Here is a 281,749-nt window from a genome sequence, read left to right as displayed (position 1 = left end):
GATACGGGATCTCTTTAGGATGTAGCCATGGCACACCCAAAAAAGACTTTATACTACAGGCAGTCCCAAAGCTACAAAAAGGATAGGTTCTGTAAGTTTGTTTTTAAATTGAGTTTGTATGTAAATTGGAATAAGTACATTTTTAAAATGTACCTCCAGTCACGTATGTGTGTGTGTGTGTGTATGTGTGTGTGTGTGTGTGTGTGTGTGTATGTATATATGTATGTATGTATATATATATACACACACACACACACACGCATGCATACATACACAAACACAGGTGTGTGTGTGTGTGTGTATATATATATATATGTGTGTGTGTGTGTGTGTGTGTGTGTGTATATATATATATATTGAATTGTATAGAAAAGGGTTGACATCCTTGTGGTATTTGCTTTGCTTCTGTGCCCCTGTTCAGAAGATTTCACTTCACTTTCTGTCCCTGTGAGAACTGGATTTTGAAAAACTTGGCTCGTTGTGGAAGCAATGTTTATTTATTTATTTACCCTGCTTATACCCTACCTTTCTCTGTCCTGAAGGGGACTCAAGGCAGCTTTACATGTAGGCAAGTACATGCCTTAAAACAACATTAAATTAAAATAAGCATTTAAATGTTTAAAAAAATAAAATTAATCCATTTTAAATATTACGTTCACTACATTCACTATTAAAATCTCACTCCACTGGTGAGAAAGCTTCAGGGGAGACACCTTTTCCTTTTGATAATAACTCTTTCAGGAGGTAGATGACTCTCTCCTCCAGTTGTTTTGGCCCTATTCTTAACTGTGGGTCATGTGTAACCCGGGGACTGCCTATATCAGTGGTTCTCAACCTGTGGGCCACAACCCAGCAGTGGGCTGTGAGAATGAAAATTCAGTCCGCAAATCTCCTTCCTCTTTATTTATTTATTTATTTTATTTCCGCTCCTTTCAGCAGAGCTAACTAGCCCCACCCCTGTGGTACTAAGGTTGGAGAGTGGTCCCTGGTCAAAGTGGTCCCCATTCAAGTGGTCAAGTGGGCCCTGGTCAAAGTGGTCTCCATTCAAGTGGGCCCTGGTCAAAGTGGGCCCTGGTTAATGTGGGCCATGGTCAAAGTGGGTCCTGGTCAAAGTGGGCTCTGGTGAAAGCGGGCCCTGGTGAAAGTGGGCCCTGGTTAATGTAGGCCATGGTGAACGTGGGCTCTGGTCAAAGTGGGCCCTGATCAAGTGGGCCCTAGTCAAAGTAGTCCCAGGTCAAAGTGAGCCCTGGTCAAAGTGAGCCCTGGTCAAAGTGGTCCCTTGTCAGGTTGTCCCTGGTCAAAGTGGACCCTGGTCAAAGTGTTCTCCCGTCAAGTGGTCCCCATTGAAGTGGGCCATGGTCAAAGTGAGTCCTGGTCAAAGTGGTCCCTGGTCAAATTGATCCCTGGACAAATTGGTCTCTGGTCAATGTGGGCCTGGTCAACGTGGGCCCTGGTCAACGTGGTCCCTGGCAGGCCCGTAGCCAGTATTTTGATTGGGGGGGGGGGGTGAGTCTGAGTGAAAGAGGGTCTACCCTAGCAAACCTTTTGTATCGTTATCCCAATACCCGCATACATATGGTATATATTGAGCATGGTGATCAGATCATGATATGAATAAACAAAACAGTTTAAATAATGTACCAGCAAGGCCTTCTCGTGGACCACCATGAGAATTTCGGGGGGGGGGGGGGCTGAAGCCCCTCAGCCCCCCCCCCCCCGCTACATGCCTGGTCCCTGGTCAACCTGACTCCTGGTCAAGTGGATCCTGCTCAAAAAAAAGGTTGGGACCCACTGGCCTATATGGCAAGGCACTGGGAGACTTTTCTCAATGTTGAGTCCCAAACACAGCACACAGTGTGGAGAGACTCTACCTTTCCGTAGCTGCTTCTCCTTAACTGTAGAATGAACGCAATTCGACACCACTTTGCTGTGGGAATAGTGGGAGCGGTGTAGTGACGCAAGTTGTAGTTTGGCCGGAGCTGCGGTGCAAGCGGAGAGAAGGCGCCCTCGGCAAGCTACAACTCCTAGGCTTCCACAGCATTGAGCCAGAGCGGTTAGAAGTGGCGGCATGAAGGGTCTAGTATAGACGCGCGTCCCCATAACGCACACGCACTTGGCCGCCTCGGGGCTGCCCGTGTTCCCGACAGAGAGGCGGAAAGGCGGGCGAGTGGGCGTGGGCGTGGGCGGGGGGAGGCGTGGCCAGGCTGGGAAGCCCCGGGGAAGGAGGGGCCGGGTGCGAGAGTGGGTGGGTCGGCCCTCCAGCCGCCGAGGGGGGCCCGCTTCCCTCGCTGCTCGGGGGCTATATAATGGCGCAACGCCGCGCCGAGAACATGCTCACTCCGAGGGGACAGGTAGAGGCAGGCCAGGGAGAGAGGCTTCGCAGCTGAAGGGACGGACGAGAGGGAAAGAGAAGGAAGGAAGGAAGGAAGGAAGGAAGGAAGGAAGGAAGGAAGGAAGGAAGGAAGGAAGGAAGGAAGGAAGGAAGGAAGGAAGGAAGGAGGGCGCGGGGAAGGGAGAAAACTTGGGGAAACTTGTGTGTCAGCCGGCCCTTGCCTTTCCCTCTTGGCTCCAGAGCGAGCGGAGATTGGAGCGGGACTCAATCCCGGGCAGGTGGGCTCAGAAAGTGGGGAAGAGGCAGAAAGAGAGAGCGAGCCAGGGGAGGTCTTGCCCGGACTATGCTCCCGGGAGGCGCCGCCTGAAGCCGCCTTCCTCCTCCTCCTCCTCCCTTGCCTTTGGGGGCCAGAGCAGCTCGGGCGAGCGTCGTCCTGGCTCCCGCGGCCATGAACATCCTGCTGGAGCTCTTCGTGGTGACCTTCCAGGTGCTGTGGGCGTTCGTGGCGGCGGCCGGGAGGTGGCTGCTCCGCCCGCGGGAGAAGAGCGTGGCCGGGCAGGTGTGCCTCATCACGGGCGCCGGGAGCGGGCTGGGCCGCCTCTTCGCCCTCGAGTTCGCCCGCCGACGCGCCCGCCTCGTCCTCTGGGACATCAACGCGCCCGGCAACGAGGAGACCGCCGGACTCGTCCGCTCCATCTATCGGGAGGCCGCCGAGGAAGCCCTGGCCGCCGCCCGGAAAGGTACGCACCCCAGGGAGCCTCTCCTCCTCCTACTCCTCCTCCTCTCTCCTTTTCCAGGGGGTTTGGACTTCCTAACAGTCCGTAGGACAACACTCTAAAACAGGGGAGATTCCAGGTAAAAAAAACAATCAGGGCCAGCTGATCACACACTCCTCACAAAGGATCCCCCCTCCAGGCAGTAAGAAGCCAGACCTTGAAACTGCTAGGCCATTCAATACTAATCAAGATGGCCCAACTGCAACATTTGGGCGCATCTACACCAGAGAAAGAACGCGGACAGGGCAACACTCAGAAGCAGGTTGAATTCCAGACAAGAAACAATCAGGGCCAGTAAACACCTCCCCACAAAGGATTCCCCCAAGAAGTAAGAAGCCAGACCTTGAAACTGCTAGGCCCTTCAATACTAATCAAGGTGGCCCCACTGCAGCATTAGGGCACGTCTACACCAGAGAAGGAACACCGGCAACACTCAGAAACAGGTTGAATTCCAGACAAGAAACAATCAGGGCCAGTAAACACCTCCCCACAAAGGATTCCCCCAGGCAGTAAGAAGGCAGACCTTGAAACTGCTAGGCCATTCAATACTAATCAAGGTGGCCCCACTGCAACATTAGGGCACGTCTACACGGGAGAAGGAACGCCGGCAAGGCGACACTCAGAAACAGGTTGAATTCCAGACAAGAAACAATCAGGGCCAGCTGATCACACACTCCCCACAAAGATTCCCCCTCCAGGCAGTAAGAAGCCAGACCTTGAAACTGCTAGGCCGTTCAATACTAATCAAGGTGGACCCACTGCAACATTTGGGTGCATCTACACCGGAGAAGGAACACACCCAGAAGAGTCCAGTCCAACGCTCACAAACCCTCAAAGCACCCCTGACGGATGTCCACCCAGCCCAGGCATAGGCAAACTTGGGCCGTCTCTCCAGGTGTTTTGGACTTCAACTCCCACCTCCCAGCCTCAGGCCCCTTCCTTTTCAGCTTAAGCGGCTGAGGGGGAAAAGGAAGGGGCCTGAGGTGTTAGGAATGGTGGGAGTTGAAGTTCAAAGCACCTGGAGCCCCAAGTTTGCCCATGCCTGGTCTATATGACACCCCCACTACACACCCAAGGCAGCATCTTCCACAGCCCAATAGTTCTTTCCTTATGTAAATATAGGACCTCTTTCCCTGAAATTAGCTCCATTGAACTTTTAACTGCTTAATACTATGATGGAAGCCTAGAAATGGTAGTTCAGCAAGGTACCAGGGCTCTTTCATAGAGAAGGTTAAAAGAACTTGTGAAGCTACGGCTCTCACCATTCCATAATATTAATCCCAGGTAGTTAAAGTGTTGCCAAGCTGCATTCGTTCTACAGTAGAGATGCGCCCAAGGTGTGTGACTGAAAGGCCAGGAGGGAAGTCCAAGCCAAGCATATTTTAGAGACTAAGGGCCTTTCCACACAGCCATTTAACCCAGAATATCTGCTTTGAACTGGGTTATCTGAGTCCACACTTCCATATATTCCAGTTCAGAAAATGGGGGATTTTATTCAGCTGTGTGGAAGAGGCCTTACGTAGAGCATCCCTTATCCAGAATGCCAAAGTACAGGCAGTCCCTAGGTTAAGAACAAGAGAGGTTCTGTAGGTTTGTTCTTAAGCTGAATTCATATGAAAGTTGGAACAGGTACATTTTTATGTGTAACTTCAGCCATATATATATATATATATATATATACACACACACACACACACACACACACACACACACGTATATAATATGTATGGAGACCCTGGTGGAGCAGTGGGTTAAAGTGCTGAGCTGCTGAAATTGCTGACTAAAACTATGGATTTATGCTTTAATTGATTTTTGTTATAGCATTAATTATCTGTTATGTTTTATGTTTTTATGTATTTATGGTATTGTAGTGCCCTATAAACTGCCGTGAGTCGCCTGCGGGCTGAGAAAGGCAATATACAAATACAGTAAATAAATAAAATAAAGAAAGAAAGGTTGGTGGTTCCAATCCGGGGAGTGGGGTGAGCTCCCGCTGTTAGCCTCAGCTTCTGCCAACCCAGCAGTTCAAAAACATGCAAAAGTGAGTAGATCATTAGGTACTGCTTTGGCAGGAAGGTAAGGGCACTCCATGCAGTTATGCCAGCCACATGACCTTGGAGGTGTCTATGGACAATGTCGGCTCTGTCCAGTTCTTTCACTTAGAAATGGAGATGAGCACCACCCCCAGAGTCGGACATGACTAGACTTAATGTCAAGGGGAAACCTTTACCTTATACACACAGAGAGAGAACACATGACAGCATAGGGAATTGTTTGCTTTGCTGTCTGTGCTCACTTTCTGTCCCTATGAGATTTGGATTTTGAAAAATTTGGCTTGTGGTGGAAGCAGTAATTGGTAAGAAAGCTTCAGCAGTAATTGGTAAGAAAGCTTCAGTGGAGGCATCTTCCCCCCATGGTAACTCTTCCAGGAGTTAATTTCCCTTCCTAGGGGAAGATTTCTCTTACTTCCTGTTCTTGAATCCCTGTTCTTAACTAGAAGTCATTTGTAAGTTGGATTTTTGTAACTCAGGGACTGCTTGCACTCCAGAATTGTTCACATGGCTGGCTGAGACTGTGATGCTTTTGCTCTCAGATAGTTCAATTCACTTTGTTTCATGCATAAAATTATCCAAAATCTTGTGTGTGAAGTAACCTTCCAGCTATGTGTAAAGTGCATATGAATCCTGGGCTCCCATCTCCAAGATATCTCTCTATGTCTGTCTGTGTGCAAATTATAAGTATTCCCAAATCCAAAATGCTTCTGGTCCCACGTATTTTGGATAAGGGAGACTCAAGCTGTAATAGCGATAGCCCGAAACTAATTGCCTCATTGTGGGATCAGGCTCTTGAACAGCCGCTTCCTGCTGCATCTTGGCAAACTTCTCCCTAGATTAACATTCGGTATCAGTCCTGCTTCAAGAGGATGGGAGTGTCTTTGTAGGAGAGCTACCTAGGTCCTTCATGGGGGTGTTTTAAAGGAGTTTATTTTCTCCATTTTCACTGCCCAACAAGTTTCGAAGGGATGTGATTATTCTTTGTTAAGGCAGAAATATACATTGTTCCTGCCATCTCAGATTCAAACAAATGCCATGCAAAACCTGTTTCAGTGTTTTTGGTTGGGATGAGCTTAACATTGTTAAATGCATTTGGAGCTTAGTATGAGCTAAGCTAACAGAGCAGTCTGAGAAATTGAAGTAAGTCAGGTTGTGGTAAGCAAGGTATGGGTGGCAGGAATTGACCAAAGGCTTACTAAAACCATACGCTTTATCTCTGTTTGCTTGGATTACTTTGTATTCTGATCAGAATATAAGAATGAGAATAATTTATTCCAGTACAGTCAATTACGCAGAGGTGGCAAAGAGCCCCTGGAAATATTTAATTGTTTAGAGAAGGATTGCAGCACTTCTCTGTTAAATCCAGGCAAATGGATTCAGAGTGGCCATTTCATGAACAAACAGGATCCAATAGTGCAACATAAGGACCTCTGGGGGGGTCATGGGGGGGTGTCAGAGGGCCTGCCAAGGACCATCAGAAAACACAGTGGGTTGTTGTAGGTTTTTTCAGGCTATATGGGCAAGTTCTAAAGGCATTTTCTACTGATGTTTCGCCTGCATCTATGGCAAGCATCCTCAGAGGTAGTGAGTCTGTTGGTCTGTTGCCATAGATGCAGGTGAAACATCAGGAGAAAAATGCCTTTAGAACATGGCCATATAGCCCGAAAAAAACTACAACAACCCAGTGATTCTGGCCATGAAAGCCTTCGACAATACAGAAAACACAGTCTTTTCTGTTAGTCATCGGGCATCTGTGTGGGAAGTTTGGCTCAATACTTTCATTGCTGGGGCTCCGAGTGCTCTTTCATTGTAGTGAACTATAAATCCCAGCAACTACAACTCCCAAATGTCAAGGTCTGTTTCCCCCCAAATCCACCAGTGTTCACGTTTAGGCATATTGAGTATTTGTGCCAAGTTTGGTCCAGATCCATCATTTTTGAGTCCACAGTGCTGTCTGAATGTAGATGAACTATAACTCCAAAACTCAAAGTTAACACCCACCAAACCCTTCCAGTACTTTTCTGTTGGTCACAGGAGTTCTGTATGCCAGGTTTGGTTAAATTCCATTGTTGGTGGAGTTCAGAATGCTCTTTGACTGTAGGTGAACTATAAATCCTAGCAACTACAAGTCCCAAATGACAAAATCAATCCCCCCCCCCCAACCCCACCAGTATTCAAATTTGAGTGTGTTGGGTATTTGTGCCAAATGTTGTCCAGTGAATGAAAATACATCCTGCATATCAGATATTAACATTATGATTAAGAACAATAGCAAAATTACAGTTTTGAAGGAGCAACAAAATAATTTTATGGCTAGAACCACAACATTAGGAACTGTATTAAGGGGTCACAGCATTAGGAAGGTTGAGAAACACTGCAATAGAGGCTCCCCACTAGAGGTACCCCTAGATCCACCAATTTGACTCAAGAAATTATGAGGGCTTGATGTATCATTCAGATTTAAACAGTGTGTTACTTCCGATTGGAGGGGTTTGTTTTACTTTAGAATAAGCAAACATTGCCATTTGAAATCTATTGCAAATCACCAAGGGTCTGCAGTAGATCCCAATCTTTCTTCTGCCAAGCTTCATGTAAAAGATTAGAGTTCAAGGAAAAGAAGAAAAATAGTAATTGCCCTGCAGATGGTAAAATGAGAAAACTTCCAAGGGCCTGTGGTTCAGATATTTGGGCTGAAGATTGCAGGAGTTCTGCAATGTAATTCAAGTAGAAAGGATGGCTCGTTGATTTGATCTGTTCTAATAAAAATGAACGATACATACCTAGTCCTCATGAATTCAAAGGTGCTTACTCCCAGGTAAGCAAGTATAAGATTACAGCATTAGTCAGACGTGTCTACACCAGTTTTTAGCATTATACTTTATCATGTGTGTACTTTTCAAACCAGCCAGAATACAGTAGTTGTGGTGGTACTTATATTTGGATGTAAACCAATGAACTCAGTAAGTTCTCTCTAAGTAGATAGTCATGGACTCAGGTAGCATATTTCCATTGAGCTCTATTTCTAATATTCCAACTGGAATGACTTCTGGATTGAATTATGAGTTGTGTTTTGGGATTGCTTCTTGGTGGGCAAAGTATGTGACTTCGGAGTCATATAGGATGGCAAAGGCTGGTTTCGGACCCCCCCCCCCCCCCAACAACCTCAGACTTCTTTTTCTTATTTTATGTTTCATAGTATATAGTTAAACCATGTTGATACAATTCTAACTGACATGACTGTCTTTTGGAATCCAGGAGTTAGTACTTTCATGAAGTTTCATGGAGTGTTTAGAATTCCTTGCCAGAAAATTCAAATGTATCACTAAACTATAAATCTCAGAATACAATAGGATGCAAACATTGCAGTTAAAAGTGGTATCTAAGGGTGTATCTGCACTATATAATTAATGCAGTTTGACTAACTGCCATAGCAGTTGGAATCCTGGGATTTGTACCATATTTACTATATTTGTATACCGCCCTTTTCAGCCCGCAGGCAACTCAAGGCAGTTTACAGAGGCAACAATTCAATGCCTAACAACACCATAAAAACATTAACATACAATATAAAACAATAACAAAATCAATAATACACCATAAAAGCAATTAAAACATTTAAAAACATTAATATATAATATAAAACCATAACAAGATCAATAGTTAAAACGTTGTCCAAAATTATTTCATAGAGAAGGCTAAAGACCTTGTAAAACTGCAACTCTCAGGATTACACAGCATTAATCCACGACAATTAAAGCAGTGTCAAAGCAGTTTGGGTGCAGCCCAAGTGCTTTAACTGTACAACATGAAAGAGGCCTGTGTGTATCACTGGAGATCAGCTAAAATGAGTTAATAACTTAATGATTTAGTATGCAATGGATTTTGTCTCTGTTTATTCATTTATTATAACAATAAAAGACTTGTCACTGTATCTTTATAGATATATATATGTAATTAAATTTTTCTCACACACACTTGTTCTTTTCCGGTTTGCTTCTCCGGATTCACATATGCAGCTGGCCATGGTGAAGAGGAAGTGCTACCGCACTACAACTTGCAAGTTCACACCTACACTTGCGATGTCAGCAAGAGGGAGAACGTATACACCACTGCTGAAAAAGTTCGCAAAGAGGTTGGCGAAGTCTCTGTCCTGGTTAACAACGCGGGAGTCGTTTCTGGCCACCATCTTCTTGAATGTCCTGATGAGCTGATTGAGAGGACCATGATGGTTAACTGCCATGCACACTTCTGGGTAAATATATATATATTTGCAAAGGGTGAAAACAATTTTGATGTCATAAACTTCTGTGTTTTTGTTGAGAGGGACAGTAGCCTAGTGTTTAAACAACAATTTTATTTTTATTTTTTATTTCTTACCTGCCTCTCCTTGTGGCTCAAGGTGGGTTACAGCATAGTTAAAACACACCAACAAGTTAGTATTTTGTTGCACAAAAAGGAAAGAGGGAGGAAAAGTAGAGAGAAGGAATGTTGCAGTGCCTTTAAAACTAGATTTTATTTTTGCATGACCTGCTTTGGATGCCGTACAGAGAGATAATAAATTAATTATTAAGATTCTATAATAATAATAATAATAATAATCATCATCATCATCATCTTTATTTATACCATGTCACCATCTCCCGAAGGGACTCGGGTGGCTCACAAAGCACCCAAAGGTGCAAACATGCAAAATACAAAAAGTGCAAAGACAATAACACAAGCAATAACAACCAACGTAAACATCATAACCCCCACCCCCCGATCAAGATCAGTAAAATGCAACAATAGCTGCAGAATATAAAACAAACTGCGATTAATATCATTCTCATGAAGTTCACTGTGAAAAATCTCTTAAGTCCTTGAATTTCTAAACGTGGTCAAAGGCTTGTCTAAAAAGCCATGTCTTCTGTTGTATATGGAAGGCTTGGAGTGTGGGGGCTAGCCTAATCTCCCATGGGAGGGCATTTCAAAGCTGGGGAGCCACCACCGAGAAGGCTCTCTCTTTCATCACCACCAACTGCACTTGAGACAGAAGTAGGACTGAGAAAAGAGCTTCTCCGGGAGATCTTGGTGCCTGTTCTGGTTCATAGAAGGAGATGTTTTGAGTTTGAAGAAGGGGGTTATAGCCACAAAAGCTCATGCAAAAATAAAAGCTAATTCATCTTAAAGGTGCTGCTGCATTCTTTTTGCCTTTCCTTTCCTGCTTTTTATGTAATCTATGAATCATTTGTGGTCTTTAAAATATCACAAGTTCTTTGTATGTATGAGTTTCAGTTACCTGTTCACAGTACTGCCCTGTATTTTTCTAGGTGAATTACATTACAATTAGCATCCTGTCCAATACCTGCAACATATTGTAAATTGGATTTAATAACCTCTTGAATTTTCAATTGACAATAACTGATTGTAATTCCAAAAAACTGCCTCTCAAACCAGACAACTCTCCCAATTGAAAGGTTTCAGCAGCACTGGATATCGGTGTGCTGGGGAATGACAACTGGGTGCAGCATGTGTTGAGACAAATAGCTTTGGTTGGCCTTCAGGAGGATGCTCCAGCTCCCCATCTCAAAGTATATAGCAATCAGGAGAATACTACATTTTCCAAATCCTCAGTCTGCCTTAGAAGCTCTTCAATTGGGGTTCTATCTGGTTTAAGAGGTTCAATTTGAGAGTCCATCAACAGTAGTACCTATGATGATGGGGCTCCATTATTGTAGCTCTTTCTGTCAATGCATGATCTTCTAAAAAAAATCTGGAACACCTTCCTATTGTAGATCTGAACTTGTACTTTGTTGCTGTTTTTTTGTTTCTACATTTGCAACCCTGCATTTTTTTATTGTTTTTCTTTTCATGTAATTACTTTGATCGAGATAATATCTTCCTTTAGGTAAATGTAACAATTGGATGTGTTATCCCCAATTCAGACCAGGGTTTGAATTTGCACTCAGCCATGGAAACCCATTAGCTGATCTTGGGCAAGTCACACTCTCTTAGCTAAATCTCCTCTGAACAAACCTCACCACCAAGAAAACTGTGTGGTAGGTTTGTCCTAGTGTCACCATGTTGGAAACAGCTTGAAGGCACACAGCAACACCAAAAATCTCTAGATCAGAACCAGTATAGAGACATTATATTCATGGAATCATTTTCTTTCTTGTTTTTTTTTTAAAGAATGATGTCATATTTCTGGTTCTTCAGAGCTATTAGTGTATTTAGTGTGTGGTGACAACATAAACATTAATTTCTTAGAAATATACTGTATAGACAAGATTCACTACCTAGTGAAAACTTATGAAAAAAAAGAGTCAAACTGAAAATATTGCTTACACTAATGAAGGATAATTGACCCACCAAGACTGGTATTTTACTTCAGCAGTAGCTGTATACCATTAGGTTAAAAGACCTGTAAAAAGTCTGCACAATGACTATTTCAGTATATGTAATCTTAAAACTTCATGTTGTTGAAAGAAGTTTAGGTATTTGCTAAGGATATCTTGAGACACAAGAGTGGAATGGTGGGTCAGGACCCTTATATAAAGCATATTCTTTAGATCCATACCACATATTGTTGAATGATTCAAAAAGCATGATCTGAAGGAAGAAATGGTTTCATCACACATTAGTTCCATATTTCAGAAGAGCTTATCTTGATTGCTTTACAACTAACGTGCATTAGAAACTTGCAATTTATAGTTCAGATTGTAAATTTATGTAAACACATGTTTGTGGCCTAACTATAAAATTTACGGTTCTTGGAAATTTGGTCACTTACGACAACATTACCACTAAAATTATGGGAGGATGCTGGACTCTCCATCTGGTCTTGTATCTGGCATCTAGGTCAACAATTATTTGTGACACTGTGTTCTGAAGAATCATCTTAAAATCCTGAAGCATCAATGAAAAGCTAACAGTGTTTCCTGTTAATGTTTATGGAAAAGTATCACTGAGTTCAATAGAATTTACTATTAAATTAAGTATATTTACGATTATAACATTAGTCATGTTTTAGAAATCCTTTTGATATATTTCCTACATTATTTTGTGTCCTCTGCTCCCCACCCTTTGAAACACTGCTCTGTGACTTAGTTGTTTTGTTAGAACTCCACCAGCGTAATACCACTGTTGAAACCACATTAAACAAATCCAGGCCTTGTCTTCCAGTCAAATAGTTGTCTGCAGCTTCTGTACTTAAATGAACTCTTCGTGTGTTTTTCTTTGTGTTTACAAAGGAATTATTTTCTTCTGTGTCTCTTCTTTGTTTTTTAGCTCAAAGTTACAAATGTACATTTGGTTTGTTATCGAAATGCAGATGAACAATATAAGTATCACGAGACAAAATCTAAGCCGTTAACATCTGGAATGAATGTAAATTAATATGAATGTTATTGACTTTTGTTCCAGCATCTTTAGCATGCCTTTTACTGAGTCACGGATCTCTACTCTTCAACTCTCTAAAATCCTGGTCCCCATGTTTTTCAAAGTTAAGGCCTCAGTTTGGGAATTCTCTTTTCAAATGGGTCGGATTTTACATCGCAACAACCTGTCCCATTGATCCCCTCCCACCAGCATGGGCCTTAAGTACAACAGCACTCTTGTATATAAGGGACAATCTTGTTTCCATTTATCATTGCATGTGGGTGGCTTTTTGGTTGTTTTTTTGTGTGTGTGTGTGTGTCAGCAGTGACTTGAGAAACTGCAAGTCACTTCTGGTGTGAAAGAATTGGCCGTCTGCAAGGACGTTGTCCAGGTGACGCCTGCATGTTTTGATGTTTTACCATCCTTGTGGGAGGCTTCTCTCATGTCTCTGCATGGGGAACTGGAGCTGACAGAAGGAGCTCATCCGTGCTCTCCCCAGATTCAAATCTCTAATCTGTCAGTCTTCAATCCTGCCGTCACAAAGGTTTAACCCATTGCATCACTGGGGGCTCCTATATTGCATGTGTTGATGGCATCTGCCAGCAGAGTGGGGGGAGAGGTTTCTTCAAGATCCTAGCTCCCATCATTTGTTGCAGAAGTTGGGGTATATATGGAACAAAGATGAAAATACTGATGAAAATAAACTTTCTGCTGTGCAAGTAACCTACTTGGATACAATCTTTAGTATAATTGGCAAGTTTATTTCCACTAATCTAGTTATCTAGATCTTCATGAGGAGCCTTGTTTTGAATGTTATATAAGACTCATCACTTTAAACACATGTATCAGCAACTGGTAATCCTGGTTGTCCTTTGAATCATATTTTGATACCATGTATTTTGAAATTGTTGCTTAGGGCAAACCCCATTTTGAATGTATTATCCAGTTGTAAAAGGTTTTGTGTTTCATATCTGAAAATAAAATACCCTTATCAGCTCTTCTCTCTAGCTAGCAGATGCTAATAATAACAACAACAACAACAACAACAATAACAATAATAACAAATGCACAATGAGCAGGAGCCTTTAAGTGATTTTGCCATCATAGCATTCATGCCCCACATTCAGTACATGCAGTTGATGTTTTGACTGGAAACTGCTTTTCTGGTTAGTTGATCTACTAGAACATTGTCCATTTATTGAAATTGCCTTTTCTTGATTATAACAGAATTGGCAAAGCTGTTTGAAGCACAGGGAGGGAATGGCTGTCACATACCACACTCTTTTTATATGTGCATTTGAGTCATCATCACAGCTGAAAACAAAATAAAATTGTCCTTTGGTTGCTGTGACAACACATTAAAATTGTCCTTTCTTCCACTCCCCAGAGGGTTCCAGACAAGGTTCTTGCTGACCCACAAGATAAAACTTGCAATATAAGTGAAATCAAGCATGTCAGTATTGGTTGCCTCCATGGTAGCACAACTTCTAATGGCAGTGTAGTCCAAAAATGCCTTTTGAGGACCCTAACAAATATATAGAAAGCCCAGTTGGAAAAGCTGTTGCAATGTCTTATTGTGAGCATTACCAATTAACATTTTTGGTGTGTACATAAAAATAAGACTAACTAGCCCAGCAAACTAAAATTTTCTTGTGATACTGTTGAATCTCATTGGGTTTGTGCCTCCATATTTGGATTTTTAAAAATCTTTGGACTACAGAATCTTTTGCCCAGCATGCCAGTCTTGTCTATGCTATTCTGGAAGTTGCACATGATAACATTTAGGCCAAGCCTGGGCTTGCTGATTGAAAAATAAGTTCTGCTGTGTTCTTTCTAGAATGTAATCCTATGCAGTCCTGTATGCACTTGCCTAACTCATTATTTCAATGCAAGCGAAGAAGGTGGCCTGTCTGGTTCTGGCTTTTACAGCATGAATAGGAGATTCTTAGCAACCTAAATGATTGTGGTATTAATTGTTGACCTCCCCTCTCCCCTTTGTGGACAACTTTACTACAAGCTTACACACACAAAAAATAAAGAAAAATTACTCTGTTTAGATGGTGAAATGTTATCCTGTTAGATCTTGTTTTGCTGAATGGCTAAGAACTTATGGCATATCCAGATCTTGTTTTGTTTGGTTTGCTTATACTCCTTCAGCTGAAGGAAGGTGGCAGTAACCTCCTTCTCTGAGCCGGATAAAGTAAATACCTGCAGAACATTATGCATCTGGTTTTTGAGCTGATATGGTGGACTTCAAACATATTGCCTACAATCATAGGCTGTCACACAGATCTTGAAGTAGAATTAGAACATATTGAAAAAAACATTGAAACTTAGGCAAAACAGAGAAAACTAGCAGGGCACACAATATTAAAACATTTAAAGCCATTAGGACAGAAACATACAAAGTAGTTTCCCTAAAACTGTGGTATATATTGGTGAAATACAGTATCACAAGTCTGATGCAACAACCAATGAAAACAGTTGCTTAATCCAACATGAGATTAAGATCGTATACTTGTAGCGTCATAACACTTTCTGCCTCTCAACCATGAGTGGTAGATAGTATTTTAAAGGCCCTTCCTGTTACATGTGAAATCACCCTGTGGTTACTTCCCTGTGATTTGTCTCACATGCATTTATCAGTCACAAACCACAATTCTCCCAGAAACACCCGCAACCAGGATATGCAAACGCTTCAAACAATGGTTAGAAGTACATCCTTGTTATGAACAATGGTGCTACATTATGCTATACTATGGCTAAGAGGGGAAACTCATGTAGGAAAGGTGCGTGAGAGCCCCTGATCTGCTACTCTGCTCTTCTATGAAAACATTTAGGCTGAGCTAAAAATAGCTTTGACTTGTCATGTATATGTCTACCATATTTAGACTGTGTGCACTTCTTCTTTACCCCTAAAGAAAACTTAGATGATGCCAGGCAGGATTAATATTTATAGTATTATAGACTATTCTATATACACAGACAACTATTCTCCCATTTTTTTTAGTAGAACTGGTTGATTAAATGCAAATACTCATGTTCATGGTAGATGGGAGTTCCATTTCTGCACAGAATTCTAAATATAGATGAAGGAGCTGACTATAAATTATACTTTGAGATATTTTAGATGCCTGCCTATAAAAAAATAGTAAGACAACTAGCAATGTATTAAAATTAGGTCTCATAAAACCAAGGTCCTCCATATGGTTTTTCCTTCACTTCACAATTCAATTTTATCTAAATCATAGAACAATAGAAGCTTGAAGCAATTGCCTCAGTTTAGACTCCATGCTGTTTTTGTCTCAATTAACTAGATAATTGTTTGATCTGTGGTTTAATTTGTTAGTCCTAGCTTGAACTGTGACTCTTGTAGAAATACCACCAACTTTGTTTATTTTACAGTGTAAATGTTAAGATTCTGAATGCCCTCATTGAAGTAGTAAAAGAAGAGCATAATAAATTGGTAGATCTTCCGGAAATGATTTAGCACTGTTAAATATTACATTGATAGTTTCTAGTAATCTTGGTCATTTTAGGGTAGCTGTCCGATGCTCCAGATCTGTCATAGTCTGGTATAGTTATGGAAATGTGAGTCAATATATAATATTTTCCAGTTAATTTAAGAAAGCGTAGGCTCGTAGTTCTAATGCACTTTTTATTTCTGTGGTCTCTGAATCTTGACTCCTAAGTTCTTAAATATTGAGTCACTAGGACTGAGAGATGCTTTAATGATGGTGTGCTCAAAATGAAGAAATCTGCATTATTGCCTTATTTGTCCCTCTAATTCAAAAGTAGGGAAAACCTCTTTAAATTAGTTCTCCTTCATATAAAAACTCTATTTCACTTGCTTAAGCATCATTTAAACTTACTTGTTTTAAGAAAGATTGGTGTGATGGTTTGAATATTGGACTAGATCTTATGAGACTAGAGTTTTGATCCCCCGCTTAGCCATAGAAGCCAACTTAATGGCCTTGGGTACTTTACATTATCTCAGCCTAAAATGAGCACAGTGACAAGCCATCCCCTATGGGGTCACCATAGGTCAAATTTGACTTGAAGGTTCATAGTAATATACACATCCTCAAAACTAAATCTGTTTGTTTTTCCAAAGTAGAGTAGACCGTGTGAATCAGTGGGACCTTAGTATGTCAATACTCTACTGCAGTGGTTCTCAAGCTGTGGGTCCCCAGATGTTTTGCCCTTCAACTTCCAGCTGGTAAACTGGCTGGGATTTCTGAGAGGTGTAGGCCAAAACACCTGGGGACCCACAGGTTGAGAACCACTGCTCTACTATATGATTGATTTATGTAGTTCAGACTAAGAATTGGATATTAGCCCCTAGTCTGTATTTTTGGCCTAGTCTTACATGAAAGACTGCCCTAGAATGTATCTATTTCCAGGGTTTCTTGTTTCTATTGAAAAAAAAATCTTACTCCACTGGATATCTGTTGCATTGGTTTGTCTTTTCTCCAAAGCTGAGACTTGAGACAGTTTACAGATATTACAGTTCTAAGGTGGGTTGCAAACGTTTTCAAAAAACAATAAAATCCTGCAAATTGTGTCAGTATAAAAAATAGCCATAGCAGGTAGCATCGGTCTTCTTTTAAACAGTTTTGAGTTCCAACAAAGTAAAAGAAATGGCCACAAGAACACATTGTGATACAGCAATTTAGTCAGTATTATTCTCCAAATTGTGAATGAGAAAGGCAGCTTATTCCATCTACTGCTCCTGAATTGTAATAGCATCTGCACAGCATGCAGGATAACTACTATATTTTTTGTTTGCCTACATTTTAACTTATGGCAATTGTTTTCTCCTAGCTTGGATGTGAGGGCATGTACAGAGCCAAGCTTCCAAACTGATCTCCTTTAGCAATCCCATCTTCTATCTCCTTCACTTGATATACGTTGAATGTAACTCAGATAAACTCCTTTCTAAAGCCCCTTCACACTGCCAAATATCCCAGGATCTGATGCCAGATTATCTGCTTTGAACTGGATTAAATGAGTCTACACATCCAGATAATCTGGGATAAGCAAATAACCTGGGATGAGATCCTGGGATATAGGACAGTGTAGGTCCAGCTGGAGTAGATCCTTACAAGATTATAGGGAGGAAGATGCTATTTTTATAAACAAAAGCATTTCCTTTGTGAGTTCATTAAGCTGTAAGCACTACATACATTTCTCAATCCTGGTTTTCTAGTGTGAAAACAAATTAGCTCTAATGCTCATATGTAAACTATCAAAATGGTATAGCCTCTTGATTTATAGTCTACTGATGGGTCTCCTAGATGGGTTTCCAAGAAAAATCAACTCAGGCTTTATTTTTTCTTCCATTTACTATTTAATGGAGAGGCAGATTTTTTAAATTTACCATGCTTTCCAAAGAACACAACTTTAAAATTGGATTATTGTCCATCCGTCCCAACTTTTGATTATTCTAAAAATGTGCACATGAATGCCATTGGGATGAGGCAAAGTCTGCTCTTTGATGTAAGTATGAGTGAGAAGCTTCCAGTGGTCTGCAGACTAGTATCAGGCAATTGCAGAAGGTTTACTTTTAGTTGTCTATGACCATCCTTGAAGTTTTAGTACAAAACTGCTTCTCCTGAAGGTCTCCAAGAAAAGAAAAAAATGCCATGGGATTTTTTTAGTGTGTAGACCACCTAAGTTAGTGTGTAGACCACAAATTTCAGATATAGATAATAAGTTGGACTTTTTATATGTTCTTCTCATGCTGGAGGAAGGGGCAGAGTGTTAGTTTCCACTTCCCTATTTCACCAATTGTTCCAGAACGCAGGGAAATTTAGAACAAAATGGGAGATAGTGATTGACAACTTGCAGGTAGGAGAGAGAATTCTAGTTCTTTCCTTAAATGTCCTTCTGCATCCAACCTCATAAGCTGGGTTCTTATCCCATTGCTAAGCCAACACTTCAAAAATTAGATATTTTGTGTGAAAGTGATGCATCTCTTTCATCTGGTGTTGGGCTTTCCTGAAACATTTCACTTCTTTGGGCAAAAGAGGAAATGGGAGGAACCTCTTGACATCAAGATGCATATTAACCAAGCCTGCTGAAGGTTTTTCTGGCACTTGAGACAGAAAATCTCACAACCACTACTCCTTGCTACTGGAAGTAAATAACATGTGTATATATATTCAGGTCACTGTCGACATATGGCGACCCCATGAATTTCATAGGGTTTTCTAAAGCAAGAAATAATTGGAGGTGGTTCTACCAGTTCCTTCAAAAATATAACTTACAGCACCTGGCATTCATTGATAGTCTCCCATCCAAGTGCTAACTAGGGCTGGCATTGCTTAGACTCCAAGGTCAAATGGGATCTGGTGCCTTTAGGATATTTTGGACCTAAGAGAAAAAATATAACCACATTAGGTTAAGTAACTTGCTTCTCTCTTATGAATCCTGTTCTGATAGAGTCAGCAAGTATTGTTAGTGGTAGAATATAATATGTTTATAATATCTCTTAAAGTATACTTAAAAAGGAAAGTTTAGGTGTTTTTAACCATGCATAATGAAATATGAATTGCTATGTGAAAAGATTCAGATGTTTGTAACATTTCAGAACCAAATGGGAGGCTGCTCTGATGCTAATCAAACAGAGGTGAAGAATTCTCACCGTTAGAAATGGGGAATGCATAATAAGTGGGATTTAAGATCTGAGTGTTAGGAAACTTCCATTTCATAACAAACAACCTTGTAGGACAAAAGGTAACTCTTAATGTGGCTTGGCTGTTTAGATTCTATACCTAAAAATAAATTGACATTGGTAGGTTTTTCTTTATTTGCTGTTCTTATTAAAGTCTGTGCCAACTTTTTTCTTTGTGCTTCTTGATGATCCTGAATCATGATAGATTTCAATTAGGCTAAACGAATTGGTGGTTACTGCTGATTTCTGAAGTTTTGGTGCAAGATCATCTGAAGTCTTGTAAAATTTAGCATATATGTAACTTATAGGATAGACTTTATTTTTTAGAATACTGTGCCGGTTGTTACAAATTAGACTAGGAAAGAGAGTTCTCAGATAATGGACCACAAGCTACATCCAGTTGTTTTGTCAAATGTTTGCGGATCAGTGGATAAACTCTTAATCCTCTCCCTCAATGACTGGCTCTCTTTTGACTTGAGCTACAAGCAAGCTAACATTACTACTGCCACTTATCAAAATTTCCCTTAAAATGTACAACTTGAAAGGGTTGCTTAGTTGTTTGACTGAAAACTCGCCTTTGGAATATATTACTGGTTTTAGTTTCCAGTGCTTGATTTTTTTTAAAGGATAGTAAAATATTATATATGTTGTGTATGATTTGTAAAGCAAATTCAAAAATTTAAGTGATCCATATAAATAGGAAAATGTCAAAAGGTCTAATGAAAATAATTTGGGAAGTAGGAGCTTAGATTATAAGCCTGGTCTACTCAATTTTAACATAGCCTTAGGAGCTTAAGAGTGGTTATTTGGTGATATAATCAATGATATTGAACAAATCTCCCTAAGAAGTTGCCTATCGCTTCCATTCCTCACTTGTGTTATACAACCACAGCTATGCATATTGTTATTCTTTGGAATACTAAGTAATTTCCCAAAGTTTTGGGTTGTATTGTTTGTCTAGTAGAGTGATGAGACCCAAGAACCTGAACAGTTCTGCTTGAACTGTGCGTTATTATTTAAGATCTGTTCTCATAGAGCAGTGGTTCTCAACCTGAGGTCCCCAGATATTTTTGGCCTACAACTCCCAGAAATCCCAGCTAGTTTACCAGCTGTTAGGATTTCTGGGAGTTGAAGGCTAAAAACATCTGGGGATCCTAGGTTGAGAACCACTGTCATAGAATCATAGAGTTGGAAGAAACCTCATCGACCATCCAGTCCAGTCCCCTACCAAGAAGCAGGAAAATCACATTCAAAGCACCCCAAACAGATGGCCATCCTCTGTTTAAAAGCATCAAAAGAAGGAGCCTCCACCACACCCCAGGGCAGAGAGTTCCACTGCTGAATGGCTCTCACAGTTAGGAAGTTCTTCCTAATGTTCATGTGGAATTTACTTTTCTGTAGTTTGAGACAATTGTTCCGCGTCCTAGTCTCCAGGGCAGCAAAAAACAAGCTTGCTCCCTTCTCCTTATGACTTCCCCTCACATATTTATACATGGTCATCATGTCTCCTCTCAGCCTTCTCTTTTACACGCTAAACATACCCAGCTTCTTTAAGTTACTCCTCATAGGGCTTGTTCTCCAGACACTTGATCATTTTAGTCGCCCTCCTCTGGACACAGAATGTTTACAGAATGTCTGTAGGAAGGAAAATTGTGTTGGAAAGATTTTCCTGCTGGAAAACTGTCCTGTATCTTCTATTGCAAAAACCTTCACCATTCTAGCCTTTGCCATATATTTTTGGTAGAGCTGAGCATTTTATGTAAAAGTAATGGTTGTGATCATCAAAATCTAATGTTCAGTCCTTACTGCAGGCAGTATTTGAATACCCCTTTGTTGTAGGACTAAACTGGAATATGTCCCATTTCTTGCCCTATTCCTTAAAACTCTTGAGATACCTTGCCTAATTCTGGGAGCTTAATAGTGAAATTGTATTCTTCTTTCAATCCTCCCTATGCCTTGCCTTAATTTGAGTGTTTTGATAATTTCATATTTCAATTAGTATCTTATTGGCAGCAGTTATTAATCTTTATAGTGGCTGCTTTATTGCACTGTAGTCTAGGAAACCCTCTTCTTGTATTGGTAGACCATTGAGGTAGGAGAATATTATATGGTCATGACTTGGTTGGGAATCTTCACTCGTCTTAACTCCACACAGAAGTGCTCAAAAAGACTGCCTCTTGTGAAATGAGAGAGGCTGTTCCTTTTGTACAGAGAAGAGGAAGCAAACACACAGTGGTTAGTCATTAAAAGTTGAAAGAACTTAATTGTAATTCTGCTACAAGCCCTTCAAGCACTATATAAGCCACTAAAGTTAAAATGATTCCATATAGTAAAACAAAATGATGATGCAATAGCACTACTTAACCACTTTTAAAACATGTCAAAATACAAAGGATGTTTTACTTTGCCTGGATACATGTTCCAGATGCATGATGTAAGGGATGGATAGGTGGATCCCCTGACCAGATGTCCTTTTCTCCTGGTAAAAGCAGCTATTTGGTTTTGTAGACTCCAATGTATCAAGTAGACTGCAACCAAAGTAGAATTTTCATGGTGAGATTCATTCAGAGGTGGTTTGCCATTGTCTTCTAGGGCCGACGGAGTGTGACTTGTTCAAGACCATCGCATGGACTTCCATGTCTGAATAGGGATTCAAACCACTGTGTCACACTGACTCCTGGTGTATATTAACCTGATAGTTGTCCCATAGAAAAAAAAGTTGACTTGAGAGAGAGTAATAGGCCCAAGATTCCCTTTGGCCTTCATAGTCACACAGGAATTTGACCTGGGTCTTTCCCAACCCTCTTAAGTGACAGTTGCACCAAACCTGCCTAAGAACTGACATTGAGTACATGAAACGGGACAATTTGAATAAAAGATGTCTTGATTTGTATTTCGAGGGCTTTTTTTTAGCATGATGCATCATGTTTTGCGTTCATGTATTTGAAAATTGTGAGAAATGATGTGATAGCCATGAAACTTTTTGTGCACTCCTAATGTAGTATATATGGTAGTATGATTTCATATTACAAGACTTGTTACATCAGTCAGAACTATAAGTAGCCATTGTTTTGTCTAGAGCATGCTTGATCTAGTTCATTTGGTGTATTCAGTACTTTCCATGCTCCCTGTCCCTAAAAGTGCACAGTCTAAAACAGAGCTTTCCAAACTGTGTGTTGCAACACTTTTGTGTATCGGCTGCAGTATGTAGATGTGACACACAAATGTAACAAGAAATCTTGGAGTCTATGTGAAATAAGCAATACATCATATACTGTATGTATTTAAATATAAACTAGCAGTCATCTGCCACGCGTTGCTGTGGCCCAGTCTGTGTATATGTGTTTTGTGTGTGTATATATATGTGTGTGTATATGTGTGTTTATATATGTAATGTTCATTTGTGGGATTAACATAATTCAAAAACCACTGGGCGAATTTACCGAAAATTTGGACACAATATACCTATCAGGCCAACGAGTGACCATCACTCATAAAAACATTGAAAAACCCAGCAGAATAGACTTAAAAAGCAAAAAAAAAAAAAAACCCAAAAATTTCATTACAATGCATGCACACACACCCCCCCCCCACATATATATATGCAAACACACATTTACACACATACACAAATATATAAACACACAAATACACACACAACACACATATACGCAGACTGGGCCACAGAAACGCGTGGCAGGGGATGGCTAGTATATGTGTGTGTGTGTGTGTGTGTGTGTGTGTGTGTGTGTGTGGTGGGGCGGGGGTTTGCACATGTGTTGTAATTTATTTTTTTTATTTTTTGGCTTTTTGTGTCTCTTCTGCTGTGTTTTTCAGTGTTTTATTTATGAATGATGGTCACTCATTGGCCTGGTAGGTGCATTGTGTCCAAATTTGGTGTCAATTCGTCCAGTGGTTTTTGAGTTATGTTAATCCCACAAACAAACATTACATTTTTCTTTATCTAGATGAAAGGTTTTCATGGGAAATGTTGTGTCCTCATACATTTTTTTTACAATTAATGTATGTTTCACTATTTCTTATAAGGGGCTTGGTTTAACCTCTGGTTTTCTAGTACAACCAAATTACTGTGTCGCAAAATGATGCATATCTAAAAAGCGTATCACCAACATGAGATGTTTGGAATGGTCAGGTCTAAAGCTTAATGTGAAGACAAGAAGGAAAAGAGCAGAAACAGATATGTTAGTATGTTCTGCTTGTTATTCTTATCTGTATGCACTATCAAAAGGAAAATGTGCTTGGTACCGTTTTCATTAGTTTCTAAAAGATTTCTAGGTCTCCCAAAGAAGAATGCTGCAAGTGGGTAGTACCTGTTGAAGGTGGCAACTTTGTTTGGTCAAAGATAGAGTACTGAGCAGTTATGGCTCTATTCATGTTATCTCAAATGCATGCCCCCTTCTTTTGTGTATTTTTCATTAAAAGCCAAGTATTTCATTCTGCAAAACTCAACGGAGACATGCAAAACTATAGAACAGATATCAATGAATGTGTTTTATTTGTGTCTGCAGAACAAAAGTTGGCTTTTCTTGAGCCATGACCTGGCATTCTTTTGTCATAATATTCTGAATCGTGCCTATACTAGAGACATCAAGAGTAGCTGCTATGTATTTTTCAAGGGATTTCTCTTTACTGCTGTCAAACCAGTCCAGCAAGTTCCTTTGTGCAGTCAGGATGGTAAAAAGAACTTGGTTAAGTCTCTTTCTCTTAACTGCTTCCTTAAGCAGATACTGGTGTTACCAGACAACCCTACTTTAACATTTTTCCTGACTGAATGCTGGTTTATGCCCATGTTGCACAATTTTATTATTACCACACTCACTGTTATGAACACTTGTTCCACACGTACGTTTTACTGTCTCCAGTTTTTCAAAGACGTTAACAAGCTTATGCTTCGATTTTAATTATTATACTTTGAGCTATATTTTTTCAAGTTGTTTCATTAATGTCTTTGAGAACAGAACTAAAGAATTCAAGGAAAATGAAAAAGGAGACTGTCAAATTAAGTTTGCTTTAAGTTGAAGTGTTGAGCAAGTTCCCAAAACAATAAGATCACAAGCAAATTTTGTTCAGCTTCACAGATGTGTTTCCAAAAAATAATTAGAGCATTTTTGTCTTTAAAAGGTAAGAACTTTCCTTTACTGATTGGCTTTTAATGTAGTGTAATCTTTTATAATAATACCAGAGGTTCTTATGGAGCCCCCAGTGGCACAGTGGGTTAAATCGCTGAGCTGCTGAACTTATTGACCAAAAGGTTGGCTGTTCGAATCCGGGGAGTGGGGTGAGCTTCCACTGTTAGCCCTAGCTTCTGCCAACCTAACAGTTATAAAACATGCAAATGTGAGTAGATCAATAGGTACTGCTTCAGCAGGAAGATAACAGCTGTCCATGCAGTCATGCTGGCCACATGATCTTGGAGGTGTCTATGGACAACGCCAGCTCTTCGGCTTAGAAATGGAGATGAGCACCAACCCCCAGAGTCAAACATGACTAGACTTAATGTCAAGGAGAAACTTTTACCTTTATTTTACCTTATAGATTTCTATAATAACCTGCATAGTCTTGGGATAGTGGAAAATCTTGGCATTTTCTCTCCCAGATATATAAAATCTGTTGTTCCAAGATAGCAGATACTATGGTTTAAAAACCTACTGTTTTAGAAGATAATAACAGAAATAGGACAACATGGTATATGGTGATGGTCTCAAGTATTTCATCCTCCCCATCTGGGCTTGGCCCGAAAAACTTAGCATGATGGGTAAGTTAATACAACTTGCGACATTGCATGGAAATATATCCTAACAAGGCATTCACTATACTTTCCTGTTTTTGGAATTTGAGACCACATGAGATGACCTGAACTCTTGAACAGACAGGTTTTTATATTACCATTTTATAAGTCAAATAATAATTTGTTACAGTTTTTGGCAAAAATCTAGACCTGAGCTATGATTCTCTTTGATGATTGAAAGTCCAGTTACTTGAACCAAAAGAGCAACTGGCATTTTCCTCAGTTTATGTTAAAAATAGAAATTAAGACTAGAAAAATAATGTTCCACCATTAATATATGTATAAAAAGAGAAGAATAATATTGTTGGAACAAGAATAGTGTTAAGCTGTTGGATTTAAAAAAATCAAGAAAAACTCTTGGACCTTAAAGACTAAACACTTTTATTTGCCATAAGCTTCAATGGACTGTAGCCAATGTCTTCACATGTGTCAAAAGTAAATTAATCAGAGAAGAGGCGTGAACAAAACAGTTGCATCTGCAGTAAATTTGGCTAGGCAGCTAAAAACTCATTGTATTCAGTTTGCATGCAATATTTCACAATATCTAATGCCTGTTGGTTCATCAGTAATACAAAGTACAAAATAAATATTTCCTGCCACTCCTACTATTCATCTAAGCCAGCCTACATGGCTGGCTTAGGATTTCCCCAAAACTATCCTATCAGACCAAAAGAGTCCCATAGTAGCAGAAAGAAAATTTATCTGAGTAATGGATATTATTTGATTTAAATTTTGAAACTGGGTGAGATGGTACGACGGTGGTTCTCAATCTGGGGTCCCCAGATGTTTTGGCCTTCAACTCTCAGAAATCCTAACAGCTGGTCAACTGGCTGGGATTTCTGGGAGTTATAGGCCAAAACACCTGGGGACCCACAGGTTGGGAACCACTGTTGTAGAACGTTGAGAACCAGTGGGATAAGAGGTTTGCACATTGCAGCATATTTCCCTTCACGCATGCATGCGTATGTATACATCATCTTCAAGTCGGCTTATGAATTTTATATGGTTTTATTCAAACAACTGATACTCCAAGATGATTTTGTTGGTTCCTTCCTCTAAAATTTAGCCTACAGCTCCTGGTATAATTGGTGGTCTCTCATCCAAGTACTAACCAAGTCTGACCTTGCTTTGTTTCCAAAATCAAGTGGGATCCTATTCCTTTAGGGTGTTTAGGCCCCTTCATGCATATCATCTATGGAAAATGTGGAAATTAATAGGAAATGCCAACTTTGTAAATTATGATTCTAAGTTGCTAGCCTGCAATTTGTTTGCCTTCACATACTTAACCAGACTGTACGAAAGGTTCTCTGCCTAAGTCTTTCAGTGCGATGGTAAGCAAGTGAATTGTTATCTATAAGCTAGTTTCTCAAATACAGAGAAATTATTAACACTTATCTTTGTGGGAGGCCCTTTGTCCTGTTCCGTCACCCTTAGAGGCATGTTAAAAAGAGTTGTCTTAGTGGTTGGTCCTCTACTGTAGATCTCCCTTCTGATGGTAGGCATAGATATTGGCATCCAAGCAGGTGCTTGCTTACTGAGGAAACAGTGGATTTTATCAGGTGGATATTATATTTTTGCATTGATATATTGATGCATTGCTTTTAATTAAGTTGTGTTTTAACAATATAATCTGTTTAAATTATTGCTGTCTAATAACCTTCCATGTTTATGGTTTTATTGCCACTTAAGTTAGCCTTGTTGTGAGCTACCTTGAGTGCCATGTTTAGGAGAAAATAAGACATAATTCATCATTATAGCACTTTCAACCCATGTGTCCCATTCACATTGTCGCTTGCCCAGCCAGAGTGCATAGTAAATAAGTGTGGCATGATGCTGCTTTAAAGCATACGTTTTAACCAAAGCTGGCGGTGAGGAACAGAAGAGGAAAGATATTCATGCAGTACGTGAACATTGACAATTACTCCTTCTTCTGGTTTTAAAAGAACTAGATATCAATGTACAATATTGGTGATGGAGATAGTGACATAGAATGTTTGCACAATGTAAATTCTAAGTGTAAACTTTTGGAGTTTAAATGATACTTGGTATTTAAGGGATACTAGATCATCCTAGGAAGAAACCCTCAAAACATTCACGTTTTCAGCACCCTGAAGGCACCTGGAGCAAATGAGGTTAATTCTGTTGTATTAGTAATCTTATTGCTAATCAGTGGTGGAGGCAAGAATGGGGGAAAACTGTTAATCTCCTGGCATCCACCAGATTGCCCTCTAAAACCCCTCTTTTGTATGGTACTCAAAGACCTGGTTTAATCATTTCCACACCTGCAAGAAAGAGTGAAAATTGTTAAAGGAAAACTGTTCTGACATCTTTGATTTGAAAATGCAAACATGCCAAAAGAATGGAAAGAAATGGAATCGATTTAGTCTCTTTGTACAATTGGAAAGTTTAGATTATTGAAACTGTCTATTAACTAATTAACAGATTTGTACAGCAGTGATTTAAATTAAGTAAAAATGGCTGATTGTGTCAAAAGTTCTGTGATTCCAAAAGCAGCATTCGAACAACAATAACAGAGCTCCTTCATTTTAGAATTTCACAAGCATTAGTTTGAAAAGGGGTATTTTTCATGGAGTATCAGCTTAAGAATGAACCGTATTTCTGGCCTACAGATGCAGTAGATTTGGCAGAAGTACAGTTCTAGCACGTTGTCACTTCCTGCAAACACATGGCAGCTGCAAAGTGACTGCTATAAAGTAATTATCGATGTCTTCATCTTTCCAATGGATTTCTGCAGGTGGAATTCCTGCAGAGTCCATGGAGGGTTATTCAGGTGTTACAGGATGAGATTAGGAGCTGTGTCTGTGGAGACTTATTTTAGTTTGTTTCTGGCCCAGCAGCCCTGTTGCAATGTAAAAACACTGACATTTCTCATATAAATAGTTGGAAACGTCAAATGATTGTTGAAAAATTGTGAAAGCAGCTGTCAAGATGCATATTTAAAGTAATACACTTGACCAGTAACACCAGTTTTTTGTCTGTGTGGTGTTGTATTGCAATTAATGTTGGACTAAAACTAGAGAGATCCAGATTCAAATCCCCACTCTGCCGTTGAGATTATAACATGGTTTTGGACTAGTTATAGTCTCATAACTTTATCTATTTCACAAGGTGTTCATAAGTTATAAAGTAAGGAAAGGAGAGAGATGCAGCCATATGCAATGTTCAAAGCTTCTTGGTGGAAAGGCAGTTAATTCTGATAAATTGCTTCTTTACATCTGATCATGTTCAATACCAAGTACCCCCTTGTAAAAACATGGATAGAAAGTGGAACAGAATTCTCCTGACCCTGGTTTAGATTTGTTAGCTGATTGTTGTGTTGGGTTCATTTGTTAGCAACTACCTTGGTTCATGGCAGGATTCCTAAGAGGGATACAGTACAACAGTCTTACCTTTAGGACCCACCCACATCCAATATGTTTGCTCTAGGAATTATGTGAGACTCCAAGGTAACTTGTAGTAGAAGTCATTCATTTCAATAAGGCTCACTATTATCCACAGTTTCCTGTTTCTGCAGAAAATTCAGTAATTTACCCATCATTGGCTAGAGGGGGGTCATATTGCATTATGTGGGTAATCAATCCTCATAATACAATATGAGGGGGAGAAGGACTAGCATACCCTAAACCAACTCTATCGGAACTCTGGTTAACTTCTTTGTATTCAGTGGCTGCAACAATACATTTTAAGTACAACTAAGGTAGGCTCTTTTATGTATTTTAATTGTTTGATCTTTCAGTGTATATGTTAATGTCAATTACGTTATTAGAGTAATTATGTTTAATTTGAATAGTTGTATTTTCCTTTATTTTAATGTTAATTTATCTCTTTGTTATAAGTTCGCTGATGTCATTTTATATTATTTTGTATTTGTTTGATGTGTTTGAATTTGATTATGGCATTGAACATTTGCCTTTTTGTGTGTAAATCAACCTCAGTCTCTTTGGGAAGAGAGAGCGGTCTATAAATAAAGTTATTATTATTATTATTATCATCATCATCATCATCATCATCGTTAGGAAATTCTTATTAAAATACAGGTATGAAATCTAGCTCTCAAAAGTTTTTAAAATAGGCCTTCTGATTGCTGATCACAAGGTGTTACGCTTTCCTTTTGCTTTCCTTTAGTAATTTGCACGTTCTCTTCTGTAGTGAGATGGCACAAGCTCTCCTTACAAAACAAAGATGCTCATTTGTAAACCCTAGTCCAAAGGCATTGGAGAGTGGGGTGGGGAGAGTATAAGATGCCTAAAGAAAAAAGGCTTTACTAAAGCCCCGGGTAACCGAAGTTGCCATTAAGGACAGTCCTCAATTTGCAGTCCAAGGCTAGTGCAAAGGCAACTAGAGAATGCAAGGATTTGGAGGTCTCCCACTAATACAGCAGACCATGTCCAGGTCATATTTTCCCCACTATGATGAGATGTATCACATTTAAAACAATATATTACATGTTTTACATATCTGTAGTTAAAAAAATTAATTTATACATTTGCATTTTGCATAATATTAAAATCATATGTTCTCTCTCCCTCTCTCAAGCATCAGCCTGCTTTTCTTCTATTCCTTCTAGGAACAGAAGGTTTTAAAGTGCTGTCTCCCTATGTGTCAACATGTGGGGGATGCTATCTGAGATCAGAATCTATACTGTTGGTTCTTAAGCTCTTCTCATTTGAAAACATAGCCCCTATTTAAACTCCTTTTCCAAATAAGGATATAGAATTGTGCAATCTAAAGTGTCAAGATATGACACAATCGTGAAATCAATGGGATTGTTCATTGGTTCTCTACAGCAGTAAAAGCAGCTTGGATACTACTCGTCAAGAGCCAGTTACTGTTACAAAATGGATGTAAGGTCATTGCTTAAAGAATCCTTTGTCCTTGAAGGCTGCAAGGCTGCTAATGTATGCAGTGGTCTTGACGTCAGTACAGCAAATGCATGCAAACGTATATTTAAGAATGGTTAGGCACCTTGGTTTTTAGAAATAGTCCTATATTTAATTTAAACACAAATATCATAATTGTGGTTCAACTATAGACGATTTTTGCAGTTTAGCTGATCTACAAAAGCTTTACCATATAGGTAGAGATTCTTGTTGCCCCTGTTGTTTTCCAGCTCCCATCAACCCAGTGTCCATGGATCATGGAATATAGAGTTTATAATACTGGATGTTATAGAACAGTAATAAGGAAAGTGGAAGTGGGATTAATACTTAGATCTTAAGACATGTCTACTCTGATAACACAATCCAGAAAAGGTATTTATAATATTGCAGGCTAAAATCAGTATTGTTCTGTTGGAGAAAGATGAGAGATAAGGACTGGATAGTAGTTAATTAAAAAGCCACAAAGATATCTCTTGGATTCCTTTTAACCTGAATACACAGAGCAAGCTAATCAAGGAAGTATAAAACAGGTCAAATACTTGTGTTCCACTTCAGATATGGAGTGGGGTCGGACCATGGAAGTAAATGGAGCTTTGCATTCCAAATAGTTGGCCTCTTTCTGACTGGTTTGTTTTTCTTGCTCAACAAACATGAAACTCTAAAGGGAAAAATCTAAAACTTTTGGGTTCCATTCTGGTTTGTTGGGAGAGAACCCAATCAGAGTGGCGGCTATGCTTGGTTTTGCATGTCATAAAAGTCATGGAGCAAAGCTTTAAAACATTTTTTACTTTCTAAAACTGATTCTACAGCCAGCTGCCCATCAATACATTGCTTATTCATTACAAGTCAGCGTTTCCACAGAATCCTAATTCATCATGCCATATAACCAGAGCCCTTGGCTTTCAGGTCAAAATTAACTGCTGAGATACCAACTAACAAAAGAAAAAGTGAAATAAGCTCCACTTCTTGTTACTGTGGTTTTACTTAAATGAAATGGAGCTAGCTACAGGGTACATATCACGCTCCTGCTGAAGTAGCTCCATTGACTTCTGATAAGTTTCTGGGCTCAATTCAAGGTGCAGGTTATTACCTATAAAGCCCTATATACTCTTCGGGTCCAACCTATCTTCATGACCGCATCTCTTTCTATGAACTGGCAAGGACTCTGAGATCGACTGGGGAGGCCCTTCTCTCAGTCCCACCGCCATCCCAGGTGTGGTTGGTGGGGACGAGTGCCTTCTCGGTGGTGAACCCCCCCCCCCAGCTCTGAAATACCCTCCCAAAAGAGATTAGATTAGCCTCTACCCTTGAATTCTTCCATTCCAACCTGAAAACATGGATGTTGAAACAGGCTTTTGACCTCAAGTAGGCTGAATGAGCCCATATGAAGTTGACACTTGGCACTTTGTGAACTAATGGCTGCTAATTTTATCTATTGTTTTAAAATTGCATCATTTTAATTTCATGCTATATGTGTTGACAGGTTATTGTTATAATTTTATGTGACGTGTACAATACTTATGTACTGTTTTTACCTGTTGTATGTTGTGTATGCACCCTGGAGTACCTTTGTAAGCGTCTCTTCAGGGAGATGGTGGTGGGATATAAATAAATATTATTATTATTATTAGTTTATTAAATCTGTAGAATTAAGCAATTTCGAGCTGAGTCAACTTAGGTCTCTAATCTGAGAACTAATCTAATGCATAATGTCTTTTGCAGTTTTGGATTTTGCATAACAGAGAGTTGGACTAAGGAATGATTGACATTTAAATAACTTTCTCTCCTACTCTTCTTTGCAGACCACTAAAGCATTCCTTCCCAAAATGTTGGAACTGAATCATGGGCACATCGTTACTGTTGCAAGTTCCCTCGGCCTCTTCAGTACTGCTGGAGTGGAGGTTCGCTATTTTTATTTAATATTTTATTATTTATTATAGATAGATATAGAAATAGATATACTGTGTTTCTCCCAAATGGAGTCCAGGACAGCTTCTTAAAACTGTTACTCAGTGTCAAAGAGGAATTCACAACTGAAAGACAACTGCTTTAGTTTCCATTTCCAGTCATTTAAATTTTTTGACTACTTAACGTATCCATTGGCCACTTATTTTTAATCTTTTAAAAATCGTTACTACAAAGCTAATTGCGGAAAGAATGAGAATAAACCATCTTTCTTACCAGCAACATGAAATATGAAATCATCTGCACTTTCATCATATCAAAAAAATATGATATGGGTATAGTACTGATTGAAAAATACTGTGTAACATGACAGCATTCTTGTTTCAAGAGGAAAATAGAAGTGTATTTCAAATGTAGTCCTGTGTTTCCAAAACAGCATAACTCATTAATTATCTTCCATGTCTTAACCAAACCAGAGCTCCTTTTAGAGCACTTTTCAGTGTTGCAATGTCATCCAGTTCATGGTAGGGACTTTTATATCAAGGAGGATCTTTCGTCCATATGTTGTCCATATGTTGTACATGTGTACTTATTTGTATCAACCGTAGTTTTGAATGCTGCTTCATTTCTGCTTGTCAGGAAGGGATAATTGAGCAGGGAATTCTTTGTGTTTCTAATAGCTTTTTGTCTTGAGTTTTTGTCCCTAATCGCTCTTTGTCTTCCTGGACTTATTTGACATTGCCAACAGCAATTCATTAGTCAACAGTTCCGATTGTCTCCCTAAGTTGGCCATTCTTCTCAGGCCGGCTGTATAGAACACAAGCCATTAGTGAGCAAACTTGACAAACTCAGCCAGAATTGGTTTAGGCTACAACTAGAATTGGTTTGGGTTGTATATCCATGGCAGGTAATTAAACTGACATGAGGCAATGGTAAGTTCATTCTAGTAGTTCCTTGCCCATTCGTTGCTCCTGGGTCCCTTTTCTTCTTCTTCGCCTCTACCCAAACCTGAAATATCAGGAAGTAGAATGAAGAACTATATCCACTTACTTGTTTAATGTATTATTGTGAAAGCCGCCAGAGTAGCTGTCATTTCTTCTCATGTCACGACAGAAGTGAGGTTGTTTAGCATTCACATGTATAAGTCTTACATAGGGCTTAAGCCTACACATGAAAAGACATGGACGTCTCTTATTACAGTAGCTATGGTAAGTTCAGAGGTATATTTCTCAGTTCATGAAGCAAATATATGCATAGGTTTATGCCCACATTGTTCCTCCTCCTCCTCCTTTCATGGCCCACTGCCTCTGAAGGCTTCTCAGATATTAATTGAATCATTTTCTTGTCAAATGTGGAAACCATGGTTACAAGGACTGGAATGCATCAGAATCTTGAACCAACTTCAGACTGTAGTTTAAGAAACTTCTTTGTTCCAAATCAGCTCTGAATCATTTTTTTAAAGTTAAGAATATTTCTGTCAGCGGCTATTTCCCCACACTGTTGTGTGTAAATTATTGAATGCATTTTTATTCATCTTAAGATAGAATTCAAAGAAATAAAGTATTTTGGAAGGATCTGACTGTCTGATTGATGATCTGTTTCTTTGAGTTACAGCATGAAATGTAGAAAGATTTCTAAACCAAGCCATGTAACGATATGAATTGCATGTCAACAGTTTTTGATGTGGCTTTGTTTAGAAATACTACATTTGAGAACACAGAAGAATGGCTTCAGACTTGATCACTTTTTAATCTAGCTTCATATTGTCAAATTGCTTTGTCTGTTTTCACTCTAGGATTATTGTGCAAGTAAATTTGGAGCTGTGGGTTTTCATGAATCTCTCAGCCATGAACTGAAAGCAGCTGAAAAAGATGGTATTAAAACAACATTGGTGTGTCCTTACCTTGTAGACACAGGAATGTTCAGGGGCTGCAGAATCCGGTGAGTAGGCAAGCTTGCTTTCTCTATTCGCCAGTATTAACTCAGAAAAAAACAATAATTTCCAGACTCCTGTTGGGTAGTTACATAACCTAGAGATACGCACTTGTCCATTTCATATTGATCATCTCTAACTACTCCCAAGTTTGTGCAAGTCCCACTCACCCATCCCATACATGAGTCATCTCTGGCATGAGAGGGAATGGCAATAGGGACCCTGCTACTGCTTGTCACATCAGCGATCTCTCACTGGAGAGGATGGGAACATCATTTAGCTGTTTACCAATTCTCACTGATTCTCAGTGATCTGGGATTGGGATTATGGGAACTAAAATGGAGTCCATAACTATGGTGATATGTATGTATGTATAGATGGATTCATTGGAATTATATCCTGCTTTTCTCCCCAACTAAGATTCAATAATTTAAAAGAGATAATAATAATGATAATAATAATAATAATAATAATAATAATTTATTTTTAACCCGTCCTATCTCCCTGAGGGGACTCAGGGCGGCTTTCAGTAAAAACCACAGTGAATCCAACTAAAAGATAAAGAGAGGAGGGAGTCAAGTGGAACTCTTATGGAAGAGCCACAGAGAAGGCTTTCTCTCAAGTTCTTATAAAGCCCTATAATGCAGATTTTAATGCTCACATTGGCATATATCAGTGGTTCTCAACCTGTTGGTCCGAAGATGTTTTGGCCTTCAACTCCCAGAAATCCCAGCTAGTTTACCAGCTGTTGCGATTTCTGGGAGTTGAAGGCCAAAACATCTGGTGACCCACAGGTTGAGAACCACTGGCATATTTGAAGAGAACGATTCTTTCAGGGAGTCTTGACCAAATCCAAATATGGCTTAAAAGTTCAAAACCCATAGTTTAACTTTTACCTGGAAATGGACTTATGCAGTTGTTACAACAAATGAGTCATTTGATCCAGTGACCAGTCAGCACCCTGGCTGCCATATTTTGGATGCACTAAAATTTCAAAACACTTTTTAAAGAGAGTTCCATGTAGTGTACATTACTATAGTCAGAACAGGGTGTAATGAAGCATGTGTTGCTGTAGCCGAATTTGATTTCTCAAGGAACAGGTGCTGGCACACTAGTTTTAACTTTGTAGATGTACTCCTGGCCACAGCCAAAACCTGGGCATCAGAACTCAGACCCACTTATGGAAGAACATCCAAGTTGCAAGCCTGAGATTTCAGGAGTGTAACCCCATCCAGTATAGACAGAATCCCTATTTTCTGATTTGCCAGACAAGACAAAGAGAACAGTTTTGTCTTGTCTGGATTACATTTCATTTTTTTCAGCCTCATCCAGTCCATTACTGACAGCAGATACTGATTTAGTTAAGCTTTCTTGGATTTGGGTGGAAAGGAGAGATAACTTACACATTTCTAACTCTCAATAGGATTATGGCCAATAAGTAGCATACAAAATGATTTTAAAGCAGAATCTCTTTGATTTGTTGGAATAAGCAATCTATTCATTTACAAACACAATTGTAATACACACCTTATTCATTCAGTGTAGAAGTTCAAATATCTTTAAAGCCAAACTGCAAGTGTTGGTTAGTGATTTCTTGCTTTATGAATACAAAGTGAATGCCTCTTTCACTTGATGCATTTATTTATACATTACTCTGAGATAATTGGATGTTTTAGGCAACAATTCCCATATTTACTACCATTGGATATCTGGGAGTTGAAATCTAAAATATCTGGTAGACCAAAAGTTCATTGCCCCACATAATAGTGCCCTCCTTTTTAAAATAATGTATATATATTCTGTGTTGTGTTTAGTTCTTTTAAAAAAACTGTATTCTTTTTGATGGTTGTATTAAGCATTCACAAGTGGAAAGATGATTTTAAAATACATTAAATAAAGTAAGTCCCATTGATATCAATTAGACAGCTCATCTGTGTATATATGTCCCTTTGAAATCAAGGGAACATGAATGCTTTTAACTTGAGCTTGAATTTTTCTGTAAGCTTTTTTTTCCTAAAATGCAATTTACTATTTTTTCAGAAAAGAAATTGAGCCATTCCTTCCACCTCTGAAACCAGATTACTGTGTAAAGCAAGCTATGAGAGCTATACTGACAGACCAGCCTATGATTTGCACACCTCGTCTGATGTACATGGTCACTTTCATGAAAAGGTAATTATTTAAGAAATCTTACTTAATATTTCAGACATTCTTCCACAGAAAAATGGGCAGACATATTCACAGGTGGGTTATTCTGTTATTGTGTTGATATTTCCCAAGTCAGTTAGCAGTATTGGATAACATAAACAGATAGTACTAGTAGGGGCTTTATAGTACAGTATATTCTGGCGTATAAGACTACTTTTTAACCCAAGAAAATCTTCTCAAAAGTCAGGGGTCGTCTTATACGCGGGTGTAGTCTTATGCATGGGAGTTGTCTTAACTCTATATTTTAACTGGAAAAGTTGGGGGTCGTCTTATACGCCCAGTCGTCTTATATGCCAGAATATACGGTAACTAAGAACTTGTGTAGTAGAAAACCTCAGACCTACATGTGGCTTGCTGTACTCTTGTTCCTGAATTACAAACAGGGTCAACACTATGTTACAGATACAGCAGGAGCAATCCTACACACTTAGTCTAACCTGATATGAATGTGCTGCAACATAGTATTGTGTGCTCTGGCTGGCAATACCATGGGTTTCCATGCTATTGGTTAGAGATCTTTCTTGCTACCTGATTCATCCATCTAGTAATGATACGGATTGAAATTGGGTCCTTCAGTTGTCAAATTGTGCTAGCACACTAACAGTATTAAATTGTTATTGTGTAATCAGGAACTATCTTAACTACTTTTTCACCCTTTCGGTGATGGAGCATGAGGTACTTTTTGTTGCCAGTGTAATACCGAATAAGAAACTGTTTGGTCTATTCTTTCAGTTTGTGTAGGACAAATTCTGAAATGAGAAAACCATTTTGTCTTATGGGTGGGAAGGAGGGAATTTGTCTTCATACCCATAGGTCATAATTACAAAATTACAGACACATTTTTTTAAAGGAGTTATATTATCTTTCCAAATATATACACATACAACACAGCCATATTAAGACACATACCCGTCTCTCTCTCAGTCTTGGCTTGAAATTTCTGTAGCTCACAGAAGTGTAGAAATTTCTGTAGCTCACAGAAGTGTAGCTAGACCTATCTGGCACTCAAATTTAACCAAAAATATCTTACAAACCTTCCCTCCAATCTCCATCTTGTGAAAGTTTCCAATTGGAAGTGGAGTGGGGGGCACTATGTCTTGATTTTGGAGAGGATGGGCTATCCCCTCACTTTTACATCAGTTGTATGATCCGAACCCCAGAGAATGTGAAGGCATCATTTTTGTTTGGCAGAACTTTGCTCACAAAGTAGCCTTGGATAATTTAAGTCTTCTAGCTTTTTAATCGACTTCATAAACTTCATAAAGTCAGGGTTCTCAACCTGTGGATCCTCAGATGTTTTGGCCTTCAGCTCCCAGAAATCCTAAGAGTTGGTAATTTGACTGGGATTTCTGGGAGTTGTAGGCCAAAACACCTGAGGACCCACAAGTTGAGAACCACTGCCCTAAGTGATTCTGGGTTTTGTTCTAATTGTCTACCAAAAAAGGAAACAAATCCAACACTGAAATTAAAAAATATCAATGAGCAGATTTCTAATGGTATTACCAATCATTTTTGTATACCGAGAAATCAGTGCTTCAGCAGGTAGAAGGGTCTAGATGTGTGCCATCAAAGGCAAATGATTCCTTTTCTTTAAAGTCTTTGAAAAGTTCTTGTTTGGCAAGTCCCATCAACCTTTTCCAGCAAGCCAATAATGAGAAATGCTGGGAGTTGCAGTCCAACGGCATTGGGAGGGTGTCATACCTATGCAACACCTGTGTTAAAACATCCATGTGATGTTCCAGTGATAAGGAGGTTTTTTATTAACTGCTACAGGTTCCCACTTTTTCTAGTTCTGTTGTAGATCTAATTCTCTTCTCAGAGGCCCAGTTGGCAGGGACGTTGACCTCATTTTGGTGCCAAGTTAAAACTTGGCTCTTCACCCAAAGCTTTTGGGACCCAGTGAACCATAGCCTGGCTCTTTCCAGTGGGTTGTAGATATTTTTCTTTCCTTATGTTTTGTTCCGTTTAATAGTTTTAAGTTGTTCTATAATTGCATTAAGTTGTTTTTATTGTCTGTACCCTACCCTTAGATATCTAGATACGGGATGGTAGACAAACATTTTGATAAACAAATTAATACATCATGAGAACATTTGTGGAAGTGATATAGAGTGTAAACATCTGTTAATTAAAACCTTCTAATACTTAACCTACAACTTATAAACACATTCACACATTTATTTTTTCACTCTAAAAGTTATCTTTCATTTACTTCAGATCTTTGTATACTTGTACAAGAGAGATAATTGCTCCAACAGAAAATAGTTGAAAATATTATTTGCCTCTATAATTACTATGATTTGTTTGAGTGGTTTTTTTTTTTGTATTTTGCCTTCAAAGGAGATGGCAGTAAATGTAGCTCTGATTAGTTTTTCTGTAAAATATGTGCTTTCCCAACTGCTATCCAATATACTGTATTTATAATTTTTTTCTTTTCTTTTCCCACTCAGCATCCTTCCTTTTGAAGCAGTTGTGTGCATGTATCGGTTTTTGGGAGCAGACAAGTGTATGTACCCTTTCATCGCCCAACGAAAGCAGGCCACAAATAACAATGAAGCAAAAAATGGAATTTAATGTTTTTCAAAGGACTGTTTGTAGCATAATTATGATAAAAACATATGACAATTGTGAAATGCACTTGCATTTAGCAGATGCAATTGTTAACATTTTACTGTGGCATTCTCTTTTGATCCTATACATGTATAGTAAATGGAAAATTGCTGTTTTTACATACTGTATATAAGGTAACTAGAATTCTTTGAAACCCTGGCAAGAAAAGGAAATTTATAAACTGTAGTGGTCACCTTTCTCCTTTTGGAAGTTTGCGCAATGTACAGCGACATGTTACTCTTTTTGTGTGTGTGGTAGAGAGAAACTGTGCGAGACTTAACTCCTGAGATGCTCATTCAAGTAGATGATGGCAGCTGTGTCCACAATTGTTAATTTTCTTGTGGTATTTTTGTGAGGTAAGCATTTTAAACAAATGTGATGTAAACAGGGCTGTGTTTAAGGGTTCACTCAGCTTACACAGAACCAACAGATTTTAATGAAATTCTCCTTTGGAACAGTTGCTTATATCGAATGATAATTAATTCATAATTAATTATCTCCAGAAAAATGACTATTTTGGGAACTTTTCACAATGGTTTTATGGGGCACTTCTGAGAACCTATGACAATGCACACCCAACTATTCAGTGTCAACACAATTTGAAAGCGGATATTTACATATTTGGATGACAAAGAGTTATCTAAAGTGCAACTGCATAGGCTTTCTGGATTTTATGGTTAAAAATCCCATGCACATAAATTGTCCCCCACTTCTATGTAATGAGCTCTTGCCTAAAGTGCAAGGCACATCATGATGAGGAAAGAAACACTGTTAGTTCTTATGCCAGGTAAATTGCAGACAAAATTAATGATGAGCGCAGCTTGGACGTTGGAGTATGGAAAGAGTATGAAAACTTCTTAACTTACAAAAAGACAAAAAAACCAAACTTGTATTGCATTGTAGAACAAATGACAAAATTTTTACAATTTTTGTAAGAACAATTTTGTGCCTTGAATTTGATAATCTGTATTAGTGGACTATTGTAAAGGTGAAATTCTACCTCTATATCTAAATGTATACCACCCACTTGTAAATTTACTATAAAATGAATCCTGTGGTGACTTTTTTTAGAATGTCATGTTTAATAGTGACCAACTTTTGTGGTTATTAAAGTGAGCCACCTTCTTGCTTAAACTTCAATGACTGTGTGTTGTATCTGTTGACAAGATTCTAGGTGATCCTATTGGTTTGTGACAACGCAGCACAGAATATCAATGAATGTATGTTTTGTGGCAATGAGGCTTTGGTGTACACCAGTGGTTCCCAACTCGTGGTTCATGGACCACCAATGGTCTCCCAAGAACTAAAATGGTCTGTGGCCTCACTATTACTACACTATTGGAATGGGAGTGACTGGTCTCACAAAATTTTCTTACAGTACCAAGGCTTATTAAATATGGTTTTCTATGGGAGAGCAGATGGTGAGTACAGGATGGTATAAATTCTGTATCACAAACTAGAGCTGATGTGGTCTATCCAATGCAATTTTCTGAATCGGTCCCCAAATAACCAAACCGAATCTAACGTTGACCAAAAACTGATTCGTAACCCTTTTGGCAATAATGTTGGAGAGTGGTAAAAAAAACAAAAACGGTTGGAAACCACTGGTGTATATTTAAAACAGGTTGAAAGATGACAGTATAATGAGTTCAATGTATCTTCATAATCAAGTGAAGTTAATAGGCTATGAGTATTGGGCATTGTTCAATATATTTTATATTCCCAAGACTTTAATTAAAAAAAACTCCATTGGAACATTTAGTGTTCTGTGAGAAGTTTAGATTTGCTGTAGTGCTCTGCTCATACTGTGGGTTGATGTATCTCTATCTCAAAACAGGTTTGATGTAAAGTGCTGTAGCAAGGCTGAAATAAGACTGTCATAATAAAAGTTCCTTTAGCCTCAAAGTAGGTGATTGGAAAATAAATGCATCTGCCTTCCCATGATGGCCTTGAGTACCTTTTGGTTGGAAAGCCTGGAATAATTATTCAAATAAACAGTAGAAACCCCCTAAGGCACATTACAATAAATTAATACACTGTTTGGAGTTTTCATACCGAAATAAAAAATAGATGTAAACAAAGACTAACTATTGTGGAAAGGGATCTGGTAAGCATCTTTCAGACTGAGAGAAAGAAGTTGATAGCATAAGCTTCATAGATCTAAGTCTACTTCAGATGCAAGGAATTACCAGATAAACATGTCCAAGATGCGTTCAAAAATACTTGAACATGTTGAGCATCTGTTACCCAGATTTATGAAATAGGAAACACTGCAGAAATTTCCACATGGATGGCTGAGATTCATACACCTTTGCTTCCTGATGATTTGATGTACACAGTTTCATTCCAGAAATTGTTCAAGATATTGTATATGATTACAGTCAGGATATGTGTATAAACTGTGTATGACATGTAAATGTTTAGACTTGGGCCCCACCTTCAAGATACCTTATTACATACAAAACCTGAAATACATAACTTCTGGTCCCAAGCATACCTGTCAGTAATATTATGTTAAGTAAATAATATATATATTAAGTAAATAAATAATTCAGCAAGAAAGGTGAGTGCCAAAGGAAAGTCACTGAGAAATACACCTAGTTTTTATATTTTAAAAACCCACAAACATTCAGTGTTTTCTTTTAACAATAGATATTTCATGAGATGTACAATCACTCCTATTACATGTAGAGTCCAGTCACAAATTTTGTTCTTAAACTTGCTATACTTGGACCCTTGAGCGAGTAAATAGATTTTGGGGGCGTGAATCTCTGTCCTAGGGTAGGCAACCCAGTACTCTCCAAATGTTTTGGACTACAACCTCCATAATTCCTGAATTTTCTGGGTGAGGTTGTAGTCTAAAACATCTTGAATGCACCAACCTAGCTTCAGAGCCATGCCTTTTGGCTTACAGTTCCTCCTACATACTTTTCTTTTTAAAAGCCTATCCAATTTGTCTACAGCTGGAGGCCAAAACGTCTTTTTAAAAATTTCTGGTGGCCTCGATTTATTTCTGTTCTTCCAACATTAGTATTTTCAGTTGGAACTCCTATCAACAATAAGTATGGAATTGTGCAGACCGGAACAGCATTTTAGTGCTGGGTCCATGTGACTACAAAGAGCATAAAAGGTCAAGAGCTTATGGGAAACATCAATGAAGGGGGTGGATGGGCTTCAATAAAGAAGAGAATCTAGGAAAAGGTCTGACTCATCAAAATCTCTATCACACATGGAAATATACTTCTCTTGCGAAGGGCAAAGTGATAATGCAGGAGAACTGAATGCCATTGAAGTCTCTCTCCAGCTTGTAGGATATCAATCTGTAGGGTTGGTTTTCCCATTAAGCAGAATCAGGTCTACCTCAGACAGCTAATCTATCTAACAAATTCAGATGACTGTCTAGCTCTGATGCAGGGGTCCATGAGAAAATACTTGCACCCCTCCTGGTTCTGTTTCAGGAGATCACCCAGCAGAAGCACACCATAGAATCATAGAGTTGGAAGAACCTCATGGGCCATCCAGTCCAACCCCCTGCCAAGAAACATCTTTGGATTTTGGGTGGTGGCACTTGAAGTTGATCAAGTTGTAACCAAAAGAACAATGGTTGATATCCTGCATCATCAGACATAACTATGATGATAAAGCTACGCCATCATAGTTACATCTGATGATGCCATTCCATCAAACCCACTATTTCAGCTTCGCTGTGGCCCAGCTGAAGGTTTTCCAAGGCACCTTAGGTGCTGGTAAATTTTATCTACAGTGTTCTCCAAGACATGAGACCATGAGAACAGAGAGTTGGTGATAATTACCTGATTAACATTCTTGGACACATGCTGTCAGTATATAATGGCTCCTGAGAACACTGGAGGTCCATCCCTCTGTAAAAAAAACTCAAATTTTGTCCCCAAAGTCTAAAAATGTTGTATAATTTATTTCTCTTAATATAAGAGGAAATACTTTTGAATCCTGGAAGGCCTCCGGTATGGCTCCATGAGTCCACCTGCAAACTGGCAGGCTGCACTGTGCCCACCCTGGTAAGAACAATACTTAACTAGGTGGACCATCACTTATTTGCACCTTGGAATGTAATCTGGTTTGTTGCAATTTCCTCTGAATTAATATCAAGTACTATCCATAGCAATTACAATTTTGTGCATGTTTACTGGGGAAATAGTCCCACTGAGCTCTGTGGAGCCTAATCCTAAACAGGTGCAGACAGCATTGCAGTTTCTGCTCTTGTATTAATCCAGAAAAAGAAAATGGTATCTATCATAGTCACAAGCCTGAACTAACTGGAAGCAAGGGAGTTTGGACAGTGCCTGAAAAAGACATTCAATTTCTGAAGCAGTTTGCACAAAATGCTCAAATTATGTATGCACATACCATGAAAATATGTTGGGCAAGAATCCTATTGGTGACGTACACAAGCACAATTACACACGATGCCTACAAGTGCACTGTTTGGATTGTTGCAGATGGAGCTATTCCACACTGCCATCTGCAACAAGCCACTTCCCTCTTTACTTCATGCCCAGGGGAGGAAAGGAGGCAAGCAGGCAGCATCCAGCTGTGTTCACACAGCCAGCTGCAAGAAGGAACACATACCTTCCTTGATCTCCCGTGTGTCCTTTGCTGGTCCCAGAGGATGAGGTCATCTTCCTCCTTCCAGCTGCAGGAACACAGCCAGCTGCTGCCTCCTTGGTCTTCTCTGGCCACTAAAGGGATGGAGTGGGGTGATTTCCAACCAGAAGACAGGTAGGCTGAGTGTCTGGGAAGCAGGAGAGCTACAAATGCAATGCAGGAGAGCTGCAATCAAGCAAGTTCATGCGTGTTCCTGCACGAGGGAAGGGGGGGTGGACTGGATGGCCTTTGTGGTCTCTTCCAATTCTCTGATTTTATGCATTCATGGCTGTTGACATTTGTCCAATTATCTTCACTAGCAATGATGCATGCACTAACTTACAAATTCCCAGGTCTGCACCAGGCAGAGAAATCAAAAAGAAGGGGCCAGAAACAGCTGCAGTCTCAAGCAGCCCTATCCATTTCTCTATGACCCTTTGGAAAACTAGAGAGGGGAAGTGTGTCTAGAAAAAAAGATTAACACGTGCCATTAATAGCTGGGTAAAAGGAAATAGCCCAAAGTCTTTGGCATCTTATGGGATGCATATCATAATATGAAATGGTGGTCACAACTTATAGCTGTCATATTCATAGCAGGATGGTGGCAACTCCAGGGGGTAAATCTGTCTGAAAGCACCTGTAAATGAATTTAATTTCCTTGAGGTCTTTGATTTGAGGTACAGCTTGAGGGAGGGAAAAATCTCATGCCAAACGCTTGTGACATTTAAAATCCAAACACTGCAATGCCCAAATGTGGTACATTGAAAACTAAAGTATGTGGTGGCATTTATATTCAAGTGGAATCTAAACACAGTTAGGTTACCACAAATTGGTATAATTCCAGTCTGAACAACTAGGTAACAATGGGACTGCTTTAATCACCAAATTTTCTGCTGTTGAGTCATTTGTGAGAGTTTGGAAAAAACAAAACCCTTTTTGACATTGGTCAAACACCAGTACAGCTCTCAGTCTGAGTAAATAAGTCTTCCTTGTTTCATGAAAGTTGAAATACGGACGAAAGAGAGTTTCGACTGCAATTGCCTACCTGATCATTAGGAAGATGGATGTTATGAGGCTGCTCAGGTATACATCTACCACTCAACTTGAAGTCACATTTGCTTTCGGGTAGATATGTAGACGATTGCATTATAATTCTTTTCTCTTTGCTTTCAATTGTTTATGATACTTTTTGTATATATAATCCTTTGTTTATAAATAGCTTCACTATAAATAGTTTTGGCACAAGGATTAATCCCCAAGTAGTGACAAACTTGCTAAAAAATACCAAAGATTACAGGCTGTATAGGAACCAATTATTAATCTATTATTAATTCAAAGGGAGATTATTTGTGAAAGTTCTGAAACATTTGTATACAACTCTTTGAACACTGCAAGTAAATATGCAAATGTAAGGAGAGTAACTTCTGAGGTTAAAATGATTGAAAGTCTCTTGACAACAAATACATTTAAATAAGTGTGTAGGTGACAAAACTATTCTAATAAATATTTGAAGACACTGAAGATTCCAAACTAGTCAGAGTAGGTAATATCTTGGCACCTATATGCTTAAGTATTTACGACTTGGCATAAACTAGCAGCATTATGTATTGATTCAGCAGTTTTCTATTTCTTCTTTTTATAATACGCCTTCTTCAAGGAAGCATGTTAATACACACACACTTGCCACCTGGCCAACCTTTTATCACCTAGGATAGATATGGATTTAATGAGCCAAGCATAAATTTATTGCTTCCCAATTAAAGCCACAGTCAACTAATGATTTCCCTCACTGTAAGACCCATATTCTCCCCTCAAAGGTCTATGATCAAGGAAGAGAAGACGATATTTGTGAACTCTGTATGGAAAAGGTAATTAACATAATGTGAAAACTACTTGTCTGTTCTACTATTATTCTAGGCATTTGGAAGCTGTTTTTTGCTAACAATGTGAGGCAGATTTTTTTTTAAACCAAGCAAGATAATTTCCAATTCTCTCTAATGGATTACTTGTGAGCAGTGAAACAGCAGGAGGCTGCCATCTTCTTCTTTGGTGGGATCCAGGCCTTTTTCCTGGGGCCCAACAACCTTTGTGGTCTTCTGGAGGTCAAACCCAAAAATGAAATGCAAAGAAACAAAATTGGGGGGGGGGGGTGCCTGGCTCAGCAGTAATATGTGTGAAAAAGATCTTTGAGTCCTTGTGGACAACAAGTTAAACATGAGCCAACAATGTCATGCGGCAGCTTAAGAAGGCAACAGGATTTTGGCCTGCATAAATAGGAGTATAGTGTCTAGATTCAGGGAAGTCATGCTACCCCTCTTTCTGCCTTGGTCAAACCACACCTGGAATACTGTGTCCAGTTCTGGGCACTGCAATTGAAGAGAGATGTTGACAAGCTGGAATGTGTCCAGAGGAGGAGGACTAAAATGATCAAGGGTCTGGAGAACAAGCCCTATGAGGAGCGACTTAAAGAGCTGGGCATATTTAGCGTTCAGAGGCTAAGAGGAGACATGATGATAAATATGTGAGGGGAAGCCATAGGAGGAGGGAGCAAACTTGTTTTCTGCTGCCCTGTAAACTAGAATGCGGAGCAATGGCTTCAAATTACAGAAAAGGAGATTCCAACTGAACATTAGGAAGAACTTCCTAATGGTGAGAACTGTTCAGCCATGGAACTCTCTGCCCCAGAGTGTGGTGAAGGCCTCTCTTTGGAGGCTTTTAAGCAGTGGCTGGATGGCCATCTGTCAGGGGTGCTTTGAATGCAATTTTTGTGCTTCTTGACAGGGTTGGACTGAATGGCACACAAGGTCTCTTCCAACTCTATGATTCTATGGCACAGTTTGAAACAGGAAGTTGTTTATCCATCCACTTAGGAGATGTAAATTCAGGGTTCATGTGCTGTCTGCATTACTGACGACGATAATGATGATGGAACACTGACACGACAAATGGAACAATAGCTGTTAAAAAGGCCCAACATTATTTAAGGAAACAGGATGCTTTCTTGTTTCTTTGTTGTGCCTCTTCAAGTCAGATCTCATAAGGGCTCATTAAGTAAACTGCACATTGGAGTTTTTCATCTACACTTTAGAATTAAAGCAGTTTGATGCCACTTTACAGTCATGGCTCAATGCTGTAGGGTCATGGGAGTTGTAATTTTACAAAGTCTTTACCCTTCTCTGCCGAAGAGTGCTAATCCTCACCAAACTACAACTCCTATGATTCCATAGTATTGAGTAGACTTGTTGATTTCAGCTTAACTTAAATCCATCTTCTGGTCAGATTCTGGTAGGCCCCCTTATCCATTTATCAGTTCTATGGTGTAGGGTGCTATTTCTCCAAGGTCAACATTTCTGCAGTGGGGTGCAAATAAAAGGTTTTGTGATGTTCTCAAAAGGCATGAGAACAACACTTGTGATGACACATTTTGTGATGCGCACACTCTATTTTCTAAAGAAACAACAATTCCAAGCCACACAGTTGATAGTATAAACCGAGAGTTCTTAATCCTAAACACAAAATCTTGTTTGCTGAGGTTGGCCAAGTAAACTTCCAAACCAGTTACCCAGTGCTGATGTGAAATCCTGTTTTCTGCAAAACGTGTCATTTGCCTGTTCTTTTGAGGGCTTGGATAACTGGATCCTTTGTTTCCTTAATCCAATTAAGAACCCGCATAGCAACAAAATTTAGGAAACAACTGAAGCTCAGGAAAGTTAGTGGCATGCGACTAAGAAGTCAAAGAGGAATTTCCGTGGTCTCAAAATCCACAAGACCTTCTCAAAACAACAATGTGCCCTGAATTCTTATATTTCACCCTACAAAGTTTCTGCCTATTACAGTCATTTGCTGAACCTTTCAAATCCCTTGTTATTGCTGACATTTTGCCGTTCTCATGGGAACAGTGGAAAAGATGGCCATAGTATATAAAAAGAGTAATTAGGCATATAAATACCCTACAAAGCCATACTGAGTTTATTCCATCTTAACTATATAATACCCTAAATGCTGGGACATTTAAGTTCATGAATCTCCTCCTGGCTCAGTTTCATGTTCTCTCTCAAACACACACATACAACTCTACAATGGGGGTAGGAGGTGGAGTTTTAAACAAAAGTATGATTATTAGACCAGCTAAAAGCATGCAGTGTAGATATGCTCCCTATTTTTCTGCATTACAAAATCACACATCAAAAACCCAATCCCTATCACAAGACAAGTCCCCTGTGCCTACCATTTATCTAAAGTTCAATGCGCATAGTTAAGTCATCACTTGATTGTGTGCTTACAGATGGACAGATCTGTACAAAAGATCATCCTTAAATTGGATATTTATACAGAATCTGCAAAGCGATGGGCTTCATACTTGAGCCGATCTTCCTTTGATGTACGCTACTATGGTAATTACACACAAGATTAAAGGGAGGGAGTGCAGACCACAGAGATTCAGACCCTTCCCACTAGCATATGGGCTTAAGGCATGGGGCGGGGGTTGTAAAAGCAGGTTGCCTGACTCCTGAGATGAAATATTTAAGAAATATTAAGAATATTGTTATTAAGAAAGGCTTGCAGGAAAGAGCCAAAACTTGGAACGACTACTGAAGAAAGTCAAGGAAGAAAGCGCAAAGGCAGGTTTACAGTTGATCATTTAGAAAACAAAAATCATGGACACAGCTGGTTCATATAACTTTAAAGTAGACAATGAAGACATTGAGATGAGGGAAAGGTTTTTTATACCTTGGCTCAGTTGTTAATAAAAATGGGGACTGCAATCAAAAGCCAGAAAAAGACTAGGATTTGGAAGGTAGCTACGAGGACAAGATACTGAAGTACAAAGATATATCATATGTTGTGTGCCTTCCAAGTAGTTTGAATACAAAAGTCCTGATGGTCCATGTTAATTTCTATGGGTGGCTGTGAAAGCCGAACTGCCAAAAGTTGACAGGGGAAAAAAAAGATCAAGTCATTCAAATGTGCTGGAGGAGAGTTCTGGGCTTCTCTGGTCCTTCAGAAAAGACAAATAAATGGGTTTGAATGTCATAAAGTCACCAGGTCTTTTTAGGTCTGCTGCTGAATACGCATGCCCACAATGGAACACATCTTACCACATTAAAATGGTGGATGTAGCTCTTAATGAGACATGCCACATTATCACAGGATGTCGCTGGGTCTACTGGGAAGGGAAAATTTCATCTCATCCTCTGTTTTCCATCCTGCTGAGTAAATTGAATGCCTGTTACTTTGCATTGTGAATTCAGTTTGTCACAACTGGAGATCTTGGAGTCCTTGTGAACAACAAGTTAAACATGAGCTAACAATGTCATATAGTAGCAAAAAAAAAAGCCAATATGATTTTGGCCTGCATAAATAGGAGTAGTCTAGAACCAGGGAAGTCATGCTACCCCTCTATTCTGCCTTGGTTAGACCACATCTGGAATGCTGTGTCCAATTCTGGGCACCACAAATAAAGGGAGACGTTGGCAAGCTGGAATGTCTCCAGAGGAGGGTAACCAGAATGATCAAGGGTCTGGAGAACAAGCCCTATGAGGAGTGTCTTAAAGAGCTGGGCATGTTTAGGCTTCAGAAGAGAAGGCTGAGAGGAGACATGATGGCCATGTATAAATATGTGAGGGGAGGTCATAGGGAAGAGGGAGCAAGCTTGTTTTCTGCTGCCCTGGAGACTAGGACGTGGAACAATGGCTCCAAACTACAGGAAAGCAGATTTCATCTGAACATTAGTAAGACCTTCCTAACTGTGAGAGCTGTTCAGCAGTGGAACTCCCTGCCCCAAAGTGTGATGGAGGCTCCTTCTTTGGAGACTTTTAAGCAGAGACTGGACAGCCATCTGTCAGGGGTGATTTGAATGCAATTTTCCTGCTTCTTGTTGGGGAGTTGGACTGGATGGCCCACGAGGTCTCTTCCAACTCCATGATTCTATGATTCTAATAGTAGAAAGCTGGGGGCAAAGTGGAAAGTTAGAGAAACTGGGACATTTTTGAAGTAATTAAAATGAGATGACATTGGATTAATCAGAACTGTCCTTTCCAAATCAGAACAGTGGAAGTGTTTCTTCTGCACAGCAAAAGACCATAAATAATTGCTTGTGACACACCAGAGAGTTCAACAAGAGTAAAATGACCATAGCGTTAATACTCTGTAGTTCCACTTTTGTACATGGAAACTGTTTATGGCCCAAAATATTGAAAGAGAATGGGGTGGGACAGGAAGAAGAGGAAAGTTTTGCATTTCACCTAGTTTTCGTTATCACTGCATAATTTGTCAGTATATAATTCAAAAACACTTGTGCTTCTATAAGGATTAGTTTCAACTCTCCCTTTTTTGTGGTTCCAGATTATTTTATTCATGCCCAAAGCCATATTTAAATGTGTGTGGTACATAACGGTTATTTATATATGATGGAGTGAAATAAATATGGCACCTGATCAAACCAACAGGAGCCCAGGAACCAAACGGATGTAGAGCTGGAGACTTAATATGTCCCTCCAGTTAAGATTGTGAAAAGTAGTTTCTAAGGAAGCGGACAAAGAGACCATTAATTATCAAAATGTACTGATATAAGATGATTTAGCAACAAATCCAGGCAACCACAGCTTTACAAGAAATCTGGGGGAAAATTCAATCCGCTTGACAGGATTACAGTAAAAGGAATGCTGGTTGATTGGCTTGCTGGTGACTCAGAGAAGCAAACCCAACACACAATCTTTTGGCAGCACAGTCTGTGTGGACCTTGACCTTTGAATATGCAGTGACTATATCTTCCAACTAAAGCATGTGTGGGAGTTTGTATGCAATTGGCTGAGAGAGAGAGAGAGGAAAAGCACCTCAGCTGGAGTTTTTCTTTCGCATTACAGAAAATGATGGAAATTCATGAATGAGCAGGAAAATGACAGGATGGGAAGTTTTCCCGCTCTGCTAAACTGTCTGGTATTTTGTGAAGTCATCTTCTTTGTTATCGCTATATAGAGTGACAAATATTCCTTAGTATCTCAGGAATATTGAGGAGTAGAGGCTCTTTTATTCATGTCCCTCTATGGCACTGAATGTTATAAGAGAATGCCAAAGTGAAGATAAGTCTTACAGGGAAGGAAATTCATTTGCAATGAACACTCCAAAAAGGAATGCGAAACGGAAAAACCATTTACAGCACTAATGAAAGATAATGTATACATCTCACTTTCTGAGAATCGCTCCGGGGACTTCCCCAGAATTTAGTCAGAAAGGGGATTTTGTTAGCAGAAAATGGATGAAGGAATTATTTTATAATGGCAAGAGGATGAAGAAAGGTACACGTGTGATTACAACAAACTGTCAGTATGACGGTGTACCCCAAAAGTTGTGCGCATTTTGCAAGATGTAATTTTTCTGATGTGAGGGTATACGTATCTCTAGAGAAAAAATAGATTTGAAAAGCCATTTACAGTTCACTTTTTCCTAACTCAAGGAATAATCTTCAGTCAGCAAAAGCAGTTCCAATCATAGAGGTTGTATATTACATTATTTCTCCTGTTATGAAAATTTTAATACTTGGCATTTAAAATGATTATAATAGAGAAGCAAGACCTCCTCCTCCTCTCCTTCTCTTTCTCCTTCCTCCTCTCCTTCTCCTCCTCCTCTTCCTTCCTCCTCCTCCTCCTCCTCCTCCTCCTCCTCCTCCTCCTCTTCCCCTCCCAAAATGGCCAAAAAGCCAATAACTAGTGAAAACTACTTTTTATGTTTCCCGACATATGTCTGCATTCATGGCTGAAACTGGGATATGAATCTGTAATTGAGTGAATTTCCATGTGGAACTTAAAATTATGAAACAATTAAAAAAACCCAATAAGTCCCATAGAAGAAGAAATCTTCAAACACGTAACATTTGGTGTATTTTATTTTGCTAATATTAATTGTAGTGGGAGATTTCATATGTGAATATGCATTAACTAATACAGCCAGGAGCTGCAGTGGTGCAATGGGTTAAACCCTTGTGCTGGCTGGACGACTGACCTGAAGGTGGGCAGTGCAAATCCGCAAGATGGAGTGAGTTCCCATCTGTCAGCTCCAGCTTCCCATGTGGGGACATCAGAGAAGCCTCCCACAAGATGGTAACTAACACATCCGGGCATCCCCTGTGTAATGTCCCTGCAGACGGCTAATTCTCTCACATCAGAAGCAACATGCAGTTTCTCAAGTTGTTTCTGACACACACACAAAAATACAGCCAACTCTATTAATATCATTCATGTGGATTTATTATATTAACTCTATTCTCTCTGAACAACTTGACAAATTTCTGTATGCATTTATAATAAACACAATGTGTACCACGGCTGTTGTAAATACATTACTTGTAATGTAATTTACTCACAACTGTTGGCCCTTTGTTGTGTTATTTTATGGTTTTCTGTGAAGCTCAATCCACTTGCAACAAAAAGGCAATTCTGTTTTGAAAGAATGATAAATATGGCCAACAAGTCTCATTGTGTTACAATATGGCATGAAAACCTTTGATGTACTCTGTGTAGCATATAAAATAGAACCACATGGATAAATTAGAATCACATGAATAATAACCTTATCTCTAGGCTTGTAATGGAACCACATACATTAATGCAAAAAATATGGTGATATCTATGCTTTGTCAAAGGCTTTTGTGGCTGGAATCACAGGATTGTTGTGTGTTTTCCAGGCCATATGGCCATGTTCCAGAAGCATTCTCTCCTGACATTTCACCTTCATCTGTGGCACGCATCAAGAGGTTGTGAGGTTTCTGCATCTATGGCAGGCATCCTCAGAGGTTGTGAGGTTGACCTCACAACCTCTGAGGGTGTGTGTCATAGATGCGGGTGAAACATCAGGAGAGAATGCTTCTGGAACATGGCCATACAGCCTGTAAAACACACAAAACCCCATGGTGATATCTACTTTGAATCCTAGAGTTGGAAGGGAATTGAACCATGAAGTCCACCTCCTCGCTCAGTGTAGGATCTCTACCTCGACCAGACCCATAGTTCCTAACAGCCAGTAAGCTTTTTGGGATTTTGGGGAATTGAAGTTCAAAATGCCTGGAGGGCCAAAGTTTGACCATACTTGTCCCAAACAAACCTCTTTTTGAAAATATCCAGAGAAAGAGATTTCATTACCTCTCTAGGCAATTGGTTCCTCTGTTCAACTATTCTTACTTTCAAGAAATTCCTTCTAATGATCAATCCAAACCTATCCTTCAGCAATTCAAAACCATTAGATTTGGTCTTACTCTCTGGGCCAGTAGACAATGAGCCTGCATCTTTGTGGCAGCTCTTAAGGTATTTAAAGAGTGTGATCATATCACCCCTCAGGCTTCCCTTCACCAAGCAAAATATTCCCAGCTCAGTTCTCTATACTAATATCATTTATATTTTCCTTCTTTCAACTTGCTTCATCTATATCTTTCTTAAAATGAGCCACTCAGAACAGGACACAGTACTTCAAAAAAAGGTTAACCAGTGTAAAATATAATGGGACTATTATTCACTTGACTTGGAAAATATGCTTTTATTAAGGCAAGCTATAACAGTATTTATCTTCTTTGTTGAAACATTACATTGCTGTGTCATGTTCAGCTTAATATCTACAATAATCCCAATGTCCCCTTTTCCACATATACGACACAGCCAAATACCCCCATCCTACGCTTGTGCATTTATAATTCTGCATATGCCATTTTGCATTTGTCTCTGTTGAATTTCATATTATTAATTTCTGTCCAATTCATAAGTTTATCAATTTACTAAGGATTCCCTTCACCCCATCACCTAAGTCATTAAAAATGTTGAAGTGTAGTGAACCCTGTGAAGTGGATAACTAGGACTGTGGATAAAAGGAACGCAGTTAGAGCAAGCTAAACCAAATGAGCCAGGACAGAGAAAAACTGACCAGGTTGGATCCAAGCCAGGGAGGTTTATTCAATTCATCGAAAAGGGATTCAAGTACAAGCAGATGCTTTAAAGTGTACAAGCATAAACATACAGAGAAAGTATGGTGTCTTATACCATTTAACAGCTATTCTAAATTTCTGCTCCCTCCTCTTATTGGTCGAAAGAGGGACCAATCAGGATCAGGTCCCTGATTGACTGGGAGTTCTGCTGATGCCATTGCTTCCAAATGGGGATTCCCTCTTGTGGGGAAATGACAGCTAGAGATTGGTTGGCCGGTGAACCAATCAGCTGAGGGGACGACCACCTGGGAGGAGATGTCATTGGAAAGACAATGTTAAAGAAATGATAACGAGCTTTGATTAGCTCCACTGTTCAGTTCCATGTTTGACAAAGACAGGAGCTTCCTTAGACAAATGCGTGAGACTCGTAAAACAAAAGGTGATGATTTTGGTCAGTTAAGGACTGGGCTGTCAATAAAGAGGTTTCACAAACGTATATACTTTGAGTTTCTGTTTTCGTGGACAGCAATCTCTCAGCCTCAAGTTAACCATTAGTTAGACAAATGATTCTGGGTTTATCTGGATTGGCACAGGAAATTATCTCTGCATATCTGAACAATGGATTTTGATGATTATCTGGCTTGGGAAACAGCCAGAGGGATTAATCCAACCTTCTTCTCATAGAAATATTTCAGTTGGGTTATGGAAAGGTGACTATCCCTGGGCTACATCTTGTTACATTTTATAAATAAATGTATACAGTTTTTATATAAGAAATAGATATAGTACACGGAAAGTTAGTCAAGGAAAACAGATACAATTTATTAAAGGGTTAAAATGATAAAGTGTTGGGAGGGGGGTTTAAGCTGCCACCAATCCACTTCTGATATCTGATGCTTTGTAAAAGTATTTCAAAAAATAAAAAATATATATTTATTGTGGAGCCCTGATAGGTATCATTGTGGCTTGATAACACCAGGACCCTGTGGCACCCCTCTTGAGACCTCCAGTTTGAAGCACAGCCATTGATGATGGTTTAGTGCCTCCAGAATCTCCAGCCCCACTTTCTGGCTCAAAAAGAAGGTGAACTGCAGTTCTTAGAAATCTCCAGTTTTAAAAAAATATACATTTCTGGAAAAACTAGAAGGTCTCGCTATATGCTTTAAAATAAATACAATTAAAATATCACTTTTTGAGAGCCAAATTTTCGAATGTTTTATTTTTCAGTAATCTGTACAGCTCTTGGCATGTCCTGAGGCATTAAAGTGGTCACTGCATTGGACAAAGTTGCTCACTTCTTTACTCAATACATTAGAAGAGTTCCATACCCCAAACGCATAATCAACTGAGGCTGTCTGTATCCACACTGCAGAACTGTTACTGTGGCTCAGTGCTATGGAATTCTGGGACTTGTAGTTTTGTGACATATTCCCTTCTCTCTGTCAGAGAACTGTCAGAGAACTCTAATGCCACAAAGATATGTCAGTTTGTGGTGTCAATATACTGTTTTCCTATAGTATAGATGGTCTCCACACGCCCATCAGTAGCTTACAACCAGGACACAAATTCTGTGTCTGCCTGCTAAGGAGGTCAACAATCCAGTGTCTATAGAATATTTTCTCTCTAGAATATTTATCTGTACAGCGATTAACTTTTGTTCCTGAGCAGTGACTTCTCTGACGAACTATCCTACTGTTCCCCAGTAGGCCAAAGTGACAACACCAGTATTTTAACCTTACTGATTTCCAGACAATTCCTAGCTAAGGCAAGTAGTCTTGAAATGACCAAGCAGGTATACTTTTAGTCATCTAAATACAAAGATTGGATGAAAAGTAATGCCTCCACTTTCGTAACTCCTCAACCAGGGCGGCTCAACCCATTATGCAAAGTAAGCATTTGCAGTATAGTTGATTTTGCCCAGGGGCGCTCTTCAGGCACTCTTGGGGGAAAATAGACCTTGACATATGCGAGTTGTAGTTACTGGGATGTATAGTTCACCTACAATCAAAGAGCACTCTGAACTCCACCAATGATGGAATTGAACCAAATATGGCACACAGAACTCCCACACTGAACAGAAAATATATATCAATGATTGGTTGGGGGGGGGGGCGCCAAAATACTGTTTGCTTACCATTGAAAATTACCTAGGGCCGCCTCTGTCCTCAATAGATGGCCGTACTGGTATGCGGCAGGTATAGGCTTGTTCAGTAGACTCTCCTCTACAGTTCCATTTTGCCGGGAAGCCTTAGCATTGAACAGTTGTGTTGTTAAATTTTGAAGTATGGAACCCTGTGCAGACGGTCAGTCAATGTGACTTAAGCAACGTGACGTCATTAAATTCTTGACAGCAGAAGGTGTCACCCCAAAGGAGATTCATCAGAGAATGCAAGCTGTTTATGGTGATTGTGTTGATGTGAGTACTGTGCATCACTGGGTGAATAACTTTAAAGATGTTGAGGTGGGAACATCTGACTTGCGTGACAAAGAGTTGGATGTCCTGTGACAGCAACCACCGAGTTTAACAAGCAAAAGGTTGACAGATTGATCATTGTATCACTCAGAGAGAAATTTCAAGCATAATCGGCATTTCACAAGAATGTGTGGGTCACATTATTGCTTTGCTTGGCTATTGGAAGATCTGTGCACGATGGGTTGCTGAAACAGTGTCAGCTTCTTCCATGATGGCTTCAGAAAACTTGTTCATCGTTGGCAGAAATGTATCCAATTGTCTGGTGATTATGTGGAAAAATGAATATTGGTAGTTAAAGAGCACATTCTAAGGATTATTTCTGCATTTGATTTATTAAAATATTCCCATCCAAACCCATGTAACGAAGGTGAAGGCATTACTTTTCATTCAACCCTCGTATTGTGGGGTTGTGTAGTAAAAAACTGATAGACCCATTTTCAAAGTAGGTTATTTTCCAACATTTAAAGTTTCAAGTGTAATGGAAGGCAACAGGAAGCATCTCCTCTCCCCAAGCGAAGAGAAGCCAGATGTCAGTTGTTTGTTGACTGAAATATGGGAACTTGGACCACAGAGCATGACACTGAAATCTCCATAAGAAAAACAAATACGGTAATTGAAAAATCAAGCAATCCAGTTACTGCAAAAGTGCTCTGTGAAATTAGGGATTTTCTGGAGAATGGAACTAAACATTGGTGCAGATTACCAGATTCACATGGATTTTAATTTGTCTGACAAAAGAGACACTCAGGAACAACTGCCACCCACCAGATAAAATAATTTGGGTCTGATTTGAGAATAGCATGTCCTTAAGTAATGGCCATGAGATTTGTGCAGGTCATAAAACATTTGCATAACTGTGCTAAGTGAAATTAGTAGCAACATTTCTGCAAAAAAAAAAAATCTGCTCCCACACAAAACACATGTAATATGAACAGTTGTATGCCAAGATCTAGTAGTATTATGTACTAGTAAAGGCAGAAATTGGGCAATTCCAAGCCTGGGGTCAAATTCATCCCTAAAATTAAAATGCCAAAGTAAACATTTAGTTACCAGCAATAAATACGTGACTATAACTTATTATTGGTAGTAATTCTACCTGCTATTTATATACAAATTTAAGAGCTAACAAATGTTACATTGCATTGCTGTGAGTTTTCTGGGCTGTATGGCCATGTTCCAGAAGCATTCTCTCCTGACGTTTTGCCCACATCTATGGCATCCTCAGGAGTTCTTCACTGAATAGGGTCTTCATTTCTTAGCCAGTTCTTTTGGTTTGTAAAGTGAAGTACTTTACAAACTTACTACTTTTTGTTAGTCTTTGAAATTTTAAGGTTCAGTTCCAGATTATATACTGGATCTATCATTATATACGTTCCTCATCTGTCCCAGAAACCTGTGGGTCCCCAGATGTTTTGACCTTCAACTCCCAGAAATCCTAACAGCTGGTAAACTGTCTAGGATTTCTGGGAGTTGTAGTCCAAAATACCTGAGGACCCACAGGTTGAGAACAACTGTTTTAGATCATTTAGGCTCATAAAAGTAATGAAAAGTTAAAATTCCAAGAGAACGAGTAATAATATTCCTTTTTCTGGTCGCTTCTGGAATAATCTGGACCATTCTCTGACTTATAAGAAGCGCTGCCTGAATATCAGGCAAAAAGTGGGCACTAGAAATAATATACGAAAGCTGACTGGCACAACCTGGGGATCACAACCAGATACAGTAAAGACATCTGCCCTTCCGCTTTCCTACTCTGCTGCTGAGTATACATGCCCAGTGTGGAACACATATCACCATGCTAAAACAGTGGATGTAGCTCTTAATGAAACATGTTGCATTATCACAGGGTGTCTGTGCTCTACACCACTAGAGAAATTACATTGTTTAGCCAGTATTGCACCACCTGACATCAGCCAGGAAGTAGCAACCAATAGTGAAATGACCAAGGCAGTTACATCTCCAGCCTATCCCCTGTTTGGATATCAGCCATTACTCCAATGACTTAAATCAAGAAATAGTTTTCTAGGACCTACAAAGACACTCACTGGAACACCTCAGCAAGTGAGAGTCCAAAAGTGGCAGGCTCAAACCCAGAACCTCAATCAATGGCTGATACCAAATGAAAGACTCCCTCCTGGGCACACAGAAAACTGGGCGACTTGGAAGGCGCTGAACAGACTGCGTTCTTGCACCACGAGATGCAGAGCCAATCTTAAGAAATGGAACTACAAAGTAGAATCCACAACATGTGAGTGTGGAGAAGAGCAAACTACAGGCCACCTACTACAATGCAACTTGAGCCCTGCTACATGCACAATGGAGGACCTTCTTATAGCAACACCAGAGGCACTCCAAGTGGCCAGATACTGGTCAAAGGACATTTAATAGAATGCCAAGTTTGCAAACTTTGTGGGTGTGTTTCTTTTTAAAATACAATAAAACTGTTTGATTCACTCCTGACATGATAAATAAATAAGCATTCCTTTTTAATATAGTATATTTACACTTTAGTTATTGTAGAGAGCAACTAATTTCAAGAAATGGTGCTAAGTAGTTTCCAACCTTCGTTTAACCTGAAACAGAAAGGGGGGACTTGACAAATAGATTTTTTTCTAGGCAGTTTGTTTCAAAGGCAGGGTGCCAATGCTGAGATGACCCTCCTCTGTGTAAGCTAGTAATCTATCAACTAGATTCTAACCTCTGGTCTTTTTGCTGCCTTGGAGAAAGTCACATGTCTTCCCCAGTTTTATCTCTTCTCTTCCTCCTGAATGTAATTCATTATGGTTTAGGAGGCTGATCCCTGATCCTTGTGAGGACTGCTCCAGTTAATCATGTTCATTCCAATACTTGCCAATTTTAATGGTTTGTGTGCCTCCTGTCAGCTAGAAATGGATCCATTAATGTAGTTGTATCTATATTCTTTGTTCTGCCCATTAAAGGTGTGTGCATCTGTGCCTTTGTGCACATGCGCATTGGACCAGCTAATTAAGCTTAAACCCACTGCAGCCAAGTGCGTACCACAGTGACTGGTTAAATTATCAGGCCCCACACCATTAAAATGGTGACACTGTCAGTTAACATGGTGCGATTTCTTTAGCGGCCCTGAGCCTTTGCGATTACATCTTTAACACATCAATAACTGAGCCTCTGGTTAGTGAGGCTCACAGAAGCATGACTAATCAGCAGATGAAAGTGTCTTGGTGGGGATTAGCTTTAATGAAAAGAAAAAGGACAGTTATTTTGGTGGGTTGAAATCTTTCATAAATCAAAGCAAATACTGACAAAGCTGTTTCATACAGTAAGAATGAGGCTATTGTGGGCGAAATTAAGAGAACAGCTACTTTTATATAAATCACAGGCTTGGCTAGCATTTGTAGGAGAGGCCATGGAAACAAGCCATTTAACTTCAGGTGTAAAAAAAAAGATATTTGACCACTATTAAAGTCCCCTTATTATTAATCTCCCATCCCATGTCCCCCAAGAACCAAATAGATGGGACACCATTATTGTTTTTGTTTTTTTCTTTTTTGAGGCAGTCTCTTTGAATTTCTAACCAGATTCTGCGGGCAGATAGAACAACCTGAGTATGGTGCAAAGGGGATGCAAACTGGCATTTTAGCTGCAAGACCATCAAACTGAAGGGTGCTTTCCTTCATTGGCCTCATGGTCTTTCAGATGAGTGTGTTGTTGCACAGAAAATCAGTAGTTTCAATGGAGCCAAAATAAATTTCCCTTGTCCAGTTCATTCAGAATGGGAGGAAATGTTACTCAAAATGGAATTAACTTTCCCCCCCTTAGGCTCATTTTTTATGCCAAAATGTTAATTTGGTTTTTGAAAGTCAAGGAACTTGAACCTTAGTCTACATGTCTGGGCCTGAATCCATTTGGTTATTCCCCATTTGAATAAACCAGTTATTGACTGGAGAGCCAGCATAGTACAGTAATTTCAGTGGTGGCCTAGGATTCTGGGAGACAAAGGTTCAAATCCTGTTCAGGCATGGCCATCTGGTAGATAGCTTTGGGAAAGTCATACTCTTTAAACTTCAGAAAAAGGCAGTTGCAAACCACCTTTGAACAAACATTGCCAATAAGACACTAGGATAGGGTCACCATAAACCAGACTTATTTTAAAGATACAGTATATCTTGGAGCACAGTGAAGAAGCAAGAGGCAAGACAACCGCCCTGAGTCACCTAAACCGTCCTGAGTCGCCTAAGGGCTGAGAAGAGCGGTATACAAATATAGTAATAAATAAATAAATAAATAGGGTGGGAATAAAGACTTCCATTCAGGTTCATATTATTTTTCAAAATCCAGCCCAATACATTCATTTAGATGCATTTGTTCCCAGCCTGTGGTCCATGGACCACCTGTGGTCCACAAGAACTAAAATATGGCCCATGACCTCACCATTACTACACTGTTGCAACGAGAGTGACTGGTCTTGTGAAACCTTCTTATAGCGCCAAGGTTTATTAAATATGCTTTTCTGTGGCCGAGCAGATGGTGACTGCTGAATGGCACGTGTTCTGTATCAGAAACTAGAGCTGATGTGGTTTAACCAATGCAATTTTCTGAATCAGCACCCCAAATAACCAAACGGAATCTAAAGCTGACCAAAAACTGATTCGTAACCCTTTTGTTACTAATGTTAGAGAGTGGTCCCTGGTCAAGTGGTCCCTGGTCAAAAAATGTTGGGAACCATTGAGAGAGTGTCAGAATGTTTTAATGATTTGAATGTTGGACTAGGACTCTGGGGGAGCAGGATTCATATCCTTTCATTGAAGTGTTTTCATGTGATCCAGACATTCTAAAAGTAGTGAGGTCCCCCCTCCCCCGCCCTCCTAATTGATAGCAAAGAAATGTGTCGGGCTGGACTTTTGGTTTTTATTTGGCTAGCATTTCTATTAATAATGGGTAACGTCCATGTAATTCATTGGAAGGATGACTATGAAAAAGCATATAATATAACCACAGGGGAAAAGAATTGCCAGGTGGTTTGTTGATATAGGTGTGCAGAGGGCAAGCAAGATTAATTCCAGCAATGGGCAGAAACAAGAACCTTTAAACAGGTGGCAAATCAAGTGACTTTACTTAGTAAAATGCATTATTAACATAATAAAAAGGCAAATTAATCTCCACCTTATCATCAACACTGTTTTAGGTTATTAACTTGATGCCACATAATGCCCATTACTGCTTGCCAGTGGGATTCTTCCTTTTTTAAAAATTTTAATGTATAAAATACATACCGTACACACACAAAACATTTACAATTCCCACCATGAACACGAGGATTGTTTTCTTTTACATATTCATTTCTTTTTGAGACAATCTTTATATCTTTATCTTTGTACATTTTCATCCTATATACTATATAACATTTGTATCTTATTTCTTATGGCTTGATCTCTGGATTGATTCATGATATAATTCTTTACCCATGTCCATCTTTCCTCCATTTCTCTCATTCTATTTTCATTGATTTTTGAATCATTTAATTGCCAGTGGGATTCTTCCTCTCAAAATTCCACACACCTAAATCCAGAATTTCTCCTAAATTTCAAAAAGATCTTCTTGCATTAGGATGTGGATTAACCAACTAGAAGTGATGGAAGGCCCTTTCTCGTACTGTTGTCTGTAGCAATCTGACCCATTCAGATGAACAAATAACTTTGTTTAATGCACCCTTCATAGATGTATCACCAACCACATCCTGACTATAATGTTCCTTACTTTCCTGTTCTGGCAATACAGCAGGAGTGAGGAAAAGTTCAGCCCATTTTTCTGACTCTAGAGCAGTGGTTCTCAACCTGTGGATCCCCAGGTGTTTTGGTCTACAGCTCCCAGAAATCTCAGCCAGTTTACCAGCTGTTAGGATTTCTGGGAGTTGAAGACCAAAACATCTGGGGACCCACAGGTTGAGAACCACTTCCCTAGAGTCTCCTGCACTAGAAGGTGATTTCGGGTCAACTTCTTGTTTTGCAAAGGCTTTACCTGGGCTTAAAATGACCTAAACAACCAGTCCAAAAACATGGTAATATTGCTTTCCAGCCCTAATAGAATATGTGGTTGAAAATTTTGTGCCCCAAACCCTAATCTTTAAAATGTTTTTAAAATGAGGTAGAATGTGGTCCTTCAAGTTTCCACAGAGGATCACTTTATCTTCCCAATCACCTCATAGTTATTTATCACTGAAAACCATTTAGTAGTTCAAGCTACATACATAAATGCAACTCTGAAAACAAACTGCTACAATGACAAGTCCAAATCCACAGGTGGTTTGTAACAACCCCCCAGGAACTCTACAAGATAGTATGTAAGATTTTGAATTCTTCAGAATTTTTCACCAAAGTGGATGGTACAAAAGAAGAAGGAGAAGGAGAAGAAAGTGCTATGACAAAAAAACAGAGACCTAAATCCCATTTTAGTCCCAGTTAGAACAGGCTCAATGAATACATGGGATTTAACCAATAGGACCCAGACAATCCAAAAAATAAGTAGTGTATCCATGAAATATGGAGTTTGGAATCAGTCTTAAAATGGAGATTACACATAGAATGAATTTAGTCCACTCCAAGGTGCTTACACCAAGCACTGTGGTACAAAGATGAAATGTCTGAATGCCTCCAAGAAGGCCAACAGTCCCAAAAAATCTCAGGCTATTCTGCTTTTTGATTGCATGCTTCATAGTGGTTGTTTGTACTCATGCATCCACTCAGTGTGATTCTGTTTATCTTCCTGTCCTGTCTGAGAAGTGGTATAGGTGAGGTTTCCTCTCTTCCCCCTCATCCCTAATGTAAGATGTCATCAGTAGGAGTCATCAGATAGCCCAGAAGCACAGACGGAGCTGAGACAATAGGACTGAATATCAGAAATTAACCCGTCTCAGATTTTTCTTTTAAAAAACCCAACAACAACAACAACACAGTTCTGCTTGAAAGTCATGGATGGTGCTGGAAATTAATGAGGAATATACTAGGATGGGAAGCATGTTGCCTGGATATTTTAAATCACAAACACACACAGAGCCAGAGCGAGAGAAAGAGCGAGCGAGAGAGAGAACTGGTATAGTACCATACTTTCTAACATTTACAGGTGAAAACTAGGATACATGAGACCATGCAACTTCAGAGTATAGTCAAGTTATAAATGAATACACATACTAGAAGTGCTTTTACCAGAGCCTACACGCAAAGGCAAGATTACGCCTCCTTCTTGTCTCTCCCCCCTACAGAGTTGATTGCTTGCCTACTACTATTACTTGCGTACTACCATTGTGCTTTGAATTCTGTTTGCCTTGATTGACGTAAACTGGGTACAAAGGGGGAAGTAGGAGGCAGAGGAAGAAACCAAGACCTTTTAAAAACAGCTGAACATTGAGACAATAAAAGATTAATTGGGATTGTCCCTGCCAAATCAGGACAGTCGGTGGGATGTATCCGATACTTGCCAAATCTCAAAGCTTTTTGTTGTTCTGGATGAGCAGTTGGTCTCCTGTTTCTGAAAATGTAAGAAGGTTTTTAAGAACCCAGCTTTGAAGGGAAGGAGAACTTTTTATTATTTCCTTTTCTGAAACAACTGGGAGTCAAAAGCCCCTGCTGATTTGTCCACAGGGGCATTGCTTGGAGTGATGGTGGGATGCATTTCTTATGCACCTGGAACAGAAGAGTACCCTGTTGGATGAAGACTTGAAAACTTAATCCGAAACATATTTGCTTAATTATATAAGCCTGCTAACTTCCATAGGGCTTTATTTAAAAGTGGATCATGGTTTTCTTAATACCTATATATATATATTAATATGCAAAACACTTATTACGAGAGATTAGTTGGCTGTATTTTATAAACAATCCTTTCCATATGGTGCTTTGAGTTTTTAACAGAGTGTAACACAACTCACTCTTTAAAAATGCCAAGACTGTGGCAAAGCAGCCAAAGGAAAAGGAAATTTACATTTCATATTTAATTTAACACCCTCTAATTTTAATACATGTAGATTTGCTCTCTGTTACTTTTAGCAAAATTTTTGTTTAGATTGCAAGCAGGGATCCACAACAGATATCCGTATGGTCTTTTTTTCTCATGTAGCAGCCATAGCACATATGTCAACAAGCTGCAGCACCAGGTTTAGTGGGTAGAGGCTGAAGCAGATTGCGTTGGTGCCTTCTTGTCCTGCTTTTCAAGTCCTGCTCTTAGAGTGAGCCAACTACCTTATGCAGCAGATTTTGGCTATCAGTCAGTGGCAGCAAATGTTGATATATTTAGTTTGCAGTAATTATATTCTTAATGCTGGCTGGGATGGGAACAATGTGTTGTGTTGATTCCTATCTCACATGTCAAAATAACTTGGTCAACTTTGGACAAAACCCTTTCAGACTTTAGCAGATTACATTTGTGGCTGTACAAGGTCCTCTGTCCCTTTACATAAACAGACTTCTATTTGCCTGCAGTGCAACATTACAGAGATTTTGGACTAAGTATAGGTATGTTTACCCGAGGTATTTTTTTTTTTTCATATTTCTGTGGGAATTGACACATCACCTAGCTAGGCAGGTCTTATTTGGACCATCTACTCACCCAGTTTAAAAAATATAAATTGCTGTCTCATCCTTGTATATGAGACAAAAATGGAGATAGTCCCCCATCCTATTGTTCCACCAAAAATATAATGCACCTGGTAATTTCAAATGTGAAGGAAGTGAGAATGAGTGGTGCAGGATTGGTGTGGAAGAATAATAAAGGACGGTGCCATGAGGGCACAATCTTGAGCTAGGGAGGGAACAGGAGGGAGAGATATGTGATGGTGTTGTTGAGCCATGGCACACACCCCTTCAAGATTTATAAGCCACAAAGAGACTCCAATCAATATATATGATTTTTTTTATTTTTTAAACATGTTCAGCAGCTCCGAAGCTGCAAAATGCCAAAGCTGCTAGAGCAGTGGTTCTCAAACTGTGGATCCCAGGTGTTTTGGCCTACAACTCCCAGAAATCCCACCCAGTTTACCAGCTGTTAGGATTTCTGAGATTTGAAGGCCAAAACACCTGAGGACCCACAGGTGGGGAACCAATGCGTGCAGAGGCTCAAGGATGAACCTAGCAGCAGCTGTACCCTAAAAACTCTAGCGAACCTAAGCTTTTATTAAAACGTATCAACTTGAGCATTTATGTGTAACTTGTATCATTTATATATTATGTCAAATACTAAATGTTTAAACTGTATCAAATTTATGCATCAAAATATATCTTGAAGGTGGCTACCTTTCCGTGTCCTCAGTTTGCATAATCCTTTGAGAAAGGTAATCACAGCCAGGGTCCCTCCAGCTATTTCCCAAGCCAGATAGATATGAAAACCTTTGGGGGTTTATATAGACAAATTATCCTCTTTGTCATCAGGATGAGTTCAGGATGTTTATTCATTCAACTTGAAGCTGAGAGTATGCCACTCCTACAGAAGAAGGGGCTCAGCAAACATGAATTCACTTTCTGAATGGGAAGCCAGGCCTTTGATTATCTGGAATTACCATCTTTGTCTTTTGGGTCTTGCACCCTTTGCTTCACATTGAGCTGACACTTGAGTTCAAAAACTCATCAGCATATTCACATTACCACTTCCTCCAGGTTCGCATTCTCCCAGGGGGCATCCCTGCAATTAACTAGTCCTTCAAGCTGACCAACTACCAGCTGTCTTTCTTCCCGGCATGGGAATCTCCTCTTGCAGGTTGTGACGTTAAGGGAACCCCCATCCAACAAAAGACAGTGGAAGAAAAATAAGCAGCAATTAGTGTGTCTAGTTTGCACAATTAGAATTTTTATACATTTGTTTCAATTCTATGCTATCCTGAAAATACTTACTTACTTAGATGATCCCTTGTAGCCCGAGGATCATTGTCCTCCAAGTCTGCTGTCTTGGCGATGGATTCATAGGTGGCTGTGGAACCCTATTCTTGAGCTGCATTTTCTCTCGCAGTGAGAACATCGGTTTCCAGGTGGATGGTGGTCCCAGTCAGGGTTGGCTTGATGCACCTTCCTCTTGACATGTTCCTCCCTTTTGCTCTCCATTTGTGCCTCTTCAAATTCTGTAGTGCTGCTGGTCACAGCTGACCTCCAGTTAGAGCTCTCAAGGGCCAAGGCTTCCCAGTTCTTGGTTTCTATGCCACAGTTTTTAAGGTGGGCTTTAAGTCCATCTTTAAATCTCTTTTCCTGTCAACCAATGTTTCCCATTCTTGAGTTGGGAGTATAGTAACTGCTCTGGGAGACAGCGATTGAGCATTTGGACAATGTGGCCAGCCCAGCGGAGTTGATGGCATAGGAGCATCGCTTCAATGCTGGTGGTCTTTGCTTCTTCCAGCATGCTGACATTTGTCCACCTGTCTTCCCAAGAGATTTGCAGTATTTTTCAGAGGCAACCCTGATGGAATCGTTCCAGGAGTTGCATGTGACATCTGTAGAGAGTCCACGTTTTGCAGGCATATAGCAGGGTTGGGAGAACAATAGCTTTATAAACATGCACCTTGGTATCCCTATGGATGTCCCGGTCCTCAAACACTCTCTGCTTCATTTGGAAGAATGCTACACTCACAGAGCTCAGACAGTGTTGTATTATGCATTCATGGTTGTATGTGTGCATTCAGAAGAAGACCTACAAGCCACTCTAAACACCTTTGCAGAAACACATGAGAGGCTCGGTCTGTCATTGAACATGGAGAAAACTAAAGTACCTTTCCATTAGTCACCAGCCAATCCCTCTGCAATGTCAGAAATACAGCTTAATGGTGTAACATTAGAAAATGTTGACCATTTTCGCTACCATGACAGCTACCTCTCCACAAAAGTCAACATTGACACCAAAATCCTGAAAATATTTCACAATCCTGATGAGAACATCTTCAGAGAGAGGGAGGCAAGCATTATCCACAAAAGGGATCATATTCTTCATATTTTGGTCTCTTAACATGCTGTCAAGGGATCCAACAAGTTGTAGTCCAGAATTCGATAGAAGAGCACTTTCCTGTATACAAATGCAATTATACCGCATGAACCAGGTAACTCAATAATGGACAACATATAGTCCAGCCTTACTTTGAAATACATATTTATTCCACACAGAGAGATGCCCAGAACTTGTCACTGTGCAGATGTAGGATGCGGATCACTCACTTAGAAATACCCCTGGTAGCCACTAGGGTTTGGTTCCAGGTCTTTCCGTGGATATCAAAATCATCCCATTATATATAGCGGTGCACTACACACACACACACACTCACACACAAGCCATGGATGGTGGATTTTGTGGTGGCACAATCCATGAATATAGAAGACTGAGTAAGCCCTTTATATTAGGAATCTTCTGTTGCAAGTTGTGTCCATAAAGCCAAAAAATCCATTCTTGCCATTGAAGCAAGAGAAATTCTTTTAATTATTCAAGTTAAAAATGTTCTGTTATGATATGCATTGGCCAGCCTTTCTATATTTTGTGTCTTTTTTACAATTCCTTTTTCTCGTTCTACAGTCCCTTAAGATGGATGGTCTGGTGTGGGTGGGAGGATAGCATTTTGCAAAAGAATCATAAATAAAGTAGCATTCTTCAAAGTGTCCGAATATTTGTGAGACACTATATCCTCAGCCAAGCATTCTTCTGAATGCTGTTGTTCTTGTCCATCCTCCTCTAAGACCAAGATGCCTGTTCCTGATAGTGTCATGCTTTTACTTAATCTAGTTGAGTTCCAGCTCAATAGAGTACAGTACTTCCCGGCCTTTTTGGCTCCAGTGGGGCCATTCAAGGGGGGAACAGTGTATGCTGGGTAGGAGTTGGTGCTTTCATTGCAAGCCCTTTGGGGGATATTGCCTTTTGTCTATAAAGCATCCTGCACACTTCTGGTGCTGTATAAATAATGAAAAACAGCAGAGCTCACATCGGATCAGCACACTCGGGAATTCAGGCGCTTGGCGTTCTTGGCTGCTAAAAGGGATATGGCAGAATGACGGAAAACAAAAAAAAGCCCTTACATGTGAGATCAGGGCTGAAAACTTTGAAATCAGTCTCTGCTGTAAAATGTTTGTGTTTTGGTTTTGTTAAGAGCTTGTTAAACCTAAGGCTGGTTTTCAGCTGGTACCACAAGCTGCAGGTCTTTTGAGTGGCGGATGTGGTAGTTTTAGGGAACTAACACATATAAGGTTCAGAGGACTGCTGGTCTTTGCTTGTTGAAACAGAAAACATAGAAATGGATAAATGGGTGTGTGGATGCAGACACAATAGCTGACATCCCATTCTTGCAGATGCACCTTCCTCATTGTTCCCAGCCTCAGCACATGTGTTTCCCACCTACATGCCAAAGGATAGTTTTCTTGGTTTTACCTTCATCTCAGCTATATATGCTCGAGGTGGAAGCAGAAAGAGGGTGGACAGTAATGTCTGTCTGGATCTTAGCTATGCCATATTTTGTATTTGAATCTCTAGCCCTAAACGGTTCTGGCCCAGTTTATCTGTCCGAATGTATCTCCCTCTACAAGCCATCTAGGACCTTAAGATCATCCGGGGAGGCCCTGCTCTCGGTCCCACTGCAGTTGCATTTGGTGGGGACGAGAGATGGGGCCTTCTTCGTGATGGCTTCTTGGCTGTGGAAGTCCCTCGCTAATGAGGTTAGATCCATCCCCTCCCTTCTGATCTTCCGGAAGAAACTTAAATCCTGGTTATGGAATCAAGTGTTCACAGAATAGTTGTTTTACTGGGAAGACAAGATTTTATTGGACTGTACTTGGACAACGATTTTAATCTGATGATTTCAATCTGGCAAACTAGTTCTAATGTATATATTAAAACTATTTTAATGTATATGGATGTATTTCTTATGTGTTTTATATCATGTTTGGCATTGAATTGTTGCCTGTTTGGAAGCTGTTCTGAGTCCCTCCTCGGAGGTCAAGAAGGATGTGGTATAAATGTTTAAAATAATAATAATAATAATGAAAACAGTCTTCCTTCACCACCAATATACTGATGTCCTTTGGATTTCTTGGCTACGATCTCCATCACCTCCAATCAGTTTAACTGTGTTGGCTTGAGTTGTTGGGAGTTGTAGGCCAACACATCTGGAGAGCATCTTGTTGGTGAAGATTGCACTAATTTAACCATCCAATTTTGCTATTCCTCAATTTCACCCTGCCCCTGCAGTTCCCCAAGCTCCACACGTATCCTAGTCAGTAATTCTGGACACTCCGGTATTTTCCAGACATGAATGAGGCAAGGCAGCTTATCATCACTCTGTTTAACCTGTATGTCAAGAGTATCATACGTAAGGCAGAATTAGATTTTAAGGAAGAAGCAAGTGATGCAGAGGATACCATACCATACTATTAGCAGGAAACAGCAAAGCCTGGAAATGATTACTAAAGAAAGCCAAGGAAGAAAGTAGAAATGCTGCTTTACGGACATTAAGAAAACAAAATTAATGAACACAGGCCATTTGCATAACGTTATAAAGTAAACACTGAAACCCTTAAAATAGTTCAAGACTTGGAGACTATAGTCAGGAAATCAGAAAACCTAAACAAGTGTAAAGATATATCACTAAATACTAAAGTTAGGATTATCCATGCCACCGTACTTCCTATTTCTACCTATGGTTGTGAAAGCAGGACAGTAAAAAAATGATAGGAAGAAAGTAAACTTATTTGAGGTATTAATTAATGCTGGAGGAGAGTTTTGCAGATACCATGGACTGCTAAAAAGACAAATTAAGCGGTCCTAGAACAAATCAGATCTGAACTCTCCCTAGAAGGCAAGGTAACAACATTGTGACTATCACACTTTTTGTCTATTTAATGAGAAGATGTCACTGAATACAAAAGACCAAATGCTTGTTAAGGTAGAAGGCAATAGAAAAAGAGGAATGCCATATTCTAGAACAGTGGGTTTCCAGATGTTTTGGCTTTCAACTTCCAGAAATCCTAACAGCTGTTAAACTGGCTAGGATTCCTGGGAGTTATGGACCAAAACACCTGGGGACCCACAGGCTGAGAACCACAGTTCTAGATTGACAGACTCTGTCAAGGAATCAGCTCGTCCATCTAGTAACATGCGTGTGTGAGTGCCTTCAAGTCACCCATTCATTTATGGTAACTCCATGACTTTAATAGGTTTTTAAAAGCAAGGAACACACAGTTCCTTCCTCCAAAATATAACCTATAGCACCTGATTTACACTGACAGCCCTGTTAGTACTTGGATGGGAGACTACCTCACATAGGCCCCTTCCACACAGCTGTATAAAATCTACATTGAACTGTATTATCTGGTAGTGTGGACTCAGATAACCCAGTTCAAAGCAGATATTGTGGATTATCTTCCCATATGGCTGTGTGGGCTGTATGGCTGTGTGGAAGGGTCTATAGCTCAAACGGGATCTGGTACTATTAAGGTATTTGGACCAGAAACACTTTGCCCTATTGACTGTTATTATTGTTGTATGTCTTCAATCCAGTTCCAACTTTGCCATTGCATTCCTCTTGTACTGAGAAAGCCCAAATGGTCCAAGGACATCAAGTGGGTTTTCATGACCGAGGGGTGATTTGGGCCCTTCCTTTGGGCCCTTCCACATAGCCCTATATCCCAGAATATCAAGGCAGAAAATCCCATGTTATCTGAGTGTGGACTCAGATAATCCAGTTCAAAGTAGATATTATGGGATTTCCTGCCTTAATATTCTGAAATATAGGACTGTTTGGAAGGGCCCTTAAGAGTCTAAATTACTGCAGTGTCTCCTGGCCTTGATTTTCTCTCTCTCTCTCACACACACACACTCACACTCATACACGGGCGCGCGTGCGCGCACACACACACACACTCACACACTCATTTACTTTTTCTGGTACCACCAGTGATCCTTCCCACACCCCTTGCTGTTCTGGCTTCCTTCTCAGTTAATTAACCATCATCTGTGTAACTCTGGGATTCATTGCCCTTAATTTTGGATAAGCAGGAGCCTTGCTATTTAGCCTGTCTCTACTGGCATAATTCCATCTTTTAGCTGGAAATCATACGATTTACTGCAGCCTATCTGGTGTGGCTCTGCACAGATGCATCTCACACTGGTTTTATGTAATGCAACACTTGGAAGCATTGCTGATTAGAATACTAATCATCTTAAGCTATTAAAAGAACTCATATAGGTCTCAGGAGAAAAAAAACCTTTTGTGAGTCATTGCTGAAGCAACTAAGATGTGATACTTAGTTGCTTCAAACATGGCGCTTCCAGTGGAATCAATGGAATTTAAGAGAAAACGTTCCACGGCTCACAGTTCTCATATCTATTAATATTTCAGATAGAAAACAGACAAGTAGAATACTAAGTGGGGGACAGCTCAAAAGAGTGTTACACCCAGTAACTTGTTGGAGTTATCTGCTTCTGCTTCTTTTTTATCAGTGGGCGAAGTTCTGTTCAGTACTGTCTGAATGGCTCCTGGGAGCAAAAATAAGGTCTACATTAATCTGCTTCTGCCAAGTAGAATCAGCTACAGAGAACATGTGAATCTGCTGCTGCTAAACAAACTGAGAGTATTGTGGAACCTTAAAAGTTACCACCATTACGTATATTGAGCAAAGGAGCCCTTGGTGGCGCAATGGGTAGGAAGTTCGAAGCCAGGGAGAGTGGGTTGAGCTCCCTCTGTCAGCTCCAGCTCCCCATGTGGGGACAGGAGAGAACCCTCCTACAAGGATGGTAAAACATCAAAAACATCCAGGTGTCCTCTGGGCAACATCCTTTGCAAGCGGGCAAGTCTCTCACACCCGAAACAACTTGCAGTTTCTCAAGTCGCTTCTGACATGAGAAAAAAAAAGATTGGGCAAAAGCTTTTGTGGATCTCGGCCTATTTCACTGGCTAGGTGGGGTCTTCCAGGTGCAGAGAAGTGCTAATGGTAGCTCATATGACTGAAAAGGAGGACACGTGCTTGATAAACAAACTGGAGTTTCTTGGGAAAATTCCAGAAAAGGAATGAGGTACAGTTGTAATCCAAAATGATATGTGGATGGGAAACCAAATGGATAAATAATTTCACTTCTGCACAGTTCCCCTCATGTATGCGAAGTATACTCAAATTATCTTCAAACCTAGGTGTTTGGTGATAAATGGTTGGGAGATTTTTTTTTCTTACAGATTAGCAAGCTATTTCTTTTCTTTGATGCAAAATAGGTTTGTCCAAAAGGTTAATCACTTGGGAGATGTATAAATTCATGCAAGCTCTGTGGCCATGAAGGCCTAAGGGAGTGAAGAATGAATAAATGAAATCTGAAAACTTAATCCTCCGTCCTCTCTGTAATTAATTTTTTTAAAAAGTTAAAAGTTAAAAAAGATTAGCTTCAGGCTTCCATGCTTTCATCTGTAAACAGGGATGCTAGAAACCTACTGTTAAATAAAACATTAGTTGCATTTAAGTACCCTAGCAATTACTTTTTAAGAAACACATATCACGTACTACAGGAATGGCTAGTGACTTTAAAAAAAATCTCAACTGTTTGGTTCTTGAAATAATTCACAGGGTTGGAGAAATACATCAAATATGAAGGGCCTTGAATAGAAAAATGAAGCCCCCAGTTCATTTAAGCAACAATGAAAGTGGGAGTGTTAAGAATAGTGGGAAAAGATTGTTGGTTTCTTTAGGACAGTGTTTCTCAACCTGGGAATCAGTACCCTCAGAGGGTCGTGAGGGGATGTCAGAGAGGTCACCAAAGACCATCAGAAAACACAGTATTTTCTGTTGGCCATGGGGGTTCTGTATGGGAAGGTTGGCCCAATTCTATCATTGTTGGAGTTCAGAATGCTCTTTCATTACAGGTGAACTTTAAATACAAGCAACTACAACTGCCAAATGACAAGGTCTATTTTCCCTAAAATCCACCAATGTTCACATTTGGGCATGTTGGGTATTTGTGCCAAGTTTGGTCTAGATTAATCATTGTTTGAGTGCACAGTGCTCTCTGGATATAGGTGAACTACAACTCCAAAACACGAGGTCAATGCCCACCAAATCCTTTCCATATTTTCTGTTGGTCATGGGAGTTCTGTGTGCCAAGTTTTGTTGAATTCCATTCTTGGTGGAGTTCAGAATGCTCAGTTGTAGGTGAACTAGAAATCCCAGCAACTACAACTCCCAAATGACAAAATCAACCCCACTCAACCCCACCAGTATTCAAATTTGGGCATATTGGGTATTTGTGTCAAATTTGGTCCCGTGAATGAAAATACATCCTGCATATCAGATATTTAGATTACGATTCATAACAGTATCAACACTACCGTTTTGGATGAGCAATGAAAATAAGTTTATGGTTGAGGGTCACCACAAACTGAGGAACTGTATTAAGGGGTTGTGGTATTAGGAAGGTTTAGAAGCACTGTTTAGTTTTGTCATCATAAACTGACTTAGTAGTGTATATAGTCAACTCTGAAGAATAGAATTCAAATTCTCATTTGAGCATGGAAACTCACTCTGTGATCTTGGGCAAATCACACCCAGCTAAAGTAAGGCAAGGGCCAACCCCCTCTGAACAAATCTTGCCAAGAAAATCAATTTGGAGTTGGCTTAAATTGGTAATTATTTGAAGGCACATAGCAGTAGCATCAACATAATATATTATGGACAAACAATTGGCACTGATATGGTTACACAGGCTGTAAAGGTTTACATACATTAAAGAACTTAATTGAAAATTTATCCAAGAATATCAGTTGAAAGATGCACTGAAATATTTATTTGGAAACAAGATGATAGGGACTCCAAATAGAACAAGATATTCAGGAACTGGGAGTCAAACTTTGCCAACTGATTTTATATATGAATAGTCATGGGCTTGAGTCAATTAATCAGACAGAGGTTAACACTTGAAAAGGCATCTATGAAGCAACAAAGTAGGATCCTCAAGTGTAACGAGTCAGAATAATCCATGCCACATTATTTGTGGTTTCTTTGTATGCTGGAGCTGAGCAGGGGGGAAATGCTGACAGTAAGACTGACTCATTTGAAATAATGTGCTCCAAGATTCTTTTGCAGATAACCTGGACTGCCAAGAAGACAAATGTATGAGTCGAGAACAAATCAGACTTGAACTCTTATTAAAAGCTAGTATAACTAAATTGAGACTTTTAAGGGACTGCATTCAATAATCACATCTCTTTTCAACATTCTTAGACTTTGTCTCTTTCTCACATCCTATCATACTTTGAGCATATCATGACTCAGTGCAACTGATGACAATGCTCTGTAAAAAAGGGAGACCTTTATACAGGTGAATGCTGTTGACTGGGATTCTTAAAGGTCTTTCAGATCACCAATAGTTGAAGCAAACTTAGGATGCCATCCCGTGTTCATCCCCCCGGTTTCTAAACACTTCTAAAACAGTTAAGTAACTAAGTACAATGGAGCCAATCGAATGACACAAACAGACTTCTGCCTGTTGTCAGTGATGCTTTGTCTGTTAACTGTTTTCAAAGTGGGTTGTTGTAAGTTTTATTGCCATGTTCCAGAAGCATTCTCTCCTGATGTTTTGCCTGCATCTATGGTAGGCATCCTCAGAGCTTGTGAGGTCACAACCTCTGAGGATGCCTGCCATAGATGCAGGTGAAACTTCAGGAGAGAATGCTTCTGGAACATGGCCATACAGCCTGAAAAACTTACAACCCAGGGATTCTGGCCATGAAAGCCTTCAGCAATGTTTTTAAAGTGTTTTAAAAATGATGAGGACAAGAGATGAGGAGAAATCATCTTCTCCACTCATGATTTGCCTGGACATGGGAGAAAGTACTTAAAAACATGTGCAGTGGGATCTGTTTGATTCGTCCATGTTTAATTGTTTCGGTGACATGGTGGAATGGATGTTCCTGAGCGGGGACATTACTGATGCCCCAGTAATCTCCCAAAATCCATCTGCATGATCCTTGCACTGTAATTCTTTTTAATTTAATGTATTCAGTATATATTGTGCAACTTCTGAAGATCTCTACTTTGCTTTCCCTTTTTTAAATTCTTACTTTTCAAAATAGCAGTGGACAGGAACTGCATTTGCTCGTGTGATAACCCAGAAAACCGATGATTTTGGGGAAAAGTCAATAAATAAGATTGTGTGGTAATTTCTGAGAAATGATACAATTTTTTTTTTACACACAACAGGACAAAACAGCATGACAAGATGACTTTCCACCCCCACCCCCCACTCCACCCCCAACATGGGATAAGATCCATAATGGTAAATAACAAAATTTGTTATCTACTAATTGTGAATGCTTGCAAAGTCACATAAATCTCTACCAGTTAAAACCAGTTGTCTGAGAGTGGAGCATGTTCCTTCTATTACACTTCTTTGCTGGGTGCACATTATAGGTTGATAGGTTCAACCTTTGATTTAGTCAGACCACTCCTGGAATACTGTGTCCAGTTCTGGGCACCGCAATTCAAGAATATTGACAAGCTGGAATGCATCCAAAGAAGGGCGACTAAAATGATCAAAGGTTTGGAAATCAAGCCCTATGAGGAGCACCTTAGGAAACTTGATATGTTTAGCATGGAGACAAAAGGCAGAAAGGGGGCATGATAGCCATGTTTAAATATCAGATTGGATGGCACATTGAGGAGGAGGCAAGCATGTTTTCTGCTGCTTTGGAGATCAGGTCATGGAGCAATGGATTCTAATTGCAGAAAAAAAGATTCCACCTAAACACTAGGAAGAACTTCCTCATGGTAAGGGCTGTTTGGCAGTGCAATATGCTGCCTTAGAGCATGGTAGTCTCCTTCTTTGTAGGTTGTTAAGCAGATGGATAGTGGTGGATAGCCATCTGTTGGGGCACTTTGATTGTGTAATCCTGCATGGAAGGGGGGTTGGACTGAATGGCCCTTGTGGTCTCTTTCAACTCTATGATTCTAAGGAAGCTGCAGCCCTCAATTTGCAGGACCTAAGCAGGGCTGTTGAGGACCAAGTGGTCTGAAGGTCTGTCATTTGTAAGCTCACCTCACGTGGAAGACAGCAGTTCAAAACAATAATGAAACCTCCAAAAAAGAAAGAGAAGTCTCATTCTCAAGCATCTGGCTACAACTTATTCTGCAGATCCTTTTTAAAAAAATCCAAGCTTAGCCATGGAAACAGGAATGGACTAAGTTTGCTCCACCTATAGCTAGACTTGATTTGTAAACAAGTGTTCCTTAAGATGATATTTTAGAAACAAATTCAATTATGGGATAGAGATTTCATGGCAGGAAACAGATTCCACAGCCCAAGAGGCCATATAATAGGACTGTTAATTCAATAGACACACCATGTTTTAGATATACACACACCCACACTTTAATGCAAATCAACCTTCATCATTTTCTTACTGATAATATATCAATGGTTTTGGTAAGTGACTGTCAAATACAGGTATGCAAGAAAATCCTTTGAATATGCACTATCTAATCAAAAGTTAAATGTGAAATAAGAGCCTATTTGGGCTGCTATTGACCAGTTGAAATTCCTTCTTTTTAATTGCATTAGGCTCTTTGGTTTTCTTGATGAAAATCCTTATGGACTTCATTGGACCTTAGGGCATAATTAAAATACTATTTGTCAATAAAATTAGGCTTGTAACCTGTTACAAATAGGCCCCTCAGACCCTTAAAATAAGAGTAGGTATACTACATACGTTCTAACTGTTGCACTGAGCCACAATTCTTAATGAATCTCAAACCTGGCTTGGCAAAATGGTATCATGGGTGCCAGAAACAAATCCTGCCTGTTGCTCTGTAGGACTAGTAAGAATAAAAGATGTGTGTGCTTGTGCCTTCAAGTTGCCTGTCAACTCAAGGCAGGGACTACACAGAGGTATTTTTTGCTAGTTCCTTTCTCTGAAATACAGCCCAAAGTACTTATTCCTTGGATTTTGTCCATCCAAGTACTAACCAGGGCTGAACCTGGTCAGCTTTCCAAGATAAGACAGGATATGTTGTTTTTGCATATTTTGGGCCAGGAATAAAATAGCAATGCTTATTTAATTAGGAAACTGCTTTGAAAGGTTTGGAATTCAGTTGCGAAAGAGAACTTATGATTCCTAACGTATCTGACTCATAGATTAATAGTGGCAAGCCTTCAGGTGCACCTTCACTTTAGAATTAACAAAGTTTGACACCACTTTAACTGCCATGGCTTAGTGCTCTGAAATCATGGGAGCTGGAGTTTTACAAGGTCTTTAACCTTCTCTGCCAAAGACTACTGGTGCCTAAACAAATTACAACTCTCCAGATTGTGTAAGGGTGAATACAGTGAATGTTGGGGAAATTATAATTAAAATGGAATTCTATTGGTATGTAGAAGCCTGATACAAACCTCAATATGCTCATTCCAAATCATAAATTGTGATTAGACTGAAGAAGGAAGGGTTTTGAATGATCATACAGGTCTAACTCTGTGAAGTACTGGAAAGCTGCCACACTCATGTCCTACTGCAAGTACTTTACTGATGTCATGTACGGAAATGAAACAAAGTATGAAGGACAAATATGAGAGTGTTCATGTGATTGCAGCATAGAACCCTAGTTAGTGGTGTGTCTATATGTGGTTATTTTTGTTCCATGTGCACATATGTCTTAGAGTCGATTTGAATGAAGTCAAAGCATTAAAAAGTGAGTTTCTGGAAGTTGTACCACAAAAAGTAACTTTTCTAAGTGTTAATTGAAAGTATGGCTAGAGAAAACAGTGTTATGTTTAGGGCTGTGTATATCTGTGGTTCTAAAAATCATCCATGGCAAGTTAGCACAGATTTTGCATGCAAAAAAATTGCACACACATAAAGAAATAAAAGTTAAATATAACTATTAGCCTTACATTGATTCAGAGGGATTCAGTTACATGTTACCTTGATTTAGTAGGTCTATTCCAGCTGGGAGTAGCAATCTGACTGATCCTAATTCTGTGACGGGCAACATTTCTTCTTTTTTTGCAGTTTTCGTCTATTCTGTTTCTGTTTAACGTAGGAAATAACACAGATGTATGTGTGGCACTGGAGGCTTAACTTTTCAATCTGTGGAAATCCAGTTTAGCTCCACTTACAGCTTCTGAGATGTGTGCCCATATATTTTCAAGACTGCTTTCTTTATAACCACGAAAGCTTGCTTGCTTTTAAAGACTAAACCTGCTTTATAATATTAATGCAGACATTCTCAGGATGCAGAATTCCACCTCATAAAAATTCCTGTGTGACACTACATGACCACAGAATTACAAGTATTATAGAATACCATTTTAAACTCCCTCTGTGTGCATGTCTGTAAGTGAGATTTTTTTTTTGTACTTCCACTTTGGCAGAAAAATGCTACAGTGAAAAGTTTCTGGGCAGATTTTTCCTGCAATACAATAGCCATTGATATCATGAGTTTATATGAGTTACATGAATATGTTGGTCTTCAGTAGGAGCTCACAAAACCTATTGTAATAGCCAATGACCTTGGAAGTCCTTAACAAACACTTTGAGTTAGTTCTCCTTGGCTTTCTAATAGATACACTTCTGGAAATGTACAAAATAATATACATTTTGTTAATAAACTGGTGACTCAACATAACAATGTCAGGAAAAAAAAGAGATTGGTCTACAGAAGGTGTATCAAACTCATTTTCACCAAGGGCTACATCAGCTTTATGGTTGCCTTCAAAAGGCCATTCTAATTGTAGACTGTTGCCCTGATATTGAAAGCCTCAAGGGTCACATAAAAAGATGTGGAAGGCCAGATTTGGCCTGTGCATCTTCCGTTTGACAAGTGTGCTTGACAGAATAACTGAGGGCATATGTTTCACTGGAGAGAGCTATACCAGTTGAACAGACTAAGCAGGTCACAAATGATAAAGCTGATGTGTCTTTTACAAATCAAGGAAGAGGCAACACAAGTGCTATATACATGATCTGATGTGGTTTTACTGCATTGACCAGTTCAACTCAATTGAAATATGCTGGTACAGAATACAAGTGAAAATTCCAATTTCTATTGCAGCTGGTATTTGTAGACACTGACGCCATCATTTCGTATTTTCCTTTCTAGCCATATTTTTCTATTCTTCATGGTCACAATGAAGTTAATTAAAAACACTCTGTTGATGCAAATGGTGAGTCAATACAAAACACAGAATGGGTTGTGTGTGTCACACAACAGAGAACAGAATGAAAGAAGGGGAAGTGTCCCTTGGAGGCAAGGCACCACTCAAACATCGGCCAGGGAAATCAAATACCATCACTGCTTTCTCTTGGAAATATACCGAGACTGGTCATCAATAGCTAGGGGAATACATGTCATGATTTAGACGTCAGTTTGTGAACAACCCAGCATAGTGCATTTTACAGCTATAACACAGTCTTTAAGAGGATGAGGAACACATAATGTCAGCATAAAAACAGAAGCTGCATGATTATATGTGAAGACAACAGCTACGACTCTCACAGCACTGTCATTGGTTAATTTTAAAATATTCAAGCATATTTTTTTTAAAAAGAGGAGAGCTGAATTTCTTCCACACTACTAGAAAGTCGTATAATTTAACCCAATGTTGACATTTCATTTCCTCCACAGTATTAATCAACTGTAAACTTAACTTTTCCTTCCACACTAAGTCTTCAGTTAATTACTTGCTGTTTAAAATTCCGGTGGTTTGATGGCCTATTTGCTATCTCTGTAGCAGTTTGAATTATTTATTGGTAGATTTTGTTGGTTTGGAGAGGGAACAATTAGTGTTTATTTATTTCCCCCTCATTCAATTAACAGCACCACATATGCTATCTCTCGTGTTAGAATAGTGTTGTCGTCACATAAGACTCACAATAATGGCATTAGTCATTTGTTTCCTTGTACATATACACCGGATTGCGTGTTGACAGGTTTATAAGGACGCAGTGGCAGCCGAGGGTGCTGGGAAGGTCCTAGACGATAGCCTTTGAATCTTGGCAGTCCTGAGCAACGGTGCCTGAGTTAGTCTGCTTATTGTCTGCATTCTCCCCCAGATGCTTGACTTGTCTGAAAGATTAATATATGAACAAGAGCAGTAAGGTCCAGGGTTGCACATCTTTAAGACATTTTTATTAGCAGATGGCACATGAGATTCAAAGGTCACCACCAAAGGGGACGTTCTGAAGTGAAACAACAATATTTATGCTCAAATACTATACTGGTGAGATCATGTGGCTAATGGTTTTGATTAAATTAGTTTACAAATAGCCACTATATATCAGCTGAAAATTCCAACTTCACTTCTTGCTTTCCCCTTACAGCACCCACTTATTTAGGACTTGCCCCTGTTTGGTTCAGCCAAAGAAGGATGACATCTCCCCATGTGAACCTTGGTGACTTGGGGTTTGCTCCCCTGAAATTAGTTAAGTGTTTTTCCCTTTCATTCACCCCATTTATTCATAAGGAAATTAATCTGTACATTCTGTATGATACTTTTGCAAGATTTCTGCATTTGCACAACCACAAGAGAAGTTGTGTGGTAGCTACTATCTATTTGGATGTAAAATGGTATAAGGATACTTTATATCTATGATACCGTACTTCTTCTATTGTTACACGCATAGTAATTTCAATACCACCAACAGGAAAAAGGCTGTGTGTGTGTCAATACACACACACACACACACACACACACACACACACACACATCTGCAATTCTATGACACATCTTGATTAACTATATCTTGATATATACCTTTGCCAAATTGTTGAACATCTACCTCGTTTGTAAGCTATATCCCATCGTAGCTCAAACAATTACCTTTTGTCAAATTGTGTTTTTATGACCTTATTATGTGTAAAGTTTGAGTTGTACTATGTTTATTTTATTTTAAGTTGTTACTTCAATTTTATTGAGTCTGTCTTGGTTATATGTTATTATTGACATTAAATGTTTGCCATGGTGTTTTATTTTGCTGGAAACTGCTCTGAGTCCCCTCGGGGAGATAAGGCGGTTTATAAATAAAGCATTATTACTATTATAATAGCGCTCCATGCAGTCATCAATAGGTACTGCTTTGATGGGAAGGTAATGGCTCTCCATGCAGTCATGCTGGCCACATAACCTAGGAGGCATCTATGGACAACGCCAGCTCTTTGGCTTAGAAATGGAAATGAGCACCACCCCACAGAGTCGGACACAACTAGACTTAATGTCAGGGGAAACCTTTACCTTTACCTATTACTGTTGTTATTATTTAGATATGTTTACATAGGAGGGAGAACTGTGTCTTAGAATTGAGGAAATACAGTATTTCTCATCTAAGTTTAACAAGACAGAATGTCTATCACATCATCTATTTCATCAATCAGATGTACATGTGTATTGGAATAATCTGTAAGATATGATACAAATCATTTCAGAATTGACAAGTAAGAATTGACAAGTCTTACTAAAAGTATTTGGTGGACCATGGTTGATTGCCCTGAAGTACATGGAAGAGGCAACAGCCTCCCTGAATATGCACTGCCTGCTGTATTAAAATTAGTTCATGCAGTAGTTTCTCAAACATATAATTGGCATAATGCTCTCGATCACTGTGGCTGGAGTGTGGGAGGCTGGTGATGCATATTAATTCTATCTCCTGTGTGATACTGATTCTATGGCAACTCACAAAGTTTCTCTTTTTGCCTGGCAGAAATGAAAATTCAGGCAAAATTTCTCACTGATATGCAGGATCCCTATGCCAATTATTTTATATAATACCTTAATACTGCTGAACTTGTATATCATATGTATTTATTTTGTATGTGAATGTCTTATTGTTTAAGCATTAATTAGCTACAGATTAATTCAGGTTTCACCATTTCTGTAGCATGTTATGTCCAAATGCTACTCCATATCCCCTGCCTTTATCTTTGCGTAGTATCTGTCAGAAACGCTTAAGTTTTTTTAAAAAAAATGTAGATTGTATGAAATCATAGGACTTACAAACAAAAAAGAACACATCAGAGAAGCCATCTAAATTATGTATTGAATATTGAAATGCAAATCACATTGTTCTCTAAGACACCCAAGAATTGATGCCTAAAACACTTCTAAAACTTTTTTTTTCTGGCAATGGGTTGGAATGGTTACAAAATATACATGAATATTAGAACAAAAGAGGCTACATCTGTTGGAAACTTCAAAGCATATATTTTATTCAGTGTGCAGTCCACTAGCTACGCAAAACCTTGATGACTATTTCTGAGGCCTTCAGGACTCTGCCTTGTATTATTTTTTGGAGGGGACACTTCCCATTGGAAAAAAAAATACCCCTCCTGGGGTTCAGATGGTGGAGCATGGGTCAAAACTACAGTGAAATTGTATGTATTCCACAATGGGAATTGTGTGTGTGTGTGGGGGGGGGGGGGTGCCCAATACCTCTGGGCCCGTGATCCTGAACAGTTGCCCATCCCTGTTCCACACTTTCCTTGCAAAATAATATGAAATTAATTCTTACTTTTCAAATGAACTATTTTCAACTTCCGATGTTCCTTCAACTGGATCCAGTCCATGTTCTGAAAACTGTTTCAAGGCACTTAAAGCTGCCTGGAACAGAAAAGACATATTGGTTTTGAAAATTAATATCATACAGATATGCCATCAAAATATATGGAATATAGATGGTGGGGGGAAAAAACAGAGCTGTAAAAATATCCTGAAATGCAAATGGGTTAATGCTAAAAGAAAGACAGATGCATTAATTTTCACTCCTTATAAAGCACTTAAATCATATATTTTAATAAATCTTCCTTACAAAACAAAGAAATCAAAATGTTTCTAGATCCACGACTTCATGCTTCACATTGTTACTTAGAGGCCAGATGGCAAGCATAAAATCACAGAATGGGAAGTAGATCTCAATGCTCATGCATTCCAGTCATCGTTAATATTTTTTTGTATCACAGATTCCTTTAAGAATCTGGTGAAAGTTGCAGATAAAGGAACTCAAATTCAATTTTCAAATGGAAAGGAAGGATGTTGGAGGGAAGGACTCATTTTTCTTTTGGGATGTGGTTCACTTGCTGCCTGAAGTCTACCTACAGAGTCCCTGTGTTCCATGGACCACAGCTTAAGAACTACTGATGCAGTCCATCATCTTGTTTTTACAAGAAATCCATTGATAAAATACTCCTGGATGGGAAACCATCTAGCCTTTTAAAACATAGGGCTGCTACTCTCCTCAGTAACACCCAATGATAGCTATCTATCTATCTATCTATCTATCTATCTATCTATCTATCTATCTATCTATCTATCTATCATCATCATCATCGTCATCATCACTCTCTGCAAGTTTCCTTACTCTCAGCAGTATCAACTAATGAAATGCAGCACTGGAAGGGAACTTGCACAATGATGATGTTATGACACTCATTTTATATTACTAGACAGGACTTGACAGAAGTGAAAAGGAACTAGGGGGCTGGTTCTTCTTTTGTGACCCCTTATCTCTAGTGCATTAATGCCACCTACTTAATTATGCTGGCTTCACTTTACCAGCTGCTATTTCTCTCGAACACCACAATAACATTCTCCTTCCATTTTACAAACTTAGCTCTTCTTCCATGTTTTCATTCTTCCATCAAAGCCCACCCCTGGCTGAATCCTATTAATTATGCATGCATGGTATTTAGGTAATATCAGTGAGGAGGCTGTCTTTTCAGCACAATGCATGTCAGATATTACTGAAGCAGGCACTTGATTTCACACCTTGGGAACTGGGAGCACCATATTGAAACCATATGGCATTTATTTTAAAGGAAGCGTGCTGTCCGTCAATAGGCTTTTCATTTGATTTCAATGTGTTAATGGCCCTGTGAGTCTAAAAGGTGTTGGGGCCTTGATATCTGAGAAAGCACCTCTTCCTGTATATGCCTGCCAGGTTATGAAACTCTGCTGGAGTTGGGAAGGAGCCTCCCTATGTATCACCATTACAAGGAGAGTCCCTCATAACCTGGAAGAAGGCCTCTTGGGCTGCCACATTCATACTGTTGAATGTCTTCTCCTTAGAGATTAGACAAGGGGTCTTCAAACTTTTTAAACAGAGGCCAGGTCACACTCCCTCAAACTGTTGGAGGGCCAGATTATAATTTGAAAAAAACATGAATGAATTCCTATGGATACTGCACATATCTTATTTGTAGTGCAAAAGACACTTAAAACAATACAATTATTAAAATGAAGAACCATTTTAACAAATATAAACCTATTAGTATTTCAATGGGAAGTGTGGGACTGCTTTTGGATGATGAGATAGGATTGTTGTTGTGTGCTTTCAAGTCATTTCAGACTTAGGTTGACCCTGAGCGAGGGCCTGGTAAATGACCCTGGAGGGCCTTATCCGGCTCTCAGGCCATAGTTTGAGGACTCCTGGATTAGACAATCACTGACATTGCCTCTAATCCCCCCTCTTTTTTTACTAAGAGAAAAACTGGCTGCTTATCCCAGAATTTGGAGATAGCGCAAACTCAGTTTTGATTTCTCAGTGATCTTATATGGTTAGGTTCTTTTTGAGTTCTCAAATGGTTCAAAGGTGATTTCACTGATTATACTGCACTGAAATATATTGTCATCCTTGTGTATACATGTGAAACAATTTTCCAGATGTTAGAAAATAAATAACAATCACTGGAGGATAGTACCATACATGTACTGCATAGCAAGAGTAGAACTGGTAGAATGTGGTAGATGCATGCTGTAGTTGGAGGGGAAAGCAATGGATGAAAGTCTATCTGGGAACCATATCACTGGGTTTTTGTAGGTTTTTCGGGCTATATGGCCATGTTCTAGAAGCATTCTCTCCTGACATTTCACTTGCATCTATGGCAGGCATCCTCAGAGGACCTCACAACCTCTGAGGATGCCTGCCATAGATGCAGGTGAAACGTCAGGAGATAATGCTTCTGGAACATGGCCATACAGCCTGAAAAACTCATAACAACCCCGGGATTCTGGCCATGAAAGCCTTTGACAATACATTAATCATATCACAGACTTTCTGAAGAAACAGTATAGCAAACATGTGCCATATAAGCATCTCTCATTGGGCTTTCCCCCCTCCAACCCAATTCAAAATGCCTTGGGAAGAGAACCCTTTCCTTAAATATTCTCACAGCAGTTTTCACTATTGTTTTCATTACCTTCAACAGACAACAGTGAATACATAATGAACAGGATTAAAAATTCAACAGGTTTCATTGTAGCTTCAGTTAAGTACTTCGAGTTTTGTTCCTGCCATGCTGCTATTTTGTAGTTACTTCATGAAATATTAACCCAGTTTCCCACACAGTTTGAAGATTTCATTCCTGGGAACCTTTCTTCCCTTCTTTACCCAGAATGTCTATCTCTCTCTCTTTGAAGAGAAGATCACAACGAAAAGCAGGCAATTCTGAACTAAAGCATTTGTTCCCATAGAAAGAATTCCAAGGACAGAAAGGTGAAACACATGTATCTAACTTAATTACTGCCTCATCCCAACCAAAGAAAAAAAGAAAAAGAAAGCTTTAGTACAATACTTTGGACATCTGCCTAATACTGCATTCAGGTAAGTGGTCTCACTATATAGTAATCATTGACATAAGGCACTATGTCTTGCAAGGTTGTCATCATTGCTCCATTTGTGAGTGTGTTCGTGGGAAGTTTTCATGCAAAAGCCTGACCCTCATTAAAGAGAGCCGTATTCCAAATCATCTTATATCCAGCCTCCACTGAAACCTTCTCAATGTCAGTTTTCCTAAATACCATCACTATTACAAACACTCCTTTTCTGTAACCTTTAATTCTTTGTATTCACACTATACAAATTTTAATTGATGATGATCTGCTCTGTATTTGAAGCAGGGCTGAACAAAGTGAAGCCCCCCCCCCCCCTACTCCGTTCACTTCCTCATGCACAACATTATTCACTGCTGGTTATAATTGGTAGACCAATGGGAGATGCAGTCCATTGATGCAGAAAACTGGGAGATGAAGTTCAAAAACATCTGAAGTACAGCCCTTTGCCTGCCCCTGACCTAAATATTAGGTTTCTTCATCATGCTTTGCTCCTTTATTTTCCATAACAAGGATTAGTTAATCAGTGCTCGGATGGCAACCCTGTGGCTTATAGATTTTCCTGTGATTTTTTTTCAGCTTCCAGGACCTCTTCAGGCTTCCTGAAGCTCTCCTTCTTTAAAAAAAAAGTATAAGGCAAAACTACACACTCAGAATGAATTTTGGCAAACTTGTAATAGACTTCCAGCCACTTTAGGGTTTTTATGTAGGTGTACGAGGTGTAGACTACGACATGCCCTGGGGATCAAATATTAGACCTCTGGAGTTTGCCCACCTCGGACTAACACTATTTTTTTATATATATTCTTTCATCTCAACTACCCTGCCAGACACACACAACTGAAATCAGGTGGATAGATAAAGATCTAAGAGAGCAGGCAATGCAGCCCCTATTTGACTGGGACAAGATTCTTGATGTTGGTGTGTGCTTTCAAGTGAATTCTGACCTATGATGACCATAAGATGAACTTTTTCTTGGCAAGATTTTTCAAAAGATGTTTCCTCTGAAGCTCAGAAACTGTGACTTGCCCAAAGTAAGTTTCATTACCAAGCAGGATTCAAACCCTGGTCTCCAGAGTCATAGTCCATTGCTCAAAACACTACACTCTGTTAGCTTCAATGTAAGATAAAGCAGAAGTAATAAAGGGGCCCTGAAACACAAGTAGATTACAGAACCAATGGCTCTGCATCAGCACCCCCTCCCCAAACATAGACACAAGTGCATGTGTAGATTGCACTCTGAAAGAGACAGTGTGTGTGTGTGTGTGTGTGTGTGTGTTGAAAATATTTAAGGAAAAAGCACGGCATAGTTCCCAAAACTATATTTAGAAGAGAAGATGTCAAGGAGAACATTTCCTTCATGAAAGCATGTATGCCGTGATTCCGTAACAATATTGTACATATCATTATTGATTACACATGTGTAATCTTTTATATCTGTACCCTAGTGGGTGGGTTGTCTCTCCTTGGATTGAGTCATGTGCTCTGCATGCATTTATTAGTTCTGGTGTAGTGTGAATGATACGTGTGTTCTGGACTGGGCCGCCTTGATCTTTGGGGGCTTGATAGCATGAGCACTCAGAAATGTTTTGCAGCAGATGTTTCATAAGTATAAGCAAGGGCATCACCTTGTGAAAATCAAGAATATTTTCCTCTGCCTCTAGGGAGGAAAAAATATTTACAATTGCTCTCATCCCCAGCAAGGCAGAGCATCTTGATATATCCTAAAATGTTATAAAAGGTATGGTATACATTTCAATAATTTTGTACATTCGGAGGTCTTCTTTCCTCTTCTTTCTTGAAAAACCTTTGTTTGTGAACATATTTAAGGCAAAAATTGTGTTTGGACAAAAGTATGTCATACTTCAGGTAAATACAGAAAACTCCTGAAATGTGAAAAATAAAGAGAAAACTGAAGTTTTCATTCTTAGGTGGGAAATTAAAACAAGATGGAGACATACACCATTGGCAATAACCACATATTGGCAAATATCCAGACTAGTTCCCGGCATTTGACATTGCTAATTCTTGTTTCCCTGATAATCCCACCACCCACAGCAACTCCAGTCATACTCTTGAGTCTCAGACAAACCCTTCTGCTAGTATCTAGTAATGGTATGACTGGCATACTTTGGGTACTTAAGAGGAAAGAACGGCACTAAGCATAGGTGGAAGTTGTGTACATAAATTTGGAATAAAGAGATTTCAGTAAAATTGCAAAATGTACAAGAAAATTACACAATGGACAAGAAGATAAGGCAATGCACTGGAGTAATTTATTATTTATTTATTTAAAACTTTTATATCTTGATCTTCTCAACCTCCGTAGAGGGACTCAGACCAGCATACAGTATTATTGGTACAGATGCAGTATTTCATCAGATGCTGCAGATCATTAATTTTCCTTACTTTGAACCCTGACTATATCAATTCATCTATATTTCCCAAGTGTTTTCTGTTTCAGCTTCAGATCTAAAGATTGGTCGAAGAAGTCAGGTGAAGAATCAATATTCGACTGAGGATGGTCCTACACAAGTCACATAATGCAGTTCAAAGACAACAGAGAGCAAGGTGTCCACAAAATGTACACCCCACTCAGCATGTATCAAGCAAGAAACAGTGCATTAAAAATATCACTAGAAAGCCTGGAATAAGTAAAAAACTGCATTGCAGCCAATCAGAGTATAGTCCATGTAGGGCTTGAAACCTGACAAGAAAATATGGAGCTCTTGTCAAGACACCACTGGCGTTAACACATCTTATGAAACGCTGAAACCCAGCTTGCCAGAAGATAAACAATTACTATCCCAGAAGTGAAACTGCACCATTTCCATGGAGACTCTCACTTTCTATTCCTTAGTTCTTATTTCCTGAGCATTGCCACAGTCCAGTGCTGATCTCAAATGGACATGGTGATACACATCAGCACATCCCAGCAAACTGGGTAAGGAAAAAAAATCCATTCTTGGGTTCAGCTGATACTGTGGTCACCATCTCAGCATCAAATTGGTTCCTGGGGTGTTTGTGTACTGCGCAGTGGAACCAGTTCCTTTCAATTCACTTCCTTACTTGGATTTAGTACCTGTGTAGAACCGCCTGTGTAAAACTGCATGATAATTCTACAACGTGTCTTTCTTTTTGCGCTACAACAAGATTTCAGGGTTCCTTTGAAGTAAGTATGTAAATTAAAAAAAACCTAAAAATGAATGGTCTAGAGCAGTGGTTGTCAACCTGGGGTCCCCAGATGTTTTTGGGCTTCAACTCCCAGAAATCCTAACAGCTGGTAAACTGGCTGGGATTCCTGGGAGTTGTAGGCCAAAACACCTGGGGACCCACAAGTTGAGAAGCAATGGTCTAGAGTCATAAGGATTTTGAAAAACAACGAACTAACTTCATCCGTCATCATAGTAAGATTACACTATGTAACAAAATTTTAAAAAATGTTCATGGTTAGAAAGTGTTATATCCTGTTTAATTGTGCAGTACTTACTTTGAAAGCAGTTGTTGTACTTCAGAAATGTATTTTTTTGTGGCTGCCACAAACTAGGTTAAATTGGTTGAGACTCTTATGAGATATTCACCTAAAACTAAAGCAAAATGTGCTGCAGGATGTTCTAAACTTTTCCCATGTTTTATTATAGAACCAATTAGGAATTGACATTTATAACACAGGAACAAAAATTGTGTTACATGGTGTTTTTTCATACAATTCAGATGAACTTGACCTGATATATGTAGGTGTTACCGGATAGCAAATTCTTCCTGTATTAACAGCAGTGAGAAATAAATATTTGACACAGATTTCAGTGGACAAGTTCTTTTTCTGAATGCTGAGCACTTCCTCAAATGGATTTGTTTCCTTACAAAAGAGCATCTGCACAGATATATAGAAATATTTCTCTCCCCCAGAAGATTTTACAACTGCTTTGTGAGCAAAGCCCCATAGGTTATGAAACAGATGTCTTTACACATTTCATGTATCACTTGTTTTCTGTGTAGATACAATGATGCCAAAAACACAATGCCAACAGGATGCTTGACTCTGCTTTTTGTTTGTCTTGGCTGCTCTTTCCATTATAAATATGCGTCTGGATCTGGTTGGAGGTGGATGTTTCCAATCAGTTTGGTCATTTTAAGCTTTCCTTAAGCCAATTAGCAATTAGCAAATCAGACTGAAATTTGTTAATTTCTTCCCCCTCTGGTTCGCTCTCTGTGGGGAATTGGATATTTTGTAATGACAATTTAATAACATTAGATCATCCTTACACAAAGCAGTTGCACATAGTGGCTGCTCTAGAAAAATGTGATTTTAATTCACGTTCTTATGATAATGATTTAATGTTTTTCAGTACACTATACAGATGTATTTTCTTAATTTTTTCACATCTACATTGCATTTGAGTTTTCCCCTAAGATGTTCCTTAATAGTTCTCTTGTGTGTGCCTTTCCTCTTCATCTTACCGGGAGTGGCATATATTCTGAGCATAGGGAGAAAGTCTGTCTTAAGACTTCCTGTAGTTACTTCTCCTGCTAAGGAACTGACATGAGTACTATGGCAATAAACACACATAACATAAAGTTATGGCTTCCATTTTCAAAGAGCAAAAAACTATTTCCTAATTCTTATCAAGGGGTTTCTTTAATGCTCTTAATTTGCTTATATTACAATAGTGTACAACACAACTAAGGAGGAAATGCCAGTGAGTTCAGTAGAACTTATTCTCAAATATAAAAATGGTGGCAGCCATATTATGGAGATAAAAGACAAGGATAATAGCTAGGAATGTGTCTGACTATAATTCTACATTAATACCAATAGTATATATAACTGGTGTTGCGGGGGGAAAGTTGGGATCACTGCCCATCTATTTCCCCCCTCTTCAGCGCTACCTACTTCACAATGTCTTCATGGCAACACCCCGGTGGTGGTGGGAAGGTGCTCTTTGTGGCTTTGTAGCTTTCTCCCTTCCTTTCTCTTCCCTTCCTTCTCTCTTTCCTCCTTCCCATCCTACCACATCCTTTTCTTTTTCTTCCTTCCTTCCTTTCTCTTCCTCCTCATTTGCTTTCTTTCCCTTCTTTTTGTCTTTCTTTTTTTTCCTCCCTCCCTTTCCCTCATAGACATATCACTTTTCTTTTCCAGTGACATCACAGACTGCTACTTCACCTACCAACAGCCAATCCAATCACATCACAGAGGATCACTTCACCTAACAAGAGCCTTTGTGGTACAAACGGGCATGCATGTATGCATACATGCTTTGACACACATACACACTTATTAGATGTATCTAAAATCAGTCTAGTTCTATAGATAGTTTAATTAGCATTATTTCACTGTGTTGTTGTTGTTCATTCGTTCAGTCGTCTCCGACTCTTCGTGACCTCATGGACCAGCCCACGCCAGAGCTCCCTGTCGGCCGTCACCACCCCCAGCTCCTTCAAGGTCAGTCCAGTCACTTCAAGGATGCCATCCATCCATCTTGCCCTTGGTCGGCCCCTCTTCCTTTTGCCTTCCACTTTCCCCAGCATAATTGTCTTCTCTAGGCTTTCCTGTCTCCTCATGATGTGGCCAAAGTACTTCAACTTTGTCTCTAGTATCTTTCCCTCCAGTGAGCAGTTGGGCTTTATTTCCTGGAGGATGGACTGGTTGGATCTTCTTGCAGTCCAAGGCACTCTCAGAACTTTCCTCCAACACCACAGCTCAAAAGCATCGATCTTCCTTCGCTCAGCCTTCCCTAAGGTCCAGCTCTCACATCCGTAGGTTACTACAGGGAATACCATGGCTTTGACTAGGCGGATCTTTGTTGCCAGTCTGATGTCTCTACTCTTTACTATTTTATCGAGACTGGACATTGCTCTCCTCCCAAGAAGTAAGCGTCTTCTGATTTCCTGGCTACAGTCTGCACCTGCAGTAATCTTTGCACCTAGAAATACAAAGTCTGTCACGGCCTGCACGGTTTCTCCCTCTATTTTCCAGTTGTCAATCATTCTTGTTGCCATAATCTTAGTTTTTTTGACGTTTAGCTGCAACCCGGCTTTTGCGCTTTCTTCTTTCACCTTGATTAGAAGGCTCCTCAGCTCCTCCTCGCTTTCGGCCATCAGAGTGGTATCATCTGCATATCTGAGGTTGTTAACGTTTCTTCCAGCAATTTTTACCCCAGCTTTGCATTCATCCAGCCCCGCACATCGCATGATGTGTTCTGCATACATGTTAAATAGGTTGGGTGAGAGTATGCAGCCTTGCCGTACGCCTTTCCCAATCTTGAACCAGTCTGTTGTTCCGTGGTCAGTTCTTACTGTTGCTACTTGGTCCTTGTACAGGTTCCTCAGGAGAGAGACCAGGTGGCTTGGGATGCCCATCCCACTAAGAACTTGCCACAATTTATTATGATCCACACAGTCAAAGGCTTTAGAATAGTCAATGAAGCAGAAGTAGATGTTTTTCTGAAACTCCCTGCCTTTCTCCATTATCCAGCGGATATTGGCAATCTGGTCTCTCGTTCCTCTGCCTTTTCTAAACCCAGCTTGAACATCTGGCAACTCTCGCTCCATGTATTGCTGGAGTCTTCCTTGCAGGATCTTGAGCATTACCTTACTGGCATGAGAAATAAGGGCCACTGTACGGAAGTTTGAGCAGTCTTTCGCATTTCCCTTTTTTGGTATGGGGATATAAGTTGATTTTTTCCAGTCTGATGGCCATTCTTGTGTTTTCCATATTTGCTGGCATATGGCATGCATCACCTTGACAGCATCATCTTTTAAGATTTTAAACAGTTCAGCTGGGATCCCGTCTTCCCCTGCTGCCTTGTTGTTAGCAATGCTTCTTAAGGCCCATTCAACCTCCTCAGGATGTCTGGTTCTAATTCATTCACCACACCGTCAAAACTATCCTCAATATTATTATCCTTCCTATACAGATCTTCTGTATAGTCTCGCCACCTTCTCTTGATCTCTTCAGCTTCTGTTAGGTCCCTGCCATCTTTGTTTCTTATTGTACAGAAGTGTTTGTAATAATATGCTTATAACTGTATTTATGTTTGAATTGGTTGCCCTGAGGCGGGAGCGGCCTAGCTGTGAGAAATGTGTTACCATGGAAACGTGGCAGAAGAAGAAGTGGGAGGAGCTTAGAGAGTGAAGGTTTTGAAAAGTGACAGTTAAGTTCAGTTAGGTAGAAGACTCTGGGAGAGCAGGAGTCAGTCAGGCTTAAGACTCTGGGAGAGAAGTCAGTCAGGGTGTGGGACTCTGAGAGAGCAGGAGAGTCAGTTTTAGACTCTGAGGAGTGAAGAAGTGAAGAGCCAGGTTTTAGTGTTCGTGAATAGTAGAGATTTCTTCAGCTAGGAAGCTGAAGGGGAAAACCTTGTTAGTGGCTTTAGTTAGAAAGAACTAACATAGGTGTGATAGGATCGCCAGTCAGAAGGAAGACTGGAGAACTGTGATTTGATCAAGTATAGATCAAATAGAAAGACTATTCATTGTAGGGAACACTGGTTAATAAAGCGCTTCACCAGAGCAAGAGTTCATAAGTTGTAACATCGAAAGTCTGAATTGTATCACAACCAAGTTATATGTAACCATCAAGTATTTGCCAAGCTTAACATCTTCATACTACAGCCATACGCTTTGTTTAAAAATAAACTTATTCTCTTTGGTTTTTATAACTGCCTCATCTCCATTAATTCTACGTTCGGTGCACCCACTCTACCAAAATTACCTCACAACATAAATAGAGCTTTAATACCAGAGCCATTTACAAATCAGTGGCTCCTCTCTCCTAAACCTAGGCGCTTCCTCACTAATTGGTAGCGTCTCTTTACAATTTGGTGGCAGCTTCATTACCGTTGGCGAAGAAGGTCCTCTTTACACTTATCATACCAATTTTTGCCTGAAATTTACCTCCAATGTTTCTAATTTTCTGGAAGAGGTCTCTTGTCCTTCCTATTCTGTTGTCTTCTTCCACTTCCATGCATTGCTTATTTAAAAATAGTTCCTTATCTCTTCTGGCTAACCTCTGGAATTGCGCATTTAACTGGGCATATCTCCCCTTATCACTGTTTCCTTTTGCTTTCCTCCTTTCTTGGGCTACTTCCAGTGTCTCAGCCGACAACCATTTTGCCTTCTTGGTTTTCTGTTTCTTTGGGACGTACTTTGTTGCTGCCTCCTGAACAATGTCTCGGATTTCTGCCCATAGTTCTTCTGGGACTCTGTTTACTAAATCTAGTCCTTCAAATCTGTTCTTCACTTCCACTGTATATTCGCTAGGAATGTTAGTGAGATCATATCTAACTGGTCTGTGTATTTTCCCTGATCTCTTTAGTTTTATTCTAAATTGGGCAATAAGAAGTTCGTGATCTGAGCTACAGTCAGCCCCAGGTCTTGTTTTCACCGACTGGATGGATGTCCGCCACCTTTGGCTGCAAAGGATGTAGTCAATCTGATTTCGGTGTTGACCATCTGGCGAGGTCCATGTGTAAAGCCGTCTTTTAGGTTGTTGGAAGAGAGTATTTGTTATACACAGCGAGTTTTCCTGGCAAAATTCTATCAGCCTGCGTCCCACTTCATTTTGTTCTCCCAGACCATGCTTGCCTGTGATCCCTGTTGTCATTTGACTTCCCACCTTGGCATTCCAGTCTCCTGTAATGAAAATAATGTCTCTTTTTGGTGTATTATCCAGTAGGTCCTGCAGATCCTCATAGAACTGATCTACTTCTGCTTCTTCAGCAGCTGTGGTTGGGGCGTATATTTGGATCACTGTAATGTTGAAAGGCTTTCCTTGCACTCGAATTGAGATCATTCTGTCATTTTTTGGGTTGTATCCAAGCACCGCTTTAGCGAATTTCTTATTAATTATGAAGGCTACTCCATTTCTTCTATGTTCCTCTTGTCCGCAGTAGTAGATCTGGTCGTCATCTGATGTGAAGTGGCCCATTCCAGTCCATTTCAGTTCGCTGACCCCCAGAATGTCTATCTTTAGTCTTGACATCTCACCAATAACAACATCCAATTTGCCCTGGCTCATAGATCTTACATTCCAGGTTCCTATGGTGTGTTGATCTTTAGAGCATCGGATTCGTCGTTCACCTCCAGTACCGTCGGCCTCTAGCCTTCCTTTCGGCTTTGAGCTAGCTGCGTCATCACATCTGGGGCTAGTTGAACTTATCCTCTGCTCCTCCCCAGTAGCATTTTGGCCATCTTCCGACCTGGGAGTCCCATCTTCCAATGGCATACCGACATATCTCTGGTTGTAGTGGTCCATTTAGTTTTCTTGGCAAGGATACTGGAGTGGTTTGCCATTGCCTTCCCCAGGGATCACGCTTAGTCTGACCTCTCTGCCACAACCGTCCCGTCTTGGGTGGCCCTTCACGGTTTCGCTCATGATGACATTGAGGTGCTCAAGCTCCAGCGCCCCGACAAGGCGGTGATCCTTTGCTGGAGTATTTCACTGTAACAATGTTCTTATACAGAATCATAGAATAGTGATACCAGATGAGAGACTCCTCCTGGGCACACAGAAAACTGGGCGACTTGGAAGGCGCTGAACAGATTGCGATCTGGCACTACAAGATGCAGAGCCAATCTTAAGAAATGGGGTCACAAAGTGGAATCCACGACATGCGAGTGTGGAGAAGAGCAAACGACAGACCACCTGCTGCAATGCACCCTGAGCCCTGCCACATGCACAATGGAGGACCTTCTGGTGGCAACACCAGAGGCACTCAAAGTGGCCAGATACTGGTCAAAGGACATTTAATCAACGACCAAGTTTGCAAAATTTGTGTTTTTTTTATCTGTTTGTTTGTTTTGTTCTGTTAGAAATGTAATACAATGGTATGGTTGCTGATGACACGATAAATAGAATAGTAGAGTTGGAAGAGACCACATAGACTATCTAGTTCAACCCCCTGTCGGATGTTTTTCTCTATGTGTTTCTTAATTTTGTAAGTGTCCACAAGCCCCTAAGAAAAGGAAGGTGGAGGGAAAGAAATAATTGTTAATTGTCCTGGAATGTATAGTCATTGTGTATTCAATGCTCTTTATTTACTTATGCATCATTTTGGTAAGGAAATCAAAGTAGTTAGCAGCAGCAGCAATGACGACAACAACAAATAGGCTAGAAACTTCCCCAGGGCCTCAAAAGAGAAAAACAGCAACCTAAAAACAGTGGAAATAAAGAAGGGAAGAACAAGAATGACAACAATATAGCAGCAGGTGAAGAACCAATAAAAAGGAACAAAACAACTCACAGCAGTAAGGAATATAAGGGACACAATGCTCTACTCTTAGCCACCAACTAAGGCCAACCTAAAAAGCCAAGTTTTCACCAGGCAACAAAAAGTAGCTAGCAACAGGGCCAGAAAGGCTTCTCTTAGCGCAAATCATTCCAGAAGGTGCTAAGTGAAGTCCATTTGCTTCACTTTGATCCACAGGGAACACACAGAGGAAGAGCATAGATGTCAAACAGAGAGTACAAAGAGGACACAAGAATGATGTGGACGGAGGCTATCCAAGGGCAGACCGTTTGCTTTTCACTAGAAACTCAATGTCCTCAACCAAAGCCAGGTGCAAAACTGTGGCTCGAGGAGGCAGATAGAGAAATGGCAGAACCAGGTGTGTCTGCATACATGCTCAGATCAGGAATTTAAGTACCAGAAACACAATTCATATAGAAATAATTTCCCATATAAAACTATGTATGCTTTTTCAAGCTTTTAAACATTTCAACAGGAAGGGAAGAAAGGTTTTTTGGCATCATGACTGTTAATGGAGTGGGAGCTAGAAATTCTTTGCTAATCTACTGCAAATTACCAGTGAGCTATCAGTAGATTCAATCTACTTTCTGTTTGGCCTTTCTTAATCTACCCAGATTCCAAGTTATTCAAACTTTAAAGACTTGAAAGATAAAATCCAAGCTCTTGAACTGAACCTAGAAAAAATATGTATCTAATGCAGATCGAAAACGAAACCACCATTCGAACTGAGACAAAAATAAGGAACGGAATAATGAGCACATTGCTTCTAAAACGTAATATCCATGTTGGTAGCAAGGATAAATACATATTAATTTATAGAATTATTGTAAAAGCAAAGAAGTAATAAAATTAACAAGAAAACAACTAATAGTGTAAAAATACAGAGTACGATAAAAAAATCAGACTATAGGAATGTGAAAATCAAGTCAGCATTCTGTTACTCTTCTTATTTTAGTTCTATCCAGCCCCTGGACATCATCCGAATTTCCTAATGTTACAGAAAAGAAATCCAGTCAAAACCAAGGTATAGAGCCAATATAGACAAGCCCCTAGTAATGTTAATATTGTATTATTCAGACTAACATCATTTATCCCCTTCCAAGACTTCTCTTGGGTCCTCCTTCTAGGATCTGAGCCATCCAGATTCCAACTGCCAAAAACTGCAATGCTTTCTCCATGTTTCCCCACATTACTGCTAGATATATTGCCAACCAGGAAAACTATTACTAGATCTGTGGAGAAAGCTATAGAGAAAGAAGTGGATAGGCTGAATTTATAATAGATATGCCACCACAAACCTCTGCCCAGTGTTTAATAGGAAGAAGGATGGGCTTAGATGTTAATACCCCTATTTATTTATTTTGTGGCAAAAGCGTTGCATACATAAGTATAAAACTGATAAAAATAGAAGGAGCACAAGCAGCTAAATAATTTTTGTTCAAAACCGGGCAATAGCAACTGCATTGTCTGTAGCTTTAAACAATTCTTCCTTTGTACATGAGGCAGGGTATTGTGGACAAGCATACACATGTGGAATTTGTTCTGCTCTACAGTCACACAAGCTGGAGGATTCTTTTAGGTAGTTCCATTTTACCAGGTTGTCATTTGATCTGCCCACTCCACATCTGAGTCTGTTCAGGACTTCCAAGTTGCCCATTCTTGAGTTGCCCCTGGAGGCAGACCCTTGTGGAGGATCATCCAATTCGGATTTCCTAGTTTAGATGCTGGATGATCTTGCTGTTGCTAGGGGAACATTAAGAGGAGTGGTGGTTCTCACAAACCTTTCCCTTGATTTGAGTCTACTGGGAGGAGGCTGATAGCCATGCAGTGGATGGCTTTCACAGTGTTCAATCTTATTTCTCTCACAGTTGGCAGCAACTTCCCGTGGCACATCAGAGGGGGAAATGCCAGTTAGCGTTGCTTTTAAACACCCTTATAACACAGCATAGATCATGGTGTATATTTAAGAGTTTCTTCAATTAGTTCTGCTCTAGCAGGCTGAAATCAATAGACTGACATCTGGCTTTTTCTGTTTGGGAAACAGATTATTTCATTCTAATTCTGTCTTTTATAGGCAAAAGTTAATTACTGTAGTACAAGTTCTTGAAATTTATTAAAGCAAAAGGAATATGAATATGTCTTAAGGAGACATCTTTAAAAGTATGTAGGGGTGGAATTTTTAGTGTGTGAAAAATCACGGAAGAATTCCAGAATGCTTTATTTTTAAAGCATGTTTTGGAACATTTCTATTCTTTGCTTAAACTTTTCAAAAAGTATTTGTTTTATTTATTTTAAAATGTATCTGAAAGTCCTGATTGCATTTTTAACATAGTAATGTCAAAATCACATTTGTCATTTAGCACAGTTGTGATAAAAACAGAGTAAATTAGTAATGTAAAGTCGATGCAGTTTGGTGGGGTAGGGAACTGGTTGACTGCTAAACTGTTCTGCCAAAGTTGCCTCCTGGTCCCTTCATACCGACACATCACTCTTTCATGACAATACCTGACAACCTGGGTGCCCATCTCCTGTGGCAGCTTAGCCTAATAAAAAGTGAATGGGAAAGACAGAGTGGGAACTAGGACTCTAAAGAACCCTTTAGTTACTTTTTCAGATCGGTCTAAGGCAGTCATGGGTAAACTTTATAACTTTGGGGCCACATGGTGGGCTGGAGCGGGGTAAGCAGGGCAGGCCAGGAGAGAGAGGGTTCTCCCCACATCCCCTCCCTGCCCTTTCCTCCCCTTCCTCTTCTCTTTTGGAGGCAGAAAGTGAAGAAAAAGCAGGAAACGTTTGGATCCCAAAAGGGTTGGCCTTGATCAGGATGACATGGTGGACGGGAGACAAAAGGTGTATCCATTAGACTCCACATTGCCTCCCCCTGATATAGAATCCTAGAAACCTAGAGCTGGAAGAGACCTCCAAGGGCCATCCAGTCCAATCTCCTGGCATGCAAGAAGGCACAACCAAAGCACTCCTCTGCAGAAATGCTTCCAGAGAAGGAGACTCCACCACATAAGTAAGTTCTTCCTACTATTTTCAGTTGAATCTCTTTCCCTGATATTTGAAACCATTGCTACTTTGTACTCCGGTCTCTAGTCAGTTTCCCCCCTTCCTCCTCAATGGGACACCCTTTAAAATCTTGAAACACGGTTCTCATGTTCCCTATCTTCCAGCTAAACATCCCCCATGAAGAGGAAAGGAGGAAGGGAAAAAGAGAAGGAAGCAAGGGAGGAAGAGAAGGGAGGAAGGGAGGGAGGGAAGGATGAAAGGGTGGAAGGGAGAAAGAGGGAGGTAAGGAAGGGAGGAAGAAAAGAGAGAAGAAAGGAAGGATAGGATGGTGTGAGAGAGGGGGGCCTGAGAAAAGATCCCAAGGGGCCACATCCGCCCCCTGGGCCTGGGTTTGCCCATAACCTGGTCTAAGGGGTAAGATAAGAAGCAAAACAATGCATGATGAGAATTCTGTAGCCTTCTTTCTTTGTGCCACAGTACTTGAAACACCCTTTCCCTTCTACACTTTTCCCATCTTATTTCATGTTTATGGATTCAAGTCTACATTTGTGAAAAGAGAACTGACTATCGAATCTCTCTCTACAGTCTACAGGTCAACTCTACTCCAGAAATCAAGAAACCCAGCTCCGACAGAAGATAGACATCAGTTCATAATGTTTGTTAAGTTCTCTTTAAGTGTATAATTCTTCAAAAAATATCCATATACTTCCTATTTTTGTCCTTCTCTGTATGCTAGTCCACTTTATGTATGTATGTGTTGTGAGACTGTGTATATATATGTATGTGCGTGTACGTGGATATATGATGTAAAAGGACTCCAGTTAGACCATAATTTGTTACATTGCTAACATGTTTAATTACTACTCAGAAACGAATATGAGCTCCTTTGTAACCTGCATTCAGAACCAATGACTTCAGTAAAGAATCTTTTAACAACTTTCTGTTACCAGGCACTACCACCCCCAGTTGATTAGATTTCACACAGACCAAGGTCAACATCTGTTTAAAAATTTAATTTTGGAACAGTTATTCATACTGCACAAGGCAAGTTTTAATTACCTGGCTTTAAGACCTTTTCCCCCTGAACCTGTTCTTTCCCCCTATATTAAGCTGATTAACTCATGCAATTTACATGAAAAGGGATTAGTCACTGCAGAGGCAGATATTTACCTAGCATGCATTAGAATATGGATAATAGCTGTGCCTACGAAAAGGGAGACTAAAGGGAGGGAGGAACAAAACTTCTCCTAAGGCAAAGATGGAGAAATGTAATATTTAAAATAATTAAGAACTACTACGTCCAGGATACCTTGTCCTATGTGGGTAACATTTACATGACAAACAACCACTGCAGACACAAATCAGATTGCTGGGATCACAAAGAACTTTAAGCAAGGATTAACTGTTCTTGAAAAGCTCTCCCTCCTCCAGTGTGTTAAGAAGAAAATGTTTTTTTTTCTGTCAACATCAGTCAAGTGTATTTTTTAAACCCATCTACCTATTTGGCAAAGTCTAATTCATTGTTTAAATTTGCCCATGTCTTCCATTTAGTATTGTAAATACTATCTTTAACTCAACATATCATAAAGGTGATTTCCATCACCGAAACAGCAAACAGAAACCAACAGCCAAAGGTACCTACTCATACTTCATATTAGGTGCTCTCATCCCTTCATTCTGCCCAATAATAGCAGGCAAACAACTAGAATAGGTACTTTGACTTAATCTCTGAGACAGTTGTTCTTTTGAAAAGGAGAAAAAAGAAAAACAAGCCCCTTTCTGATGATACTAGATTGTGCTGACCTTTTACTACCCTTCGTTACTCACCTCACCAAAAACAGTTTGTACACTTCTAGTGAACATACACAGTTTTCTGCTCATTCATTCATTCATTTTAAAGGAGGGCCATATGGCTAGGGAAATGTGCTTATATACAAATATACATGTACCTTTGCATAAATAGACACATACAGCTTTCCTTCAGGAGCTCAAGCTGAAAGGGCCCTATTGGTTTTACACCTGAGATTCATTGAGGTTCTTGTATTATGTCATCATCATAACCTATCACTTGGTGGTAGGTCTGTAGGTAACTTTTGAGACCTATTGTTGATCTGCATGTTCTGTCGCAATGAGGACATTGGTTTCCAGATGGAAGGCGGTCCCGACAAGGGTTGGCTTGATGTGCCTTCATCTTGAAATGTTTCTCACTTTCGCCCTCCATTCATACCTCTTCAAATAATAATAATAATAATAATAATAATAATAATAATAATAATAAAATTTGGATTACTGATGTCGCCATACCGGGTGACAGCCGCATTGAGGAAAAACAACAGGAAAAGCTCAGCCGTTATCAAGACCTCAAAATCGAACTGCAAAGGCTCTGGCATAAATCGTACAGATGGTCGCAGTGGTCATTGGCACTGGGAGCCATGCCAAAAGATCTCAGCCGGCATTTGGAAACAATAAACATTGACAAAAACACAATCTGTCAACTGCAAAAGGCCACCTTACTTACACAGTCCTAGACGCACAGGAAGTGCTCGACTTGTGATTTTTTGATACAAAATACAGCATATAGATCTCGTTTGCTGTGTCATACAGTGGTTTTGTGTCAATAATAATAATAATAATAATAATAATAATTTTTATTTATATCCCGCTTTTTTCTCCATATGGAGACTCAAAGCGGCTCACAACTAAAGCATTGCAATACTTCAAAAGCCACAGCAATGTTGGTAATAGCTGACCTCCAGTTAGAATACCCAAGGGCCAGGGCTTCCCAATTCTTGGTGTCTATGCCACCGTTTCTAAGGTTAGTTTTAAGCCCATCTTTAAATCTCTTTTCCTGTCCACCAACATTCCGTTTTCCATTCTTGAGTTGAGAGTATAGTAAACGCTTCAGAGATGGTGACTGGGCATTTGGACAACACGGCCAGTCCAGCATAGTTGAGGGCGCAGGATCATTGCTTCAGTGCTGGTGGTCTTTGCGTCTTCCAGCACATAGACATTTGTCTTCCTGTCTACAGAGGCAATGCTGATGGAATCGTTCCAGAAGTTGAAAGAGACGTCTGTAGATGGTCCACGTTTCACAAGCGTATAACAGGGTTGGGAAGACAATAGTTTTATAAACAAGCATCTTGGTTTCTCTTATGTGGCCTAGCATAGACGAGGAACAGACAATTTAAAGCAGTGTTTCTCAAAGCTTGGCATCGTAGATGTTTTAAGGTTTCAGTTTTCTGCTGGCTGAGAGCTGAAGATTCTGAGAACTGGCTGGAGCTTCTGAGAATTAAACTTCAAAACACGGAAGATCAAAGGTTGAGAATGACTGCTCTACTGTACCATCTTCTCTCTACTACACTTATTTTCCTAATCAATTTTAGCATCATCTACCTTTCTGAGATAATACTTTTTATAGGAGAGAACAGATAATCATGCAAAATCTCTACTCCAAATTGTCTATAGTAAAATTATTTCTGTTGTTTTGTAGATTGCGTCATCCTATAGCATAGCTGAAGCATTCTGTTAATATCTAATTACAGAATAAATTCATAAAATTGAGTTGAAAAATATCACCCCCATATCCACAGAATGAGTATTCGTGCTTTCCTTTATCAACATCCTACAAAATACATGCTCTTTTGGCATTTCCTAGGTATTCCTACACCAGATGTTCTTCAGTTCTACAGGATTCACTATTATTTGTGGTTTTGCATATGAATGCAAAATCTGGCAATGTATACTCATGGAGGTCCATAAGGTCTCTTCCAACTATATGATTCTATGATTGTACTGTATTATCAAAATCAAAAACAACAGCAGAAATAAAAAGGGCAATAAAACGAGTGACAGATTTAATAATAATAATAACTTTATTTTTGTACTCCGCCTCCATCTCCACGAAGGGACTCGGGGCAACTTATACGGGGCCAAGCCCAATCAACACAGTTAAAAAAAACCCACATTAAAATGCAAATAACAATATAAAATAAAATAAAATGTAGACAATTAGAATGACTTTCCCTAGTATTGACAAGCCAATAAAATGGAAACAAGGTGGATCTCTCTGAGGAGGCTGCTCCACACCTGGAGGATGACAACTGACAAGGTCTACTGAATCTACTTAATATTTCAGGGTATGTGTTGGAATACAAAGGAATACAACACACACACACACATTTGTGGAGACTGTATTTCATAGAGGACTTTTTAGGTTAAAACTACCACTTTGGATTGGGTCCAGAAACTAACTAGGAACCAGTGTAGCTGCCTGGTGTAATACTGGCATGGTATGGTTGTAACATTTAGTTTCAGTATGACATTTCTGAATTGGCCTCAAAGGCAGATCCAAGTACAATGCACTATAGTTTCAGTAGGGGAGGTTACTAGGACACGGATCAGTAAAGCCAAACCATGTCTAGCAATGCAGTTGGGTTTATCAATCTAAAGTGTGAGAGGTGCACCATGTATAGAGAAAACATCTGCCTCTTGTGCTAGATTTGCTTGACCAGTATCTTCAAAATATGAACCTCATCCTTTATGGCGAGTGCAGCCCCTTCTAGAATACTATGGACACTACCACAGGACACAGGGAAACCAGCCACCAAGCAAAAGGGTAATTGTCCTCCCTGCACTGACCTAGCATAATCCTAAAAGAATACCTCTCTAGGAATATCTTCAAGAGCAGGGGTCCTCAAACTAAGGCCCGGGGGACGGATACGGCCCTCCAAGGTCATTTACCCAGCCCTCGCTCAGGGGCAACCTAAGTCTGAAATGACTTGAAAGCAAACAACAACAACAACAACAATCCTATCTCATCAGCCAAAAGCAGGCCCACACTGTCCACTGAAATACTAATAAGTTTATATTTGTTAAAATTATTATTAATTTTAATTATTGTATTGTTTTATATATTTTTTTGCGCTACAAATAAGATATGTGCAGTGTGCATAGGAATTCATTCATGTTTTTTTCGAAATATAATCCGGCCCACCAACAGTTTGAGGGACTGTGACCTGGCCCTCTGTTTAAAATGTTTGAGGACCCCTGTTCTAGAGGGTAACTATATGGTATTGTGAGACTGGAAGTCGGGTAATTTTAATGATGTTTGGTCATGTCCATGGTTTTAGATAACTCTGATCTGAAGCCAGTGGTCTAGCCTGGAACATATATCCCACAGATATAGAAGCCTTACTAAAGTCTTGGTTTTAACTTGGAAAAAAGATTATCAGTAGGTTCATTTTGTACATAGGTTTTGATGGGTGAAGATATCTCTCTCATTAAGAACTAGATGTATATCTAGTGTAATTCTAAAATTATTACATCATTATGTATTTTCAGTGTGAAAGAACAATATTATATCTATAATCTGTCTTACTCTTGACCATACCTTCTTCTAATTCAAGTAACTACTACCTTTCCTCTGGTATATACTATATACAGACAGATTGTATATTACCACATATGTGAGGAATTGGGGTGAAATTAACTCAAAACAACACTATCTGAGAGGAAATGGCTTTGTAAAGGAAGCTCATGTGAATGTACTCTAGACAGTGAGCACATCTCACCCCCAAGTAGGTGGAGGACCATAAAACAAATCCATTTGTTTTGCTGGGATGGTTTACAGAGGGAGGTTTTTCACTATTTGTTTTGCTTTTATTGAAAGATAAAAAGGAAAACACATGCATATACACACACAATTTTTCACTTTAAAGACAGGCAGGATATTATTTCAAAGGTCTATTTGTTTAGCCACAGATGCTTTTGCTCTAGAAAGAAACCTTTGAATATCACATTTATTTTAAGAATATATTAAGGACACGAAAAGATGGATTACATGACTGTTCCCCCATGTGAAGACTTACAGCTAAATGCATATCAGTCTGCATACAGTCAGGCACTTTAAATAGTTAGTAAACAGTGAGACATTACTTCATATTAGCAAATGCTCAAGTTCAGTTTCAGATTAGAGCACATCATTTTGTATACTGCATACTACATAAAATTGTAGTAGTCAAGATTGACTGCTACTCTTCTGTTCTGTTCCAGAGCCCAGAGAGACAAGCTTCAGTAATTACCCTGTTCACTTTCACAACAATCTTGTGAGAAAGGCCATTAAAAGTTGAGTATCTATGGATCCAGAAATGTTTTGGATTTAAGCACAAAATTCATTTATGCTTCATATACACCTTATATACATAGTCTGAATTTTATATAGTATTTTAAATAATTTTGGGCATGAAACCATGTTTGTATACACTGAACTGTCAGAAAACAGAGGTGTCAATATCTCAACAACCCAGGCAGACAAATTTGGATTTTTGAGTTCTGGACAACGGATGCTCAACCTGTATTTCTTTATGTTACTGAGTGTAAAACTTAAGAATGACATGCCTGAAAAAAACTTGGAGAATTAATAGCTAACAAAGACTTTCAATGGGAATCAGCACGGTATAGTGGTTTGATTATTAGACTACACCTCTGGAGACCAAGGTCTGAATCATCTCGAAACAAATCTTACCACAAAAATGCCATGATAATGTCACCATTAGTAAAAATACCCAGCTTTATGACACACAATGACTTTAAAACCAGTTCTCACTGGTTCCAGTTCTACTATACTGGAACCATGTTCCATTGTAACTTTAGTACACTCTGAAGCTCTGGTGCTTACAAAAATTCAAAATCGTTAACTCTGATCTAATAGACAAGACTGCTTCGCATACCCTAAGGGGAGAATGCACTGAGTGCACATGAAGCTATGGATGACAGCATGGACTTTGCATAATGGTATGTTTATATATTGAAATCATATTTATCCCTTTCTTAATTTGAAAAGATGCAGAGAATTAAAAATGCTTTGAAAAAACAAACAAAAACAAACAAAAATAGTCCTGGTTTGCAGGATTACACAAAAGAAAGGGAAAATGGATAGAGATGGATAAGAAAAACAAAGCAGTTTGGTACCAATTCTAAAGTTCATAACAAGTATAATGGAAACAGTTGAGGGAGAAGGGCCAAAGCTATCTGGTTTTCCCCGCAGACCCAATGAAGCGATGCCGCTTCCTTTCTTCCCTCTAATGCAATATAATAGAGTAGCAGGTGACAGGTGACAATTGAATTATTCTAGTCAATCTCCCAGTAAAACATATTCCTAGATACAAATATTCTGTTCCACTGACCCCTAAATGATTAATATTTGGATAACCATTTAGGGTTAGCTGGCTTATTATGCTGCAATGAGTTGTGCTATGCAAAGAAAGTCTTTAGCTATATTTATGAGCAATGAGCTCTCATTTTTCTCATGTGCCGAAAATCACCCTTCAACGTAACTTCAACTGAACACAAATTGAATATGTAAAACTTAACAGTAAGAGATTAAACTACGCACTATATTTTAATTTTTTTTACAGGTAGTGCACCAGAAATGAAAAACGCCTAAGTGTGCTCTGTTTCATAAAAGAAAAGAAAAAAGCTTCTTCAAGTGCTGCCTTGCTCCTGATTTACACTGGAGTGGGTTAGGTCAGAAATAGGCCTGGGGTCTCCATGAGGAACTGCTGTGAAGCAGTTAGCAGTGCAATTTTGTCCTTGATAATGGCTGATGACTTGTCCGCATCCCACTTCAACCTCTAACTGTTAGCTTCTTTAATGGAAGTGTCTATAAAGATCCCGCCTAAAATATGCTTTTCCAGCACACTTAATGTCTTTTAATGTCTTTCCAATTAAATCCAGATGTGAAAAGCTTAAGGAACAGTTCTCAGGATGGAAAAAGATGACATAAATCTTGCAGCTGACAGAGATCCCACTGAGCTTGGTTGGGGAAACTCACAGAGGACTTGTTGTGGGCCAGGAAAGCTGCTGGGTATAAAGACAGATGTGTACACTCCTATTGAAAATGTCGAAATAAAGAAAAGCCTCTTGAAATAGAGCAGGGCATTGACAAAAACGACCAGAGGACCAGCTCAATCCTGCGGGGCATAGAATGCACCCTGTGAAGTTGCGATCTCTCTCTATTCCCACTACTTAGTGTAGTACGAATTTGTATGGAGTATGCTCAACAATTCACAAGAGGAGGTTGCTGTTCTCTTTTCTCTCCAACAATGAACACTCTTTAGGAAAGTTACTTTTTTGGACTGCAATTCCCATATTACCCAACCACCAGGGGACACTGCTTCTTATGGTACCCATGGAAACTTTCTTAAGCTTGGATAATGAGTAAGGATCTCTTCACAGAAAGGAGTGGTGCCCTTTTCTGGAAGTTTCTTCAAAACCCCTATCTAGATTCTTTTTTGACACAAAAAAAAAAGGTTAATGCTTGAGCTTTTTTATTTTGCTTAAAAGAAAATGATTACAAACTACCCTAATAATTACAGATTTTCACTAATCAGATGAGATTCTAGGCACTCCCAATGACTGAACAATGCCGCTGGGTTAGTGCTGTTTATGCAGCTGGCAACCACTGTTATTCCCAAAGCTATTTTTAAAAAAACACAGTATTCTTTCCCTCGCCAGATGCTAAGAAATGGATTATTACAAGCTATGTCCATCTACAAGGAGGGGCACAAAAGTCCATCATTTGGGTTGTACACAGTATCTAAGGAGTGGGGCCACTACAACCACTGAATTCAATTATATATCTCATTGCTGTTCCAATATTTGCTCAATTAAAACAATAATCCCAAGCAGATGATGTAACAATATTGTAAGGAGACTTCTAAAAATGGGGAAATGAAAAGATTTCGGAAATAGAGAGGTTTGAAGGGAACTACAGCAAGTCAAAAGGAGCCCCCGGTGGCACAATGGGCTAAAGTGCTGAGCTACTGAGCTTGTTGACCGAAAGGTCACAGGTTCAAATCCGGGGAGCAGAGTGAGCTTCTGCTGTCAGCCCCAGCTTCTTCCAACCTAGCAGTTCAAAAACATGCAAATGTGAGTAGATCAATAGGTACTGTTCCGACAGAAAGGTAATGGCACTTCATGACATTGGAGGTGTCTACGTACAACGCCGGCTCTTTGGCTTAGAAATGGAAATGAGCACCAACCCCCAGGGTCGGACATGACTGGACTTAATGTCAGGGGAAAACCTTTACTTTTACTACAGTCAGTCAATGAGGAGGAAGAAGGATGACTTGGAAGACAATCCACACACATATTCTACACTGCAGCTAACATATGTTTGTGGTTTATGCTGTGCTTTTGGGTATGGGTGGCACTTAAAGAAAGGAAGGCAAACACTGTGAAAATGGCTAAATAAATCTTAATCACTGGTCTGATATCTTAAATAATCATATTGATTATGTACTACGGCATATGAACTACATTCCCCCTTCCTCCATTTCAAAAATAGGTTTGTTGAATGAGTAAATTTGCAGAGTGCTTTCACAAAATGCCAATCAAGACGTAACATAGTAATCAGACTCCAGAGGTCTGTTGAATCTTCTGGACATGGAATAATCACAGTGTCCCCGGAGAAATTCAACTCTGTGTGTGTCCATGTGTATATGGAGGGAGAGAGGTGGAAGGGGCAGAATTCAGATATCTTTCTTTTTACTAATGGAGACCACCAGGCTAGCCCTGATTTATGTATTTTCTTTGCATTTTATGATACAGAAATATTCAATTCCAATTATATACTTCATTGTTCTGGCATACTGCCATTGCTAGGGTATGCAAAATGCCACATTCCACATTCAGTCCACCATTCCTGCAAACATGATAGCAGAAACACCATTCCTGAAAATATGTCAGCAGATGACTGAGAGCAGTTCAAGACTATGCATTTGGAGCACCTTTGAAATCATAATGGCAATGATAAATTAACAGATATCAATGAAGTGGATCTGTTCTCTGGGATCTAGGAGACTGCCTCTACAACTGTGCTGTTTTGAAAAGGCATTTCCTATCATTAAAACAAGAACACCATTGTAGTAATAGTTGTACTTTATATTCCAAAGAGCAATATTAAGATCTAGTGTGTTGAGGAGATTTGAATTTTGGACTAGGACTCTGGGAGCCCAAGATCTGAATCACTGTTTAGCCATGAAAACCCAGTGGGTGACCTTGGGCAAATTACACTTTTTCAGCCCCAGAGGAAATGACAAACATTGTTTTGCCAATTGTGTTAAAAAAAACCTCATGGTAGCCATAGGTTTACTTGAACAGAAAATGACTTGAAGGCATATAATAAAGCATTAAAACTAACATTCAGCCTCATCACACCAGAGCATGGATCCACTTTAAATCCGGTTTCTGCCTCCTACAGAATTCTGGGGTTTGTAGTTTAAGTGAGGCCCATGACCTCTCTGGCTGAGCAGTTTAAAGACCCCTCCCTAAACTACAAGCCCCAGAATTCTGTAGGAGGCAGAAACCAGATTTAAAATGGATCCATGCTCTAGTGTGATGATGCTGTGAGTATTACCTTTATTGCTCTGTTGGTGTATGTCATTTTTACTTTTTTTATTATATATATTTATTTTAATACATACACAACATTTATAGTTCCCACCACCATGAGGATTGTTTTCTTTTACATATTAATCCTTTTTGAGATGAACCTTTTTGAGATGAACCTTATAGATTAACATTCCATTTTCACTTTGAGTTTCTAGATGACTCTGGGATGAGCATCATATGTGTTGGTGAAGTGCTGCCTGGTCATCTTGTCTGAATGTCTGATCACCATCTTCCAAAGCAATTACTTTATTCTCAACTTAAGAATGGAAAATGGAATTTCGATGGACAACAATTTAAAAGTTGACTTAAAGCTAATCTTGAAAATGTGGTATAAATACAAGAATTGGGAAGTCCTGGCACTTGAAACCTGTAACTAGAAGTCAGCTGTTACCAGGAGTACTATGAATTTTGAAGCGGCATGAATACATAGTGAAAGGGAGAAATGTGCCAAGAGGAAGGCGCCTCAAACAAACCTTTGTTGTAACTGGCTTCTATCTGTCCTAAATGTGAAAGACCATGTGTATCCGAAATGAGTCTTCACAGTCATTTATGGACCCAATGCCAAGACTCTACTTCTAGAAGAAAATCATTCTCAGCCATGAGTAACTGCCCCTGCTGATGATGATGTAAGAAGATGATGATTTTATGAGAACGAGGGGTGAAAACCAGATTTAATTTTTGTTACTATATGCCATTTTAGATTCTGTAACTCTATTTGGCTTTCCTGTGAGCCATGGTAAAAAGCTTTACCCAGTTATTACTCAGTGGACTTCAACACACTCCATCATTTGTCTCACTTTGTAGAAGGAATGGATCGCAAGAAAAGTTCAAATTTACATGGAGGCTCTTCACATATAAAAGAATCTTGATGTTCCAATATAATTGGCTATGTGGAGAGCCTCCATATGAAGAATAGTATCTTCTTCTCAGACTCATCAAGAAAGGAACAATGAAGAGGGTGAGGTGAGGTTAAGTGATTATGGACCATTTCCAAGACTATATTGCCCACTGATTCACAGACAGGCGGTTGTTCAAATACTATGCCTTCTAATCTGTTGTTGTTCGGTACCAAGATCCTTTATAATAAAGACAAATTCACCCATAATTTGATCACAGGGAAAGGACCCTGGCTTGGTATATATTATCAGGACTGAGGTGGGTGTGGATGAGTTTGATGGTTGTGTGTCACTTGGAGATTTAAAAAATCAGAATATATATATATATATATATATATATTCAAAAATAAGAACAATTGAACAAAATGTAGCAACATTTGTCTAAGCTTTGCCATACATCTTTGATCTCAGATGTTCTTTGGTTGACAAGTAGACCTCCTACCCCCAAAAGTAAAGCAACAGTGTTTTAAATAAAGCCCATCTTTCTTTTGGGCCAATTCATTATGTCCCATTAGAAGTGTCAATGATTCAGAAGAAACCTGACTGTTTGAATAGGAGAGAAGAAGGCTGAAAAGCAACATGGACTGTAGCAGAAAAATGTTGGAAAGGGCACATTTGTTCCTGGTCATTGAATTTTTAACCCAGGTCTGCTGCTCCTGCTGCTAAGCTCTAACAAGTAAGCATTGAACCCACAACATCCAGTAATTCAAACTTTCGGTGTTTGGTAGTTAAAAGGTGATTTTAGAAAGGGAAGAAAATAGAATAAGGAGACTGCTTGGCAGGCATCTTACTGCTTCAATGCAATGCATGAAGACAGCCAAAATTCTAATTTGTTAGAGTTCATTTGATCAGTGTTTTGGTTTTTTTTTTTTTAGATTAGACATAGTAGGATCTGATTTTCCCTTTTTCTCCTGAGGAAGACTGTCTTGGGAAACCAGAGTATACTAACAGGAAAAGTGGTTGCTGTTATTTTTCCCAGCCCAAATAAGTGTATAAATACTGAATCATAGGCTGGAGAAACACACCTCAGATTTCAAACTCAAGGTGTAATTGCTCATTCAATTGTCTTTAGAAATTGTTTGCATCTGGTGCAAAAAAGAGAGTGGATGAATACTCATGCATGTTCTATTACTTTCTAATGTTTTTATATTCTTCATGGTAGCAAAACATCTAAATCTTAGATAGGTCTTTTTATTTCATTAGTTCAATATTTAACATGTGCTCCTCCAGGTGTTTCAGACTTTAGCCCCCAGAAACCCCAGCCAGTTTACCATCTGTTAGGAATTGTGGGAGCTGAAGTCCAAAACATCTGGAGGAGCACAATTTGAGAAACTCCGCATTAGATTATCACATCAGATTGTCTGACTCCATAAATCTCCTTGATAAGTGAGCCATAGGTTTACAAACACTTTGTGATTCCAGACATTCTTAAATTTTTCCTTTTCGTTGAAAATAACAAAAGACTGTTGCTGTTATTTTTGTTGTTGTTGCTTGCCTTCAAGTAATTTCTGACATATGGTGACCCAAAGGCTACCCTGTCTTGGGGTTTTCTTCACATGATTTGTTGAAATGGGGTTGCCGTTGTCTTCCTCTGAAACTGAGAGTGCTAAGGCTGAGAAAGTGTCACTTGTTCCAGGTTCCATGATTGAGTGGGGATATCAGCCTCGATCTACAGAGTCATAGCCCAATGTTCAAAGTGCTACCCCACCTATCAGATCTTTTTAAATAAGTGTCACTGTCACAGTGGTTGGATATTTGCATTCCATAAAGTTGCTTTCAGAAAAATTTAGATTGACCTTCTAAGAGTTGTCAACACAACTCAAACAATAACAAATAATCTGTAATTAAATTTATTCAGTCTTACAGTTGCCCCGGATTCATCCCATTAACACACTCTTACTTGAAATTTCATTACTGTTCACGCTCCAAATTCAAATCAACAACTGTTTTATTTCTTCTTATTTTCCAAAGAGGTTTGCCTGATGATTCCTTCCTGGAAGTGCCCTACTGAGGCAGTCATTTGTTTGAAAGCCTGGATGAGGTGCCTAGAAGTGAGGAAGTAGCCTGATCAATCCTGGAAACCTCAATTCCCAGTGGGATACTGCCAGGAAGCTGTATAGTTGGGAAGAGAAGCAGTTGTGTTTGAGCTGAGCAAAATGGAAGAGTCAGAGACCTCTCCCTACTCCGTCATTTCCTAGCACAAAAATAAAGGAAAAAGGAGAGCAATGGCTCACAAATACTGCTCAGATGAAGTGTTTTGTCATTGGCACTACGAGCTATACCACCGCTGACCCGAACAAAATAGATATTTAATGTTAGAAAGCAAATAGAAGTGGGCATGTAAAAAATGGCAACATTGCCATCCAACAACTTGCTCACCGAAAACTACCACAATCTAGATTATAGTTACATAGCAAAACAAAGCATCAGACTGGATTTTCCTGGAAACTGAGGCACAAAAAGTGAGCTTTGGTGTATCACATAAAATCCTAAACAGGTCATATGCCACCTGTCAGATCAAGCCAGCTATAAGGTGAGGCCAATTGGCTTTTTTGTTTGTGTAAACAGACCCTAAGAAGAGGACAAACCAAGAAAACCCAGTGTTTTTCTTCTATAAAAATACTGACTAGCATGAGCAGACCCTAAATATGGTTGGTGGGCCATTTTCAATGCTATTTCATATGTGGTCCATCCCAAGGAGACACCAACAGTTAGGTAACATTTTCTTCAATATTTTGATTCTAGTAGTTTAGGAACCTTTCCAACTGGCAGTCAACAACATTTATTTGACACTGCTTAACTCTACAACTGCAGGTCTGCTTTGTCTCCACTTACAGTTACAGGTTTTTTTTTAATGATACGTTCAGAACCCTCCCGAGCAGCTGGCTTTTAGCATAACTAGATCTGTTAACTGCTATTTTATCATTTCTACTTAACACTCATGACTAAAGCCATTAATTATATGGAGCTTTAAAAAATCCCATCTTTTTCAAAATCTGGTTAATTGCTGAGCCAGTTACATTTCAGGACTGTTGCTAGTCGTGATAGTATCACAGATCCAGAACGTTGATCTAAACACCTATCTGGTCTCACCTGCCTGAACAGTACAAGTACCATATTTGCTTGATAGATATATATTTATACAAGAAATTTTAATGTTTCTTAAATGGGTACATTGTGGGCAACAACAATGAAATATTTTTGAATTAAACTTTTAAATTACTGTACAAAGTATTTTCTGTAAAAGGAGGAGGAGGAGGTTGAGAACAGAACTGCATACCTCTGCCTCTTAAAGTCTGAAATACTAGCTTTTTGGGAGTCCTAGCAATCTGCTGCTTCCAAATTCAATCCTACCTTTTTTTTTTTTTTTTTTTTTTGTTCTCAGTTCCCTTAGAGATCCCTATGCAGACATTCTTTCCCCTCTGCTAGCAGTGAGGAAAAGGCAATCTGTATTAGGATCTCTGAGTTCTGTGTGTTTTGTGTGTATGTATATGTGTTCATATATTCAACCCTCTCTCTGGAATCCAGAAAGATGATTTTGGCTCTACACACAATCTGAAAATATATTGTATTTATAATGTGAACATAGACCTATCACAGGAATACAAGAAGCCGTCTTATGCTTGTCCAGCCTATTTCTCTATGTAGGTCAGGAGTGGGCAAAGTATGGTCTCCACATGTTATTTGACTGCCATTTCCACATTCCTTACGACTGGTTATGCTAGGTAGGGCTGATGGGAATTGCAGTCCAACAACCTTTAGACACACATTGCCTGCCCATCACTGACCTAGGCTAGTGTTATCTACTCATGCTATCTGGGCAGATAGTCTGCCACAAGAATTTTACATGAGCATTGAAAAAATGAGTTCAAGGGCTGAACCTCTTCTTCACCCAAAACATTGCTTTGTCACGTCAATATGGGTCCTGTTCTTTCCTAGTCAAATATCAGTAAATTAAGTCAATTCATAGTCAGGTCAATATCTTCCAGATAAGCAAGCAATTCTAAAGCCATGACACATAAAGAACAGGCAAATATTTTATTGGTACTATTTCTTTTTAAAATAGTGAGTATTCTAAGTGTGCTTTTTGTACCAGCATGTATGAAAATAGCCTATTCGTTGCTGATGCAGCTCAAATGACAGAGGCTTGAATGTAGCTCTTTAAGCAGAACCTAGCCCCTGTGAGTCTAATCTAATTCCCACAAGAAATCTGACATGATCGTCCACATTTGTCTACCACCTGGTCACCATCTTGCCGTACGCTTACAGAATTTGTATGAGGCAGATAGACTCTGTGAAAGGACCCTAAAGTATGTGCTTTTCTTTGTTTCTCGGGTTTTCAGAATAAAAACATCTGGCTTATTTGCTCACTCATGGAGAAATCTGCTTGTAAAATAAATTTCCACTTGAAAATCTATTATAGTCAGTACATTATTGCTGTGACAGTCCAACAGGTGTTTTGAACTTCAGCTGGTTCAACAAACTTATTAGGTTAATACAGCTGACTTCTAAATACTTCACAACATTTTCTAGACATGTGTTGGTTGATAAATGCCTCTCCTTGTCTTTCAGGCTTCATATATTGGATGGGTGAATATAGGGGTGGAGGAAAATAATTGTGTAATTCATGACAAATAAGGAATAAAGAATCCCTGGAGCAAAAATCACTGTAAAGGAAGGGCAACAGGAGGATTTTTTTTTTTGTATCCTGGAAAGCAGAAGTACCAATTGGGGGCAATGCACACATTTGCCCCTTCCTCATTGCTGTGTTTCTGGATTGGTAGATGCAAAATCTCTAAATAATGAGAAAATATACTTTAAAAACCCCAAAATCTCAAAGTTATCAAGTTCACACACATTAAAAAAAAGACATACCCACAAAATTGCAGTTCAAATGCTCATCACATATGCAGCCCTCTTAACTTTATAGTATCTTCACTTACACAATGACCCTGAGAAAGGAAGTGTGTTTAGTTCCAGAACAAAACTATAAAGGGGAAGATCTAGAATGTCAGAAGCTTTGGCTGAGGCCTTATAGCTGGGGTTCCCAAATTATAGCCTATGGGGCGGATGCAGCCCTTTAAGGTCCTTTACCTGGCTCTCGCCCTAAGCTTTGGGCTTAGGGTCGCCCTAACTCTGAACCAACTTGAAGACACACAATAACAATCCTAATTATCTTGACTATCTCATCAGTCAAAAGGAGGCCCACATTTACCATTGAAATACTGTTAAGCTTAAGCTGCGTAAAATTGTTCTTCCTTTAAAATACTGTATTGTTCTTTCATGTTTTTTTGCACAACAAATAAGGTATGTGCAGTGTGCATAGGAATTAGTTCATGTCTTTTTGAAACTATAGTCCAGCCCTCCAACATACTGATGGACCATGAACTGGCTCTCTGCTTAAAATGTTTGAGGACCCCTGCCTTATAGATCTGCTCACAGTCGAAAGAACTACAGTATTAGATGGTCTATATATGTGACTCAGTATATGAAAGCTTCATATGTTCATAAAGAGGTCACAATTTGACAAATGGAATTATTTTACAAAGGATTTGCTGTAGGACCTGCAGTCAAAGTCAAGTCAGTAAATTCTATAAATAAAAGAAGATAGTACACATCACATCAGAATACTGGTCTAAGAGAAAACATATGGAGGAAACATTGCTGAGAGCTGCTGTATTTGTTGCTGTAATTCTCAACCAGAAACCGTTTGTGTTCTCTCAGTTCTTTAAACACCAACATTTAATCCGACCCAGTTTTTATAAAATTCTATAATAGATTGCAGCAAAGAAAATCCCTCAAACCAAAACAAAACAAACCACATAGGAACTTGTGTGCTTCTGTACTCATTATTCACTTGGGTTACTTGGCTATTCCTCCTCCTCAATGAATGGGATAGACAGCACAGTAAGATCTTTTTTTAAAAAATACACAAAAGTGTATTGATGATTGGCCAGTTGTATCTCTATTATGAAATCTGAATGATGGTTTTTCATCCTTCATGCTCAGCTGCATTTTACAGACTGCTCAGGCATCTCCAAGAGATACCAACGGTCAATATTTGCTGTGACAACTCCTGCTTCTTTGCAGTAGTTTGGATGAGTCCACTGTTGACACTGACTGGCTTTTTATAGATTCAGATATAAGATTTCCCTATACACAGCAAGAATAGTCAAAGACTGAACATTGGACCTTTTGCATGGAAATCCTCACCTGGAATTGGTTTCTGCACTTAGAAGGAGTTAACTGTCCTGCTATCCTTTGCTTGGAACTTGGTCTCCAAGATCATAATACAAAAATCCCAATTTCCAAATTATTTCGTAATTATCTTTAATATGGTGTTTGCCTTTTTAACAGCTAGTACAGTCAATGTCTTTTCCAGATCTATCAACCACAACTCAGCATGGTTCTTTCCTGGCTAGTAACGGTATCTTTTAACGCCATCTGTAAATGCACAAGTAGGAAATCCTATTATATAATATACTAGTGCATTTACCTGGCATTGCCTAGGTGTTGGAGGGGCCGCTGCCCCCTGCATTCCATCTTTCTCATTTGTTCCTTCCCTCCCCTCGTGCGCTCCTGTCGCCTCCTCTTTCTCGCTACTCCAGCTGTGTGCTCTCTTTGCGGTTCTTTCCTTTCTTCCTCTCTTCCCCTCATACACATATCACAGAGGACCATTCTGCCTAGCAACAGCAAGTTCTTTATCTAGCAACTTGGAAGGCACTAAGATGCAAAGCCAATCTGAAGAAATGGGGTTACAAAGTGGAGTCCACTACATCTAGGTGTGGAGAAGAGCTAACCACAGAGCACTTACTACAATGTAGTCTGAGTCCTACCACATGCACAATGGAGGATCTTCTTAGAATGACACCAAAGGCAATCCAAGTGACCTGCTTCTGTCAAAGGAAGTCTAGTATAATGCCAAGTTTTTAACTTTGTGGTTTTTAACACATTATAACTATATTCTCAATTTGCTTCTGACACGATAAATATCCTAGTAACAGCCAATCTAATGACATCACAAAGAGCTATTGGATTATCATCAAGCAATAGCCTTATGGGACAGACAAGACAAACTTTGCCTTTTTATGTAGAGAGATAAAGAGTAATCACTTAAACATCCTAATAGGTATTCCATTGGCATTCTGAATATTGGTGAGACAGAAATCTTCTTTATGAAAGCCAAGTGAATAAATTCTTAACAGGGCCTGGTCTTCTATTGTTTACACAATTAGTCTTATTTAAAATCAGTGGGAACTTGTAAGTTCAAATGATTCAATAGGTTTACTCTAGCTGGAAGGAACAATTGAATTTAGGCCAATATGGTTAATATTTTCAGATTTAATAACTGTTTCCATCAATTTAGACAAGACAAATGTTAAATTGACATATCTGCAATTTCCTGCCTCTTCTCTGGTTTCCTTTTTAAAAAATCAATGTTATGTTGGTTACTCTCCAGTCCTTTAGTAAGGCTGGTAATTTCAGTGACAAGTTACATAATTCTGATAGAAGATCAATAATTTCACATTTGAGTTCTTTAAGAACTCTCGGGTGAATAGCATCCGGCTTCAGTGACTTATTAATTTTTAATTTGTCAGTTAGTCCTAGAGTTTTTATCTTGTAACCTCGATCTGTTTTAATTCACTAGATGAAAAAGCAATTCCAATCTTCTTCAAATAAAGAGAAATATGAAGAATTTACTCAGTTTCTCTGCAATTATTTTAAGAAGTCTTTCACTAATATTGTTGACTAGCAATGCAACTAACTCACTGATTTTTTCTGCTTCTTCTGTATTTAAAATTTATTTATTATTTATTTCGGATATTTGTACCCCACTCTTCTCAACCCCCTGGAGGGGACTCAGGGTGACTCAGGAGGGGGGAGTCCCAATATCTTAGTCATATGCTTTTCATAGCCTTTTTTCAGCTTATTCATTATACATTTTCCTTGTCTTCTCACTTGAGCAAAATAACTATTTTTTTTACTTCTGGTCTTCATTTTATTTAATTCTAAATGTTAAGCATTCTTTCATCCTGTTTTCTCTTATTTGTCAACTACTTTCAGGCAGTCTCTCTCATTTGGACTTGTCTGAAATGACACAGTCTTGAAAAATGATGGTTGTTAATTAAGCTTAACAGTTTTCTTGTTCTTATTCCTATAACAATGATATATAGATACAATAAAGAGTCTACAGTGCTATACTGAACTAATTCTGCAGAATTAAACATGAAAAAGCTCAGCATATCGGCAATCATTCCGAATTGTGTATATTCTAAATTTCATCAGAAACCAACTATTCATGATCACCGTTAACCGAGGAATGAATCTGTATCATCTCACAACAATTATAATTGCATCTCAATGTAATATTAGCAGCCTTTTCACATATTGATAAAATGCAGATCTCTCCATTTCCTTTATCACGAGACACGATCTGCCCAATTATGTCCAACACAAAGAACAAAGTTAACAGGGCAAATTAGTTTTGACATTTAGAAATGTCATGGTATTCAGTATAAAATAATTAGTTGAGAAAGGAAAGTAAAAATAGAAGGAGACGTGAACGTCATCCATCGACCTCAAATCAAGAGTCAAAAATCAAATATGTAAACACTCAAAAAATTCCAACCTTGCATGTCCTTAGTTAGTTAGAGCCTCGTCTTGTTTTGGTTTCTACATTTTAGTGAACAGCTTGCATTTCTTGACATAACGTCCTCCCCAATATTATCCTCAGACTGAAGAAGAAAAAGACAGCCACCCCCGTTCTCAGAAAAGATGCCTGTCATTCTCAGTAGAGAAATCTGGGAAAGGCAACAATGCTTCCCTAAGAGCTTATTACTAAAATAAAAAACAGAATGAATTAGAAACTAAAATGAAAAGACTCAAGGAAAGTCTAAATTTTCATACTGACAAAATGCAGAAGACATTGCTGCCTCTGAAACTTTGATTACAGTGCTCAAATGAAAGTGCTAGTACAATTTGCACTACTCAGACTAGAAGTAAGTGGCTCCAGAGTGACTGTTTATTCAATGAGTTTAATTTTTATCCTACCCCACTTCCCAGAGTTTCTAAATTAGTGCAGAGTTCGTGTGGGGCATAACATGGTGTGTTTGATTGTTGTGAATCAGATCTACTCAAATTAGTATTCAAGGTTTGTTGAGACAATGGAGGCTGAAGAATTTCCAAGTTCTAACCCACTGTTATCTTTTTTAAGATGAGGAACTAGATATCTTGTGTTATCCCAAATAAACCCACAAATATAAGCCCCACTCTGCAAACATTTTTTACACCCAGCAGCTTCAGTAAATGAAAGAGCAATGACAGCACAGAAGATTAAACTCAAACTACTTACTGAAGTAGTAGTGAAGTGCAGCCCTGGAACCACATATGGTCTCCAGGCTTCTTTTTTTGTCTCAACCCTCCAAATTCCTTAAACCACAAAAGAAAGAAAGAAAGAAAGAAAGAAAGAAAGAAAGAAAGAAAGAAAGGAAAGAGTCTTTCTTGAAATCTCCATTAGTGGCAATTTACTTCTAAAAATTTATAATCAGCCCCAATTTTCCCTATTTATGGCACATATCAAAGGATATACTGATGATGTTGTACTAACTACAGGCTTTTCGAACCTAGGTTTCATCTACATGGGCCAAAAATCCTGTACCCACTTCAAATGCATTGCTTGCAATTTTCACGACTTATACCAGCTTCCTGTGTGTATCATGGGTTTTTGAAATTTCTCGGAAATTTCCTTGAGCCTATGTAGTACCCTGTAAACGTTGGGTAGTTTGAATAGCTGGATCAGATCCACCAGACACCACCACCACCACCATCTTTTTCCTTCAATGATTAACACTGGGAAAGAGGGTGACTTTTGCCCAAGTTGCCACCGCCAGCACTTCTATTTATTTATTTATTTATTTATTTATTGCATTTCTTGACCGTCCCTCTCAGCCCGAGGGCGACTCGGGGCGGTGAACAACAACAAAGAAGACAGTGTACAGTGAATCAAGACGATACAGACCAGACAGATACAACATAACATATACTTATACTAAAAATCCGCTTCGTCAAGTCCTGGGGTCATAGCCGAAATTCGTAGTCCTAGTTCATTCCAGTGTCATTCTAGAGCTCCATCCAAGCACCTGACCACTATAGTCACACCTGCAATGTCGGAATTGAGTGCTAGGGCAACATTTATGACCACTGTGACATCAGCAGCAACAACCAAGGCAGCCAGGAGCTTTGACGGAGCTCCATGCCCCATTAGGAGTAGCAGCAGTAGAGAAACAGAGGAGGTGACAACCCAGGGGTGCTGCTGTGGTCTAATCCCTCCTGGAAAAGAATCTAGGATTCAGCAAGTACATGCTGGATCAGAGTTGGTCCAGGCCAGATATATACTAGGCTAAGCTGTCCAGTGTAGATGAGCCCCTAGTGCCCTTCATGTATATTAGACCACAATTCTCACTAAAAAAATCTCCAGTATGGAAATTGATAAGAAACCTTTATGTTGCATTTATAAAAGTCCATGGTCTACCTCATGAGGTCTTTTAGAAAAAAGGTTGGGAAATACTTGCCTCAGGTCTTAGAAAGTCAAATGGGGGAGATAATACTAGTTAAGGTTGCCTAATAGTTCTAGTATCTAAGGGAAAGTCAGGACAACCAGCATTTAGAACATAGCACTAACTAAGCAGAATGAATAGCCCGTCTCAGTGAGGCAGGGGGGAAAGCATAAACCAATATGGAATGGAAAACATCAACATATTCAAGCTTGCAGCTTCTCAATTAGAATTCTAAATATATATTTTAAAATTATTTTAAAATTGCCTGACATTTAAAAAGAAATGTCTCACTATAAAAAATATCATACTTGGCCTTAGCTGCCTTAGTCAAAAGAATGTGTAGCCTGACAAAGCTGCTTTATTTCTAATTATTTTAATTACTTATCCCCCAGTTTGGATCATGACTACGTCTATGTACACTAAGGGCTTACACACTGTACTACTTCCACATGACTGCTTGTCAAACAGACACCTCAGAAAACAGAAACAGCCCCTTTCCTAATTGGAAATTCAAGGTTGGGTTTCTTTGTCCTCCCAACTTTTCTCTCTCTTTTATTTTTTTTTAAAGTTGAAATAAGAGTGATTTTTCTTTCACTGCCGCACCTTTAATCTATGGAAGAAATGCTGACCTAATTTAATTATGGCTGAAAACCTAAAATAAAGTGTAATACAGAATAACAATTTTATTATATTTCTGCAGGAAAGGAGACTTACAGATGTGAAAATAACTTTTTAAATGTTGAGAGAATGCATATTATTTAAATTGAATGATGAAAGGGTGACTCAAACGGAAAAAAAAGTTCAACATTTACAAACATAAATGCTATGCAGGAAAGCGATGAAATGAAGAGATATTGTGTGGTACAGACTATGTGACAGATAGAGAAAAAAAGCCAAGGAAATAAAGTATGCTTCCATTGGGACATCTGTGTGTCTGTTACTAGTGAGTCTCTTGGAAACAGGGTTAAATTCCACAGTTCGTTACAATAAACACACCAACACTTTATATCTTGTTAAAATGCTTCTCAACACAATGCACGTTCCCAAAACAAAACATGCACATCGTTAGAGGTTAGGAACGGTTGCAGTTAAGTAGAAATGACAGTCAAGTTTCCATCCAAAAATAAGGGGAGTTAATAGGGAGCTCTGGCAAACTCTTCTGAGGCATAGCAGAAGAAACCGATGTGACAATGACATGCCCTACAGTTCTGATTCACAGACTCCTCTGTAATGACAGCTTTCCTCTTTGTACATTGTGGCAGGGAGCAACAATAATGAGTATCTCAAAGAAAGTTTGTCTACCCTAATAAATTTAGACAAAAAGGAAGGCACAAATGATTTAAAAACAGCAACACTTGATTTACAAGGAAGCCAACAGAATACAAACTGCTCATTAAGCAACTGATTCTGTGAAGTGCCGGAAGATGTCAGTGCCCAGCCAATCGCGTTCGTAAAGTACCAAATTGATCCAGTAGCTTGTGATCCTATGGATCTGCCCAGAACTTTGGGCTGTAATTTACCATTTTTGAGCATGTAGGGACATGCAGGCACTCTCATAAACACTACAAGATGTAGTAGGAATATGCTCATGTGAATCATACACTGACTGATGTTTCCCTCTACACACACACACACACACACTTTAAAGCGTAGTAAATATATGCAACTTGTTTGTACAAAATGGGTTCTTAAAAAATGCTTGAAAATAATACACAAGCGGGTTGTTTATCCTTTCACCCGCATGTTATTCTCCCCTTTGTTTCCTTGACCTTATATTAAATCTACCTGTATTCCCACTTCCTCTTTGTTGGAGAAAAGGCCAAATGTTTAGTTCCACAGTTCTTGCATTACATATGCTGGTAGGAGAAAAAAAGAGTACTGGAGAGGAACCTTCTCCATGGAAAAATAAATTTGTCCTGAAATGTGTCCACACCTGTGTAAAGTGCCTCTATGAGGCCTGGCTTTTTATCAACTTGAAGCTTAGAGGGTATAGAATCAACTTCTTCCAGATTGTCTTGCTCTGCTTACAGAATAATTGTTGACCTGTTCCCCAGCTTTGCCTGCGAGCACAAAACTGTTAAGTCTGACAAACAGTAAGAGCTTTGACAGAATGGAAAGACACTCAATTAGCAGAGGCCAAAGAAGCATGAGCTTCTTCTTCCTTAGGTCCCTGCATAGGTTTCTGCAGCTGATATTAAACCTAGTGTTTTTGATGTGATCTTACACATTTTGCCATCACAAAACTCCTTTGGTTGTGTGTCTACAAAGCAGAATCACTGCATGCAGGAGAAGGAGTGCAATTGCAGTACCTTTGTACACCTATACATTTTCACTTGTAAATACAATCTGGTTGATGGCTGTAATATGGAGCATTTCAATCACCCAATAATTACATTCTGGTGCCTGCTGGTTCCAAAAACGGCACCAGTTCCCCCTATCAGCATTAGTTTTTGAGTTATAGAACATATGCCATATACCAGATAACAAAAACCAAAAAACCAAAACCAAAACCCACGATGATAACCAAATCTAGCTAACTCATCACACTAGGGAATTAATCCACTTTAAATCTGGTTTCTGCCTCGTGCAGAATTCTGGGGGTTGTAGTTTAGTGAGGCTGTTAAAGGCTCCTCCCTAAACTATAAACCCCAGAATTCTGCAGGAGGCAGCAAGTGGATTTAAAGTGGATTCATTCTCTAGTGTGATGAGGTAGTAAGAAACAAGAACGGATATGGTCTATCTAACGCAATTATGTGAATCAATGGCCCAAATAACCCCAGGAACAGGCCTAAAAACCAAGACATTAAGAATTTTTTGTTGCACTGTGTTATAAATAAATAAGATGTATGCATCTTTTTTCTTTTAAGTCTGAACTGAGACCAATTTAGTTTTCAAAAACCCAGATAGGTAAATCAAGTTTTCGGCCATCACATGTCCAAACCTCCTTGTTTTTACTGGAAAGCTATGCACTCAAAGCTGGGAAAGCAGCAGAGGAGAATGCAATGCTTTGTTCTTGCCACATTCCTAGACTTAAAATTGTTGGGACAAATTTATCCGTGATGTAATTCAACTGAAGTCTTGCGCCCTGGAGGAATCAGGCCCCAGAAAGTTCAGGTGGCGATTCCAGGTTTATTCTATCACATGAGAGTGCTTATTCACCCGTTAGAAGTCTCATAACGTTTTCATTCAACACAGACATTTTTGCTGGATTCCCACCTCTCAACGAAGAGAAATTAACATGCAATCATGCATGAAGAGTTTGAGCCAGCTGCTGTGTATTTGAAGTACGCCCCAGGTTAAGATTAAAACAGGGTATCGAGCCAAGTAAATTGACCTAACCAGCAGTTTTCTCTGAGAAGAACACTGAACAGAACGATAATACCTCTCTTAATTTCCTTGCATCAGCACCAAAGATAACATTTGATAGTAGTTTCACATCATTTACAAGGGAAAAGAAAATCACTTACACACACATAGGAAATTTTATCTACTCACTAAATTGGCAAGAGAAACAATGAGGTAGCTGGAGATTTACAGGAAGGAATTAGAGGCGGGAGCCATGAAGACTTTTTCCTTGTCTCCATCAGCTCCTTTCTCCTGCACAGCATAAAAGGGAAGTTAACCAGAAAGTAAGCTAAATACTGCTGAAAGAGGACAAATTAGAAGTCCTGCAGCCACAACGACACATTTTTCATGTTATTTATCCAATGAACAAAGCAGCAAAACTGTTTGGGTTGAACATGTTGTGTTCTGGGCTTTCCATGTTTCCATGTTCACTCAAGCTCCTAAATGCTGAAAATGGGAACTGTTAAGGGATACAATGGATAGTTTACTTGGTTAAGTTAGTTGTAGTGTAGTACCCTATGCTGTGGTTAGTTAGTCTTACTTTATCAGATGTCTGACATAATAGGCTATACTATGTGTAGATGTGACCCAGGTCTATTATTACCATGTGCTTATAAGTTGCCCCACACAGTGCCTCAGAGGCTTCACCTATTGTAAAATATGGCTACTTTCTCCTGATGAAGCATATATTGTGATGGAATATACGTTACCAATAATTTAGAAACTGGGCTAACTTTTAATTATGATGTCCAGTTCATAGTATTCATTTTCACTGACGACATTTGTATATAACAACCGTAAAGTGCTTGAGGACAAAAATTTTGGGTCCTTACTGGGGCCAGATGTCAAGGGAATTACCTAGTCAAAAGCAAAGGGAACATCCAAAAGTTCAAAGCCAGCCCGGTTCATAGTGAGCTTCTGGCCATTAGTCTAGCTTGCTGTCAACCTATGCGGCCCGAAAGACAGTTGCATGTGTCAAGTAGGAAGTGTAGGTACCACTTTATGCGGGGAGGCTAATTTAAATAATTTACAATGCCATAAAAATTTCAGCAGAGTGCAGAAGAATGAGGAAGTAATCCATCAAAGGACTTGAATACCAATAATGGGATGCAAGTGACGAAATACTTAAGAGTCCAGTCTTCACAAAGGTATAGATATGGTCTAATATTAGCAAATTTCATTGTTCAGTACTTTCTATTGCTACAAAGAAGATTACAAATTAGTTGTGTTGGGGGGGGGGGATTTATGCCCTTGTATGATTGCAAAATTGAGTTTGTTCAATATGGCTTACCACACTTATTGTTTTAAAAGCTGTATTGGGTCCCACTCTTAGAGAAGACTCCATATAAATAAAACAAGTAAACAAATACATAAAATATTCTTAAAAGCTAATTTGGGTGTTTTCTGGGCATAAGCATCAAGTGATGGATTCAGGGAGAGGAAAAGTATAAATGCAGAGAATACAATTGATTGACATGATGCAATAATATTATCAAAAGAGCAAGGGAAGCACTTTTAGACCTGATGGGAACCTTTAAAACAAACATATAGTAGGTTTTAGTAGGATGCCTTTATGTCATATTAAAGTGTATAAAACCCAAGCTGGATTTCATTTTTTAATTCTTAAAACAGCAGCGTCTCCATGTCATGTCACCAACTGCTTTTGAAATGTCCATCTGTAGCCACATGCTAACTGGTATATCAGTTTTAATCATCTGGTACATTTTCAGCTGGATTCGTATCTGGGAGCGTATTGTAAGATCCATGATTCTGTTTATTAAATTGTTTTTGTTTTTCTATTCTTAAATTGCCCCAAGAGCATTTTCTAGTTGGGTGGTACATAAACATCATAAATAAACACTGTTAGTAATTATTAACATTATGATCCTACTGGGTGTGGCGATACAAAGCCCTGTCAAGTAGAACAGTTATGAGGAAGAACTGCATTCATGCTGATAATCTTACTGAGGTTATCTTTAAAAACAAACAAATAAACAAGATTGCCCCAGCTCTGCTTGCCTTTCGTAGGCAGGTGAAAACGTTCTTTTGCCATCGGGCAATTATGGACTGATGAAAGACAGGCTTTTGGAAATGGTGTAATTGAGTTTTTGGGGTGTATGTGGAGTTTTAATACATGTTAACATTTAATTATTTTAATAGCACAAATGGTTTAAATGGATTTTATTTTTTATTTTAATGTTTTTACATTGTTTTAATTTGCATTATTTTCTGTTTATCGTTAGCTGCTATGAGTCCCTATACTGGCAGAAAGGGGAAATTAAAATTAAGTAAATAACAATAATGAAAAAAAAACCCTTAACAACCAATCCTTCCCCTCAACATTATTGGGAAGGGATTAATTGACACTAGATTATGTGTTGAAATTCTGATACTTTGGATGACTGTACTCACCTTCTTCACATAACAGATTTATACCACACTTTCAACTTTTGTTGTTATTATTCTTTATTCTAAACATGTCTAACATTATATAACTGACAATTCAAAGTTAGACTTGCTGTAGAAGTTTCAGTGGCAAATAGTGGAAGATTCTAATATATTCTAGAGTTCCCGAGATGATCTGTTAGGAAAACACAGGATAGCCCTCTAAAGTGAATTACTTTCAAAATGTGACTATTTCACTTTTATTCATTATTAACACCTGAAAAGTTTTGAAAATTCCCCCACCATTTAAGGCTGAGTCCCTCTATTTAAGAGCAAGCGTTTGAATATTTCCATCCATCTTGCTTACCACACTGAGAGGAGAATTTGTGTAGTTGATGGCTACAGTTCAAAACTGTTTTATTTAGTTTTAATTCCTCAGTGATTTTGAACATTATATATTATGCCGTTTTCAAAGAAAGCAATCATTTTAAAAGCTGTGCAGCATGTAAAGTTGTATCAGTAATTAGAATTAAACTTCCACACATAACATGTACTGAAATTGAGTGCTTACTATTTTGCAAGTTCATGCATTTGCAACTCTTCTTAGGGGTTTTGTGCTTTGAAGACAAGCTTTGTTTGTCATATAAAAGTGATATATTCCACAACTGACTTTTGCTCATTTGGCAAGGATACATGCAGTATAAATAACGTTTTAACCAAATGTTTTTAGTATAAATAATCAAAGCATTTAGATAATATGCTAGCAGAGCATCATGGGCATGAATTCGTGAGTGAAAATAAAAGGCGGGGGTCACTGCAGTGTTATCAATGTTATGTGATGATTAAATTTCTTTCTGGGCACTGTTTTAGTCCCATTTGACCAAGACATGAAAATATGAGACAGAAAGTTGTTAAAAAAAGAGTATGGTATCTGGATTATCAGATGGATCCACTCTTACTTTAGTGGGCTTTGAGGAGACCCACTAAAAGGAACAGGAGAAGTAACTATATCTGGTTGTCACTGGAACATTTACTGTTCCAGTCTTTCATGCACAAATGGATGTATTTCATTGCTTGCATATGAGGTGAGTTGGATTAAACAGGAATTATAGAAGCAGATGGAAGATCTCCATTATGACAACTGCATGCTGGGAATAGATTTTGGGAAAGTAGAATTTCTTCTGGCCTTGTGAGATCATAATAGACAGTCAAAAAAGCTGGACAAGAAAAGTCTCCAGCATATCCTGCCATAGCGTTCAGTGAAAATTAGTTGATTAAATAATTAGTGGAATGTAACAATAAATTGATTCTTGATATTATATTAAGCTACAGCTTCATGGATATTTATGCTAAAAGTTCAGAAAGTCTACAGTTCTCAAAAAAGAACAGAACAATAAATATAAATATGCTATATTTCTTTAAATGAAATTTCTTCATTTCTCTTTTAAATTCATTGTCTGATGGTGGATGAAATGTATTTAATTTCTGTCTCCCTAGTATTTTTCCCAATTTCACCTCCTGAGCTTGTGTGTTCAAACCACATGTAGAGTGGTAACAGAATAATGGCTAAGGCAATTTATTTATTTATTTATTTATTTATTTACTATATTTGTATACCACCCCTCTCAGCCCGGATGTGACTCGAGGCAGTTTACAGTTGGCAGTCAATGCCCAACAAATAAAATACAGTCAAAAACATTATAGAATCATAGAATCATAGAATCATAGAATCAAAGAGTTGGAAGAGACCTCAAGGGCCATCCAGTCCAACCCCCTGCCAAGAAGCAGGAATATTGCATTCAAATCACCCCTGACAAATGGCCATCCAGCCTCTGCTTAAAAGCTTCCAAAGAAGGAGCCTCCACCACACTCCGGGGCAGAGAGTTCCACTGCTGAACGGCTCTCACAGTCAGGAAGTTCTTCCTAATGTTCAGATGGAATCTCCTCTCTTGTAGTTTGAAGCCATTGTTCCGCGTCCTAGTCTCCAAGGAAGCAGAAAACAAGCTTGCTCCCTCCTCCCTGTGGCTTCCTCTCACATATTTATACATGGCTATCATATCTCCTCTCAGCCTTCTCTTCTTCAGGCTAAACATGCCCAGTTCCCTAAGCCGCTCCTCATAGGGCTTGTTCTCCAGACCCTTGATCATTTTAGTCGCCCTCCTCTGGACACATTCCAGCTTGTCAATATCTCTCTTGAATTGTGGTGCCCAGAATTGGACACAATATTCCAGATGTGGTCTAACCAAAGCAGAATAGAGGGGTAGCATTACTTCCTTAGATCTAGACACTATGCTCCTATTGATGCAGGCCAAAATCCCATTGGCTTTTTTTGCCGCCACATCACATTGTTGGCTCATGTTTAACTTGTTGTCCATGAGGACTCCAAGATCTTTTTCACACGTACTGCTCTCGAGCCAGGTATCCCCCATTCTGTATCTTTGCATTTCATTTTTTCTGCCAAAGTGGAGTATCTTGCATTTGTCACTGTTGAACTTCATTTTGTTAGTTTTGGCCCATCTCTCTAATCTGTCAAGATCGTTTTGAATTCTGCTCCTGTCCTCTGGACTATTGGCTATCCCTCCCAATTTGGTGTCGTCTGCAAACTTGATGATCATGCCTTCTAGCCCTTCATCTAAGTCATTAATAAAGATGTTGAACAGGACCGGGCCCAGGACGGAACCCTGTGGCACTCCGCTCGTCACTTCTTTCCAAGATGAAGAGGAAGCATTAGTGAGCACTCTCTGTGTTCGTCCACTTAACCAATTACAGATCCACCTCACTGTAGTTTTGCCTAGCCCACATTGGACTAGTTTCCTTGCCAGAAGGTCATGGGGGACCTTGTCGAAGGCCTTACTGAAATCCAGGTACGCTACATCCACGGCATTCCCCGCATCTACCCAGCTTGTAGCTCTATCGAAGAAAGAGATCAGATTAGTCTGGCATGACTTGTTTTTGATAAATCCATGTTGACTATTAGCGATGACTGCATTTGTTTCTAAGTGTTTGCAGACCGCTTCCTTAACAATCTTTTCCACAATTTTGCCCGGTATCGACGTGAGGCTGACCGGACGGTAGTTGTTTGGGTCTTCTTTTTTTCCCTTCTTGAAGATTGGGACCACATTGGCCCTCCTCCAATCTGCTGGAACTTCTCCAGTTCTCCAAGAACTCTCAAAGATGGTTGCCAATGGTTCCGAAATGACTTCCGCTAGTTCCTTCAATACTCTTGGGTGTAGTTGATCTGGCCCTGGGGACTTGAACTCATTAAGAGCGGCCAGGTATTCCTGGACGACTTCTTTCCCAATTTGGGGTTGGATGTCCTCCAATCCCTCATCCACTCCATCTTGCTGAGGTTGAAGACTCTCTTTTTGTGAGAAGACCGAGGCAAAGAAGGCATTAAGTAGTTCTGCCTTTTCCCTATCCCCTGTCAGCATTGCCCCATCTTCTCCTCGAAGAGGTCCTATCGCCTCCTTGTTTTTCCTTTTTCTACTGACATAAGAATAGAAGCCCTTTTTATTGTTTTTAATGTCCCTGGCAAGTCTGAGCTCGTTTTTTGCTTTAGCCTTGCGGACCTTTTCCCTACAGGTGTTGGCTATTTGTTTGAATTCTTCTTTGGTGATTTCTCCCTTTTTCCACTTCTTGTGCATGTCTCTTTTGTGTCTTAGCACAGTTAGAAGTTCTTTGGACATCCATTCTGGCTTCTTTGCACTTGTCCTATTTTTTCTCTTTGTTGGCACGGTTTGCAATTGCGCCTTGAGTATTTCACTCTTGAGAAATTCCCATCCATCCGTAGCTCCCTTGTCTTTTAGTATCTGTGTCCACGGAATGCTGCTCAGCGTTTCCTTCATTTTTTGGAAATCAGCTCTCCTAAAGTCCAAAATGCGGGTTTGACTTGTCTTAGTTTTGGCCTTCCTTTGTACCTCAAATTGCAGGAGCACATGGTCACTTGCCCCTAAGGATCCTACCACTTCGACCGCATCGATCAGGTCCTCCGCATTTGTTAGGATGAGATCAAGAGTAGCCAATCCCCTTGTTGCCTCTTCTACCTTCTGGACCATGAAATTGTCTGCAAGGCAAGCGAGGAATTTGTTGGACCTTGTACTCTTGGCCGAGTTTGTTTTCCAGCAAATATCGGGATAGTTGAAATCGCCCATGACTACTACATCTCTTTTCTGTGCCTGTTTGGTCAACTGTTGGCAGAAGACTTCATCAAGATCTTCCTCCTGGCTTGGGGGTCTGTAGTAGACGCCTACAACGACATCTTTTTGAGTCCCAGTTCCCTTGATTCTTATCCAGATGATTTCAAGCTGGTTTCCTAGATTGCTGTCTTGAATTTCTTCTGCAGCATAAGAGTTTTTGACATATAAGGCTACTCCGCCTCCTCTCCCCTTTGTTCGGTTTCTGTGAAAGAGGTTATACCCCTCGATATCTACATTCCAGCGATAGGAGTCATCCCACCAGGTTTCAGTGATGGCTATGATATCATATTTGTGGTGTTGTGCTAGAAGTTGGAGTTCGTCTTGTTTATTTCCCATGCTCTGTGCATTAGTGTAAAGACATGTGAGCCCCTGGGATCTTCCCTTGAGCTGTTTAATTGGGATTATTGTGCTTTTGGTACTTGGTCCTTGTTGTGTTTGTGCAGCCCTCCGTTTAGCCTTCTGGCGATTCCCAGACATTATGGGTAAAGTAGTGTTCGCAAGGCTGTTGTCCCCCTCCTCCGGTGGACCTAGTTTAAAGTGCGTCTAATGAGGTTTGCGAGTCTGTGAGCAAAAAGGTGTTTTCCTACTTGTGTGAGATGCACCCCATCCCTTGCCAGTAGGCCATCCTCCTGGAAAAGCAGGCCATGGTCGAGGAAGCCAAAGCGTTCCTCCTGACACCATTTTCTAAGCCAGTCATTGACCTGTACTATTTTTCTGGCTCTTGTGGGTCCGTGTCTTACAACAGGGAGGAGGGATGAAAAGACCACCTGTACATTACATTCTTTTAGCATTGCTCCTAGAGCTCGAAAATCATTTGTGATCTTTTGAAACGTATGCCTTGCAGTATCATTGGTTCCTACATGAATCAACATGAGGGGAGGACGGTGATAGGGCTTGAGGAGCCTGGTGAGCCTCTGAGTGATATGGTGTATTTTTGCCCCCGGTAGGCAGCATATTTCTCGAGCCATCCCATCTGGTCTGGAATGACAGCTTCCGTTCCTCTAAGGAGGGAGTCGCCTACTACCAAGACCTGTTTACTTTCAGGAATGACAGGGCCCCTTTTGTGCAATGTAGTGTGTAGGTCTCCAGAAAAGTGATCCTGTTGGTGTGAATTGTGTAGGTGAAAAGTGTTGTCCTCCTCCTCGACATCCCCGGTGCATTCGTCAAGGACAATCCATTGAGATTCGTCCAAGAGCCTATGGTTCTCCTGTATGTGTTCCTGTTGCTCCTGGTCTATGGTTGGGGATGGTACACCTGCAGGATTGTGCAAGTGTGAATGTTGTGAAGTGTTGTCCCAGTCAGGGCTATCCCCCGCACACTGATCAAGGATGAGCCACTGATCAGTATCTAAGCCATTCTGGTCTTCCCCAATATGTTGTGTTTCTTGGTCAGGTGCTAGTTGTGTGAGAATTTGGAATCTATTGTGTAACTGCAGCTGAGCGGAAGTATTCTGAGGAGGCTTCCGGGTCCTATGTGTCCTTCTAAGGGTGACATTTCTCCAAGCCTGAGGGTTGTCCACATCTGAGGTGCTGTTCTGTTGAGCCTCCCCGTAATGTTGGTGTGATATGGGCTGCGTGTCTAGGCCAGTGTGGTGTGTGGTGTCTAAGAACAGCTCAAGTTCCTGAATGTCCTTAAGGGTCTTAATACGGTCCTCGAGTTGTCGTATCCTGTGTTCCATGCGAGTGATCTGTGTACACTTGGGGCAGATGTAATTGAGTAACTGTAGTGTGAAAAAGCTGAACATGCCACAGCTTGTGCATGAGACAGGAAGTTTTCGTGTTTGTTCCATCTGGAGGTTGCTAATGACCTCCCCTTGGTGTGTGTTTGATGTTGTTGTCTGTATGCAGGGGTGAAAGTATAGGTTACTGAGTGTACGAGTGTATATAGGATAACCAGGAGCTCCGCCTCTCAGACAAAGCAGTTAATTTTCAAACTCAGGAAGCCCCTCCCTCAAGCAGAGCAGTTAATTTTTAAACTCAGGAAGCCCCTCCCTTCAAAGAAAGCAGCACTGAAAGCTGTTAAATTTAAAGAAGCTTACCCTGAAGCAGAAGGAAACAAAATGGGTTCCTGCTTCCTCAACTTCTGTGGAAAGCCCAGCTGCCTCTTGGGTTCAGACACTGGTTTATATAGGATAACCAGGAGCTCCGCCTCTCAGACAAAGCAGTTAATTTTCATATAATATAAACCATATAAAAGCAATAAAACAATTAAAACCATAATGTACAAGTCCTCAGTGTTTCATCATTAATATCATTTTCTGTCGCATCGTCCAATCGTTTCATGAGTCTAAATTAATTTGTGTCTGGGGGGGGGGGTCACCGCTGTGAAGACCCTGCCTCTCGTTCCCGCCAATCGGATCTGCGAAGAAGAGGGGACCGAGAGCAGGGCCTCTCCAGACAATCTTAAGCACCTAGATGGTTCATAGGGAGAGATGCGTTTGGACAGGTAACCTGGCCCGGAACTGTTTAGGGCTTTAAAGGCTAACGCCAGCACTTTGAATTGTGCCCGGTAGCAAACTAGTAGCCAGTGGAGCTTGTGCAACAGAGGAGTTGTGTGCTCCCTGAGCACCGATCTTGTTAACAACTTGGCTGCTGTCCATTGGACCAATTGAAGTTTTTGAACAATCTTCAAAGGCAGCCCCATGTAGAGCATGTTGCAGTAGTCTAAACGGGATGTGATAACTATCAGACTGAATGATAGTGGGATCATTATTTTACAAATTTACAGGATTTGTATTACTGTCTATGTTATTTTAATAATTTTAATGTTGATATGTTTTTAGCAGGTGTTTTAATGTATGTTTTATTTGCTGGATATGTATTGTATGTAATTGTGCCTTTATGTACGCCGCTCTGAGTCCTCTTTGGGATTGAGAAGGGTAGGATATAAATATGACAAATAAATAAATAAATAGATAATCTAGAAATTTGCAATTGTTTTTTATTCCAGAAAAAACAGAGTTACAAAAAGATTTCTCTGTTTATTTTTTTATAATGCATGACCTAGCATTAACATTGGTTTCCCTTTTTATATTTTTCCAGAAAATACTAATTGAACAGTATATATATTTAGTGAATACATACTTGTTAATCTGGTGTTAATTATAAGGGCCACAAGAAAATACTTAATTTTACATAAATCTGTCTCATTTGTAGTCTAATGTGTTCAACTTACAATAATTGTAAAATTTGGTATTTAATCTAAGTATTAATCTATGAAAAGCTTATGTTTTCAGTCACCAGTTTTTAGAATAAAGTGATTTTACTTCAGTTGCCTTATATGATGTTAGATCTTTATGAATAATGGATTAATGCACATGACAAAGCAAAGTATCAATGGATTGTTATCCAATTTTTAAAAATTAGCTTATTAACCATTCTTTGGTATTTCTTTTGCAACTAAGCCTGATCATCATATATAAAGAGACATTTTCATTCCACTCTGCCATTTCTAGTCATTATTTTTATTTTATTTACAGTACATGGGATTACATAGCAGCTTTTTCATATGTATGGATTTTCAGTCAGTGCCATACTTAATGAAAATGTGTGGTCTTCACTCCACATACCATCTTCTGTCTTCTAGAAGAAATATTTGTATATTTATCCAGTAGCTATTTAATGATGTAGCTTTTAACTCACTCTCGTTCTGTTCCGTAGGTTAAAAGCAGTTGTCCTTACAGCAAAACAGTCAAACGAAATGATGTCTACTAGTTGATTACATAAAAGAAATATGCTGGTATCACATAAAGAAAAACAGGGAACAAGTATATGTATAGGTCAATATGCAAGAAACGTATGTGTTGTACAGAGCAAAAGGCTCAAGTTTTCAGTGCAAGTTCTTCCCTTTAGCAATAATTCTGGAAACTAGCTGTCTGAAATGAAGTAGTAGCAGTAGCCACTGATGTGATCACATGGGGGAGAGTGGAATTATTTGGTATAGGGGAGACTGGAAAAGCCTTCTTTGATATCAGATCTTGATGTACACACTGTTCTAAGACTCTCAGAGGTAGTCTACACCATTTAACACCAGCAGATCTTTTATCGGTCTCAAAGCTACATTCAGTGTCCAAGAAGTTTTAATCCCAATTCAAAGTGTAGGTTATTACCTATAAAGCCCTATACAGTTCGGGTCCTGCCTATTTACATGTCCACATCTCCCTTTATGAACCTGTTCGGGCTTTAAGACTGGCTGGGGAGGTTCTCCTCTCAACCCCACCTCCCATCTCAAGAGAACCTGGTGGGGACGAGGGAGAGGTCCTTCTCAATAGCAGTCCCCTGTCTTTGGAATGCCCTCCCTGGGAGATCAGACAAGCAACTAGCCTCACGATTTTTAAGAAGACTTGAAGACCTGGCTGTTTCAGCAGGACTTTGAAAATGATTAGCTGAATATATCTTAATGTGGTTGAGGTCTTTGTTTTAGTGTTTTATGGATATACTCAAACTCAGATATTTTGGCTTTTATTTAATTTATTGGAATTACTGTGTTTTAATTAATCTTTTATACTGTTTATTGTATAAAACAGGGGTCCTCAAACTTTTCAAGCAGAAGGCCAGGTCACAGTCCCTCAAACTGTTGGGAGGGCAGAATTATAATTTGAAAAAAGAATGAATTCCTATGCACACTGCACATATCTTATTTGTAGTGCAAAAAACACTTTAAAACAATACAATAATTAAAATGAAGAACATTTTTAACAATTATAAACTTATTAGTATTTCAATGGGAAGTGTGGGCCTGTTTTTGACTGATGAGATAGTATTGTTGTTGTTGTTGTGTGCTTTCAAGTTGTTTCAGACTTAGGTTGACCCTGAGCAAGGGCCGGGTAAATGACCTTGGAGGGCTGTATCTGGCTTTAGTTTGAGGACCTCTGGTATAAACTGTCGATTTTGTTTTCTCTTTTTACTAATTTGTCATTGTATTGTTTATATTATTTATTGTATTTATCCATGCTGTAAGCCACCCCAGGTCCTTTCGGGAAGATGGGGTGGGATACAAATAAAGATTATCATTATTACAAGGGCCAATATTCCAGTGTTCAGTGGGGCCAAAAATGCAAGTGAATTTTTGCTTAAAGCATAAACTGTCAGTAATTCTAGCTCAAACCACTTACTGGTGTACAGTGGAAGAGGTATTTTGGCCACTGAAAACAGAAAAAGAAAACCCTGTACAAAAGTCGAGAACCCACAAAACAATGGTGTGATGGTGTAGAAGATGAAGAATTCCAGAAGATCAAATTCAGTCTCAATATCCCATCCCTAATTCCCTATGTTAGGGATATGGTTTATCACTGCTGGCTCTGTTGCCTAAGAACTATATATATTTCACCAAAACCTTACAGAGAAGAAATCTGAAAGATTCAATACAGAACATACATAGTTCTATAACCTTGTATAGTAAAAGAGCTCTTATTATAACCCACGTCTTAAAGCTGACAATATGTGTGGGTGAAATATGTATTCGGAGCATAACATTAATCATGCATAGATGGTTCTGTACCATAGAATACAATATTATCATCTCCCTGCTTCAGGGATATAAAGCCATAATAAATTGCTTTAGGGCAGAATTCTAATTGTCAAAATGAGGCTAGGCAATTAAGCCATAACTTTAAAATTCACTATTGAGGTTAAAGGAAGAAGAGTTATGAGGAAAAGGGCAATTGAATACTCAACTTTCAATCTAAGCCTTCGCTCCATCAAAGATTCAGTTACCTAAATAGTTTCTCACTTTAGTGGAGAACTACCTTTAACAATATTTCATCCCTCTGCAGAGAAATAAGGAATGCTCTTTCAAGCAAAAACTTTACCCAGCTATCAAAATCTTTCCTAAGAAAAATAAACTAATCAAGATTGATCTAAATGGCCTCTCTGACATCCACAAATTCCACATGTTCATGTTACGTTTTAGAAGGAAAGAGAAGAGAGTTTCTTTTAAAAAACCAGAAACCTAGTATGTCTTTTAGATTATAGGGTTGTTGATTTAAAAAAAACAGACTACAAAATCAATAATGGAACTTAAAATTATAATAAGCAAGGCTAATGTATTATATTAAATCACAAACTTTTATATCCAATCTATTCCTGCACATAAGCACCAATTAAGCCAGTTAAATAATTACTTCTTTTAGCTGACATAAAAATTTGGATTCTTAGCCTTCCAAGGAGTCATCATTTAAAGGAAGTGAATGGTGAAAGTTGTACTCTCCCTTCTGAGAGGCAGAAAGATTTTCATGTACTGACTTGACATGTTAACTGTAAAATATGCTATGTCCTCAGTCCCCATGATATGATGGGCAGGTTTCTAAGAATGAATGAGGGTGCTGAGCTCCTTGGCTCCGTTTTAACCACCATGCTCTAAGTAGGAAGAGTGTTATATAAAAGAGACCATATAATGATGTAATTCATAATCTTACGGAATGCTAAAGATCTGTTTCCATGTGCTACTCAAAGTGCTGGTTATGATCTTGAAAGCCCCATATGACTTAGATCAACTGTATCTCATGCATCTTCCAATATGAGGTTGCTTGTCTTTCATATATTTAGGAAAGAAACATATTTATGTCTCACATCTTCATAGTATAGCTAGAGGGGACTTTTGGTTTATGTTCCTAGGTTTAGGAGCTGCAGTATTAGAGGTTAGAATGGTGCTTTCATCTACTCATATTTACTCGAGATTAGTCCACCATCAAATCTAATGTGTACCTCAATTTTCAAAACCTTGAAACAAAACAAAAGCATTTGCTGCTGAATGTAATTTGCAGCGGTAAAAGTACACTCTTTGTAATTTCACCAAAAAAGGTGCTCATTACGATTGCTCATTACGATTCCTTCTTTATAAGCAACTGTGTTAGAACACCAAAGCTTCCAACAATGGAATGGAAAACCTTAGGGTGCATCTGTGCTGTAAAATGAATCCATTTGAACTGTCTTGGTTCAATGATATGGAATCCTGGGGACTGTAGTTCTATAAGGTTTTGAGTCTTCTCTGTCTAAGGATGCAGATGCCTCACCAAACTACAAATCCCAGGATGCCATAGTATTGAGCCATGGCCATTAAATAAGAGGTGATGCCCCTCAAATAGGAGCTCCAGGGGCTCCTGAAGCAGCTTCCCTTTTTGTTTTGCCTCAGCACTAAGATGACTGTATTATGTGAATCAAATCCACACCCCAATTTTGGCAAGGTAATTTGGCTTAAAAAGGTGAATTATAAGTTGCTTACCTGTAACTGTAGTTTCCTGAGTAGTCACCTGTGAATTCGTACATTTGGTATCCCTGCGCTTGCGCAATACAACTTTTCGGAACCTTCTAGAAAGAAAAAGAAACTTTCAGCCCTCAGCTAGGCCCGCCCCTCCTCCTCCCGGGTATATATAGCCCGAGGGCGGGACTAGCCGTCAGTTCTCTTAGCCGCAAAAAACAGCTAAACGGCGTGGCATGATACTCGAGGGGAGGAAGGGCGGGTATGTACGAATTCACAGGTGACTACTCAGGAAACTACAGTTACAGGTAAGCAACTTATAATTTCCTGTCGTAGTCACTGTGAATCGTACATTTGGTAGATTAGCGAGCATCCATCTTGGCAGGCGGGATCATGCCACCGCCGAAGACAGTACCGCTCTACCAAATTCCATGTCCCTTTGGGAAACAGCGTCGACCTTATAATGTGATACAAAGGTCAAAGGGGACGACCAAACAGCGGCCCGGCAGATGGCATCCAAAGACACTCCCCGTAAAAAGGCTGTTGACGTTGCCACAGCCCTGGTGGAGTGACCCCGTATCTGCAACGGCAGATCTCTGCCAGCCAGGCGGTAACATAAACGAATAACGGAAACTATCCAAGAGGAAAACCTCTGGGAAGACAAAGGGAGACCAATGGCATCACTACGATATTTTATGAATAATCTAGGAGTCTTCCGCAACGGAGCTGTCCTATCCACATAAAAGGCGAGTGCTCTGCGTACATCAATCAAATGCAGAGCACGCTCCGCAGGCGTAGTCGGGTTTTGGAAGAACCCCGGAAGCACCAGCTCCTGAGATATGTGAAAACGAGTAGCCACCTTAGGAAGAAACCCCACATCTGTACGTAAGACCACCCTATCACCATGAAACTTAAGATAGGGTGGGTCTACTCGTAGAGCACATAGCTCGCTGGAGCGTCTGGCAGATGTAATTGCCACCAAAAAGGCTGTCTTCCATGACAAAAATGAAAGGTCGACCCTAGCCAATGGTTCAAAAGGGGGTTTCGATAAACAGTTCAACACAAGTTCTAAGCTCCAAGAGGGAGCGATCGGGGCCACCGCAGGCCTGATGTTAGCAAATCCACGTAAAAAAGTCCTGACCAAAGGGTCCATGAAACATGACGGCAAACCCGATTTCCTTCTAAACCAGGAAATCGCCGCTAGATAACATTTTAACGAAGAGTGAGATAGTCCCGCATCCGCTAAGGACACCAAGAAGTCCAAAATTACAGAAGTCTGAACAGTAATGGGGTCAAGTCCCTTTGAGCGGACAAACGAACTAAACTTCGCCCATTTATAGACGTAAGAGCGTTTCGTCGAAGGCCTGTGTGCAGCCTCAATGATTGCTAACACCGGAGAGGATAATGTCCCAACTGAAGCTAGGGAAGCGGACGGATCCTCCACGCTGTGAGCTTCAGTCTGTCCACCTCCGGATACAGAACCTGGTCATTCTGCGAAGTCAGAAGGTCGAGCCTGTCGGGAAAACGGAAGAATACTCCTCTCGCCATTTGGTGGAGTGGAGCAAACCAGGGCTGGCGAGGCCACCACGGGGTTATTAAAATGCACCGTGCGTTTTCCCTTTGGATCTTGGCCACCACCCTCAGAAGAAGGGGGAAGGGAGGAAACGCGTACACAAGCCGAGTCGACCAATCTAGAAGGAAGGCATCCCCCAGACACCCTGATTCTATTGAGGCCTGGGTCCGAGCGCAGAACAGGTCGCATTTCGAATTGGCCTGAGTCGCAAAGAGATCCACCTCCGGAGTGCCCCACGCCAGGAAGAGCCTCCGGACCTCTTCGTGGTGAAGAGACCATTCGTGATGTGTTAGAGGACTCCGGCTGAGCGTGTCCGCCAGCAAGTTCTGCTCTCCCGGAAGATGTGTTACTAAGAGATGTACTCCTCGATCCAGACACCAATCCCAAATTCGGATCGTTAGAGACAACAAGGGAAGGGAGTGGGTGCCCCCCTGCTTGTTGAGATAGTACATCACCGTGGTGTTGTCGGTGAGGATTTGTACTATCTTGCCCCTTATGACCTTTTCGAACGAAAGTAGCGCCCTTTCGACCGCGAGGAGCTCTAACATGTTTATGTGAAGGGTGTTTTCTTCTCCTTCCCACACGCCTTGAGCGATGAGCCCCTCGGAATGGGCACCCCAACCCATGAGGGAGGAGTCCGTAGTGATCACCCGAGTGGGACGTGGTGGATGAAAAGGTAGTCCCGCACAGGCCCACAGTGCATCCTGCCAGCAATAGAGGGAATGACGAACAGCTGCCGGCAGCGTGAGCCGCATGGACGGGTTGTCCACAAGCGGGTTGAACGTTGAGACAAACCATGACTGGAGGGGCCGCATGCGCAGCCTGGCATACGGGGTGACAGACGTGGTGGACGCCATGTGTCCCAACAGGATCTGGATCTGCTTGGCTGACACCGACGGGGAGCGCATGACCTGTAGCACTATTTCCCTCAGGTTGTTGAAGCGGTCTGGTGGCAGGAAGGCCTTCTGAACGACCGAATCCAACATGGCACCGATGAAACTGATCCGTTGAGAGGGACACAGGGACGACTTGTCGAGGTTGACCACCAAGCCGAGCGACTGGAGAAGGGATAGAACACAAGAGATTTGAGTTTGGAGTTGCTCCCTAGATCTCGACACAATCAACCAGTCGTCAATATAGGGGTACACCGTAACGCCTCTCGTATGTAAGTACGCGGCCACCACCGACATACACTTTGTGAACACTCGGGGGGCCGTGGACAACCCAAAAGGGAGAACATTGAAACAGTAAGCTTTGTCTCCCACCATGAAGGCGAGGAATCTCCGGTGGTGGTGTGCAATGGATATGTGGAAATACGCGTCCTTCAAATCGACGGTAGCAAACCACACCCCTTTAGACAGTAATGGTAAAATGGAGGCAAGAGTGACCATTCTAAATTTCTTTGACCGAATGTGTTTATTAAGGTGTCTCAGGTCAAGGATGGGACGCAGCCCACCTCCGCGTTTCGAAACCAGAAAATAACGGGAAAAGAAACGGATCCAGAGGTGAAATGGCCTCTTTATCCAACAACATTTGTACTTCTTGTAACAGAGGCGCCGATGGCGCTGTGCATCGGACAAGGCCCACCCTAGGTGAGTCGGAAAATTCAATTTCATAACCATGGGTAACAATAGAAAGCACCCAAACATCTGTGGTGATGTCAGACCATGAATGGCGGAATGGAAACAATCTATCACCAAACACTGGAGGAACAGCAGGTAGGGGAATTTGAACAACAGGGTTGAGGGTAACTGCAACAGGCAAAACTGGTTCACATTCCCCAAAAGCAGCAACAGAATTCCCTACATCAAAGACGCTTCTTTGGCCCTTGTTGAGCCTTGGACTTATTTCCGAACCCCTGATTACGGGACCTGGGAAAATAGGGGGTTCGTCGACCCCCTTGAAACCTGGAGGAGGAGTTGTTGCTCCTACCTCTAAAGGAATTGCCATAAGAGTTTCCGTAACCTCTACGGAACCCAGAGGAAGGTAAATTCCACCTCTGGCGTTGCTGAGTGTAGGGTTGCCAGGCATATCCGAATTTCCCTGCGGCTTGTCTCACGTCTTGTTTTTGTTTTAGCCTGTCATCCGTCTGTGGGTTAAATAGGCCCTCCTCGTGGAAGGGAAGGTCCTCCGCGAGGGCCTTCCCTTCCTCAGACAAATTAGACGCACGCAGCCACGCGTGTCTCCTCAGTGAGGTTGCAGTGGAGTATAGGTTACCTGCAGCCTCAGCCATATGTTTGGCTGCATCCTTCTGCATCTTGGACAACACGAGTGCTTCCCCATGTATGGCTCTAGGAAAACGCTGCTGGTCAGCTGGTAGCAGCTCGATGTACTCCAACATTTTTCCCCACAGGAACGTTTGATAACCACTAGCGTATGTGGCATAGTGGGCCATCCGGGTGAACAACCCAGCAGAGAGGTGTGCCTTTCTGCCTAGAGCATCGATTTTCTTACCCTCTCTGTCAGGGGGAGCTGTGAGTGAGTTTTTAGGCCTCTTGATCTTTGCCACCTCGGCGACCACCGTATTAGGTCTTGGAGGTGCCGAAACCCATTTGGCCGATGAGACTTCAATTCTATACAACAAATCTAATCGTCGGGGGATTGCTGGGACCAGAGACGGAGACATGTCGGAGACCCTTGCTAGTTTAAGGAGGTAGGGAAGCACAGGCAGGGGGGATGCAGGGGTTATGACCTGCTCCTCCGAAGGAAACATCGGGTCCTCCACATGCTCGGGAGGTTTGGGGGCGGGAATGTTTAATGCTTTGATCATTCTATCAATGAGTGCCGCAAACTTATTGACCTCCGCGGGGTGAATAAAAGAGGTGTTTTCCCCCTCCCCCTGGTTCACAATGTCAGCCGGATCCTGATCCGTATCTGAGCCATCCAAATCAGGAGCCCTTTGATCAGTGCCCTCGGGCAGCAAAGTCCCTGCCGGTCTCATGGGAGTAGAATCACCTTGCAGGTTGCCCTGGGAGATGGCCAGGGTGGTCGCGGCAGTGCCAGATAAGTCACCTTGGGTGCGAGCAGGCAAGGCCGAAGTAGAGTGCGACGATGTTGCCCCATAGGATGTACCAGGTAAGTTCAAGTCAGTAGAGTTCAATGCGAAAGAGGCTCCACACGGAGGAGCCCTCCCAGGGTCATGCTGAGAAGAAGTGGAAGGCTGGGCACTAGGCGCTGGAGGGCCAACAGCTGGAGGAGGTGGTGCCCTGGAGATCGTCGCTACCGGGAACGTCGTGGTGGGCAAGGCAGGAGGGGGAGCCTGCACAAACACCAACTGGCCTGAAGGGCCCATCTGCCAAAACCCCGGGCAGGGAGGTGGGGCCATGGATGAGCGGTGCCAGTGGGAACGCCTGGAGGCTCGGGATCGTCTGCTCCGCCTGGAGCAGGTCGATGAGGAGGAAGACGAGGAGGAGGAAGTTGAAGAGGAACGGGATCGCCTGGAGGCCGATCGGCGTCGGCGTCTATGTGATCTCGCACTCCTCCTGGATGGGGACCTCGACCGCCGGGGCCTCGCGCTGCGGCGCCGCGAAGGAGGTCTCTGCCAGATTTGAGGCGGCATCGCCGACACCGGCGCATCAGGAGCTCCCTCTGTTCCAGGGTCCTCCCCTGTCGGAGCGCCCTCAGCGGTGTGGGCGCGATGGGAGAGCTCTTCGACCGCCCCCCCCGAGCCCGAGGGGGGCGGGGTTGTGAGGGCTCCATCCTGGAGCAGAACCGGCGGCGGCGATAGCAACTCGGGGTCCGCAGCAGCCGCCGCCGACACCGGAAGTGCCACAGACTCTCGAGCCCAGCTCAGCGGCGGGGGCGAGAGCATCGGTGCCGGCATAGGAGGAGGAGTCAGGGAGGCCGGCGCCGTGGCGGGCGCATGTGCAGGCAGCGGGGTCGACGTCGAAGGCGTCACCCGAAGTGTCTCGGCTGCCTGCAGAGGGCGCACCGCCTCAGTTGAGGTCTCGGAGGCCGGCAGAGGCGCCATGGCGCGGCGGGCCTCGAGCGGTCTTCCCGCTCTATCCTCCAAGGCTCTTCCTTGTGTTGGAGCCTGGCCGCCATCTTGAGGTCCTTTAGGCCTAGGCCTCTTGGCCTTCTTCTTAGCCGGGCCGGTGGATGCGGGCAAGAAAGGTAAGTCTGGCCGCTCAATGGTTTGCGCTGGGGCGGAGGGGGGCATGAGAGCCCTCTCGTAGAGTGCCGCCCGAAGTCTCAACACTCTATTTTTCCTCGTTTGAGGAGTGAAGGAGAGACATATGGCGCAAGACTGGGTCAAATGGGCCTCCCCCAGGCAAGTAAGGCACAGCGTGTGCCCATCTGTATCCGGCAGGATATTCGGGCACTTAGTGCACTTTTTAAAAGAGGTAGTAGCCATAGCGAGAAGCTACTAAAGAGATTTGTCAAGTCCAAACCGGGTCAAGTACCTATAATCAGTCCAACCGAGCGTCGAGCAAGAGGGCTTAGGCAGAAGAGTCGTCAAAAGAGAGTCCAAAGTCCAAAAAACCGAGTCAAAGGAGATAGAAAATCGCAAAGTCAAGAAGGTTCTCAAAGCTGTCACAAGCGGATTAAGAGAACTGACGGCTAGTCCCGCCCTCGGGCTATATATACTCGGGAGGAGGAGGGGCGGGCCTAGCTGAGGGCTGAAAGTTTCTTTTTCTTTCTAGAAGGTTCCGAAAAGTTGTATTGCGCAAGCGCAGGGATACCAAATGTACGATTCACAGTGACTACGACAGGAAACATAAGATTTGAGTAAATATCTTGTGTCTTTTGTTGATAACTTGCCTTTTTTCCCCCAAGTAGGCTTTCTAAAACTGGACATTTTTATAAAAAGAAGATTAAAATTGTACAGTTTTTAATTGTACTTCTGAACATTTATCTTAAAAATGTTAAATTGTAGATTTAAAATGTTTTTAATGTTATTGACTAAAATCATTTTTAATATTTTGTATGTTGTAGTTATGTTTCATTTGTTTTATTGTATAAGCTCCTTGATCCATCTTCTCCAAATGTCAGCCCAAGTAGATGCAATTGTCAGAAGTACTTACTACCAGTTTTGGCTGATACTCCAGCTGCACCTCTTCCCAGATTTGGGGGACCTAAGGATGATACTGCACTCAAGGTTGAACTTCTATAAAGTGCTTTACATTGAGCTACCTTTGAACTAAGTTCAGAAACTACAGTTGGTTCAAAATACAGCAGCCAGATTAGTTACAGGAACATCCAGGAGTGAGCATATTACACCTATTCTAAAGCCATTTCACTGGCTGCCAATTAATTTCCAGGCAAAGTACAAGGTGTTGCTTTTGATCTTTAAAGCCCTAAATGGTTTGGGTCCAGGTTACCTACAGGATCGCCTTCTCCTGTCCAATCCACTCTGCACGCTTAGGTCCTCTGGTGGGCATTTACTCTAACCAGTCAGAACCCGACTGGCAACTGTTACCCAGGGGACCTTTCCGCTGGCTGCCCCAAGACTGTGGAGCAGCCTTCCAGAAGAGATCTGACAGCTAAATGAGCTGTCGGATTGTAAAAACATCTGAAGATTGTTTTCTCCTGGACTACCAGATTTCTTTTGTTTTTTTGTATTAAAAGCTCACATGGTGGCTTTAAGCACACATTTAAAATAAGCAGAAATATGTATTAAAATAGTATCATATCAAAACACAAAACAACTCTAAAAACAACAGGTAAACATAGATCTTTCAAGCAACATGTATATATCAATTAGGTATAGATATGTACATCCCGCCTTGTAGCTTAAGATTGTCCGGGGAGGCCTTGCTCTTGGTTCCGCCAGCCTCGCAAGTGAGCTTGGCAAGGATGAGGGACAGGATCTTCTTGGCGGTGGCCCCACCCCTGTGGAACTCTCACCCCAACGAGATCAGGTCAGCTTCTTCCCTCCTTTCTTTTAGGAAGAAGGTTAAATCATAGCTCTGGGACCAGGCCTTTGGACAGCAAGCATGACAGCACCTTGGATGTTGAACCGGATTGAAATTGACGATATTTTTAACTTAATGTTTTATTTACTGTTTTAAACTGTTGCTATTTGTGTTTATATTTGTATTATATTGAGGCTTCAGATTGTGGCCGGTTTGTAAGCTGCCCTGAGTCCCCCCTCGGGGGTTGAGAAGGGCGGGATAGAAATATTGGAAATAAATAAAATAAATAAATAAATATGGACAAACAAAATAGAAAAACCACTGCTATAGATGAATATGGTGAAAATGAACTGGAAAATGAGCTGTAGGGATGTAGAAGATACTGCTCATAACATCTAATTAGTGATGTAGGATATACCAATCCATCAAGCTGTACCAAGATTTGACCCTCAATGGCAGTGGAAAAGGGAAAAATCTGATTTTTGTTATCAGAAATCCAACAAGACTTCATAAAAAAGAACAATGTAGTAAATCTTCAATCATGTTGGCAAGGAGAACACCATGCCAATAGACTTCTCCAAACTTAAGTTTGAGACTAATCATTCCCATCTCCCATATACTATTCCATGCTAGGTAGTATTACTGGAGATGTGCATGTATCCATTTCTGTGTTAGAATGGTTAGTATTTCCTACTTCAAATTTTATATGTGATTGGCAAACAGGACTACTGGTATCAGAAACTAATTTGTGCAAAATCCATTCTGCGAAATCCATTCTGCAGAATTGAAAATATAGCTGTTTCTCAACCATCCTTTTTTATCCCCTTTGGGAAGATCCAGAACTTACTTTTTTAAGGTGGTGATGGTGGGCTAATCCTCATTTTCCATGCACAGCTGGCTTGATTTAGATCAGGCCTCACATGCTTAACATGAATAAAAAGAAATTAACTTTAAGCTGCATACTACACTCTTAATAAGTGTTTAGCTCTAATTGTCTGGATAAGCCAAGAGTATCTAGGATTAGCTGTTTCAGAGAAGAGTGAGTCTCTTCTCTGGGGGGGGGGGGGGGTCTAAAAGAATTTTAAAACAGGAGATGTGCTACGAACACTAACTCATTGCAATAAAAATTGAAATAAATAATTATTTACATTTCAAACTGTTTAGCATGCTACGGATATTAAAGCAAATCAGGATCAGAATTAATATTCTCTAGTTACAGTAACAAAGAACAGATCCTGAAAAATTAGAAGTGGACAGGATGTCTTTTTTTTATGTTTAAATTTCTCCTCCTCTCATTGCAGCTCCATTCCCCAATTTTCCACAATTTTCTGCTCCACTAACTTAAAAGTCATTTCCTTTAAGAAAACAGATGACAGACAACTTGAGTGACTGATTATATTGTGCCAACACTTTGTTTTTTCTCTGAGGCCTTGGTTTAAGAGGATGGATGTTAGTGTAAATGACAGAAAGGGAGCTTCACATAGGATTTCACTCCTGTTCAAAGACAAGCAAAGGCAACCTCACTGAGGAGCAATCAATTTGACAAATGGATGCTGTTCAACCCTGTGCCTCCCACTGAAACTGGAGAGCTTGATGTACACAATATTTCCCCTGTAAACTGAAAGAGCAGCAAATTCCAGACAGACTTAATACTGCTTTGCTGTATAATGGGTTGAGCTGATAATTCTTCCCATATAATGAAATCTGATAATATTGGGGAGGAAAAACACACCAGAAAGAATGGAACACATTAAACAACTTGTAAAAATACACTTAAGACTTAACAAGATTGATAAAGAGAAAAGAAAATAGGTTGTACCAAGAGTATTTATATGTGGTTATATTACCTAAGATTAAAAACAAGTCTCCTGATGTAGAAGTATAGGGTTCTTATTTACTACTGACAGTTATATCTAAGGAATAAAAGCACTTAAATATCAAAGGCTTTGAGGACACAGATGTGTTGCCCCATCCTCCCCAACAGTATTTTACTGATAAACGAGATAATAAAACAGGGGAGATCTTTTTTCTTAGTATAACTTTCCTTAATTGGTTCAGGCTGCCATCCTATACACAATTACCTGAGAATAAGTTCCATTAAACTTGACGAGACTTACGCCTGAGCAAACATGTACAGAATTGTGTGGTAACAGGTTTTATTTTATTCTTACTCTCTCCCCTACTGTGGACATTAAAGTATTATTGAAAATAGCAATATAAAAATGTAGCACAGCAAAAAACCAGCAAAAGCAAATGAGGGAAGTGATTTCTTTGCAATCTGGTTCCAGAGTGCACCATATGAACCACATTGCCACCAGTAACAGTGCTAATTGGAAGGAGATTACACATATGTACAAACCAAATAATGCAAACATTTCACTTTCCTATTTATTTTTCTGTTGTCACAAATAAAATAAATGGGGGGCGGGGGAAGGAACCCTTCTACAAACATTTCATGCTGAAGTGAATGGACCTCAACAGCTGCTGATTTGGTGACACTGAGAACCCCAGTGGAGCTGTCCTGCTGAATTAACGTCTTGGAAATGTTAAAAAGAAACTTCAAACAGACCTTGTTTAGCAGGTGGTCAAAGCTTTCTCTCTGTGGGGATCATGTGAAGACTAGCAGAACAGTCACTCAGTCATGAATCAGACCTGTCAATAGTTGCCTATTTTCTCAACAGGTTTCTCAATCATTCCCAAGAAGCTTTCCTACCACAACACGTGCCTCCTCTGTGTTGCCCTTTATAAGCCAAAAGCTTTCGTAAATATATTAGATTTCATGACTCATATGAGAAGAGTGAATGCGAATGCAGCAAAAGAATGGCTGCATAAGCTGTTAAATCAACTAGTTGTAACTTCGGATTAAAGCAGCCACTGTAAGGCTACTGTTGTCCGTTTATGAGGTACGACAACAGCTCTCTAGTTTTGAAGGGCTTAATGCTATTTAGCGATTGACTACTGATCAAAGACACAAGCATATTATACTCCTTCCTCTTTATATTTTTGTGTTTGAGCCTTATTCTTACTAATGTCTGGGCTGACCAAAAATAGATTTGCTATGTGAAGCCAAGGGCAAGATGGCACCATTCCCATTCCATATAAATAAATGGATCAGACTAGGAGATGAATCTCACTTTGACACTGCTAATGGTATGAATGTCTTGTACTGGACCCAAGTGCATCTGTCTAATTTACAGCAGTGTTACTCTATATGGTCATCCACGGACCATGACCTTCCCTGAGTCATTGGCTACCACTCCTTGACAAATTTCTAGGACAAAGATATAACTGTAGATAATATTCACAAATATGGTACAGGAACAATAAGGAGAACAAATTCTGCTGATTGCTCCTTTTTTTTTTTTGGTCAGGAGCGACATGAGAAACTGCAAGTCGCTTCTGATGTGAGAGAATTGGCCGTCTGCAAGAACGTTTCCAGGGGACGCCCGGATGATTTGATGTTCTCCTATTAGATAGCTTGAGATGCACTGAGATAGGGAATACAGGATAGGCTAGATGGCACGCAGAATTGTGTTCTTTCACACCTTACCACTGCTCCCAGTCCCTCAGCATCTGTGTTTTGAGGAGGCCACCTCTATGTGCTTCATAGTCGTCAGAACAGCTATTGGAACTACTTCAGAATTCACACAAGACTGAATGTTACTCTTCTAATAAGAAAACAGACCAAACTCTTTAGCACAGAAAACTAGGCAGAGTCTTTTCCCCTGACCCTTAGTCTTCTAATTAGAGAAAATTTCTAGAAATAAGGAATATTCAGTCACGCAACTTCCAACCCTCGGTATGAAGTTATACAAACTTGGTGTAAACAAAATTGTAGGGCAAAATAATGTTATCTTGAACAAAAACTATCAGTTAGTAGGTCTCATTATATAAACAACTTGCGGATTTTTTCCCTGGGGAAAATAGCAATTTTTCATCAAAGGGTCAAGCTGACTTTGCAAAAGTAATTAGAGATTGTTCAAAACACTCCACTGCCACTTCATATATGAAAATAAATGGCTGCCAAGCATCACATACTCTAAGCTACCCTACATAAAAATCAAAGTCTTAAAAAGAAAGAACAGTGTTTTGTATGTTATATAGCTCTGCCTCAGTTCATTAAGGCTTTCTGCCATTGAATCTTACAAAGCTTGTCATGTTGTGTCTGTTTTCATCCCAATACAAAATATAAATAAGTGTAAACAATGCCATGTAAACATACATATATAGTAAAATAAACAGATATTTTAAAACATTATTTAAAAAAGCATTACCCAAAATCATAGTTCATGACCATTCTAAATTGTCTAAATTGTCATTGCACTATTCCATAGTTCTCTAGTGGGTTACTAACTGAATGCTTGGTCTCATACTCACATCTTTAGCCAATGTCTATAGCATGCCAGTTTGCGTTCATTAATTAAAAATACATAAAATAAAATCTAACAATTCAAAAGAAAAGAAATCCCTCACATTTTAATATATAAACTGTCTTCTCACTTTGCACCAATGTTTGCACCAATGACAGAAATGTGGATGTGACACCACACTGTGGATAAGTAATTATTTTAAAAAGTAAGGATACTAATTTGCAAATCATGCATATGAAATTAAAAACAAATCAAGGGTCTCAAATTTTGCTGTAAAATTTCACATTGTAAGACCTTCTATAAACAATCTTCCTGAGGAAGTTAAATCCACCGAACACATGGCAGAGTTTAATAATTTCCAAGTGCCTCTGAGTGTCCTGTCAAGCAGAACTAGAATGCAAAATTAGTTCAGTTTGATCATTCCAGCTGTAGTCTAATTTTTTTTCCATGCTACTGAACATGAAAGTGCAGCAGTAGCGCCTACCACTCTTGGTTTAAAAACTTATGACATGTTACCTCAGCACAAAGACTTGTTTAAATGTTATCCATATCATCATGAACCTGTATGTGCCATTGGCACTTTAAATTGAATCAGTAGAACAAAGGGTTATACAATCAAAATTTCCCACCAAATATAAGTATCCTTTCATATTCTAATATTCTAATACAATAGAGTAACACTAGAAGCAAATGGAGTATTGCTTTGCAAAATAACAACTCTTATGGAATTGTATAGGCAGAACTGCCAGTAGTATGCTATATTACATGATAGCTGATGGAACAAATGCATAGTCCATAGTGTACTGAGAAGACCTATCAACAAATGAAATTCTACAAAAAATATCTTTGGGAGAGGGGGAGTAATCTATGTGAGGAGGACCCCACTGCACCCCATACCCTCAATGGTTAAAGAAAACTAAATGTTGAGAGGGGGTAAAGGTTTTAATAAAACCACTGATGTGAAGGAAAGAAATTAAAAGCAATGAAAAGCAAGGAACACAAAACACGTTGTGCTGCTATCATCCTTATCAGATGGAAATAACTCTGATTAGAATGTTTATTTCAATTACAGTTTAAAGAATTTTGTGTTTGGACTTCATTTCTTGAACAGTAGTTATCAATAACATATTACAAGTCTCAAAAGCATTTTGGGACATGCCGAGTTAGCAACTAATTAAAATCAAGAATTACATTGAATTCTTTTTTATGAAAAAGGGTAACTTTATTTTTTCTTTTAAACCAACTATTACTTAAAATGGAATATTAACATCAACTTAGGCCATCTACATGGGCTTGAATATCCATGGAGCCAAGTCCCACCAGATACCAATGGCCCACTGTAATGGGGTGCAATGCAAAAAAAACATGCAAAAACTATTGGGCACACTCAAAGCGTATCTTTGCATCCCAGACCAGAAACAAAAACTACATGTGTTCTCTTTATGAAGCCACTGTCATCAAAATGTACTATATATCTCCTTGCTCCCTTGTATAGCCAGGGTAAGATTTTAAAACCCTGCTTCCTTTTCTCATAATATTTTAAAGACCCATGACTAGTACATATACAAATGGGTTTTCATATAGGAATTCCCTGTAGGCTCAAAATCCTCTAACATCTATTGTCCAAACTCAAGTTATTGTGGGAAGGCCACAATCAGGGTCCCACATGCAGTTCCCATTGGATTTTAAGGCCTTTGACAGTATAAGTGAGTTTCCCCTTGCCCCAGCAGCTCCCTGTGCAGTCTAAATACCAACTTCACAGATTGGGAACCCTACACATGCTTTTGTGTTTACAAATCTATACTCCTAGAGGTGTAATGGCAAACAGAAATGAGAAAAGGAACTCTAGCCGCATTGTGTTCTCGAAGGTTTTCATGGCTGTACTCATTGGGTTGCTGTGAGTTTTCTGGGCTGTATGGGCATGTTCCAGAAGCATTCTCTCATGATATTTCATCCACATCTGTGGCAGGTAATCTCAAAGGTTGTGAGGTCTGTTGGAAACTAGGCAAGTGGGGTTTATATATCTGTAGAACGGCCAGAGTGGGAGAAAGAACTTTTGCTTGATGAGGTAAATGTGAATGTTGCAATTGGCCAGCTTGATTAGCATTGAAAGGCCTTGCAGCTTCAAAGCCTGGCTGCTTCCTGTCTGTGGGAATCCTTTGTTGGGAGGTGCTAGTTGACCCTGAGTGTTTCCTATCTGGAATTCTCCTATTTTCTGAGTGTTGTTCTTTATTTACTGTCCTGATTTTAGATTTTTTAAAAAATACTGGTAGCCAGATTTTGTTCATTTTCATAATTTCTGTTGAAATGGACAAAGCGTATTATTTGAGAAAACAGAAATGCTGGACCCTCTAACAACCAACATTTAAGACTACACAGAGAAACCATTGAATTCCACAAGCATGTGGACAATTTCAACAGAAAGGAGGAAGCCATGAAAATGAACAAATGAATGGAGTTTGACAACATAAAGCTATATAGAAATAATGTTGTTGTGCATCTTCTATGTATTTTACTCTGTTTTATTGTAATTGTTTAGGCTTGGCCCCATGTTAACTGCCCCGAGTCCCTTAGGGGAGATGGAGGCGGGGTACAAATAAAAGTTGTTGTTGTTGTTGTTATATTATGGTCAGCCTTCTCTCCAAAGAATGCCGTGACCTGGGCAAACTACAAATCCCAGGATTCCATTTTAAATGAGCTATAGCAGTTAAAAGAGATCTCAAATTGCATTAAAAATAGCAACAGTCTATGTTACAGACAACCATTATATTCATTAAATCACTTTAGGCTTATTACCTGCTTCTTCTGTGGCTTACATTTAAGCACACAGAGAACATACTTAGCTATTTTGCATAGCAAGTAAATGCAATTGATTTTCTTCCTCAAAAGATTCATCACTATCATCATCCTAAATCTTCTTAATGCAGAGGGGATTGATTCAGAAAACCTTTATAGCACTTATAAAACTTGAAGTATCCGGTAAGTTGGAGATAAATGGGAAATTCAGGTTCTACTCAATAAGCTCACTGGACAAAGAACTTATGGTTCAACTCTATTTTTCTTCAAAAGCTCATTTTGTTTATGATTTTGGAGATTCTTATTTCCATGCAACTGCAGGCTCATTTCTCCCTGTAATTGTGTCTGCTGATTGAAGATGTAAACAGGCACAAAAAGGGCAAAGAAAGTCAACAGGATGGGGTTATTATTATTTATTATTAGAATGATTTATACCCTGCTTTATCTCTCCTGAAGGAGACTCAGGTGGCTTAACATAAAATATACAAATATGCAAACATTAAAACAAAATTAAATATGAACAATATTTTAAAAATTCACAACTAAAATCAATTAAAACATATTTAAAGTTAAAAGGAAAAAAATGGCTTCTCAGGTATGCAGGAAAATTTAGATTCTTTGGGGGAGGGGTATCTCCAATACTTGCAGGCTGTAAGTCTTGCAATGTCATCATATAGATTAAAGATTTCTCAGTTGATGGCACTGAATAAGCACTACTGGGGAGAATATAGCTACTAGTATACTGAGTGGAATGTGAGGAGCTTGAAAAGATGTTCTGGGGTGGGAAAGGGGAGCCAAACAAGCCTTCTACCCAATCAATCCCAGAAATTGTAGCCTATCTGAGCCAGAGAGTCACTTGAAAATATTTCCTAAACAGTTTCATTTAAAAAAAAATAGCAGGGCAAAAGTTGGGATTTGGACAAGTCCCTATTTCTGAACATGTACAAAAAGAGTACTGGAAACATAGCCAGGAAGGGAAATTAATGTACTATATAAAAGAAAATGAAACATAATACATAAATTTAAGGACAGGGAGAAGTGCCAAAAACAGAAAAGAAACATGACTTTTAAGATGTTATTGGACTTTTTTAAGCAAAACAAACTATTTTAATAAATACGGAAAGAAGCCAACAAACATCTCTGTGACAATTACAGAGATGTTATTACAATAGATTTTTTTACTATTAAAAATAATGGAGGGAAAGAATGCATGTTAGTTTGAAAGAAATGTTAACAAAGTATGTAGTCATTATTACAGAATAAAAATTCAAATAAGTGGTAGATTTTTTTAAAAAACCGAACTCACAATTGTGCCATGAAAAAAAAATATTTTTTTGCACTTTATACTTTAATAATCAATGGATTTGATGGCTTAGTACCTTTATTGAGCAAATGTACCACCACTATTACAGCTTTTAATTGTGTTCTTTTTCAAAAGGGGGTTGGGGGAAGGCAGGAAAGTTTACACAATAGAAGTTCTTTTCCTATTCCCAAATTAATTACTTTGAAATATCTCTCAGATTACATCAGTTTCTTACTTGCGGTCATGTAGTAAGATGGCATCTATTGTAGATCATTAGTGATGCATTAAATTAGTTGTTTACATTATAAAGTCTAAACATAGGAGAATCTTTTGTGTGAGGGGTCTTCAAAGATTCCTTCTCTAATAAAGCTTCCCCAAACAAGTAAAGTTGTCTTTTTTGTTTAGTTAATGCACCACTGGAGAACCTAAAGATGTGTAATCTTGTTGCCCTCTTATGACTGAAAGTAGTGGAACAAGAGGCGTTCCGGTGAGGAATTTATATTTGTATTTATTTTATATTTCCCCGAATAGGAGAACGCGCTCTAGCAGAACATTTTAAAGATTGTGGGTGTGGGTGGTTGTGTTTTTTATTATTATTAAAGGAAACATTTGTGTTTGCATGAGATGAGGAAAAGGAGACAGAGTCTGGGCTGATTTTGATTTATCCTAGGCTTAGTGCCTAGTAAGAACTTACGCAAGCAGACTTATATCAAAGTCAGTGTAACCGCTTTAGTACAGAAATACTCTAAATTAGGGTGGGGAAAGAGTGTCCCAGTGTCTCACATGCAGGTCCCAATCCCATTTTTCATAGTTGCCAAAAAGAACCCAAGCCTACCTTATTTATTTTTTTAGTCTGTTTATCAGCAAAAAGAAAACTCCCAAAGGATTGGAATGACTGCAAAATAGTGTCAATGTGACCTCTAATTTTTGCAAGGTGGTGCACTGAGGTTCTCAAGTGTGCAGTGCATATGTAAAATGAACTTCTGCCCCTGGAGACAGCTACCTACCTTTACTCTAAACTAACTTTAAAAGCAAAGATTTTGATTAATGCACACTTATATGGCAATAATAATAGGACAGAATGCAAAGGGCTCAACATCATCCCACTGACCCACTGTTATGGTAATGTGTTGCATTTCTGCCTAGGGATGAAAGGATGAACAGAACATACAACAAAACTTCTGATGCACTGCAGTGGTTAGTGCATTGGATTAGGGCTTGGACATCCAGTTTCAATCCTCCACCAAGCTGTGAAACTCACTGGGTGACCTTGGCCACCCACTCTCAGCTTGACCTATTTAACAGGCAATGTGTGAAATAAGTCAGGCAAGAGAATAGTTCGGGAGGGAGGCATTTACATAACACATACGTAAATGAATAAGTGAATAATCAATATAGTTGGGGTAGAATGGGCAGGGCATATGCCATGTTTTACAGATGACATTGTCCTATGTGAAGACTGGTTTAAGCCTCTCCAGAGATTTGGAGAGCTATATCTGTGCCATCATGCTTTCTCTTTGGTGATGTGTCACCTGGTCATCTCTGAGACCACTGGGGAATATTTTTTATGTTTTGATGGAATAGCATATTATATTGTTTTAAAGTTGTTTTTTCCTATAGTTCCTTTCAGATAAAACACATTGTGGGGCCAATTCCTTTTGAGGGATGCTGGGAGCTTGGGACAGGATTAGTGGGGATCCCCTAGATGCCACCAAACACCCCAGCATTGCACACAGGCCACACAATTCCCTTCCCTGCTGTAGATGATTTTCTCCCAAATCTCTATCCAGGATAACTAATTTTACTAGCAGTGGCTTTAAAAGCCGAAGAGTAAGGCTAGGTATACTTACTCCAAGGATAAGAATATTTTTAAAAACTCTATTAAAAGGGTTAAAATTTCCTCTTAGGATCACAAAGAACCAGGAGATTCCTTCTCCTTGTTGCAATCTTCACCAGAATATACTAGAAGTTCCAGAAGCAGCATCTCTAACCACATGAAATCTGGCTTGACATCGCACTTCAACAGGTGTTGAAGTTGCCAAAGAATAACTTGGGCTAAACACTGGTGCGTGCTGTAATGTATTTTAAAAAGCCGATCTTCAGAAATATTATGCATACAAAATTGCTCTGAGAATCTTCAAGGACAAATTATTAATGCATTTGAGTATTGGATTCAAAGCCTGAGCAGTGAATCATTTCTGATGCAAAGACTATTTTAGGATCACAGGAGCAATACCTAAAAGCTGATCTAATGATATCTATAATATAAAATCTTTTTCTGTCAGCTGTTCCGTGTTAGAGCCAATTTCAAGGTTGAGGAGTCTACCTTACCGGAAGTGATCAAGAGAAGATATCAGAAACACTCTTAACAATTTCTCAAGGGATAAATGTCATAACAAAAGCAACAGAGTCTGGGGTCTGGGTCCAACAAGTTTATTATATTATAAAATTATGTTGTCATTTATGTGTTTCACTGAACAACAAATCCTAGGATTCCATAGCATTGAACCATGACAGTTAAAATAGTGTCAAACTGAATTAGTTTAACAGTGTAGATGGACCTTTAGACACTGCCTTAGAATCATAGAATCATAGAGTTGGATGAGACTTCATGGGCCATCCAGTCCAACCCCTGCCAAGAAGCAGGAAATTGCATTCAAAGCATCCCTGACAGATGGCCATCCAGCCTCTGCTTAAAAGCTTCCAAAGAAGGAGCCTCCACCACATTCCAGGGCATAGAGTTCCACTGCTGAACAGCTCTCACAGTCAGGAAGCTCTTCCTAATGTTGATATGGAATCTCCTTTCTTGTAGTTTGAAGCCATTGTTTCGCGTCCTAGTCTCCAGGGCAGCGGAAAACAAGCGTGCTCCCTCTTCCCTATGACATCCTCTCACATATTTATACATGGCTATCATGTCTCCTCTCAGTCTTCTCTTCTTCAGGCTAAACAGGCCCAGCTCTTTAAACCGCTCCTCATAGGGCTTGTTCTCCAAACCCTTGATCATTTTAGCCACCCTCCTCTGGACACTTTCCAGCTTGTCAATATCTCCTTTCAGTTGTGGTGCCCAGAATTGGACACAATATTCCAGGTGTGGTCTAACAAAGGCAGAATAGAGGGGTAGCATGTCTTCCCTCGACCTAGACACTATACTCCTATTGATACAGGCCAAAATCCCATTGGCTTTTTTTGCTGCCGCATCACATTGTTGGCTCATGTTTAAGTTGTTGTCCACAAGGACCCCAAGATCTTTTTCACACGTACTGCTCTCGAGCCAGGCATCCCCCATTCTGTATCTTTGCATTTCATTTTTTCTGCCTAAGTGGAGTATCTTGCAATTGTCACTGTTGAACTTCATTTTGTTAGTTTTGGCCCATCTCTCTAACCGGTCAAGATCATTTTGAATTCTGTTCCTGTCCTCTGAGTATTGGCTATCCCTCCCAATTTGGTGTCGTCTGCAAACTTGATGATCACACCTTCTAACCTTTCATCTAAGTCATTAATAAAGATGTTGAACAGGACCAGGACCAGGATGGAACCCTGCGGCACTCCGCTTGTCACTTCTTTCCAGGATGAAGAGGAAGCATTGGTGAGCACCCTCTGGGTTCGTCCATTTAACCAATTACAGATCCACCTAACCATAGTTTTGTCTAGCCCACATTGGACTAGTTTGTTTGCCTGAAGGTCATGGGGGACCTTGTCAAAGGCCTTACTGAAATCCACGGCATTCCCCGCATCTACTCAGCTTGTAACTCTATCGAAAAAAGAGATCAGATTAGTCTGGCATGCCATTGTTTTTGATAAATCCGTGTTGACTGTTAGCGATGACCGCATTTGTTTCTAAGTGTTTGCAGACCACTTCCTTATCATTCTTTTCCAGAAGCTTGCCTCCTATCTTTAGCCACACTGTAATTATATCACAAGATACAATCGGTGCTATGACTGTCATCTGCAAACTTTCCCTCAAATACAGCATTTTAAATTATACACTTCTGAAGATTTGCTGCTCTTTCTTGAGAAGGAAGAACTAATGAGAGAAGCAGTGAAAATACATGTCACTGGTTTGCAAAATTCTACAGTCACAGTAGGGCACCTGGCTAGCGCAGCAGATTAAACTGCTGAGCTGCTGACCCAAAGGTTGACGGTTGAAATCTGGGGAGCGGGGTGAGCTCCTGCTGTTAGACCCAGCTTCTGCTAACCTAGTGGTTCAAAAACATGCAAATGTTAGTGGAGCAATTGGTATCGCTTCTGTGGGAAGGTAATGGCACTTCATGCAGTCATACAGGCCACATGACCTTAGAGGTGTCTACGGACAACGTCGGCTCTTCGGCTTAGAAATGGAGATGAGTACCACCCCTAAGAGTCGGACACAACTAGACTTAATGTCAGGGGAAACCTTTATCGTTATCTTACAGTGACAGTGTGTGAGGCTGTATACACAAAATTCCAACTGTACATAACCATATACAGATACACCCTATTGCTCTTTTGACAAACGCTGTGCCACTTTTATTTTAGCTGCCATGATTACAAAAAATGGCTACAGATGCTATTTGTACAAGAAAAATATGGGAGGGAAAAGTCAGCTGTTTTGCATGTGTGATCCAACCCACCACCATAAATAAAACTAGAAAAAAACTAAAAGTTTTGAAAGCAAAATGTTTCTGTTCCTAAGAAAAAGTTTTAAACAACATAATACCCAGTAAAGGGGGAAAATTACATAGGAAAAAGTATTAAAATATCTTTCCATGTAGTCCACATAACTAAGAAAAAGAGAGGGGAGCCTAAATAGCAACAAATACATTTCCTAACAATTAGAAAAAATGGAAACTGGTTTGCGCTCTATTTTCTTCTCATATGAACAAACAGAACAAGGCAATTGCATAATTCATTTTGGGATTTCAGACTTTCCTATCACTGTATATTGCACAATGAAGTATCATGGTAGATTACACAGCCCAACAAAAATAATTCTTGGTGTCTTGGTTTTTAGGCCTGTTCCTGGTGTTATTAGGGATGCTGATTCAGAATATTGCAGAGACTGCATCAGCTCTAGGTTCTTAGTGTGTTATCAAGATTTCTTATGGGTGAGATGAAGAGTGGTATATGGCACATGTTATGTATCTCAGAAACTAGAGCTGATAGGGGAAAACTGCTGCCATTTCTGGAATCAGTAGGTCAAATAAACCCCAAAACAGGTGTAACATATAAGGCACCAAAATGTGTGTTGACCGATGTTACAGATATTGAAAATGTTTTGAAGGTATATTATGTGAGTCAGTAAATATAATAATACAGCAGGTGGAAGTTCTGATTTATCCATGAACTCCAAATATAAATATGACAAAATCTTGGATACTTTTTCTTGGCTCATGATACTCTTTTTCTTTACTAAGAAATGGAAACTACATCATTCCAAAAGTAAATTTATTATATCAGCTAAAGACCTCATAATGCTGATGATGTGATTAGTCCTATTCTTAATAATCTTTAGGATGCAATTTATCTTTCTTTTATGATATTGTACGCTGAGTTGATGGCTGAATTTAGCTAGCCGTTGCAACACATGTAGTCAAAGTTTGTGTCCTCATAAGATTCACAAAAAGGACTGCACTGCCATATGGAAGACCTGCAATAGGGGGCACATATTCTACACTAATCCCTTAGCGTGAAGGGTGCTCGGATCAGCTCTATGGAAGTCAAACTACACACATAACTGTACTACTTTAATACAGTGCAAAGCCACTTAATGCGACCACGACACACAGAATTGGGGGCAGAATTTGAAGCAACTGCAAGTACACAGTGGGACCAGTGGCAATTGTTTACATGTCTGTTCTATGTTTTCTGGGCTCAGGCAGCCCAGGGACACAGAATGGTACTCACCATTCCCTTCTGTTATCCTTGTTGTAGCAGTCTCCAGATGCGACAAGGGTGCTGCTAGTTGCTTGCCGCCTGAAGTGAAGTTGGCTAGAATGACAAAGAGATCAGAGAAGCGAAGAGAGATAAGAGGGGGCAATACCTCCTCTCTTCCCTCTCCTATTATTCTGGCTCCCTGAACGATGTCACTCCAGGCAGCAACCAATCAGTAGGACCATGATGTACCTGGATACTGCTACAACAAGGGGAATGGGAGGGGATAAGAAGGGTGGACATCCAGAAGTGCTGAACTGCGTTCATCACCACTGGGTAGTGAAGACTCCTTCCCACTTCTGCAGCTATGTAAACCATTCAAGGATCGATCTAGCTAATGCAATGTGGATCTTCCCTGGGATAAGAGGTCAAGGTAGATATACCCAGGGAAACACATAGAAATAAACAACAGCACATAAAAACACAGACGGTTGTTGTACTCCTTTAACACCTCACTTATTTGCGATGTATGGGGATATATGGCTTGGAAGCACATACTATTTGTATGGGGGGGGGGAGAGTAAAACACTCTGTCAGTTGCTGCTGCTGCTGTATTATAATTTTAGGCAACAAAACCAAGGAATGGGACATTGCTTTAATGAATGGCTAACTATTTGGTTGTGGTAACAGTGTTAGCGGTGAGCAAGCAGCTGGACTTTGCAAAAACTCTGACAGCACAAAACAGGAGGGGCCTGGTTTGGAGGAGAAGCTGATGGCTTTAAGCCATCTGCCTGCTTCTCCTGCAGTGAGGCCATTCACCCCCAGTTTAATTTTAAACATCAGGCTAAATTATGAGGCTCTAAATTATGTTGGCATGAGACATCTCTTAGCAACTTCTCTAATAACCAGGTATTAGAAACAGTAGAACAACTTGTGCTCAAACTACCCTTCCCTTAGCAATCTCAGTTCTTCCTCTATGTCAGAATGACAAGGAAAGAAGAGTTTTTCCTGTTTTGAATCACTCAGGGATTTTCCTTCTGTCTAGGTGGAATTTCATCTTACGAGAAAAGTACCATGTAAAATTACTTAGTTGGAAAAAATGTTTGGTAAACTTGGTAAATATTCTTTGTCACTCTGTAACTCTACAGAATTTTACAATCACCATCACTGATTAACTATGCTAGAAACTGTAGTCCAAACAAGGACTTTCTAAGTTCTATTAGCACTTGGTCTCTAAGGTTCTATTACTGCTGGAATATCAGGTAGACTTTGTTTGCCATTTCATATACATACATATATACGTGCATTCTAATTTGCATTGCCAATTGTATTTGACCAGAAGATAGTAATTACAAAATCCTATACACATGGCATTAATAATAGCAAAGATAACAAATACAATTTTTGAAGAAGTTACAAGGTGAATTTATAAGGGATTCTCAAAGCAGGCAATAAAATACAGGATGTTGAGCCTATGTAACAAATGGGAAATATAGAAAGAATGGGATGTGTTTTTAAGTGTTATTAACTGATGTCTGCAGACCACCTGTTCGTAAAATCTAAAACCAGTCTACAATGAAAATAAACTTATTTAAAGTTAATTTTTAAGTTATTCTTTCTTAACTTTCAGATATCAATTAAAGGATGCCATTAACTAGGATGTGTGCACTTTGATTTATTTGCATTGCAGCATTATAATGTGGGAAGGTCTGGCCAGAGTATAAAGTTTTAGTATTACTACAGTCTGAAGCTTATTTTATTTTTTCACCAGTATTCTACATTTCGGTCATAAAAGTGTTTAAGATGTCAAATTTTAAAAAAAATATGGACTAAAACATGATTTTGACAAAAATACCAGATAAACAAATTAAAAATGAATGAAAAGTAAACAAGGAGTCTTAAGTGTAACTCAGAGCATAATAAAAAAAGTCTTAGCTAGTAACCAACCAGATAATCTATTTCTTCCAAAACAGCTCTCTAGCTTACATGACAAGGATCTATTTGCTGGAAAAAGAACCACAGAAAGGTATTCAACTTTTTGTTCATGGAAGAAAATTCCAGAATCTGAGAGTAGGCACCAAAAAAGGCATCCTGACCAGACATGCCCATAAAAGCAATGGGATCAAGAAATGGGTCTCTCACAATGATCTTAAAATCTGAGTAGATAAAATTTACAACAAAGTGTGGCTTTGAAACTTGTCTACATCACAATAACTAGACCCAGTATATGCAAAATGATTGTATAATTCAGATACTATGCAGTCTTGTTTATCCAGGTTAAACCCATCATATGGGATCATAAAATTTCATTGAGTGACAAGTGGGAGAAAAAAAACTGTATGACAAATAGCTTCTTGGCAAGATAACAATTATTTCTTACATGGCAAAAACCAAACTATTGTTAGGAATGCAAAATGATCAAGGAAATGATACATGTGTTTTTCTGGGTGGAACAGATTTATATAATTCTAAAATTGAGCAATTTCTCAGAGCAAAGGAAAAACTGGTTAAACTCGGAGATCAGATCAGTTAGCTGCAGAATTGAATTTGGTCCACAATTTACTTAAACTATTTGCTGAACCTGAAAAAGTTCCTTTTTTGGTCCACAGTTTCCAGAATTGCTCAACCAGTATGCCCAGTCATCTCTTGTGTGTACAGCCATGTCAACATCCTGGAGACTCGTTGGCAGTAAGAAAACATAAATTTCCAGGAAGGAGGGAAGTGGATAATAATGAAATTAAATGGAGAATATTCCTTTCAATAGATTAGATGTATAGAAGAAAAGATCAATCACAAATTATAGGGGTTTGGCAGCTACAGCATTGCTGTCTTTGAACCTTGCTGAAATCTCCCTTCGCTTCAAAACTGCAGAATCCAGTAAACAAACAAATCATCCTCTCAACTTCTACTATTTCTATCTTTCCTGAAGATATTAAAAAGTGCAAGGGCTGTTCCAACTTTTATGGTTTCAGTTTCTAGAAGAAAAGCATAAAATCAATCATTTCACTTTTTAGCCAGGTTATTTTCTGATGAGCTCTTAAAGAATCAAGGCTGAAAAAAATAATTATTGGATTAAAAATAAATTTTATTTATTTTTACAGCACACAGTGTCTCTGCAATTTCACACACCACAGTTTCTCTGCAATTCACAATGTCAAACGTATTTGATCAAGACAATTAAAAACCCCACATAATATAACATTTAAAACCAACACAGAATAACATTTAAAATAAACACAAGAGTGTCAATAAAATTGACTTTAAAAACCCTTGTGGCATTACAATGTTTTTGCCATTTCAGGAAGAGAAAACATTCTTCCTTACTTTCTTTTGGGGCAAATTCTATAACTGAGGTGTTAGTGGCATGGTAACCCATGTTCTGCCAGCTACCCACAACAACTTTTGTGACAGTTTTAGTTTATTAGTTGAAATTAACTCTGAAACAGAGAGATATGTGATCTGGTTTGTTGTCGGTTTTTTTCGGGCTGTATGGCCATGTTCTAGAGGCATTCTCTCCTGACGTTTCACCTGCACTTTGGCAAGTATCCTCAGAGGTAGTGAGGTCTGTTGGGACTAGGCAAAAGGGTTTATATATCTGTGGAATGACCAGGTTTATATATCTGTGGAATGACCAGTTATGTGATCCTTTAAGTAATCTGTGCTCAAGCCTCTAAGGGATTCTAGGTTAAAGCCAAGACTTCGAATTGAGCTGAAATCCTTTAGACTATTTCAAATGTTTTATGCAGGGATCATTGATATTTGCTTTAACTAGGTATCTCAGCATCATAATGAATCAGGATCATCTGTCCCTGCACAACTGCTTCTATTGCCAGTAGGTCCCAACAATTCAGATCAGCTGCTGTGGTTTCTGAGGGGCAAAATACCTGGCATGATTAGAACGGTTGAAGATAACAACCTTCTCAAGCCTCCTGTATTTAATGTTATGCCTGTTTAATAAGGTGTTGTTTTATTTCCTGAAGTGTATGTCTTCTTTAGTTTGCAGTTTCTTTAGCTCTATGTACTTGAAACAGTGAGAGGGGCTGCAGATCATGTGACTGTTTGGAATGATTTCAAACATGTTGACAGTTGAGGAATGACAGTTAAGGCTTGAGTCAGTTAGAATACAGAAGCCAATGTTAGAAGTTAGAATACAGTTAAGCCTTGAGTCAGCTTGAGTACAGAAATCTGTTTTTCAGTCAGATATCAGTGTAGGAAGTTAGAAAACTGTTGATGCATAAATTCTTTGAAAATAGACTCTTATGAAAGAGAACTGTACAGAGCAATATAGTTTTCTGAAGAGATTGAAAAAGACAATAAGTGAAAGATACAAACTGAAAAGTTTTAAAAGTTTAACCTAACAAGAAATGTGCTTGTATATTTAAATATATGAAGTTATGAGTAAACAAACATTCTTTTTTAAAAAGAAGTCTATTTAAATTTTTGCTGAGAGCACTGAATAGAAACAAGTTATTTATGAGCCCAGCAATTATCCATTACTCATTAAACTAAAGGAACACTTCCATAACTCTGCTACCCAATAGGTTATAATCCTAACAGGTCATAATCCATAATCCTCAATAGGTTGTGATCCTAACAGGTAACCATCCTTATCCCAATAAGAATCATTTAATGGATGCCTGTATCTTTATTGTTTTATGGATAACAAAATAAGCTTGATCAAAACTCAGCAATAATGAAGACTGATACTGGGCAACCATGATCAATCCTATAACATCTCAGATTGGAGCTCTATTTAATAAACTAGGCAACATTTAAAAAACAAAAACAAAATTCTAGTAATATTATCTTAGTGATATTTTCTCATGAAGTTTTAATATAACTGGTTCATCTAATGATTTAAAAATATGTTTTTGCAACTGTTAAACATATGTCATCCCCAGAGTTTGTTTTTATTGCAAAATGCTCCACTGAAAAAGATAGCCAACTCTGGCAGCGTTGCTCACAATTAATGATAATATAATTAATATATCGCTGTATCAATTGTACAACCTGTGTAGGTACTCTTGAATCTATCTTTTAACTGCAGGCCTGGATACCTTCAATAGCTTAGAGTGTTTTTTTATATGTGTCACTTGGGATGCCAGTTGGCTACAGGGATAAATTATCTACAGGGATAATTTACAGGGGCTAAGAAAGACCTAATTATCTACAGGGATAATCTACAGGGGCTAAGAAAGACCTAATTCTGTGACTGTTCTCTTACTTGGTGAACTAACATGTTTTCTTCCAGACAGCATTCTCCCATCTAGGTTAAAACTTTGTGGTAAAACCAGACACTAGAGATGGATCTTATAAAAATAGTTTTCAGTCAATCCTTTGAGAGAAGTTAAGTAACTCCCAATCAAAGTGGCTAAATGTGCAAATGAGGATTCTACTTTAAATTAGGATGAAGCATTCCTTGCTCATTTTGAACACCAAATTAAAAAAAAAACCATGGAGATTTAGTAATAATCATTCACCCCTACCATAATTTTTAGGAAGTGAATACATTACAAAAATATGTCTTAAAATCCCAAACTCTTGATGCATACACATTCAGCTGATGTTTTGAGAAATGCAGAGCTACTGCCCTCCAATGCCTCCTATACTTTCTTCCTCATTCCACATAAGGAACGACAAACTTCATCATGCTGTATATTTTCCTACTTGCACCTCACATTACTAACTGTTGACAGAAAGGACAGTGCGATGGATGTTGTACATATGCATTGGGTTTACCTAGCTCTTACGATGATACAGGAAAGACTTATGGATTGGTAGCATTACCTCCCCTGCAGTCTAACTCTAAACCCCTTGATTTACATTCTAAATGCATATGGGATGTAATTAATAATGCACTGGTGCAGAAGAGATATTAAATTCTATACAAATGGATAGTTTTGGTATGCTTCGTGCCAGAGAAAGCTTAGCTGTTCCCAATGAAATGCAAATACGCTGTCATATATTTCCTATACATGAAGCAATAGAGAAATTAACTTAATATGAAACAGAAGACAAAGAACAAGAACAGGGTTGGTGTATTATGGTTTATATATAACCGTACCAGGAACAGGGCTGGCAATCAGAAATAACAGACTGTAATCTGCTAGGCATATGTAAAACATACTGGATGACTATCATAACTGAAACATAATGACTAAAGGCTAGATTTTGCATGGTGAAAGGTGAAATTCCTTAAATCTGCAGCTTACAATTTGACAGCCAAAAGTGTCATTGAAAAATTTTCTGGTGAGTTAACAATATCTTAGATATATATCCTGTATTTATCACTGTAGTTAGCATGATGGAGCTACCATTCTGAACACTGGTAGATCAGCAAAATGCCATGAGATGTCAGAAGGCCATAAAAATTTCTTAAAGCATAAACCAGCATAATTTATGCATCAAGAGGTCTAAAAATGACCTCAGTGTGAATGGTTGTAAAAGAACCAAAATATTAGGCATGATTAAGAAAGAACTTGCAAATGAATCACAATGCCATTTTATAACGAGCTGCCTCAGATTAAGCTGATGTAGAGATGTTATATAACATAAAACTACACAAAGAGATTCAAATGTGGATGCTTTCTTGGTCTAGAGATTTGTATTCCTTACTATCTCTGGAATATTCTTTTTCATATGTGGTGGGAGCAACCAGAATGATTAATAGCCAAAACAACTATCTTATGATGAAAAGCTGAAAGGAGATGAACTTTGTCCAGAGTAAAGGCAACTAAAATAATTCAAGACTCAAAGGTTATTAAATGGCTCAATAGGTGCAGAGAGTTCTACATATGAGAAAATGCATAAATAAAGTACCAAAGGGGAAGGGAAGGACATAATAAATGTAAAATGCATAATTTATTCTCCGGAAATATGTTTTTCAATCAAAATTTATCTTTGATTTATCTAAACCTTCAGTTTTTCAGTAATCCTTTTCTTCTTCCACTGATTTATACTTCTATATATTTGCTTCTTGTACTGACTTATGCGGAGCCCCCGGTGACACAGTGGGTTAAACCACTGACCTGCTGAACTTGCTGACCGAAAGGTCGGCACTTCAAATCCTGGGAGCGGTGTGAGTTCCTGCTGTTAGCCCCAGCTTTTGCCAACCTATCAGTTTGAAAACATGCAAATGTGAGTAGATCAATAGGTACCTCTTCGGTGGAAAGCTAACAGTGCTCCATGCAGCTACATGACCTTGGAGGTGTCTATGGGCAACGGCAGCTCTTCGGATTAGAAATGGAGATGAGCACACCGCAGAATCAGACATGATTAGACTCAATGTCAAGGGAAAAGCTTTACTTTTTTTTACTGACTTATGCATCTTTTAATATAAATGTAATATTTAGGTGTTCAAATACGATTAATTAGTCGTCACTGTGGATTCAGATTAAATGTGAGTTGAAAGGAACATCTTCAGGCCTCCTGTTGATATATGGAGACTCCATGGACTTTATAAGGTTTTCTTAGGCAAGGAATACTTAAAGGTGGTTCTGCCAGTTCCTTCTTCCTAAAGTTCACAACTTTCATTCTGGGTGTTCTAATATCTAATTATAACAATGACTGATTCTTGTTAGCTTTCAAGATTCAACAGGATCTGATACCTTTAGGGTAAATACCTGGCCTATTTTATTTTGGAAGTCTATGGTTTCCAGAGAGTACAAGAATCCTTAGGCAATTCTGAAGTGGTATAAGGGCTACAAACTACTCAGCCAGCATATGAAGTATTAGATCTGAAATGCTCACTACTATGTGTCAAAACAACAAATAATCTTAATACTGGATTTTAATACAAAAAAGTAGTAAGATGCTCTGGCTTTTACGTCAAATAATAATAATAAAATAATAGCAAATAATCTCTTTTGCCTAATTTCTGCATACATTTTTAAAAACAACTATTTTATATGCCTAAAATATCTATTTGTGATATTGAAATGCTCTCTTTGGCACAATTTGTAGAAACTAATAGCCAAAAAATTTGAAACAAGTAGCCAATTAAGTCTATTTGTACCTGATCGTGGCTGTCTTCAGTGGTGCTTCCAATACCATGGAAAGTCATCTGCACAGGAGACAATGTCAAACAGGTCATGCATTCTTTTCCATTTTGTCTGTCACTGTAATGTACCTATAACAAAACAGGATACACCATGTTGATAAGATCAACCAAAGTGATTCCTAATAGCAAATTCAGAGTCCTGAAGGACTAAAAATGTCTCAGTCCCATCTCCATTTTGGCCTAATTAGAATATCACGACTAGAGTTTTAACTCAGGAAGAGAAAATGATCCATGGTTGAGAAAATCCCCAAACTACATGTTAAGCAGGAAGATAAAGGCAACTATTAACAGCAGCCAGTACTGCTAGCTGATCTAGCCCATAGGAAAATATAATTTGTAATCTCTGTGGTGAATACCGCCGGCCACAATACTAATGGCAAAGAAGCAATCACTGAATGCCTTCTTCTCTTGTTAACATTCTGGTAGGTAGTTCTATGTCCCAACGGGTGACTCTGAGTGGACTACGGAGATAGACAGCTGATGATCCTTACTTCCAACCCTAATCTGGTCTTTTGGCAAAGCAAAGTTATCCAGTGTTAACTGATTTCAGAAGGTGGAATAAACTCTTCTGATAATGCTGACAACTGGTCTAACTACAGATGAGATCTTTAATATGCATGTGCAGCAACATGAATGTTTAAATTATGCATAGATATTTATTTCACTCAACACTTGATAAAAGTTTTCTGGACTCTTTCGCATATCCTCCCCATCGCATGCACATTAAACAAGTCCGTTAAATTGCTTGTGGCTCTCTGCCAGGAAAGCCATAATACTTAACTCAGAAATGAAACGAGACTCTTCTTGTACACAGTAGCTTTACTCTGAATAATCAAAAGAGATGTGAGGACATCTGACTTTGAAATCTAAACAGAAATTTTGTTATTATAAAAATATGTTTTGGGCACTGTGTCTCCAGTATTTAGCAGGTTATTCCAGTGGCTTTTTCTACTTTGTCAGATTTTCCAGTAGGGAAAAAAACAGCGTTGTCTCCGATTCCTGGAAACAATTTTCCCATCTGCATTTATAAATTCTGCAAATTCAGTAGAATTGCTCCCCTCATATTGGAATGATTTCTCCCTCCCTTGTATTCAGTCTTTTAAAAATTATTTATTTGTATACCACTGTAATATTTTTTTTGTATCGTGGTTCCTTTGTTGCTTCTTCTGTTCTAATATTTAATATTCAGATGCTGACTTAGACTTTTATTCACATTATAAAATGCTATTAATTGAATCAGCATGAATAATGTACTCTGATGTTGTAAATAAATGGGAAAATACCAAGTTAAAGACACATATGCCCCCACACCAGACACAACTGTGATTTACTTTTTGTAGTGAAACCAGCAGAACTGCCAGACAACAAAAAATGAACAATTTTGTCCATCTAGTCATTATTCCCAAGCAAGACACACACCTCTTCTTATTACAAGGAATGCGTGTGCGAGTATGTGTGTAGTAAAAGAACAATTCCTAAATATTACTAACACATTTTTTTCATTTGCAACTCAGAGACCTGAAATTGGTTTCAGAGACTCTTTTGATTTCAAAGAACTGTTCTTCTTGCCGGGATATCAGATAACATCCACTATCTAAACTACAATCTTTTGTTGTTAGTGAAACAGAAATCCTTTTTCAGTCACTATATCTTTAACTCTGGCTATTGTTGTTAGAAGGCAATTGTGCCAGTCTGCATGAAAACAATCTGGTGATCGCTTCAATGTCATTTATCGGTAATTTCAGATGTTTGGTTGAACTCGATTTCAATGGTAGCCACTGGTTTCCATGCCAAAAGGATAAGAATGATGCTCTGGGTTTTAGTTCAATCTTTGGATGAGCTATCCAAGGTGCTGAACCTATCTCCTCTCCCAAAAAGAGGTTCGGTACCTTTGAAAGTTTGGAATACAGCCCCAAATGGACTCACCTCACCATTGACAGAGGCCACCAGTCTCAAATGCTTGACTTACAATTATTTTTCTCTTTCTTTTTAAAAATCTATTAATTTTAACATAATCTAATTCACAAAGCAGTGCATATTCAGCAAGAGAGAGAAAGAAAGAAGAAATTAAATGGAAGAGGAAAACAAGAAAAAGTAACTAAGATTGTGTTTATGGTTTAGATGCCTGTTGCCCATTCCTTTACATCAGTAGTTCCCAAATTTTGGCCCTCCAGGTGCTCTGGACTTCATCTCCAAGAATTCCTTACAACTGATTAAGATGGCTGGAACTTCTGGGAGTTGAAGTTCAAAGCACATGGAAACTAAAGGTGGGAACCATTGTTCTATTTATTTTATTTATTTATTTACTGTACTTGTATACCGCTATTTCTCAGCCTAGCTGGCGACTCAACGTGGTTTACAACAAAATACCAAATACAATAGTCAACAGTATACAATTTAAAACCATAAAAACATAATACACAATATTGGTACATCAATAACAATCCAATGCATCTCCTGACTAAAATCGTGATCCAGTTTTGTCGTCCATATTACCAATCCTTTAATCATCACATTCATTGCACCGAATTAACCAAATGCCTGTCCGAACATCTAGTGATGTCAAACCTCCAGTTCCTATTTATTGCCTCAATGGGATATGGAGGCATTCCAGACCTCTTGAAAACTGTGTTAGCAGAACACTATAGTTGTAGGTTGCATGCCTGTAAAATTCAGAATTTCTAATATGTATCTGGACATCACAAGTTTATACTCATGATTAATATAGATGGAGTGCCAGTACCATATCAAACGTACTGTCAACAATCTGTTTCCTGCTTCTCGTGTATGTGTTCATTCCTTTGATATTTACTCATTGCTGTCACTCACTTGATGAATGAGTGGGTATATTATTTGATGTGTTGCTGCATAAAAAGTGTTTGTCTGAACTTTGTTTGTCATTGTGGGGATGGTTGTGACTTACCCACTCAGAAATCAAAGGATGAAAGCAATGTCTTTTAAATGCCAAGACTGAATTTTATTATTTTTCAAAAATATTTTAATGATAACTTAATGCAGTAGCCATTGTAAACTGTATCAGAAGTACACCAGGGGGAGTGGTTTTACATCCCACTGACAGATCTGTTTCCTGTTGGGGCTCACAGAAGTGTTGCCTTGTTCCCTTCATACAGTTCAGATTGAGTCTTAAACACTGTCACTGCTCAATCCCTTATATCACATTGTGGAGGGAACAGAATAGAATAACTTTACTGTCATTGTATATTGTACAATGAAATGAAATGCTTTTCCCAGCACACATCACAAAGCAACACAACCATCCCACCACCCTACAGCCTCCAATGCCATGTCAATGCAAAACCATGGAGTTCAGTATAGTTACAGCTCTAGAATAACAGCTATCTCTCATTCTTTTTGGCCTTGTCTTTGTCACCCTGTACTATCTGCCAGGTGATAATAAGGTGTTTTTTTATAACAATTGCCAGGTGAGATGGGTATTTAAGAATGTCCTGAGCTTTCATAAGGCTGCAGAATCTATAAAATTCTTCCAGAGAAGGGAGAGGGCAACCAATGATTCTCTGTGCAGTAGTGGTGACCCTTTGGAGTGCCTTCTTATCTGCCACTGTGCAGTTACCAAACCATGTGCAGATGCAATGGGTTAGGACACACTCTCTCTATAGCACAGTGGTAGAAAGTCATTAGCAGTTTTTAATTGAGTTGTTGGTTACTTAAATGTCTTAGATAGAACCATCTCCGCTGAGACCTCTTAACCAATGCTGCTTTATTTATTTATTTATTTATTTATTATTCGAATTTGTATGCCGCCACTCCCCTGGGGCTCAGAGCTGCTTACAAGAACAGGCTAAAATCGAACACAATTTAAAAACAATTTAAAAACAGCAATATCAAAGATCAAAGGCCTGTAGAAACAGATATGTCTTACATGCCTCCTTAACAGTGACACCCAAGGACTTAAAACTGGACACCTACTCCACTTGGTCTCCATTTATGACCAAGGGTTGAATTTCTGATCTATTCTTTCTGTAGTCCACTATGTGCTCCTTGGTCTTATTGATGTTAAGAACCAGATTGTTGTCCCTGCACCACGAGAGCAGCTGATCCACCTTATCCTGATAGGCAGACTCATCCCCTTCAGATATAAATTTATTTATTTATTTATTTATTTATTTATTTATTTATTTATTTCTGGTATTTCTACCCTGTCACTTCTCTATCCCCGAGGGGGAGGCTTAGGACGACTTACAACAGGCACTGATATGATGCCAATACAAACAATTCAAATAATACAATCCCAATTGAACATAAGTCATAGTTAAAAACACTACATAAGCAATGATAAAACAGTACAAGCAATAAAAACAGCCTCATAAAACCCATCACTGTTGTATCATCCACAAATCTGGTAATGATATTGCTATGGAGCAATCATATGTACAAATTATAAAGCAGAGGACTCAACACACATTCTATGGCATCCCAATGTTGAGAGTGAGAGCTGAAAAGGTATGATTACCTAATCTAACCCTCTGGGAATGTCCAGACAAGAAGTCCATTATCCAAGAACAGTTTGAATATGACAATCCAAGATCCACGAGAATCTGTTCATTTTGGGAATTAGATATTGTTTTGATTTTAGGGACAATGTCCAGCTTAACCTCTATTTTCTGTATTTGGCATTACTTTACCTTCAAGCCCCTGTTCTATATTTGCGGCAGCTGTGCTTCACTATAATAAACCAATTCACACAAAGGATTCAGCTAGAAATAAGAGACACAGAAAATGCTACTGTATTGAAAACATTGTTTGAGGTTCCCCCACAGCCTCCAAAACATTTCTGCCCTCATTTGAAAAGAAAAAACCCCATGCAGCAGAAACTAAGAATAAAATTTTTTTCAGTGAGGAGAATCATTCTTAAGAAGTGGGTATTTATTATTTACTAGCTGTGCCCTGCCACGCGTTGCTGTGGCCTTTAGTAAGAGTTTTGAAGTCTCTGCCTGGCCTCTCTTCCTTCCTTCCCTTGCTCTCTTTCCCTCTCTCTCTCTCACACACTCCTTCCTTTCCCCTCTTTCTCTCTTTCCCCCTTTCTCTCTCTCACACTCCTTCCTTTCCCCTCTTTCTCTCTCTCTCTCCCTCTTTCTCTCTCTCTCACTCCTTCCTTTCCCCTCTTTCTCTCTCTTTCCCTCTTTCTCTCTCTCTCACTCCTTCCTTTCCCCTCTTTCTCTCTCTCTTTCCCTCTTTCTCTCTCACACTCCTTCCTTTCCCCTCTTTCCTTCTCTCTTTCCCTCTTTCTCTCTCTCACACTCCTTCCTTTCCCCTCTTTCTCTCTCTCTTTCCCTCTTTCTCTCCCTCACACTCCTTCCTTTCCCCTCTTTCTCTCTCTCTTTCCCTCTTTCTCTCTCTCACACTCCTTCCTTTCCCCTCTTTCTCTCTCTCTTTCCCTCTTTCTCTCTCTCTCACACTCCTTCCTTTCCCCTCTTTCTCTCTCTCTTTCCCTCTTTCTCTCTCTCTCACACTCCTTCCTTTCCCCTCTTTCCCTCTCTCTTTCTGTCTCTGGCAACCCTCCTTCCTCCCCCTTCTTTATGCTTGTGTGTAAACTTGAGTATTTTGGCCATAGTTGGCCATAGGGGTTCAGTGTGGCATGTTTGCCCTAATTCTGTCATTGGTGGGGTTCACGATGCTCTTTGAGTGTTGGTGAACTGTGAATTCCAGTGACTACAACTCCCAAATGTCAAGGTCTATTTTCCCCAAACTTCATCTGTGTTCATAGGTGAACTACAACTCCCAAACTCAAGGTCAATGCCCTCCAATCTTTTCCAGTGCTTTCTGTTGGTCATGGGAGTTCTGTGTGCCAAGTTTGGTTCATTTCCATCATTGGTGGAGTCCAGAATGCTCTTTGATTGTAGATGAACTGTAAATCCCAGGAACTACATCTCGCAAATGACAAAATCATAATTGTTTGAGTGATGGTCACTCCTTCTGTTGTGAGACGTTGTGTTGTGTTGTGGAGCCTCCCCTTCCTTTCCCCCCCCCCCCGCCTTTCCCTTCCCTTCCCTTCCCAGCACTCGCCTCTTTTCCTGTTCTTCCGTCGTCCCTCCCTCTGGCCGGAGTCGTCCAAAAAGGCAAGAAGGAAGCGGGCGGCAGGGGCGCGGCTTAGGCAACAGAGGCTTTGTGCGGGGCCTAGCTTTGCACGAAGCCTCTCTCGCCTAGAGGGGAGGGGAGGGAGAAGGAGGGGGAGGAGGTGAGATTGGGGAAGAAGAAGGAGGAGGTAAGAAGGAGAAGGTAGGGGTGGTGAGTTAGCGGCGTGTGTGTTTGTGTGGAAGGCAGGGGTGTTTGTTACCGGCGTTTGGTTGTGTTGCGGAGAAGGGAGGGGGTGTGCGTTAGCGGCGTGTGTGTTTGTGTGTTGCAGGGAAGGGAGGGGTGGTGAGTTAGCAGCATGTGTGATTGTGTGGAAGGCAGGGGGGTTTGTTACCGGCGTTTGGTTGTGTTGCGGGGAAGGGATGGTGTGTGTGTTAGCGGCGTGTGTGTTTGTGTGTTGCAGGGAAGGCAGGGGGGTTTGTTACCGCCGTTTGGTTGTGTTGCGGGGAAGGGAGGGGGTGTGTGTTAGGGGCGTGTGTGTTTGTGTGTTGCAGGGAAGGGAGGGGTGGTGAGTTAGCGGCGTGTGTGTTTGTGTAGAAGGCAGGGGGGTTTGTTACCGGCGTTTGGTTGTGTTGCGGGGAAGGGAGGAGGTGTGCGTTAGCGGCGTGTGTGTTTGTGTGTTGCGGGGAAGGGAGGTGTGGTGAGTTAGCGGGGGGAGGGGTTGTTACCGGCGTTTGGTTGTGTTGCGGGGAAGGGAGGGGGCGTGTTTTACCAGAGCTGCGTTGGAGGAGGGAAGGAGTGTTTCAGGGCCGGAAGGGGTGGGAGGAAGTTGCGATGCGTGTGTGTGTGTTTGTGGCGGCGACGTGTTCGTGCTGGGCGAGGGAGGGAGGGAAGTGCCGTTCGGCCGTTCGGCCATGTGTGCGCGCGCGCTGGGGACTTTGCGGCAGTGCGCATGCTCAGTTGTTTTGCCACTTTGTGAGTGTGTTGTTGTGTTGTTTGTAATTGTGAGTGGATTAGTTTGTACCGAGTGGGTTGTCCTAGGGCCATGGCAATTTTGGTGCAGTTTCGTTGTGGGGGTTTAGAGTTTACCTGTCCGGTTGAACCAACCTAACAGATTTATATATATAGACTAATGCTGCTTATAAATAAGTATAGTTTACTCACTCTATTGGAAAATCACATTAGCTTTCCATTGACCAGATATCAACAAGAGTACAAAAAGCTAGTTATTTGGAAGACATTTTTTCCCACACCACAGCTTAGAGACTCACAGTTTGAAAACACATTTCTGTCCAGTTGAATGCTTTCTTCCCTTAACATTTATTAGCTTTAAAAATTATTTTAAAAGTCATGGGTGACAGTGGAGTTCATGTATTCAACCCTTGAAACATACCCTGTATGATTCAAAGCACCAGCAGGAGCTTCAGAAGGAGAGACAGAAATAAACTGGTAATAAAATGCCCCCATGTCCTTCAATGCACAAATCTCCAGAACTGACAGGCCACTGGCATTTGTTAGGAAAAGACTCTGAAAAAATAATGTGTCCCATATTTATTTAAAGTAATGAAAATGCTTTCCCCTAGTGACTACTTCATCCTCATTAATTTAAAACAGGCCTAGATTTAGCTTAGTGCAGGGCTGGTTTGAAAGTAGAAGAAACCACATACAGTGACTCAGTGTAGCAATATTAATAGGGATACCAAAGGAACACCTGTAATCCAGCAAGTATACACCATGATCATGTGGCAGATTTAAGTCTTTGAAAGCATCTATAAAAGCGTACAAAACAAAAACATTAGTCTGTTTTGTGCTGCTGAAGTAAATATGTTGGTGATGCTGGTTCTAAAATAGGAGGTAGCCAAATGTGTCCACAGGATGCTGTGGGACTGCAATTCCCAGCATTCCTCACCATTCTCTGAGGCTAATGAGAGTTCCAGTCCAAACAAAATCTAGACGGCTCTCCTATTCAAGTCCTGTCTTAAAGATATGGGGTTTGGTAATCTGTAGTAAAAAAACAAAACAAAACCCAACATGATTTCTATTATGTGAATGACCCATAAGAACTCCCTAGTTTGTACGCTCCCTTTTTCACGCCTATGTGACCAATTTTTTCCTTCCCTTGGCAAACCATAGTTAGTAGTTTCCAATTCTGGTCTGCGGAATTAGCAAAAAAAAAGGGTGGGCTGAGAGAAACGGTAAACTGGGTTAGCCTCAAAATAATAATACACATAGGAAGACAAGGTATGCTAACTCAGAGGTCTTTCAAGGCTTGTTCCTATCATCAAGTAATGGTTTCGTGTTAAAGTTTAAATATACCTTTGTCTTAAACTTAGTTCTCTCAGAATAAATAATGAGTTTATTTGCCTTTTCACCATCTTTTCTTTTTGAAGGAAGGGGGGAAAAACCCTATCAAAGTTTCATGAGATTTTCATTTTACTATCATTTTACACATTGTATTAAGGTTTAGATGTTATCATGCACAAATTATGTATAGATCATTTTACTGCAGTTCAATGTCTTTAATCACTCAGAAAGGACTTTTTTCCCTCTAAACAAAGGGAATACATTCTAGTTTTAAGTTGCAAGAATGAGGTGAAAGTAGCAAAACAAGATAACAGGAAGCCATTACAGAATTATTTACAATTAACAATAAAGTGCAAGACAAAGAAAACACCTTTGGAATTGACTTAATATAACACTAAAATGGCTTAAAAACCAACAGTCTTGCTTCCTGCAATGTTAACATTTCTTGATCTATGGCACAACTAAATATTTTACTAATCTCACCAGGGAGCTGGCTAACCACTCACCCCCTGTGGAATAAATCTAAGGCATACATGAAAAACACCCGCATTTATACAAGACCCCTTCCTAGATCGTTAAGCATAGATAAAGGCCCGGACATTTACATGTGATATATAACGCAATCATTGTGTCAAGAAAACATATGTTTGATTAGTACACCTCAGGTTCATTAATCGTTCTGTCTGGCTCACAGTGGTGAGTAGACTTTCTTTTGTAGCTACTGCACAGAAGGGGAAAGGTATTCAGCAGCAAAAAGACTGACAGCTTGAGACTATTTTGCAGTATTTGCAACACGATCCTTCCTAGAAGACTTTACATATCACTACTTGTGAAATGGATTTTTTTGTGTTTCTGACAAGAGAAAAAATTAAGCTAGTGACTAATTAAATTGTTTTCAATTCAACAATGAGATTACTGGATTCCAAAATGGTAGTGTAACTGGTGGCATTTGCATGCCCATCACAACCGTGAGAACAACATTTCTTATTTGTACCATTTCTAATGTGTGGAGTTATATCAGCCTCTGTGCCATGATACATTGGGAAATGAGGAAGAAATATCATGCTTCACTTTCACAGAAAATTGCTGAAGGTCACAGAAGCAACTGAGAATTGTGCAACAGATAAAAGGACAATGGTCTAGCAGAAGCAGACCTATGGACTGCACTATAAAATGTCTACACCATATTATTATTTACAAAATAGGTTTACAGTGTTCCCTTGCTACTTCGCGGTTCGCTTTCCGTGGACTTGCTGTTTCGCGGTTTTTTTAAAAAAATATTTTAAAATATACAAGTAGCGAGGGAACACTGTATACCCGTTGTTTCTCCAGCGTAGATGCTGTCTCCTCTTCTTCCTTACCTGACGAGGCCTTGCTCATCCCATATTTCCCTATGGCACCTCAGAGAAGAAGAGGAGTAGGAGCATGAGGAGGAGGAGGCCTTCCTGCCTGGCTCCCACGTGTTGCCCCAGGCCTGGGCTCCCATGTTCAGGTCAATCAGGTTTTCCTGCTGCTGCTACTGCCATAGTGGCGCTGGGCAGACATGGCCCTGTCTTGGCAACCTCTATGCTGCTGCTGCCCCTGTGCCCTGCCCCTGCCCTGCCTCTGGAGGAGCCTGGCCTGCAAGAGGAAGGCTGTGAGTGAAGAAGAGAGCATGCGAGGGTTGAGAGGGAGGAGGGGGGACCAGCATGCAGGGAAAGAAAGGCGGGAGAGGCATCAAGCTTGAGATTGTATGCTGCATGCATGATATATATATATATATATATATATATATATATATGTTGTTCATTCGTTCAGTCGTCTTCGACTCTTTGTGATCTCATGGACTAGCCCACGCCAGAGCTCCCTGTCGGCCGTCACCACCCCCAGCTCCTTCAAGGTCAGTTCAGTCACTTCAAGGATGCCATCCATCCAGCTTGCCCTTGGTCGGCCCCTCTTCCTTTTACCTTCCACTTTCCCCAGCATATTTGTCTTCTCTAGGCTTTGCTGTCTCCTCATGATGTGGCCGAAGTACTTCAACTTTGTCTCTAGTATCCTTCCCTCCAATGAGCAGTCGGGCTTTATTTCCTGGAGGATGGACTGGTTGGATCTTCTCGCAGTCCAAGGTACTCTCAGAACTTTCCTCCAACACCACAGTTCAAAAGCATCAATCTTCCTTCGCTCAGCCTTCCCTAAGGTCCAGCTCTCACATCCGTAGGTTACTACAGGGAATACCATGGCTTTGACTATGCGGATCTTTGTTGCCAGTGTGATGTCTCTACTCTTTACTATTTTATCGAGACTGGACATTGCTCTCCTCCCAAGAAGTAAGCGTCTTCTGATTTCCTGGCCACAGTCTGCATCTGCAGTAATCTTTGCACCTAGAAATACAAAGTCTGTCACGGCCTCCACATTTTCTCCCTCTATTTCCCAGTTGTCAATCATTCTTGTTGCCATGATATTGGTTTTTTTTGATGTTTAGCTGCAACCCAGCTTTTGCGCTTTCTTCTTTCACCTTGATTAGAAGGCTCCTCAGCTCCTCCTCGGTTTTGGCCATCAGAGTTGTGTCATCTGCATATCTGAGGTTGTTAATGTTTCTTCCAGCAACCTTAACCCCAGCTTTGCATTCATCAAGCCCCGCACATCGCATGATGTGTTCTGCATACAAGTTAAAAAGGTTGGGTGAGAGTATGCAGCCTTGCCGTACGCCTTTCCCAATCTTGAACCAGTCTGTTGTTCCGTGGTCAGTTCTTACTGTTGCTACTTGGTCCTTGTACAGGTTCCTCAGAAGAGAGACAAGGTGGCTTAGTATGCCCATCCCACCAAGAACTTGCCACAATTTATTATGATCCACACAGTCAAAGGCTTTAGAATAGTCAATGAAGGAGAAATAGATGTTTTTCTGAAACTCCCTGCCTTTCTCCCTTATCCAGCGGATATTGGCAATCTGGTCTCTCGTTCCTCTGCCTTTTCTAAACCCAGCTTGAACATCTGGCAGCTCTCGCTCCATGTATTGCTGGAGTCTTCCTTGCAGGATCTTGAGCATTACCTTACTGGCATGAGAAATCAGGGCCACTGTACGGACGTTTGAGCACACACACACACACACACACACACATATATATATATATAGTCCCTACTTATCAGATTTTCGCTTATCACGGGTGGTCCTGGAATGTAATACCCCAATAAGTGAAGGAACATTGTATAGATAAATGAATTGTGGCTCAAAAAATGTAATTTCGTTGAGAAATGTCTTGCAATCCAATGTGGTGCAACATACAATCCAATTTTCTAATTATGGACTTTAGAATAGTTAGAAATGCTTTTAAAATATTGAAAACCTATGTAGAAGTGGTCTTGCCATATAAGTCATGACAGACACCCTACTCGAGTTATATGTTATCATTTCTTCATGAAACTCAGAATGATATACATCAGCATATTCTGTTAGGAAGCTTAGGTTGAGTGATAGCTACTAGACCAGTGGTTCCCAACCTGTGGATCCCCAGATGTTTTGGCCTTCAGCTTCCAGAGATTCTAACAGCTGGTAAACTGGCTGGAAGTTGTAGGCCAAAACACCTGGGGACTCACAGGTTGAGAACCACTGTACAAGACCAAGGTTATGCATCAATTTAAAAGCCTATCTATGGATAAGAAACCCGGCATCTTGATCTAATACTTAATCTACCCTATGGCAAATTCTATCATCCCTGACCACTAGTCATGGGGGCATGAGCTAATGGAATTTTTAGGCCAAGACAGCTGAAGAAATTCCTATAAAAAGGCTGTAAATTAAGTTATCAGATTCAGCGATACCTCAAATATGTTGCCAGGCATCAATACTATGTAGATTCATAAATTTACTAATGCGTATAGCATTGTGCACACACCCACTGCATTCAAAGTTGCAATGACCAATTCATTAATGGCCAATCTTCTGGAGAGCTTTCCACATTTAGTTAGGCTGAGCCTTGGATGGTAGAGTTTGCTAGGACCAGTGTTCTGTTAGCACAGTTTCCAAGCGGTCTGGGACACTTTGAAATTCCATTGAGGCAATACAATAGGAATTTGAGGTTTGGCATTATTAGATGTAGAAGAATGGGCAACAGGCATTTAAAACACAGACAAAGTTAAACAGGATGTTGTTTAAAATATGTATAATGAAAATTACTGAGAGCCATGAAATACTATGTTAACAGAAAAAAGCAAATTAATTACGGATTGATTCATTAAAGTAGATATGTTAAAGATAACACAGACTTATCTAACAACTTAGTGTGCACAAAGACAGAATCCTACATTTGATTTACATTTTATAGTTAAAGAAAATATAGTGAGGCTGCCAAGTATTTCTAGAGAAGTCTCAGTGGTCTCCTGTTTCATCATAGGCACAGAAAACAACCAGAAAGATAAAAAGTGGTTCAAAGCTTACTAATCCAGCATGCAGACAAGGCATTTTTGTTCAGAGGTATGCATTTCTGCTGAATAATTATGGCAAGCTGTATCCAATCTCTGTGAAGAATTAAGGTAAGTTTGGGAAACAAAAAATGAGAGAGACCATATTTGAAATAACATTTTGATTTCTGCGTCAGTGAAAATATGCTTTACACCTGCTACTAATTTTCTTCTTGGTTATGAAAGCTGTTATTTGCCCAAGTAAGAAGCAGAAAAGAGTATGGAGCCCAAGCAACTCCAGAAACTGGAATGCATGCAAACCAGTGGGCAAATGGTGTTGATCAAAGTAGCTTGTTCTAGAAACTGCTGAAAAATATGGTGTTAATTGGACTCAGGCTTTCAACATGACACACATGAAACACAGCTATATCCCTTCATGTGAGGCATCTCACTTTCATTTGGAATAAAATACTGTTTCTTTGTGATTACCATTTGAAATGATCTTATTTCCATCAAAAACTCCTCTTCTAAAAATCCATCCTCCAGAAATGTAGACTTCTCATTTCAAGCAAATGCACTCCCAACTCTATTCCCTCACTAATTTATGTTACTTGATGTTTTTTTTTGAAGAATTATGTTAGAAAATTAAATACCCAGAGTAGATTTGAGCAACCAAGCTTCATTCCAATACAAAAAAAATACAACAAAACCCAAACTCTGAGTTCTGTGCTTTTGCAATTCTGTCTGTAGCAACTTAAGCCTTGGCTTCACTCCAGAGCAAGGTTGGCATCTAGTTTTATCAAGGATTTTCTTAAAAGGAACTTGGCAGAGAGCAGAGTCTGCTTTGTTTAGTACTGGTTATATTATTTTGAGAGGTTCTGACAGCTTTAAAGTTGTTGTTTTTTTAAAAAAACAAACAAAAACCAAATGTACTGGTTTAAAAATATCATTTAGATTTCTCCACAAACAGAATTTGTTGCAGACATGGATTACAAAGAAGGCTGGAAAATCTTCCCTTTTTAAATTACAGTTCCTAGAATGCCTTAGCTATCTGGGGTCAAGGTTACTGGAAAATTCAGAGACATGTATCCCGAAAAAGAATGTAAATGATCTTAACATATATCAGAATACACATATAAATCATCATCATCATCATCATTTAATTATTTATTAATCGCCCTCCATCAAAGATGCTCTAGGCGATTTACAAGCTAAAATTGTAAAAGATAAAAATACATACATACATACAGATATTGATAAAATTAACAAAGATCAAAAGCTCTAGTAAAAAGCCAGGTCTTAAGTGCTAGGGTAAAAGGCCCTAACTCACGAATGGCTCTCATATAGGGCGGCAAGGAATGTGTCATTTTGATGGAATGTGTCATTTTGAAGCGGCTACTGAGTTTCATTTGATGTCCCGACAATAGAAAAGACCTGTCTACGTGGATTTTCACCATTAGTTGAGCAATCCTGAAAATGCTACACAGAAGGCGAGCATCTAGAACCTTGCTTTCTCTTAGCAAGAGCTCCACTTATTATCAGAAGATAGTCCTGTGTACAACCTTTTACTTTGTTCTTGTGTTTGAGAACACGAAAGAAGAAAACAAAATGTTTCACTTTGTAGGACAAAGTCATACAATTGTTTTGAACCATACTTGCTGCTACAACCTTTATTTATTTTTCAAAATAAGTAGGCATTCGAAAAGTGCCTGCTTTAAGTGGTTCTGCCCTCATTCCTCTCAATACCTCTGATTTGTAGATTTTTAAAAAAAATGAGAAGCCCACTTCACAATTCCTCAAGGGAGGAAGAAACAATTCAAGAGATTGAAATCAATGAGAGCAGGTAAAACTATAAGGCAAAATGCTGGATGTAATAGGTGGGGTGTGTAAAAGTATGACCTGTGGGCTGCCCAAAGCTCTCTGAGACTTTTTTGCCCTGTGTCCCCTGGATCATTCCCTGTGTTGAAAGCTTTGATGGTCAAAACTGGTCATGTTCTATTCATGAAAGCTAATGCTCCTGAAGGCAGTTTTGTGCCTAGGCAGATGGGGGTGAGGGCCACAAACTTGCAACACTAAAAACATGAAAGAATTTCTTCTTTCAATATATTCGTGTTTTTGCTGTATTTGGCTGCAAATCAACCTATGTCAAATTCTGGGTATGAAAATATGGTCCCCTATCCTGCCAATGCTTTAAAGTTTCAGTGATTCATGTTTTACTTCTTTTGAACTATATAAAACTGATTTGGCTGCACTGTTGATTTATAATATGTACAAATTATATATATTCTTCTGTTTTATCAACCTTACAAAGTACCTCATGTATCTAATAAAGGAGGCACCATACTACAAATGTTAATGCTACAATATGATTTTAAGACTACAGTACTATGACAGGGGTTCAGTTGGTTTCTATAACATTTTCTCAGCCTCATTTCTCCAACCCCTTAAAATCCTTTTCTAGAATTTTGCAATCACATGTTTAAGGGTAGCAAACTGGGCAGTGTATGAAAAAAGCTCTCAGGGCAACTGTTCTCCATATGAGGTGAAAAACTCTTTCAGTATCAAATGAGCAAAACTGTAAATGCAATTAAGTTTTCAAAATTAAAATACCAAATTAGAAACCCAGTTCAGATGTGTTTAGTGCTGTTTGGTAGTAATTTAGATGAGTAAACTAATGGTGTACATGCCATTCTCCATAGTAAGCCATCACTATGAAGAAGTGGCCAAAGGATTCAATCCAATTTTAACAGCTTTAACAACATGTGTGATGCTTAACATGAAGCCCCAACCCACAAGAAGCAACAATGGAACAGACTAAATCTTTATGCCAGATTAGCAGTCTTTTGGCCCCAAGTGACTCATGGGAAGCCAGATGGCAGATTGGATGCCTTGTGTACAGCTGCTTTCCCTCCTCTCTCTCTCTCCACTTTCTTCCCCTCCTCTCTCTCTCCACATACACATGGAGACATTTCCACACACTGACATCTCAGCATGGGAAATCTAAATTTCCTCTACCTGCCTGCTGTGACAGGATTGGGGAGGTTTAAACTTCTCAATTGGGATTTTCCCCTCTGCTATCCTGGTAACTTGGGATCACTGGGATGGGGATTATGAGATAAAAAGCTCCTCCTCCTTCTCTCCCTTTGCAGTCCCAACTGAAACTGTTATTTGCACTTGATAGGATGATATTTTTTTAGGCATGGGGAGTTTGGATCCTTCCAGCCTTCTGAAATTGATATAACTAAGGAGTATGTAATGTTCCCTAAACCTGAGATCCCCAGCTAAGAGAAGTATTCCTCCTTCCTTCTTTCCTTCCATTTCTATACTCCTGAAAAGCGTAAACTCATTTGGACTGCATGGGAAAGGGGGTGGATTTCTGCAGGCTTCACAATCCCCTAAGAAAATGTCTGCAGGCTGCAACTGTTCTTTGTTCATCCCATCATTCCCCACGGAGGCGGCCCTAGGTAATTTTCAACGGTAAGCGAACAGTATTTTGCCCCCCCCCCCCCAACCAATCACTGATATATATTGTCTGTTTGTTGTGGGGGTTCTGTGTGCCATATTTGGTTCAATTCCATCATTGGTGGAGTTCAGAATGCTCTTTGATTGTAGGTGAACTATACATCCCAGTAACTACAACTCGCATATGTCAAGGTCTATTTTCCCCCAAGAGTGCCTCAAGAGCGCCCCTGGGCAAAATCAACTATTCTGCGAATGCTTACTTTGCGTAATGCGTTGAGCCGCCTCTGATTCCCCATATGACTATTATTTATTCAACACAGTTACTGGAATTGTATATCAAATGGTCTAAATGTTGCCCATACGATTCCTAATGCACAGTGAATAAAATAAGATAAACTGAAAAACACAAGCAAAAAAATTCTGTGAAATAGAATAAAAGCATTGTTATCTTTGTATTCACTTGTGGCTAGGGTATGTATGTGAACATCAACAATTTCAAGAGTTACCTACAGCAGTAGTTATGATAGGGTTAATGCTATATCTCTTACAACCAAACTTCAAAACTTAGTAAGCAAAAAAAAACAAAAAAAAAACCAATGTTCACAGTTGCAAGTGGTATCACTTCAGGAACAACATTTATCTTCATTTACAATAAGGAAGGGTAGCACCCAAACAATCTTACTAAAATAAATACAAATTCTGACCAACAGAGAACATCTCAAATATCTGACAGAAAATTTTCAAAGGTTGTCGTTTGATAAAGTTTCCCTCCCCTTTCCAATCTCATTTACTTTGCCTGAACAATTCTTCATTGTAACAGCTACTTTTTCTCTTTGCACTCACTGACTGTTCAGCAGCATATCACACAACATTTATCAACAGCATGCCCTCCTGGCCTATGCAGACAAAGCTGATGTCTTTAGAGGGTGCGGAATAAGCATTGCACTCCACCCATAATGTTTGTATGTTGGCATGACAAAGAAAGGAGCTCTTTCATGGAAGATGCATCTTCTTTTGATCAGTAACTGCCACTGCCTCTGACATTTCCCAGCTCTGAACCAGAACTACAACACTTCAAGTCAGCTGAAAAATAATGCACCTCAATCCTGCTTGGTTTCCACCAGCCAGACTCAATTCAGTTACTGCCTTTTCTTTTCTTCTCATCTTATGTTGGACCATGGGTGGATAGTTAGGGCAGTGATGAAATAAGACTACATACTTAGACAACCAAACAAGTTAATCAACTTATATCCAACTAAACAAGCAGAGATTTTTAAAAACAGAAATAAAGGGATTGAGAAATTATGAACCTGTGTTTAAAAAACATATTCTCTAACTCATTTGAGTAATATTTATGGCAATAACTTTGATGATATTCAAAATAGAATGGTTTTTTTTGTACAGTTGCATAAATCATCCCTTGGACAGATACATATTTCCCCTGCCACCAAGTTCATGGGTTGGGAGATCTCAACCAAGCAGATGCACATCGGTTCCCATGGGAATACCTTAGGCTCTTCGAATGCACAGAGAGAGCGAGCAATGTTTAACATGTAGTTTAGCTCAAGGATGGGCAACATAAGTCACAAGTGCCTCTACCTGCCTTTATGGCTCCCAGGGACTTCTCTGCTGTCGTGCTCTCCATACAGGTTGTTTTAAAGAGAAAATGCAAGTCCCCACACATGAGTGCTGTTGCAAAAATGTGATGCCATGGCAGCAAATTTGCTTGTGGTAATTTGGCAACTCCTGGCTTAGCTCAAAGAAATGACCTGAGCCAGGTGGGAATTGGAATCATCTTCCCATCCCCTGTGAAGTTTGAAGACTTGAGCATGTGGGTAAATTCCCTTAAAGCAGTGTTTCTCAAACTGTGCTCCTCCAGGCGTTTGGCACTTCAACTCCCAGAAACCTTAGCCAGCTTACCAGCTGTTAGGAATTGTGGGAGCTGAAGTCAAAAACATCTGGAGGAGCACAATTTGAGAAACTCTATACCTATCAGAGATATTTTATCATGTGGACATCTCAACTGGCTTGGAGACTGGATAGATGGGCAAGAGAGGAAAGGCCAGAAGTCCAAGAAACAATAATTGCATACAGTTTATGTTTGAGTTCATTAACTTAGCAAAGTTATTCTACTGCATCCTTTTTGCAGTAGTTTAGGTTTCAAAGGGTCAGTGGCATTGCTGTGTGATATTTCCTGCCTAAGTTTATTTGTTTCTTAAAAAGCAAGAAGCACTAAATTCACACATCTTTCGAAGTCAGGCCAAAAAAGATTCACTGATCTTCCCTGTAAACATCATTAAGTTCATGCATCTTTCAAAGTCAGACCAAAAAAATTCACTGATCTTTCTCGTAAACATCCAACTGAATCTCATTTCCTTTGGAAGTAGTATTTAATTTTTCTTCAAAGCTGAACATAAGAAAAGGAGACAACATTGTGTTTTACATCTGGAGAAGTCTCTCTCATGAGAAGGCTCATAAATAATTAGACTAAATAATTCTGAACCATTACTCTGAGAATTGGTCATCCAGCTAGATGTGACATAGGAGTCTGATGATTTCTCCTTAATATGCAGTTCAGCAACATATGCATACAAATGCAACATCCCACCCAACATCATACATCTCCATACAACCCACCCACCCAATCAACCACACACACATACACCCAAAACCACACACCCAAGAAAGAAGACCAGGACAAAGAACCTCTGAGAAGGACGAGGCTGTTGAGAGATCCCCTTGACTACAAACTAATAGTGTGTGCTAGTAATCAAAAAATATTAAGTAATTAGATCACTTGCTGCAGCAAACAAAGCCTCTGATAGTGAAGCTCCCTTTACACAAAGCAACAAACTACAGTAGAAGAATCCTTTCACCAGCTCTAGTCTGAGAGTGGAGAGGACAGGAAGGTTCCTCACTGCTCTCATGCTTCTCATGAGGGATACATGGAGATTAAAATAGCTCCATTCTGAGATCAGTGACAACAAGGACACTCTCCGTGCAGTGAGAGGGATGGAAATCTATGAAATCTATGGCTGGAAAAGGGGAAATAACTTCAAGGAGTGGCAGGGCTAGATGATGGTAAAGTTGGTAAAGTTGGGCTGAAGCTCTTGTACTATGATGTCATCTGCATTGGTCTAGGTAGAAATATACATCCTTCCTTTGATCTGTGGGAGTTAGGAGGCTGGTCTCCCACAAAAGTGGGAAAACCATGTATAATTCTGCTGTGTGTATGGGAGGGAGGGAGTAATAGGGCACCACTGCTGCAGTCCCAGGGAAGGAGGAGGAGTTGGACCTACATGGAAAAGGTTGTTCCTTTCCCCTCCCTGCATGGCACAAATCTTTTTTTCACCTGGACAAAGGAACATACTGAGGGGACCTGTTAATATGTTATTTTCTTTTTCACTACAAAAAGACAGTCAAGGCTTTCCAATTCAACAGGAAAAGAAAAGAAAAAAAAACTTAAACAATACATCCCATTCTTTATTGCAAGGCAGCTTTTTAAATTTCCCCCTCAAAACATTGCCTTACAAACAACATCTCGTCTATATATTGCAGCTCTAAGCTAGCTCACCACCAAATTTTTATATAAGGATTAGTAATCTTCAACCATATATGTTTGTGTGTGTGTGTGTGTATTCCCCCTATATACAGGCTGTCCCCAAGTTACGAACAATACAGGTACTGTAGGTTTGTTTTTATGTTGAATTTGTTTGTAAGTCGGAACAAGTACATGTTTAAAGTGTAACTCCAGCCAAAGATAGATAGATAGAGAGATAGAGTCAATAACTCATGGCTATATGGATGGATGGTGATGAACAACGATTTTATTGTGACGACTTGGCCATTGTAATTATATGATTATATTTTTGGTATTTTAATGTGTTAGTGTATTACGGAATGTGATGTTTTTAAATGATTACTTGTGATATTATTGTTGGAAATTGGCCTGAGTCCCTCCACGGAGGTGAGAAGACTGGTATACAAAAGTTCTAAATAAATAAATAAATAAATAAATAAATAAATAAATAAATAATAGAGAGATAGATAGAAGCCTTGGATAGCACACGGAAGAGTTAATGCCCCTGTGGTGTTTGTTTTTCTGTCTGTGACCCTTTTCAGAAGATTCTACCTCACTTTCTGTCCCTCTGATAACTGGTATTTGGAAAAAATTGGCTTGTTGTGGAAATAAGGAGTGTGGAAATAAGGATAAAGCTTCAGTAGAGACCCCTTTCCCCCATAATAACTCTTTCAGGAGAGAATTTGCCTTCCATGGGGTAGATTTCTCTCACTTCCTCTTCACCCCCATTCTTAACTATGAGTCATTTGTAAGTCAGATGTTTGTAACAGCCTGTATACCTAACATATCGTATTTATCTAAACTTCTCTTTAAATTTAATGTAATGCAGATGCATCCTTATGCAATTTTTTTAATAAACCGGATATCCCACCCCAAGCAACCAAGGGACATATCTACTGTCACTAGGCCAGATAAATACCACCAGTCTGAAGAAGAGGCCTCCCATGCATAGATGAAGATGGGTAACCTTCTAACTGGTAGGTCAAATAGTCACAATTTATTATTATTTCTTGATGGATGATTACCCAGTTGAGAAGGTAGGTTGGTTGGACCCCCCCCCTCCCATGAACACAGTCAGAATTCTAATCTTGCCCATGCAGGCTTAATTGTTCTAAAGTCTCATAGGAGCACTTTAGGTCTGCACCTGCCCTCTTCTCATTTGGATCTATAAGAGAAGAATATCTTTGTCTGAGTACTGAAACCGTTTAAACAATAATAGAGAGTTTGAGAAATTCCATTGTCCCAGGGCTCGGAATGTGTATTTTTGAGCTACATTTATAACTTTCCTGCACTGCATAAGATAGCCCAGTATGATTTAATGAGATCTTTGAAATGAGGAGGGAGAGGGCAGCATCACCAGAGTGTTGTCCTGTAAATTGTTCCCAGGAAGAATTGGCTCCAGCTTTATGCATCCAAAGGACTTTGACTAATTTAGACAAAAGAGAAACAAAATAATCTAAATTGAAATGTCTCTCCATTGTTGGGTTCACTTCCTCACCAGTTCCTTTTTCTTAAAATCAGGTTAGTCTCCCAGGAATGTTGTATACAGAGAAGCAACATTTGACTCCTGAAAAGAATGGAAGTGTTGAATGCTAAAAGGAGGTTGAATCTTCATCAGATAAGTTTTCAGTTACCAAAGATTGTATTGACAACTAGAGGCTGTTTAGCCTGTTTCTTGGTGATTTTCTATATGGAGGAAGGGATGGGCTAGAACCAGGGTCCTCAAACTAAGGCCCGGGGGCCGGAGACGGCCCTCCAAGGTCATTTACCCGGCCCTTGCTCAAGGTCAACCTAAGTCTGAAACGACTTGAAAGCACACAACAACAACAATCCTATCTCATCAGCCAAAAGCAGGTCCACACTTCCCACTGAAATACTAATAAGTTTATATCTGTAAAAATTGTTCTTCATTTTAATTACTGTATTGTTTTAAAGTGTTTTTTGCATTACAAATAAGATATGTGCAGTTTGCATAGGAATTCATTCGTGTTTTTTTTGCAAATTACAATCTGGCCCTCCAACAGTTCGAGGGACTGCGACCTGGCCCTCTGTTTAAAAAGTTTGTGGACCCCTGGGCTAGATAATATATGTGTCTTTAAATGGCATCACAACTAGTGGGAGGAGGCTGATTTATTCCTTTTAGCTACTTTGGCATCATAGAGGAAATCTGCTGAAGTCACTAACTCTGATCAAACAAAAGGATAGGTATAGGAAAAGGCACAGGCATTGTACCAGTCATGTATTGCCTTGTTCAAAGTGGCCATATAACAGGTTTTCAAAATCATATGTGGTTGCAGTTTGAGAGCTGCTGTGGAAGAAACTGGGACTGTGGGTGCTTTGGCAAGATAGGTGAACTTGGTGAGGAATCAGTCCTGTCAGGGTTGGCTCCCATCTCCTCTTCCATATCTCTCTCTGAGTATTTATCATCAGTAGCTCTCCTGGTGGCAAAATCCTCTATTTCTAATGAAAGCTGACATGAGTGCCTCAGCCATTGTAAGGCTGGAAGCATAAAGAAGATCTGTTCCAATGCAAACAGATAAAAGGAGAAAGAAGGGGGGGGGGGGAGAAGACCGATTTAAATTGAACGAATAAGGCAAAAGAAAGCAGGGGAGACAAAACATTTTTGAATGAAGCTACAGGAAAAATAGATGCAGGAGATGTAGACTTACAATGGTTCATTTTATGTAATGTGACACCTTGCTAGCTGGGGCAGTGACAGGGATTAACCCTTTAATGAATGGCTCCTTCTCCACTAGCTGAGAAATATCATTCATAGTCTAACAATGTGCCAAACTATATAGCATTTTCAAAATAAATAAATTAAAGCTACTAAAAACATGTACATGTACAGGCTGGATACAATCATTGGACTCTAAAATCTTTAATAAAAAGCCACATTTTAACATGGTATTGAAATTAAAGCAAAACTTGCTCCACTTGAGCCTCTAAGAGGAAGGCATTCCACAAGTGCAGTGCCATAGCAAAGAAGACCCTGTCTTGAGTAATCCTGCAATATCATGCCCCCATCAATAAGACATGGAGGAGGGTCCTTAAGGTGGACTTCAATCTTCATGTAAATACACTTAGAGAGAGGTACTCATTCAAATATCAAGGCCCCAAGCTCTTCAGTGCTTAAATGTCATCACAAGCAATTTGAATTCAGACCAGAAGTATACTGGAAGCTGGTGTAGAGAAAATAGCTCAAGTATCACCATGTGAGACAAGTAATAAAGTGCCAACCAATTCGCCTGTGTTTTTACTGTGATTTTTAATTGGTCTTTATCTCAGTCTATTATTCCATCTAGTTTGAAGGCCTCCATCATTGTTTTGGTACCAAAGAAGTTCCCTACTGGTAATTTTCAAGACTACAGACCAGTGGCACTAACTTTGATCATCATGAAGTTCCTTGAAAAACTGGTATGTAGGAATATCATTTCTTGCCTTCCACATACATTGTACAAACATCAGTTTGCATATAGGGCCAACAGATCAACAGAGGATGCCATAGCCACCACGACCCACGTTACTCTGACCCACCTAGAACAATGGGGGAACTATGTGAGGATGCTTTTTGCAGACTTTATTGTCACATTTAACACAATCCTTCCACATAGACTGGTGTCTAAACTTATAGATCTTGGATTGACATATTCAATCTGTTCCTGGATTATGGACTTCTTGTCTGGACACTCCCAGAGGATTAGATTAGGTAATCAAACCCCTTCAGCTCTCATTCTCAACACTGGGATGCCACAGGGCTGTGTTGAGCTCTCTGCTTTATACTTTATACACATATGATTGTACTACCATCCATCTTAACAATATCATCACCAAATTCGTAGATGATACAACCATGGTGGGGCTTATCTCTGAAGAGGATGAGTCTGCCTATCGGAATAAGGTGGATCGGCTGCTCTCGTGGTGCAGGGACAATAATCTGGTTCTTAACATAATTAAGACCAAGGAGATCATAGTATAGGAAAAACAAATCAGAAATTCAGCCCTTGGTCATAAATGGAGACCAAGTGGAGCGGGTGGCCAGTTTCAAGTTCTTGAGTGTCACTGTTAAGGAGTACCTGACCTGGGGCATCCATATGGCAGTGTTGGTAGAAAGGGCCCAACAAGACTTTTAAAGAACCAATAAATGAATGAAAAACTGCTGGTTACTTTCTACCGCTGTGCTATAGAGTGTCTAGACCTACTGCATCGGTGTGTGGTTTGGTAACTGCACAGTGGCAGATAGGAAGGCGCTCTGGAGCATCACCACTACTGCACAGAGAATCATTGGTTGCCTTCTCCCCTCTTTGGAAGAACTTTATAAGTCCCGCAGTCTTAAGAAAGTTCAAAACATTCTTGGGGATGCATCTCACCCAGCATATTCTTTTTAAAAAATATTACCATCTGGCACACAATACAGGGTGACAAAGGCAAGGACAAACAGACTAGGAGACAGCTTTTATTCTAGAGTTATTGATATGTTGAACTTCATAGTTTTGCACTGATGTGGCATTAAGGGCTGTGCAGTGGTGGTGGGAGTATGGAGGGAATGGGTGTGTTGTGTGTTTTGTGGTATGTGCTGGGGAAATAATTTAATTTTGATGGTCAATGTACAATGTCCATAAAGTTATTCCAATAAAGTGGGGACAGATTTTTATTTCCTTCCTCAGATTACTTATAGGGTTAGTTTATCCTATTCCAGCTTCATATGTGTACTGGACAAACAAGTGCACAGCTGCCCTATTACAACTAGTTTGACCCTATTAAATAAATTCCAGTTAATTCCATAGGGAATGCTTCCCTAGTGAAAAAAAAACCTATTTTGAATTTAATGTCAAATTTATTGGGAAATTAAGACAAAATGGCCTATAAAATTTTAAAATAACAAACATACAAATTAATTCCATTACACTTTTTAAGTATAAACAAGCTATTCTTAATATTTTATTTACATTCTCTATTTTTTCTGTTTTATTTTTGTTCCATCCAGGTTGTGAAGCAATGAACAAAATGGTATGTAAGCATTAAAAATAGCAGCACTGCTTTTATGTGCAGCTGATTTTGTTTAACAGTCAATCTCCAAGCAAGTGACTTAATAAACATAAACCTAAACTATAAAAATGCTTTATTCAAATTCTGAAAAAAAAGTTAAGTACTTGGCTTCATTAATTTGAACTGAATCAAAGTAAAGTATCACTCCTTTCATAACAGAAGACTGTAATAATAGGTAATGAATAATTTAATATGCTTACCTAACTAACAATGTATGAATGTGTGTGTGTATAATAGTCCCAATGGTCCTGAAATATTTATGGTTTCTAACACATTTGATTTATATTTATACATAAAATTAATTCAAAAAGTTTAAATTAGATACTTTATTTTAAAAAAATTGAATGTTTCCTTACCGGAAATTTGCCAATTAAGATACAGAAATTAATACAGATAGATTTATTTTCTTTGTACAATAACAACACCTCTTGGGAGAAGTTTATGATTGTTTTGCTAATTTAAAAATGTAGCATAGAATAACTGACTGTGCACACATGATTGTCAGCAGATAGGAATCTATTTTTATAATTAAGAAACGGACAAGTTAATGATTATTGTTTTAGAAAACAGGAACCTACACGAATACACACACGTACGCACGCACACACACACCCTAACTGTGAGACATCGAAGAAACATGAAACAGGAGGCATGCTGAGAAATGTAATATTTTCCTAACTGGGGAACCTACATGATAAAGGTAACCTGTAACGGAAAGCCTTTTTCAAATCTCAGACAGAAAGTGCTTTTTGTAGTGAGATGGAGAAGCAATTGGTGATAGGCACTTGCCAGCCCACTAAGCCATTTCCCACAGAGATTCTGTTCAACGCTCTCCCTAGTGCTCAGTGATCCAGCACACAGCTTCATGCTCCTTCCAAAAACTCAGGCAGCCAAGGTATTAAGCTGAACCGAACAAAAGAGACATGGGGAGAAAGCCAAAATCACCAGCTTCTTGATACAGTGCAGAAATAAGTGGGAATTAGAGAGAATATCTGAAGTTCACGTAAAAAGAAGCCAAATCAATGGTAACCTGGCCATGAGGGGAAACAAGGATCCTATTTTTCCTAAGCCCAGTAAAGGATCGGGAGGAGGGGTAGGGACAAGATAGGAAAAGTGCACACAATTCATGGCAATTAAATGGCATGCTACCGCTAAAGAGGCAAGAACATAAGCTGATGAAAATGCTACTATGAACTGTGTTTTGGCTGTATGAAAATAAAGCACTGATAAAGATGCAAGCAATTCAGAGAGATGTGAAAGAAAGGTGTGTGAGATAAAGAAAACTCCTGAGGATTGAATTTCCTTTAATAGAGATTTGTCTAATCTTGCTGTATGCAGATGAATTGAAAGACACAAGATATCTGGCAGAATGACTCTCTTGGGCAAACTTTTAATACTCATCTTTCCCAGAGTCAAGGAAGTCTGAAAGTGTATAATCCAAAATGTTTATACAGAAGCAACAATGTGAATATGGCAAGTGCAAGATCTGATGTTCTTCCTTCCAGTTTTGAATGGGGCTCCTGTTTCTTTTTTGCAAACATCAAATCCTCTCCCTAAGAGTAAGCTGCTTTGTACCATTATCCTGAAGTGCAAAAAGTAGGTTAAGGTGCATTGCAAAGGGGTTGGAAAGCTAGACAAATTTTACTGCATATACAAATGCTGGTCCACAATGGTTTGAATGAGTATTGAAAGAATTATAAATTGAACACATAAAACAGAAAGCTAGAACTCAGAAATACAAAATTCAACATGGAACCAGACCCCAAATGAACAGGAGAACATTTGTTCAGGGAATGCTGTTCCTTAACATAATTAGAAATCTCCTGTTTAAATTACTATGATTTGGGAAAGTAATAACAACTGGTGGGCTAACAATTATTTCTTTTTTAATTTTATTAAATAGTTGGAAACGGACAATAGTTTGGAAGAGAACGGCAAGGGGTTTGAGAGAGGTATTTTTCTTGTTTTTTTCCCTTTTTTCATACTCTAGCCCAGAAAGCTGCAGAGGGCTTTGAAACATGAGCGTTCACACGACAAAAGCCCCGTCTTGCTCTCACTTTGCAAAAGGAGCAGCTAAACAAACAGCTGAACACAACTTTACTCTGTGGTTGGTTTAGTCATGTCGTCTGGCAATGGTCAGCTTCCCATCTCTGGTTCGTTCCTCCTAAGAAACCAAATAATGAATTTAGTTTATTTTTCTTGGCTTCTTTTTCTGGTTTGTTGGGAGGGAACAAATCAAGACAGGAAGCTGCCTGCTACCAGATGATACAATAAACTAACTGCAAAGCCAAATTGGTTTAGCTGCTGCTGTTGCTAGCAGGAGCAATTGATTAGTGTGAACCAGCATGCTTTGTCATTGACAAGTCAAAGTTCCATGTTGTATTGTGAGAAATCATCCGGTAACTTAGCTCATAACGTCTATGGTGTCACACAAGGGAGCTTTCCTGAATTTCTCTTCCTCCACAGATTACATATCCCTTATCAAGTGCTCCGTATTTTGGATGATAAGGAGAAGGATGAGGATTGGATTTTGACATTCTTGCATATACATAATGAGATGTCTTGGACATGGAAACCCAAGTTCTAACGTGAAATTCATTTAGTTTTCATATATGCCTTCTATACATAGCCTGAAGGTAATTCTATATACAAAATTTTAAAATAAATTTGCACATGAAAAAAAATTGTGTACACTGAACCATCAAAAAGAAAACATTTCACTATCTCAGCCACTCACATGGAAAATGTTGAATTTTGTGAAGTATTTCAGATTTCGGAATTCCAAATAAAGGACACTCAGTGTGTGGGCTGCAGCCAAATGTGGGAAACCTGATTGTGTAATCAATCACAATCTTTTCTTAAGTAAGATAAAGTGGCTTTCCACTTTCACAGGCTATCATGGACCCATGATAATACCAGGTCTCTAAAACCTATCAGAGGAAAAGCAGGATGAATGTTCTCTCTTAAATAATAGCCTTCTAAATATCTTCATTGTAAATTTCTCTTTTATTACACAACCACAGAACAATTCCATTCCAACTGTGTTTAACTCTGAAAATCTATCCGCTATCTCTAGACTAGGAAAGGGTGTGATAACCTGTACTTCTCTTGTAGTTCGGGAGAACCAGCTACAAACACCAAATTAATTGCAAATAATTCTGTTTTTGAAATAGGTGAGATGTGAAGATATATTACACAGGCAGTCCCCAAGTTACAAACATCCAACTTACAAATGGCTCATAGTTAAGAATGGGGGTGAGACAACAGGTAGTAAGAGAAATCTACCTCTCGGAAGACAAATTCACTCCTCAAAGAGTTATCATGAGGAAAAGGTGTCTCCACTGAAGCTTTATCACCAATCCTTGTTTCCACAACAAGCCAAATTTTGCAAAATCCAATTATCACAGGGACAGAAAGTGAGGCCAAATCTTCTGAACATGGGCACAGACAACAAAACTAACACCACAGGTGTGTTAACCCTTCCCTGTGCAATCCAAAGATAAATATGTACATAGTTTTGGCTGGAGTTACACTTAAAATGTACCTGTTCTGACTTATATAAAAATTCACCTTAAGGACAAACCTACAGAACCTATCTTGTTCATAACTTGGGTGTATGTTGTCTATCTTGTTCATCTCTCGAATGTTATGTAAGAGCAAGCTTTTATAATATAACTGTAATTGATTTCAGTTACTTTTACAAGGGCATGTTACTTCACTACTTAAAGGTTTGTAGTGAATGACAAAATCTTTCTATATCTCTCTCTACTTAAACATGGTTTCTAGTGAAGGGCAGAATCTTACAGTATTCTGATTTTTTAAAAAATAACTAAAAATTAGTAACAAAAAGTTACAATAACATCTAACTATAATGGTAACTAACTATGCTAGATGTGTCCGTGGGAAACTGCTTTTTAAAGTAACTTCTAAGCTCTGCCTCCAATCATTAGAATGCCTAACTATTTAGGTAAACTTCATATGTTGCTTTTTTCCTCCTTCTGCTGAAATCAAACTCCGGATGGCCACAAATGGTGATTATGTTGAAGTCTTTACAACAGCCCCTAGATTTCTTAAAAGCCCTGTCTAATTATATATATGGCATGCATGGCTGGCTCTCACTTAGATCTCAGCTACAAGACAGTAATGCTACAGTACAACCATATAAGTGCCTTTTATTCCAACCCATCCATACCTGAAAGCCTTGGATCCTTGCCAGATATTCCAGCTGCCTTGAAGGTTGCACTGTTGAACAAGGGGAGGTGAGTGACATTCCTTTTAGACCTATCGCTTGAGCAGTTGGGGATGTTCCATTCATGAGCAGTTCCCTGGCAATTGCAGCTGTACTATTAGTGGTAGGAGGCATGCTGAAGAAACAACTAGGCATTTGGCTCATTTCCTTGGATGATAAATAGTTTACGGGGGTACCAGGGAATGCTTTGTTACGGCTGGATTCCATTTCTTGATAAACATCAGGAGACAGATGAAGAATTCCCTTTGCAGCTGGAAAAAACCAGACATGATTCATATTACACCTACAATTGTTTAGATGTTACAAAACAGAACATTGCTAATTTTAGATAAGACAGTTTTAAGGGGGCAACTGTATGTTCAGTCAGTCAATTTTCAGTGTTATCCAGAAGATGGAATATAATCACCTCATCAAAAATCCCTGGCAAAGCATCCCACTTTGCCGGGCTTCCATTAGGAAAGAGGGAGCAGTGGGGCGAATCCATCACCCCACACACAGCTCCCTCTCTGCGATGCTTTCCCCATCACAGAAAAAAGCACTGCCCTTATGGGGAGGCCCCGTGTTGGCTCCATTGAAGCCAGCACAAAATGGGAAGCCTCCTGTGTTGGGGTGAAAGCGTCCAGCGACGCTTTCACCCCAGTTGGGCATGGGGGTCTATGCCAGAAGTTACGTGACATTGTGTGATGTCTGACGTTGGTCTCTGTTCACCAGATGAATGAATGGTTTATTGTACTAGCCATAGGCCATGACATCAATAATACACTAACTTTATAAACACTTTCCAATATAAACCTTAAAACGTAACAAGAATTAAAACTAAAACAAGTTCTTTAAAATTATGAAAGCAGAAACATGACAATAACAGTGTCTGCTTTGTGTCATTCCAAACCGTTTCCATTTCTGACCCCCAATATGATCCCCAGATGGTGTGAAGGCATCCTGGGTTGCTTATTTTACTCCATCTGATCAGGTTGTTAGATTTGGACCCACAACCCTTTGATTCATATTCTTCCCAGCTTGGTCAACCAAATGACCAAAATTCCTGTGACAAAAGCATTATGTCAGAGTGTCTCCACATACTGACTTCAAAGAAACATAGTATCATACAGCTGGAAGAGACCACAAGGAACATCAGGTCCAAACCCCTGCCATGCAGGAACACCCAATCAAAGCACTCCAGATATATCACCATTCAGTCTCTGTTTTAAAACCTCCAGAGAAGGAAGCTCCTTCATCCTTCAAGGCAGCGTATACCACTGCAGAACAATTCTTATCACCAAGAAGTTCTTCATGTTTAGGTGTAATCTTTTTACCTACAATTTGAATCCATTGCTCTGTGTCGTAACATCCAGAGAATCAGAAAACAAGCTTGCCCTCTCCTCACTGTGACATCATTTCAAATGTTTAAACATGGCTTTCATGTCTCTCCTCAACTTTCTTTTCTCCGGGCTATATTTACTCAGAGCCCTAACCCTTTCCTAATAGGACTTGGTTCCCAAACCTTTGAGCATTGCCCTTCTCTGGACACCTTCATGCTTTCAATATTATTCTTAAGACATTAGTCTCTTAAATTAAAAAAATGTAGAAAGGGAGATGTGACGGGACTTAAGACCAAATGTTGTTTATCACTTTTGTGGACATATTCCCACTTCTTCAGATGCAGTACAGATGTATTAGATTTGAAGAAGTCATTTTATTGTCATGAAAGCTTATGCTAAAATAAAAATAATCTTAAAGGTTGCTGCTGTATTTCATTTTTTGCTCCAATCATTCTACTTTTTATTCCACACACTGAGAAGTAACAGCTTAGTAGTAGAACTCATGCACTGTTAAACAACCAGCAACACCCACCACCAACACCACCCCTTCCAGACAGTAGACACTGAGTAGCAGAAGTGAAATCTCTGCCTCAGGTTTTAATGAAATACAGAAGTTTACAAGTGCAGTCATGCTGGCCACATGGCCTTGGAGGTGTCTACGGACAACGCTGGCTCTTCGGCTTAGAAATGGAGATGAGCACCACACCCCAGAGTCAGACATGACTGGACTTAATGTCAGGGGACTACCTTTACCTTTACCTTACAAGTTCAGAGGAATAAAGTATTTGAGTAGATGGACTAAGGCAGACTTAGGACAGAAGCAAGATTTTGAAAAATGAGGAAGAAAGAGAGAAACCAACGAAAAAGAACTCAAGATCATGTGGCCCTTGCCTCTGGATTGGCATGAGGGAAGCTATCCCAGATGACTGTGGATTCCTGCTGTCCAGTAAAAGGACCAAAAGTCTATCAGAAAAAATCACATCTTTATATACAGAAAAGTCAAGAAACTTGCACAAAATCATGAATGTTTTGCTTTGCAATAGGGGATTACACTGGGAAAGTTGGCATATCTACAGAGAAAAGAAAAGAAGGATGCTCGTACAGGGAAGTTGCAAGTACTCATATTTCCTCTGAATGTGGCTCCAATGCAAAGCTAGTTTCCATAACAGCACTTCCTATATATGAGTGAGAATGTATGCTTGAGCGCATGTGTATAGCAAACTTTTTAAAAGCTTTGCTAAAACATACATTGGTTCAGAATTCATAATAGATTTAACATGGTGAAAGAAGCACCATTTAAAATTCCTGTACTATACTATAAACCTTCTAAAACCACATCAAAAAGTACAGATGTCTAATCCACTGATGTAATATCACTTCAAACAAACATTTCACATGCTCTCTCAGCCTTTTCAGTGTTTTTACATGATCCACCCAAATATCTAACTGCTGTCTGGAACAATAGTTGGGAATTGTTCCAGATTACTAATCTTTTCAAATGTTAAAACAACTAATATGAAGCATAGGATGAATAAAAAGCTCTTTCACATAACATACTATATGTTTTTAAAATTGTATCCACATTACTGTAATAACATCATTCAATTAGCAATAATGACAAGGACTTTCCACTTATGTAACACCTTTTGTTTTGAAGATTTGGAAGCTCTACACACATCAACAAATTATGTCACGTAATACTCTTTTGAGGCTTCAGCCATTCCTATCAACTACTGAAAAGATTTATAACAACAATCTTCATGTTTTAAGCAACAACATGTATTATTATATTATTACATTTTTATACTCCTACTACAGTATTATAAGGGAATTAAATGGGGATTTTACTTCAGAAATTAAATGCCAGATGCCTACTCCAGGGCACTTATTTTTATATCCAATTGACTACCACTCAAACATTTTGGCAGATCAATGTGAAGGACTGTATATATTCATTAGTTTATTAATTTTAGTCAAAAATGACCCCTCAAAAGTGAGTCTACTTATCCAGTATAGTAAGTATCATAATTCAACTCTTATTTTAAAAAGGAACAATTTCTGAGTAGAGTGGGGAAAGGTGGGAGAACCTAAAAGAAGCACCAGACCTTTTACCCTTGCCACCATGGGACTACTTCTGGCCTTTCTGAATACCTGGGTAAAAGAAATGGTGGTGGTGGCAGCACCAGGGATGGTTAGCACCTGGGGTTGGTGCTGATTCTTCCCGTCTCCGTGAAATGACCCTCAACTTACCCAGGCATCATATTAAAACCCACCATTTTGATGTCTGACCCTGCTTTTAACTTATACATGAGTATGTATGATAATTCTAGTTTTCTATCCATATACACAAAGTCATAGAACTGGAAGAGACCCTGTGGGCCATCCAGTCCAACCCCCTGCCAAGAAGCAGGAAAATCACATTCAAAGCATGCCCAGCAGATGGCCATCCAGCCTCTGTTTAAAAGCCTCCAAAGAAGGAGCCTCCACCACACTCTTGGGCGGAGAGTTCCATTGCTGAACAGCTCTAGCAGTTAGGAAGTTCTTCCTAATGTTCAGTACTCTTCACCCCACCAATATTAAATTATTTGAAATATTAGTTAATTAAATGCTTCTTTGTACATTCCAGTTATTTCTGATTTGAATATTTCAGCTTCTTTTTGTGAACAACAAACAGTTATTTACAATCAGAAACATCCAAAATTGTGTGTCCAATCTGTAGCTCACTGCTCATAAATGATAAAAACAACTTATGTGGAAAATGCAGAGAAAACCTATTACTATGTGAAATATTGCCTAAAACTGAAGATAACAGAAAAGTCCAGACAAACACTGGGCTTTGCGGAAACCTTTTTAAAAAAATAATCAATATCTTTTTGTATTTATAGTATGTGTTTGAGGGGTGCATTGAAGAAATAAAACATAGAAACCTAGGTTTGGGGAGCAAAGGAGAAAAGCAGCTTATTTTTCTATAAGGTAAAGGTAAAGGCTTCCCCTTGACATTAAATCTTATCATGTCCGACTCTGGGGTGGTGATGCTCATCTCCATTTCTAAAGCTGAAGAGCTGGCGTTGTCTGGCGATACCTCCAAGGCCATATGGCCTGCATGGAGCACTGTTAACTTCCCACAGGAGCGGTATCTATTGATGTACTCACATTTGCATGTTTTCTCACTGCTAGGCTGGCAGATAGTGGAAGCTCACCCTGCTCCCCGATTCGAACTGCCAACCTTTCGGTCAGCAAGTTCAGCAGCTCAGTGGTTTAACCCGCTGCGCCACCGGGGGCTATTTTTCTATACAACTGTTCATTTTCTGTATATTACCGCTGCACCTTTCCCATAGTGATACATACAACTTGTATGGATATCTGTATTTCCTGAAACTATTTTTGAAAAGGTTCCCAATGTAAAAATAAAAAAACCTGCAATGACACCAAGTGTTTCATCTGCGTAAGTTGATAAATTAACCAATATGAGAACAGCTAATATGATATTTCAGGTTAAAGCACAAATTACAGTACTATCAATCAGGACCATTGTCTTGCATGGGCACAGTCTATGCTTAAGATGAATTCTCAGAAACGCTATCAATGATTATCAGTTACAGTATGCACTATTTCTAATTACAGAGCCCCATGTTTCTATGCCATATGCTGGAGCACATGAGCAGAGGATGGTATTTCATTAATATTGTCTAGGCCGCTGTACAAAGAGAATGCAGGACCAACTTGGCTTTTCCTCTTGCATGGCTTTTTGATATTCTTAGTTCCTCACACATTACAATTACTAAAATTCTTCACAGGCTCCCAGTTGATCATGTTTCATGCCTTGGTTGAGTTTAAAGTACAACTTATGGTTTGTTTGCTATGCAACAACTTGTTACAATCCTTGTCAATGGCAAGTTATGGTTTCCCAAGAATCCAGAAGGAAACAGCGTGAAAACAAAGTTCAACTCTATCCATGTGCACAATGCCATACCATGGCCTGGAAGTATGCCTGAACATACTCCATTTGTAATACAATTTCTCAAAATTCTGAAGAAAACCCTAATGAGAACTCTTCAATAGAATCATGTTGCAAGAATTTAGCAGCTCTATTCAATCACTCCTAAACATGCACTGCTTTCACTTGCCTATGTGTAAAGGATGATGAGTCTGAACTGGAGACCTTCCACTATTGTTGGAGATTTGTAACACTTATCTTCCAAAGACAGGTCACCACAACCGTAGAACAGCTGCAGCTACAGAAGCTTTTAAGATATATAGTACTTTACTGAGAAACCAGATAGCACAAAAAGTGAGAGAATCGTTTCCAAACTTTGCCCAACTGAATTCTTAAGAGTCATTTTAATATATAGACACTGAATTTAGATAGCTGCATCAGTTTAAGCTGATAAAGAGTATATCCAAATGCTCTCTCAGAAAGTATGGGAGCAAATAAAATAAATTACTAAACAACACTGGGAAAGTTTCACACATGAATTTATGGGAAGATCAAAATAGGATTTCTGATTTCTGTAGTTGTGTTTTCCAGAGTTTATCACAAATGTTCACAACAGTTCTTCCTGGAGGAGGGAGGTTAATATCTTTGTTCAAGGGCAACTGAATCTCATCTTTAGGTATAAAAATTGAGGTATTTTGGAGGGAGAATTTTCTTTATGAATGCATCAGAAAGGTGCAAGTAATTTTATTAATTGTGTGAATATAAATAGGACAATCCTTCTAAACCAAAGCACATGTGGCTATAGAAATAGAGGGTATATTCACTATGTTGAATGAAATTAATGAAGGTCTCTATGTTGTGGTATCATCTGGGATGGGGGGATGCATTTTAAAACTCTATGTTATGCATCAATCAGTGTTTGGTGTATACAAACTGGCAAGAGGCTGACCCTGGGTGAGAAAGAAGACTTTTCTCCTCATGTGACAGATAGTATATTTTCCCAAATCTGGGGGATGGGACCAAATGCTTTTGTAAGAACAAATGAGACCATAGAAGCATCTAGTTGCCAGTTTACATTAGCTCACTCATATTTAAAGTAGATGTCTAGGTCAATCTTCAAGGAGCACACAGTCTCTATGTTGTAAGGCTGACAAATGTGAAGTTGTAATATTTGACTCTACGTTAGTTCCGCAAAAGAAGATCTTGCATCATGAGAAAGCAAAGGAAGCCTTCCTAAGAGAGATGGTGGACATTTTGGTCAAAGCCAGATGGTAAGAGCATGCACTAGGTGGACTCAACAAAGTAACACACTGTGCTTGGGGAGAGACATGCATTTAAAATAAATGGATTAGCAGGATAAAGTCTCTTAATGGTGGAAAAAAAGGGAAAATAAGTCCTCATGTTCAACAAAGGCTTATAGATTCCTCTCTCAAGATATTCAGAAGAAGATACCCATCTTGAACTTCATAAGCAGCTTTCAATCCCATGTTAGGGAAAAGTGATAATTCCCTAACTGAAGCTCATGGTTTCTGAAAATTTCTCATAAGTGTAGGGGGGCTTTCAAGATCACAAAGAAGAAATGTATCTTATTTCATTAATTAAAAGCTTAAACACAGATTAGTATACCATCATGCAATTCATTATGTATGGTTGAACTTAAGGAACACAAAAACATGGACAAGTACACTATTTTTCTGCTTCCCACATCTGATTTCAACATATAAGAAACATAAGGAAGGTTTTTTATTCATTGTTGAAATGACTATAGTTAGTTATCATGGATGGAAAAGCCGTAAGTGTTAAATTAACCACAGGAGGGCTCCACTAACATTCCCTGCCCTCGGATCAAAAGAAACATATGGAGACATGCATGAGAATTCACAAAATTATTCAACACAGGTTCTACATCTGTCAAACAAACATGTTTCTCATTTAATGGAAAACCTATGAGCACACACAATTTCATAGATAGCTGTCTCAATATACTTTATCAAAAATATTAATAGCAATGAAGTAAATTAATATCATCTGCCAAAGCTATACATTATTTCCCTCAGACTTTTGCAATATTTTCAAAATCTAGGAAGTAAAGGATTTTTTTAAAAATGGATTCCTACCTGGTGCTATATTCATACAAACAGAAAAGGCTATATTCATACAAACTTAGGATTTGGGGCGGGGGGGGGGGGGGGGGAGGACGGGACCTGTGACATGAATATCTGTTTTTGCTATGCTTATTTTTCTTTGTTCCTTGGGAGTTCATTAGTTCCTGCTGGTTATTCACCACCTGAAATCATAATCATCTGTTTGTGACATCACAATTAGTTACTGTGAAAATGATTAGTGTGTCACAAACAGATGATTATGATTTCAGATGGTGAACAAACAGCAGGAGCAGATGGACTCCTAAGGAACAAAGTTCCTGATTTCATGCAAAAGTCTAAAGTAATAAATGAGTTAGGGAAGAAAAACAAGTGTTTTCAAATAAAAGGTTGTCAGTGGTTTTTTGGATTTCACATGGACATTTCAGATGTAGGCAAAGTTTAGTCCTGACGGATGCACAAAAAGGAGAACTTATTTAATCCATGAGTTTCGGGAAACCATTCTAATGCTGTTTTGAAAGCTTGTCTCCTTTGATGTACAAAGAAGCGGTCTGTATTTGGACGAGGAGTATTTCAAACACAGACTGTTTTGTGTGACACTTCAGCTACACCTTGGGATAGAAACAATAATTGCTAGACATGTGTTAATGCATGCATCTATGCTAGGACATCTTCATGTACTGTGGTATTATGGCCTTATCACCTATCTAAAATAGCTATATGACCATATTATAATCGTTAGCTGGTATCCTCTGCAACTACATCCTATTCTCTCACATCCTGACCTCTTTGCCCAGCATACATATAAATATATAACAGCTAAATATATACCTGCTAAGGCTGCTCTAAGGGGTCTAAATGTCCTAAGAGCATTAGATTCCATCTAAAATTGTAAACTAAGCAGGATCAGACCTGGTTAGTACTTGGATGGAAGACTTCCAACAAATCAAGAGCTGCCGGCTATATGGCAAAAGAATACTCTGAATATTTCTTGCATAAGAAATTCTATGAAATTCATTGAATCACTGAAGGCAGAGATACACAAACATAAAGCTATTCTCCCTGCATCTGATGAAATAGACTTGAGTCCACAAAAATGCATGCTAAATAAAAATGTGTTAGTTTTTGAGGTGCTACAATACCCTTTCTTGCATTTTCCCAGAGAAGAGAAGTGAATGGCCTGCCCAAATAAATTCTGGAGTAAGCAATTCTTTATGATATTTTGAGGGTTATATAAACAAACAACATAACTTACAAACAAAATATTTTCCTTGGCATTCTTTCCTATCCCACATCCTGGGCCTCTTAATAGCTCGTCACACTAAATTTAAGCATATTAAGCTTGTTCGAGAATCGAGTCAAAAGTCAGGAAGCACTTTGTATACTTTTCTTGTTGTCGTTGTTGCTGCTGCTGCTGCTGCTGCTGTTGAGAGCATAGGAGTTGGAAAAGAAAAAAGGTGGTTCCATCTAAATGGAAAAGCATAGGAGGTACTGTACTTGGACTAATTTCAGTCAGAAACCACAGACAAAGCTTCTGCAAGAATGCAGTAAGGAACTGACAGATAAGTGAACAACTCCAAGCTTCTGTCATTGTGACCGTAGGCACACCTGTTCCTCACAGTGAATAGACTGGTTTGTCTAGCCAGTCACAAGATCATAAGAAGAGCTGTGCAGGATTAGACAAAAGGCCCATCCAGTCCATCATTCTGTTCTCACAGTGGCAAACCAGATGCCTATGGAAAAAAGTATAAACACAACAATCGTGCTCATGTTCCCTAGCAACTAGTCCTCGGGGCCATAAGGCATCATCCCATAGAAGACAATCTGCTGTACAAAAATGTACTGTATCCAACATCCACAAAGAATGCAATCTTTTCTATAATAGTTAGTGTTTTTTTGGCTTCACCACAGTTAATCCTGGGCCACTTGCTCCTTGAGATCCCTCATTATCAGCACAGAAAGCCCCAATGCAGGCTCCCCGAGGCAGATCTGTGAAGACATAGGGGGAAGATTATGTTCTATTATTGAACAGGAGACAGACTAGCCATCACTCTTAAGTTCTGGCTCACAATCCCTCCTTTTTGGCTATTCTTCTCTTACTGTTGTACACTAAAACCAGGAAGAACTAGCAAATACAGACAAGAAGAACTAGCCAATACAGACTGTCCTTTTGCTCACAAATTACCTCCTGAAATTGCCCTCAATTGGAAGAAAGATGAGGAAATTTTGCAAGGTGCAAGGTGAATGTTAAAGTCTAACAATCACCGTGGGCTAGACCATGCTTGCAAATGGTAGCTATTTATTTCTTAACGGGAAAAAATGAAATCCTAAGTGGGTATGTCTCTTTTCACGTGCTGATTTGGAACGTGTGTTTGTGAAAGAGAGGGAGACTTTGAAGAGACATATTCAAACCCCAAACTGTTGTTTCAGAAAGCAAGGGCCTTATTCTCCTCCCCTGTTTTCACTCCTGGGGGATATCAGACTTGGATACTGCACATCGCCCACTCCTAATTAGAGAGCTAAGGTCTTTCTACACTGAATTTGAAGACATCAGGAAACTTCAATGAATCATCTCTGCAGAGGGTTCACTATTAATCATAACTTCACAGATTTCCTAGTCAGTAGCTCCTTATAAAAAAGATAAACAGATTATATAGTCGTGCATTCTCTTGTTGCAATAGCCAAACAGATGTCTATGAGACGTTCATGATCAGGTGGAATATTGCTGTTATATTTACCATCAAGAGCAAACGAGCACCAAAAATCAAAACACTCATGGCTTATGTAATTATCACTGGTACCTCTTCAGGATCTAACACCTTCTTCTTGCCTATACTCATCAGACATTATTTCAGTAACTTAAAGAACTCAATGTATTGTCGAAGGCTTTCATGGCCGGAATCACTGGGTTGTTGTAGGTTTTTCTATATGGCCATGTTCTAGAGGCATTTTCTCCTGACGTTTTGCCTGCATCTATGGCAAGCATCTTCAGAGGTAGTGAGGTCTGTTGGAAGTAGGAAAATGGGTTTATATATCTGTGGAATGACCAGGGTGGGACCAAGGACCTTTGTCTGCTGGAGCTAGGTGTGAATGTTTCCACTGACCACCTTGATTAGCATTTAATGGCTTGGAAGTGCCTGGGGGGAATCTTTTGTTGAGAGTGATTTGATGTGCCTGATTGTTTACTCTCTGTTGTTTTGCTGTTGTAATTTTTGAGTTTTTTAATACTGGTAGCCAGATTTTGTTCATTTTTCATGGTTTCTTCCTTTCTGTTGAAATTGTCCACATGCTTGTGGATTTCAATGGCTTCTCTGTGTAGTCTGACATGGTGGTTGTGAGAGTGGTCCAGCATTTCTGGGTTCGCAAATAATATGCTTAAAGAACTCAAGCCTGAATTCTCACTAGAAGCCAAAAAGAAGAAACAAGGCTACTGCACTTTGGGCATATCCTGGCCAGGAAAATTTATTGGAAATGATGCTAATGCTCTGTAAAAAAGAAAGCAAAAGGGAAAAAAGAAGACTCAATTACAAATGGACTTAATCAATTACAAAAACGACAGCCTTGACCTTTGAACAAACCTCTGAGGATGCAACCCACAGATGCAGGTGAAACGTCAGAAAAGAATGCTACTGGAACAGGGCCATACAGCCTGCAAAATCTCACAGCAACTCACTACAGCTTTGAGTTTGGAAGACCCAAGAAGGGCTACTGAAAACTGAGTGCTGGTCTTTCATGTATAATGCTTCCACACATAAATGCTAATGTCACAGCAAACAGTAACAATAACAACACCAGTAACAACAGCAAAGCCTTGTGACAGTGCAAAAACAGAATAAATAAATGTATCAAATTAAACAGAATTGATAATTTGGCACATGTATTTCAAATGAGGATGGCAAATTTCTATCATAAACAAGCCAAACACAGGCTGTAACTTTCTTCACTAGATGATATAGCCATAATCTATATATCACTCCTTCCAAGCCTCTCTCTCTCTTTCACATATAGAAGATGCATTAGAAAACTTGTGGTGAAAGTGATCTTACAATATCAATTTGAAAGTGGGTAAACCTGCATGATGCACTAGCATTTTAAAATAATGGAGATCAACAAAATGCTGAGCAGAAGGTGAGAGAAGAATGAGAATGATGAATATTGAAGTGGCACTTACAGTCATTTGCTGGTTCTGGATACCCAACATTTTGGCCATTCCAACTTTTGATCTCTCCTGACTGACAAAAAAGAACAGAAGAGACTTTGTAAAACATATAAATGCTATGAAATAACTTTAACAGGAGGATGAATGTACTGTGCTCCCTCAATATATTATGCTTTTTGGATGTTAATTAAGATGTTAATATAGCCCGAAAAACCCCACAAGAACTGAGTTAATTAAGATGTTAATTCTTACCTTTTCTGACTGCTCATGAAGTGGAGAAGACACTTTATAGCCAAGCTGTAGCAACATCACTTCAGCCGCATTTCTTTTGGCTATTTTCTTGCTTGGGCCTGTTCCTGTTGTGATATAACTTCCCACTTTGACCTAGCAAAATGGAACACTAAATGTCAGTCGTTTAAACATAGACATAGTACATTATATTGTTGATGACAAAATTTTTGCATGCTAAACCACAAACTAATAAAAAAAAAAACTCCAGATGTTTGCTTTGTTTTGCCTTTTCAGTTGTCTGTTATATGACTGCATGCTTCCTAATTGTGGTTACATGAGCAAACTATGGATTGCCTCAAATCGGGAAGAAATCCAGGGATTGTAATAGTGGTCTGGGATTAGAGAGAAGAGAGTCTAATGTTATACATACTTATGAAAAGAAATCTGAAGATTTTAAGTGACAGAAAGCAAAGAACATACATTTGAAATTCTTATAGTGTTTATTTTGAAAAAGTTGAACTTGTGTGGTATAGCAAACTAACTCTTAGGATCAGACAAAATAAATCTGTGTTCAAACTTCTGTTCAGTGAGGAACGGCTCTTGCCTACCTCAGAATATTTGAAAAAACACATCTCCATATATAAACCAGCTTGGACATTACGGTCAGCAGAGAAAGTCCTGCTCTTGGTCCCATTCCCATCTCAAATGCGGCTGGTGGGAACGAGGGAGAGGGCCTTCTCCGTGATTGCCCCTCAACTTTGGAAGGCTCTCCCGAAAAAACAAAAAAACAGCCCCCTCCTTACTCTCTTTTAAAAAACTACTAAAAACGCACTTATGCTCTCTAGCATATAGAGAGGAGGAGGTTTCAGATTAGATGATGTTTACCATCTGGGAAAGGAAAATGGCACCTTTTACTTGTTTGTTGTCATACAACATCTGGCAAATTTAAATGTGTTCGTATTAATTGATTTTATATGATCTACTGTTAAATATATATATCTTTGCTATAAACCACTTTGAGTCCCACTTGTGTGAGAGAGGGGGGTATAGAAATAAAGTTAATTGTTTATTGTTTATTATAAGTTCCTTCTGCACACAACTAAAAATTACATGAAGAAGAACTGTGTACCTTGGCAAACTCTACCTGTCCAGCATCACCTTTCTTTCCTTTCCTCCACTAGTTGAAGAGCAAATGTCTGATGTGAGAAGCCTCTTTTGTTTATGGAGCCTTCTGATTTGATTAAACCTCCTGAAGATCAGGGCTCTTAATCATGTAAGAATGAAATCCCTATTAGACAACTTCCTCTTTGCCTTCTGGGGAAGGTGATGCTTTTCAACATCTCCCCTTTTTCACTGTACAAAAACAGAATGCCTGTCTGGGGCTTGCCCCAACCTTTCACACTTGTCTGTTATGTGTATAAAATAGGGAGAAAATTACAGAGAAAAAAAGATCATCCAGTTTAGCATTTGTTTTAATTTGATGTTTCCAAAAGGATAGTTTATGTGGAAGAAAACACAAGCCTTTTTCTGTGGCTACCACATTTATAGTTTGAAAAGAAAGCAATACAAATGTCTTTCTTTCTGCTAAATAAAACTAAGAATCAACTGCATGTCATATTTTAAGAAAAATCCGTATTTTACTTAAATATTTGGAAAATAGAGTAGAAGTGGAAAATTCTGAAATCTTGAGTATATAAAAAAATCACAATTTCTAGTCATGGTATTTTCAGAAAATTACTGTTAGAAAATTAAGGCTGCACTCTTATACACACCCACTCACTGAACTGAGCAGAGCTACTATAGGATTGTACCATAAATGATTTTTGTAAACTATAATGAATGAAAATTCATCGTATGATGAATTAACTGCTATTTCTCAGACCTGTAAAGATGGTTTAGGTATTATTGTAACCTCTATCAGGGACTAAAGGTCTGACTACAAAGAAAAGGCTTTCTGAAATTAACTTGGGAACAGAACACCAACTAATGTCATCAGAGGTTTTCGTCTGTTTATCTAACGGTCAGTATAAGTAATGGGATCTATTTCATCACATCTAAACTTGCTCTTTGTGTGACAGATAAAAATGAACATATTATCTCTGGATACTTTACTTCCACATTCAATTAAGACAAAGGAAAACATGGTTTAAAACTTTACACAAAAATATTTTACTTTGATAAGATTTTGAGGGCCATAATAAATCTACTGGGATCTTGTCTAATGTGACATGATTTTAGTGTGAACATATTGTAAAGAGGATCATATGTCTTAGCTATAAAGTTTATTTACAACCAGGAATATAAATGAACTAAAAGCGAAGGCATTCAAGTAAGTGAATTATGTCTTGAAGATTTTGAGGAGAGAAATTCAAATGCTTATTTCCCCATTGAAATTGACTAAGAGTGTTACACTTTGCCTGGATTATGTCCTCAGAGCTACAGAAATACTAACTTAATATGACATGTAGCTCTTTATGTTGTCTCTATTTTTTAAAGTATTGGGGCACAACCCTCCAATAGCTGGGTGAGAAATTGTTCATTTTGGATATTTTCTATAAACTCCACAAAACTATCTCCAGAATTCATATTAATGGTCCCAATGACTTCTTTCTACATATTAAAAACAGTCTTAATTAAACTAACATAGTAGATGACAAACATTCATTATTTCCAAAGAATATGGTTATTTGCTACATTAAAACATACTGACTGATTATTATGAAATTACATAACCTGATGTTGTGTGTCTTCAGATCTTTTCTAACTTATGGTGACCTTCAGGGGAATCTAGAGCCAGCACAGTATTGTGGTCTGAGTGTTGGACTAGGACTCTGGGGACCAGGATACAAATCCCCTGCTCAGCCATGGAAACCCACTGGGTGACCTTTGCTAAGTGACTCCCTCCTTCTCTCTCAGATTCAGGGAAAGGCAAAAGAAACAACACTGAAAAAATCTTGCCAGAATGATGATGGTGATGATAATAATAATCTTCATTTGTACCCCGCCACGATCTCCCCAAAGGAGACTTGGGGCGGTTAACATGAGGCCAAGCCAAAAATTATAATACAGTAAAATAAAATACAAAGAAGCAGAAAATACCATCAAAAATAAATACATGAAGTAACAAAATAAAATAAACAATTACAAAATAACTTGATACAGAAATAGAACACAGTGGGCGGGCCAAATGCACTAGGATGAAATTGATAAAACCCTGGATGAAATAAGTAGTGGGAGAATGTCTTTCGGAGGGAGGACCTCAAAAGGAACAAACAATGGTGTTACACCTTTATTAGGGGCGGGGGGAATGTGAATCATGAGGATGGAACTGTAGTTGGAACAGACAAAATATGGAATATATGTTCACTCGCCAAACTATGATAGGTTTTCCTTAGGATTGTCATAAGTGGAAAATGACTTGAAGACAGATAACAACAAAGAGAAACATATCATGTGTCTTCCAGGCAGGACTTGTTAAGAGGGGGCATGCTTTTGCCTTCCACTGGGGCTGAGAGATCATCCAGTGGTTTCTAAGGCTGAGAAATTATTCATGTCCTGGTCTCCAGTGTTGTAGTACAACATTCAAACCACTACATCACTCTGGTTGCATAATAACAGGGAAATAAATTCACATGAAACAAGAAAAAAGAGAGATCTGTAATACAGCTGGGTGAATATCTGCAGTTAGGGAAAAATATCTCCTGTAGTTTTTGCTATTTAAACATCATATTACTATCATCATCATCATCTTTATTTATGCCTCATCATTCTCCACATGGGGACTAAAGGCAGCTAACAATCCACAATAGGCTAGTTCAAAAGAGCTATACAAAAGTTAGCCTAAACAAACAAGCAAACAAACAAATAAATAAAAGTGCCCATTTTAAAATAGTAACTTGGAGGTACCTGCATGACAAACTCCCGGCAATAACGAGATATTGCTTTTTCAGAAAGCAAAAGATACTCTGGTTCCTTTTCTCGTCTGGCTTGCTGAATCTGGGAAAGGCGGCTTATAGGGTTCATTCCCTGACCATATTCTGTTCCAGTCTAAAGAAAATTGGAAATTAAATTAGGATGTTTGCTGACATGCATCATGTGAACATTTAGAAAACAGACACCTCTCAGCAGTTTCGCTTTCCCCGTTAAATGTTTGCATCCATTTCTGAAGGAATTAACTACAGAAATTATAACTAGCAATACCCAGAGCGCATCTTGTTTACTGATCAAACTATTCTTCTACTCCCCATCAGACCATCTATTTGGCCACAACATATTTGCATGGGAATGTTAGGGAATATACTGTGGACAGAACATATAGCGTAGAATAGTTTTTCATAAAACTATGTTAGAAATTACAACCTTCTTCAGGCCTCTTCTAGTAATTTGTTTATCTATAATCCTGTTGCTTACTTATTGTATGTATGTTCTGATATGCAGCTTCATTTCTTTGCTCTATGTTTTCCTGAAAAGTTGTGGGAGGGGCTGCAGACCACATGATCCGCTCTGAGATGATCACAGACTTCTTTAGACTTCGGGACTGCTCAGATTGCACTCTTACAAACGCTAGCTGTTTATTGTAGAGAGATGTTCTGACCAGATGGCACAGAAACTATCTCAAACATATCTCTAATTGACTGGTAAGTTGTGTACTTGTGTATGCTGAACACACGAAGGTCATGAGTAAACCAATTATGTTATTTTACCAAAGTCTACTGTATTTTGTCTCTTGAGTGCATAATCTAAACAAGTTGTTTTATGGGAAAGTAGATATATTTTTGGGCAATGAAAAACACTTCTGCTATTTACTGTCAAAGGCTTTCATGGCTGGAATCACTGGGTTGTTGTAGGTTTTTCAGGCTATATGTTCTAGAACCCACTTCTGCTATTTTTGTGCACTGGCATATTCTGTTTCCTAACAAATCAGACAATAGATTATTCAATCTAACAATGGAAGCCAATTGCCTTGCATAGTTACATTTGGTTGTATATCACTTGAGAAGATTCTGCTCAAATTGTTTTTTGTTTTTTGTTTTTTTTGCTCTACTCTGAAAGGTTATGATCTTTAAAGGGTCATGCTTTTCTAAAAACTAGAAGGCGTGGCAGAAAGTGTTTTTGTCTTAAAATATAGAGGCAGAGGATCAATATTTTTCTCTGTCACTTTATGAATAGTATTAGAAAGAAGAAATTCAGAACTGAGACTCTCATATGCTTATTTCTTTGTGAGCAGTATTACCACCTCTATTGGAACAACTACAGAATTCAGTAACCTACACATTGGGTGAAGTAAGCAGCAGAGAAACTAGCAGTACTATGGACTGCTAGGAGATTAAGCAGCAAGTAGTGTCTATTGCTCTACTCTGTAAAATTAATGCAGATTGATGCCATGGCTCACTGTTATGGAATCATGGAAGTCATAGTTTGGTGAGGCACTAGCACTCTTTGGCAGAGAAGGTTTAAAAAAATTGTAAAACTAAAACCCCAAAGAGTTACACATCCTGTGGTACCTGATTTTTTTTAAGTCCATTAAAATGCTCAATACCAAATTGGACAATGACTTTTAAAGTAATTTCTAATGGTATATTTCTATACTTGGTCTAATTTTCCAGTTTTGTGCCAATATAAGTGCTTTTTTTTACTCCGGGATTACTTTTATTTAATTGGTTTACATTTGAATGCGTTCTAAGATGCCTCCTATCTGGTATGCTTTGTTCATTTAAATCCTATCCACAATTCTGTGGGTAAATTTTACTGGGCCATTTATAAGAAGGGAAAGGAGAGAGGTCAGAGAGATCAAATTTCTTAACATTACACAACAAGACAAGATTGAAAGATAGCTTGACACCCATCCCTCCACCCTCAGAGAGTCGATATAAAGCATCCCCCATGACAAATTAAGTGCAAGGAAAATGCTTGCTTGAAGTAGATAGCTATCAACACTGATAGCAATGTAAGATGGGAGTAAGATGTGGGGGAAATGAAACACACCTTAATTTATTTGATGCAATATATACTGCAATACTAAGGATTCATTTATAAGTGCACACAATGCTTACCTATAGTAGTGAGATTGGCAAACCATTTAAGTCAAAGTAGGTAAATTTAAACGACTTAATTACTCAAATGTACTGTGCTTGGTTATAGGCCATAATATGTCATTAAATTTTAAATCACTGCAATGACTTGAGTTTCTACATTAGGAGAAAGGGTGGATAAAAATAAAACACATCTATACAAATAATAAAAGTGAAAATATGTATATGGGTGTGGCTGGCATGTCCATTTACGCAGACAAGCTCCTGCCTCCTCAAACAGCTACAGTTCCCACTACTCAGGAGACACCAATGGCCCTCCCTCCAGTGACACTGCAGGTTACAGTGAGTGACATGAACATGTACAAGAGCCCTGCCATTGTCCTCCACAAACACAATACTGCCCACCACCCAAGTGAAAGCTTTAATGTGGGGAGAATTTCATCTAAGATTTCATGTGTTTCCTCCACTACAGACACCCCAGTGTTTCTTACTCTCATAATTGGTATGGAATTTGCATTGCCCCATCCACTGCCTCTCTCTTGACCCTTTCCTATTCTTTTCTATGGCACACACCAAATAGAGGGGTTGATCAGCAACGGAACATAATAGAGAGATTTGGGGAGAATTCACCATGATTTATGGGAGTTGTAGGTACTGCAATCTAAGAGCACTCTAAACTGTTACTGTGCTGATAGGCGTGGCCTTATGTAAGCCGCCCCGGGTCCCCTTGGGGAGATGGTGGTGGGATATAAATAAAGTTTGATAATATAATAATAATAATAATAATAATAATAATAACTCCACCAACATTGGACCTAGAACTACCTTGGCACACAGAACCCTCCTGACCGACAAAAAAAATAGTGGAGGTCTTTGATGGATTTATAGGAGTTGTAGTTAACTTACATCCAGTGAGCATTGTGAACCCAAACACCAATGGATCTGGACCAAACTTGGCACACATACCTGATATGCCAAAATTTGATTACTGGAGGGGTTTGGGGGAAACTGACCTTATTTTCTGGGAGTTGTAGTTCACCCACAACCAGAGAAAATGTGACCTCCACCAGTGACCAAACTTGGCACATATATCTGATATGCCAAATTCAATTACTGAAGGGGTTTGGGGGGAACTCATCTTCCTTTCTGGAAGCTGTAATTCACCCACCTCCACCAATGGTGGACCTAGCCCAAACTTCGCACACAGAATCCCCATGACTAACTCAACCTATTGGAGGGGTTTGAGGGGCCTGACTTGCCATAGTGGGAGTTGCAGTTTACCCTGCAGACAGAGAGCACACTGAATTCCATCAATGGTGCATCTAGAGCAAATTTGCCCAACATAAAAAACTTTAAGTACTGATGGAGTTTTTCGGGGTTAACCTGACATGATCTGAGTTGTAGTTCAATTTGAATTTAGTGCAATTAAAATTTGACTTTTCCAAATAACCCGGGCAACGCCAGTTACTAAAGCTAGTAGATAAATAAAACAGAGATACAAATACACACACTATCTTACCAATATGTAATCCATGATTACAATAATATAATAGGTAAAGGATAGGTAAAGAATATATATAAACTAAAGAAAAGCAAAGATGTAAATACTGAACATCTTATAGTTCAAACTGTTTATTAATATCCATTATTTAACAATAATACATTAACATCTATTTGTTAATTTATTTATATGGTAAATTTTAGTTTAATTAATCCTATCACTACAGTGAAATTATGTAAGTTTACCGCAAATGCTCTTTTAAAAAAAAACAAAACAAAAAACTATCATTAATTGCTTAAAGAGCTGGAATTCTTTAAAAAACCAGCCTTGTGTTGCCCTTCTGAATGTGACTCAAGAAAGTGTAAGGAAATATCACTCATGGTCAAATAGGTTTAGCTGCACTAGTACACAATTAATTTCAACCTGATCCACCCTCCACCAGCCCCAATAAAATAAAGTTTAAAAAGGAGAAATACTTGCCCAATCTATTGCAAAGATGACAGATTAAAGAGACATTTTTTAAAAGATGCCAAGCCTAAATGGTAATGTTTCACAAATTATATGGGGAATGACATATGGCTGACTTGTATGACACCTGAGTTCGATCAGATTTAATGCTGATAAGCTTAACTCTAGCCTGCCTACCTCCCAAACTTTTAAGAGGAATTTCAGATGAATACACAAATCGGGACCAGCCCTCAAGACTGAGGCTCATGAATCCTGCAAGCAGTAATAAATCCACTGCCACCAGGAATAAACACTCCATTTAAGAAACCTGAGCTCACAGGAATTTAGGAGGTTCAGAAAGAAGCTTCATTAGAGCACTAGAAAGCACACTAATATCCTGTAACAGAAAAAACAGTTTTGATGGATGGGTGGGTTACTATTCAAAAGCTCTTGTAGACACGATAATTATAAGGCAACCAGGATCTGGAACTCCAGTGGCTTCTTCAGAATCAAAGAATTACAGCAAAAAAAAAACAAAAACAAAAACAAAAAAAAACAAAAAAAAACCAACAAAACAAAACAATTAAACACATTTAAAGTATGAGCATAGAAATATCCATCTCTAATTCACTGAAATTTGAGTACATCATGAGATTCACTGCAAACAGCAATCTCTAATTTCAAATTCTATGAATATTTAGATATTACATGTCTTGCAAGTCCAAACATCCTTACCTCTAAGACAAGGAATGGATATTTTTTAAATAAAGTTTTGAAATCTGATTAACATGAGCCTAAAAAATTACTTTGTTTTGTGGTGTAGATTTATGCTCTCCTTTTCAATAGTGTACAGACAGGTATTGATCTTCTTTCCCCATCTCAATAATTGAGGAGGAGGAGGAGGGGAATGTAGCTTAATGGTGTAGATCACCTGCGTTTCCATTTTTGTCATCTTCTATTTTCCTTTTGTTGCCTCCAGATATTTGGTATTACAACTCCCATGGACTCTTCCATATAGGGAATGGCAGAAAAACTTTAATTTAGCCACAACAAACTATTCACTGGTAGTTAAATTAGTATAATGCACTCTCTGCAGTGCTGCCCTTGAAGATCACTCAGAAGCTACAACTAGTCCAAAATGTAGCAGATAAGATTGTTAATCAGAGTATCAAGTGAAAAACACAACACTCAGGAAGCTGCTGATGTTCAAAGCATTAAACAGCTTGGGACTTTAATTCTCCGTATATATACCTGTCCGACAATAGAGATTTGGCAGAACTTTGTTCTTAGTTCCACTTGTGGAATGATACACCATGAAGGGACATAGGAAAATGCCTTTCCTTTCATTATGCCCCATATATGGAATGTCCATAAAGAGATGGAGGCTCCCAAAGGCCTGATTGTAAACAATATTGGTCTTTTTTAGGCACCAAGTTAAAATGTGATTTTTATTAAAGACTTTGGGCTTCATCTTATTACTTTTTAAAATGTGTATGTGCAGCCGACCCTTCAGATCCATGGGTCTATGAATTCAACCTATCACAGCTAGAAAACACAGTATTCGGAGGGAGGGGGGAATCATAAAAAAAATTCTTTATTTTGTCACATGTGAGAACATTAGGCTAATATGTAGGTTCCTGTCATTTCACAGATGTCTAGGTTCTAACTGGCACTCTTCTAAGTAATTTGGCATAGTATACAAAAGATAATGCAACTTGACTATCTGGGGATTTTGGTATCCATGGGCAGGATACAATTTTCTTGCTTCTTGGCAGGGTGTTGGACTCTATGGCCCATGTGGTCTCTTCCAACTCTATGATTCTAGGCATAGAACCAAATTCTAACAGATCCTGAGGGCATACTGTACACATCTTTTTAACAATTTTAGCTTTTGAAGAGACTGTTTTGACCTGATAATCATGTGCTTCTATCCTATTTAAATTATTCTGTTGTTTTTTTTAAAATCTAGAATTGTTGATACTGTATTATTTTAATTGAATGTCATCTTGAGAATCTCAGAGAAGCAAGAAAAACAGAAACAATACCTGCAGGACCATGGACAGATCAGTAGGTACAAGGAATCTTTAAGCTCTAGTTGATGTTATGTCTTTCTAGGCCCTGACTAGTCTTCTGAAGCTCCAATTTTATGGCTAAGATGTGATGTACAATCAGTCCTTCAACTTGGAACACTTTTCCTTATTCTAACAGGAGGTTGTTAGATGAGACTAGATGAGAAGCAGAGCTCTTGTTAGATGTACTTTGTTTTAATCTTAAATTGCAAGGTGCATTGGTTTCCATGTCAGGAGAAAGGTGAGATTTAAATTACATAAATAATCGGTAAATAAAGGAACCTGTCAAGCTAGCTGTCAATATGCTGTTTCAATTGCCCAGGCCATCAATCAACACTTTGAGAATTAACGAAAGGGTTGTATTTCTTTGATGGGGAAAAAAGGCTCAATTCAATTTTTAATATCAATTACTATCACACTGGAAACCTGGTAAATAAACGCTGACATGAAGTAAAAAAAAATCTAGTATAGCTGGGATTAACAACTGAATTTAGGTTAGGTAGAGTCACAGTTGTTGTTTCTGCCCATGACAGATATGAAGAATTTCACTGGGAAATTTGAGTTCTAAAACCTCTCAAGGAAGGATCTGAGCGCAGTAGAGGCAAAAGGAGGAAGCAGGTCAGTTTATTACTTATCATTGCTTCAACACACCAGTTTATTGAATCGGGAAAAAATTAAGTCCGAACTTTGTGTATGGGACTCTTAGCTCTTATAACAAGGTTTTTGAAGTATTGAATGGTAGTTCTGATCTGACAGATGTAATCTTTCCCGTCTCTGCATTTCAGAAATGCATCTGAACAAGTGAATTTATTTGAAAAAGTTAATTCATACTGATACTTATCTAAGCTACTAAACAGTTCATATAAATTTCCCATTCTGTGAGTAGTCCAGCACTTCAAGAAATATCCACTTTCTTGTTGCTTAACAAAGGGGTGAGACTAGCCTATTTCCCAAAAAACTACTTCAGCAAATTATTTGTTGTTTTCTGATTGGGGAAGAGTTTGTTCATCTAAATTTCTGATCAAATGTTTTGGAACTTCTCTCTGTTTAGTTCTTTAATAAATTTACTGAATACAAAAAAGAGAGCTTATCTGGCTCTCTTACCTACTCTGAAGATTGGATTCTGCCATACAAATTTGATTTTAAAGAAGTTAAAACAAAACATTATGAAAAGACCTATCGTTTGTTTGTTTGCTGTGTTGTTGTTGTGTATATTCAAGTCATTTCTGATTTATTGTGACCCTAAGAAAAATCTACCATATGAAGTTTTGGCACTGCTTTTCTTTGAGGTCGAGTATGACTTGTACAACACCACCCAGTGGGTTTTGGTGGGTTACACTGATTCAAAAACTGGTGTTCTGGAATACCAGTTCCAACACTCAAAGTAATACACCACACTGACTATCATGCCTTGCTGAGTATCTAGGATGTGTTTATTTTTAAAATGTGAATGATAATGCCTCTGAAGAATATAGGTAAAGAGGGTCTCACATGTTGTTCTATCTCAAAGGATTGAATACAGACATACTAAAACTTTGCTCTCTTGGTTTGGTAAGGCCAGTTGTCACCAGACATCTACAAAACAATGCACAGGGAGTCACAAATGTACAATAGGAGTAACGGATGGCAGAGGGGGCACTCTTAGCTGTTGCTTTCCTCCTGCACCTGGCTGGCCATGCTAATTCTCTTCAACATTTGCAAACAGGCATCTACAATTCTATTTAGGGGGGGAAAGATGGGGAAGTAATGATAAGGAGAAACTTGCAGGCAGTGGAAGGGGTAAACACATATTCCACCTGCCAGTGCTCCATTGCAAATTAAGAGCTGCCACACCACTGCCGCTTTGCAGCTGTTCAGAGGTGATCTGGCTTCCTTGTACTGGATCTGCCACTGAGCATCTGGCTCAGTCTTCAGAGTTAGCTTTTTTGAGTGCTGTTTTTATAGCCAGATTGGTGCAGCAGTGTTGCACAGATGACAGAGCTACAACAAGCTTTGCTTTTGCTGTGACCCAGAGTATTGCTCAGCTTTGTCTATAAACTTTATGAGCCCATAACAATCTAACTGAATGCAGCTGGACTGTTCTGTCTCAGCACTAAACATCTTCAAAAAATGGTAATGACAAAAATAGAACAAACAAATGGGAGTCATAAAGACTTTATATGAGGACTGCTGTCCTTTCATAAGAACATTCTGGTGGCATAGTATCTCTTGGGAAGAAAGAGAGTTAAAGTAGGATTCACAGATTCAGTATCATGGGTGTATAGAGAGCACACTTTATAACATTTACCTGTTGTTTGCAGAAACTATCTTTTCTATCTCTGATCTATGTTCAATGTGAATAGAATAAAAAAGCGAATGAAACTCATCAAAAGAGATTCTACGTTATTTTATTACAGTTTACAATCATAATATTTATATTTAATTAAATATAATTTTTAAAACACCCAATAATGCCTGGGATCATGTCATACTCAGCTGAGCATAACATACATATGACATTATTATCTGTAATTAAAGGTAACATATTCAAGTCAGAGAATCATTCCTTTTTAGGGTAAAAAGGTAAATTCACTACTACCATAGGGAGAGCTGCTTTGTCAACAAAAAATCAGAACAAGATGCTTAGTTCTTTCTCCACCAGGTGTCCTGTGGTCCCCTCCCCCCAGGAAATTTCATGGAAGTACAGCAACAAAGAATTGGAAGAGATCACAAGAGCCATCCAATCCCCCATTGCCATGTTAAAAAACCTTCAAAGAAAAAGACTCCACTATACTCCAAGACATTATATTCCACCAAACAGCTCTTACCATCAGGAAGTTCTCCCTAATGCTTAGGCCATTTCTTGTAATTTGAATCCCCTGCTCCATGTGGTAGTCTCTGGAGCAGCAGGAAACAAGATTGCACCACCAACTCTCTAGGCAATTGGTCCCATCACCAAATTGCTCCTGGACAGCAGAATGTCTGTGGCACCTTCAGTGACAATGGTGGCAGCTGCATCCCATACCAGCAGAATCTTCAGAGAAGCCCTAGGGCCACCCTGTTGCCCAGGAGCTGGAGAAAAGTGTGCCATTTCCAGCACCCAAAGAGCTACTGCCACTACCATTTTTCCAATTAGGCATCCCAAAAGGCCAGAAGCAGCACTGTGGCAGAAAGGTAATCACATTAATCCATGTATAAGTCAACCCATCAGAAATCTGGCTATCCCATATATTCTTATCATTCAGGCACTAATTAAAATGATGAGAAGTACAATTTGGAAATAAAAGCTGAGAAGTTGCCAGCCACAGAGATATTTTAGGAAGAGTATTTTATTACCTCAAGCAAAAAACATCCTTTATAATCTCAATCATGGCTTGAGATCTTAAAAACAGCATTCAAATTCGGCTAGCCTAAACCAAAGACAATAAAAATATAATCTGACACTGGAATTAATACTGAATGGTACTACTGGAATGTGTCTAGACTCTAGGGTCTCCTACCTTTAATGTTATTCTGGGATGTTTTCTAAATTGAAGTTTTGGTTTTTCAATCACAGGAAGAGGTGGAAGTTTTTGAAGTTCTTGCAGGACTGCTATTGCAGCATGCTTCTTTGACAGCTTTTTACTGTTTCCTTCACCCTCGGCAGAGAATTCTCCTACTGTCACATGAGTAACAAAACTCTTCATGTGTGGCGGCCCACTTTCTTTTGTTACCTATTAGTCAAGAAAAGATAAGCAAATAAAATAGGTAAAAAGATTCACTTCTGCTACATACATCTACATTAATTTGTAAGAATATGTAACTGCGATAAATAGGAAAATTGACAGTTAATAAATAAGCTTGATAAAGTATTTTCAGTTGCAGAGAGTAGTATTTTACTTACTTTTCAATTTTCAATTCAATCACTGTCTTGCTTCATAATTAAAACCTACAAATACTAAATGCCACAGGTTTCTACTGAAAAAGATAAACCAGTGTAAAGAGACTGAGCTATGAGGTCTTGGACTGAATCTCATTTCTGCCATGACCTCACTCAATAGATATAAGCAAACCATTCTCTATTAACCTTAATCTGTCCCAGAGCTTGGAAACAACTATCACCCACAAATTCTCAAACACCAGCCATCTGGATTTAAGGAGCTATAGACTAAAACAAAAATGAAAACAAAAACATTTTCTGGACTGCTTCTGTAATTGCAAGACAACAATGCCAACTAAGCTGTTATGTGGTTGCCGAGCTGTATGACCATGTTCTAGTAGCATTTTGTTCTGACATTTCACTTGCACCTGTGGTTGGTATCTTCAGAGGATCAAATGTAGGTGAAAGGTCAGGAGAAAATGCTGCTAGAACACGGCGATACAGCCTGGAAAACACACAAAACCCCAGTGATTCTGGCCATGAAAGCCTTCAACAATACAATGCCAACTAAATGTACAGGCTTGCCTGAGCATTACCAACAGACAAGGCACAAGAAGTACACTGAACATTTGGAAGTGCTCTAGAAAATGTGTGTGTGTGTGTGTGTGTGTGTGTGTGTGTGTGTGCGTGCATGTATGTATGTATGTATGTATGTATGTGATTTTATTCTCAATAAGTGTTCTTAGGACTATATTCCACCTGAATGTGTTAGCTCACCTGAATTTCAAAGATATTAAAAGAATCTCTGGATTGCATTACTCATGGAATCAAGAAATTAAAACTCTATTCAAGATTTACATTTCCTTTCATCTTACAACCAGGGTTATTAAGTACTGTTAGAAAAATGTCCATATAAGGTTGTTTTTCAATGACTTAAAAAGCAGAAACATTCCCTGCTTCAAGGGCTATTTTCCCTTGGGAGTTTTCTGCTGATGGCTGCCTGCTGGAAGTGGGTAGAAATACCATTGTTTTCTGCCACAACTTTTCCCATTTCTCCATCTTCCACCTACTACTCTGTTTTGTGGCTGCCAGGCTGCCAGAGAAGGAACAGATTGTCCCAGAGTCCTGGAGAGTGCATAGCCTGAAGCACATTTCTCAACCTGGCACCCACCTGACTACAGCGTACAACATCTGGAAGTTGCCATGTTGGGAGAGCTGCAACGGTATTTTGAAATGAGGCCAAAGGAGGTTGTCCATCACTGACATACTATTTGTTTAGACCTTTTGCAATTTTTTTGGAAGTACAAGCTCTTGAAAGAAGAAAGTACAACAGGAATACCCATAAAATCAAATATCTAAGAGCCAGTGTGTTTATTGGGAAAGGCTAATGCTATTGTAAGATTTGGGTTGAAATGTCTACTGCAAAAAAAGTGTACTGAACAGATATTGTTTATACAGTGAATCCAAAGAATATATAATACAAAATAGCCTCAGCTTGGCTCTGAATTTGAAATAACCAGAAGTAAGAGAAAAACAACCTGGAGATATTTGCAAGGAAGAATCAGTACAATGATTTCCACCAATGAAAACTATTAACTCTGCAAATGTGTTTGAGAATCTATTTTTACTGAGGAATGGTTAGTATTCCTCATCACCTGAGCAGATATTACTTTTGAGAGAGAACAAACCAAACTACTAAAAGACCCACCTCTTCTGGTAGGCCTACCCAGTCAATTTTAACTTGTGAATTTCAATCTGCATTTCATTGGTGGATTTTAACTTGTATTTTAACTCTGTGTATTGTGCTGTATGTGTTTTAATAGCATTCTATCTTTTGTTTTAACAATGTTGTACCCCACCTCAAGTCACAGGGAGAGGTAGGTAATAAATTATTATTTATTGTTATTATTACTATTACCATTGTTGCTGTTGTTGTACTTGTTGTTATTATTATATTTAGATGGACCTGCATATTCTGCAGGAGGCTCGCTGAAAATTTCATTGGAGCGACTTGAGTTCCTAAAGAAATGATACATCACTCAGTATAAAATGTGAGTTCTCACTTCTGTTATATACACAATGGGTATATTTTTAATATGGGCTATGCATAATTGTGCCTCTTCATATATTTTGGATACATAAGCCACATCTACGGCAAGTGATTTAACTTTTCTTTTTTTGTATCACTGTGCATTTCCAGAAATTGAAAGGCACACCAATCACTCACAGTACTTTTCCTCTGTCCCCAGAAGTTTAAAAAATGAATGTTACACATGGAAAAAGAAGGGGATCATCATTGTTTACAATCTGTATCAGCACGTTAGAACTGCAACAGCAGTTGTAATGTCAGAGGGAAGGATTTCTCTTAGTAGCTAAGAGGAAGAAGGTAGAAGAAGCTAGGTATGCTCACTTTACTGGCCTTTAGGCCCTATTCCAGACTCCATTGTAAAGATACTGAGTTGTTCCACTGGATATGTAGCACACCATAATGGGCCCCTATATAAATGACAAAATATCACAATTGGTAAGGGAATGCTGCAGTAGCAACGCCACAACAAAACTGAATATATAAACAATACAATTGCTGGAAGTGGCCTCTAAAAATTAAGCTGTAAAATAAAGCTTCCACTGTTTCTAGTACTGAAATCCATGAAAATTGTCAATACTGACTGCATTTCCCAACATCAGATGAAACTGCTAAAAGCTGGAACTAAACTTTTAGCCATAGGCACGTTCAGCACTGTTGACAATGTGTCTAGAGCTGTTGTGCAATTGTCAAAGGCAATTATGTTTGTTATGCAGGAAGACAAATAGCCAACAGTGACAAATGGCACATTCCTTCATCTACCTTTCTCATCTGGCAGAGTGCCATTTGGATTTTTTTAACAGAAGTATTTTTTGTATGATAAAAGGAGTAAATGAATGCTCCTTATATCAGATGATGAAGATTTAGTCATTTAAAAAATATGCAAGGTGACCCGTTTATTCAAACTAACATGCTGCAATTTCAATAATCCTCCCTTATTTTTAAAATCTATTTTCCTTGATAAATGTAAGCTCCCTCTTTTGGCATTAGAACACACACACCTTATGTGTCACTGTTTTGTTCCTTATGGGTCGCACCCTGCGCAGTTGCTACAGCAAAATGTTCCTTTGACACATAACTTGGTAAGGTTACTTTTTTTGAAACACAAGTATCAGAACCCTTCAGCGTGCAAGGCTATGCTAACTAGAGAATTACAGGAATTGAAGGCAAAAAGTAACCGTACCAACCTGTGCAGATGCATCAATGTGTGTGCATGTGTATTGTGTACTTTCAAGTCATTTCAAAATTATGATTAACCTGAGGAAAAACTATCAGAATTGCAGAATTGAATCATGAAAGGTTTGCTTTGGCCTTTCCCAGAGATTGAGAGGATGTGATTTACCCAAAGCCACCCAGAAGATTTCCATGGCTAACAGGGTATTCAGACCCTAGTTTTGTTGTGTCTTTTCTAACATCCAAACCACTACACCACGCCGGCTGTATAAGTAGCTTGCAATAATATCTGCAACATTATCAAATCAGTGCTTCAGACATAGAGCTAGTGATGACCCAATGCTAATGTTCCATAAAAATACTTACACAAATCTACTAGATTAGTGTAGGTGGACCCACTCTGAGCTGGAACTATGTTCCACAAAGGGACTACTCACTAGGATATCTTGTACATCAGGGATGGGCAAGTGTGGAAGGTTAGTGGACTGCATTAGCATTTCAGGAAATCCTGGAGGACCACATACCTCCATTACACTTGCATTTCCCCCCAGATACACACTAGGGAAGTCTTGGAGGCATCTTCACAATGTTTTGGGGACTTGCCGGTGCATTTTATCCAAAATAGACTAGAGGTAACTTTTTGTTCATTACTCCTTTCGAAAAGGCCTCTCATGGGGACTAAAAACATGACGGAACACACAACCTATATTTCCTACAGGAAATTTTGAAGCAAATGTTTTTGTCTCCTTGAGTGGGGCAGGGGATTTCTCCAAATGTGATTGATGTGCTCCACACATCATGTGGAGGCATCTGGGGCATTTTGGAGCAAAAAGGAATTTGTAATTTTTCAAAATTTTAACACCCCCCTCCTTGGGGGAGCCCTGAGTATAAGGCCCATGGGCTACATTTTGGCCAGCACTGTTGTATTAAACACGGGAAGCTGTCATACACCATCAGACCATTAGCCCATCAGGCCTAATAATGTTGATAGCGACTAGAAGATGCCAAAGACTTTTTCAAGCAAAACATTTCCACCATCATGAAGTTGAAAAATTGGTGTGATATCTTGTGTTCCTTTGCAGTGTTATCATAAACATAAAAAGTTTAAATATGCAAAATTATCACAGCAGCAACAAGGCACATTCATGGAAGACAGCTCTTACACCAGCTATTTGTCAAGACAGTCAATGGATACCTCAAGAATAAGAACCATTTTACCAATGAATGATAGTTTCTGGAGAGCAATAACAGGATAGGGCTGCTACCTTTAGACTTTGCCATTGGCTTAAAAAGCATGTTAGAATAAAGGAATCTTTAATCTGATACAGCAAGGATCTTCTTACATTTTTGCAAAAACCGCAGCAAAAGGAGAACAAAAAGTATTTTCTGACTAACGGGAAACACTGCTCTTTAAGCAAGCATGTAATTCTAAAACAAAAAAAATTACTAAAGTTTCTTATGTGTTTCTAAAAGATATTAGATATCAAACACTAGCTCCACTTTATCAAGAAGGCTGAATGGGATTAGACAATAGTACAATTCCTCTGGGCAAAATATTTAGGGCAAGATTTCACCCTCAGGCAGCGCTGCTGACATCACTGGGCAGAACTTGGCTCTGGTTGCCTTATATACCCCACCCATTCTCCAGATATTGTGAAACTCTGAAAAGCTGTTTACATCAAATCTGAAATTTCTTTAACTGTTTGCTAACTTATATAACAGGCAATGATGTAACACAGGCTGTGGTTTTGGTAGCCCAGAGATGCTGGATGCTTTGCTACTTATCATGAAGACAAAGACATTTGAAAGCCTTAATGCATGCCTGACAGAAAATAATACCAACAGTTCTTAAATTAAAATCCTATCACAAACACTAAATCATGTGGCCTGTTACAAAATCATGAGTCACTGGAGGGAAATAAAAATGTGCTTCCAAATATAGTGCTTATATTAAACCTACACTCAATCTGCAATTGTCCAAGTTTGTCCACAGAAATGCAGAAGTGGCCTACTTCAGGTTGGTCAGTAAATAGTGCGCTGTTGTCCTGTTGATTTAAATGGGAATTGCCATATATACTCATGTATACATCTAGAAGTGTTAGTGGAAAAAGCAACCCAAAAATCTGGGTCAAATTATCAATGAGTACTGGAAATGAATAGTGTACTTTAATTCATGTGTTTATCACAGTTCCCCAGTTACAAACATCTGCTTACAAACAACTTATAGTTAAGAGTGAGGTGAGACAAAAGGAAGTGAAATAAATTGATTCACTGCAGAAAATTATTGGAAAAAGTTATCTTCACTGAAGCTTTATCACCAATTCACTACAGGCAAAATATTTCAAAATCCAATTATCAAAGGAACAAAAAGGTAAGGTAGAATCTTCTTAAAAGGGACACAGACAGCAAAATAAACACCACAGAGGTGCTAACTGTTAGGGAGCTCTGACACGGCTTGGTCCACGAGGTCACAAAGAGTTGGAAGCGACTGAATAAATAAACAGCATCTAGCTATCTATCTATATATCTATCTATCCATCTATCTATCTATCTTTGTATCTATCTGGAGATACACTTTAAAATGTACCTTTGTTGACTTACATGCAAATTCAACTTAAGAACATATCTACAAAACCTATCTTGTTCGTAACTTGGGGACTGCCTGTATATGAATGAATTAAGGTACAGTATTCATATCCATATATGAGAACCATCCTCTTCTCTGAGTATAGTAGCAAAAGGCAATAACTTAGACCATCCCAGAAGAATCTAAAAGAACCACCAACTCCCTCAACTTTTTCCACAGTGGCAACATTTTGGGTTTTTTAAAATCCCTGGGCAGGAAAATTGCAGTTGTAGCCATGGGAGGCTGACCCTGAGACAACATTGGTGTGTTCCCTTCTCCATGGAATGAACCTTGATTTATATATGAGTCATATCAAAATGCGTAATTTCAGCCCCCAACCATGCTTTCTGCCTGTGCATAAGGTCAATTTATATACGAGTACATATGGTAAATTATACTGAATTAATCTGTCTCCAAATAACTGAGCTTCATGGAAACACTCCTAACCAAGCCCAGTCTTGTGTCTCAGATAATTTTCTTCCTGACAAAAACCACACTTTTAAACATAAAAACGCAGATTAACCATATATTACATGGTTACTATGAATTATATTCATCACCCTCTGAGAAATGAACAAGACAGCCACCCTGGTCCACAGAACAGTGTTACATTTGGAGAAAAGACACTTGTCAAGTTGGAAAAACAGACTTATTTTCATCTATATAATAAAGACGGATGTCATATAGTTGTTGTAAGCATGAGCACAGGTTATTGAAATAGTACTTACATGGTAAATAGTAGCTATAAATGCATACATATTCATCGGTGAATGAGGCGTTTTAGATATTTTAATTTATAGTTTTGCCTTGGTTAGGGGGACAAGACTCTCTACTAGCCCAATTTTTTTTAAAAAAAATCTAAAAACAAACACTATACACACTATGAAGCTTCAGATTGAGAGGTAGTTTATCTATGGTTGTGAGGAAAAAAAGAAAAAGAAACTCACACAGTAACAACACCCTAGAATGCAGCCATTAAGTCTTTTTTTCCAGTTAGTGTGTGTGTCCAACATAGTATATATCTATTAGTATTTTCTTTCAGCATATGTTTTTGGTTAGAGCAAATGGTTTTCATTTATAAAAGAGTGACACGAAAAACTTACCTCAAAACGAACAGGCATGTTGCGCTTCAATGCAATTTCAAACACTGTGCTGATCTCTGACTTGTTTGCATCTTTTTCCTCTTCTGTTTCTTTACCTGACTCTTTATTCTGGTTAAAGGAAATGTGGAATTTCTGTTAAAACAACTGCTTCCCATGAAAATATTTTTAACAACTACAGAACATTTATTTTCAAAAACATAAGTATACTCATTTTTAATTGCAATTCTGTTATGGTATTCTTGGTTAATATATATTATGTGAAATAATTTGATTTTTTTTTCTGTTATGCACCCAAGACTGCCAAATTGGTTGATGGGCTATGAACTTTGGAAGAGTCATATCTAAGGTCTCATCTACACGACCCTGCTAATCTGTGGCCAGAACAGAGCAGGGAATGCCTCGGAGCAGACTGACCCTGAAGGTGGGTCATACACATCATCACCAACCTGTGGCATTATATGGTCCAAGACCGCCTTGGCCCCACTGGACCATCACTTTACTTTCCATGTTACCATTGCTGCTCCCAGGTGGCCACAGAGCTCCATAATAGCATCCCAGGCTGATATCTGTAGCGGGGACTGTGTGACCAGGAAGAAGAGCCCTGTTGACCCCACAGTAACCACAAAAGTGGCTAAACATCGTATGTACAGTGAGCACGGGTTATTAGGTATGTATAGATGAGCCCTTAGAGAGAGTAACTTCTTTAAATATTAAAAACATTTATGTTTTTCCTTTCCCTCAGGAGCTCAGGTGCCATAAACAGGATTCCACCTTTAGATATTGCCCATAAATGGAAAAAAACACATTTCTGGAAAACTCAAAAGTTAAATTTTAAAATTCTGTTTCAGTAGCACAGTATTACCCAACTTTTTCCATAGTCCTTAATCTTTGGTTAGCAAAACAAACCATGGTTGTATTGCCACACAAAATTTTAGCACCAGGAAGTACAGCAGTTACATACTGATTGATCTGTGGGTGAGGATTTAAAAACCATGGCTGCACATTACTAACCAGTCAGATGCAAATCTATAGAATGCACTCATTCAAGCTGTACACTACTAAATGCCTTTTCTCTCAAATCACTCCAGTACAAAGGCAGACAGTAGGGATCGAGCAGAGGCTAAACAGGGACACAAGTGTTCTGCTGCATTATTCATTGTCACTGGCACTGAGCAGCAACAGCCCTTGAGACCTTTTCCACGTAAGCTCTCTTACCACCAAAAGGAAAATAAAGAAAAGGGGATGAACAGTTGATTGGTAGTTCCAAAAGATCCATGGTTTACGTGTGATTCTCATCACAGTAGGGAAGCTCTTGGCTTCATATTCCCTTCTCAGGCCTCACTTTGGCTGCTGGGCAGGAATAAACTGGCAGCTGTACAGCAGTTCTTTCATGAGGGCAGGTTTGTGTTCCCATGCATGCCTCGCTTTCCCCACTGCTGTTTGCGTTGTGCTTTCCCTAAATAGTCACAATAAAGATTCAAAGCTGTAAAGTCTCTCTGTCCTGTGCGTTAGAAGACTTTGAGTGCCCAACACAAAGCAAAGGGGAATGCCTAAAAGTTTCTTATTCATTCAGTACAAACTTTGTGTCAAGTGCACTACATCTTCAATTCCAACACAAGCTGAGACAGTCACAATATTAGCAAAACATGAGGCAATACCAATAGGAGTGATGAAGTTGTTGAGCTATCTGGTATCTGACTTCGACCAAGGTATGGATTTTGCAAAGGTTTGTAAGGGAGGGCAATATAGAAATAACAATTCCATATAAGTCTATTAATTCTTGTAAATCTATTTAAAGTGTTACTCAGAATGTAACTACAGTTGGATTTGAATGCCTAGGATCTTCTATGTAAATGCTATGTATTATGAAAATACATAAGGAAGTGTCGGCTCAATGAATCATGACCAGGGTTTTGTAATGAATTTAACAATGACTAAGAAGAAAAATAACATCTTCTGCTACCTTCTAAGTGAGATCAGAACTTGGATTAGCTACCTTTTTTCCAATTGTATGTTCCAGAATCCCACTCTCACAGCTATAAACCAAAATGCTAACTTTCTCAAGCTTCAATAGTCTGTTCTAACCCAGTGCTGTCTTTTCCAAATACCAGGGGTCTTCGGGCTTTCACAAAAACTGTTTCAGCTCTACTACTGGAGAACATTTAAAAAAAATGAAATATTTGCTACTGAACATAAGACATAGTCCCATGATCTTAGCTATGCCGCTGAGTATAAGACGCAGCCTGCCTTTTGCCACTTCTTCCTTCAGGGATATTGCATTGTTATTAAATGAATGACATTTTGGAAAATCTCCAAGGGCATAATGCAAAAAAAAAATCTTAATCAAACTCCATTGAAATTAAGGGTTTTCAAAGAATCCTTTCACCTATTTCATTAGCATGGACTTCTGCATACTAACTCTAAGTTCCAAAGTGTTCAGTGAAAACTGTGGCAAAGTAAACCTGTAGGATAATTTTAATCACAGCTAAACATTGCTAGATTTTGAAAAGCTTAATACTACTCTTCAGCACAGATTTTTAAATGTATATTGTCTATCAAGATGGAAGTATATTCCCTCTGCCTTCTGGCTGTGGATTAAACTAGATATAGCCAGTGAGATCAATGGCCATAATCTCTTGCTTTCTAGTTTGATTTTAAAGCAGCTGCCTGGGGCCAATGATTGTGATTGAAGTCTTGGGGAAGAGGGAGTGAACTGTTATGCCTATCCCCCACATCAACACTCATACATACATTTTAACTCCCACTCTTACTCTGCCCATGAGAAAAACTGTGTTTTTTCCACTTCAAGCCAAACAGCTTCAAAAGGCAATGAGAAATGGCATGGGAGAGTTTTGTGTTCTCCTGTGCCATTGGCACGTCCTTCATCTATTTCACACATACACCCTTTTAAACCTTTTAAAAAATCAATATCCTAATCCTTTCATCCCACCCAAACTCTCTATGATAGCATTTCTATGATTCCAGATTTTCCAATCTGCAATTTAGATTTGAAACAGCCCTTATTTGTTAACCTACCTTTACATTTCTAAAATGTTTCCTTTTTAAAATAACCAAAGTGTTGACTTGCACAACTGCAAGACTGAGCAAACTAATGATACGCCAAGGGACTAATAGACTGAATGCCTAAAACCATCTGACAGCTGTTCAGAAGCTGAGTCAAAATGACTTTGTGATCTCATTCTCATGCACAAAAATTCATATCAAAATGTCATCATTTGGAAGATTTGAAAGAATGTGATGAGGAGGAGGGGAAATCCCGCAGGGTACAGAGTTAGGGTTTGCTAATCTAAAACTGTGTATATGTGTTTTCCCCCCTTAGGAATGAGGGCATTTGTGAATTTCTTTTGTTACAGGAAGCTTAAGTGTAATTCAATATACTTGTTTCCTCTTGATTATACCAAAGCTGATTATTTTTACCATATTCTGGAAAAAATTCATTTCAAAACACCATTTTACGTCTAAGTAGTACCATCATTATACCATCTTTGGCATAGGGCAATTGCATTGTAAGGCTTGAGTGTCACAGCATATGAAAGCATTGTGCTTATCATGACATGATTAAACCAATAAAACATTTTTAAATGTCTGATATTGTTAAAGAGAATCTATGACTTCTTGTTTCTGAAGACGCACTTCTCAGGCTAAGCCATTTCTGTATACGGCATAAAGGTTCTTCTGTGCCAATAACCAGGGGGGAAAAAGCCAAGTCTTAAACCAAAGCAACCCTTTCTATAGCGAGGCAACTCACCCACTTTGGAATACATCCTATCATATAATAATAATACAATGTGGTAAATATTACACATTACAAAACATTATAGTGCCATTCTAAAACTACGAATATCATCATCAACAAAAACTCAGTTTCATTAGACTTATACTTTATTTTTCTCAAGGAGGAGCCGGGCTGATATAGTGGTTCAAGTGTTGAACTGGAGACTAGGCTTTAAACCTCTGTTTGGCCATGAAAATGTGCTGGGTGACTCACATTTTTTCAGCCTCAGAGTAAAGCAAAGGCAGATTCCCTCTGAACAAATATTGCTAAGTAAACCCCTTGATAGGTTTACCTTGGGGTCACCGTAAGTCAGGTATGATGTGAAAGCAAAGAAAAACAAGAAGTTAAAACCAACTGCGACCATACCTTGAAAAGCCTGACTTGGCCACAGTGGTCCATGCCTTAGTTACCTCCAGAATAGACTACTGTAATGCACTGTATGTGGGGATGCCTTTGAAGACGGTCAGAAACTGCAGTTAGTGCAAAGGTTGGCTGCCAGAGTATTAACTGGAACTAGCTATAGGGAGCATGCAATGCCCCTACTAAAGCAGCTCCACTGGCTTTCAAAAATTTCCGGGCTCAATTCAAGGTGCAGGTTATTACCTACAAAGCTCTATATGCTCTATATGCTTCAGGTCCAGCCTATCTTCAAGAGCACATCTCTTTCTATAACACGGGGTGGGCTTCGAGAATGGCAGGGGAGGCCCTTCTCTCGATCCCACTACCGTCCCAAGTGTGGTTGGTGGAGACAAGAAAGAGGGCTTGTTCTGTAGTGACTCCCCAGCTTTAGAATACACTCCCAAAAGAATTAGGTTAGCCCCCACCCTTGAATCCTTCTGATCCAGCCTAAAAATATGCATTTTTAAGCAGGCTTTTGGCCTCGAATAGGCTGAAATGGGCCCATATGAGGGTGACACTCTTACACTTCATTTGTGAATTGATGGCAGTTAGTTTTAACTACAGATGGAATGCATTTTAAATTGTGTTCTATTATTTTATTTTATGTGTTTATAGCGGTTGTTTTATAATTTTTATGTGGTATTGTTTTATACTCATGTACCGTTTATGTTATATACTGCACCTGTAGTGCATTGTAAGCTGCCCCGAGTCCCTTTTTGGGAGATGGAGGCTCACAACTAATGAAAACAGACAAAAAATTATGATATTACAACATAGTCAAACAATTAAATTAAAACACAAAAGGCACTTTTAAAAATGTGCAATCCATTGGTCAACGGAAACCGAATTAATAAAAAGCTGTATGGTGAAGTGGGCGGAGAATCTCAAAAGACCCATAGCAATGCATGAATGGGAAATAATGTGGAACAAGAAACTCAAGTACACCTATGCAACTGATTTAAAGGAAAATTGGATGAAAATGTTCCATAGGTGGTACATGACCCCAGTCAAACTAAACCATATGTATAAAGAAGTATCAAAAGCCTGCTGGAAATGCAACGAGCATGAGGGGAGTTTTTTCCACTTATGGTGGAGCTGCGTGGAAACTCAGAAATACTGGAAGAGTATCCATGAAGAAATGCAGACAATATTCAATAAAAAATTCCCGAGAAAGGCTGAGTATTACTTATTGGGAATTGTAGATGGAATCATAAAGTTAGATTCAAATGAGGACATTTTATTTATCTATTTGACAACGGCCGCCAGAATCGTCTTTGCGAAACTCTGGAAGCTGAAAGAAATACCAGACCAATCCCACTGGATAAAGAAGATAAATGAAATTAAGGACATGGACAGGCTAACTTTTTTATTAAAAAAGAATACAGGCAATCCAGTCAAACAGACTGACTGGTCAACAATCGAGGATTACATTGAAAAAAGATACAAGGATTTATAATTGTACTGAGACTATAACAAATATACAAAATAGAATATACAAGATGTATAGACAAAAAGACTATACGGGCAGAATTGGAAGGAAGTCCAAACCCCCCCCCCCTCTTTTTTGATAGGGGCTATGTGTATTATTATTATTATTATTATTATTATTATTATTATTATTATTTTCTCATGGGTGTCATGGCTGTCTTTTTTCCTACTTTTCTATCATCTTGAAAATATTCCCCCACTTTCGCTGTATTCTTAAATAACTCAATAAAAACTATTTTTAAAAAATGTGCAATCCATTAAAGGATGTTTCAGCTACAAAATATCAATCTGTTACCAAAAGGTCAGTTTGAATATGAAAGTCTTCAACTTTGGAAGAAAGAGCAACAGTCTTTTCTGGGAAGTATGTTCTACAATTGTGAAGGTGTTAAAAAGCATACTCTTTTTCATGTCCTCACTAAATACGCTTCCGAGGGTGATGGGAACAAGAGAAGACCATTTTCTGAAGATTTCAGAGTCTGGACAGGTTTATCTGAAAGAATTTGACCCTCCAGATAATCTGAATCCAAGCTGTAAAGGGCTTGGTACGTCATAAGCAATAGATTGAATTGTTCCTGGAAGAAGGCCTAATCACAGCAGAGAAGGGGGAAACGAAAATGGCTTTGCAGGTGCTAACCCCCTAAATGCTTGTATCTCTTTTATTTGTGTATTCTAATGCTAACAGAATTCTTCCAAAGGAACAAGCTGACCCTGGAAAGGTTACATAGCATACTTTGTTATGCTACGATGCCAAGAGACGGGAATACGTTTTGTACCAAGAATGAAGGAATGGTTGTTTAGAGGCAACTGATGGCTATGGGTTCTGACTTCTCTCAAATTCTTTAATTTCATGGGATTTTCCCAGCACATGCGCTTTGCAGCTGGGACTTGGCAACCTTGGCATCCTATGTTAGAATGTAAGAGCTTGTTGATTGAAGTTCCCATTCTTCTCATATTCTGTCAGAGTAGGAGACAAATTTATTTCCTTAAATAAAGTTGAATTCTTGATTCACCTGGCCTGGTCTTCTAAGTTGCCCAGGAAAGTAAGTTTCCTTCAGTATTTTCTTCACAGGAAAATTCTACATGCGCACATTGGGAATGTTGTCACACATGCAACACACACAATTGGGAATTCAACAAGTAGGTATATCACTACTTGGGGACAGGAGTCACCAGATCAACACTAGTTATATATAAGCCCCATGATTCCTAACAGGTAATTACAATCTGTATATAATATCTTCAGTAAACCTTGTGAAGCCTCTCTTGTCTTAATGAGCTCTTTTGGGAGAAGAGAGAAAAGGAAATGGTGGAGGTGTGGTGCAGTCTCATCTCAAGCTGGGCACAACATGAAACGAGAGTAAACCTTCCAAGAAACTGAAGCTCACATCTGAAAATTATTCCCAGTTGAGGTCCCATGCCATACCTAAATGACACTTATTTGTAAAGCTGAACAGGGGAAATTTAGCCTACTTAAAATGAACTAATATCAAGGAACAAACAAGCAAACAGAAAAAAAGTATTTTCTCCAAACACTCCTCCAACATTATCTAAATATAGGAACTAGAGTTTGAAAATGCAGGTTGAGTATCTCTTATCTGAAATGCTTGGGATCAGGAGTGTTTTGGACTTCAGATATTTTCAAAGTTTTGAATACTTCTATTTGCATATAAGTACATAATCTTGGAAATAAGACCCGTCTCAACACAAAATTCATTTGTTTCATATATACTTTATATATGATCACATATTTCCTTATGAACCTGTTCAAGTATTAAGATCTGCCAGGGAAGCCCTTCTCATGGTTCCATCTCCGTCACAAGCACGGTTGCTGGGGGCAAGGGAGAGGGTCTTCTCATTTGTGCCCCCCCCCAGCTCTGGAATGCCCACCCCAAGGAGATTAGGCAAGCTTCCACACTCTCAACTTTTCAGAAGGAATTGAAAACCTGGCCATTTAAACAGGCCTTTGACATTGGTTAATGCAATATCTAATGGCAGGAGGATTTAAATGGGACTAAGTTTTAATTGGACTTTCGCTTTTAAAGACCAGTGGCTGGGATGTTTTAATTGGTTTTTATAACATCACCACTGTTTATTTTGATTTATGAATTATGTTGTTGTGTCACTTTAATATGCTGTTCTATTTTGTATATTATTTTTCATTACTTTTTGTTGATTTAAATTAATTTTGTTGTTTATCTTAATTCATTATCGTTGATGGTTTGCACTGTTACTGTCGCTTCTGGTGTGAGAGAATTGGCAGTTTCTCAAGTCGCTCCCCACACGACAAAAAAAAAACACACACACACACACACAATCCTGTTACTGTGTTGTAAGCTGCTCCAAGTCCCCTCGGGGAAATGGAGTGGGATACAAATAAAGTTGTATTATTATTATTATTATTATTATTATTATTATTATTATTATTATACATATATATTAAATGCAATTTTATACACATTTTTAAATAATTTGGTTCAAGAAATGAAATTTGTGTCCATAGGACCACTGGAAATCAAAGGTGTCACTATTCCAGTCACCCACGTAAACACTTTCAGATTTTGAAGTATTTCAGAATTCAGAATTCTGGATAAGGAATGCTTAACCTGTATTTGCTTGTGTCTGGGGGGGGGGGGGGGGGGAGAGATTGCTCACCTCAGGTAATTTGGGGGGAATTGGTTCATTCTGAAGAATCTGAAGTGCCTTCATAGCAGCATTGTGTCTAGCAGCTTGGCGAGTCCTCCCTTCTCCAAAAAACTCATGATGACCTACAGTCAACTGGACTTGGAAAGTCTTAGGCACTGGGCAGTGATATCTAGAAAAAAGCAACAGTTAATTCTTCGTTTCAAATTACATAAACACACACAACCATTTATTAATATTGGACATAAATTCTATTTTTGGTTTTTTTTTTTGTTTTTTTTGGTCGTGTCAGGAGTGACTCCTGGTGTGAGAGAATTGGCCGTCTGCAAGGACGTTGCCCAGGGGACGCCTGGATGACTTGATGTTTTTATCATCCTTGTGGGAGGCTTCTCTCATGTCCCCGCATGAGGAGCTGGAGCTGATAGAGAAAACTCATCCGCCTCTCCTCGGATTCGAACCTGCGACCTGTCGGTCTTCAGTCCTGCCGGCACAGGGGTTTATTAACCCACTGCGCCACCGGGGGCTCCATATAAATTCTATTTGACAGATTGATAAGTGGCAAATAGAGGGAGAAAACGTGGCGGCAGTGACAGACTTTGTATATCTAGGTGCAAAGATTACTGCAGATGCAGACAGCAGCCAGAAAATCAGAAGAAGTTTATTTCTTGGAAGGAGAGCAATGACCAATCTCGATGAAATAGTGAATAGTAGAGACATCACACTAGCAACAAAGATCCAGCAATGGTATTCCCTGTAGCATGTGAGAGCTGGACCATAAGGAATGTGAGAGCTGGACCATAAGGAAGGCTAAGCCAACGAAGATAGATGCTTTTGAACTATGGTGCTGGAGGAAAATTCTGAGAGTTCCTTGGACTGCAAGAAGATCAAACCAGTCCATATTCTAGGAAATAATGCCCGTCTGCTCACTGGAGGGAAGGATATTAGAGGCAAAGATGAAGTACTTTGGCCACATAATGAGAAGACAGAAAAGCTTGGAGAAGACAATGATGCTGGGGGGAAAGGAAGAGGGGCAAACCAAGGGCAAGATGGATGAATGGTATCCTTGAAGTGACTGGCTTGACTTTGAAGGAGCTGGAGGTGGCCACGGCTGATGGAGCTCTGGCATGGGCTGGTCCATGAGGTCACGAAGAGTCGGAAGCGACTGAATGAATAAACAACAACAACAAACCACAAAGCTGACCCAAAAGTCCTTTGATACCTTTTTGTGGCAGACTCGGTAAATTTGTAACCCTCCAAATCTGCTCCAGTTGCCATCAGGCCTAACCACTGGCCAGTGGTGAGATAAAATGGAAGTAATTGTTTATCAAGGTCTGGAGAATTGTGGATGAATCTTACCCTGCTTTAAGCTGATACAGGAATGTGAGCACTTGTTCAGTTTTCTGCCATGAAGATTTAGCTACATAGGTTTAAGAGGTACAGCCTGAGACTCATGTTTTAAAGATACAAGTTGCCAAGGAATTTTTAGTTTCAATGCAAGATGCCAGTGATGACATTTAAAAGTGTAAATGTTTAAGATTCCAAAACTCGAAGGGATATCTTTTCATCTTGCAACCCTCCACCCTGGGTCTCTCTCTATACATCCAAAGTCATTCAGATGCCATGCTTTTGTACTAAAGCATTTGGATCCTTACTATACCCCAAATTTACAATCATTTTAAACTATTTTAATTGGTCTTAATCTGTGTTATTTTAGTATTTTTCTTCTAGCCTTTAAACCATTTGTATTACTTCTGCTTTTTAAAATTAGTCAGGTTGGTTTTATTAACTGCATTAGAGGATGGAACAGAGATATTTAAATTATTCACTTTTTTGTTATTTATTTTAATCCCATTGTGTTTAGTCAGACTTAAGCCTAGATAGATGCATATGGTTTGGTCTGTGCTTTCAGTAATGATCTAGTATCTGTTCATTCATCCTGCTATCTACTTTCTGATAGTATGCTAGAGACATCTTACACTTACAAAAGATACTGAAGGATAGGAAATGTGCTAACAAAGTAAAGCAGCCTGTTTCTCTCACTCCAGGCATGTCAGGACAAGAGAAGAATATTCAAAGCCAAAGTAAACATTATTTTCCCTTCCTGTTGTGGACTTTGAGACCTAGTCACTGAATAACTTTGTGGGAATTAAAGCTTATCCTGAGTAAAATATGTCCCCCTTTCAGTCTGACAGCAAAGCTGACTGTTCTCAACAGCATGTCTCATTGTATGACAAGATTTTTGTACTGTCTAACTGCTACTCAGAAAAAAATTAATCACTGGAGTTAATTCTCACAACCTGGTATTGTTGATTTGGAAAGAAGAACAAAAATGCTTTGTCAGAAAAGTTATTTATCTTAAGCATTATCCTGCCATTTTTCGAAGGAGTTCTGAGCTGCTTATATTTGACTTCTTTTACTTTATCTTCACAAGAAACCTATCGGGATTGTGATTGTTTTGGGCTACTAAGCAGATTTCATGGCTAAGTGGAGAGCTATAGCTGAATGTTCCTGAGACAAAGCATTCTCATTATTTTTCAGGCAGCCCAGAAAAGTTTAGAAGAGTCTTTCTTTATCTGATGCTATCCAGATATATTTTATTATAATTGCTATCATCCTCAGCCATCATTGTGCAATATATCTAGGATGCACCTCTTCCAAATTCCTGAATTGATTCCCCTGCCCCCTCCTCACACACACACACACTCCCCGCCCCCATTTTCCCATCAAAATCCTTTTAAGTGAAGTTATGGGGAATCCGTGGCACTCTAAAAGTTTCAGGACTATAGCAACTTCTCTAATCATGGCAGGAGTTCGAGAACATCTGAAAAATCACAGGTTGTCATCTTTTATTTTCTATGTGCTGGGACTACTAAACTAGTCAGAAGAGTTAGAAATTGCTTAATTCTTTATCTATTTGAATGCTCTTTCCTTCTCACACATCTAGGGCCCCTTCCACGCAGCTGAATAAAATCCCACATTATTGGCTTTGAACTGGAATATATGGCAGTGTGAACTCACATAACCCAGTTCAAAGCAGATATTGTGAGATTTTCTGCCTTGATATTCTTTATGGAAAAGCCCTAGGTGTTTCTTCTGACTCATCTAGGCAAGAGCTCTTTCTCTCTTGAAGAGCAAAATGGTTTCTTCCTTCTTTTATCCAGCTAATGCTCCTTCTGTCCCCCCCCTCCCCCCCCCATACATAAAGAAGACCACTTTCCACTCAACAAACTCACATTTTGGTGCTTTTTCTCTTCAGAAGGTTCTCAACCTGTGGGTCCCCAGGTGTTTTGGCCCACAACTCCCAGAAATCCCAGCCAGTTTATCAGCTGTTGGATTTCTGGGAGTTGAAGGCCAAAACATCTGGGGACCGACAGGTTGAGAACCATTCCTCTACAGTTTTGCTTATCTTCAGCACTCCCTTGCTTCTTTTCCATTGGTCTTTATCTCCTGCATGCTAGTTTCATTACAACTAGCTCACTCTTCCTTCTATTTCTCTCTCTAACATTTAACTGTCTGAATAGTCCAGGTTTTGTGAAGCAACACTGGAGATGCCTCTACCTTGCCTGAAGTAATGGCTATCTCAGACATGATTATAGCTTTCTCTCTGATGGTTAAGAAAGTCTGCCACATATTGACTGAGAATGAAATTGCGGGCTACAGATAGATTTTAATCAACTAATTAAAGGGGTGTTTCTAATGGCTCAATTAATACAAATCCAAGGAAAAGCTCTAGGAAGGAGGTATCATGTAGAAGGCAATCACAAAGATTAAAAAAAATGTAATCTTATACATACTTCACTGTAACTGCTACTGAACTCAAGAGATTACACATATACAAAATGCAATGTGCATCTCCCACTGCAACCCCTCACAATCCTAGTAGTTGGGATTTTTAAAGCACTAAAGTAACAATTTTAGCACAAAATCTGGCATGAAAATGAGTTTCACAGAGGCTGCATGAATTAATATAGTGGTGCTTATATGGCAAAAAGCCAAACAGACTGCACCCAACATGTTTACCATAAGGTTTGTAAATATAGTTTAATGTCCTCAACATCAGTTTTAAAACCCAGCATCTATTTTTAGCAGAGCCTTAGAATGAAGACTATTACACTGGAAATAAGCTTTTAAACTAAGACCCAGAATGCAAAGAGTAAATGTTTACAGCAAGTTCTTAGAATCTAAAAACAGAGGTTCATAACAAGCCGTCAAGTTGGTGTGATCAGGCGCCATTGTAATTAAATAAATCACAATGGTCTGTTGACAATTACAAAACTCATTTTGGTTTGCCACAGAGGCAAACAAAATTTCTGTTCATTATGCTTTTACTGGAATATGATGTCATAAGATATAAGCATGCTGAAACAATCTGCTTCCTTCCTAGCCAAAATATTAATTGCATACTAAGAATCCCAAGGGCCTCTGCATATATGGTCAAATACACAAGAAAATGAATAAAATACTACTGTATCAACCAATGTTATAATAATGTCACACATTCTGTATTTGAGGCTTATGTTTCCATCATATACATCCCTGGAAGAATATATGACTATAAATATTTTAACAAAACAGGCAACATTTCAAACTGATAGGGTTGTTTAAGTTATCTTTTGTAGTGTATTTGCCAATTTGCAAAAAGATGAACTTATATTACTTGTACTTTACAGTTTTCCCAACTTCTCATTAACTGTGAACACAGGTGGAGTTTGAGGAAAATAGACCTTGACATTTGGGAGTTGTAGTTGCTGGGATTTATAGTTCACCTACAATCAAAGAGCATTCTGAACCCCACCAAGGATAGAATTGGGCCAAACTTCCCATACAGAGCAACAGAAAATACTGTTTTCTGATGGTCTTTGGCGACCCCTCTGAAACCCCCCTCGTGACCTGCCCAGGGGTCCCGACCCCCAGGTTGAGAAACACTGTGGTAGAGGGAGGATGTTTGGCAGCTTAATTTGTCTTCAGGGCATAGTCAAATAAACAACTTGATATCCATTGGGATTAGACCTAGCTTAATATGTCATTTTACAAATCAGGCCCATCTTTCCTTGCTAATATATTGGGGTCTCATTCTGAAAACTAGTGCTTGTATCACATGTATGGGAGATGGACTAAAAATGCTAGAATTTTTTGTTTCCAAAGATAGAATATAACTGTCAATTTAACAAATGTTTAATAATATATTTTCTAAATGATAAGCTTCATATATGTCTTGTGACCCAATGTGAGCTAATAAAAGAGCACTGCTATAATTTCAATGCTGGATCATAACAAAATTGCCAAGGCAAGTACCATATTCTTTCATGATACTTCCTTATGCTAAGCCTACCCACTTTCCAAAAATACCCAAACATGAATTCTCTCCCCAAAATTAATTTTGTCTCACTCCTATAAATATGTTTTATCAACATTAGTTCCTCTAAAACATTTTAATGTACTATATATATTCATGTATAACTTGATCTCACATATAAATCAAGGCCAGAGTTTGAGGCCAAAATTAAGAATTTTAACATGACCTGTGGATAAATTGTGGGTGAAACTGATCAACACAGCTACCTGCAATAAAGCAAGCAAAGAAATCCCCGAACACTTACAATTTTCAGAGTAAAGCAATTTCATTGACTGTTTGTCTTGGGCATCCTGCAAAATATGGCTTTCCCAAGCTGCCTTGATGTTTTGTTTTGTTTTTTGGAAGATTACTTACAATAGGGACAATTATAGTGAGGGAATGATAGCAGCGTCGGCCAAGTAGTGCAACAGTTGGCAGCACAGCCAGATCTACTTGGATTTTTCCCTCTCTTTACAGCTATGTGGGCTACTTTGCTAAAAGGACGGAAAGTGTGCTGACAGCCAGGGAAGCATCTGTCCTGTCTGCTTTTTACAGCCACAAGAACTAGCATCCTCCTCTTCTTCCTCCCTTCTCTTTCCACTATCAAATTTTGGACAGTGGTGGAGCATGGGCTCCTTGAGGAAAATCTCACAACTAAACATGTGAATTACCACCTTTCCTGCCAACACTCATTCAAAAAAATATATATGCGAACACAGTTTTTTTCTTTAAAAATCCAGTATGAATCTGTTACCAAGTTTTTGAATAAAAGAAGCTGAAGCGACATATTGCAAGTGATGGTCATTCTTTCTGGGCAAGATTCTGCTTCAGTCTTTGTCCCTGATGTGAAGATGGAAGGGAAAAGGAGATGGAGAGGCTGCCCAACCCCATTGTGGGATCACTCCAAGGAATGGGGTCTCCATAAAGATTTTCTCTCTTCTCAACTCCCACCCTGTCCCCCTTTCTCCTTCGACATTCTTAGTAGTAGGAGAAGTGGCAAAAAATAGGGAGGCACTTGCCCAAATCCAAGCTTTGAGGCTCTTATTTACTGAAATTGCTAAACTGAGGGATCTGGTCAGGAAACTCTCTTGAGTTTCCTGAGCACACTATCTGGAGGACTGGAAGGACCATCAAAGATTGGCAATTCATAGAGGTGTGGTGCTGAGGCTGGAAGTTGAAGGGAGACAAAATAGGAGGGCCAGGTGACAGGCATCAGCTCCCTCCTGTCTGCCACTGTCTTGCAGTGGGTGACAACAGTACAAAAAATGGTCATGTTGGTTAAACAGCCCTGATGGATGGCAGAGGCAATGAGGTGAGTAAGCTCCACAGAAGGTGAATGCATTCTTGGCGCAGGACAGAAAGGCCACTAAGTATTCACAGTAGGAGGTCCCTGAGATGGATGGTGGCAGTGGTGAATGGGGCACTCCAGAGCCTTCAATGAGCAAGAAAGAAGCATTGAGGTGGAGAAAGTAGTAGGTGTCGGTACTTCTTTTAGGTTCACCAGAGACAAAAGTAAAAGCTTAGTCTGTCCCAGAAAAACTCAAAAGAAGCACTGGCCCCCTGCGCTCTACTTGCCAATAGCAGGGAAGTGGCTATAAAACCTGATAATCTTCTTTTAAAACAGTTCTTCAGTTAGCAGAAGTTCTGACCTCTAGTAATATCAACATTCATTTTTATTCTATCTATGCTAATAACAGTTTTACTCAGAAAAACCACTGTTACCTAAGTCCCCCAACCAAGGTTGGGAATAGCAAAGTAAAAAAGTAACTTATTCAGCTATAGTTTTACCACAGAAGTCATAATCAATTTGTGTGATTCGTCTTCTGTTCTCACATGTAAGAGGATCCTTGAACAAGAGGATACTCAACTGCATTGTTACATAGAACTGCTGCACTTGCATAATCATCTAATCAAGATAATGAATATCCCTTTAATTTAGAGGGTTTTGAAAGTAGCATGAAAGGCAGCTCATCATATCTTTGAAAAGAAGAAACATCATACATCATTGTCAGACCCCAGAAATCTAAATCTATGATTTGTAAGAGTCAATCAATCTTGTGCCTTCCAGAGGTTTTGGCTTACAATTCCCACAGCTCCTTACTGTTGGTACTGCTGAGTGAAGATAATGAGAGTTGTATTCTAAAATATCTGGAGGGCATCAAGTTGTCTACCTTAATAGATATATGTGGTTGTGTGTGTGATTTTTTAAAAAACTATGTAAAGACACATTTTAAAGATACCCATGACCCTTCAGACCTAAAGCTGTACCAACAAAAAAAATCCCTCACATATGTCATTCTTCAAAAAATATGCACTTTTTAGATATCACCTAAGTTTCATAATTCTTGTCTTTGGATTTTCAGTGTTTCATAGTCATCTCACTGAACCCTGAAAGAATTCCTGGCTTGAGCACTCACAACTCAAATTGAGGTTCAGATCTATTGTGTTGTGCCTTCTTATATCTCACAACCAACCAAGCCCAGCTGGACTTATCCTCTACTGCCTCCACCTGGTTACCTTGAAGAGGGTCCACTGCATGTGACCAAAGCAACAACAAAAGTACAACTTTATTTTACACAGTGCTATAAAATGCTACATGGATGTACTTGTAAGGACATACCAACAAGACACTAGATCTGAAGTAGTTTGTTGGCACATCACACTTTTAAGGAGATATTCCCGAAAGCAAAGTGGCTGCATCCTAAAATTCAGTATCCAATTATAGGCCTGCCAAAATGCCTCACGAGTAATCTCTCCATCAAGTCATACCATTCAGCAGATCTAAATTAATACACATACACAAGTATTTCCTACTGGTGACTGCAGCATCTGCATAAATTAGCTTGCTAAACACCATAGACAGAATTGTTCTTAGCATCTCAGTTTCAGTGGTTACGCAATCAAATGTGGAACCGGTCTTTTGCATATATGCTTCTGAATTTTAAGTCTATTTTGTGTTTATATTCACATGTTACCTCAACAATGCAGTAACTATTCCACAATATTCTCCAAAGAAATCATTGCTACATTTCTTGTCTGTTGTTAATATATCATCTGGTTTAATTTTATGGTTGCACTCAATTGCATTTTAAATCATATTTTAACTAGAAAGCAGAAAAACTGTATCACAAAAATAAAAATGAGCCTATTTTTAACAAGGAAAAACTAATTGCCTGGAAAAGTCATTTGTTTCCATCTTGTCATTCGGCTATACGTGTCTAGCTGTAATAAGGTCAAAACCATGACTCATGACATCTCAATTCGGCAATGTAGAAATGGTTTCTTATGTCTGCCTTAGAACCTAAACCTGGAAAATGTTTGTGTTATGGACTGTAACTCCCAGAATATCCCAGCATGGCTAGTGGTCATGCAAGCTGTAAGAGTTCTAAGCGTTGTAGTGTTCCTTTGATAAGCAGTTGTGCCCTTTCCTAAAGAGGTCAGACCTGGTCAATAGCTCAGGAGTGTATTACCTCTTGATTAGACTACAATAATGCACTCTACAAAGGGCTGCCCTTGAATAAGTCTGAAAGCCACAGCTAGTGCAAAATGTGGCAGACAGACTATTGCTAGGAGTCTATTGTTAGAAATAGCAACTTTCTTCAAGCCTCCACTGGTAATTTATTTGTATATGATTCTGATTGTTTACTATAGCATGTATGTATGTTTTGGTATGCTTTATGTTTCTTGAGATTGTGGGAGGGGCTGCAGACCACATGGTTAGATCTGAGATTCCTGAGAGCTCCTATTCCATTTTAGAATGCAGAGATGCTTTAGACTTTGGACTGTTAAGATCATAAGAAAGATGCCCTGTGTTATCTGCACAGAGAGACTACTTCAAATCTATCTGTAACTGGATTGACAAGTTATGTACCTGTATGCTGAATACATGAAGGTTGTCAATAAACCAAATATGTTATTTTTAATGAGATCTACTTTATTTTTGTCTTTTGAGAGCATGCCATAGAAACAAAATGTTTTATGGGAGAGTAGATGTTCTTGGGCACTGAAAAGAACACTTTTGAAGAACTCCTATGTTTTGTGCATTGGCATAATCTCTGTACCTAACATATCAGAGACAACTAGGTTATCAGTCTAATAACTGAAAACCAAATTGCCTTGCATAAGTGCATGTGGATATACTACTGAAGAGAAGATTTTACTCAAACAAGTTTTTGGCTTTTCTCATACTTTTACAAAATCTATTTCAGAGACCATATATCACTGCACTGAATTCCTATTTGCTTCCAAACTCAATTTATGGTGTTGTTGTTTTTTTATCTACAAAGAGTTTCATGGTTGATGCGACTGTACTGGAGCTGGTGCGTCACACCACCTATCACTGCAGACCATTGCTCCATTGGTTGGTTATCCAGCCGGCACCGCTGGGAAGTGGAGTCAGGTTTTTGCCGGTAGTGGTATGGCCATGTAATGAGAAGAGAACCAACATCAGTAGTACAAAAACACTACATTTGGAGATTGCAGGATGATGACCATGTGGATGGCCAAAGAAAAAAAATGGATGGACACCATCAATGAACCCATGCATACTGCCAACCTGAGACCTGAGGATGCCCAAAACAAAGCCCTGTGGAAACGACAGTCACAATGCTAAGACCTCCATTGGGAAAATAGCTTAGAAAGAATAAGTTTTTATTATACTGCTGGCACCAGAACATCTGAAAGACCACATCCTCCCAGGTAAATCTGCCTTAACATTCCAAAAAAGATTTTGGTAATGTATTCTAAAATAAGAAACAAGAAATGCTGGAGTTCCTTATGCAAAACTAAAAGACAGAATACAGATCATAAAACCCTCTGATTTGTTGCTGCTCATACTACATTACATAACAACCTTAACAGCATTCTGAGTAGGAAGAAACAATGTTTCCTAAACACTCATTAAATCAGAAGAACATACACGGTTTTCCATTTTGAGTTGTAGTGTCTTTTTTCTTATACTGAAAAGAACATTGTCTATTTGAGAACAAAATAACGAGGTAAACAAAAGGAATGAAGGGCCTCCATCTAATCCAGTACTACATTTATCATTATTAACAATCCTGGTCAAACAACTATTCCGATGATTTAAAAAACATTACATAATACCATCAATTTTATTAATCCACTGGAAAGGTGGGCCCCCCGAGGTAGGGCATACATTACCTAAAGATAAGTAGCCTCTGAGATGTACAAATGTTTATCAGAGGGGATGGTCTACTATTCGTATATTACTTAATGGTCTTGAAAAAGCAGCATGGAGCAATAAGGCAAAACATTCTAAAATAGAGAAAGGTCTAAATTTTAGCCATGGATAAAGCAACCTAGGATAGAACTCAATTCCATACAAACAGAGCTTTAGCTATGAAGTAGTCCCCCACTCCTATCCCCATCCTGCCTGCCCTCTGGTCTGGAGCTCTCCAATCTTGTGGAAAAATTGAACAGGGCTGCAAGGGATAGAAGAATCTGCCCTCTTCCTGATGTGTTGATGAGTGTCATTTCATTAATGATTTCATAGGATTTTCTTAGGTGGGGAATACCTGGAAGTGCACAGAAGTCAGTTTCTTGTTCTGAAAAAAGGGATCAAATTAAACAGTGGGGAGGGGGAGGAGAGCTCTGGCCTATTTGAAAGGCAAACTTTCTTCTGGAGGCTTCCAGGAGGGACAATTCATTTTTGGGGTGCAGAAAAAGAGTGATCTGGGGATTCTACAGGATGAAAGGCCACAAAAACAGTTTGGGCGGCTGTATATAGGGGATATCTATATTGACCATTTAATGCAGTTTAAAACCATTATTAATGAAAGCTTCACTGTGGAGACAGAAGCAGTTTGAGGCCTGAATAGTGATTACACAAACCACAAAGAGCTGATGCGCATTAAGGGCTTTCTTTCATGCACTTTTATGGGAATTGTCGTCTGGTTGCCCCAGTTTGGAGCGTGCTTTGAACTGCATTAAATGATTAGGGTAAATACTACTAAAACCTTTGGCCTGCATTTTGTTTTCTTTCTCTCCTACCCCAGTCTATTCTTCGGAATATAACATTACTTTGTCAAAAATATATTACATGCATGGACGTCTGTACTTTCTTGAAGGAGTCACACAGAAAAGTTTTGTGTTGTTTTGTGTTGGAGCCCTGTTGCTAATCACCATCATCTGAAGTGATAACTACTGGCAAAGGCACAAGACATCACCTGCAGGCTCCCTTGCCAGTGGGCTCCAGGGACAGCTTTCTGAAACAGATGTTCCAGCTTTTTAAAAGTCACAGGAAATGGGCTGACTTTCCTCCTTTTCCTTTCCTAGAAACAAGCACCAGCACAGCTGTACTCAGCAATTCCATTAAAACAATGTGTGTGAGAGAGAGAATGAGCGTGGAGGGGGTGGGTGGTGGTGGCAAGCTAAGAGGTGCTCTGCAGATAAATTAAGCACTATTAATGCACTTTACATTCTGATTCAGTGTTGACAGTCTTCTAAAGATGGATGAGTTGAGATGACACCATTAGGTTTAAGAAATGTACTTCCTTTCTTTTCCCATCATAATTTTCCAGAGTTGGGATCAGTTGAAGGAATTTAGGGAGAGTGGAAAGACTTCAACCAGCAGCCAATGGCTTAGTAGACAAACCATCAGAACTTGCTATTACAACAGACATTCAGATCAATTTAACCCAGAGACTACTCTGCAATGCTCCTGGATATAAAGGCATCAATGTCCTTTAAGGAAACAACATTTCACTATGCCATGCAAACATCCTAGTTTTCCTTCTGATCTGAATTCTAGTGTTGTATTATTTTTTCTGTAATACCTGTTCTTGGACTCCACAGATGTAAACTTGGTTCTGATCTTGCCTATCCTAGATCTTAGTGTTATCTCTCTCTTTAGATTTATCATCACTGCTTGCCTTGTTCCCCAACTTGTGATTCTAGATTCATTCTCATCTTGTCTTTCTTCCTCTCCAAAAACAGTTATCTGCATCCTTTATTTTGTGGACCCCATAAACGCACTGAAAGAAATCTGGCAACCCTGCTTGGTATGGTCAGTTTCAGTGAACCTGGCATTGAAAAGAAAATGGATTGAGGGGAAAAGGGCAAGATAAGGAATCACAGCCTAGGCAGAGTGGTGAAGCAGAAGAAATTCTTGCATGAAGCAATCAACAACACATGTTAAGCACTGAGATCATTTCAAAGTGAGACAATGGGCCCTTCCACACAGCCATATAACCTAGAATATCAAGGCAGATAATCCACAATATCTACTTTGAACTGGGTTATCTGAATCCACACTGCCATATAATCCAGTGCAATGTGGATTTTATACAGCTATGTGGAAGGGGCCAAGGTTAGGAAAATGTTGTGAGTTTCAAGCTTTTGTAGTCTCTGTGTAGTTACATATAGTTACAGTCATTAAAAGTGCTTAACAAAAATAATATAAAGAGCACTGTAGCCAAACTATTGCTGAGATTATGAAATTATAGAATGATAGAGTTGGAAGACCTCGTGGGCCATCCAGTCCAGCCCCCTGCCAAGAAACAGGAAAATGGCATTCAAAGCACCCCTGGCAGATGACTGTCCAGCCTCTGTTTAAAAGCCTCCAAAGAAGGAGCCTTCACCACACTCCAGGGCAGAGAGTTCCACTGCTGAACAGCTCTCATAGTCAGGAAGTTCTTTCTAATGTTCAGATGGAATCTCCTTTCTTGTAGTTTGAAGCCATTGTTCCGCCCTAGTCTCCAGGGCAGCGGAGACCCTATGACTTCCCCTCACATATTTATACATGGCTATCATGTCTCCTCCCAACCTTCTCTTCTTCAGGCTAAGCATGCCAGCTCTTTAAGCTGCTCCTCATAGGGCTTGTTCTCCAGACCCTTAATCATTTTAGTTGCCCTCTTCTGGACACATTCCAGCTTGTCAGAAGCTCCCTTCAACTGTGGTGTCCAGAATTGGACACAATATTCCAGGTGTGGTCTAATCAAGGCCACCTGTTTCTTGGCAGGGGGTTGGACTGGATGGCCCACGAGGTCTCTTCCAACTCTATGATTCTACAATTTCATGACTTCCCTGGATCTAGACACTATACTCCTATTGATGCAGGCCAAAATCCCATTGGCTTTTTTTGCCGCCGCATCACATTGTTGGCTCATGTTTAACTTGTTGTCCACAAGGACTCCAAGATCTTTTCCACACATACTAATCTCGAGCCAGGCGTCCCCCATTCTCTATCTTTGCATTTCATTTTTTTTCTGCCTAAGTTGAGTATCTTACATTTGTCCCTGTTAAACTTCATTTTGTTAGTTTTGACCCATCTCTCTAATCTGTTGAAATCATTTTGAATTCTGCTCCTGTCCTCTGGAGTATTGGCTATCCATTCCAATTTGGTGTCACCTGCAAACTTGATGATCATGCCTTCTAACCCTTCATCTACATCATCAATAAAGATGTTGAACAGGACCGGGCCCAGGACGCAACCCTCCTGCACTCCGCTCATCACTTCTTTCCAGGATGAAGAGGAAGCATTGGTGAGCACCCTCTGGGTTTATTCGCTTAACCAATTCCAGATCCACCTAACCATAATTCTGCCTAGCCCACACTTGACTAGTTTGTTTGCCAGAAGGTCATGGGGGACATTATGACGTTAGTCAGTCCTCCGTATCCATAGATTCTGCATCCACAGATTCAACCATACATGGCTTGAAAACAAATGGCACATTTATACTGGCTTCTGACAGTCCTAGGAGAGTTATTACCAGTTTTAGCCAATTTTCTAAGTCCTGTTCAGTAGGATTACTCTCCTAAAGTTCAAGTCTTAAGGGTGGTGCATAAGAGTCCAAACTACTCCAAAGCACACAGTCCCTTGATTCTAGGTTCCTTCGGGCTCCACAAACCTATCGGGAAAAGATATGTTGTGGCAGCATCTCTACACATAATCCATATCATTTCACAAAATTACATTATCTGCATTCTCCTGAATTCTTTACTGCTGCTGGCATAAGGATGCCCTAAATCAGTGGTTTTCAAACTGTTATTTCCCAGGAGTTTTGCCCTACAACTCCCCAGCCAGTTTACCAGCTGTTAGGATTTATAGGAGTTGAAGGTCAAAACATCTGGGGACCCACAGGTTGGGGAACCACTGCTCTAAATGATGGAATAGAGTGACGTCTATATGAAATCTCCCTGTTGTGCACCACTCTGCTGCTATGGCCCCAGGGAGTTATTTCACAGTAATTTTCTGGCAGCTGGATGAAAAAGGAAAAATAATCATTGGGAGGTAAGAAAACTGCTGAAATCTATATTATACTGAAATGCATGATTGGAAACTATCTCCTGTATCCTTCAGTAATATGGCTGCCCACTGTGTCTTAGAAATTCCAAGTAACACAAGGAAGACGGCCAGGTAACACCAGAATGGCTGTTTGGAGATATACATCTTTTGTATTTACTGACAGATTGCAGTCAGTTTTGATACTGATCTTCATTCTGATTGCAACAGTATAATAAGAATAAATAACAGAAAATCAAGGTGTGTGTGTGTGTGTGTGTGTATCATCTGCAAACATGACTATAGATTTCTTTGGAGTAATGTTCACATAGGCTGATTTTGATAAGACCTTTAATAATACCATATACAAATACAGTGTTATTTTAGTTGTTTATTCGTTCAGTCGCTTCCGACTCTTCGTGACCTCATGGGCCAGCCCACGCCAGAGTTCCCTGTCTGCCGTGGCCACCCCAGCTCCTTCAAGGTCAAGCCAGTCACTTCAAGGTTAACATCCTTCCATCTTGCCCTTGGTCAGCCCCTTTTCTTTTTTCCTTCCATTTTCATCTTCTCCAAGATTTCCTGTCTTCTCATTATGTGGCCAACGTACTTCATCTTTCCTTATCATATTTAATCAAATCTAATGCTCACCTTTTTAAGCTAAATTACCTTCCCAAAATTAGGATGCACATCAGATTCATGTAATACAGTAAATTTAGTACAGATCCGAAGCAAAAGGGGAAGCTACTTCAGGAGCACCTGGAGCTCCTATCTGAGGGAAATGATCTCTAATTTAATTTGCAAGGCTCAATGTTGTGTAATGCTGGGATTTGTAGTTTGGTGAGGCATCAGTATTCTTTGCAAGTCCCCATGTCCCCAAACTACATCCCACATAGCATTGAGCCAGGGCAGTTAAAGTGGATTCATTCTACAGTATAGATGCACCCCAAGGTTTTATTTTCCATTGCTGAAAGCTTTGGCATTCTCACACTTTTGTTTTTAAAGAAGAAATTATAAGCAGGCAACTACTGCAATGTGCACCTTTTTTGGGCCAAATTACAAAGAGTACTTTTTGCCACTGCACATTACATTTGCCAGCAAATAATACAGATAATAAGACTGATAGCAACAACTGTTTTATCCTGCCCTTTCCTTAGTACGCCACAGAACCAAAAGAAGCCCCGTTAGAGCTTGCACATGCTCATATCGAGATAGATACGCTACTTTAGATAGCCTGAACTTTAACCGTAAAAGGCAGTGATCAGTCAGCTGAACATTTCTAAAGCAGTTTCTCCATAGCCTTAAGGGTCACTCTATAGGGATTTTTAAACTGTAGTTACAGTTTGAGAGCACCCCAGGTTTTCTGGGTCTATACAACGTTGATGGTTAAAAAGATGGCAACATGGTTTGACAATTATTCTTTAGATTACCAAATTGAAAATCAGATGGAAGTTAACAATATCTGGCTTCCTTTGACTGGCAAAAACAACACAAGTTATCTGATCAAGGCAGGGAGATACCCAAATGGAATAAGGATCCCTACAGTTCACTTTCTCAAACTCCTGCAGTGGTTCAGCATTTGAAAAGAGCAAAGACCAGTCAGAATAGGAAAAGGAAAGCTTTGCTATTCTCTCACAACAGCTGTTGGGAGATCGCATCCACTCCTAGGAATGTTTTAAATAGGAGGTTTGTAAAATGTAGAATGATTTTTATTATTATTATTAATAAGCCAAATGCTATCGAGTAACAACATCTGCAAACTGAAGAATGCCATAAATATCTACTGGGAAGGAAGAATAGTTCCGTTTCCTGCTAACTTTCCAGATGCAGTTTCTCAATCTCATCCAGAAGGAAAAGGAAATTCCAGAATCCAGAGCACACTTGAAGCACATAAGATATCAAATAATGAAAGGCAACATATAGAAATGAGACAGTTAAATCTGCCTTATGACATGGCATAGGAGTGACAGCAACTGAAGAAACACTGGAAAATTCACAAACCTCTGATTGTACATGCCTCGAAAGTTGTAATTCGGAACTGGTTTTTGATCTAGTGGCCAATAGATGGCAGACTCTCCTCTTTTCATAACAAGACCATTCAACTCCACTGTCGGGGTAATACTGCCTGTTGAAAAGAGGAAAACATATCCATCATTTAATAAGTGCAAAAATCAGCACAGTTTCCAGCTTTCTTAGTTGTGACCAGACTCCTGTTGACTTTAATGAGAATGCTCTAGGGAGAAAGGTTAAGTCACACACTCTCTTTACAACTTCGTACAGATGTTGCAAAATTGGAAATCAAAGAAGCAAGGAAGAAACTTTCTTTCTAAATGGAGGTTTTTAAGTATGTACAAGTCACATAAGACTATCTAGATATATTTTGTCACCAATACAAGTTCTGGAAAATCCAATACATGTGCATTACAGAATTATTTACATGCCATTATATATTAAACCAATCAGCAATTAGATTGTCTTGGAAAAAAGATAATGATTGGAGAAAAAGGAATAAAGTTTGGGGAAACCACCGGCTCAAGTACGCTTGGTGGAAACATGGGAGAGGGCTGCTCCAAGACTGCCGAACTCCCTCTCAAGAGAGACCAGGATGTCCCCATCCCTGCTGGCCTTCTGGCAACGGGCATTTGGGGAAGGATATGGGACAGGCTTTGGGGAGGTTGGGTGGGATTGGGGGAGGGGCTATGAGTATTTTCATTACTATTCAGGTTCTAATTTTACCCTAGTTGTTAGAAAATTTGTCCCTAACAGCCTTATAAAATTAGCAGCATAAATAAAATTATGCCTTGTCTTTTCTATAGCAACAGGTGCCCATCTTATTTTTGTCAATATAAGGCAAAAATAAGATGGGCACCTGTTGCTATTGAAAGCAGTGTTGTTTCAGAACCAAAGGAGAAATGCAGGTGTATCTTCATGATTATGGATTTCATAAAGGTGTTCTGCACAACCTCTAAAGTAGGGACATGTAAACTCCTCCTCATTTCTGTATCATGCATCAATTATGCAACTATCTTCTTTGAGTAATTTCCCAATGCTAGCAACATTGAATTCCCATCTGTACAGAGCGTAAGGATCTCAATTTCCATACATCCATATGTAATTTCCACCAATAAAGAATAATAATAATAGTCAACATGTGGTTGTTTTCAGAAGCCAGTTATACCTAGCACCGCTTTTCTCCTAATTTAGGAACAATGACTTTAAATTTATCAGTATGCAAAGATTTGAGCACCATCTGCTGGTCAAACGAACTGCAAGCTTTTGCATGTACAGGCAGTACCCCGGTCACAAACATTCGACCTAGAAACGACTCATAGTTAAGAATGGGAGTGAAACAACAGGAAGTGAGAGAAATCTACCTCCAGGAAGGGAAATTCACTCCAGAAAGAGTTATCATGGGGAAAAAGTGTCTCAACTGAAGTTTGATTACCAATCTTTGTTTCCATGACAAGCCAAATTTTTCAAAATCCAAGGTCACAGGGACAGAAACTGAGGCGAAATCTTTTGAACAGGGGCACAGAAAGCAAAACAAACACCACAGGGGTGTCAACCCTTTATTATGCTACCCTTCACTATGTTACAGGGGCAAATGTCACAGGGGTGTTAACCTTTCCTTCTTCTATTCAAAGCTCTCTCTCTCTCTCTTTGAACCTATCTTGTTCGTAATTTGGGGACTGCCTGCAATCATAAAGCTACATACAAAAACCTGAGAGATCTATGAGATCTTCATTTTTATTTTTTGAGTTTGTGAGAATGCAAATCTGATTACAATGATGTCATTAGAAGAGGGACTGCTAACTCCTTTTCCTACCAAGTTTTTTTCCCCACCCAGGACTCTGCTCTCGCAAATACACATAGTGACTTTAACAAGAGAATGCTGCCACTTAGTGGAACAATCAGAGATCTGAAAAGCTATTTCAGGGGATGATAACTTTCAGAATACACTAGCCAACATGGCCATAGAAATAATATTTTCAAGCTTGGGAAAAATACATCCTTTACATGCAGAGGGATTTAAGATACTACCACTCAAAATAATCTGTGCCTGATAGAGACGGTGCCATAGGCTCCTCGGCCAAGGAAACACAGGTCTGGCAGTTTGTTGGAAGAGATGGTTGGGAGCAAAGTCACTAGAATTGAAAGTTCAAAATAATAGTCTAGAGATATTTGTTATTATAAGGCAGCTTCATATGTTACACATTTTTATGCTAGGCCAATCTGCCACACCTTTTTAAAAAAATATATCAGTTAGAGAAGTTTTTGAAAAGGATTCAGGCAAAAGCATTCAACTGCCCAGCAGGTGAAGGGTTGACAAAGTTCAATGTTATTTTACTTGTGAAAGAAAATAATCTGTACAGAGCTTCAAAACCAGAGCAAACAGAAGACACTCTTAATGGAACAATTCAGAATACCATTACTCTGAATTGGGCTTTTAAATCCTACTTCCTCTTGGGATGGAGGCCACACAGCTGGCCTAAACCCCAGGATTTTGCAGGGGTAGTGTCCAGATACTCACCCCTACTGATCCAAGATCAGCGGTGGTAGCGCTGGCACTGCCAGCCTCCCCCTCCCTACCCTCCATTTCCCCTGCACTTACAGGAGAAGACTTCAACAAGACTCCCTCCGTCTCCCCTCCGTTTAAAGAGCTGAAAGAGGGCTTTTAGTAGTGGAAGAAGATTTCTCCTCCAAGGCTCTCTGTTGGTTGAGAGGAGGAAGAGAAGCAAAGGCTCCAGGCCTGCATGGAAGACTTCCTCTGGTAAGTTGAGAAGGAAATAGGGGGCAGGAGGGAGTCCAGACAGGAAGGAGGAAAGGAAAACACGTGTTTTCCATGCCTGCAGGTTTACACAAGCTTTGAAAGGTGTGTGTTTCTCAGGAGGAATCAGGTTTAAAGGGCAGCTTTTAAACATGTGTTTTCCAGCCTTTAACCCGATTCCTCCCGATTCATCCAGGTTCCGCCAGGACACAGTTACACCCAATCAAAATATTGCAGGCATACCCCAGTTAATAAGCCTCTGAAAAAGAAGTTCTTTCTTACAAAGACTTTTTATGGGAGCGCTTGCCCAGCCCAGCTACCTTTTTATTATCTTCTGGCAGGTTTTTGAAGTCCTGGCATTGTGAGTATGATGAAGGAAGGTTAGTGAAAGACAGATTTTCAGTGCTGGATGGTAGCAGTGTGTCTGCAGTAAGCAATGAAATAAAGCTTGACCTAGAGTATAATACAATTCTCCTCTAGGTGATTGTAGAGGCATGTACTTACATACAACAAGCAGGGTAAAAACAGCTATCTCCAGAATCACTTACTGAGTACATGTCAAGAACACAACAAAGAAAGGGGGAAAGCAGGTTCACCTGCCTCACTAGATACCCTGGCATGTCAAAAAAGCAAAGAGCTGTATGTTTTGCCACCAAAATAAAAAGCAAAGAAAGCGGAGGCTCTTGAAAAACATAATAATACCAAGATGCATTTTGAAAGAGGCTTCCAGGTGGTCTCTAGAAGATTCAAAGCATTTCTAGTATTTACTTGTGCAAAGCTAACCAGAATTGGCTTTTTAAATATCACATGTGTATAATGTTAGTTCTGAATAACAAGTTTGTTGAAACGTGTTGTGCTGCTCTTGTTTTTTGTGGTGTAGGAATCTATCCCTATTTCTCTCATATTATTTCTATCCCTGGTATTAAATTTTCTGTTTTTAAAAAGTAAAGTATAGGAAGACATTTACTTGGTTAACTGAGATATACCTGTATCATCCAATTCCTTGGCCACAATACTGGAGGTTGTATGTAGAAAAGGACAAGACAGACTATGACTGTATTGGACAGATATTTATTAAACTAGTCTCCCACCTTAAAAAATAATGGCACAGCTTTATTGATATTGTGCTTGGTCATGTTTTTCACAAAATTAATATATTATAGAAATTGCATTTTCAGATCCTCACCTGTCTCTACTACAATAAACCAGATTGCTGTACATTTTCACACAAACATTCACCTTCCACCCCTATCCATCCATCCTGTTGGTTTAGGTTTTCCAAATTCTTTGTGTTTACCATAAATTGCAGCTGAAACTAAGTTACCTGATGCAGAACACATTCATGAATATTGTAGAAAGCGTAACTGTGACATACCTGGATTATTATTAACATTGTTTTTGGGTGGTCTAGGTGTTGGTTTGGGGAGGGTACTTTCACTCAGAGCTCTGCTTGCAACAGAATGATATGCCCTTTTAATACTGCTTCCTTCAGCTTCCCACGTCTGATCTCCAAGAGTCAGCTGCACTGTGAATGTCTTCAAAAGCATAGAAGAACAGGTAAGGGCATTAACATCACGAGCAAAACTTGAAAGTCTGTTGGCTACAACACTATGTTTATTTGATTCTCATGAAATGCTAGTCCAAATATCAGTTATGCCTGCATCATACTTGTTTCTGGAGAAATAATATAGAACAGGGGTCCTAAACTAAGGTCTGTGGGCTGGATGCAGCCCTTCAAGCCCCTGCCCTAAACTTTAGATTTAGGGTTGCCCTAATTCTGAAATGACTTGAAGGCATGCAACAATAACCCTAATTAATTTGACTCTCAGCAGCCAAAAGTAGGCCCACACTTCCCATTGAAATATTGATAAGTTTAAGTTGGTTAAGAGTGTTCTTCATTTTAAATATTGTATTGTTCTTTCAAGGTTTGTTTTGCACTACAAATAAGATATGTGCAGCGTGCATAGGAACTTGCTCAAGTTCTTTTCAAATTATAGTCCGGCTTCCAATAGTCTTAAGGGACCACAAATCAGCCCTCGTCTTGAAAAGTTTGAGGACCTCTGATGTAGAACATCAGGATAATACTTAGGGCCCTTCTACACTGTATATAAAATCCTGATTATCTGCTTTAAACTGGATTATATAGCATCGTAAACTCACATAATCCAGTTCAAAGCAGATAATCTGAATTTATAATCTGGATTATGTAGTAGTGTAGAAGGGTCCTTAGTTCACTAGCACTGTATGCACAAGCATATTGTGCCCATGCTGCCTTCTCCATATCTTTTGAATACCACCTTGTCTGAAAAAAGCAGGGCCTATTTGGGTCAATTGGAATTTGCTATACATTTACTGCTACCTGCTTGAATGCTATCAACGTTTAGGTCCATGAATCTACCATTTGCCAGAAAACACAATCTATCAATTAACCAGTATCATGGTACTTAAAGAGGGATATTTCCAAGTAAGTGTATTAGGCCCCATCTAGAGTGCCATATAATGTAGTTGACTGGACTGCCGCGTCCAGTGGGGTCACCACCCTGCGGCCAAAAAAGGAAAATGAACTTCGGTACGTGGAACGTACGGACTCTGATGGACAACAGTGACAGTGAACGCCCCGAACGCAGAACTGCCATCATCGCAAGGGAGCTGGGACGCTTCAACATCGACATAGCAGCCCTTCAGGAGACCCGGAGAGCAGGAGAGGGACAGCTGAAGGAAGAAAAAGGAGGCTACACCTTCTTCTGGAAGGGACTGCCCGAAAAAGACCAAAGAATGCACAGAGTTGGCTTTGCCATCAGGAATGATCTGGTGAAACATCTGTCCGAAGCACCCACTGGCATCAACGAACGACTCTCCACCCTCCGAATCGATCTTGCCAAAAACCAACGGGCAACCATCATAAGTGCCTATGCACCAACACTAGATGCTGACGAAGACATCAAGGAGAAATTCTACTGTCAGCTGGACACCGTCCTATCAGGGATACCTAAGGAGGACAAAATCATTCTCCTGGGGGACTTCAATGCAAGAGTCGGGCGAGACTTCGACCTGTGGCCAGGGACCATCGGAAAAGACGGGGTTGGAAACAGCAACTCGAATGGCATCCTGCTTCTCACCAAATGTGCGGAGCACAACCTTGTCATCACCAACACGCTCTTCCGCCAGAAAAACAAGTTCAAGACATCATGGAAGCACCCCCGGTCAAAGCACTGGCACCTCTTAGACTATGTAATCACACGTGCCAGAGACCGGCGTGACGTACTCCTCACAAGAGCCATGACAGGTGCTGACGACTGCTGGACCGACCACAGGCTAATCCGATCCACGATGGCTATCAAGATTGCCCCCAAGCGCAGACTCCAAGGAAGAAAGACAAGGCGCAAAATGAACACCCAAGCCCTTCAGGAGCCCTCCAGGCGAGCCCATCTCCAAACAGCACTCAAGGACCATCTACCCACAGTACACCCCGAAAATGTTGAGGAACATTGGAACAAACTGAAGACCTCCATCATCCAAGCCTGCGAAGAATCTATTGGATACCAAGCCAAGAAACATCAAGACTGGTTTGACGAAAATGACATCGAGATCCAACAGCTAATCGGCAAGAAAAGGAAAGCCTTCCAAACATGGCAGAGAGACATCAACTGTGCTGCTAAGAAAAAGATCTACGCCAGTGCAAAAGCTGAGGTCCAAAGAAGGACAAGAGAACTCAAGAACATCTGGTGGACAAAGAAGGCTGAAGAAATCCAACACCTGGCAGATACCCATAATGCTCAAGGATTTTTCAAAGCCACAAAGGTCATCTATGGGCCAAGAAACCATGGCATACAGCCTCTACGCTCATCAGACGGAACCAAACTCCTGAAGGACCAAAACGCAATTGCACTACGTTGGAAAGAACACTACCAAAGCCTCCTAAACCGCAGCTCCAGTGTGGCCGAAGAGGTCCTCTCACAAATCCCGCAACAACAAACCAGGGATGAGCTTGCAGCACTGCCTAGTTTGGAAGAAGTCAGCAATGCCATCAGCCAACAAAAGAACAACAAAGCCAGCGGACCGGATGGGATCCCTGCTGAAATCTTTAAAGAGGGAGGACCTGCGCTGACACACCAACTCCACCAGCTCATAGAAAAAGTGTGGGTGACCGAGAAAATCCCAGCAGACTTCAAGGATGCCACCATCATCACCCTCTTCAAAAAAGGGGAAAGAACAGACTGCGGAAACTATCGAGGTATCTCCCTTCTAACCTCTGCTGGGAAAATCCTCGCAAGAATCCTTGCAAACCGCTTTCTGCCCCTCTCAGAAGACACCCTCCCAGAATCCCAGAACGGCTTCCGCCCCTCCAGAGGAACTGTGGACATGATCTTCACTGCACGACAGCTCCAAGAAAAATGCAGGGAACAAAACCAACCTCTGTACATGGCATTCATCGACCTTGCAAAGGCATTCGACACAGTGAATCGCAGCGCTCTCTGGACCATCCTCCAAAAAATCGGGTGCCCAAGCAAATTTGTGAACATCCTGCGGCTCCTCCATGATGACATGATGGCAACAGTCTTGGACAGCAATGGCTCCCAAAGTGACCCATTTAAGGTGGAATCGGGTGTCAAACAGGGATGTGTTATTGCCCCAACTTTATTCTCCATCTTCATCGCCATGATACTTCACCTTGTTGATGGGAAGCTTCCCACCGGAGTGGAAATCATATATCGGACAGACGGCAAGCTATTTAACCTCAGCAGACTGAAAGCCAAAACCAAGGTCACAACAACATCTGTTATAGAACTCCAGTATGCTGATGACAATGTCGTCTGTGCGCATTCAGAAGAAGATCTACAAGCCACTCTCAACACCTTTGCAGAAGCATACACAAAGCTTGGCCTGTCACTGAACATCGAGAAAACCAAAGTGCTGTTCCAGCAGTCACCAGCCATCCCCTCTCCAATGCCAGAGATACAGCTTAATGGCGTAACACTAGAAAATGTCGACCATTTCCGCTACCTTGGCAGCCACCTCTCCACCAAAGTCAACATCGACGCCGAAATACAACACCGCCTGAGCTCTGCAAGTGCAGCATTTTCCCGAATGAAGCAGAGAGTGTTTGAGGACCGGGACATCCGTAGGGATACTAAGGTGCTTGTCTATAAAGCTATTGTCCTCCCAACCCTGCTATATGCCTGTGAGACATGGACTGTCTACAGACGTCACATGCAGCTCCTGGAACGATTCCATCAGCGCTGCCTCCGGAAAATCCTGCAAATCTCCTGGGAAGACAAGCGGACAAACGTCAGCGTGCTGGAGGAAGCAAAGACCACCAGCATTGAAGCGATGGTCCTCCAACATCAACTCCGCTGGACAGGCCACATTGTCCGGATGCCTGACCACCGTCTCCCAAAGCAGTTGCTCTACTCCGAACTCAAGAACGGAAAACGGAATGTTGGTGGACAGGAAAAGAGATTTAAAGATGGGCTCAAAGCCAACCTTAAAAACTCTGGCATAGACACTGAGAACTGGGAGGCCCTGGCCCTTGAGCGCTCCAGCTGGAGGTCAGCTGTGACCAGCAGTGCTGCAGAATTCGAGGAGGCACGAGTGGAGGGTGAAAGAGAGAAACGTGCCAGGAGGAAGGCGCGTCAAGCCAACCCCGACCGGGACCGCCTTCCACCTGGAAACCAATGCCCTCACTGCGGAAGAAGATGCAGAGCAAGAATAGGGCTCCACAGCCACATGCGGACCCACAAGGAAACCCATGATGGAAGACCATCTTACTCGTCCAACGAGGGATCGCCTAAGTAAGTAAGTAAGTAAGTAAGTAAGTAAGTTTCAGGATGCAGTTTAACTGCATTGAACTGGATCATATAGCAGTACAGATTAAAGAGCAGGGTAAACTCATACAATCCAGTTCAATGCAATTAAACTCCATTCTGAAACTGCATTATATGGTAATGTAGATGGGGCTTTAATGAATAACTCTTTAAAAGCACTAGGGATCCCCCCATTAATTCTTTTACATATATATTAGAACAGAACTGCATCAGAATTGATCTGCAAATATAAGGGCTTTTTCATTTGCAAAAAGGGTTGGAGCAGGAGAAAGGAAAGGAGATTATTGCCACTGAGTCTCCCCTACAACCCATGCGCAACAGTCATGATGTTGTTTTGCATCTCACAACACAACTTGATTTGACAAAGTTCTCCATGATCAATACTACTGTTAGGTGGATTTGTAATTGGTTAAGTGACTCGCTAATGGTACATCTTCATCCTGGAAAAAAGGGACTAGTGGAAGGGTTCTGTCCTGGGCCCAGTGCTGTTCAATGTCTTTATTAATGACTTGGATGAAGGTTTATAGGGCATCAACACCAAATTGAAAAGGATAGCTAACACTCCAGAAGACAGGCTCATAATTCAAAATGAACTCAACAGATTAGAGAGCTGGGCCAAAACTAACAAAATGAATTTTGACAAGAATTGTAGGATACTACACTTAGGCAGAAAAATAAAATAAAATCCAGAGATACAGGATAGATGATGCTTGGCTTAATAATAGTACATTGTGAAAAAGATCTTGGAGTTTACACGTTAAACATAAGTTAACTATGTGATGCAGCTGCTTAAAAAGCTAATGGGGGTTTTAGATGTGCTAAAAAGAGTACAGTATCTCTAGATCAGTAGTTCCCATCCTTTTTTTGACCAGGGAACACTTTGACCAGGCACTACTCTCCAACATTAGATTCAGTTTGGTTATTTGGGGTGCTGATTCAGAAGATTGCATTGAAAAGACCACATCAGCTCTAGTTTCTGATACAGAACATATGCTATCTGCTCGCCCACAGAAAACCATATTTAATAATCTGGAGCTGATGTAGTAGTAGTAACCCTTCGTAGGTAGTCAGCCTCTCTCCTCCTGACATTCCGATTGACTTGGCACTATAAGAGGGTTTCGCGAGGCCAGTCGCTCTCATTGCAATGGTGTAATAATGGTGAGGGCATGGACCGTATTTTCATTCTTGCAGACTACTGGTGGTCCATAGACCACAGATTGGGAACCACTGGTATAACTGAATTCTTCTGTTTCCCTCCCCCACCCCCTCGGTCTTTCATCTTTCCTGGCCTCCCTTTCATCCCTCTATTCCTCCACTCAATAGAAAAAGAGAGGAAGAGTACAACCTCAGTAAACCTGAAGGACTGGACTAAAGCATTAAAAAAAACAGATTATGGCATACTTGAGTTATATATATATATATATATTGTAAAAACAGAATATACATTTCTGGAACATGGAGGACAGATTCGGCTCTCCAGGTGCTGTTGGAATACAACTACCATGGCCCTAGCCAGTATAGGCAAGGCTGGCTTGTGGGTTAGCATTTAGGGCCATGCATTAATGATATCTTATTTTAGGACTGATATATTCCACAACTGCAGGATTGTCACACTGAGCAAGGAATATCTGCTAAATATTTTTTTAAAAAAACACAAGAAAGAGTCACATGTATCCAAAAACAGTATTATGTTACCTTTGCATGAGCAGGTCCTTGTTCATTCAGAAACTTATAAACAGGATGGAGTCTACTGAAACGGGCTAACTCGTTTACTAGACACATTGGAGTTTTCTCTTTAGGGCTTGCCAAGTTATCTTGCAGAGGAACTGGAAATTAAAAATGAGTGTCTTAAATATAACATCTCCTTCTTCACTACTTTAAAAATGTAACCATTATTTTATGAGAGAGACATACAGAGATTCAGGCTAAAATGTTTATTTTCAAGTATTTTGGTCAGGAAATTAGGAAAATATCTCCATTCAGATTATGACATTCTGCAAAGTGAGCTATTGTATGCATTTTATTTTTTGTTCAACCATACATAATGCCATATAAATATTTTTTGGAAATTCTAATAAATAATGTAATTTACCTACTGCAATCTGAATTTTAATAATTCTGCAGATTAAAGCCAATTAAAGCCATTACTAAATTATTGTCTACATATTGCTTCCTAGTTTTTGTATTTCTTATTACTTCTGTTCCCTAAAATCAAGACTCCTAGCATTTGGATTTCCTAATATTTTATTCCTCCTATCATTCCCCAGTCGAATACGCTTTGCACTCATTTCAAGCACTCTTATTTTGGGACCCAAAGTTTTGGTACATAAGGACAGGAACTACATTTTATTTACAGAGTTACAAAAGAAATAACACTTTCTGCCAAAAAGAAAAAGTCTGAGACATTTTGTTCTCGGGAAGGAAATACACTTGGATCCCTTCCTGAAGTTTCAAACTTTTCAGTGCTGAAAAGAGAGAGGTGAGTTGTTTTCAATGATACAACACCAGAAAACTACTTCAAAAGCTAAGTTTGACAAACACAGCTCAATGCAATGGAAGCAGCACTCCTGTGCCGATAGCATTTTTGCTATTTTGAGTGCTATCTGTTTTATTTCAAAAGTCTTTTTTAATATATGTATTGTCGAAGGCTTTCATGGCTGGAATCACTCAGTTCTTGTGGGTTTTTTTCGGGCTATATGGCCATGTTCTAGATATTTTATTTATTTTATCATAATACAATACATTTGTTATACATCCTTTGTTTTACAGTGTTTTACAGTCAGTAATGATACTCAGTAATTATAATAGTAATATTTATTTGTAACCCACCACCATCTCCCCAAAAGGACTCAGGCGGCTCAAAGTGCGGGCCAGTACTATCAATGATTCATCAAATTGGCCATGGATTACGCAGGCTCAAAGACCTGTGTGAAAAGCCATGCTTTTAGACTCACTCAAAAGGCTTGAAGAGAGGGGGCTAATCTAATTTCCTTAGGGAGGGTATTTCAGAGCCGGGGAGCCACCACCGAGAAGGCCCTCTCTCTCGTCCCCACCAACCATGCTTGAGACGGTGGTGGGACCAAGAGACGGGCCTCCCGAGCAGATCTTAATGCCTGCACCGGTTCGTAGAAGGATGCGGTCATAGATGCGGTTTTGAAGATAGGTTGGACCCGAAGCATACAGGGCTTTATAGGTAATCACCTGCAATTTGAATTGGGCCCGGAAACTTATTGGGAGCCAGTGTACAATCTACAATGCATTAACTTTTGCATCTACTAGAAATTTTCATGTTTATACATATTTTCTTACCCTCACCACCATGTTCCCTTCCCCCAAGCTACTTCTTTTATATATCATCTGTACAAAACTTCATTTCCTCTTGTGGAGGTAATTTCCCATCTCTCTTTTTGAATCCTTTCAATAAATTTTCTCATGCAATATCAAAATCACTTCTTTTCATATCCCTGTTTTAATTTTTAATTTGCATGTCAGCTTATCCTTTATTGCCAGTTTCCACACTTCCTTATACCACTCTTCTATTTGTATATTTATTTTTCTTTTCTAATTGTTTGCTATAAGCAGTCTTGCTATTGTTAATAAGTTTGTTATCACATCTTTGTCCTCTTTTTTCAACTGTTTATTATTATATAATGATAATAAAGCTATACTAGGACTTATTTCTATTTTAATGTTCATTATATCCTCTATCTCTCTAAATATCTTTTCCCCCAAGGTTATTTACATATTTACAATGCTGCCATATATGAATATAAGTTCTTGATTCTTGATATCCTCTCCAGCAAGTTTCTGAATAGTTTTAATTCATATTTGCTATTTTTATTGGTGTTAGATACTATTTCCATATTAACTTATAATAATTTTCTTTCACCCGTACTGATAAATTTCCCATTATTGTGACCACTTCAAGTAATTTATTTTCATTACATCTTATTTCAAAGGCCTTAACTTGGTTGCATACAAAGGATGTATTAACTTAAAATCAACTTCCTTACCCAATGAGTCATTAGAAGGCACAGAATCCACCAGACTGGCTGCAGAATTATTGCAATCAACTGCTGATTCTGGAATGGATCCATTCAAGGCAGGCTGAAGAGCAGCTGAATTTGTTGCCATTACTGATGGAGTGATCACTGCTGAGGACAGGACAGATCCAGGCTCGATGGATGTGCTCTGCATTTTGACTTGTGCTGCTGACTGTACTGAAGAAGAAAGAAAAACTAAAATATATTAGTATCTACATCCAGTAACCTAAATACAGTACTCAAAAAAAGTTCCGCTAGTATAACATTCTTCAGTCTATTCCATGTGTCTTTTCTACATTCAGATTTGACAACTTGAAGCAACTGATAGCAGACTGCAGACAGGATAATCTGCTGGGGAGATCTTGTAAAGGCACACCTTTACAACTTACTTTCTCCACAACTCTGACAAATGCTGGACTTCAGTGTTTGTCAACTTCTAGTGCTGGAACAGCAAAATTCAGTGAGAAGGAGTATTCCCCTATGGACATCCTCAAAACCTGATCTGAAAGGCTGGAAAACTTTCCTGACTTTTTAAATAGCTCTGAGGGATCCGAGGTACTCACTGAAATCAGTGCTATGGATTTAGGACATGCCTGATTCTTACATTATTCAACAGATCTCTTGTTTAGTTAATTTGTTTATGATACTTGTATGCCACTCAATATCCTTCTCTAAGTGCTAAACAAACCAAAAATATTTTAAAATCAAGCAAAATAAAATACAACTCTAATCCTACAGCACACCAAAGCTTAAAATATATTGTATTTTAAAACTCAGAAGCCAGAATAAAATTACAATTAAGCATTTTAAAAGCCCAATAAACAGAAAAATCTTCAGGTTCTTGTGGTTTTTTTCGGGCTATAGAGCCATGTTCTAGAGGCATTTCTCCTGACATTTCGCCTGCATCTATGGCAAGCATCCTCAGAGGTTGTGAGGTCTGTTGGAAGTAGGAAAAATGGGTTTATATATCTGTGGAATGGCTGGGGTGGGGCAAGGAGCTCTTCCCTGCTGCAGTTAGGTGTGAATGTTTAGCTGATCACCTTCATTAGCATTTGAAGGCCTGCCTGAGCCTGGGAAAATCTGTTGCTGGGAGGTGTTAATCTGTGCCTGGTTTTTTCCTCTCTGTTGTTTAGCTGTTATAATTTTAGAGTTTTTTAATACTGGTAGCCAGATTTTGTTCATTTTCATCGTCTCTTCCTTTCTGTTGAAATTGTCCACATGCTTGTGGATTTCAATGGCTTCTCTGTGTAGTCTGACATGGTGGTTGTTGGTGTGGTCCAGCATTTCTGTGTTCTCAAATAATATGCTGTGTCCAGGCTGGTTCATCAGGTGTCAAAAACTCAGTGTCAAAAACGACCATAGGGAATTGTGCCAGGCAAAGCTCTTTAGAAAAGCTATTTCATAAATGCAGTGCCAGTACTTAAAGGGCCTTTATTTATTTTCTTCATTTAGTGTGAAAATTCTGAGTAAAATTGGAATGAAATGCTTAATGGTTTAATGATAGATTTCTTTGTGGATATATGGAGTAAGTTTCCTTTTTTAACAGACAGAAAGTGTTACTGTTTTCACTGAAATACTTTGGAATCATTCAACAGCTTTGTGCTAATAAGGTGATGTTTTAAATACTAATCTATTCAATCCATGTGATAAAGACATCCCTGGAAATGTGATGAAACAATATCAGCCATAAGACAATGGTATTCCATTCTGCTCAGTCAATGGTGCAAGGAAAGGGATCAAGGCATGAGATCAAAGGTCAAAGAGGTCATGGGCAACACAAATACTATTGTCCATCATGATGGTGTTTCCTTCAGTGCTTAGGACTAGGGCTGCTTCCACATAGCTGAATAAAATCCCACATATTTGCTTTGAACTTGAATATATGGCAGTGTGGATTCAGGGCCCTCAGATAACCCAGTTCAAACCAGATATTGTGGAATTTTCTGCCCTGATATTCTGGGTTATATGGCTGTGTGGAAGGGCCCTAGGACATAGGCTGGAGGAAGTTTGCCCCTTTACTTATATATCTTTTGCAGCTGTTCAAGTTCATTATTAGCCTGTTGTCTATTTCACAACATTTGGCATCTGCATAGTTTCTTGCTTTATTCCTACCAACCGTACCAAATTAAGTTGTCAACACAGAAAAGGCAGGAGTCTCATCGAGAAGGAATTATACATTTAATTATATATTATATATAATTTAATTATATATTACATCCAGTTGAAAAGCGGATAACCTATATTGTGATTAATGAAATAGGTTCCAGAACACTACTTCTTCAAAAGAGTATTTGGTACTAGATGGATGGCCATCTGTCAGGGTGCTTTCATCATGCTTTTCTTGCATGACAGGGGATTGGACTAGATGGCCCATATGGTGTCTTCCAATTCTATGCTTCTATCCCTTAGTTACACCCCATTTAGACTACTGTAGTGGGCTCTACGTGGGGCTGCCCTTGAAAAGTGCCCAGAAACTCCAACTAGAATTCAGATAATGGATCACCCCCATTACAGCACTTACACTGCTGGCAATGTGTTTCTGAGCCCGATTCATGGTGCTCGTTTGAGATCGGAAGCGAGAGAAGAGCCTCCCCAGCAGATCTTAGGGATCGTGTGGGCTTGTAGGGGAAGATGCGGTTACGAAGATAGGCAGGTCCCAAACTGTTTTGAACTTTATAGGGGATAACCTGCACCTTGAATTGGGACTGGAAACTTATCAACAGCCAGTGGAGCTGTTTAAAGAGGGGGGTTGTAATATAAAATATATAATTACAATATATTATTATTATTATATTGTATCACATTATAACATTATAAATATTGGGTTGTTGTAGGTTGTTTCGGGCTATATGGCCATGTTCTACAGCAATGTTTCTCAACCTGTGGGTCCTCAGGTGTTTTGGCCTACAACTCCCAGAAATCCCAACCGGTTTACCAGCTGTTAGGATTTCTGGGAGTTGAAGGCCAAAACATCTGAGGACCCACAGGTTGAGAACCACTGTTCTAGAGGCATTCTTTCCTGACGTTTCCCCTGCATCTATGGCAAGTATCCTCAGAGGTAGTGAGACCTGTTGGAATTAAGAAAATTGGGTGTATATATCTGTGGAATGACCAGGGTGGGAGAAAGAATTCTTGTCTGTTGGAGCTAGGCGTGAATGTTTCAACTGATCACCTTGATTAGCATTTGATGGCCTGGCAGTTTTTTGGCGTGGCTTGTTAGTGCCTGGGGGAATCTTTTGTTGAGAAGTGATTAGCTGTCCCTGATTGTTTCCTTTTTGTTGTTTTGCTGTTGTAATTTTAGAGTTTTTTTTTAATACTGGTAGCCAGATTTGGTTCATTTTTATGGTTTCCTCCTTTCTGTTGAAATTGTCCACAAGCTTATGGATTTCAATGGCTTTTCTGTGTAGTCTGACATGGTGGTTGTGAGAATGGTCCAGCATTTCTGTGTTCTCAAATAATATGCTGTGTCCAGGTTGGTTCATCAGGTGCTCTGCTAGGGCTGATTTCTCTGGCTGAAGTAGTCTGCCAAGAGGAAAAGTGTTCTTGCCATACATCAAGGGAACGACTGACCACATAGGGAAGCTGATGAGGAAACACAACATGCAGACTATCTACAGATCCACCAAGAAGATCCAACAAATGCTACGTTCAGCAAAAGACAAGAGGGATCCTCTCACTTCTGCAGGAGTCTACCGTGTACCATGCAGCTGTGGACAAGTCTACATAGGGACCACCAAACGCAGCACCCAAACACAAATAAATGAACATGAATCATAGAATCATAGAGTTGGAAGAGACTTCATGGGCCATCCAGTCCCACCCCCTGCCAAGAAGCAGGAATATTGCATTCAAAGCACCTCTGACAGATGGCCATCCAGCCTTTGTTTAAAAGCCTCCAAAGAAGGAGCCTCCACCACACTGCTGAACAGCTCTCACAGTCAGGAAGTTCTTCCTAATGTTCAGATGGAATTTCCTTTCCTGTAGTTTGAAATCATTGCTCTGTGTCCTAGTCTGCAGGGAAGCAGAAAACAAGCTTGCTCCCTCCTCCCTGTGGCTTCCTCTCACATATTTATACATGGCTATCATGTCTCCTCTCAGCCTTCTCTTCTTCAGGCTAAACATGCCCAGCTCCTGAAGCCACTCCTCATAGGACTTGTTCTTCAGACCCTTGATCATTTTAGTCACCCTCTTCTGGACACATTCCAGCTTGTCAACATCTCTCTTCAATTGCGGTGCCCAGAATTGGACACAATATTCCAGGTGTGGTCTAACCAAGGCAGAATAGAGGGGTAGCATTACTTCCCTAGATCTAGACCAGGGGTCCTCAAACTAAGGCCCGGATGCAGCCCTCCAAGGTCATTTATCCGGCCTTCGCTCAGGGTCAACGAAAGTCTGAAACTACTTGAAAGCACACAACAACAACAATCCTATCTCATCAGCCAAAAGCAGGTCTGCACATCCCACTGAAATACTTTTTTGTTTTTGTTTTTTCCGTGTCAGGAGCAAGTAGCTTCTGGTGTGAGTGAATTGGCCGTCTGCAAGGATGTTGCCCAGGGGACGCCTGGATGATTTGATGTTGTTATCATCCTTGTGGGAGGCTTCTCTCATGTCCCTGCATGAAGAGCTGGAGCTGATAGAGGGAGCTCATCCGCTTCTCCCTGGATTCGAACCTGTGACCTGTCGGTCTTCAGTCCTGCCGGCACAAGGGTTTAACCCACCGCGCCATCGGGGGCTCCTACTGAAATACTAATAAGTTTATATTTGTTAACATTGTTCTCCATTTTAATTAGTGTATTGTTTTAAAGTGTTTTTTGCACTACAAATAAGATATGTGCAGTGTGCATAGGAATTCATTCATGATTTTTTTTTCAAATTATAATCCGGCCCTCCAACAATTTTGGGACTATGACCTGGCCCTCTGTTTAAAAAGTTTGAGGACCCCTAATCTAGACACTATGCTCCTATTGATGCAGGAAAGACCTCGCTACCTCTGAGGATGCTTGCCATAGATGAAGGCGAAACGTCAGGAGAGAATGCTTCTAGAGCATGGCCATATAGCCCGAAAAAAACCTACAACAATCCAGTGATTCCGATCATGAAAGCCTTCGACAATACATTATAAATAGTATATGTATATACAATATATTACATTATATTATTAGTATAGCACAGGCAACAAAGATCCGCCTAGTCAAAGCCATGGTATTCCCTGTAGTAACCTACGGATGTGAGAGCTGGACCTTAGGGAAGGCTGAGCGAAGGAAGATTGATGCTTTAGAGCTGTGGTGTTGGAGGAAAGTGCTGAGAGTGCCTTGGACTGCGAGAAGATCCAACCAGTCCATCCTCCAGGAAATAAAGCCCGGCTGCTCACTGGAGGGAAGGATACTAGAGACAAAGCTGAAGTACTTTGGCCACATCATGAGGAGACAGCAAAGCCTAGAGAAGACAATTAAATGGGGAAAGTGGAAGGCAAAAGGAAGAGGGGCCGACCAAGGACAAGATGAATGGATGGCATGCTTGAAGTGACTGGACTGACCTTGAAGGAGCTGGGGGTGGTGACGGCCGACAGGGAGCTCTGGCGTGGGCTGGTCCATGAGATCAAAAAGAGTCGGAGACGACTGAACGAATGAACAACAACAACATAGCACAGGAGACAAGGTGGAAACTTGGAAACCGTTCGTAACTACGAGTCGTTTGTAACTCGGGGCCTGCCTGTCTTTGATTCCAGATTATTTGTGATAGGAGTCCTCACTGCCATATGAGCCAATTCCACAGCAGGCAATTTGGATTCAGATGCGGGACTGCATGGCAGTCCAGATGGGGCCTGGAAGGACCCACCCAACTCCCCCGCGTTTGGGGCCTCGTTCGAGGCGAAGTCTCCGCACAAACCTCCTCCTGTGAATCTCGGTCCCGGAGGATTCCCCTTCCCGAAGCCCAAGGAAGAGGAAGGGAGCAGAGAAGGAGGAGGAGGAGCCGCCTCCCCGCCTCCCTTCCCAGCATCGCTCGCCAGCAGTGAGATACCCGGTGCAGCAGGCCAGGTGGTCCCCCATCCCCTTCTGGTGTCCCCTCAGGGTTTGTCCGGGCTGAATTCTCGTCCCCGGTTACCTGGTTCCTAGAGACGTCCTCGTCTCGGCAGGCGCTGGAGAGAAGCAGCTGCCTTCCTCGACAGCTTATACGTCTTCTCCCTCCCCACTCGTTTGGTCTCGTCCGCGTCGCCTTCTTCAGCGGCGCCTGGGCGGGAGATTCCATTCTGGACCTGAAAAGGGGGGGGGGGGTCATTTCCCAATATAAAGGACCCAAGGCTAAAGCGGGTCTTTCTGGGTGAAGACAGCAGAGAAAGTTGCTCTATTGCAGGGGTCCTCAAACTTTTAAAACAGAGGACCAGGTCACAGTCCCTCAAACTATTGGATAATTTGAAATTCCTATGCACACTCCACATATCTTATTTGTAGTGCCAAAACACTTAAAAACAATACAGTAATTAAAAGGGAGAGCAAATTTAACAAATATAAACTTATGAATATTTCAATGGGAAGTGTGGGCCTGCTTTTGGCTGATGAGATAGGATTGTAGTTGTGTGCTTTCAAGTCATTTCAGACTTAGCTTGACCCTGAGCGAGGGCCAGGTAAATGACCTTGGAGGGCCGTATCCGCCCCCCCCCCCCCAGCCTTAGTTTGGGGACCCCTGCTCTATTGGATTAATTCCATCGTGTAGGCAAACTTTGGCCCTTTAGGTGTTTCGGACTCCAACTCCCACAATTCCTAACAGCCGGTAGGCTGTTAGGAATTGTGGGAGTTGAAGTCCAAAACACCTAAAGGGCCAAAGTTTGCCTACACGATGGAATTAATCCAGTTCGACACCACTGCTACTGCTCAATGCTATGAAATCCCTGGGATTTGTAGTTTTACAAAATTTTCTCTATCAAAGGGTGCTGCAATCTCAGCAAACTATGAATCCAAGGATTCTATGGCACTGAGCTCTGGCTGCTAAAAGTGTTATTACTCTAATTAATTCGACAGTATTCGTTCATGTTAATTAATTTACTGTTTTTGTTGTTGCTTATTTGTTTAGTCCAGCAGTTATTTGGGGTGCCAATTCAGAAAATAGCATTGGATAGACCACATCAGCTCTAGTTTCTGACACAGAACATATTCCAGCCAGTAGTCGCCATGTTGCTCGCCCACAGAAAATCATTATTTAATAATCTAGAGCCATGGACCTTGCTTTAGGTCTCATGGTCCATCAGTGGGCCGCAGCCCCACAGTTTGGGAACCACTGGTTTAGTCTCTTCCAACTCTTTGTGACTTCGTGGACCAGTCCACACCAGAACTTCCTGTGAGCCATCGTCACCCCCAGCTCCTTTAAGGTCAAGCCAGTCACTTCAAGGATAACATCCATCCATCTTGCCCTTCGTTGGCCCCTCTTCCTTTTTCCATTTTCCCCGGCATCATTGTCTTCTCCAAGCTTTCCTCTTCTCATTATGTGGCCAAAGTACTTCATCTTTGCCTCTAATATCCTTCCCTCCAATGAGCAGTCGGGCTTTATGTCCCGAAGTATGGACTGGTTGGATCTTCTCGCTGTCCAAGGCACTCTCAGAATTTTCCTCCAGCACCAAAGTTCAAAAGCGTCTATCTTCCTTCGTTCAGCCTTCCTTATGGTCCAGCTCTCACATCCATAGGTTGCTATAGGGAAAACCATTGTGGGCCTTCCTTACCAGTGTGATGCCTCTACTCTTCACTATTTTATCAAGATTGGTCATTGCTCTCCTCCCAAGTAAATGTCTTCTGATTTCCTGACTGGAGTTCACCTCTGCAGTAATCTTCATGCCTAGCAATACAAAGTCTGTCACTGCCTCGTTTTCTTCCTCTGTTTGACAGTTAACAATCAGTCTGGTTGCCATAATCTTGGCTTTTTAAAATGTTTAACTGCAACCCAGCTTTTGCACTTTCTTCTTTCACCTTGGTTATAAGGCTCCTCAGCTCCTCTTCACTTTCATCCATCAAGGTGGCATCGTCTGCATATGTAAGGTTGTTAATGTTTCTTTCAGAATTTCAACTCTAGCCTTGAATTCATCAAGCCCCACAAGTCACATGATGTGTTCTACATACAAGTTGAGAGTATACAGCCCTGCCGTACTCCTTTCCCAATCTTGAACCAGTCTGTTGCTTAACAGTATTCGTTCACATTAATTAATTTTACTGTAAATAATAATAATGACTTCATTTGTACCCCACCCCATCTCCCAACAAGAGACTCTGAGCTGCTTGCAGACACACACATAATAAATAAATAATCCAATTAATAACATAACCAATTACTAATATATGCACCCCTTGGAGATGGGACCCAAGCACAAATTTATTCTTTCATATACTCTTTAAAAACATAGCCTGAAGATAATTTTATCTCCTTGTGGAGAGAAAAAACAGGGTATAAATAAACATAATTTTATACACAGTATTTTTTGATAATAAATTGTATATGAAACAATGTTTGTGTACACTGACCCATCCGGAAGTAAAGTGCTCACTATCCCATGTGGATGATTTTAGAATTCCAGAAGAGGCATGTTCAGTCCTTAAGGAAGGACCACCAGATAGCAGAGTCTGTAGCAACTTGCTTTTGTCTCATCCTGTTGGGAAGGTCAAAACGTTGCTCACTTTTGTCCTCTGCCCTTGCTCTCCCTTAATTGAGTGCTAAGTGGTTTTGCACAACACTCATTTGAATCAATTTTATATATCTTTTATTGAAAATCTACATAAAAACTACAGAAACTATATAAAAACTAGTTACATACACATAACTCTGAAGTATATGTAACACAAAACGGTTCTGTTTCATTATCAGGGTGGAGGCCACTAGGGGGTGCTAGAGAGATGATGATAGTCCATTTTATGGGGACGGGTGTTGAAAGAGGAAAACCATTTCCTTGTTTTAGCTGGTTATCCCCCCCCCCCCCCCAATATCATAAATGAGGAAATACGAAAACAGGAGGGAATGGTTTTTCTCCTTCAACCCACCCTCCACCCACATAAAATGGACCATCCTTCTCTCTCTAGCACCCTCTAGTGGCCTCCGCCCAAATAATGGAACAGTACCCAAAAATCAACAAACAAAAAACAAAACACAAAAAATGGATAGCCTACACGCAAAACTACTACTTCAATATATATTTAAAAACTACTGCTACATTAGGGGTGGTATATGACTTCTTTGCAGTCATATTTTAAACTAGACATGGGCAAACTTCAACCCTCCAGGTGTTTTGGACTTCAACTCCTACCGGCTGTTAGGAATTGTAGGAGTTGAAATCTAAAACACCTGGAGGGCCGAAGTTTGCCTATGCCTGGTTTAAACCTTAAGCTCCAACCTCTCCCTGATCTGTATTATTTATTTATTTACTTACTTACTTTATTTGTATACTGCTCTACATTTCATCTAAATATTTGACTTATATGAATTAATAAAATCATCAACCATCAAATAACCTTTGTTCCCCCCGCTGCAAATGTATACCAGGGTTTTCAGGTCTTTCTATAATCTTTACTAATGATTTTCTTCCAATCACTCAATTAAAAAAACATAAACAATGTAAACAATTTATATCTCCCTGCAATTTCAATAATTTATTTTCATCAACATTCTTTCTGTTTCTACTCATATGCTAGTGTATCTAGTGTAAAAAATTAACCATATTTCAAATATAAGTAACACCTAACAAATCTTTTAGCAACATATATCATCATATGAAAAGACAGTGATAATTTTTGTTCAATCTAATCCTTATCAATGAAAAACTACACATTCTCATATATACCATAAATTTACATTATAGTCTCTAACTCATATTCTTTAAAAAAAACCACAAATAAAACAAGCTCTTTCCATTTTTTAATATTTAAATTTAACATTCCCACCTCCAAATTTCACCCAGGATAACATGAATCCAGTCCACCATGTCATAAGGATCTGAGATTCCCAGAAACACCATTGTTCTTCTTGGGCACTGTCATCTTCATGGTAGATTGCGCTCAATCTTTTCCATTTGTGTAGGTCTTCTGACCTCTAAGATCACCATCTTTTCACCATTGTAAACATCCTTACATCAGCATTTTTTTTATAACTCTACTCTTCCCAATGATATTAATACCCAATTTTGGTAGTTTTTGCCAGCTCTTTTTTTGCAATTCCCAGACTGTTCTTGCCTCAGTGCAAACATTTCTTTCTAGAAACACTAATTATATCAATTGGGCTTCCATCTTTTCCAAAACATCAAGGGCTGAAAGAAATCCCCTAAAACTTTTCATATAATGTGTGAATACATATTTGCTTTTGCTACTATTGTTATATGCCTTCAAGTCAGTCCCAACATATCATGGAGTTTTCTTGACAAGATTTGTTCAAGGCGGATTTGCTTTTCTCTTCCTTTGAGATTGTGACTTGGGTTTACATGGCTGAGCAGGGACTCAAAACCCTAGTCTCCAAAGTCAGAGTCTAATGCTGAAACTATAACAATATACTGATCCTCATTAGCTTTAGACATGGAAAAATAATTGTGCAGTACATTTAACTGGTAGCTTTACTTTATAAGATGCTAATAACCTTTACAATGTAAAGTTCACAGAGGTGAGAGGAATTTTTAAAAGAGATCAGATGAAATTGTTAGCTACTGTGCCTTAATTATCAGTATCTCTTAATGACAAGGAAGGACAGTTTTATAGCTACAGGAAGAGCCTACAGTACCAAATCCCTGTCATACAACTAATTAACATTACTGAAAAAGTGACTTGATGAGATATGTTGTCAAAATGAATTGAAATTCTGGGTCATAGAATCATAGAATCAAAGAGTTGGAAGAGACCTCAAGGGCCATCCAGTCCAACCCCCTGCCAAGAAGCAGGAATATTGCATTCAAATCACCCCTGACAAATGGCCATCCAGCCTCTGCTTAAAAGCTTCCAAAGAAGGAGCCTCCACCACACTCCGGGGCAGAGAGTTCCACTGCTGAACGGCTCTCACAGTCAGGAAGTTCTTCCTAATGTTCAGATGGAATCTCCTCTCTTGTAGTTTGAAGCCATTGTTCCGCGTCCTAGTCTCCAAGGAAGCAGAAAACAAGCTTGCTCCCTCCTCCCTGTGGCTTCCTCTCACATATTTATACATGGCTATCATATCTCCTCTCAGCCTTCTCTTCTTCAGGCTAAACATGCCCAGTTCCCTAAGCCGCTCCTCATAGGGCTTGTTCTCCAGACCCTTGATCATTTTAGTCGCCCTCCTCTGGACACATTCCAGCTTGTCAATATCTCTCTTGAATTGTGGTGCCCAGAATTGGACACAATATTCCAGATGTGGTCTAACCAAAGCAGAATAGAGGGGTAGCATTACTTCCTTAGATCTAGACACTATGCTCCTATTGATGCAGGCCAAAATCCCATTGGCTTTTTTTGCCGCCACATCACATTGTTGGCTCATGTTTAACTTGTTGTCCACGAGGACTCCAAGATCTTTTTCACACGTACTGCTCTCGAGCCAGGCGTCCCCCATTCTGTATCTTTGCATTTCATTTTTTCTGCCAAAGTGGAGTATCTTGCATTTGTCACTGTTGAACTTCATTTTGTTAGTTTTGGCCCATCTCTCTAATCTGTCAAGATCGTTTTGAATTCTGCTCCTGTCCTCTGGACTATTGGCTATCCCTCCCAATTTGGTGTCGTCTGCAAACTTGATGATCATGCCTTCTAGCCCTTCATCTAAGTCATTAATAAAGATGTTGAACAGGACCGGGCCCAGGACGGAACCCTGCGGCACTCCGCTCGTCACTTCTTTCCAAGATGAAGAGGAAGCATTAGTGAGCACTCTCTGTGTTCGTCCACTTAACCAATTACAGATCCACCTCACCGTAGTTTTGCCTAGCCCACATTGGACTAGTTTCCTTGCCAGAAGGTCATGGGGGACCTTGTCGAAGGCCTTACTGAAATCCAGGTATGCTACATCCACGGCATTCCCCGCATCTACCCAGCTTGTAGCTCTATCGAAGAAAGAGATCAGATTAGTCTGGCATGACTTGTTTTTGATAAATCCATGTTGACTATTAGCGATGACTGCATTTGTTTCTAAGTGTTTGCAGACCGCTTCCTTAACAATCTTTTCCAGAATCTTGCCCGGTATCGACGTGAGGCTGACCGGACGATAGTTGTTTGGGTCGTCCTTTTTTCCCTTCTTGAAGATTGGGACCACATTGGCCCTCCTCCAATCTGCTGGAACTTCTCCCGTTCTCCAAGAACTCTCAAAGATGGTTGCCAATGGTTCCGAAATGACTTCCGCTAGTTCCTTCAATACTCTTGGGTGTAGTTGATCTGGCCCTGGGGACTTGAACTCATTAAGAGCGGCCAGGTATTCCTGGACGACTTCTTTCCCAATTTGGGGTTGGATGTCCTCCAATCCCTCATCCACTCCATCTTGCTGAGGTTGAAGACTCTCTTTTTGTGAGAAGACCGAGGCAAAGAAGGCATTAAGTAGTTCTGCCTTTTCCCTATCCCCTGTCAGCATTGCCCCATCTTCTCCTCGAAGAGGTCCTATCGCCTCCTTGTTTTTCCTTTTTCTACTGACATAAGAATAGAAGCCCTTTTTATTGTTTTTAATGTCCCTGGCAAGTCTGAGCTCGTTTTTTGCTTTAGCCTTGCGGACCTTTTCCCTACAGGTGTTGGCTATTTGTTTGAATTCTTTTTTGGTGATTTCTCCCTTTTTCCACTTCTTGTGCATGTCCCTTTTGTGTCTTAGCACAGTTAGAAGTTCTTTGGACATCCATTCTGGCTTCTTTGCACTTGTCCTATTTTTTCTCTTTGTTGGCACGGTTTGCAATTGCGTCTTGAGTATTTCACTCTTGAGAAATTCCCATCCATCCGTAACTCCCTTGTCTTTTAGTATCTGTGTCCACGGAATGCTGCTCAGCGTTTCCTTCATTTTTTGGAAATCAGCTCTCCTAAAGTCCAAAATGCGGGTTTGACTTGTCTTAGTTTCGGCCTTCCTTTGTACCTCAAATTGCAGGAGCACATGGTCACTTGCCCCTAAGGATCCTACCACTTCGACCGCATCGATCAGGTCCTCCGCATTTGTTAGGATGAGATCAAGAGTAGCCAATCCCCTTGTTGTCATACCGAAGTTTTAAATAATTATCTCATGCTTTGTGAATCTCTGCTTGAATCCAAATGTTCAAACTGGGAAAGAAATGCAAGAGGTGGCAAGGATTGTTAGAAAGTGCAAATCAATAATTGGATCCTAACCACATTTTATTGTGGTGATAATCCCTTACTTGATAAGCAGAGAACTTGCCAAATTCAAGCACAATACACAAACATATTCATGACTTGTTGGTAACAGAAACGAAGGCTATCCAGTCTAACCATAGGCAGTGCACTCTCAGGAACCCAGGAACAATTTAAACATGGTCCTGTATTACAAGAGAACTATAATAACTGTATGTATAATGATCAAATTGTATTTGAGACGTCAGTGAAATTTTGAAAATGTTATGAAATCCTTTGTTGTACTGCAACTATGAATAACAAAGCCTACACTTCCCCATAGATGTCTAATGTCTCACTCAAAGCACAATTTTGCATACATGAAAAAAAAGAAAGGCAAACCTTTAAGGAAAATGTAGTTCACGAACTGCTTGAGGAAATGAAGTTATTGCCCTGAGCTGCTGAACTTGATGACCAAAAGGTTAGCAGTTTAAATCCGGGGAGAGGGGTGAGCTCCCATTGTTAGGCCCAGCTCCTGCCAACTTAGCAATTCGAAAACATGCAAATGTGAGTAGATCAATAGGGACTGCTTCTGTGGGAAGGTAATGGCACGCCATGCAGTCATGCCGGCCGCCTCTTTGGCTTAGAAATGGAGATGAACACCACCCCCCAGAGTCAGACACGACTAGACTTAATGTCAGAGGAAACCTTTACCTTTTATCATGAAGAGACTGATCCCAAAATTGTTGTACATGCCATGAAAACTCCAAGAGATGGCACTCACAACTGTGTTCTTTAAGACAGTAAAACCAGCTGCAAGTATATGTGGGTCACATTCTAAATGTTTTTCAGAGCTGTAGCCCGATATAGACCACTACAAGCTACCACAATACCATGTTTCAGTGTAAGAATGCAGTTTCAAAAACTAATATTTACTAAAAGATATTAAGTGTCAGACCACATCACAAATGGCTGATATTGAGCAGCTGCTACCTACTTATCTTTCCATGTTATATGTTTCCTTCTCCTTTGATTATCTGTAATGTAATATCAGAATAAATTTCTCTGCTCCACCTTTTCCTATTGCTGCAGAGAAGGAAAACACATAATGCAAAATTAACACATCCGATAACAAGCATATCTGAAAAAAACATGGTAGAGGGTCTTGCAATATGCACTCTCTATACAGGTTCAGACAAAATACTTATTTAGTTGAACATTTGATCACACAGGGACTAATCAATTGTCTATGGCGCAAACTACCTTCAGTTTTATGATGAATGCCCTAAATATAATAATAAGGGAAAAGCTGGTGTTGTGGGAGGTATATATATCTGTAATTCAAATTGCCAAGCATTAGAATGGCTTTGGGCTAACATAACACACCCAGTTACCATCACAGTGGCCATAGACTTTGAATTGTTCACACTATTATTTGTGTGTGAAAGGAGATGTATTATGTCTTTCAGCTAAAACAAATGTTCTTGTACAAATATCAGATATTTATCTATTTACAAACAAGAAATAATCTGCCTTATTTAGAAATATGTACTGACTAAACTGAGTGATCACTTGTATGTTTAGTAATGGCACTGTATATGCATTTTGGATATATAATAGCATATCAACAATTAAATATTAATTTAGCAAAATTATATTAGCATGTCTTTTAAACAATAATCCCTGCATTTGAAAACTGCAAAAAATCATTCCAAGTTAGTGTCTTTGGCAACATGAAGTTTGAACAAGAAGGGCTTTCAGAATATATCTAACATGTACAAACAATGCATCTCATACTTTGGATAGTAAAAGCAAATTTCCAGTTTTATCCTAAATACGATAATTCAGCTTTTCTACCATAATTTCGTAAAATTAATTTCACTTCTCCCATTGTTTTGTTTGTGAATATTCAGGAAATGCTAATCAGCAGTGTCCTGGTATGAATACTGACAACATGGTCATAATACAGACATTGACATGTCATATAGGGCCACCCATATCTCACTGATAGATTTCTTAGCCAGCTCATTCTTAGCAAAAAAAAAAAAAAAACCCATGAAAATG

At 39.6% G+C, this 281,749-nt stretch overlaps 2 protein-coding genes across 7 annotated transcripts; one reads left to right on the top strand and one right to left on the bottom strand.

Moving 5' to 3' along the window:
* The first annotated feature begins 2,230 nt into the window (after window positions 1-2,230).
* On the top strand, window positions 2,231-39,703 carry RDH10 (retinol dehydrogenase 10). The gene is made up of 6 exons (XM_060775481.2): window positions 2,231-3,072; window positions 9,179-9,414; window positions 31,710-31,808; window positions 33,608-33,753; window positions 35,786-35,917; window positions 38,404-39,703. The coding sequence occupies exons 1-6, from the start codon at window positions 2,781-2,783 to the stop codon at window positions 38,525-38,527; spliced, it is 1,029 nt and encodes a 342-aa protein (XP_060631464.1). The 5' UTR covers window positions 2,231-2,780; the 3' UTR covers window positions 38,528-39,703.
* A 38,779-nt stretch (window positions 39,704-78,482) lies between these two features.
* STAU2 (staufen double-stranded RNA binding protein 2) lies at window positions 78,483-272,732 on the bottom strand. Of its 6 annotated transcripts, none has more exons than XM_060775483.2 (15): window positions 272,553-272,732; window positions 266,418-266,619; window positions 264,100-264,230; window positions 257,955-258,114; window positions 253,813-253,936; window positions 237,248-237,407; window positions 228,913-229,020; window positions 221,566-221,778; window positions 211,944-212,084; window positions 208,059-208,190; window positions 207,819-207,879; window positions 196,233-196,540; window positions 167,170-167,283; window positions 82,031-82,119; window positions 78,483-79,592 (listed from the first exon to the last, which is right to left on the bottom strand). In XM_060775483.2, exons 1-15 carry the CDS (start codon window positions 272,724-272,726, stop codon window positions 79,499-79,501), a joined length of 2,211 nt encoding a protein of 736 aa, XP_060631466.2. In that variant the 5' UTR covers window positions 272,727-272,732; the 3' UTR covers window positions 78,483-79,498. The 6 variants fall into 6 exon arrangements, with proteins under 6 accessions (XP_060631466.2, XP_060631471.2, XP_060631468.2 ...); XM_060775488.2 differs by having other exon boundaries at window positions 266,418-266,624; window positions 272,553-272,645; XM_060775485.2 differs by lacking the exon at window positions 272,553-272,732 and adding an exon at window positions 272,337-272,501.
* Window positions 272,733-281,749: the final 9,017 nt, after the last annotated feature.

This window comes from Anolis sagrei, chromosome 4, assembly GCF_037176765.1.
Source record: "Anolis sagrei isolate rAnoSag1 chromosome 4, rAnoSag1.mat, whole genome shotgun sequence".
In the NCBI taxonomy this organism is placed as follows: Eukaryota; Metazoa; Chordata; class Lepidosauria; order Squamata; family Dactyloidae; genus Anolis; species Anolis sagrei.
This window is presented reverse-complemented; position numbering and strand designations above follow the sequence as displayed.

Excerpts from the sequence above, each read along its gene's own strand:
- RDH10 (XM_060775481.2), top strand. The coding sequence starts at position 2,781 with ATGAACATCCTGCTGGAGCTCTTCGTGGTGACCTTCCAGGTGCTGTGG. Across the intron at positions 31,809-33,607 it reads TCAGTACTGCTGGAGTGGAG|GATTATTGTGCAAGTAAATT; the intron begins GTTCGCTATTTT and ends TTTTCACTCTAG. Across the intron at positions 33,754-35,785 it reads TTCAGGGGCTGCAGAATCCG|AAAAGAAATTGAGCCATTCC; the intron begins GTGAGTAGGCAA and ends CTATTTTTTCAG.
- STAU2 (XM_060775483.2), bottom strand. The coding sequence starts at position 272,726 with ATGACCCCCCCCCCCCTTTTCAGGTCCAGAATGGAATCTCCCGCCCAG. Across the intron at positions 167,284-196,232 it reads CAAGGATCCAAGGCTTTCAG|GTACATTACAGTGACAGACA; the intron begins GTATGGATGGGT and ends GTTTTGTTATAG. Across the intron at positions 82,120-167,169 it reads CTGAAGACAGCCACGATCAG|GCAGCTTTAAGTGCCTTGAA; the intron begins GTACAAATAGAC and ends TTTCTGTTCCAG.